The following is a 288,358-nucleotide window of genomic DNA, read 5'->3' as shown; positions in this document are numbered from 1 at the left end:
CAAGGATGCATAAAATTCTATTGAAAAAAATCGTGAAAATGAATGTTATTCTTATAAAACTAATAATATTATTTTTTTTCGTAATATATTCAAATATTGTCAATATTTGCAAAAAACCCCACCAAACTGCTAATCTCGCGAGATCTCGAAATTGGCGAGATCTCGCGGTATTGTATTCATAAACTCGCGGGATCTCGCTTGAGCCCCAATCTCGCGAGATTTGCATTCCCTACTCATGACGCTCGGGGCCATACAAAAGTGAAAAAAAATTCGTCTTTCAGCGGTGCTACTTTCACAGTGAACTCTCTACAAGGAACACGTACACATCCTAAAGTATTATCACTTATTTATGTTACACACTGTATAGTGACGTTAAAAAGTATCTTCACCTCCGGTTAAACTCGGTTCAGTTTTAGGGTTAAGAAGTTATAACCCATCAATCCCCATTCCCCAAGCGGCACCCGGCTGCCGCAAAACAATTTAAATATATTGTGTCTGCGATTCCCACGATCGAGGCACTAAGTATAGATTTCGTCTTTCTGGACTTTTTCAAAATAATAATCTTCGGTCACGAAAGCCAAAACACCCTTATGCCGACCGTACCCAAACGTATTTATAGCTTTAGGGCCTAGGTAATAAAGGTTAAGAACAATTTTATTAGCTGAATATGCGCCCACCCAGGTGGTACACCGTACAGGGCAGGATTTACAGCGCTCTTCACTGGACATGCCGGAAACGTCATATCACTGTAAGACTGAAGAGGCATAGTAAAGAGAAAAGATTTGGTTTTCGGTTTCACAACAGCTGGAACTATTGGGTACATTTTGATGATATTTGGCAGAAATATAATAATAAAACTATAAAGGTATCACTTAAAGAGGAGGTAACGTAAAGAGAAAATATTTGGTTGCAGTTTGAAAAATCTTTCTTTGCCAGGTGAAAAAGAACGACGCGGATTCATCGCCAAATTAGTTTTTTCTCAATAACTCGATAAATATACAACATTTTAAAAATCCGCTAGGTCGATCTCTCAATGATAGAATTTTATACAATGTGTTAAAATATTAACTTAGTTCAATGCACGGTTAAGGCAATAAATGAAAAATTCGTGAAAATTAGATGCATCTTTGTGATTTTTTTCTAAGAAAATTTTAAGATATCGTGTTTTTGATCAGATCGAATTCTCGAAAATATAATTATAGAAAATGAAACAATTTTCAAGTATAAAAATGAATTATAAAATTGACACTTTAGGGTTAGTCGCCCCCTTAAAGAATTTTGTGGATTTACGTCAAGCGACTAAAAACAGAATAGATATAGCCTAGCAGCTAGCTAAACGTGAAATGTGCACTGGTACATTTTTCATCTTTGTATTTTATTTACTTTTATTTTATCTTTGTATTTTATTTACTTTTATTTTATTTATTTATCCCATCAATCCTCAAGCGGCAGCCGGCGGCCCCATAACAATTGAAAATCTATTGTGTCTACGATACCCACGATGGAGGTGGTAACGCAAAGAAATAATCTAACCTAGATTAGAAGACGTGACACGACAAGACGCGTCGCTGCATTCTTCATTTACTTTAAGAGGATACACCAGGGGCTAGAGAAATGAAAAAATAGTACGTGTAATATCTATAGCTGTCTCCCTTACCCCAAGACTATACCGCAGAACGCGATAGAGACAACTGCAGAAAATCCAGAAAATCAACGATTCGTTGTCCCCTGATTCCTTCTCCAAAACTTAACCGATTTAAGTACTTTTTTCATTAAAGATTAAGAAAAGGCTTGAGCTGTGTTCCTATGTTTTGCTTTTTTTGTATAATCTAGCCAAATCTGTTTTCTGGACGTTTGAACACAGCGGAAAATCTGGCCATTTTTTTGGGTTTTTGAACGTTCATATCTTATTTAATAATTAAAATATGAAAAAAAAGAAAACATAGGGACATTGTATTAGTGGCCGTAGATATTCAGGAAAAAAATTATAACTCTACTAGCATTATCCAGGGAGGAAACAGGGGACAACGTTTGTATGGAAAAAAGGGCGGTGTGGACTCCTCTTAAATCAGTACACCTCGAATTCACAGATATCAGAAATAATATATCTATGCTCGAATTATAACTCTCGCAATGAAACTTAGGTATCATTAAGCGCTGCATTTTTATAATAGCATTCTAAGTCTAAACTGAATCAATATACCTCGATCGTCGGAATAGCAGACACAATAGATTTTCAATTATTATGCGGCACCCGAGTGCCGCATGGGAGTTGATAGGTTAAAAATTCATCTAAACTGCATCGAGTCTTAGTTTAAAAAAATAAAGAGACTTAGTGTATACTGACCCTAAGGCCATAATACTCATTACATAAGAACACAAAGTAACCGTAATAAAATACCAAGGGACCGATACGCTCGCGACACCATTAAAGCGCCGTAAAGGAGACATTATTGTCAGTCATATACCAGGTTTGATTAACGCAGATTTAGTATCAGTAGCTGCAGTGTTACAACTTACAATGTATGCGGATACGCAAGTATATTTGAAATATGTACTTTAAGATTGGTGTTAAAACTGGAGGGGGCAATAACATTTGTACAGACCTATTTATGATATTGGTAGTTGTTTTTCTTTAGATACCAAAAACGACATAGCAATCATTACTTTGCAATCCATAAAATTTCTTAAATCATAATTTTAAGGAAATTAGGTTTGTCATGTATTTTATAAAAGCCAAGCAGCTACAATCAAATACTAACTTATAAATCTAACATACATATTAATTAAGTATATAATAAATACCTTAAAACAATATACATATTTTATATATTATACTTAAAACCTAACACTGTCACGTTTTGCCGGCGACGTGACTCGCTTCGTTCCGGAGGCTCCCCCGGAACCTCCGATAGACTACATCCATCGGCCAGAACATCGGCCGCCTCGAAAGTCGACAGAAGATGCGTCGGTACTCTCACCACAAAGGAGCTAAAGTTAACCTTGTGGCGAGACTGCAGACGCTCGACCCTCGGGAGAGCTCTTTCGAAATGAGATATTTCTTTGCAACTGCTATATAATAACTAATAACTATATAATATGCTATAATAATATAATATAAATTGTATTTCCTTGAGAATGCAGCCCTTAGCCCACAGCTCCCCACAGCGGCCCCGACATCAACAGAACCTGTACTATAAATACTAAAAAATGTATTAATCCAGCCAAACATTAAAATTCCATACATTTGACACATTTTGATTTGTTATTATTGTCGCGCGCCGTCGTTTGTCATGAAAAAACGAATCTTATTACCATAGAGATGGGGTATAAATCGCGTTGAATGTGGTCCCGTCCGTCCGGCCGGTGTAAGCTGCCCGGGCCTACTGGTACTCGAAGACACTGAGCAATAACATCCTCCACACCACGTACATTTTACAACTACCCACTTAAAACAACTCCCTATCAACCTGAAATGAACCTTACTACGTAGCACCTGAAATGAACCTTACTACGTAGCGGTAAGAGTTAACATGGTCGCACATTTAGGGTTGTCAAAAAGAAAATTTTATGTGTGACTATGTGGTTGTAATTTACACCTTATATAGACGAAATAGAGTGCATTGTTGGTGATTCCTGTGTGTTATAGTCCAGGGCCCTCTGCGGGAATCGCATCAATTGATTTATACGTACAAACGCTCGGTATTAATTCACCAATAATTTGTCATTGGATGTGAGAAGGTGGTATATTGTTCGTCTCGGCGCGAAATAATAATGATAATATGTATTACTTTACGTTGGAAACCACCCAGAACGTTATTTATACGGGTACGAGGCTAGAATTAATAATTCACCCATTACGGCCTAGGGTTGCCACCTTTAGGCTTTCTTTGGGGGTTTTTGTATGAAAGGATACAATGCAGGCAAACATTTATGGTTTACTCGATGACGCCCACAACATTGTTGCGCCAAAAATCGTTTATCGCGGGGAAACCGATCATTTTTCCGGAATAGAATGTATCCTATATCCTTTCCCGAGACACAAAGTATCTCCATACCTTACGGAGGATCAGCGGTTGGGCCGTAAAGGGGTAACAAATAGACAGACAGACACATTTTCGCGTTTATTATTATAAATGCGAAAGTGTGTGTTAAGATGTTTAACACACACACACACACACACACACACACACACACACACACACACACAAGATGCTTAGCTTCTCTACGTAATAAACAAAAAAATACAAAATGCAAGCCATGTAGTCCACAAGTATCACATTACATAGCATTACCTATTAAATTTGTCTTTCTAGCGTATGATTTGAAACTTATGGTTTTATGATAGTAATTAACCGACTCTTTATGAAGAAAACTAGCTTAACGACACCTAGCCAAGCCTTTTGTACATCGCTTTGTACAACAACTATAGCAAAACTTTATTTCATTTCTAATATCGGATATGGCCGACAACCCTTAAACTAGTATTATAGTGAGTATATAACAATCTATGTTCTATATAAGCTTAAAAGCCACCCAGGCCCAAGTATTTAGATTTCAATATCGGGGTCCGTCATAATATGCTTTCGCTGACGAAGTGTGAATGAAGAGAAATGCATGTATTCAATGTTTATGTAGTATTTAGTGTTTCTCTCTCTGCAGTGTCTAATGTAAGAATATTTTATATTCAACCGGTTATGTTGAAAATATTAAACCTAGTTAGACATTTGCCTAGTATTTTTTTCTGATAAAAAAGACACGCGTTGATGTCTTTTGTATGACCAAAAGCCGAGCTAGATAGTGATCCTTGACATTGGTCAAGGATGAAGGAAGGATATTGCTTTTGGCTGTATATCTACAAGTCTGTCAATGTATGTACCTACCCTCGTAGGAGGTGAGCTGTCGGTTCGATTTCGATGAATGAATTGAAGACTTGAATGGAAGAAACCGGTAAGTAACAGTAAAAATGATGCCGTTTTGTTGCACAAATGTAGGCTTTAGGACCGCGGAAATGATTTGAAAACAAAAATGTGGATTTAATGAATAGCCAGATATATTAGCCAGATGATAAAGTAGACGAGTTACAAGGTTTCTTTAAATTATAAGTTTAAAAATGAGTAATTGTCATTATGTTATAAAATTATCAATAGATAAGTAGTGATGCCGCAGCCCGCAAGTAACTTGTTATTTCAGCGTTTTTAATTTTTAACACAGTCGGACTATACATTATTTACATATCCATAGTAATATTATAAAAGCGAAATTGGGTCTGTCTGTCTGTTGCCTCTTCACGCCCAAACCGCTGAACCGATTTTGTTGAAATTTGGTATGGAAATACTTTGAGTCCTGGGAAAGGATATAGGATACGTTTTGTCCCGGTAAAATGTACGGTTTACGCGCGATAAATGAATTTGACGCAACGACATTACGATGTTTACTTTTAAACCGACTTCCAAATAGGAGGAGGTTATATGTTAGTCCGTTTATTTTTTTATAAAAGCTGTTATTGCTGTAGCTAACTACTTGTCTATTTGTAATTTATGTGCCAGGTGCTTCACGGCTTACTTTCAAATATTTGCCAGTACAAAAGATTTTTTGCTTGTACTTTTTCCATATCTAACCCTTGAGAGTGTGTTGAAATTAATTTATGCCGATCTCAAGTAACACGGTATCACTAGAAAACCACTTGAGTTGTGAGGGACGTACATTGAGACGACATGTTTTTCCTCTTGTTGTTGCTTTAGGCTTAATATTGGTATGAAGTTATAGTTGAGTCGATATCAGTTTCAAAATTGAATAATTTTACGGAAGTTAGTTGCGTTGCGTTTCTCATATTTTTCGATCATTGAAGTATCTCAAATCGATACTTTACCAAACACATATTAAAAGCCTATTAATCTCATTATTTTAAAGAGTTCAAAAAACATGTGTATTATGTTTTATATTAATATCATCATGTAAGGATTCGTTATGAGTTAGCGGTGCCCGAATTGACCAATCGTGCTATTCCAGCGGAATGACAGCGAAGATTTCGAGCATGGTGATTGGTCAATTCGGCACCGCTAAGCTCCGCTCCGCTTCAGTGGAAACGCAGTCTAAATGATAAATCTAGTGGTAGTTGGTACATTTCTATGCTTGCCGAGAATTGGCAAGTGTTCACAAGCTCAAGCGTGTAAAGAGAGTATCTGGCTGGGCTTGCGGGAGCTTGCGGATAGGGCCCCCGCTACCGTATGTGCAATGTGTGCAATGCACACGGGCGTCATCCTCTAGGGGCGCCAAATAGCCATCTTTAGGGGCACCAAAACCAAGGACCCAAAAAATTTGCCTAAAGCTAAAGGGGCGCCAAAATCCTTTTTTTGTACACAGGGGAGGCGCCACGGGGGCCCTGCTTGCGGACGCTTGTATCCGATCCGTAGTAGTGTCGGTTTTTGGACACAGAACAAAGGGCATTTGCGGCAAATGTTCACACGTTGGCGCGCGCTTAGCAGCTTACGTAAATGTGTGTACATGTAATAAATATTAATAATATGGAAACTCGAAATACTAACCCTTCTCAACACAGTCGGCTAGATATATTTACTATGCGTCCGCCTTACAACATTAAGCACTGGATTAAAATAAACACAATAGCTAGCCAAGTGGCTGAGTCGGCAGATTGTAGTGTTTCAACAGGAGGGTGCTCGAGCAGCGTGCCCGGCTCGGCTGTTCCCAGGCCGGATGACTGGCCAGTTGGGTGACCATGATGGGAGGAAATTGAGAGACCTCGATACTTAGACAACTTACGTTCGATAATTCGGATAATTCGTAACGTATCGTTTTCGTAAAGTGACAAGAACCTTGCGATGCCTATTATCAATAGGCTATTGATAATTTTAACAGCGAAGTTACAAATGAATAGGATTTAATAAGAAATAATAGCAATTTAACTTAGGAGACTGAATAATCTGACTGTACGGCGTACCTACTGCCAAAAAGGGTAAGTAGTAAGGATATTCTACTGTACATCACTTAAAACCAAAATATTAGACTAAGGACCTGTTTCACCGCTTCCTGATAAAGTGCCGAATAGGCTATTCACAACTTTTTTGACAGATTCTCTATAATTGATCTGTCGAGTTAATTGGTGGATAGCCAATTTGTCACTTATCAGGAAGTGATGAAATAGGCCCTAAATAAAAAAAACTGCTTATATTTTACTACACATTACAAACATTGGTTATTAAACCAATTTTAACGTTGTTTTTGCTCTAAGATATAAAAAGAACTTATTGGCTCAGCACCTTTCAATTCAATGATTTAAGCCCAGACATAAAATTTCATATCATATCAAGATTTTTCAGGAAAAGCTGTTTTATAGTGTGTTTAAAGATGGTCACCTCAGTACTCGAGTTATGAGTGATTGTTATTTTTGTGCAGAATTCATACCGATATAACGCGTAAGCGACTTTTAATGTTCTACACCTACACTTAACTAGCTTTTTGCCTGACTTTTTGCGTAGCTCCGTAATGGAATCAATAAAGATACGGCTTATTACTGTAATTATATGATGCTATTTAATATACAAACTAGCATTATCACTTTTTATCTAAAGTAAAGAGAATTGATTTGTTTGTTTGTTTTAAAATGATACATCAGAAGTATAAAGATGGTAAAATAAACTACAGATATTTGGTAAAAAAAATAGGCAGAAATGTGCCGGCGTCGGCTAAAAAGGGGCGCTGAAGGCAAACAAAATGGGCGGCAATTTTTTTCAGCACTATCAGCAACCTGGGCGCCGAAGCATGGGCGTAGGTACCCCCCTAGAAGATAAAATAAACGTCAATTTTCCTGGCAAACGGGAATTAAAAACATGTTGCCTACTCTGCGCAAAATGTTTTGTGTCATAATCAAACACTAATTAATAAAAGTCAATTTTCACGATTATCACATCATGTATTATATTGCTCTATGCCAACCATCTTCTCGAAACAGGTATGCCCCCTAGCTGAAATCCTAGGTAGGCTGGTAGTGCTAAGCCGGAGATGAAATTTTTACTTTCAATATGACAGGAGAAAATGCCGAATTCGCACAAATTCTAAGGCAAACTGCTCAAACGTTGGCTGTCACCTACTATTGGCACCTTAGATTTATGTCTCAAATTATTAGGAATGCCAAATATAAGATTTTCTGTAGTATAAACTATTATGAACTCTATTCATTAGTCAGTAGTTGGGTGTTTTTAGTTTAAATACCTAATGCCACCTGTCAAGCCCCGCCCCCGGCTCCGCCCCACACACAATTTAACGTAACACATGAACGTACGCTGTTTTAGGAACATAATTATTGTCATTATTTGTTACCTTTTTGAGAAATGTAATAGATAATTGCTTTTTGGGGTTCAACTTTACTGTGGCCTATGTTTTCGACTAGGAAGCTATTAAGTACTTGATTTTCTTGATTTTACTGAATAGTTCTAGCTAGCTGATTTAATTGATTTTTGTCATATTATAAACACTAGCTATTTGACCGAGCTTTGCTCGGTATTCGATAAAACGGGAATAAAATGACATTTTCTAAAAATGATTCCTAGCTAGATCGATTTATCGCCCCCGAAACCCCCTATATACTAAATTTCATGAAAATCGTTGGAGCCGATTCCGAGATCCCAATTATATATATTATATACAAGAATTGCTCGTTTAAAGATATAAGATAATATCTTGAATGCTTTCAATTCAATTTTCAAATATGAACTGAACCAAAATTTAAAAGCAGTAAATGCTATATATTACACGTCTTGAAGAGGAGGAGGATTTAGGGCTTTATCTAGGGGGAAAATTAGGTACATCCAAAATCCAAATCAATAATTTTTGCTACCTATCTATTGTACAAAATAACAAAACCCACCCACACGGAACCCTTAGAAATATAAACCATTTACACGTAGCTTTTGCCCTCATAATATTACAGACGATTTGTGGCCATAAACACACAGTTTCAATATTAGTCCATAAACTCCTTGTACAGTCATGTAATTTGAAAAAGTGAGCATTTAGTGAACCATATACATCTTAGTAACGACTAACGGTACTTATATCGCCCTGTATGTACATTCGGAAGCTATAATATAGGCATAAATTACTGAATAGATAATATAACAAACGTGGAACTATTATAGGTGGCACCACTTGTTTAGAAAGCCGGCATTCTACGGTGCCACGACTAATAATACCTCCTGTTTCGGTGACGGTGGATAACTTCATTGAAATCAGGCCAGTTACGCAGGAGTTATAGTCACCAAGTATGTGCGCAGTACAGCTCTACCATGACGAGACAAATAAATCCCACCAAAACATACCTGTTAAAATGGGGCCAAGTTCCTAACGGCTAATGTTTGGCCTAAAAAAGAGTTGAAATCCAATCCAATGCCAAGTTTAGATGCATTTCATCGATCGTAATCGTCTTCATCAACAGCCTGATCCAGAACTTGGTCACTGCAGCGAGTGAGTGAGTGCCAAAATTAGCTATTTTAAAAATTAAGTTAGTTCCAAAACTCATAACAGATGGCGCCAAGAGTCGCCTAGATCGCGCTATCGCTTGCTGATATGTATTTCTATAAGAGGTGGTACCATGTTAAGTTGAGTTTTTCGATTCTTTCGATTGTTATACACGTTATCAAATAACTCACCTACTAACATAGATCTCAGAAACAACAGCATACCAATAATAAACACTAAATAGTTTATAATGCAGTTAAGTTGTGTAAAGCTAAATAAGCTTTAAAATTTGGTATAAAAAAGTTTAATTAAAAAAATATATATGTGCACACTACACGGTGTTCCTACGTCTCATCGGGCCGCGCGGCGCTGGCGGGCAAACCGGTAGCCCCCGCGCGCCGGCCTTCAGCGTGCACCTCCCCGCGCACCTCTCTGCGACATCCGCGGCCAGCGAGGAGCGCGTCGCGGCCGCGAGTCCCTTTTACTTCACCGGGCCACCGGCCTACGCGACGCACGCACCGCGGCCTAGTACCTATTAATACAGTTCATTTTCATCGAGAAGTCTTTTATTCTGGCGGAGACCACCAGCATCACCCCTGGAGCTTCGCCCCCACCAGTGGTCCTTCGTACGCCGCCTATTTTGCTGCAAAGCGCAAGAATTGGACTGGATTTTGGACGGACACGCCTCGACGGGATTCATGCGCATGCGCCGATCGCGCCACATGAAGCATTCCACGTGGCTGAGGACAAAGAAGTCGCGCCCGAACCAGTGGGCCTTCGCAAGAAGAGGAATACGCCGTCTTATTTGCTGCGAAGCGCAAGAATTTGGATCAACATCATAAATAATATTTTCAGAAAGAATCTCAATAAAAATACTACATTCACTTCCCATTCATCGAGCACGTGTTCGCCTATCGTTCTATTGTTCTCCATTTATATATTTTATTAAATGCAATATTTTTCCCTTATCTTATCTGAAAAGGTTATTGACCTACTTATTGCATAATAACCTATATCTTGCAAATACTATTTTGCATTTATCGTCACGCCTTTGGACGTTTTTTTTTCCCCTTTTTCAATTTCCATTTTTTTTTCCCTTGTCTTTTCTTGCGCTTCAGTCTCTTTTGCTTTCATTATGTCTGTAGCTAAATTAAAGGAACTCGTTAAGAGGCGTGGTGGCTATAAAGCTAAGCTAACTTATTTTGCTAACTTTGTTAAATTATTACCTACTTCTGATCTTACCCCCTTTCAACTATCTGAGCTACAGTACCGAGTTAGTGCTATGGAAACGCTATATAATGATTTCGATACGTTACAGACGGAGTTGGAGTTGTTGTTGGAGAACACGAGCGAGGCATATGCTGAGCGAGAACAGTTCGAGTTGTTGTATTACGCGCAGATGGGCCTCGCGCGATCACTGCTCGAGCCTCCACGTCCATCCTCGCCGCCGCTCGTCTCTGCAGCCTCCACTAGCGACAATCTTCACGGCTCTGGTTGCAAGCACGATTTTGTGCGCTTACCCAAGATCGACTTGCCTCACTTCAACGGCGACTATCAGCACTGGCTCGAGTTCCGAGATACGTATATTTCTCTTATGCATAATAATAGTAGTAGTAGTTGGATGAGGCCGTCAATATGAGTCCAAACATGAAACCTCCACTTTGGGTTCATATGGAGCTCGGCTCCTATATAATCCAGGTGATGCTGCAGCAGCAGCATGCAAAAATTTATTGGTTATCTACGTCTTACTAGTTGTCGTAATTAAAATGAGCCCAAACACGAAACCATTGCTCTTAGTTGGTGAGGAGCTGGGTATCCTATTAATTACCAGGTGATGCTGCAGCACCAGGTTAACTTTCCATTAATGTGTAAATATTCATAAATGCGTGACATTTATGAACTAGAATGCAATAAAGCCCACCAAACGACTGCAAGTTGCTAATCGGCCCTTCACGAACCAGATGAACCGCGATTTTTCAGCACGGAGCAGGCTGATGATGATGAATTATAGCTAAGAACACTCTCAATTAAGTCAGCTTTCAAACAAAAAAACTAGATCAAAATCGGTCCACCCGTTTGGATGCTACGATGCCACAGACAGACAGACAGACAGACAGACAGACAGACAGACAGACAGACAGACAGACAGACAGACAGACAGACAGACAGACAGACAGACAGACAGACAGACAGACAGACAGACAGACAGACAGACAGACAGACAGACAGACAGACAGACAGACAGACAGACAGACAGACAGACAGACAGACAGACAGACAGACAGACAGACAGACAGACAGACAGACAGACAGACAGACAGACAGACAGACAGACAGACAGACAGACAGACAGACAGACAGACAGACAGACAGACAGACAGACAGACAGACAGACAGACAGACAGACAGACAGACAGACAGACAGACAGACAGACAGACAGACAGACAGACAGACAGACAGACAGACAGACAGACAGACAGACAGACAGACAGACAGACAGACAGACAGACAGACAGACAGACAGACAGACAGACAGACAGACAGACAGACAGACAGACAGACAGACAGACAGACAGACAGACAGACAGACAGACAGACAGACAGACAGACAGACAGACAGACAGACAGACAGACAGACAGACAGACAGACAGACAGACAGACAGACAGACAGACAGACAGACAGACAGACAGACAGACAGACAGACAGACAGACAGACAGACAGACAGACAGACAGACAGACAGACAGACAGACAGACAGACAGACAGACAGACAGACAGACAGACAGACAGACAGACAGACAGACAGACAGACAGACAGACAGACAGACAGACAGACAGACAGACAGACAGACAGACAGACAGACAGACAGACAGACAGACAGACAGACAGACAGACAGACAGACAGACAGACAGACAGACAGACAGACAGACAGACAGACAGACAGACAGACAGACAGACAGACAGACAGACAGACAGACAGACAGACAGACAGACAGACAGACAGACAGACAGACAGACAGACAGACAGACAGACAGACAGACAGACAGACAGACAGACAGACAGACAGACAGACAGACAGACAGACAGACAGACAGACAGACAGACAGACAGACAGACAGACAGACAGACAGACAGACAGACAGACAGACAGACAGACAGACAGACAGACAGACAGACAGACAGACAGACAGACAGACAGACAGACAGACAGACAGACAGACAGACAGACAGACAGACAGACAGACAGACAGACAGACAGACAGACAGACAGACAGACAGACAGACAGACAGACAGACAGACAGACAGACAGACAGACAGACAGACAGACAGACAGACAGACAGACAGACAGACAGACAGACAGACAGACAGACAGACAGACAGACAGACAGACAGACAGACAGACAGACAGACAGACAGACAGACAGACAGACAGACAGACAGACAGACAGACAGACAGACAGACAGACAGACAGACAGACAGACAGACAGACAGACAGACAGACAGACAGACAGACAGACAGACAGACAGACAGACAGACAGACAGACAGACAGACAGACAGACAGACAGACAGACAGACAGACAGACAGACAGACAGACAGACAGACAGACAGACAGACAGACAGACAGACAGACAGACAGACAGACAGACAGACAGACAGACAGACAGACAGACAGACAGACAGACAGACAGACAGACAGACAGACAGACAGACAGACAGACAGACAGACAGACAGACAGACAGACAGACAGACAGACAGACAGACAGACAGACAGACAGACAGACAGACAGACAGACAGACAGACAGACAGACAGACAGACAGACAGACAGACAGACAGACAGACAGACAGACAGACAGACAGACAGACAGACAGACAGACAGACAGACAGACCGACAGACAGACACGTCAAACTTATAACACCCCTCTTTTTGTCGGGGGTTAAAATGATTCCTAGCTGGATCGGTTTATCGCCCCCAAAACCCCCTATATACTAAATTTCAAATCTCGGAATCGGCTCGGTATTTAGTGTATATATATATATATATATATATGTTACCGGCCAAACCCGATTTCAGGACAAACCAGTTTTGCCTAGGCTCAACTAGTTCTTCCTATACGCGATAGGATTAACTAGTATAGCCTAGTCCAAACTAATTTGTCCTAAGCTCGATTGGATATATATATATATATATATATATATATATATATATATATATATATATATATATATATATATATATATATATATATATATATATATATATATATATATATATATATATATATATATATATATATATATATATATATATATATATATATATATACTACCTGAAAAATATACAAGAAATGCTCGTTTAAAGATATAAGTAAGTATACATATTTCCGTTGTCTGGTCCTCGTAACACAATTCCTTCAGGTAGGTACTTATCACGGGGCCAGACTGATGTGATGTGAAGCGTCCATAGATATTAAAAGATATATTATATTGCTAGAAATAACAATAATATCTATATACTGAAATATTTTATATGAAGCCAGCAAATCCGTTGCGCCAAAATTGGTTTATCACGCGGGAACCGTACATTTTTCTGGAATAGAAAGTATCCTATGTCCTTTCCCGGGCCTCAAAGTATCTCCATACCAAATTTCAGCAAGCAATTTCAGCAAAATCGGTTCAGCGGTTTGGGCGTGAAGAGGTAACAGACAGGCACACTTTCGCATTTATAATACATACTAGCTGTTGCCCGCGACTTCGTCCGCGTGGACTTCAGTTTATAGCACGCGGTGTCAACAAAATTAGTGTCAAAAGTGTTTCGGGGGCGATAAATCGATCTAGCTAGGAATCATTTTTAGGAAATGTCATTTTATTCGTGTTTTAAGTGTCGAGTACCGAGCGAAGCTCGGTCAAACAGCCAGTATATCTTTATACTAGGTATATTTGATCAGTAGCAAGAGGCGAACACGGCCTCAAGATCATCGCAAGTTGCAATATGCTGTAAAATATGACACACAAGCAAATGACATTTCCGTGTTGGAGATAATGTATTATGTTGGTAAACAAACGGACAAAGCCACAGAGGTGCCAATGGATTACATTAACGCGAGGTTATGGAACTGATAATATTCCACGCTGATATACTTAGATTAACTGTTCATCGTCTCGTCATTTTTGGATTCTAACATTTCGATGATAGGAAATCATTTACTAGATCGTAGGTACTAGGTACTTACTAATATAACGATATACTTACTTATACAAGTTATAGGTTTATTATTACTGATACTATGAAGACCTCTTACGATATCATCCCAATGCCACAAGATAATCAAAAGCGAACAAGCGGAATATGAGACTCTCTCGCAATATGATGACAGGCGCGGTCCGAAGGAGGTCACAAGGGACATGACCCCCCCCCCCAATCTAAGCTCATGTTGAAAAATTGAAAAATCTTGCCAAAATAATAAAAGGAAATGAATAAAAGGAAACCGCGCCTGTATGATGATAAAAAATCTACACTGCAGGTCACTGTGTAGTGTGTATAGATACAGGCGATAGAGAAGAAGACAGAGAGGACAAAGGGAGAACAGAATAGTTGTGTCCGTGTCTGATGCGTCAGCTACTCGAGACACGAGGACAGAACATAGTATAACTATCTGTGGATTAGAAAGGGCATAAATTTTATATTGACATCGTGTGGCACAACTTTAACCTCTGGTCAGACCATCAGTTTATATTATGTCATTCTGCGCAAGATCCTATTAATTTTGTTACAATACCCGACCTTTACCACCTGCATCACGAAATCGCCAATAACTCTTGATATATATCTGTGTCTATAGAAGTTCCCTAAGTTTGCAGACATAATGTTAAAACGTCTTAACTACGATGAATAATTAAGCGAACAGTGGTGAGTGGCGTTGCTTTATTATAACTCCGTTACAATCGACTTTACTTACCTCTAACATTTTGAGCGCCGTCTAAGTAAATCTTTGCATGCAGGCTAGAGTTTCAACTCTAGACCTTTCCGTTTCCCTCTGGCGAGCCTTCCCCACTAATAGCTACATTTACACACTAAACCTACATCTTCCCCGACAATTGCCTCAAAAAATTACAAGTACTTATAGTAATATTACTCGTAAAATGTTATAGAACTTAAAATTCACACGCTTTAGCAATGTATAGTTACACATTGCCGCACACAAAATAATAGGCACTTTGCTTTTAAAGTTATAATTTGCGATTTTCTAGGAATATAATCTCAATATGTTTTTCGAATATATAAAAATATATTTTAGTAGTACATAGTAGTACCTAATACAGGTGCCTTACTCCCGAAACTGATATCGATTTCGATTTTCGATTTCAACGGTTTTTTGACATTTTTAGGGTTCCGTACCTCAAAAGGAAAAAACGGAACCCTTATAGGATCACTTTGTTGTCCGTCTGTCCGTCCGTCCGTCTGTCAAGACCCTTTTTCTCAGGAACGCGTGGAGGTATGAAGCTGAAATTTATATCAATTACTCAGGTCTACTGTCCCTTGAAGCTGTGAAAAAATCAAACTTCTAAGCCAACGCAATCAAAAGATACAGCCGTTTATGCCGCAAATTTTCGACACTTGCAAGGGAATCAAAACCTACAGGGTGCTTCCCGTGAACTTCGACGAAGCAACGTCTTATAGCATAGATAAAGGAAAAATTACGAAAACCATAAATTTTTAGTTACATCACATAATATATTTTTTTTTAATAATTTTAAACTTACTACCCATTTCCTCATAAACGCGTAGAGGTATTAAATTGAAATTCATACCAAATACTCAGGTCTATAATACCTTTAAGCTGTCGGAACCCTCGGTGCGCGAGTCCGACTCGCACTTGGCCGGTTTTTTTAGACATATTTTAGATGGCTAAAGTGTCAAAAAACTTTTTTGACTTTTTTGACACTTTAGCCATCTGAAATATGTCTAAAAAATGTCAAAAAACCGTTGAAATCGAAATCGATATCAGTTTCGGGAGTAAGGCACCAGATTACTAAACACTTTAAATAAAGCGATGAATATTTTATGCATGAAACATGCAATTTTCTGTGTAAAATGGTACGATATAAACGGAACATTTGACACCGCTGTATTACGGCCTCTGTAATCTGTATGACAGCGTAATTTTTACAGACCCTGTTAATGCAACGCAACACAAACAAAGAATTCAACTACCTAGTCACAATGTGTAGCTTCGTACTTAAAAGCATTAGAGCCGAAAATCACTTCCTTAAACATTCTCGCAAATTATACCGAGTTATGTGCCCACCTAATAGCTCTAAGAACACTTAGAGGTGGTCGCAAACACGCGTCTGTTTGATCGCCAATTTGGTGCGAACCTTACAATCACGATTGATCAAGGTGTTTTAGTCTCTATGTTTAGGGCATAAGGGCGGTTACTGTGTGAAAAATGCTTTTGGATTTAATTGCGAATGTGCGCGGGCGCAAGTGTTAATTAACGTTTCTGAGTTCTATGGCTTTTAGGGACTAATGGACAAAATAAATTACTTTGTTGCACTTTATCAAAACTGGCGTATGTTGACTAAAAGTCAAAACTTTAGACTGGGCAAAATCCTACGATTTTGCCCACATTTTTATAACGATAAGGAAAAAATGAGCAACGCATCGCCTAATGGAAAGCAAATAATGTCGGCCATAGATACCTATAATCGACATAAACTACAATTGTTGAATATTTAAATTTTAAATATCGGCCTCCGTGGTCTAGTGGTATAGAGCGCGGCTCTTGACTCGGAGGTCGTGGGTTCGATTCCCGCGTTGGGAACATGTTATTTCCAAGTTTGGTTAGGACAGTGCAGGCTGATCACCTGATTGTCTGACAAGTAAGATGATCCATGCGTCGGATGGGCATGTAAAAAGTCGGTCCTGCGCCTGATCTCTCGCCAGTCGTGTCGGTCTTCCGTCCCACTGGGTTATGAGAGTAAAGGAATAGAGAGTGCTCTTGTGTACTGCGCACACACTTGGGCACTATAAAATTACTCCTGCGTAGCTGGCCTGGTTTCAATGAAACCGGCCACCGTCACCGAAACCGGTGTGGGAGCTATTATTATCGGCCTCGCTGAAGTTTGAAACCCCTGTTTTACTGATGATTGAATGATTAAAAGATGACTAAACATCAGAGATGTGCCGATCATGACTTTGGCCGACTAGCCGACTAGCCGATTAGTCGGTTGCAAAGAAGCCGACTAATCGGCCGACTAGTCGGCCAAGCCGATCATGGTTTCGGAAGTTTCCGTAACGCTTTTTACTGCTGTTTCGCGGGTAAGTCGCACACGCCTCCTGCAAACGTGTCGAATCGTGTTATGTTTAGGTACTTCGCGTACGTTACTTTATTTTGTTTCTATGATACAGTTGGTGATTTTCATTAAATACCTATTTCATGTACATGAAATCTCGATTTAATAATACATACTTAATTTGTTGTTAAGATATTTACAAAAATAATTTCTTTACTAGCAAGTAATTTCAGAAACACTTCATTTAATTTTAAAATGTGTAACACTGATCGAGTGTGATATACTTCAACACATTATAAATAATAATCAAGGTTTTTCTTTAATGTAATTTCAATAATAGCAAAAAAAGTAAAGAGCCGATTAGTCGGCGCTTTTTGCCGACTATTCGCCGACTAGTCGTCGACTACAAAAGTGGCCGGATAGTCGGCTTTACCGACTAGTCGGCGACTAGTCGGCACATTTATACTAAACATCAATTTAATGTTCCTATGTGCTTTCCCAGGACTCAAAGTACTTATCTCCATACCCAGGAAAAACGCATCAGCGGTTTAGGCGTGAATCATAAAGTTAATATACCTAGCGGAATAGAGAAACAAAGGCCTGAGCGAGAGAGATGTCACTATCAGTAACACTGCGTGGTAAAAAAGACGTATGATACAGAGACAGCAGCACTCTTTTTTGACGTCCAGTCGGCACGTGCCGCACGTTGACAATTTAATCTCATAGAATTCATGTTCAATCATGCTTGTGTAAGTGTATAATACGTACACATATTTTTCACACAGATGAAAACCAATTTCGGTTTCGTTTGACAGCTCGAGATCTCTATTCTGCTAGGTATATTAACTTTATGGCGTGAATATGTGACAGACAGACAGACACACTTTCGCATTTATAATATTAGTATGGATATGGATGAAGAAGAACACTTTAATGTAAAAATATTGTTTCACGAAATTTTTCAATTCTAGCGGGATAAAAAGTTTAAAGCGACTCTGTTGCAAATAAATAATAACATACTTTAAGAAGTTCAAAACTTTATTGTGTCACTTAGCTTAAAGTATGCCGAAATTATCTAAGTAGCCTAACTTAACATTATTGCTTATACCTGACTGGCTATGGCATACTCCTTATGACTTGTACTGAGTATTCTCATTTATCAGAATTATAATTTTAATAAAGGATATTTGTATTACAGATATTATTGAATTTTCTAAATATTTTACATTGATACCAACTTTAACCAATATAGTAATAATTATTAAAAGATTCTTTAAGCCTATACAGATCGGAGTTTAAAGGTACATTACAACAACCCACCCTAGCTCAATGAATGGCAAGGCTATTAACAATCCATCGCTTAGGGGGGTATTACATTATCATTTATATATGATCATTTCTATGATCATATATAGGATCCAATATATATGATCACGGTGACATAATATGCACTTGAATTCCATAGCTGTCCGCATTGCGCTGCCAACTACCAAAATGCATAATCACTGTATACTGTACAGTGTACATGTAGGTAAGTTAAGTTATAGTTTATTTATTTCAGTTCAGTTTGTGTTGTATTGATGTGTGCTTCATTTTGTTGTACTGTAATGCGAATTTAATTGTCAAATAAACCACTCACTAAGAAAGATAATAGACTAATAGAGTGGAGTCAATGTAATTTAAAACGTTAAGGATTATGCCATAACCGCTCGAGTCATTCATTTTGGTTTAGTCTCCTGGTCGGTGACGTATCTGATGTAGATGGTGTCCTCGGGCTTGGGGTCTTCTATCTGTGTCTCGTCCAGCTGCGAGCACGCAATCGCCAGCGCTGACCCGTCGTGAGAGAAGCTGAGAGACGACACCGCTGTGTTGTATCTGGAATAGAAAATTAGGAGGTAAGCACTATAGCCTGGTTATAAAAAAATATCTTGGTCCTGAATCCTGAGTCAAAGCCAAAGTAAAATTTTTTTATTCAGAATAAGTTTTTTTCAAACATTTTCCGAACGTTGTTGCTACCTACCACCAGTTCGGGAACTCGCCCGAGTACATTTGAATATAATTGATAGCTTATGAATCAAAACCGAATAAGTAGTTCAGGTTGCACAAACAAACATTGATTCATACAAAGACTGCCAACATCATTAATCCCCCATTTATACTGACACAACTATGTAGGTGTAGGAATATAAAAGTATATAGGAAGACAGAAGAGAGAGAATAAATGGAATAAAATAATATATGTAATAGAATGTTTTCCAGAAAATGTATGATGTATTTTAAAACCATAATAAGATAATTATGTAATGTTTATGCAGAAGTGTAGGAGACCAAAATTTGTTACATACAGTAGGGCCTCGATAGTCCGAACACCCAAAATATATACCCTGTTCGGATGGACGCAGCTTTCGGATTATAGTATGTAGACATTTTTAAATGCATTTTCTGGGTGTTGAAGCCATGATAAAACGCACAAATACAGTACAAAGATATTATGTGCCTATAACAAAATGGCAGAATAGCGCGGGGCGGTCAAAAACAATACGTGTAGTACTTAAGACGTCTAACTCGGCACTGGAATGCGGTGGCGCGGCTGCGGGAGTGATTTGTGCGGGGGATCCCTTCCCCCGCATAAATCACTCCCGCGGTCATTCGAAATATAGAGGTATTCAGATTAGCTGGGGTTAGGACTATCGAGGCCCTACTGTACTTGGGAAGTGTTTGCTAATTGTATGATATAATTTATTATTGTAACACGTGTTTGTCGCCTTGTATAATAATTGGAATAATAATATTTTGTTAGAAATAAAGTCTTAAACCTAAAAATATTTTAATAAATGTATTTTTATTTTTACCCAATAGCTATGTCTATATCTTTTGTTTGTCTGTAAATTTTCCTTGTCACATTTTAGGAAAGCTTTAAAAAATAAAACAAGTATTTTTGATGAATCAATTTTGATGTTTTTTTATCTTTACCATCACTTACCTATGGAACTGGCACAGTCTCTTCTTGTTGAACCCGTCCCAGATGTTGACGTAACCATCAGATCCACCCGTTGCAAAAGTGTTGTACACGGAGTGGAAGCTTATTGCATTCACTGGATATATTTTCTCTAAGCCTGAAATTGAGATTCATAAAAAATCTGTATTGGTTTTTGGATACATATTGAATTATTTTTTAAATATTTTTAATGAAATAAGACTTTTATGAAATAAAGGATAATTTTTTTTTGCTGTTGTATTTTATTCTCTGTGTTTATCTGACCTGGATGAATAATGACACAATCATTATGTGCATAGAACTTCAATGTTTTAATAATTGTGAAACTTACTTTAATATAAAAAAGGCAAAAAATAGAAAGAGCTTATGAAAGAGTACAAACACAATCTCACCTCCATCTTTAATTCTGTGACACTTGAATGCATATTTCTTTTTCTGCACCTCAGGGTTACTGTCTAAGTACTCTACAGCGACACGGCCTTCAATAGAGCTTAGTACGTAGCCCTGTTTGTTGGGGAATACTCGGATACACCGAGTTTGATATTTGAGTGATGACTCTCGACGTTGATTCACATGCCCCATGTTTCGTACGTCCCACACAAATATCTTACGCCCAGATGTACCCACCACAAACTTCTCACCGACAATACTCATTGTGTAAACCTGAAATTATTATTTAAAAGCGTGGTGAATAATTCAGTAATATATGTAGATTGTGTCCAGTAGATTTTGCCTCTCTAATCATAGATTGTTATAAAACTACATTGTATTAGTACAAAAATAGATCTTATAGTAAATACTGCCTTATTACTGGAATATCTTTCATTATTCTAATGCCAATCTATTCTTTTAACAAAGCTCAGTTTATTAAACCTGAGTACATAGCATGTACTTAAAGAAATTGTTTTTTAATTTAAGTGCTACATAATAATATGTAAATTGTAGAATAAATATAATGTTATACCCTTTCATTGCCCTGGTTGTATGTCCCCACACAGTTGGGCACTCGGCTGTCCCACATCTTGACTGTCCCGTCCCAGCTGCCCGTCAACACAGCATTTACTTCGTTGGTGAACTCCACACATCTTATAGCCCCTTTATGCTCCCCCAATACCACTTCTGTGCTCGCATTTAGATCGTACATCTTCAAAGTTTGGTCTAATCCACCGCTATACGTGTGGACCGCATCCTGGAATGTGTTATTAACGTTAAAATGTTGATTTACAACAGAAACTTACGTAGTTAAGAATATTGACTTACTCTAAAACAAACGTCCAATACTGGCAGTTCATGAGTGTATTTGTGCCGCTCCACGTTGGCCGTCACGTCGTACAGCCTCACGGAACAGTCCCATGATGAGACCAGCAGAAATTGATTCGATTTTGGCGCAAACTTGACGCTGGAAATAGCGTCGTCGGGTAGACTTTTTAATTTAAATTCGGTGCGGGACTCCGCTACCCGCGTCACTGTCATTGTAGAAGCAATTTTGTTGGCTCTTTTAAAACTAGTAGAGGATAAAAATGCGGCGTGTAATTTAAATTATCGCAGGTTCCTAAATAAAAATAAAATTAAATAAATCGGGCAGCAACACGAGCTATTGACATAACGTTAGACAATATTTGAATATTGTCAAAAATACGTAAATGTCAATTTCGACGACTTCTTCCTCTTCTCTTCGTGTTATTTTTTTTCTAGAAAGAATTTACACAAAAAAAATGAACGACGTAAAATTATTGATAAAAAAATCGTAAAGAAAAACAAACTTAAATATTATAATATTTATTCATTCTCATTTCTAACAATATTTTCTAAATAAAAATTTATTATTGATTAAAATGAAAATAAACGACTTTTACATTACAATTATTAAATTGAACGCAGACATAAATTAAACTACAGTTGGCAAGTTGCTGGTAAGTAGAACGCATTTATTAAAATTGACATGTTTGTGATGAGGTGTGAATCGAATTATTCCCGTCTCAGTAAAATGGATTCGCGTAATTCCCCGATACATGCCTAAATCGCTGTGATGATAAATATTAACGATTTACTTACTCCCGATCAAAGTGAAAATACAATAAAATATATGTATCTCAGGATAAAAGGACGTTTTCTAAGTGCGCAACAAAGTGTAGTCCGATTGGAACGAATGGAGTGATTACCATATAAATAACGATGCAAACCAATCTAAAGACTAAAGAGATGTTTATCGTCAGAGCTTTGGAAAAAATTTTGGCTGATAAGGACATAAAAAGGTCCTATCACAGCCAACTGAAAAAATCATGCGAAGTGGCACTTGGTGAGATTCCATTTTGATGTTTTATTGTATATAGATAACAATATGTACACTAATTACACTTGCTGCATTAATTAAATTATTGTAAAGTTATGAAATAGTGCTGAAAAGGATTGAATACATCTTTGACCTTGAATGGTTTCAAGTGAATAGTTAAGTTACATTGAACTTTTTTATCTTTGCATAATAATTGCAAGGTGATGACTCTTCACAGTGTCAAATTAGAGATATAACTCTCCAAGTGATCCTTAAGCGTAGAATATCTTAATAGTTTTTGATAAAATAGAAAGCAAGGACATTCAATGTCTGATACTGGTTTTGACTTTTGATAGAAATTAAAATTAATTAGTATTCATATTTTCATGTATTCTTTTCTTATCTTTAATATAGTATTGGTCCTAAATATATTCAATCTTTGGTCTTTAATTAAGGTATTAACTTATATTTTGTATTTTTAGAGGAAATTAAAGCAGAATTGAAAAATGGAGGTCAAGTTGAATCTTTAGAAAGTCCAACTGGAACGCTCCCGCTACCGAAGAATGATTCAGCAAATATCATAACAGCTGAGAAGTATTTTCTGCCGTTTGAGCTAGCATGTCAGAGTAAAGCGTCGAGGATAGTGGTGACGGCTTTGGACTGTCTCCAGAAGCTTATAGCCTATGGCCACCTAACTGGAAATATACCTGACTCTACAACACCTAGGAAACTTCTTATCGACAGAATAGTTGAAACTATTTGCAGCTGTTTCAATGGACCTCAAACAGATGAGGGAGTCCAGCTTCAAATCATCAAGGCTTTGCTGACCGTTATCACCAGCCAGCATGTGGAAGTTCATGAGGGAACTGTACTACTTGCTGTCAGAACTTGTTACAACATTTACCTGGCAAGTAAAAATCTTATTAACCAAACAACAGCAAGGGCCACACTAACACAGATGCTTAATGTCATCTTCACTAAAATGGAGAATCAAGCCCTCGAGGCTGACTCAACAGAAAATATCCCAGAGTGCCAGCTGAAAATCCCAAATGGTAATATACCTTCTGAAGAACCCCATGAACAGCAAAATAATGAGGATGTTAATCAAACACCCACCAATGATAATGTTGATGAAGTAGCTGAAGCTAAGATTATTGCACAACAAATTGTTGACTCTGTTATAGACAATGCCATTTCAATTGCTTCTAAGAAAAATATGGAGGAGCTTGTCAATGGTCCAGACAATAATGAGAACCTAGCAGATTCAAATGACAGTGGCAGTGTTTCACATGAAAGTAATGGATTACAAAATTCTGAAACATCTATCCCCAGGATACCATCTCAAGAGAGTGTTGATGTAGTATCAGAAAATGATAACTCTGTGACAGCAAAATTCACACATATTCTACAAAAAGATGCATTTTTAGTGTTCAGAGCTCTATGTAAGCTCTCTATGAAACCACTACCGGATGGTACTCCAGACCCTAAGTCTCATGAGCTAAGGTCTAAAATTCTTTCGCTGCATTTACTTCTTTCTATATTACAAAATGCGGGCCCGGTATTCAGAAATAATGAGATGTTCATAACAGCTATCAAGCAGTACCTATGTGTAGCTCTATCCAAGAATGGAGTGAGTTCTGTGCCAGAAGTCTTTGAACTTTCTCTTGCTATATTCTTAGCTCTTCTTCAAAACTTCAAAGTACATCTTAAAAAACAGATTGAAGTCTTCTTCAAAGAAATTTTCATGAACATTCTGGAAACATCTAGCTCCTCCTTTGAGCACAAGTGGATGGTCATTCAGGCTCTCACCAGAATATGTGGGGATGCACAGAGTGTTGTCGATATCTATGTCAACTATGATTGTGACTTGTCTGCTGCTAACTTATTCCAGAGGCTAGTCAATGATGTCTCTAAAATTGCCCAAGGCAGGCAAGCTTTAGAGTTGGGGGCCACACCAAATCAAGAGAAGTCTATGAGAATTAGAGGACTAGAATGTCTAGTCTCCATTCTGAAATGTATGGTGGAGTGGAGCAAAGAACTTTATATAAATCCAAATATGCAAACCACTTTGGGCGAGAGAACTGTGAAAGAAGATACAGACCATCAGAGCATGAAGTCTCATGGTGGTTCAAGTTTAAGTCTCATGTCTACAAGTTCGAGTAATATAGGAAATCGCGAAACTTTAGACTCACCTGAACAATTTGAAGTTTTAAAGCAACAAAAGGAAGTTTGGGAAACTGGCATAGACCTTTTCAATCGAAAGCCTAAAAAGGGAGTATCCTTTTTGCAAGAGCAGGGACTGCTTGGAACATCTACTAAAGAGATTGCTGAATGGTTGTTGACAGACGAGAGAATAGACAAAATATTTATAGGCGAATATTTAGGTGAAAATGATGATCATTCCAAAGAAGTAATGTATGCGTATGTTGACTCCATGAACTTTTCTAACATGGATATTGTCGCTGCATTACGACATTTCTTAGAAGGCTTTCGATTACCCGGAGAAGCCCAAAAAATCGACAGACTGATGGAAAAATTCGCAGCGAGATACTGCGAATGCAACCCGACAAACACGCTGTTTACTTGTGCAGATACAGTCTATGTACTGGCATTTTCGATTATAATGCTTACAACTGACTTACATTCTCCACAAGTGAAAAACAAAATGACAAAAGAACAGTATATAAAACTGAACAGTGGAATAAGCGAGAATAACGACCTACCACGCGAGTATTTATCGCAAATATACGACGAAATTGCAGGACACGAAATAAAAATGAAAAATACATCGAAACCGGGAAAGCATATGATAGCCAACGAAAAGAAACGAAAACTGATTTGGAACATGGAGATGGAACAGATATCTACAGCAGCTAAGAATTTGATGGAGTCAGTTTCGCACGTCCAAACTCCTTTCACGACGGCAAAACACGTCGAGCATGTACGGCCTATGTTCAAAATGGCGTGGACACCATTCCTAGCAGCATTTTCCGTCGGGCTTCAGGATTGCGATGATCCTGAAATCGCATCGTTATGCTTAGATGGTATTAGATGTGCAATCCGCATAGCATGTATTTTCCACATGTCACTAGAAAGAGATGCATACGTACAGGCATTAGCAAGATTCACCTTATTGACTGCAAACTCCCCAATCACAGAGATGAAAGCTAAGAACATTGATACAATAAAAACGCTGATTACTGTTGCACACACAGATGGAAATTATCTAGGTTCCAGTTGGCTCGACGTCGTAAAATGCATTTCGCAATTGGAACTTGCGCAACTTATTGGAACGGGAGTTCGTCCACAATTTCTATCTGGTTCAGGAATAAAGCCTCAGGCTGACTCCTTAAAATTCAGTCTTATGCTTTTAGATCCCAGTGTTAAAGAACATATCGGCGAGACAAGTTCCCAGAGTGTTGTGGTGGCTGTCGATAGAATATTCACAGGATCGACGCGGCTCGATGGTGACGCAATTGTTGATTTCGTTAAAGCTCTCTGCCAAGTTTCACTGGACGAGTTGAGCCACCCCACGAACCCTCGAATGTTCTCTCTTCAAAAAATTGTCGAAATATCCTACTACAACATGGGGCGCATCAGGCTGCAATGGTCTCGTATTTGGCAAGTTCTCGGCGACCACTTTAACAAGGTCGGTTGTAACAACAATGAGGACATATCGTTCTTCGCGGTTGACTCGTTACGTCAGTTATCCATGAAGTTTATAGAAAAAGGTGAATTTGCCAATTTCAAATTCCAAAAAGACTTCTTAAGACCGTTCGAACATATCATGAAGAAGAACAATTCTCCGACGATACGAGACATGGTAGTGAGATGTATCGCTCAAATGGTCAATTCACAGGCACCCAACATTAAGTCGGGTTGGAAAAATATATTTTCTGTATTTCATTTAGCGGCGAGCGATCAAGATGAAGCAATAGTTGATCTTGCATTCCAAACTACTGGTAAAATTATAACCGACTTATACGAAAGACAATTCCCAGCGATGATTGACTCTTTTCAAGATGCTGTAAAATGTCTCTCGGAGTTCGCCTGCAACGCTAAATTCCCTGATACGTCCATGGAAGCAATACGATTAGTGCGATCTTGCGCGACTGCTGTAGGAACATCCCCGCAATTATTCGCTGAACACGCAGGTCTAGAGGGCGAGCCAGGGGCGCCGGAAGTCGATAGAGTCTGGCTCCGAGGATGGTTCCCACTTCTGTTCTCACTCTCCTGTGTCGTCAGCAGATGTAAATTAGACGTGCGAACACGCGGCCTAACGGTCCTCTTCGAAATCATCAAGACTCACGGTGATTCATTCCGTCCGCATTGGTGGAGAGATTTGTTTAATATTTTATTCAGAATTTTTGATAATATGAAGCTACCGGAACATCAACTGGAGAAAAATGAATGGATGACTACAACTTGCAACCATGCGCTTTATGCGATTGTAGACGTCTTCACGCAGTATTTCGACATTCTTGGATCTCTACTGTTAGAACAGCTGTATGCCCAGTTGCACTGGTGCGTGCAACAAGACAACGAGCAACTCGCGAGGTCGGGAACGAATTGCTTAGAAAATCTAGTCATATCTAACGGAACTAAATTCAGCGAAGAGACGTGGAGCAAGACGTGTCAAATTATGTTAGATATTTTCAACAGCACCTTACCGACTACGCTGCTGACGTGGAAACCCGACGAAAACGAGGACAACACTGAGACACCCCAAGTGCGACACGGGATATTGAAGAAGTCACAGGGTACCGATGATGCTAAATCGTCGAATAGAGTGTTCAACAGCCTCCTGATTAAATGCGTTGTGCAATTGGAACTCATTCAAACCATTGACAACATCGTCTTCTACCCTGCAACGTCGAGGAAGGAGGATGCCGAGACACTAGCGTTGGCCGCCGCCGAACTGACTGGGGGTACTCCCGGCACAGAGCAGGAATGTCAGCGTGAAGAGCAAGGCATGTACAGGTTACTCAGTTCGCCCCATCTGCTGCGGCTCGTGGAATGCCTGATGTGCAGTCATCGCTTCGCCAAAACTTTCAACACCAACAATGCGCAAAGGAATGTTCTCTGGAAAGCCAACTTCAAGGGTTCAGTTAAACCGAATATGTTGAAACAGGAGACCCAATCCTTGGCGTGCGTGCTTCGGATACTTTTCAAGATGTATAGCGACGAAACGCGCCGCAGTCACTGGCCGGCCGTCCAAAAAAGTCTCATAACTATCTGCTGCGAGGCGCTCGAGTACTTCGGCAGTTTGACGAGTGAAGCCCACAGAGATGCCTGGACTTCGATACTGCTCCTGATCTTGACCAGAATACTTAAGATGCCTGACGAACGAGTAAGTAAAATATTAATTGCTTTGTCTCTAGATTTTAAATGCATATATCTACTGACTACTAATTAGTAAATCCATACTTATTATCTATATAAACACGAAAGTGTGTCTGTCTGTCTGTTACCTCTTCACGCCTAAACCGCTGAACCGATTTTGCTGAAATGTAGTATAGGGATACTTTGAGTCCCGGTAAAGGACATAGGATACTTTTAATTCCAGAAAAATACACGATTCCCGCGCAACGCTGATTTTGGCGCAACTGAGTTGTGGGCGTCATCTAGTGACTGCATAGTGCATAGTATCTTTTATAACCGTTTTCTACTCGTATGCTTATGCCTTAGCGACCTACTTAGGTTAGATTAATCGTCAAACAATAATCGAATTATCTTTCAACATGCTTTATCGTGCAAGATAACAGCACGACTGAAGGCACCGTAAAAGTATTTTGAGGTTCGTTTCAGATTGGATTAGAAAATGAAATTGCTTAGGTACGTAAGAAACTATAAAAGATACAAACTTACTAGAGTTACATCACCACACAAGACATATTTAACCTCTAACATACCTTTGGAAGGTTTTAGTACGTAGTAAGTATTAAGTATATTTATTACTCTATGGTAGTATTCGATTACAATATTAATTTTATTTTCTAAACGTAAAATGTGTTATATTTTATCGACAAAGTTGGCTTACGGCCTGCCTTACGATTATTTAAATCGTTTAGCAGCGTCGTTTTGTGGTAAGAATATAAACAGCAAAAGAAAAGTTTTAAATTTGATTTAGCAGAAACCTTGTCAATATGGTATATTTAAAATAAGACCTAAAGACCAACAAAATAGGCTCTACCTAAGCTAGAGGTTAATAAACTTCTTATTTTGAATTGATCAATACATAACATCCGCAAATGTGTCGTAGTTCCGTACATATAACAGTTAGTATTCCATATTCAAATGCGTTATGTGGCACCTGTTTAATTCAATACACGTGCCTGTTAAATCGAGACGATTATATCACATACAGCTATACTTACTATATCTATATATTATCTACAATTGGTTGAGGATTTACGTAGTTATTATACCCGACTACGTCTAAGCTTAAATAATCGGCCAAGTGCCATTCGGACTCGTGCACGAAGGGTTCCGTACCGTTACAGACGAAAAATAGGCCAAAAATTGTGTTTTTGTATGGGAGTCCCCCTTAAATTTTTATTTTATTTAAATATTATTATTAATGTAGACATAACTAAGGCCTTAATGAAAATTTCAAGTGCCTAGCTGTTGTCATTATTGATTACGAGCAAAACAAGGCTAAAAAATAACGTTTGTTGTATGGCACCTTAAATATTAATTTTATTTCGTTTTTAGTACCTATTTGTTGTTATAGCGACAACAGTTCTACACAATCTGTGAAAATTTCAGAAGTCTAGCTATAGCGGTTATTGAGTTACAGCCTGGAGACAGACAGACAGACGGACAGACATCGAAGTCTCGTTAATAGGGTCCAGTTTTTACCCTTTGGGTACGGAACCTTAAAAATGATATCGGTTTGTTAATTTATAATTATCTTTAATAGTAAAAGCCAAGAGGGCTGGCCTATTCAGTGGAACAAAGCCTTTATACCTAAGCAAACTAGATGACGGCAGCAATTCCGTTGCGCAAAAATTCGTTCGCAGGAACCGTACATTTACGAGGATAAAAAGTATTAATTACCTATGTCCTCTCCTGGGACACAAAGCATATACCCAATTTCACTAAAAATCGGTTCAGCGGTTTGTACAGACTGACAGACACACTTTCGCATTTATAATATTAGTATGGATATAATACTTCTGTAAGATGAAGATATTTTAATAAATAACATGTACTACATAGTTATTATATTTTACATGTGAATTGCTTATCAGTAAACAAAGCGTTTTATGTATGAACTCGATTCTCTGATATCCGAACCTTTTGCATTATAACTTGTGAATTATGATTAATCAGAACTTCATGTACTTACGTAGTACACATTTAGATTTTATGTATCAAATAACGTTTTATTTAAAACAACCAAGATACTTAATATGCATGTGTAACATACTTTTTAATTCGGCATGATCTAAATTCTAAGTAATAAAAATATGTGGGTAATAATAGGTTTCCCCTTGCGGCCATTTAGTATACCCTGTATACCTAACATTATGTCACCTAAATTCGTAGGATCTATTCTAAAAACTTAGCCCATGTCACACATGATAAGAAATTACCGTTAGTCGCTTTAGGGAACGGTTGGTGAATACAGTAAAAAGTGTGAGAAATAAAATTATTATTTTACACAAATCTTATAATTATTATGGTATTCAACTTCGCTGTCTATGTCCTTAACGTGACTTGCTATCAGACAAAGACAGTTTTTAATAGTAAGTTAACTTTTTTCAGTTTGCGGCACACGTATCAAGCTACTACCCGCTACTTTGCGAGATCACCTGCTTCGACCTCAAACCCGAGCTAAGGACGGTCCTCCGACGCGTCTTCATCAGAATCGGTCCAGTCTTCAACATAGTCTCCAATACGCAGTAACACGGTTATAATTTAACAAAAAGATATGGCCTTATAGTAGTAGGTTAATGTATGACTTTGTTAATAACCAGTATCATATTTGAAACTAACCATGTTTGGTCACTATTTTATCTTCCCTGGAACTGTTACAAGGACTAGGGTTGAAAATCTAGGGATACAAAACTTTAAAAACAGTAGGAGCCATTAATGAAAGTAACTTTGTTATAATTACATTTTATTGTAATGACAGCAATCAGTACTTCAGTAGTATTAAAAGTGATCTTAATATAGGATATAGTAGCCTTACTGTTTAATTTATATAAATTATTTGATTATCAAAGTTAATGTTAAATTGTATAATGAAAAATAAATGTTGTATCTATAAATTATAGTTTATTCTGTATATTTGAAAGTTCTTACAGCATGGGAGCCGAACTCACTCACATCACCCGCTTTTCTATTTCTGTTCCTGCTTGACTGAACAAACTGTGATTGTGACTGTTTCACAGATTTTCTTTACATTTTTTCATTACATTTTCTTAGAGTGATTTCAGAGTTCTCACGCTTATTATAATTATTATTATTCCTTATAAAATAAATGCAATAATACATTCATGTGCAGTTTTGTTTTAATGAGCATTGTAGTAATGATTACGATGCTATTTAAATCTTGAGCCCATTGAAACTCTTTTCCAGGAGTTCATTGTCCCAAATGACTAGCTGTCCATCCAGGCCCGACGTACTAAACTTGGAGGCACTCGCTTTCGAGCCTTTGAAAATACGAATACATGTTATGGCATTCTGGTGGATAGAATCAAGAAATGTGTCGTTAGTCTCAATACGAGCTTGACGGTCCAACGATTGGAACTTCTTCATGGCAGACAATCCTCCTGACTCCTTCCTCTGAGTATTATCCAGTTTGGCCACAAACTTAATCTCATTGCCGTTGTGGGTATACAGTAATGGAATGCAACTATGACCTGCTACAATAAGAGAGTTATTGGAAATCCATATACAATCTAAAAATGGCAGATACTCAGTCTTAAGTTTTATGATAGCCTTCCCTTGGGTGGCATCGGCTATGTTGATAGCACTGTCGTGTCCGACCCAGGCGACCTTATTGCCATCAGCAGAAAAAGAAACTCCATGGACCCAGCCACCACCAGATGACCTAAACTCGGCAAGAAGCTGCCCCAAAGGCAGTTTCGAGCCCCACACATTGGGTCCAGGTTGGTCTTCAATATCCTTAATATATGCAGAGAAAACACGAACTTTAAAATCTGATGATCCAGCCACCAGGAGAATATTATTAGGATGCCAGTCCAGGGAAGTCACTGTTGAACGGATTGGCTTTTTGATGTGCTTTGACACCCACCAGTTGTTCTCCTTTTCGAAATAGCAAATTGATATCAACCGGGCTCCTGAGCCAACGGCAAACTTATTTTCCATTGGAGACCATTTTACACAAGTGGCGGCTCGGTTAATGCGAAGTAGCACCAGAGTGGTATTCCATTTGCCATCCTCGGCTTGGGTCCAAACGTAGGCATTACGGTCCACGGAGCAAGTCACAATCCTGTTGGTGTTGGGAGCCCAATCTATTCCCATCACCCTCATGTCATGTTCCACTAAATTGTTGGTTTGCTTCCATTCGCCGCCATCCTTTTGGTATATATGGACTTCATTATTGTTTGGTGAGAATGCAATTTCTGTAACAAATTACAAATATCAAATAATGTAATTATAGTTCAAATTACGGTAATAGAATACGATATATTATAACAGGTTTTCCTTGTAACTTACGATTTCTCTCCTTGTTCCATGCATGGCAAGTTATCGGGGCGCATGAGTCACCGAAAGTAAGTGTTTGTGCCATTGTCGGGTCTCAGGTCTGAAATAGCAGTTATAAATAGACTAGTCATCGTTTCGTACCGTAATACATTAATTATTATTAAATCTTCACTAATCTTTATAATTACCTTAATATTGTACGAAATTTTTGGAAAAATATTCGCGGACTCTGGGCAGTCAACGCGAATCCCTGCGGGAGATCAATACATTAGTCACGTTTACACGTATTCATGCCCCATATTTTTATAAACTCAATAACGTTTCTACTTATCTAAATTTATTATACATATTTTTACCTGTATACACAAAATAAAATTCGTATAATTAAAATCGAAATTCGATGACAAGTGACAACTGACATATTGATTATTATTTTTTTCTTCTTAAAATAGCACTTCGGCTATAACCATGGCCAGTGTCGAGTACATAAACTTACGACAGTATATATTAAGTCTATGATTAATTCCATAAACTTAACAGTATATAATAAGTCTATGATTAATTCCATGCTCACAAGTTACTTCTTTTACTCGCTTCGTGTCGCTGCTGTCGAATTACGACGCCCTCTATAGTTTCTGCACGGTCCCTATTGTTTGTGATGTTGCGATTTGCGAAAAAAAAATTGTCTGAACTAATTTGCAGCGTTGCCAGAATGTTACTTTTGTAACATTTTACGTTACTTTTGACCCTTGCATGTTACATTCATGTGACATGACTACAGATGTTACTTTTACGTTACTTTTGGTACTTAAGTGAAAAAAAAGATGTTTGAAACCAAAAATGCCAAAACGAAACACACTAAGTTTTATTGAGTTTTGTCGTTACAGCTGACAATGCTTTAAATGAACGTGGCGAAAAAAGCAAAGCTAACGCTGCCATCATACAAAAACAAATTTTTGAGAGTTCTACTTTATCAGCAGCGCCCCCGCCCAAGCCTTGTCGCACCTTAGTTTAAAGTTTTGTTTAATGACCATCATGTTGGTAGACTTGGAGGTAAACAAAATGGAACAAAATAAAATGTCTTCGTAAAAATAAAATATAATCGGCCAAGTGTTGCCTGCAGCTCTTCTGATGTTGCGAGTGTCCATGGGCGACGGTAGTTGCTTACCATCAGGTGACCTGTTTGCTCGTTTGCCCCCTTATTTAATAAAAAAAAAAAAAGTGTGAGTCTGACTCGCTCGTAAAGGGTTCCGTACCGTGATAGCGCAAAAATAGGCGAAAAATAGTGTTTTTTTGTATAAGAGCTTATGTTATTATATTTTCATTTTATTATAATTATACGGCGGAATCCAAAAAATCACTTCATCTCTATATTTCCCCTCAAAATGTTACTTTTCGCATGATAATAAGTAACTTTCGAACATAAAGCTCTGGCAACACTGCTAATTTGACAAATTCGTTTCAAAAAGTGTTGTTTGCTGCTGATAGTTTTGCTGTTATTTTTCAGTTTTCGCATTTAACTTAAAAATAATTTAAAGCACATCTGTCAGAAAGTTTAATAATTGTTAATTGACCTGAAAAACGCTTATTTATTAAATATGTCGGGACGAGGTAAGTTGTTTTAGATTGTAGGACTAGGTTATTATTGTAGGTATCGTATCTACTTTGTAGTCATGTCTGTTTTGTTTACAAAACTTTTGTGCTTATCAACAATTTTTCTCAGGGAGATATCGTGGTAAGCGGCATGACAACCATCACACGCTGTCAGCAGTAGCAAAAGAGACTGTGAGCTCTCTTTCAAGCGATAGTCCCGTGCTGGCTATGTTTAAATCGATCTCCAACAAACTGAACGGTCGTCAGGATAGGCATGAGAGACTGGTCAAACTCTCGAGAGACATAACAATTGAGAGCAAGAGGATCATATTCCTTTTACATTCAGCTATCACGTGAGTTAAATAAACATTGCCATTTAGTTGAGTTAGCCAGCCAACTAGGCTGCTAGACCTTTTAAGGCTGCGTTTCCACTGAAGCGGAGCGGAGCTTAGTGGAGCCGAATTGACCAATCACCATGCTCGAAATTTTCCCTGTCATTCCGCTGGAAATTTCCTGTCATTCGAGTGGAAACGCAGCCTAAGAGTTGCACCCATGGGCGTATATATAGCTTAGCTTAGACGACGATTTATTTCTGTGATTTTTAGCTGTCCAGCTAGAACATTTTGATGGTTCTGGAGTCTACATTTGTATTTGCTAGCATAGGCAGTAATCTCCTCTTTTACTGTTGGCTTGTTGAGAGTATCATGTAGCTCTGATGTTCTGAGAAACCATGCTGCATTTGATGCCTGTCTGAGTATGTTGTTTTGTACTCTTTGTATGGTGGATTGGTTGCTAGCACTGGCAGAGCCCCAGAGCTGTATGCCATATGTCCAGATTGGCTTTATCACTGTTTTGTACACAAGAATCTTATTTTCCATAGACAGTTTGGAGTTTCGGCCTATCAGCCAATTCAGGCCCCTGATTTTGAAGTTAATTTCGTCCCTTTTGGCTTTTACGTGGTTTTCCAAGTTAGTCTTCTATCTAGGTGCATTCCCAGATACTTCACAGTGTCTTTGTGTGGCAGTGGTGTGCCGTTTAGAGAGACAGGTGGTCAGTCTTCTTTACGGAGGGTGGCGGTGGTGACATTGGATGCTTCAGGTAAGTCAGATGTAAAGATAAGGTAGAGGAAGGAAGGAATATTGTCGATTGGAAAAGTAAGATGGATAGTAATGGAAAAGTAAGATGGATAGTCCGGACCCCCAAGACCCCTCTTCCCCCCCCCTTATTTACGCCCATGGACTTGCACCACATGCTACTATCACTTCATGTATGTAGGTAGCTAAAGTAAAGAAGTAGGCATAATGCTGTATAGTCAGTATTTCTTTTCTTAATTTTCCCATATTGGGGCTGTAGGTATTACCAGGGGGGTGTCACTCCGCCATTCCGCCGCCGAGCTACAAGTACATACGAGACTCCCCGACGTCGGGGCGATTCAATGGTTGCCGCGAACTGACTCGTGGCGCACGCGCGCGCCTCTTACGCAGTGTCATATTTTAATTGGCAAAATTTATCAAAAATAAATACCGCATTGCGGCCGATTGTTGGGACAATGAAAAAAATAGCAAATTTATATATATCTACTGTCATGGTACCTAAATCTATGACAATATTATAGTATATACATACTTACACATAAATGTTGTATAAGTAATTATAATAAATATACTTATTTAAAATAGGTGGTAGATGATACTTAGCTGCATATACATTATAAGTACATAATAATATAATCCATACCTAATTACCTACTTACATCAAAAGAAAATCACGTGTCGTGTCTGTGTAAACTGATTTATATGTTCGGTGTTCATTTACCTAATAGTTTCCGTATTACCAATATACCTTGCGTGGTATTTATACTTATTTGATTTTGACAACCCTATTTTCGGAATATCTGACAAGGTGTGGAATTGGTGTGGAATAAAGTCGACCTTCGCGCGGCGCCAGAGAGCTCAATTTCGGCTGCTTGTGTGCGGTCCGTTTGTTATTATTACTTATGTAGGCACATAAAACGGCGGCATTTGTGAACATCAAAGCAGTGAGGCTTCTGTACTTGTACTACTATCTATTCTGTGGTATTACAGAATTTCAAATCAGAGAGGCAAAACCTAAATTTGGATTATATTTTTCAGTGAGGAGGCAGCCCAAAAAGCAGTCAAAGAAGCTAATGAAAGATTACAAAAACTAATAAATGGTCCAATCAAAAACATTGCTTTGGAACTTGAGAATAGCCCAGCGTACTTACATAGCCGTGCTGTGACTGCAGGATTTCAAGAGTTTATTGAAGCCAGAACTTTCTGTTCACTCATGGAAAATAAAGAAATTATACCATGGGCTGATGTTCAGAAGGAACTTACGTATACAGTGAAGTCCACAGAAGATGAAGGGATAGAAAGAAGTGTTGTTACAATGTTAACACCCAACGATTACATGTTGGGAATAGCTGATCTCACTGGAGAGTTGATGAGGAAGGCCATCAATAGTATATCCAGCGGTGACAGCAAAGAATGCTTCTATGCATGTCAGGTCGTTAGGGAACTGTATACAGGATATCTAGGTAAAATTGTCTGTATTAATTTTTGTAGACTTAATACAGACCACACGGTGACCACTTCTAAGCATGACCACAGTATAAATGCTAAATAGGCACAATGATAATAATAAGAATTAGATGAACAGTATAGTGCGTCAAGAAAGTGAAGAAATTAAAAAGTGGCAACATCGTAGTGTCATCCCTTTTTTCTTAGATTGATTTGAAATGGATGACACTATGATGTTGCCACTTTTTAATTTCCTCACTTTCTTGACGCACTATATATATTTTGTCTGTAATTTGCAAAAAGAATTTCTATGGTGGTCAAGCTGTGAAAGTGTGCAGATTTCAGCAAATTCATCATACCAACATATTATTATAAGTTTTTTTTATTTATAATTTCTTTAAGTTTAGTTTTATGGTTTTCAGGTTTGTTTGGTGCAGGCAAAGACTTAGGTCGAAAGATGTCTGTGACCCGAGCCAACGTATTTAAGGTTGAGACTGCAGTGTACGCGCTACAGGTGCGAGGCGGTGAAGCACCACCCACACTGCTTGTGGCCAACAAGCAGGATTGGGAGCACCGAGAGCATTCCGACGATGAGGGATACTTTTGAGTTTAATAATACATAAAAAATGTTTTACAAAAGCTTTTATTTTTACTCACTAAAATGAATATTACACTGCTGGACCGCACTAGGCGTAACTGCAGCGTTCCATTGGCCATTGCAGTGTAGGGACCATGTATGTGTGAATGTGCGAGTGTCAGCAGTTTTGTGTCTGGGAGGCGATGTATGCTAGAGACGACGGGCAGTCACTGCGTGAGGCCTTGTCTGAATGAACGGGTGTTAGTTTGGGATAAATAAAGGCCAAGTTTAATATCACCTATTGGTTTTACTAGTGCAACCCGGGGACTTATTAGTGAGGGACCAAGAGACACGTACAGCAGTATATTGTATTATGTGGTATGGCTTAGCTCATACAATTAATAAACAAGTAATAAAAATTGTAGCCATATCAACACTACAGTGTATTTACGCCCAGTGTAAATCATTTCTCGTAGAAATAGAAAAATATTAAAGCAAATTGACTGAGAAACAAGACTTTAAACATGAAGATAAAAAATGTTTATAACATAAACCAAGTAATTTTGAGATTACTTTTCTGGTTCCCACTCGTCAGATCCGTCAGTATCAAATGGATCTGTAAATAAATATTCCACAATATAAATCTGTTCTGAAAATATGTAGTAATAACGAGATGACTATGTTGCGCTAAAATTGTTTTCGTGATCCACGTTTTTCAGATACAAAGAATCAATATTGAACATGCGCTTTTATAATTCTGGGCGTCACGTTATCGTGGAAGCCGACTTCCATGATAAAACGTTGGATACGTTAAATACCTACCCTTTTATTTTACGCACCGCGGACGTTTTGTGCGGTTCAGAAGAGTGTATACGTCGTGATGTACTCTAACGTGCACATTAAAAAGTTATCGCCGATGGAAATTTAAAAGCGTCTTCATTATATTTGCATACATTTTACTTCCCTATGTTATCGTTTTACCGCGGACGTCCACGATATTACCGCCACGTCCAAAATTATAAAAGCACACATTGAGTAAAACATTACAATGTGTCTTCCTTTACGTTCCTTTCACATTGTAGTCGCTAATAATGAGATCTATATAATATTATACTCGGGGGTGGCGCGGTAAAGCTATTGCGTAGCATTTTTATCAACTTAAGCAATTATAATTCGCATACGTCTAGTCGCACGCTAGGGTTGCTGAGGATTCCTCTTCCGCTTCCTCATAATGAGGAAGTTCCGCAATATTTTGGGTTCCTCAACCGTTACCGCATTCCTCATAAATAAAAATAAAAATTCCTCTACCGCTATCGCTTCCTCAAAATTTAAGAGGAATTTATGAGGAATTACACTGCGCATGCGCGTCGCGTATCCAATCACGCTCTGGCGCGGCGGCGCGGCGCCGGAGCGGTGCCGCACCGCACCCGTGTGGTTTCTCCCTGAGGGCCCATAGAAGTGCAAAGATGAGTTTTACAGCGGCGCCGCTGCGGCGTGTGTCTAAACAGCCTAAGGGCCGCGATACATGAGAATGGCAGCGGCGACGCGAGCACTTTCAGTATCATAAGAAACTTTATCTTCATTTTTGTAATACATAGTACAGCGGCCACGGGCGGCCGTAGACTTCTCAAGCGGTACTTTGTATTACAATAATGAAGATAAAGTTTAAAATCATATATATGACACTGAAAGCGCTCGCCTCGCCGCTGTCATTCCGATGTAGCGCGGCCCTTATTGCTAGACTGATTTTGATGATTCTTTATTGTGTGTGTTTTGAGAATGGTTTAGAATTTAGATTCATAGTTTGGTTCACTGGAAAATGCCCTTTTAATTAATTTTTGTGTAATGTATGTACCTAGTACGTTATGTACAAAGTTGACTTTTGGGTTGGGTCCGCTAGTATTTATAATTTTCTATCTTCCTCTTCCTCATCCGCTTCCTCTTCCGCTTCCTCATCCGCATCCTCTTCCTCATCCGCATCCTCTTCCTCATCCGCATCCTCAAAATTTGCGCGTGACAATTCCTCTTCCTCCTCCTCTTCCTCATAATCACTTCCTCAACAACCCTATCGCACGCACACAAACACCATGTCAAAGTCTACCGAACTGAAAGGACGTTAGTCAATGCATATGCAATAGCCTAATAAATAATATGCATCTTCCCCATTCCAAGTTTCACTCTAAAGCAGTTCTTACCAAATTCATCGGACTCGTCATCAAACTCGTAATTCTCGAAACGTCGCAGGTGCTTCCTCCTCAGTCGGACGATCACACCCGGCGGGGGACTGTAGCTGCTGCCTCTCCATTCCCTCTTACCCGCTTCTGCTTCGTTATCTTAAAATAAAATTTAATTAAAAGGGGTCTTCACACACAGACACACACACAAAATGTATAGTTTTTGAACCCCATATGTTTAACTTTTTAGGGTTCCGTATCCAAAGGGTAAAAACGGTACCCTATTACTAAGACTTCGTTGTCTGTCCGTCTGTGTGTCTCCAGGTTATATCTTAAAAACCGCAATAGCTAGACTTCTGAAATTATCACATATTTTGTATATATATATCTGTTCCCGCTATAACAAGTACTAATAAAATCGGCCAAGTGCGAGTCGGACTCGCACACGAAGGACCTTACAACACAACAGTACGGAATCGTACTGTTGTGTTGTAAGGCCTTTGTGAAAATATCAAGTGCCTACCTGTTGCCATTATTGATATCGAGCAAAAAAGGCCAAAAAAATCACGTTTGTTGTATGGGAGCCGCCTTTAAATATTAATTTTATTTTGTTTTTATTATTTGTTGTTATATAAGCAGCAACAGATATACACAATCTGTTAAAATTTCAGATCTCTAGCTATAGCGGTTCTTGAGAAACAGCCTTGAGAGAGACAGATGGACAGACAGACATCGAAGTCTCATGAATAGTGACCCGTTTTCACCCTTAGGGTACGGAACCCTAAAAAATAATATCTAATGGGGGACTTCCATACAACAAACGTGATTTTTTGGCTTTTTTTGTACGTTATCAATAACGGCAACAGGTAGGCACTTGGCATTTTCACAAAGGCCTTTATTATAATATAATTATGTACTTTAATATTTATTAATAATATTAAAATAAAACAAAAATTTAGCCCTATTTCTGCTCTATAACGGTACGGAACCCTTAGTGCGCGAGACGCGAGTCCGACTCGCACTTGGCCGATTTGTTAATACCATTGTCGTTGCGTCAAAATTCTCGTGGAAACTGTAACTTTTTCCGTGATAAAAAGTATCCTATGTCCTTTCTCTGAACCCAAAGTATCTCCATACCTTTCAGATAGATCGGTTACGCTGTGTGGGCGTGAAGAGCAGTGACGGATTAGCCCTTAATCAAATTAAGCAATTGCCTAGGGCATCACGTCTGAGGTGGCACCAAGAGTAACGGTTCAAAGACCGATTCTAGTTGAGATACGGATAGGGGGGCCCACAGGCATGGATTGCTTAGGGCATCAAGTAGTCTTAATCCGTCATTGGTGAAGAGGTAACAGACAGATACACTTTCGTGTTTATAATATTATAGTATATTTACAGTGTGGGAATATTGGATAAAATGTACTGAATACTCACTACATTCTTCCTCTGATGTCTCAGTGTCCTCTGACGAATAAGGGGTGCCACTGCACGAGCTTGGGTTCCGTCGACGTCGTTTAGGCTGTATCCTCACCAGCACACCGGGTGGCGGACTATAGCTACTGCCGCGACGTTTTCTTATTTTACCTGGCGTTATTTCATACAAGTCGTAAAAAACAGGAATAAAGTAATAAATAATAATAAAAATAGCTTGGACTTATAAAAAGAGCTTGTATAGGCTCTACTGAAATTCAATGTATGGGGTGTTTGTTATTTAAAGAAGTATTATTATCAATTATATTATTAAGTCTTAAAATCTGGATTTGTTTTATGTTATTAAAGGTATGCAAAACGAAAGATTTAACAAATATTTATATAAAAATATTTATTAACTGCTCATTAAATCTATGACACGATTTTTATATAACGTAGATAACAAACAACTTTTAAAACTCATAATCATAATCAACACTGTCTCCCTCAGAATCGACGACCTCAAAGTGATCATCGTAAAAGTTGACTTGGGCAGCGGCATTGATGTAAAATATGTTGCCGTGTTTCTCAACAACTTGCATACCTGAAAATAAAAAAAAATAAAAAATTCTAGCTTTGTTTCACGACTTCATTATCACTTCTTTTTTCAAGAGGAGATATTTGAATAATCCTTTCTTATTACATATCTGTATCACAAAGGTAATAAGACATGCACCACACTTGAATTTTCTAGCACCAAGGGCAAGGGTTTGGCTTGACCTTTAGTGTATTAGTCAATTAGCCTTGCCTTTAATAATATTGTAGAAGATAGTCACAACACCGTTGCGACGAGGTTCGCTAGTCGCGCAGAAAAACAAAAAAATATACGGTTATTGCGCGATTAACGCACAGGAACCATATAATTTTTCGTTTAAATATCCTATGAGCATTCCCAAACACCAAGTAGTTCTATACGAAATTGTGTCAAAGGCCTTTAAGGCTTCAGTCTCGAAACCAGCGGGAAGCGGCGCGGCGTGTGACAATGTAAAGATTTATATGGACAAGCCCCAAAAACTGGAACGGTGCACGGCCTATCCATATAAATCTTTACATTGTCACGCGCCGGGCCGCTCCCGCCCCGCTGCCCGCTGGTTTCTAGACTGAAGCCTTAGTATCTAAACACACTATACCGAAAATACGCGACCGAAGTTCGGCATGATTATGTCAGCAATGCGCTACGCGTACAATATAATGCGACGTAATTTCGGCATGGTGTATCATCTGTGATTTAAAATACACTGCAGGCGTAATCTTGCTGAACTTCGGCCGCGTATTTTCGGCATAGTGTGCTTAGAAAAGGTAGCCCACGTGATATTAAACCATATTGAAATTCATGCCCACCAGCAAAATAATGTAGACTACACGTAAAGTCGTTGTGAAAGACGTGAAATTTTTTTCACTTTTAAATCGTTAATTTTGAAGAATGTTATTTTTAACCCTAAAAAATTTTTGTTGCGTCCCGTGACACTAAGACCAAGACATGTTTGTGGCCTGAAAAAAAGGTTGGGGACCACGGGTTAAGACATTAAGCGAGAAATAACAGTCGGCTAACTTACGCATTTATAATAATTACTAGCTGTTGCCCGCGACTTCGTCCGCGTGGACTTCAGTATATAGCGCGCGGTGTTAATAAAATTGGTGTCATAAGCTTTTTAAAACCCTGGTACACCTTAAATCAAAATACCCAAAACAGCCGTGTAGTGTGCACATAATATGATTTTTTTTAAATTAAACTTTTTTATACCTTTTAAAGCTTATTTAGCGTTACACAACTTAGCTGCATAATGCATTACACAACTTTAAGCTTTGCCCAATAGCCAATACCCATAGGCCATAAACTATTTAGTATTTATTATTGGTAGACTGATATTTCTGGTCTCTATGTTGGTACGTGAGTTATTTAATAACATGTATAACAATCGAAAGAATCTAAATATTATCTCAACATGGTACCACCTCTTATAGAAATACATATGAGCAAGCGATAGTGCGATCTAGGCGACTATTGGCGCCATCTGTTCCAGTTTTTGGAACTAACTTAATTTGAACAAATTTACGCATAAACACCCCCTTACAACCCCTTTTTCCAGTAAGAAGTAGCCTATGTCCTTTCTCAGCCTTTAGACTATCTGTGTACAAAATTTCATTACAATCGGTTCAGTAGTTTTGGCGCTGTTGTTTTTGAATTTGATATCTAATCTAAGTTACCAACTTAGATTAGATATCAAATTCTGGTGAGTTCTTAGTTAATAACGTGTATAACAATCGAAAGAATCGAAAATCCTAGCTTAACCGATTCGTTGCTACCTTCATTTTCACGAATTCTTACCACAGGCCAAGCAGTTTGTTCGTTGACGCGCCATAAGCGTCATCGGCCCTGCTAAACGATGACGCCCCACGTGCGGCATTGGCCACTGGTTGTGTTTTATGCACATTTTATTGTTAATAGGCGTAAATCAGAGAGAGAAAAGATAAATTTTGTTGTTTTAGTTGTAATTCAAAGCTACTACGGCGTATAAAAGTAGTAATTCATACTGTTAACAAAATGTATAAGTAGTCGTCAACCTTTGGTACACATTTTGCCCAGATGTCGGTATCAATAATTTCAATAAGAGATTCAGTGAGGCCGATGACGCGCCAGTCGCGGCATATACCTAAGGATTGTTGAAAAACACGTTAAAACTAATATATTATACTGTAATTATAATAAGGGAATTATAATTACAGTATGAGTAATAAATTATTTTTTTATGTTAATTTTTGAAATTCAAAAGAACGAAGAAAAGACTAGGGAGTCTTTTCTTCGTTCTTTTTAATTTCAAAAAGCCGAACATTATGAGGGCTCGCGTCGTCACACCTGTGACTGACTGATGATAACACATATCTATAATATCTATATAATTATATAAAAATGGATTACCTAACGCTACAACTCGGAAACGCTATAACTCCATAACGGCTGGACCGATTCTTCTAATTTTAGTCTTAAAATAATCCTTAAAGTCCAGGGAAGGTTTTTAAGTAACACGAAGTTCACCGGGACAGCTAGTACATATAAATGAAAATTACTATGTTATAGCACAAATCAATAGGCATGATAGTTTTTCCGTAAAGTGTACCATAAAAATATGTAAAGGTTTTGGGATATACTAGGGCTCGCTTCGCTCGCCCTGACTAGCAACTTCATCTGTTTTCGTTGAATAATAAATATAACAATAACGTAATAAATATAAATATAACAATTTAAATTTTGTATTGAAATTGAAAAGCTCATTGAAACAAATGAAACACATTTGTTTCAGATAATCAGCAGGAATATAATGGCTTTTCTGAATGTAGCCAGTCAATATTGCAAAACTTTACATTAAAAATGACATTTAAAAGTTCTCGTACTTGTCATGACACAAAAAATAACTCAACAGACAGTAGCATCGAGGAAATTACCGACACTAATGAAGATGAAAGTATTAATAAGAAAAAAAGTTATACAGTGTGTTAGTGTAAACACCGTTATCCATGAAACCATCAAATGAGCCCGTCAAAATGAACCATTTTTCTATGAGAACAATGCTGAGAACTCAAAAAAAAGCCGTCTTCATGAGTTCATATCCATACGGATGCCCAGATCGGCAATTTGTATGGGTATGAAGACGGATTTTTTTGAGTTCCCAGCATTGTTCTCATAGAAAAAGTTGTTCATTTTGACGGGCTCATTTGATGGTTTCAAGTATAGCGGTGTTTACACTAACATCTTGTAATAAAAACGCCAATCGTAAAAAAAATGGGATTTTGTGAGTGAACCAATGATTGACGATCTCTGACTAGTAGCCTTTAATTCTAAAATAAACGGCCACGCATAAAATTGAGTTCAACATGTACATTTAGACTAAGAAATTGTAATTACAGTATAATAAATTAGTTTTAACGTGTTTTTTAACAATCCTTGTATGCCGCGACTGGCGCGTCATCGGCCTCACTGAATCTTTTTAAATGACGCGCTGGGCGCGGCAGTGGCCACGAATCGGTTAACATGGTACCACCTCTTATAGAAATACGCATGAGCAAGCAATAGCGCGATCTAGGGGACTCTTGGCGCCATCTATTTGGAGTTTTTAAAACTAACTTAATTTGACCAAATTTACGCATTTTCACCCCCTTACAACCCCCTCTTCCAGTTAAAAAGTAGCCTATGTCCTTTTTTAGGCTTTAGACTATCTGTGTACAAAATTTCATTACAATCGGTTCAGTAGTTTTGGCGTGAAAGCGAGACAGACAGACAGACAGAGATACTTTCGCATTTATAATATTAGTATAGATTATTGTCGTGTATACCTGGTGGCGGCGGCGGGCGGTGTCCCGGCGGGTGTGTGTGGTCGCGGTAGTGTCGCGGGTCGCGGCGACCGCACGCGGCGCCGAACGGACATGGCGCCTGCACCCCTGCACCCCAGTCAGCATCGTTTGGATGACTGAACTGCGTGAAGTGGGCTGGATTCCGTCTGAAATTTTTAAAATATTGTTCACAAGATGACGCCCTGAAGTTCCTGGGTCATGGATGTGTATTAAATAAGTGTATAATATAATAAAAATCTTAAATATATGTATAGTATAAAAGTATTAAATATATTTCCGTTGTCTGGTACCTGTAACACAAGTCCTTCAGGTACTTAGCATAATAATAATATTATGTTGATGTACTACCTGTAACAGTTGGCTCCATACATACATCTCTCCCTTGGTGTTCTTGCATTGTTATTCACTGCACCATCATTATTGGCCTGAAAAAATAGATTAAATGAGTAGTAATTTTGTGGTTGGTATATCAATTGAAGGAATAATATAGCTTAATCTTTTACTAAAAATCACATCTTGTTTAGCAAAACAGTGTTATGGCAAGGATACAATAAGAACTGAGGCTAGTTTACTTTTTTGCAATATAGTATTAGTGTTATAAAAAGTTCTTAATTAGGAAAAAAAAAATACAAACTTGATTGCCACTAGGTCCCACTGCATCGTTAGATTCTTGTTTAACATTGGCAGCCTCTGTATCATTATTTTCTGAGCTTGTATCTTGTGTAGGTTTATTTTTTACCTCTGTAGGTTCAGTTTTTACCTCTGTAGGTTTAGTTTTTACCTCTACTGGTTCAGTTTTCACCTCTACTGGTTCAGTCTTCACAATTGTAGCATCAATTTGCCCCTCAGTGGTTGCTGCTTGCAATCCTGTGGGTGCGGTTTGCACCACTGTGGGTCCAATTTCCAAATCGTCTTTAACCTCTACAGAATCTGTTTTGAATTTTTTATTGTTCTCTATAATACTGTCACTCTGTTCAATACTGTGGGTTCTTTTGACTGTTACTTTAGTTGTTTCAGAATCATTATTGCTTAAATTACTTTGCACTGAAGAGTTATTAGTGTTTAAGACAGTGTCACTTGCATTTGCTGGAAAATTTATAAAATTCTGTATTTAACAGATTAATCGCTGTTGATTAATATTTATCTAATATGTTAGAAAATGTTAAATGGTTTCACAAACAAGGATGATACTTTGTATTTGAAAATAATTTACACCATTTCTAAGCAAAGTCATTTTAGATCTGATGCAGTGAAAATAACTTACGTATAATAGAAGGTGATTCTGCATTGTCATTTCTTGTCTCATCAGGATTAAGAGTTTGTTCAATATACTCCTCTGTGTTTGCATCCTCTTTAACTGTTGCTTGAGATCCATTGATGCATTTTACGACTTCATACCAGAATGCATCCGGTAACAGTCCGAATCTGTCCCCGTTTGAGAGATTTATCACTGAATCTTTTTTTAGTATCTCTTTCTCTTCCGAACCTTTCTTTGTGTAGAAACATGGATTTTGGTGAAGCTGTAATGTGCACATTTTAACCCATCGATCATGGAATAACGAGACACAATAGCTTATCTATTGTTATCGTGGCCGAATGCAGCTGCTTAGGGCTTCATGAATTAATTTTATCTCTAAAATAACTGTAGGATTTTAATAGGTAGCCGGACAAACTTACTCTAAGCTAGATAAATAAAAAAACAGGAATTTTTGAATATAACTAGATGTCCCAGTGATGTTTTGCAAAGAAGTTGCAAGCGCCGAGTTGTTGGTGTATTATTTTAATAATTACTTACTGCTTTTATTTCAATATGGTCTTCTAAAACACGCAATTCTCCATGGTTCCTTGATATCCTCTTATCATCACACTGAAATCACAATTGATTCTACATGTAAGTATAGAAGTGTTAGGTTAGATTTATAAACTCCTCCCAAGACTCTTGCCAATGTCAATGAAACTTTCATGGTAAGTTTTCACTGAGTTCCACTATAAAATTAAAATCTTAGCAGAAGCCAGAAAGATTACAATCAGACTATGTACTTGGTTAGTGTGACTCATTGGTACTGATAAAATATAATTAGTGAGTAACGAATATTATCCGGCCTTTAGGTTAATGAACATTCGCTAATAATGTAATAATAAATTATAAGTAGAAACTAGGAAAATGGTAAAAATTAATGTTATTCTTACATACTTACCCCAAGTAGCTTTCCTCTGCCGAATAAATGTTCGCCTGAGGAAAGCGTAATTTTAGCAGGATCCTCGCAATCAATTTGAATAAGCTTTATTACCATTTTGTATCGTAAATAATCTGAAATTACCTCTTAATTTCTTATAAATCATCAAAAACCCTGTTGGAAATTGAAACTTTTGTTTTGATTATTTTTTTTTATTTATTAAGACGCTGACAACTGCCAATGACCTTGAGGATTCGCATTTCTTAAGCCACGCCCCCTAATTGTCCGATAAGACAGCGCCAGCGTTGCTAGCGGCTAAACTGGGAACTTCTAAAAGATAGGTTTGATTAATATTGAGCTGTCGCATAGAGATTTCAATAGATGGCGCGTAATAAATAAATACTATGTACTATACTTCCGTGAGCGAACTATAAGAGTGCGGCTCCACTGAGGAGCGGAAGCGATTTTCGATGATGATAAATTATATTATTTACTCATGTTAAGATTAGTGCAGAATGCAGATAGAACGGAGCACAGCGGAGAGGTAATATTAACGCACTTGAAAATAAACTATAATCATTAAACTAAAGTGCATAAATGCCTGAACCTTACAAAAAATGCACGTTTGTCCTCGAGGATACGCGGGAATCTTTAAAAGTTTGAAGTCGATATTATACTGATTCGTTATGTCTATTGTGGTAGTAATGTAAGCTATACACGTTACGCAGGTAGACCGGAATGTGTGAGGGAATATAACTGTGCAGTTTTTTGGACCTGCGCAGGCGACCAGGTCCCACACACATACCGGTATACCTGTGCAGGCATACCTGCGTGCTGTACAGGTGGATCTCTCCCGTCCCCGGTAGACCGTTGCGTGTAAGGCTTACTTATAAATACTTGGTAAATAAAACACAGTTATTCTTTTATAATATACCTATTATATTATAAAATAATGACAAAACCCAACTGCGTAAAAACATTCAATTTTTTTCATAAACATTTTTTCTGTTACATTACAATTTACATTAAAATTACAATTACATAAGTACAGCAAGAAATAAAACAAAATTCAGGAATCGTTTTTTACTGTCCCGGCAAACGTTGCTTTGCCATAAAATTATATTTACGATAATATTATTATTTTAATTAAGTGACTAACGGCCGTTCCCAATATATGATCTATCTCTGGTTTTGCCCTACTAGAGATATGAATAGCTCACATTAGACATTAGAGACATATAATATTTTATGTCAATTGTGAGCTATTCCTATCTCTAGTAGGGCAAAACCAGAGATAGATCAAATATTGGGAACGGCCGTAAATACGTAAGTATGTCACCATGGCAACGTTGATCGCTATCCCGTCGCACAAACTTAATGGTCGCCGTCAGTCTCAGGTTATAATAATTTACTATTATTTATTCAACAAATGCACTTATCAATATATAAAGTACCCAGAGTACCCAGTAGCCGATTCTCAAACCAACTGAATATATATATATATATATATATATATATATATATATATATATATATATATATATATATATATATATATATATAGCTGGGCACCGTTAATCAAATAGTTAACTTCGTTAATCGTTAATCCGTTAACATGTGCAATATGGCCTTGTTGTAACTTATATCATTGCGTTAGTGTACATACAAAACCTGTTGGTTTAAGGTTTTGGAAGTTAACAGGTTAGGGACAAAACAAAATACTTCTATAATTATTGTATTCTAGGTAGAAATTACAATACAATAATTATTATAGATATAGTTTATTGTTATTATAAATCATTTGCATGTTGATAAAGAAGAGTGCAGTATAATTTAGTTAGGTAACTAAATTATACTGCACTCTTCTTTATCAACATGCAAAATATGATTTATAATAACAATAAACAAATCACTCTTTCTATAAGCATCGGCGCTGAGTAATGAAATGATAAAACGAAACAAATATCTTCTCACTCGCATGCGCCGAAACTTTGAATGCCTATAAAATCAAAACTACAAGGTATTTTTGACTGCAACAAAAACTAGTGTATTTGTATACATACAGGCTTTACTGTGACAAAATTTCAAGCAATTTGGCATACCTAGTAACATTCTCAATTAAACCTTCCTGCCCAATTATTCCAGCGGGGCTAAAATGGTCGCTTTGTTGAATCATGAGACGAATCATAATATGATTCATTTCTCTAATATCGCAAAATGCAACTCTGCTTGCAATTCATTTTCGTATTTTTGCACTGATTTGACATTTGTCAGTTTTGACAATTCATTTGCTGAATTGATTGAGAGGAATTGCTAAATATTACCATTTTAGCCCCGCAGGGCTTAGGTATCATTAGGAGAGCCCATTTAACCAAAAAAATGGGTGTTATTTTTTTAAATGACAATATTTTATCCCATTTAAAATCGTTGCAGAAAGGTCACTCGCGGCGCGGGGGAATGAAAGGGGGTGACGCCGGGATGAGGCGCGCGCGCGGGCCTATAGCCTATAGCCTTTTTTCAAATCGGACCAGTAGTTCCTGAGATTAGCGCGTTCAAACAAACAAACAAACTCTTCCCAATTATAATATTAGTATTGATATAAACTAATTAATATTTTTGCTAGGTAATCTGCGCGGAACTAGTTGGCCGCGCCGCCGGTATGCTCACATACCGGGCGGCGGGGCGGCCAACTAGTTCCGCGCGGACTATAGCAAACTCGCTGTCGCTCGCTAGGTCGACCGGTGCAGTGGGCGGCGGGCGCTAGCTGCGACTCCAAACGAAACAACGCGACGATCGCTCGACGGTACTTCACACCACCCAATGCAATAAAAACGTTACAAAACTCACTACTCTACTATATAAATACGACTCGAAACTAGTTATTCGGTTACTGTATGTAGCTAGTTATTGTAACTATAGTGACGTGAAATAACGCTCACCCCTACTCCGCAGTGAAGCCGCACCCTATTAGGGCCGGGACACAAAAACACGGTCCGGCGCCGTACGACGTCGCGTCGCCGTGCCGTGATTTTGTGTCCCGGCCCTTACGGAGCATGTCCTTGAATAGAGCTGAAAGAATCGCGCAATCGCATCGCGTTCAAATAGTAATAAACTTATTATATCTATATTTACCTAGCCTATCGTAATTGTAAAAATATACTTGCCTTTTTAAACTACTACCCGTCGCTATATTGCGATCGGCATTTGCTACATTTTCCACTGTGTTATTATCTAATTCCATCGTTTTCGGTCGACTGGAAAAAAATTAAATCATAATAATATCATAAAAAGGCTAAAATAGCTTGTAATAGATAAACTGGATCATAAAAAATACAATGAATGAGCCATGCTTTGGCACGAATGGGCCGACTCGACCAGAGAAATACCACGGACTCACAGGAAAACCGGCGTGAAACAGCCCTTGCTCTGTGTTTCGTAGTCGTGAAGGACGTTTGGTTACAACTTATAATAAGTAGATAAATAAACGTATATTACCTTTCCAACATACTACCTGCCGCTGGATCTGAATTGGCATTTGGTGATTCGTTTGGGTTATCAATAATTGCACTATCCATGGTTTTCCGCCGCCTGAAATAAAAAATTAAATAATAAAGGCCTAAATAAAACTTCAGATTCAAAGCAAAATGAACTTATAGTACCTAATTATAGTACTTGTACTATTATTTATTCTGTGCTAATAGTGATAAAAAAAACCATAAAAAGTATTACGAAAATTCTCTGAAACTCGATCCATAGACCGATTGAATATTGATTTATCAGAACGATCCCCGACGCGCGACGCTAAAACTTATTTAGGCTAACGAAATAATCAACTTTATGAGTGGTGATTTTTTAACTTTTTGAACATTTATTTTGGAGTGCAAAACTCCAACATAAATGTTCAGATACAAAGCAAAATTATTATCAGTGATAAAATAAAACATAAAAAACTGTATTACGATTTACGAAAATCCTCTAAGATTCGAACCATAGGCCGATTGGAAATTGATATATTGTTATCACAACGATTGTGATAACATTATTATGTCAATTTCCAAGGTCTATGGTTCGAATCTTAGAGGATTTTCGTAAATCGTAATCAATCGTAATACAGTTTTTTTTATATTTTATTTGACACAACGATCCTGGCTATCCTAAAACACATTGAGAGTGACGAAATATTTTGATTCGGGGTCGTAATTGTTCGTTGTTTTTTTAATAAAGACGTACGCAACTAGAAAGTAAATAAAATTGAACTTACTTTTACTTCCATCATGTGTTTGTGGCTTTCACGAAGCTGTCGCTTTTTTGCTGGACGTCTTTTCTTTTTCTTGTCGCCCATTTTTACAGACGCGCAATATAATTTCAAATATTTACAGAAAAATATTTACAGAATAAACTTAATATACTATAAAACAATGAGAAATACCTAAATTTTAAGAACTAAACGCTTCAATTACACTAAATCACAATATCGGCAGAGCGAAATCCGTCACACGTCCACATAGCACCGCGCCTCAGCGAACACTGTCGGTTTTCATGCGAGAGAGAGAGATGTGAAATGTTCACTCAGAAGCGTGGATACATTTTTCGTTTGTTAGAGGAAAAATAAATATTGTGGGAAATCTAGATGTCAGAGCCGAAAATTAAATCGGGCAATCTTTGGATTTTTGTAAAAGGTATCAAATAAACAAATTTTTAAAGCATAGATTGTATTATTACTTTAGTTAGAACTGTTTAAAGTTCCCGAAAGATGTGACTTTGGTATTTTTTTTCATCCAGTTACTCCTACTGCTATTATTTTATTATTTAAATCGGACAAGCTTTTCCAAATATAATCAAAAATCACATATATTTTTTTTGTGCCAATCAATGAAATACATACGTCTAGAAAACTGCACAAAGATGTCAAATTGGCAGCTGTCTGCGCCTTAATGTCTTCTTTAACTACAAGATTCTACACAGACTACTAAAATATGAAGATAAAAGTTTATTTAAACCACGGACGGTTGTAACATTTAAAATATACATATAAATTATAATATACTATAAAGTCCATCAAGAAAGTGAAGAAATTAAAAAGTGTCGTCCCTTTCCTTAGAGCATTAAACCAGGCTGGTTTAATGCTCTAAGTCCCTTTCAAATCAATCTAAGTAAAAAGAGAATATGACACTACGTCCTACGATGTTGCCACTTTTTTAATTTCTTCACTTTCTTGACGGACTGCTACTTATTTTATTAGTACCGATGATCCACGAAGCACGTATATAGACAGTAGACTGTAGAACTACTATTTACCAAGTCTACGTCGTGCTTCGTGGATCATCAGTTTTGTTCTGCTATTTCCGTATCCATTCAGTTATTGCGGCCTGCCCGGGCCCTGCCTATACGGTATACGCTGCGTCCTGCCCCGGGGCAGTTCCATTCCAGAATCTAGGATGCCGAAAATGCTTGGACGGATACTGGAAGGTCTTTGGACTGATATGGTTACATGAAAAAAAGATATAACGTCATAATGACAGACATTTGACATCGGAATTCATTTCGAAAAAAAAGCGCGGGAACTTGCAGTATTTTTTTCGGAAAATTTTAAAATTCTTTTTATCTATAATTAGTTATAAAGATACTTTGAGTCCCGAAAAAGAACATAGGATACATTTTGTCCCGGAAAAATTACTGTTACAATATACTTTTATGATTTGCCTGTAAACTATTCAATATATTTTGATAGAATTAGGTATGGAGATACTTTGAGTCTCGAGAAAGGACAAGGAATACTAATTTTGTCCCGGAAAATGTACGGTTCCCGCACAATAAACTTTTATGATTATCGCCTAAAGTCTAAACTATTCAATCTATTTTGATGAAATTTGGCACGGCAATACTTTCAGTCTCGGGAAAGGACAAGGGATACTTTTTATCCCTAAATATATACGGTTCCCGCACAATAAACTTTTATGATTCTCGCCTAAACTATTAAATATATTTTGATTGAATTTGGCATGGAGATTGGAGATACTAATTTGAATCTGGGACAAGGAATGTTTTTGTCCCGGAAAAATGTGCGATTCCCACACAATATACTTTTCTGATTCGCGCGTAAACGACTCAATCGATGTACGGGAACAACTATAAAGTCTACGCGGACGCAGTCGTGGGCAACAGCTAGTATGTATATAATTGTTTATCTAATTACTTAACATTAAATAATATTGATATTTAGAATAAGTTATATTTTATTTAGTTTATTGTAGAATTTAATTTACCAAAATACCACACTGTTTTAATTAACTTTCTTTCTTCCAAATTCCGTTACCTACCTTTTTAAATTCCTTCCGTTGTTTCTTATAGCCCGTCAAAAAAGTCACGACATTAATAGAGTCGCCACTTGTAACCGGTGTGGCCTCTTATGGCCACACTGTATCCAGTCACTATAAAAGATTTTGATACTTTATATTAATAACAGTTTAAAAAACACGTTGTAAATATTATAATTTTAAATATAGTTAAGAAAATTTTAAATAATTATGTAGTTATAGTATGTGTTTAATTTACGATATTACAAGAAACAATCTAATCTATGTAAAGTATACTTAATAATATTTGTATATCTCACCTCATCACTAACTTACACGTACCTACTGTAGTTGGTTCGGTGGCTCTGGTAATGATCTTGTAATGCTATTATGTGTATTTTGTATCATATTATAAAAGCATCACCTACTTTTAAAAAATATATTGTCTGCTTACTTACAAATACATTATTGGTTCTGTTAAAAATACTTCATGCAGGTAACTTTATGTTAGTTATCACAAATATGTCATTAGCTGGTTAAAATTAATTGTATGTATCTATGTGCATGATGGAAGAGACTGCTCTCCACGACACAGGGAATCCTAGTGTTCCCGGGAATCAAAGTGTAGGGGAGCAATGTTTTATTTAAACTATTACTTAACGTGTAAAATTATTTTTTAAGGGAAGTAAAGATTTGTTTGTTTGTTTGTATATATAAAAATGCAATAACTCGATTAAACGGTTGAACCAATGTGGCTAATTTTAGTCTTAAAATATTCCTGGAAGTCCAGGGAAGGTTTATAAGTGACACGAAGTTCACCGGGACATCAGCTAGTCACTAGTGTCATATATTATATTATAACACCTCCATGGTCCAGTGGTTCAGAGCTCGGCTCTTGACTCGGAGGTCGTGGGTTCGATTCCCGCGTTGGAAACTAATGGTTAAGATAATGCAGGCTGATCACCTGATTTTCCGACCAGTAAGATGATCCATGCGTCGGATGGGCATGTAAAAAGTCGGTCCTGCTGCGCCTGATCTCTCGCCAGTCGTGTCGGTCTGCCGTCCCACTGGGTTCTGAGAGTAAAGGAATAGAGAGTGCTCGTGTACTGCGCACACACTTGGGCACTATAAAATTACTACTGCGTAGCTGGCCTGGTTTTAATCAAACCAGCCACCGTCACCGAAACCGGTAATATTATGAATTTATAACACCTGTTATTTAAGTACCCTCTCCCTGAGAGCTGCAGAGCTACTTTGATGACCAGTGAGAGCTGAGAGAAGCTCAGTCCTGTTTTATTAAGGATTTACTTATTTAAGAAAATACAAAAAATAAATAAATGAAAAACAGAGTTTTGTTATTTTAATAAAATATGATCATTCAAATAATATTCTACAATGCAGTCGGAAACAGAATCATCGCCACATTCTAGGTCCATGTATTTACAGCAGTGGTGTCACAGTAAAGAGGCACTTTCATCTTCAATTATCAGCTTGTAGCAGTACCTACGTTCGTTCGCCGATGAAACAAAGAAAACAACGCGCTCTGAAAAGAACGCACGCCGTCTTTGTATACGTTCGTTATAGAAGTTGAAACACAGAAGAAAATCGCTCTGCAAAGAACGTACGTTCGCAATGACAAGAGAAACAGCTGTCCGTGTAATAATACCGGACATGAACCGGCCTTGAAAAAGGCATTTTTCTAATAAGAATTCTTCGCAACAACACTACGCGTCTTCACATCGAGGCTACGTGGAGCGAGGGATCTTCGCAGCGTGGCTACGGTCTTCATGGCGTTTGCAGAGCTTCCATCTTCACAAAATGGCGGCACTACTATAATTATTACCGGCACGGCGGCGACCGGCAGCGAGACGTCGTCAGTATGGAATGCGCGCGCGGACTGAATTCGCGGCCCGCGAGAGCCCATATTTATACTCGGGCGATGCCAGCGCCGCGCGCCGCGGCGCGGCCAGTTTCTCGCGCGGCAATCATAATTACCTTGTAAATATTTCTTATTCAATTTTTTTCCCTTTCTAATTTTTGTAAATGTTTTTATCCCTTTCTGTACATCTCTTTCTAATTGTAATAGCCAATCACAATCAATCTTTTAACCTTTGTACATTTTGTAATAATAATAATTAACTCATTTTTTTGTATATAAGCAGCGCATTTTTGTAAATAAATCACTTCAGTTCACCACAGTAAATCGAGTTTTACTCTTTACTCCTCCGACCTCTAGTGAACTCTTAGAGAGACCAAATGGTCCTCTAAACTGGTGACCCCGTGAACAACAAGCAACCTCTGCAAGAAGAAACTCTGCCCGAAGAACAAGAGGAATCTCTGCCCGGGAAACTCTCCGCAACGAAACACTGCACGACGAAACGCTGCTCGGACGAAACGCTGCACAACGAATCGCTGCCCGAAATCCCACTGAAAAAATGGAACCCAGAGGCGAATCCCTGCCCGAAACCTCGGCACTCACCAGCAACACGGCGACGTCACCGTCATCGCAGGAAATCGCCGGCATCGCACTTTCGATGCGAATTCCGCCATTCTGGAGAGACAAACCCAGGCTCTGGTTCGTCACCTTCGAAGCAGCCACCAGCAGCCTACAGAAGAACCAAAGCCAGCTCTCCCAGATGGTCATCGCTCGTCTAGAAAAAGAAGACATCGAGCAAATCGCCGATCTTCTGTACAACCCGCCAGAAACAAACGAGTACCAAGCACTGAAGGACCGACTCATCTCCGCATATGAGGAATCTGACAGCCGGCAGTTTCAACAGCTTCTGTCAGACATGGAATTGGGAGACCAGAAACCATCACAATTACTCAGACGTATGCGAAACCTGGCTCGCAACAAGGTCCCCGATTCCACCCTACAGCTCATGTGGGCCAATCTCCTCCCGACAAATATTCGCTCCGTCCTGGCCGTCAGTGAAACTTTCCAGTCGAAGACCACACTCGACGAACAAGCTGCGCTAGCCGACAAGATCATCGAGCAGTCACATGTAAATAATGTAAATAGCATCTCATCAACTCATCGTGTAAATAGCCCCGCATCAAAATCATCGAACGTCGAGTGCCTGCTCATTGAAGAAATACGCAAATTATCGTTAGAGGTCGCTGAATTGAAGAGGCATCAATACAACAACAATAATTATAGAAGCGGACACTATCAACGCTCAAGACACAGATCGACATCCCGATTCCGGCAACGGTCAACTTCGCGTCCACGGTCTGCATCACCATCGCCATTCTGTTACTACCACAACAGATTCGGCAAGGAAGCAAGAAAATGTACACAACCGTGTACGTTGAACACGACGGAAAACTAGACAGAACGTTGGCAGCGGCGGAATCCGGCGTTCACAATAAACAATACCGCCTATTCGTCACGGACAAGACTACGAATCTCACTTTTTTGGTAGACACGGGTGCCAATATATCCGTCATACCGAAAAAGAAAGGCCTCCATCTCCAGCCGCTACCTTTCCAACTCTACGCCGCCAACAACACCGTCATACCGACATACGGCGAGAAGACACTTGAACTCAACATCGGACTTCGCCGACCATACAAATGGAAGTTCATCGTCGCCGCAGTCTCGAAGCCAATCCTCGGTGCCGACTTCCTGCAACACCACGAACTCATTGTCGACTTGAAGAACAGAAGACTCATCGACGGGAGAACCAGTCTACACATCAACGCTCCCGGACGCTACACGGACGTACCTACTGTCCGTAGCGTCGACAGCACGCAGTCGTACCACGACATACTAGAAGACTTCCCCGGCATCACGAGATTGACAGCGATGAATATTACACCGAAACACAGCGTCGAACACTTCATCGAAACGTCTGGGCCACCGCTACATTGTCGCGCCCGACCGCTACAGCCACATCGCTACAATCAAGTCAAGAAAGAATTTGAAAATATGATGCAACAAGGTCTCTGTCGTCCCAGCAAGAGCGCCTGGTCTTCTCCGCTTCACGTCGTACCAAAGAAGAACGGCGACATAAGGGTGTGCGGCGACTACCGACGACTAAACGCAGTAACGAAGCCCGACCGCTACCCTATTCCCCGGCTACGAGACTTCACCTTTCAACTCGCCGGAAAAACTATTTTCTCGACGATCGACTTAAACCGAGCCTACCAGCAATTACCAGTCCATGAAGAGGATATAGAGAAGACAGCAATCATCACACCATTCGGTTTATTCGAATTCCCGAGAATGTGTCCCGGCCTTAGGAACGCAGGCCAGACATTTCAACGTTTTATACACGAAATACTGCAAGGCTACGACTTCGTCTTCTCGTTCATCGACGACTTGTTGATCGCATCCAGCAACGAAGAAGAACATCGCCAACACCTGCGGTGTGTTCTTCAACGTCTAGAAGAAAACGGAATCACGATCAACCCAGCCAAATGTGTACTCGGAAAACAAGAAGTAAAATTCCTCGGCTTCACCGTAAACAGCGACGGAATCAAGCCGCCACAAGATAAATTACAAGCGATAGAAGAATTCCCATTACCGAAGAATATAGAAGAATTACGTCGTTTCCTCGGTATGCTAAATTTCTACCGAGACAGCATACCGAACGCCGCCACTATTCAAGCCCCGCTACACGCATACCTACATAATGCGAAAAAGCGAGACAAGACACCGATCGAGTGGAACGAAACATCGAAAGAAGCATTCATGGCTTGCAAAAATAGCATCAAAAACGCTGTTTTGCTTGCCCACCCGAATCACAAAGCACCGATCGCTATTTTCTCCGACGCCTCGGACACCGCAGCGGGAGCTGTATTACAACAATTCAACAATAACAAATGGCAACCACTCGGCTACTTCTCGAAGAAATTTACAACAGCGCAAACGAAGTACAGCACCTACGATCGCGAACTTCAAGCTATCTACATGTCAGTAAAATACTTCAGAAAAATATTCGAAGGCCGAGAACTCATTATATTCACCGACCACAAGCCATTGACATTCGCCCTACAGAAGAAAACATCGACATCGGAAACTCCGAGAAGAACTCGACAACTACTTTTTATCTCCGAATTCACGCACGACATTCGTCATATCAGTGGAAAAGACAACATAGTCGCCGATACATTCAGCCGCATCGAAACAATAAACACGCCGTCAGCTGTAAATTATGAAGAGTTATCTCGCGCGCAAGAGCGAGATAGCACGCTACCTACACTCTACAGCCAAGAAAACTTAAGTTTCAAAACAACTACGCTACCTAACTCCGATATCAAGATTGTATGCGAAACTTCAACAAAATACGTTCGGCCGTACATTCCGCAAGACTTTCGACGCGCCGTGTTCGACTCCATTCATAACATAAGTCATCCTGGAACAAAAGCATCAAGAAAACTCATCGCGCAAAAATTCTTCTGGCCGTCAATGAACTCCGACATTAGCGAGTGGACAAAAACCTGCATACAATGTCAGCGAAGCAAAATACAACGACATACATCGAGCGCCGTGTCGACATTCCCACAAGTCGATCGCTTTCAACATACACACACCGACATCATCGGACCGCTGCCTACAACAGCGAGTGGTCATAGATACCTACTCACTATGATCGATCGCTCGACAAAATGGCCTGAAGCTGTACCACTCACCGACATCACCGCCGAAACCGTCGCAAGAGTATTCTACGAGCAATGGATAGCGAGATTCGGGTGTCCGACTACAATAACAACCGATCAAGGACGCCAGTTCGAGAGTCAGCTGTTCGTCAACCTAACTCGATGTATGGGAATAGAAAAAACCCGTACAACGCCGTATCACCCGCAATCTAACGGCATGATCGAACGCTGGCATCGAAGTCTCAAGAATTCACTGAAAACAAGACTCATCAACAGTAATACATCGTGGATCGACGAGCTACCTACAGTTTTACTCGGACTACGCGCCGCCATACGAGAGGACACCGGAGTCAGCGCCGCCGAATTAACCTACGGTCGTAACTTACGATTACCGGCCGACTTCTTCGAAACAACAACATCATCATCATCATCGAGCCTAGATCATACCTACATCGAGCAACTACGAAAAAATATCAACTCTCTCAAGCCGAAAAACAATGTACAGCGCCACGGTAATCAACGCAACATCTTCATACATCGTGATCTACTTACGTGCGAATACGTATTTTTACGTAACGACGCCGTAAGGAAACCACTTCAAACACCGTACGACGGGCCGTACAAAGTTCTCCGACGAGAAGAAAAATACTTCGTAATACAACTACCCGATCGCACAGCAACAGTATCCATCGATCGTTTGAAGCCCGCCTACATACTGAGTGAAGATTACCTCGGCGAGTCAACGAGCAATGTACAACAGTCACCGGTAATTCTCAACTTACCTAATACCAATTTACCTGTTACCTTACCTTCACATACCAATAATTTACCTCAAAATACCTTATTACCTTTACCCGTTACCTCATTACCTTTACCTGTTACCTCACAACCATTACCAAGTGCAACACCGATCAAGCAGAAGTTACCAGCAAGTCCAGCACAGAAGACAACAAGAACAGGCCGTGCCGTCAGACTGCCGGTACGCTTCGCTTGAGGGGGAGCACTGTAGCAGTACCTACGTTCGTTCGCCGATGAAACAAAGAAAACAACGCGCTCTGAAAAGAACGCACGCCGTCTTTGTATACGTTCGTTATAGAAGTTGAAACACAGAAGAAAATCGCTCTGCAAAGAACGTACGTTCGCAATGACAAGAGAAACAGCTGTCCGTGTAATAATACCGGACATGAACCGGCCTTGAAAAAGGCATTTTTCTAATAAGAATTCTTCGCAACAACACTACGCGTCTTCACATCGAGGCTACGTGGAGCGAGGGATCTTCGCAGCGTGGCTACGGTCTTCATGGCGTTTGCAGAGCTTCCATCTTCACAAAATGGCGGCACTACTATAATTATTACCGGCACGGCGGCGACCGGCAGCGAGACGTCGTCAGTATGGAATGCGCGCGCGGACTGAATTCGCGGCCCGCGAGAGCCCATATTTATACTCGGGCGATGCCAGCGCCGCGCGCCGCGGCGCGGCCAGTTTCTCGCGCGGCAATCATAATTACCTTGTAAATATTTCTTATTCAATTTTTTTCCCTTTCTAATTTTTGTAAATGTTTTTATCCCTTTCTGTACATCTCTTTCTAATTGTAATAGCCAATCACAATCAATCTTTTAACCTTTGTACATTTTGTAATAATAATAATTAACTCATTTTTTTGTATATAAGCAGCGCATTTTTGTAAATAAATCACTTCAGTTCACCACAGTAAATCGAGTTTTACTCTTTACTCCTCCGACCTCTAGTGAACTCTTAGAGAGACCAAATGGTCCTCTAAAAGCTCTTCAATATCCTAATAAAGGGTTAATTCCCACTCCTTGTATTTATTTTCAGTGTTTTTTTTTCTAAATGATAGCATAAATTCTCCCAGTCATTTCGGTTATTTCGTTAAACGCTTTTTCTGCTACCTGTAAACATAAAACGTAATAATTATAATATTGTAAAAGTGTTAAAGTAGTTATGCACATAAACTGTGACACGAGAATTTTATATACATCTAAGCAGACTCAGATACATAATTACGCAAAGCACCTAAGTCAAAGTATCAATCATTGTAAGGCGCGTTATAATTATGATAGATTTTTTTGACAGTCCATTGTTTACGTAAACATAAGGTTTATGTAAAATAGTTGTTTTATTATACCACATAGTACTTACTCAGGCTACTTAAAATTGCATTAAACATTAACATTAACGAACATAATTTATAAAACAAACGCTTATCTTCGAAGCTTTTAGCACTCTGACACGTCTTTCACTTTAATTATTAATATTAATCAAAGTAACATGTAGTTTTCACATTGTAAAACTAAATTTAAGCAAATTGAAAATCTTTGTTTTGTAAATTTTATGTCATAGAGTATTGATACAACAAAGGGACAAATGTCAAAAGAGTGTTGCTATTGCTATAAAAAAAAGTTTTGCCTCCTAGACATTCTTGACGCACTATACCTTTTTACCTTGTCTGTGGCACAACATACGCATCTTTGTGTCAAGTTGCCAAAATAGAAGAAAAATTCAAAAGTCAAAGACGTCGTCATTGTCGGAATTCCGAATTTGACAGTTCGTATCAAAATATATACTAGTAATCTGTGGTTCGTATTATATTACTAGTAATCTGTGGTTCGTATTCATCGCTCTGTTTTTTTTTTATTTTGTAAAACATTTCCAATAAATATTAAATTAAGCAATTTTATTACAATAATATCTATATATCAACAAGCAAAATGATGAAGTCGTCTAGTTTGGGATCCAATAAACCCCTGTCTGGGCAGTTGTACAAATACACAAATGTTGTAAAAGGTTGGCAACAGAGGTGGTTTTCAGTAGATCCAGAAACTGGCGTGTTATCTTACTATTTATTTGATGGCCCTGGCGACACAATACAGCCTGGGCAGCCGGCTAGAGGTGAGGTAAGCCAGCTTTTGCAAATACACTACAGCTATCCATGTTTATGGTGCCACCTATCCCAATTATTCATATTACCTTAAATTACGGTACTTATATTATGATGTTTTCATACTAGTTATTCGTAGATCCGCAAGCTGTTATGAATTTTCTTTTTACAAAACTATTTAATATACAACTGAATTACAATATTCAAGAATCCTGTTACTATTACAGGCACATTTAGCGGGTGCGGGCATCTGTCCAAGCGATGAGGACTCAAGAACATTCACAATAAACTGTGCTTCGGGTGACATGTTGAAGCTGAGAGCTACTGATGCCAGAGCAAGACAGGAGTGGGTCAATGGCCTGAGAGCTATAGCTGAGATTCACACAAAGGTACATACATTATTTCTGTTAATTTAGCTGCAGCGATACCGATTTTTCTCAACAATTACTAAAGCTAAGAAATTAAAGTTCATTTTCAGTATTCATCATGTCTTTATCTTTGAATTACCTATAGTATAATATGATTGGTCAACTTTTATAACACAGAATAATTAATCAAAAAGACCTCTATAAAAAGAGGGATTCTAATTTTGCCAACAGAGGAGAGTGATTTAAGCTTCCAAAATTTGTACATAGATTAGTTCAATCATACACTATAATTTGCCCATAGCTTATATGAAATATATATTTTATGGTTTTTAAATTACGCGACAAAAACCAACCAAATTTTGACACTTACGCCCTTTGCATATCTTGCTGTTCCATTTCTTGTTTTCTATGGGAGGCCAGCCCAGTCTCTCATAGAAAACAAGCAATCTAAAACATATTATCCAAAACGATTTTTACTTTAACGCGGTGTCAGCTTAACAGAAACATGTTGAATTGGTGGCAGGTAGAGAAAATTTTTGTTCAAATTAATTTTTTATATACATACATGGGCATAATTTGATTTATTTTATAATATTATGCAAGAAATTAATTTATTAGGTCAAACTGCTTAATGAGTAGAATCCCACCCTAGCTACAATAGTCAATACAATTGGAAATCTATAATCTTATTTCAGCATTTTAATTGTTACTTTTAACAAACATATTATGCATACATTTATCTTTTCTCCATACATTTAATAATAATCAACGAAAAAAAATATTATTAATCCGGTCAATGAAGGTTTCACTGTATTTACTTTTCAGGTGATGGTTGCCAACCCTCCTCTGCAACCGCGGGAGCAGCTGGCTGTACATGATGCCATGGCGCAGGCCAGACAACAGCTGCAGGCAACAGAAATAAGGTGATTAGTAGAGATCTCATTATATGCAACTTAAAAAGCTTGTTAGGTATATCATATATGCATGCAAATATGCATCAAAAATGCTTGAAATATTCACGAAAATTGGAAGAATATGCAAAATTAAATGACAAATTTTGGGAATCCCCAAAAAAGAAAAAAATAGGTAAGTAATAAAAGTAATAAAAATGAATATTTTTTATTTTAAAATCTGCACACAATTAAGTAGTAAATTATTTTTTTATAGGCGATCATTTAGAATATTTTTGTAAATAGAAAAGGTTTGCTCCACATCCACTGAGGCAATGTGGCAGAATTTAAGCTTGGGTGCTGTGTTAGCTCTTACAGTTTCTGGCAAAAGTTCTGCCATCCTATTAATTTGTAATTTTTAATTTTAATATCGTGACTGACAAAACAGAAGATGCGCACGGCTACTGACTGAATTCGAAATGCAGTAAAAAGTCACATTTATTATTACTCAATAGCCCTTATCTTTTGTAACTATTGTTATTAAGGTCGCATTTGTCAAAATGTTGTAAATATGCATCAAAACTAGATCTTAGGTAAAATATGCTATTACCGCTGAGAATGACTAAAATATGCAAATGCATATGCGAAAATGCAGATGCATATAATCCGGTCTCTAGTGATTAGGTTTAAACACCAGCAGTGCCGAATTTATATTTGTTATGAGAGTAGGCCACTTTATTTCTGCCACCCCATGAACGTAATATGTAGGGCCAACAAATAGAACATTTGTTGTAATTATTTTTAACAAAAAATTAAAACCGGCTTCCAAGGTAAAAACAATAATAACATCCTTATAATATAAACTTAAAAGTATTAAATAAACTGTGTTTTTTTAATACTTTTTAGTTCTAGAGATTTTTACGACCGAAAAATCTCATAATTGGGTATTTTATTCTGAAGATGAACTTTTCTCACATCCTGAGAATTGGGCCCCAGGTGCGCGTGGTCTATGGTGGTTGCATACTAAGGTATCTATGACTATCTCGATGGCAGCAACTTACTTTTCAGAAGTAATGTCAAATGTGTGCCTTACACTCTGGAGTTAAGGTTGAATTTGTTATGTTCAATTTTGGTGACATTGGTGACCCTGTCGTGGTAATGATGATGATGATGATGAATGTAGTTTGCATAGTAGCATATGCTTTCAGTTCTTAAAACAGCGCCGCTTCTCATAAAACCAAAATCACCATATGTTTCCATATAAATTTCGAGGAGTTCCCTCGATTACTCATGGTTCCCATCATCAGGTCACCACTTTTGTGAAAATGGGACCAAATTGGAGTGAAACCTAATACAACCAAACAAAAATTTCGAAAATCGGTTCACAAACGGCGGAGTAATCGTTGAACATACAAAAAAAATTCCACAGCCGTACATATAACCTCCTCGTTTTTTGCAAGTCGGTTAAAAAGAAAAGGCGTGAGCCTACTTTGACTTATAATAAATACAAACAGATGCTACTGAAATCAGCACTTAAGCAAAGCTTACCATAATATAATAGGCTACTTGACCTCATTTTTTTCTTCATGCTTATCGCTTCATAATCATTCATTATTACAAAAAAAAACTAATATTTTAATATTTTACACAGTAGAAACCCATAAAAATGTTAATTGAAAATATGCCTTATAAATGGCGCCGAAAACACTGTCCGCCATAGTGTGACGTCATATGTTTTGTATTTTAAGCTCTCTTTATTGAACATTTTTTATATGCTAAATGTACGCGTCTTAAAGTGACCAAACATTATAAAAGAATTAAATAAGAAATTAGAAATCATTTGTAATGTTGAAAACTTTTGGAAAAAAGTTTTGGCCATTTCATTTCCCGTCTACAATAAATGGAGATAATTTATAAAACTGATGTTTTATTTGAATTATTCAAGAAAATATATTTAACAAATCTTTCTAGGCTTATTTTTATTATTTATGTACATATAAACTTACATAGAACGATCGCGATAAATAAAAGATTAAATTACGAATAGAATGACGTCACATCCAATTCGGAAGTATCGCAAAAGCGTTTTCGTCAGTACAAATCCTATTTTCATAAAATCATATTTTCAAATCGACTTTATTTATCAATCATAAGCTTTGATTTGATGATAAGGGTGAAATACGGTTTCCTAGGCCAAGTTCTACTAGAAATATGTATTTGTTCAATGAAATTGAATATAGGTCAAGTAGCCTATTGTTTAAACTGTAATACTTACTTTAATAATCTTTTTCATAAACAGCGACGCGGCGCTAGCGCGTATAATCGAGGCGGCCGATTCTCCGTTCCCCCACACCGACCCGGATTTATTGCTGTTGAAGGTATGTTTTAATTGTTTTAAATATTACTTATTATTAACCAAACTTTAGCTAAGACAAAAATAACATTTGGAATTCTATTGTATGTAATATTTAAATATCGGCGCGCTCACGCCGCTCTTTACATAATATAATAATTATTGATTGTGATCTCGCAGCGTAGCGGCCAAACCGCACTTTCGCACAGACTCATTTATATCGAGCCTTGTTAAAAAGCTTGTCTTTTATCAATCGTCAAAAAATATTAAGTGCGTGGGTTCTAACAATATCGGAAACATTGTGTACGATAAGCCATGAGTAGCAAGTTCATATTGTTACGTGCTAGGGTTCGAGGATTTGGAGAGAAAGACCTGGTGACTCTCTTGAAGACTTTATTAACACTGCACTAAACACTAGGTCACAACACTTAGCACTAAGTCCAAATACTAATCACTAGGTCCAATCACTAAGCACTATCACTGTCCTAGGTCGTAGCCAAGTCGCAGGTTTCACTGGTTCACTCACTATTGATCACTTGTTGTCGCCTCGAAGATCGTTCAGATTGAACTGAACTCGCCGGGCCTGCCTGCGGCTTTTTATATGGCGAGACGAATTCCAGAAAGTTCGAAAGTTCCCGATTCACGTAAACAAGTAAACAACCGTGGGAACTTTCTAGGAGGCTCGGGCATGTACCACAATAAAACTGCCGTCCTTATGATAAGTGCAGTAAGTTGAATTTAATTTAGACCTTATGGACTCAATCATAAGGTCTAAATTAAAACACGTAAACACGCAAACAAATAAACGGTAAACACGTAAACAAACATTGGACCTTTCTAGAAGGTTCGAGTATGTACTTACGCACCTCATGCCATCTAGTATTGAGTAGGGGATTTATGTTGCCTGTGCTCCCTCGGTAAGCTTCGCTGGTTTGTCGCTAAATAATATACCATGTACCGTAACAATATTATCACACGAAGCTAAAACAAAGCTTCATGTATAATTATCATTATTCATTAGGCTGGCCGCATACACACGTTTTCCTCATTCGATTTCCGAATTCTTTTTGCGTATTCGGACATCCGGACGCATGGAATCAGTAGAGAATACATTAACTGACGCACACGTTCGTTTTTCTCCGAACGGAACGAATTCCGCATGTACGTCTCGAGTGCAAGCCGGCGCATTCGTGCGTGAAGAAAAACGGATGTTTGCTTACGGAATTCTGAGTCGAAATTCCACATTTGGAAATCGAATACGTAAAACGTGTGTATGCGGCTAAGCTTGTGAAATTTTGTTGCATTAACGCCTCTAGTACACCGACGCTGTGAAATACGAAATATCTGCGAAACAGGAGTAGCGATAGAGTGAGATGCCATATATGATATAAGTTACAACGCATTGCCGTGTGTCGAGTGAGACAGTAAATCGGTTCGCCGCTGTTTCGCGTTACTAAATTTGTATGGATTTGACTTGAGATTTGCAATTGAAGTCTGTCAATTCAGCACAAATTTAGAAATGCGTCTACGCGTCGTGTTGTGGTCTGAATTGACCCTTTTAATGATGTTATCTTTCAAATGTCTTTCAGGCGACATCAGCAGCGAGTATGCAATGTCTTCTCCAGTGCTTAGGGATACTGCTCCGGCAGCAGCAGTACGCGACCGTCACCGACTCCAAGAATTCCAGCAGCGAGAACCATTAGGTTTACCCTTTTATATTGTAACATCATTAGAGGAATTTAGTAGGGAGACCGGAGATGTAGGATATGTTGTTTGGTCGGGTTATAACAAAAGGCTGCCTTACAATTTGGGGTCCAATTTTACGCCGTTGGAATTCAGACTGCATTACACATAAGTCCACAAATTCAATTTGTGTCAATTTTTCGAGTCAAATTGCATCAAAGTGTCGGCAAATGTCACGTAATTTTTTTTCTCATTGTTACAAAAAAATATACTATTTTGGGCCATTACATCCAGATTGTACGTATGCTTAAGATTTAATCGTAAGCGTTATCGTATTCTTATTTAGATATGGACCGCACAATGCTTCTGCTATTGTTAAGCACGTTGACGTAAATTTTCACTCCACGTCAAACGTACCGTGCCACGTGACCGCACCGTTCCACGTTGACGACGTCGTGACGTGGAGATATGGACACGCTGTAATTCCTTCGAAAGAAAATAATTTCATTCATACTTTGACGTTATACATCTACTGACTGTCAAACAATCCAACGCGTTTACGTAAAGGTACAATTTCGTGCATCGCGATCGATCGCGACCGCGCGCGGCCTACGACTGTCGTCGGCCGCTCGCGACAATTATAGTCAGTGTATGAAAATGTATGGCACCGCTTCCGGGGCCCGCGACAGACGCGCGCGGTCGACGAATGTCGCGATGCACGGAATTGTACCTTCAGAAACTTCCATTTTGAAAAATCTCACGTGAGATTGTGGGGTGGGGGATGAGGTTGAATAAAATCTCACGAAATCTCACCAGTTTCAGAAAACACATCACGTAATTTGTGGACGCACCCTAATTTAGCTTTAGCAATTTGAACCTCAAAATGAGAGAAACTTTTGTGGCGGTACCCACAATTAGCCTCATCGCGCTATTGAAGTTTCGGAGAACGACAAAATATCTAAAACGTCTGAACTCTGAAATGACGTCAGTGGGCTTCGGCCTGACCGAGCATGCTATCTCGCTCGGTCGGAAGATTTCTTTTTTTTCGGCCGCGAGTCTCTATATAATATTATATGTCTTTCTCTTTCATACTCATGGGTTTTTGCCTTTGATGTTTGTGAAACAAATAGATGATCATTGTTTAGCTATTTGCACTATCTCCAATCACCATGTTTTACATAACGGTAAGCCATCTGCCTATTAAATTTCTCTGATGATACATTAAGTAATTAGAAGTCATTATCCTATAATAATGTTTACTTACATTGTTTGCTAAGGTGCGATCTTAGGATAATTTCAAACATTGACTTATCGCGTATTGTGTCTCTTACTCGCGTATTATTGGAACGTAGTTCCTTATCGCGCGTTGCGCCTTGCGGGGACTAGACCGAGAAAGTTGTAACGACACATTTTTATTAGTACCTGTATGGTAGGAGCAGAAGGCGTTGATAGTTTAGTTATTTTATATTGAATCTTAAATACTGTTAGACAAATAATATACGGTCAGTCATCATTTGACTTAATTAATCTGAAGACTGTCACAGGTATTATGTCTAAAAAACAATAAAGTCAGTATTTTGACAATAGAATATCAATAGTAAAGCGTTGAAATTTGAAACTTATAATTTAATTTTTTATTTGAGGTTGAATTTCGACTATTGGGCGATATGTAGTATTGAGAAACAGACTCCAAAATTTTATAACTTCGTTCCATCCGGGTGTCCCTTAACACCTCTCAAGTTTTTATATCTCTATCTCACTCCTATTGTATCGTAAATGTGTAAGGGTGATAGCAGGATATTCGTATGCGAGAGAAAGCCATAAGGTGCGAACTGCGATGGGCCAATGTATGAAATTATACGTCTTGCTCTGCGACCACACTTGATTAAATATTATGTATAAAGTATAATATGTGTGTGTATATGTATATTGTGATGACTGATGAGGTAATCTTGTTTTGATGATTGTATATATTTTGTTTCATATGTGATAGGTTTTATATTTTTATGTTGTAAGTGTGAAAGTGTGTAAAAAGGTTATGAATGAATTAAATTATGTAATACTACAGAAAACCGCCATTTTAATATTGATATTTATAGAATCATTTCTTAGTTTAACTTAACTTATTATTATTATTTTACTTATTATTATTATTTATCCCGTGTAAACGATGTTATAGTAAGCAAGAAGAATACGTTATTGAACAAGTCATGAGTAAGAACTTTTTAAAAAACTCAATATTTTCAAGTCACTAGTCACTAGAAAAAAACTTTCAGAGAGAGTTAAAAAAAAATTGAAAATTAAACCACGTAGTTATGTCTATTGTGCGTATTCGGAACGTGCACGTCAGTAGTGACACATTTCAAACGAAGTTTTAGGGGCATGTGTCAAAAAATAAACAGCAAGAGTTTGTTTATTTTGTAAATAATAAAGCAAATAAAATATATAGAACAATAATTAATGGTATTTGGGTTATATTTAGTTAAAAGCTACTTGTGGAGAATGAATATAATCATAAAAAAACTGGTTTTGAGAGTGTAAAACACTCTTTAAGATCAAGGCCCAATCTATGCTAAAATGAAATAAATTGGTGTTAGCAGGACATGTAACGGATGTAGAAGAGCTAAGAACTAATGGCAATGTTTTATTTAATACGAGCCAATATAATTCGCCGAACATCGGTGACTTTAGCAAACTATAAAACAAGTTCAACCGTAGGTAAGTACTCAACCAACCAAAAAACGTAACTAAACATTTGCATAAAGCAAGTCTAAACATTTATATTCATTCTTACAGGTAGATAATAATGATCGGCTTGTTGCTGGAGTAAAATGCAGCTGCGTTTATAACCAGAGCGGCAAGTGCAAACATACTGTTTTAATCAGTAACAAAAATACGAGCAATACTTTATACTTGAAAAAATAAATGTAATGTTTTTAAAAATCTTGTTTTATTTATTTTCACAACATAAATACTCTTGAAGAAAATCGGAGTCTATAAATTTACTAAAACACTGCAAACATTCTTCAAGTTTCTGAGTTACACTTTCAATAAATGAGTTTCTAAAATAGTAACATAGAATATCATTGCTTTCAATATGGATTCTTACTCGAGCAATATCATAAGTCCTTTCGGTTTCCTCTTGAGAGTACTCGTTTTATTTTGCTCAAAATAAGGGCATAATAATTTTAACTTTTTACCCCTTTCATCTAAAACTTGCTTACCTTTTTCATTCAAAACTCTATCTCCAGCTTCTAAAAGATCAATTAAACCAGATTAGTATCTGGTTTATCGTCATTTGTGAGTCACTGTTTCTTCCACCTGATAGGTACTTTTAAATAGGTAGAATTTAAATGAAATATTCTATGAAACTATCACGGCAAGTTTTGTCCAGAGAGAGAGACCACTGTGATCCATCATTCATCAACATTAAAATAATAGGTAGGTATTAATAGCTTTGCAAAATGCAACTCAAATAAAATTGACTTGATAATGCAATTTTAGGTTATATCGAATCACATACTTTTTCATTTTTACAGCAGCTATCCATTTATATATGATCTAATTTCCTAGTGGATTTAGGAAAAACATTAAATTTGTATAATGATTACCTATTTCTGCTGTTATTTTTGCAGTCTACGATACAAAAACAATTACGACCAATTTCTGAAAATTTCAAAACAAGATTGACAAGTTTGTTTGACTATTAGCTGAGCCTCTTTTTTTGCATATTTAATAATATTCTAAGCGCGGCAATCGCTTTCTTTACCCCCTCCACCCACCTCGCACGCTCCGATACCACAACCTTTTTTGTGGTCATCATTGATTTTTTATAACAGTTGTCAAGTAATGACATGATTACATTTTTAGGACACACTTGAAGTTTGTTTATAAATGTTTTGTGTAAAAGCTCGTTAAATTTCAAATAATGTCGAAGATTTCAAATGAAAATCAATGCGATTTGGGAACTTTACGCATCGACCCGCGTTACCCATTTCAAAATCAAACCAAGTAAGTATAGGAAAATTAAGTTACTTATAAGTTGCGCTATAAAGGCCGGCAACGCATCTGCAGCTCTTCTAATATTGCGAGTGTCCATGGGCGACGGTAGTTGCTTTCCTCTTATTAAAAAAAATCGCTCGCTTAAGCCAAGGGATCCACTTGTGTACTTATGTACTTTCTGTTCCATTTTTGGCAAACGACCTTAAATCATCTGCGGCCTTTATTCTATTGATGTTATAGCCCGTTCGGCCAAACTTATAAAATCGGCCATCTCTTCCCTTTTGTGCATATTTCCAGGGCCTGCTACGATAACTACTGCGACTACTACCGCTGTACCAGATTGTTGGGTGAAGTCGATGACTGCCAGATCTTCAGGAAATACTTCGAAACTCTCTGTCCCAAGTTCTGGGTCGAACACTGGGATGAGCTGCGAGAGAAACGCGCCTTCCCTGGACGCACGTAATAAAGTGTATCACGGGTGATATAATAAAAATAAATATTTAAAAAGAAACTTGTATTTTTGTGTAAGCTTGGGGTTAATTCAGGGCATCTATAGCAGGCCTGGTGGGATTCAGGAGATATAGGGGTATATTTTGGTCATAATGAAGTAAAGACCCACACAGAAGTTTATTATTATCTAATCATCTAAAATTTTCTTCATGTCTCCTCACTCCTGTGAGTCCTTTCCTACCCTATAATGGTAGTTTACAGTTTAAAACAAATTGCTGTGATGTGTGAAAGAACTGGCGACAAATTGACGTCAGAAGAAGATTGTTTTACATACACTTTTAATTTCCACGAAAAAAGATAATTAGTCGTAAGCCGTGCAACTTATTATTTTCTTACCATAATATTTTTTTATTATTATGACGCTATTATGAGTCCTGAATTCTAATTCGCGTCATAATAATAAGTAATAGCCTATAAATCATTAGATAATATTTAATATATTTACCGTCAAGTCATTTTGACAATTTATTATATAAATTACTTTTAATTGATGCTAATTTGATGACCGTGACGATTTTTAATAATTAAGAACCTATATGGTATATTTTCGTAGAAATTTTGACCTCTACGAAGCATTTAATTGAAATCACCATGATTATAATCATGGGCGTACCCAGGTTCTGGGCCAGGGGGGGGGCAAATTATCCAGGTTCTGGGCCAGGGGGGGGGGGGCAAATTACGCAGATTCTGGGCCAGGGGGGGGCAAATCAGATTTTTTATAAGCTAGGTGTTTATAAAGAATAAAAAAAATATTGTATTGCAAACAAATGGCAAAATTCGTTTTATTATTTTTAATTTTTATAGATGAAAGTACTATATAATATACTTAATAGGGACGTCAACATGATCCAGGGGGGGGGGGGGGGGGGCAGCTGCCCCTCGTGCCCCCCCCTCGGTACGCCCATGATTATAATTGCACAATAATATCGAGATTGAATGACGAAAAGCTGTATCTTTGTGTTCATGCTTTAATTAAACATTCCAAGTATAGAATTTGTTATTTAAATCATTACTAGCTATTTGACCGAGCTTTGCTCGGTATTCGATAAAACACGAATAAAATGACATTTTCTAAAAATGATTCCTAGCTAGATCGATTTATCGCCCCCGAAACCCCCTATATACTAAATTTCATGAAAATCGTTGGAGCCGATTCTGAGATTCCAATTATGTATATACAAGAATTGCTCGTTTAAAGATATAAGATAATGTACTATGTAGAGGCCAAACCAAAAGAGACTTACACTGTACTACAAGGATCTATTTTAGGTTTGTTAATTATTAAATTTTATATTACGAGAAAACCCATACAGCAACCTACGCTCGTATATAAATTTTTTATGTTTAACTTGAAATATGTCATTTTTACGAGGTTATTCATTATAATGTATATTTTAATTGATGTTTTTCAAATTAAAAAAGACAACATGTAAATTTCTTCTTTTAAATCCTAAATAACTGATTAAGCTAATGTGTGTTCATTCATAGAACTTACCTTAAAATTATACTAAGGGTTAATTTTTAAAGCTTCTTATTGTTTTATTTAATGCTAATAAACATATTTACCTAATTGTTTCTAGATATCTCACATTATGGCTGATTATTATTACTCACTAGCTGTTGCCCGCGACTTCGTCCGCGTGGACTTCAGTTTATAGCGCGCGGTGTCAATAAAATTGGTGTCAAAAGCTTTTTAAAACCCTGGTACCCCTTAAATCAAAATACCCAAAACAGCCGTGTAGTGTGCACATAATATGTTTTTTTTAATTAAACTTTTTTATACCTTTTAAAGCTTATTTAGCGTCACACAACTTAGCTGCATAATGCATTACACAACTTTAGCTTTGCCCAATAGCCAATACCCATAGGCCATAAACTATTTAGTATTTATTATTGGTAGACTGTTGTTTCTGATTTCTATGTTGGTACGTGAGTTATTTAATAACATGTATAACAATCGAAAGAATCGAAATATTAACTCAACATGGTACCACCTCTTATAAAAATACATATGAGCAAGCGATAGCGCGATCTAGGCGACTCTTGGCGCCATCTGTTCCAGTTTTTGGAACTAACTTAATTTGACCAAATTTACGCATTTACACCCCCTTACCCTTTTCCAGTTAAAAAGTAGCCTATGTCCTTTCTCAGGCTTTAGACTATCTGTGTACAAAATTTCATTACAATCGGTTCAGTAGTTTTGGCGTGAAAGCGAGACAGACAGACAGACAGAGATACTTTCGCATTTATAATATTAGTATAGAACATGTATAACAATCGAAAGAATCAAAAATTCAAGCTTAACATGGTACCACCTCTTATAGAAATACGCATGAGCAAGCAATAGCGCAATCTAGGGGACTTTTGGCGCCATCTATTTTGAGTTTTTGGAACTAACTTAATTTGACCAAATTTACGCATTTTCACTCCCTTACAACCCCCTTTTCCAGTAAAGAAGTAGCCTATGTCCTTTCTCAGGCTTTAGACTATCTGTGTACAAAATTTCATTACAATCGGTTCAGTAGTTTTGGCGTGAAAGCGAGACAGACAGACAGACAGAGATACTTTCGCATTTATAATATTAGTATAGAACATGTATAACAATCGAAAGAATCAAAAATTCAAGCTAAACATGGTACCACCTCTTAAAGAAATACGCATGAGCAAGCAATAGCGCGATCTAGGGGACTTTTGGCGCCATCTATTTTGAGTTTTTGGAACTAACTTAATTTGACCAAATTTACGCATTTTCACCCCCTTACAACCCCCTTTTCCAGTAAAAAAGTAGCCTATGTCCTTTCTCAGGCTTTAGACTATCTGTGTACAAAATTTCATTACAATTGGTTCAGTAGTTTTGGCGTGAAAGCGAGACAGACAGACAGACAGAGATACTTTCGCATTTATAATATTAGTATAGATAATGGTAAGTTAAAAATGATTTATACATATTTTTTTGATTCATAAATGTATTCAAATTACTTATTAATTAAGAGATACATAATATGTAATGAATAGTATATAATATTATTATAGTTGTTATTTTTATGCAGCATCTGCGTTGAGTTGAGACTCGACAGTCTAAGAAGCAACACAGATCCCGTCAACTTTAGGTGAGTAAATATTTAAAATATAATTAGAATAAACTGTAATGTCTATCTTCCGACCGAGAGAGAAAGCATGCTCTGTCAGGCCGAAGTTGACGTCATTTCAGAGGTTGTATACCTTTGTCTTGCCGTTTCTCCGAAACTTCGATAGCGCGATGCAGGATATTGTTAGGAGAATTTAGGTAATTAGTTAATGTTGCTTTATTGCTTATGTCTTTCACGGTCGGCAAATACGACGCGACAACACCCGAAAAACTTAAGAAACGTTAATATTGTAATTATGTAAGTGCAACTAGGGCTCAGAAAGGGCCCTAGGTTCTTAACGTACTACGTAGGTATACACTTACACAAGCATGATTGAACATGATTTCTATGAGATTAAATTGTCAACGTGCGGCACGTGCCGACTGGACGTCAAAAAAAGAGTGCTGCTGTCATGTATCATACGTCTCTTTTTACCACGCAGTGTTACTGATAGTGACATCTCTCTTGTTCAGGTCTTTGTTTCTCTATTCCGCTAGGTATGAGGGCTGCTACTTATGTATCCGGAATTAAAAAAAGAAACAAACATATATCATTTAATATGGTTTTATTGCTTTTCGAAATATTCGCCGCGATGATCGACACACTTTTGCATACGCTGAAACCAATTTTCATACTACCCCAAGATTGATGGGGAGCGGAGGCGAGGAGGGAGTGGGAAGGAGGGGTAAACACCTCCCCCCGTACCAAATCCACACTGAGAAACTCAGTTTTGGAGCTACTAACCTTTGAAATTTTTGGGATTCTGAGGCGTGATTTGTGGCGGTGACTGGTGCTGCCGCAGCACAGTCACGGTTCTAACCTAACCTAGTTTTGGACTTTCCGGATTGTGTTTGTTTTAGTTTTGGCGGGGGGCTGCGCCTCCCGAGCCCCCCTTTTATTTGGTGACGGTCGCCGGCTGCTGCCGAAGCACGCTCGCTGCGCTCGCTCGGCTCCCTCTGTGTTGTGGTCTAAGTTCTAACCTAACCTAACCAACTTTTGGATTTTCTGGATTGTGTTTGTTTTTGTTTTGGCGGGGGGCACAGCCCCCCGAACCCTCCTTTCGGTTCGTAGGTACGGAGGCACTCCCTAGTAAGTTACACATAATTACCAGAAAACAGATGACCTTATCGAACAAGATTACGAAAATTTCAAATGTAAATTTCTCCTAAATGGGAGGTGGGGGGGTTTTTGTGACCCAAAACATCCTTTCTCAACCCATGTGAGCACCAAAAAATTGGGGTAGGTTTCTGAACCTTAGCCATCATTTTTATCAAATTTACGATTAGCTTAGTATTTTTACAATTTAAACGTAGTTGGTAACCGTAACAGTCAGATCGTGCCATACAGTATGGCACGATAAACAAATATGGCGGTGAGCCTCTATTCGACTAGGTTTTGTTAGTATGTAATGTTTGAAAATATATCGACAAAAGCTTATCTATTTGAGTGAATATGTATAATACAGTACTAGGTTTTGTCCATGCATTTTCTTTGAAAATATTAAGGCAAAAAGCTAATCCATTTGAGTCAATTTTTTTACTGAGATAGAATAGGTATTGTCGAGTAATATGCATAAACAAAAGCTCATCTATTAGAGTCTGGCTCGTGACTCAAATGGTATAGCCTTTGTAAATACGCCACCGGGTTGCGCCATGGCAACATGCATTTATATCATCAGGAGGGCAATTTGAAGAGGATCGCATTAAAAAATTGAGGTGGAATAGTTTTCGGTACTCATGCGCCGACTCGTCCTAGTCTATTATGCATATCGCGTATAAAACTAATCTGTGTTGCACGAGTTTGATTTCAAGAACGCGGTCGATTTACTGTACTATATAAGTTTGTATTGTGTTATAACTGGGAAACTCGCAGATTATAAAACAGTAGGCTTATAATCTGAGATAAACTTAGTTATTATCCAGCCACTGCACCTAACCTTTTTTTATACGGGCCACAAACTCCTTTTGGCCTTAGTGGCCCGTGGGTCACAATCAAAGAGGATACACCAGGGGCGAGAGAAATTGAAAATAGGTATTTGAAAATGTATTGCTGTCTAACCAATCTAAAGTCTCCCACCGCAGAGCGCGATAGAAACAACACGACAAAAGTTCTAATAAAAGAACAGAAAATCTTCGATTCGTTGTCGGCTGATTCCTTCTCCAAAACTTAACCGATTTAAGTCATTTTTTCATTAAGAATTAAAGCAAGGCTTGAGCTGTGTTCCTATGTTTTTTTTTTTTTTTTGTATATTCTAGCCAGTTTTGTTTTCTGGGTGTTTGAACACAGAGGAAAATCTGGCCATTTTTTTGGGTTTTTGGACGTTCTTATCTTTTTTAATAATTAAATTATGAAAAAGAAGAAAACATAGGGACATGCTAATAGTGGCCATAGATATTCAGGAAATAAATCATAACTCTACCGGCATTATCCAGGGAGGAAACAGGGGACAGCGTTTGTATGGAGAAACGGCGGCGTGGACTCCTCTTAAGTATACTAAAAGACGTGTATTTTCAGCTAATTCACCCTTCAGTTCATGATGGAGGACTTGGTGATATCGGGTATGTCGGGCCGCCTGCCGCAGTCGGACAGCGTGGAGGAGTTCGCTCGGAAACTGTACGATGGCATCGACTTGGTCACAGAAGATGATGAGCGATGGCCAGGCGGTAAGTGACAGCGTTGATCGTGAATCGTGATCGATTCCTTAGTTTATACAACATGTAACAAAAGTAAGTGATAATGCTTTAGGGTGTGTACGCGTTCCTTGTAGAGAGTACAATGTGAAAGTAGCAGCGCTGAAAGACCAATTTTTTTTGTGATTTGTATGGGCAAGCGCCCCAGCGTCATGCATTTTCCCATAGAAAGGTGAAAAAAATACTTACTCTTTCTGCACTGCTACTTTCACAGCGAAGTCTTTATAATTCATACACACCCTAAAATTCACTTAGTTTTGTTACTATATCTATACAGGATGTAACACACTGTAGCGACGCACGTCAACTCGACACAAGATTCTAATAACACATATTCACCCCCCTTTATCATCTCTTCGTTATTCCGTTCGACAAAACAACAGGTCTGGCGACGCACCACATCGATGTGGTTATCATGAAATATGTATGTAAAATGACGAAGTTGTAATGCTGGCGGAGATCTAACACAGAAATCTACATCCTATCTTCATTTTCAGGTCTCCACGGGCTGCCGCGGAGATTGGGAAAACTGAAGAACTTATGCAACTTTGATGCCGCTTTTTTCTCTGTGCCTCCTCAGCAAGCGAATCGAATGGACGCCCAGATACGGAAATTGCTGGAAGTCACTCACGAAACGCTCGTCGACGCCGGAATAAACCCGGAAGAGTTGAGGGGTTCGAGGACGGGAGTCTTCGTCGGAGCCAGTTTCTCCGATAGCGAGGAACTATGGAATCAGGATTTGGAGAAAATAGTCGGTTACACCCAAACGGGCTGCTGTCGCGCGATGTTTTCCAACAGAATATCCTACAGTTTCGACTTCAGGGGGCCCTCCATGACCATAAATACTGGCTGCTCGAGTACTATGGTGGCGCTGGCTCAAGCGGTGCGAGCGATACGGTCTGGAGAATGCGATGCGGCTGTGATCGCGGGGGCAAACTTATACCTCCGACCCCACGGCTCCATTTGCTTCGACCGACTAGGTTTGCTATCGCCGAGCGGAAAATGTGCCGCCTTCGACGAAAGCGCCTCAGGATTCGTGAAGAGCGAAGCTGTGGTCTCCATTTTGATCCAAAAACGAAGTAGCGCCCGCCGGGTCTACGCTACTGTGCGTGGTGTGAGTGTAAACACAGATGGATATAAGACCCAAGGAATTACCTATCCCTCCGGAGAGATGCAGCGGCAACTTATAAAGAGTGCGTATAAGGATGCACAGCTAAAATCCGAGGACGTCGCCTTCGTTGAAGCTCACGGGTCAGGAACAAAAGTAAATGAAATGACTCAATATTATTTATTGAAACAAAATATTTTTATACTTATATTTGGTACTACCGGAGAAATACCACGTTCTCACAGAAAACCGGCGTGAAACAGCGCTTGCGCTGTGTTTCGCCGAGTGAGTGAGTTTACCGGAGGCTGAATCCTCTACCCTATTCCCTTCCCTACCCTCCCCTATTCCCGTCCCTTCCCTACCCTCCCCTATTCCCTTCCCTTCCCTACCCTCTCCTATTACCCTAATCCCTCTTAAAAGGCCGGCAACGCACCTGCAGCTCTTCTGATACTGCGAGTGTCCATGGGCGACGGAAGTTGCTTTCCATCAGGTGACCCGTTTGCTCGTTTGCCCCCATTATTTCATAAAAAATAAAAAGTACTGATTGATTGAACGTGTTTACAGTTTAAGTTGTTGATGTAATTTTTTAGGCAGGAGATTTTGAGGAGGTGACCTCAATAACGGAAGTCATTTGCAAGAATAGATCGAGCCCGCTGCTTATTGGTTCGTTGAAATCCAACATGGGACATGCAGAGGTGGCTGCCGGTCTTTGCTCCATTATAAAAGTACTTCTAGCTATGGAACGCAATGTTATTCCCGCGAATTTACACTACGTGGCGCCAAATCCGGAAATTACTTCTCTGCACGACGGTCGGATAAAGGTATGTAATCTATGGTACAAACTTTAAAATATTTCAAAATTATTGTTATATAATTTTATATTTAACTTTTTTAGGTTGTAGATAAAAATACAGAATGGACAGGTGGACTCGTTAGCGTCAATTCCTTTGGGTATGGTGGAGCTAACGCGCATGTTATAATAGAAGGGGGTGTTGGAAATCGTAGTGTGCCAACGGACTATGAGATACCTCGATTGATAGTAGCTTCTGGAAGAACAGAGGATGCTGTTAAATCACTCTTGAACCTAGCAGCTGAGCATCCAAAGGACGCCGATCTACATGCGTTGCTAGATGCCGTACACTCCAAAAATATTCCAAAACACACGCATCGCGGATATCGACTTCTTACAGACGCAGCTAACGAACAAATATCAGTAAGAAGCTTTTATCTTCTACTAGCGACCCGCCCCGGCGTCGCACGGGTATAAAATATATAGCCACTGAAAAAATTATTAAAATCGATAGCCTATGATCGTTCACGTGGTCTACTTCTTATCTGTGCCAAATAACATAAAAATTGCTCCAGTAGTTCGCGAGATAAGCCCTTTCAAATAATTTCCCCCTTTTTTTCCACATTCTCCTATTAGTCTTAGCGTGATAAAATATAGCCTATAGCCATCCTTAATAAATAGGCTATCTAACACTGAAAAATTTTTTCAAATCGGACCAGTAGTTCCTGAGATTAGCGCGTTCAAGTTAGCCCTTTCAAATAATTTTCCCCGTTTTTTCCACATTTTCCTCTATTTCTTCGCTCCTATTAGTCTTAGCGTGATAAAATATAGCCTATAGCCTTCCTCGATAAATGGGCTATCTAACACTGAAAGAATCATCAAAATCTGTTGCGTAGTTTTAAAGATTAGGGAACAAAGGGACATGAGGGAAAAAACAGCGACTTTGTTTTATAATATGTATAGATAGAAATGTCCTTTGCGACTAATAACCTTCCCCAGGTTACTAGTCGCAAAGGACATCTCCGACGGGCGTATTGTTCAGCCAGGCTGCAACTCGCTGTGAGCTGAATGGGTCAGTAATATTTTTGCAGTGTCATTACTGTAAAATTCCAATTAACCAATGACAAACTAAATGATCGAATTCAAGAAAGCCATCTTAAAATACACTCTAATGGCTCACTGCAAGCTGATGGCGATAGTCCGACTAACATCTATTTATTATTTTGTTTCTCACAGGAACTAGACAATGAGAGCAGACCGGTCTGGTTTGTTTTCTCTGGATTCAAACAACATTGGTCCGGGTCGTACAGAAAACTATTTCGGGTACCAGTATTCAGCAAAACTCTAGACATTTGCGCAGAAGCATTAAAACCGTATGATGTGGATCTTTATTACTTACTAAGGGAGTCTCCAGAATCAGAAGCCAGTGCCTTTACATCGTTTCTGTCCATCACAGCAGTTCAAATTGCTCTTGTTGATTTTCTACGGTCGATCGGAATCAATCCGCATGGTATAATTGGGCACTCCCTTGGAGAAATAGGCAAGTATCTCATGAACATAAGTGTTTCTACTATTCTTTCATTTAATAACCGCCTTTCATCGGATTTGTGCCAGTAGTTTCGCACCCAGTAGTATTTATAGATTTTGATAAAAATTAAAAACTAACTACACGTTTACACGTGTAATTAATTTTTAAAACGTTTACACGTGGGAGAGCCATGCTTCGGCGCGAATGGGCCGGCTCGACCGGAGAAATACCACGTTCTCCCAGAAAACCGGCGTGAAACAGCGCTTGCGCTGTGTATCGCCGAGTGAGTGAGTTTACCGGAGGCCCAATCCCCTACCCGCCCCTTTTCCCTTCCCTTCCCTACCCTCCCCTATTACCCTATTCCCTCTTAAAAGGCCGGCAACGCACCTGCAGCTCTTCTGATGCTGCGAGTGTCCATGGGCGACGGAAGTTGCTTTCCATCAGGTGACCCGTTTGCTCGTTTGCCCCCTTATTTCATTAAAAAATGCCTTAGCTAAATTATACAAAATTTTAGGCTGTGCATATGGTGATGGGGCACTAGCCGCAAAACAAGCTATACTGGCCACATACTGGAGGATAAAAAGTGTTCAGGACTCCAAGATTTCTGGAGGAGCGATGGCAGTCGTTGGCCTAACATGGGACGATTGCAATAAACGCTGCCCGCCAGATGTCCAAATCGCTTGCCACAACTCCAAAGATAATGTCACTGTAAGTTGCATTTTATTGATGTCAACCTTAAATATATTTCGCGAGAACGATACATTTTACTGGGACTAGTTCGTGTGAGTCTTAACTCTTAAGTCTAAACCACAACCATAACATTTCACAAAAATCTTCTTGTTTCACATCCACACAAACATTTATTACTCTTGATTGGAATTCATCCAAAAATGTTATTAACATCAGATATCCGGTCCCCGAGAGTCCGTCCAAAAATTTGTGGAAGAACTGTCATCTGAGAATATTCTGGCTAAGCACTTCGATACCGATGGTGTGGCATACCACAGCAAATACATATCGTCAGCAGCCCCGCTACTGCTGGAACGAATAAAGAATGTCATACCCCAGCCTAAACCGAGGTCTCAGAAGTGGGTGTCAACGTCAACGCACAAACAGTCGGGAAGTGGTATGTAGATTGTTTATTATTTTTTTATGTAACAAAGGCTGACTTTATGCCGTATTTATGTTCTGTATTGTTTGCATTGTTCGTCTTAACTGATTGTAAAAAATCTATGTAGGTATTATTTTTTAACCTGACTACGCCAGAAAGAGGAATTAGTTCAGAGCTGAAGTAATAAATTATTAATAGGTGTCATTAGATTTGTAATTTGTATTAGGACCAGCTCTGGATATTGGATTTATGTATAGGCAGCATAGGCCATGGCCTATGGGCGGCATCGTCCTATGGCGTCCTAGGAGGGCGGCAGCGTCCTAGAATGGTGGCAGAGTTCGTACATAGGGGCTGCAAAATTATAGTGGCCTATACTCATAAAAAATATGAATCCGGCCCTGATTAGGACTCAGGAGTAAGAATGACACTGGGTGCATTAAAGTGACATTTGTTTTTAGACGTATGTGATGCGGCATACTTCGTGAATAACTTATTATCGCCAGTGCGGTTCGAGGAGGCGATGCGAGCGGTGCCAGACAACGCTCTCCTCGTCGAGATAGCACCTGTCGCCTTGTTGCAAAACATAATCAAACGGCAGAAGCCAAATGCACTACATTTAACTCTGTTACGCGATGATGCATCCGATAGCCTCGAACAGCTACTGACTGCGGTGGGCCGTCTATATGGAGCGGGGGCGCAGCCACAACTGACGTCGCTATACCCGACTCGCACATGGCCGGTCTCTCGAAGTACACCTGGCCTAGCATCGCGAGTACTTTGGGACCATTCGGTGGAGTACGATGTCCCCAAGTTTAAGAACGAGCGCCGTAGTGACGACACTATCGCATACGATCTTTCCAAACCGGATGATTCGTTTATTGCGGGTCACAATATAGATGGACGCGTGCTGTTTCCCGGTACAGGATACCTGGTAAGTAACCTAATAATCATGATATACACCTGGTAAAATAATTGAAATTCTTCGCAGTTAGAATCAACAAAGAATTTGTACCATTATAGGTCCTAATTTGGAGAACTTTGGCGAAACTGCACAATTCAACCATAGAGGAAACACCCATAATATTTGAAAACGTTCAATTTAAAAGGCCGATTGTGATGCCTACTAGCGGTCTGGTGGAATTCACGGTAACGATACTAAAAAACTCCGGTGATTTCGAAGTATCTGAGGGCGAGGGAGCGATTGTTACTGGACAAGTTCGTTTAGCCAAATCACGTTTAGAGGACAAAGTGTCTTCAAATTCGTTGCCAAGTGAAAGTTCGATATCTTTAAATACAGATGATATTTATAAGGAGTTCCGAGTCCGAGGCTTTTATTACTCGGGCATCTTTTGTGGTATTAAATCATGTGATATAAAAACTTCGTCTGGAATACTTGAATGGAATAATAACTGGGTGGCTTTCTTAGATACGATGCTTCAATTTAAAATTATCGGCACTGAAACGAAACAGCTGCATGTATTAACGAGCTTGCGTTATGCCTTTATAGATCCTAAAACACATTTGAACTCTTTATCGGCCGGTAAAACCTTACCTGTTGTTGTTCGTGAAGAAATTGATGCTATATCCTCCCCGGGAGTTGAGTTTCATGGATTGAAAACTCGAGTTATCCCCCGACTCACAAAACCACAACTTCTTCCTGTTATAGAAAAATATAACTTTTATCCTTATGATAATAACAACTTGGATTCTACACTAAAGATACAAGATGCTTTGAGTATGATGTTGCAAACAATCACTGAGAATTTGGAATATGCAGCAAATGTGAAAATGATAGAATTTGTGTATGGAAGCGATTCTGATTTAATGTTACAAGAATTAAGTTCAATTCTGCCCTATCTAACTCGACACAGATTTGATGTATCTGTATCTGTAGATACTAAACAAAATCAAGGTGTTAATTCGTTGAATATCGAAAACTTTAAGGTAAATCAGTTTGCTCAGAAACAATATTATGGAAAACTTGTAATTAGTTCTTGCCTTGACTGTTTAATTTATTTTCTTATTTTATAAAATCTACATAATTTAAACACTTTCCTTGAGAATTTGGTTGATTTCTCTGTTTCTATATTACATATTAATGTTATTTTCATATTGTACTTTTTATGCATTTTAATGTTTCTTATTTCTTTTAGGTAATTTTAACTAAAGATTTACCATGCACAAATGAATATCAAATTGTAATGTCTAAAAATATACTTACCCAGCCTATGGCTGAAAACTATTTAAAATCGCTAAGTTTTGCTCTAATAGACTCGGGAATGATTCTGCTGCAAGAACCAGTCGGAACATATGAAATTGACGTAACTCGCAATTTAATTGAAAAATACAAATTGATTTTAGTATCGAAACTAAAGACAGTAGACAGTGATCTGTTATTATTGCGTCGCAAACCTACAGTTAATATTGATAGTGTCATAATTGAGGTTAAAGATGAAAGCTACGATTGGATAGACCCATTACGTGAAGCATTAAAGAAAGCAAATAACAATAGACGAGTATACGCAATATCAAAATCCTCTAAGAATGGTCTTATCGGTTTTGGTAAAGCCTTAAGAACAGAACCAATTGGACGTGCTTTAAGAATTTATTTCCTGCCAAATGCCAAAGAGCCGTTCTCGCTAAAATCCTCATTTTATATTGATCAGATAGAGAAGGATTTGTATACTAATGTTCTGCAAGAGGGAACGTGGGGATCTTATAACCATTTTATTGTTCGTGACATTTCATTGCAGTCGGTGCAGGTAATATTTGGATTTTTTATAAGGATAAAAATATTGCGGTGTTTTCTGGGTACTAAATGTTTTTATTTTACAGACAGACTCTGCCCACGTAAAGATATTGACTACGGGAGATCTTTCTTCATTGACATGGGTGGAAAACAACTTGCACATACCAAGTGTTGAAAAATGTTACGTGCGTTACGCGTCTCTGAATTTCCACGATATAATGCTTGCAACCGGAAAACTTTATGAAGCGTCGGACAACATGAATCTCGATGATCAGGTAATGTAACAAAAGATTCGCAGTTGTTCTATTTATATAGGTCAGTAATATTTGTGTATAGCTATAATGATTTATGGAAAAAGACTGAGTTGCACTTTATTGACAGGAGTTCCACAAGGGCCTCTTCTTGGTTCCTTGTTTTATTTCTATTAAAACGATATTGAATAGTTACTATTTAAGAACGGTGAAAGTTTTTACTACTTAACAATTAAAATATTTATTTAGGATTGTCAGATAGGACTAGAATACAGCGGAGTTATGTTAGACGGAAAGCGAGTGATGGGAATCATACCCGGCCGTGGACTGGCGACTACCCTGAGAGTTAACACCGATTTCTTTTGGGAAGTTCCAAACGATTGGTAACTATTCACCGTTAACTAATATTATTTTAGATTTTTTAATAGTTAAAAATATGTCTTAAATTCAATAAGTACCTAGTAATTATATACGCTATTAAACGAAACATACACCATTAAACGACAACTTACTTTTCTGCTGTTTAATACGTAACTTACGTAAAAAAGTAAGGTTTATTTAATGAACAAAAAATTGTTTGTTATTATTTTTATTATTTTCAAGCCAAGACTTGACGGACGTTGTTCGTAGAGTCCACATCCTGAGGATGCTCCGGATGGGGCGAAACGCGCGTCGAGGTTTTCAACCTGCAAGGTTGAAAACCTCGACGCAAAACCTGTACGCATGCCTATGCGTACACTCACTCATTTACTTAAAGGTGGAAGTTGTTTTCGCGGAATATTGCTAAAAATAATAACAAACTAAATTTAAACCTGCAAGGCGGTGAGGGGCCTTGCACGGATTTGCCAACATTTTTGTTTGTGTGGTGGTGGTGTTTGCAGGTTCTTGCATGCGAGTGTATGCATAGGCAGTGTGGGAGGAGGGAGGTGCTGTACGCATGCTTATGCGTGCACTCATTTTCTTAAAGGTGGAAGTTTATTTCGCGGAATATTGCTAAAAATAATAACAAACTAAATTTTAAGCTATGGATTTCCGCAAAGTAACGCCTGATACCATTAACTGTTTATTTAATGGTTATACGGCCTCTTCAACGGTATGTTTTGAGCATCTGTCAATATAATATAATCGGTTAAGTGCGAGTCGGACTCGCGCACGAAGGGTTCCGTGCCGTTATAGAGCAAAATTAGGAAAAAATGTTTTTGTATGGGAGCCCCCCTTAAATTTTTATTTTATTTTAATATTATTAAGGACTTTGTGAAAATTTCATGTACCCTGACGATATCAATAATGGCAACAGGTAGGCCATTATTGATATCGAGCAAAAAAAGCCAAAAAAATCACGTTTGTTGTATGGGAGCCTCCCTTAAATATTGATTTTATTTTGTTTTTAGTATATTTTGTTGTTATAGCGGCAACAGAAATACACAATTTGTGAAAATTTCAAAAGTAGCTAAGCGGTTCTTGTGATGCAGCCTAGAGATAGCCTGATAGACAGACAGACAGGCAGACGGACAGAAAAACGGACAGACAGACGGACAGACATCGAAGTCTCAGTAATAGGGTCCCGTTTTTTACCCTTTGGGTTAAAAACGGGACCCTAACAGAACCCTAAAAAGCAACGCTACCCTACCATCTGAACCGGTCGCAGGACGCTGGAGGAGGCGGCGACTGTGCCGGTGGCGTACGGCACGGCGTACTACGCGCTGGTGGTGCGCGGGCGCATGCGGCGCGGCGAGTCGGTGCTGGTGCACGCGGGCTCGGGCGGCGTGGGGCAGGCCGCCATCGCCATCGCGCTGCACGCCGGCTGCACGGTTTTCACCACGGTGGGCACAGCCGATAAGCGCGCCTTCCTGCTGGAGCGCTTCCCCGCCCTGTGCCCGGATAACATCGGCAACTCGCGCGACACGAGCTTCGAGCAGCTGGTGCGGCGCCGCACGCTCGGCCGCGGCGTCGACCTCGTGCTCAACTCGCTCGCCGGCGACCAGCTGATGGCCTCCGTGCGCTGCCTCGCGCCCACAGGCAGGTTTCTCGAGATCGGGAGATTTGATATCACTGAGGATACGAATTTGGTAATTTTTATTGCAATCATTACCGTAATCTAAACTATATACGAGGCGAGTGACAGAGTGACATGTTTTGAGGTTTATTATATTGTAAATAGCGTCATACATTGTAAATAGACTACCTGTTCTAAAATCATATTTTTGTTGTTACATGAAATGCAAGAAGCGGTATTCAATAATTCTTATAATGTTTTATAACACAATTAATGTGCAACTTTTAATATGTTGTGTATTTATTTGCCTTTCAAACTTTTACGTTTCTTTTTCCAGGGCATGTCCATGTTTCTGAATAACACCACCTTCCATGGCATAATGCTGAAGGATCTATTCGGTTCGGTCGAGCGACACGCAGTAGTACGGTGCGTACGGGAGGGAGTGGCCAGCGGTGTGGTCACGCCTCTAGCGCGTGAAGTGTTCAACACCCAGCAAGTTGAACAGGCTTTTAGGTAACTCAAATTTAACAAAAACATCAACAACTACTTTTTCTCTGTTTTAAACTTTGTTACGACTGCGTAAAGTTTAAACCATGTTATAACGTTGAGAGAGAAACAGTATTTGGGTGTGTACGAGGGGCGAGGCCAGCGGTGTTGTCACGCCTCTAGCACGTGACGTGTTCAACAACAACAACAAAAAAATACGTCGTCATACCCATACGGATGCCCGGATCGGTGATTTGTATGGGTATGAAGATGGATTTTTTTGAGTTCCCAGCATTGTTCTCATAGAAAAAGTTGTTCATTTTGACGGGCTCATTTGATGGTTTCAAGGATAACGGTGCTTACACAGAGTGTATAATAAATACGTCTGCCATGTCTACATTGAAATGATGAAATAAATGATGTCAGAACTTTCTAATTTTCTAGACACATGGCAGCCGGGAAACATATCGGGAAAGTGATGATACGCGTTCGCGAGGAAAATGGACCCCCGACGAAGATACCAGCGCTGCCTCAACCACACATACACCCTGACAAGTTCTACGTTATTATAGGTATTCTAATTTCTAAAGGACCAATATGTTATAGAATAGAATAGAAAATACTTTATTTGTACAAATAAAACTAAACTTAAACTTAAAAAACACAATAAAGGAAAAATATGTACAAATAGGCGGTCTTACTGCTAGCAGCAGTTTCTGCCAGACAACCTTTAATTTTAAAATACAAAAATGAGTATACTTAGTTGATATTTCCAAAACTGCACAGTTTTTGTATATGTTAGTCTATGTCAGCGTCTAAACAAACGTGCCAAGTTTCAAAAGTATATGCAAGTAAATATACAGCATGACTGGTGAGACATGTTTAATATACTTCAGGAGAGTACTCGGTAAGCGGTACTCGATTATCATTATGATTATGTAATAAAATTAGGTAGGTACTATTTTTGAGCAAATTTCCCTTTAAATAAATGAATCATACATGTCTAACCAGTCATGCTGTATGTATGTAGGTATGTTTTTTATGCTTATGTTCGCATATCTCCGGAATGACAAGTCCGATTTAAGTAGGTAATTCTTTTTTTTGTTGTACTTGGTATTGTTCAACTTAAGAAATTTTAATTTTTAATAACAAACAAGTCGGTTTTATCTTTTTAAAATGGGAGTGCCTCCGCTGCCGGCGCCGGCTCCCAAAAATATCAGTAATGGCAACCGGCTTTAAGTATACTGCATGCCGGCAACCGGGATATACAACAACGGCTGCCGGCGCCGCGCCGGCGCTCAAAATGGGAACCGGTGAAAATGCGTAAAACGCTAGGTTCCAGTGCCGATAAACAAATTTTAAAAAGAAATAATTATAATCTCAAATATTCGACTTCTTAACCGACTTCCAAAGGTGGAGGTTATATGTTCGGCTGTGGATATTTTAGGTTTTTCGTGATGCATTTTCATCTACCTTAGCTTTACTACCTTTTTTTCAGCTACCAAAAACCACAGTTTACCCAGTTGTATACTTCCGAAGGTACCTACTGAACAGAACTTCGGACTCAAAACCAGACACAATAGCTTATCTATTGTTATCGCGGCCGCATGTGGCCGCTTGGGAGTTGAAGCATTTTGCTACTATGCAGATCACATATATTTTATCATCATCATCACTACCATTAAAATATGCATCCTCACATTATGACCTTATTATTTGTACTTTTATAGTCCTTTAGTTCAAGACTGATGTTTTTGATCATTATTCTGTCATTTGACAAGCGATGTTTGCCGATTAGGCGCCGGTAGCCTATACAGGAATCATCGCGTGACTTCGGCAAACCATTATTTTGGACCTAAAGCTTTAAGGTGCTCCCACACAGCAGTTATATAATGTTATAAAACATTGTGTAATAGATAATATTTTATAATAGCGTGTATCATACGCTACAATATGTCTTTTGTTATAATTTGTTAAAAAAAAAAGTTAGACAACACATGTTATCTAACGTTATAATATAACTGCTGTGTGGGAGCACCTTTAGGGAGGGAGTGTTCATCTTAACAATTCAACCTTACAGGTGGGTGTGGCGGTTTCGGCTTGGAGCTTGCTCACTGGCTGGTGTCGTGCGGCGCGCGGTACCTCCTACTGCAATCCCGCCGCGCCCACCGCACTACATACCAGACGTGGAGTATACAGAGGTATGGCGCAGTTAAGATATATTAGCTTGCCAAAAATTTAAGACGTAGGTTACACGTTCAGTTTGTCATCACCTACGCCTAAGGGGAAAGAGCAATTTTCGGTTTTTTGTCATAGGTCCTCAATTAATTCGGCATTTGAAACTATTTACAAACTTTCATCCCCTGTTTTAACCCCTTGGGGTTGGAATTTATCAAAATCCTTTCTTAGCGGATGCCTACGTCATAACATCTACCTGCTTGCAAAATTTCAGCCCGATCCGTCTAGTGGTTTTGGCTATGCGTTGAGTTGATAGATCACCATGTCAGTCAGTCAGTCACCTTTGAGTTTTATATATATAGATATCCTTGTCGCAATTTTAATATTTTTATTTTATCTTATATCTTTAAACGAGCAATTCTTGTATATATATATATATATATATATATATATATATATATATATATATATATATATATATATATATATATATATATATATATATATATATATATATATATATATACTAGATGTCCCGCGCGGCTTCGCCCGCGTAAATTAGAAATTTTACAGAATCCGTAGCTACATTTTCCCATAAAAAATATTTCCCCCGTTTTTCCCACATTTTCCTGAGTTTCTTCTGTCGTATTAGTCTTAGAGTAATAATATAATATAACCTTCTCGATAAATGATGAGTCTTACTCGATAAATGATCTATCTAACACTGAGATAAGTTTTTAAATCGGACCTGTAGTTTCTGAGATTGACGCGTTCAAGCAAACATACTCTTCAGGTTTATAATATTAGGTAGATATAGATTTTTTTTAATTATCGCTTGAAAAACTCGAGTCTCGATCTAAAAGACTATGAAATGGTATAATATGGTAGTGATGATGATGATGATGATGATGAAGAATGTAATTTGCATAGTAGCATATGCTTTCTATTCTTAAAACAACGCCGAAACTCCCAAACTTGTATCTATAAAGAATCAGGAATTCTCTCAGCACCTTCCGAACCACGGTATACCAGGTATATCTCGGTGCAAAATCTTACTTGTTGGTAGCATATGCTTAGAATACTTCTCACGAAACCGAAGTCACCATATGTTTCCCTATAAGTTTTGAGGAGTTCCCTCGATTACTTATGGATCCTTCATCAGATCACCACTTTTCTGAATATAATACCAAATTGAGATGATAGCCTATATACCAAAAGAAAAATTTTGAAAATCGGTTAACAAACGGCGGAGTAATCGTTGAATATAAGAAAACGAACATAACACCTCCCCCATTTTGAAAGTCGGTTAAAATTGTAGCCTATGTGTTATTTATTTAATATTTTAATCAGCACATGAATTGAATAACAAATTTTTTTTCAAATTAATCGTAGCACCATCTGTCAGGACAAACTAAAATTGAAATAGAATAATATTGAATGCGATGATAGCGCCGTCCGCCGGATCTAATGTAAAACATTCCAAAATCAACAACTCCTTATAAATAAGAAATTAATTGAAAAAACATTTTCCAGTAGACCAAACTGTAAATCTAAACCATTCTCGAATCTCCACGAACACACACAAAAAATTTCATCAAAATTGGTCCAGTCGTTTAGGAGGAGTTCAGTCACATACACACGCACACAAGAAATATATATATTAAGATATATTTATAATTGGAATCTCGGAATCGGCTCCAACGATTTTCATGAAATTTTGTATATAGGGGGTTTCGGGGGCGATAAATCGATCTAGCTAGGAATCATTTTTAGAAAATGTCATTTTATTCGTGCTGTATCGAATACCGAGCGAAGCTCGGTCAAATAGCTTGTTTTTATTTATTTAGGAAAACTTACAGCTAGATTAAAAAATTTATTGACACTAACTTACAATCATGTCCATAGGCTCCGCTCGAGAGGCGCACAAGTGATCATAGACACTCGTGACTGCACCACCGAAGATGCAGCTCGAAGTCTCCTCCAAGAGGTATCTGAGATAGCTCCAATAGGCGCCATATTTAATCTCGCTATGGTGTTGAAAGACCGCGCTTTCGAGAACCAAAACCCGGAGACTTTCGATATGGTATGCCGACCGAAAATTAACGGTAAGTTAAGATAAAGTAGTTATTAGTCTATTTTATTAAAGTCATATTGCTGTTGCATTTCTACAGACGATAGAAATGCGATAGCTAAATGTTTGTAAAAAATACGTGTGGCACTCGGGAACTGCCGTGGTAAAGCTATTGCATAGCATTAATAATCAAGTTTAAAAAAATAAATAAAAAAAATCTTTTTTTTTTTATCAAAGTATTGCATTGTCATTGGCACTTATTAAATGTTTTGAAATAATTAGACTACAGCTGGAGATAGATTAAATCGTGCTCTAAGATTCCGTTACATACAGCCCAAGCTATAATAAAAGCGTGTTAAAAAACTGTTTTCAGTGACGGCAACCCTGGATGTAGCGTCACGAGAGCTGGCACCACATTTGGAGTTCTTCGTGGTATTCTCATCGATCACGTGCGGACACGGCAACTACGGCCAGACAAACTACTCCTACGCCAACTCCGCCATGGAGAGAATTATTGAGCAGCGCCGCAGAGACAACCTGCCGGGGCTGGCGATACAGTGGGGAGTTATTGGTATGACCTTGAAAGATATAGGGCAGCCTTTCCCAAAGTGGGTGATGACGCCCCTTGTGGGCGCTGAAAGTCTAAAGGAGGGCGGTGTGGAACCCAGAATAAAATGGGGGCGTTGTGTAGACTGCAGAGGCTTGGGGATGATTTATTTCATCTGGATGCATTTTAAGTTGAACCAATGGGGGCGCTAAAAATGATTTGTTCGCAAAGTGGGCAGTAGACTAAATAAGTTTGGGAACCCCTGGTATGGGGAACGTGCGCAACGATGGTGCAAACTGGTGTTGCTGTCACCTATACTTTAACATAGAAAGAAAGTGCTATGCAGCAGCGTAGACATTTCCGGAATTTATGCAGTTGTTTACGTGTCATGTGCTGCCTATAGTTCTTGCACGTTCCCTATGCTAACACCGCCATGGAGGGTTCTGTGGAGTGTCGCCGCAGGGATAACTTGCCAGGGCTGGCGATACAGTGGGGACTTATTGGTATGTACAGACCTGGATTTATGTGTAGGCAGTATATGCCATGGCCTATGGACGGCAGCGTCCTATGGCGTCCTAAGATGGTAGCAGAGTTCGTACATAGGGGCGGTGAAATTAAAATGGCCTATGATACTCAAAAAAGTACGGTACATGGTATACGGACACGTAGTGTCATCTAGCGACAAACCAGCAAAACTTACCGAGGGAACACAGGCAACATAAATCCCCTACTCAATACTAGATGGCGTTAGGTGCGCTAGTACATACTCAAATATACTGTGCTCGAACTTTCTAGAAGTGTCTTGTTTACGTGTTTACCGGTTTATTTTGTTTACGTGTTTAGTTGTTTATGTTTATTGTGGTACATGCTCGAGCCTCCTAGAAAGTTCCGACACTTGTTTACTTGTTTACGTGTATCGGGAACTTTATGGAATTCGTCTCGCCATATAAAAAGCCGCAGGTAGACGGCGCGGTAGTTCAGTTCGGTTCGAGCGATCATCAAGGCGATTTCGGAGTGACAACAAGTGATCAATAGTGAGTGAACCAGTGAAGCCTTCGACTTGGCTACGACCTAGGACAGTGATAGTGCTTAGTGATTGGACCTAGTGATTAGTGTTTGGACTTAGTAATAAGTGTTGTGACCTAGTGTGTGCTTGTGTGACCTAGTGTTTGTGAATAAAGTCTTCAAGAGAGTCAGCAGGTCTTTCTCTCCAAATCCTCGAACCCTAGCACGTAACAGTATTAATTCGGCCCTAGGTACCAAACAGCCCGCAATCCAGCTGCCTTACTCCCGACAGAATCCAGAATCGAACTGAGAATCGAATCAGCTCGATCTCAACAGCTTTGCTACTTCCGACATAATATACTAGCGCGCGTGGAACTAATCCGATCTCAACGGTTTTTCCCACTCCTGATAGCTATACTAGCGCACGATTGTGCTGCGGCTAAATATGGAACTAATTCGATCACAACGGCTTTTCCGACTCCTGATAGCTATACTAGCGCACGATCGTGCTGCGGCTCAATTTGGAACAATCGTCACGCTAATAATAAAACAATGTATAAAAAAATCTGACCTCACGGCCTCTTGGGCCGGGGGCCCTTTTGGGTTGGGGGCATTTTGCCAGCCCTGCCACCCTATAGTTACGCCACTGTCACCAACAGAACAGCATTCGTGACAATTTTTTAAATTTACATGAAAAATGAGTTCTAATGATAGGTGAAAGCGTGCGTATGCGACAAAAAGGGGTACGAAGATTTTTATATGGAGCCTGGACGACCTACTGTCCGCCATTGTGTTTTTCCGCGTTCACGTATATTTTTTACAACAATGGATAGCTAACATCAATACAAACAAAAAATAATCTTGGACAAAACCGCGTAAAGTGTCACATTTCGAAGATTTGAGCTGCCAAAGTTGCAATATCTTAAATTGGTAAAACTTCGGCAGCTCATACCTTCGAAATGTGACACTTTACGTGGTTTTGTGCAAGATAATTTTTTGTTTGTATTTATGTTAGCTATCCATTTTTGAAAAAAATATTCGCGAAAAAACATAATAGTGGGCAGACAAGTCGGCTAAAATCTTCATACCCCTTTAAAATAATATCAAAATAATATTAAGTAAGTATTTAAAATAATATCAAAACTGTATTGTGTATTGTACTCGTAAGAACGCTAATCAGATTCCACATACTACTCCACAGGCGACGTCGGCGCGGCTCTCGATCTTTTAAAGTCCGACACCAATTTAACGGGCATGGGCGTTCAGAGCATCACGTCATGTCTACACACGCTCGCCGGACTACTGACACAGCATAACCCGGTCGTCACGTCGTGGGTGCAACCCCAGAGGCAAGCCGCGACGGTCACGCGACAGGACGTTGGACCCGTCATCAGTAATATACTAGGTATTAACTATTAAGTGAATTAACTCAAAACTATGTTAAGGGAACTAAGTTCAGAGAAATGGAAGCTAAATATGCCATCCCCATGGGCTTACCCAGAATTTCAGCCAAGGGGGCAGCATACCTGTTTCGAGAAGATAGTCGGTCTAACAAAAAATCATGAAAATTGACGTTTTTTTTATCTTCTAGGGGGGCAGCTTCACCTTCCCTGCCCCTACCTGGGTACGCCCATGGCCACCCCCCCCCCCCTCCCGTTCCTCCCTTTTTTATGGTTATTTAATTATGACTTAATTACCTTGGAACATTATATAGAAGTAGAAATAATTTATATAATCCATAATTTTATACTTATACTAATATTATAAATGCGAAATTATGTATGTCTGTCTGTTTGTTACACCGACTGACAATAATCCGATTTATATGAAACTAGCTGTCCCGGCAAACGTTGCTTTGCCATAATATAAATCAAGTATTTCGCCCATATTATTTTATTGAAGTGACTAAATAAGTATGTTACCATGGCAACGTCCATCGCTATCCCGTCACACAAGCAACGGTCGCCGTCAGACTCGTGTTGTAATAATTTACTATTATTTATTCAACAAATGCACTTATCAACATAAAAAGTACCCAGTAGCCGATTCTCAGACCCACTGAATAATAATAATAATAAGTTTATTTCTCCCAAAAATTACATATTATGCAATTAGTTAGAGACATGGAGCCCAAACTAAGCCAAGGCCTGTATATTGGTACCCCAGGCCCCCCCTCACAAACAATGGAGTAACAAAGTAACAACTAATAATATATTAATATTCTATAGCAATTTATTCTTACATTTAACACTACGTGTGTGTGTGTATGTGTGTGTGTTTAAAATTGTAGGTTAAATATAAGGATATAAGATGATTTAACCGACATCAAAAAAGGAGGTTATCAATTTGATATGTATGTATGTAATAGCTCAACTTAGGGAATGATGCAAGTTTCACCAAAATCGGTTTAGTAGTTTTTGAGATAGTGAATTTAAATTCTCTATTTCGTACAATTTTGAAGTCGGTTTTATCTTTTTTATCTTATTTATTTTTGTCGATATAGTAAATTTTCCGTGTCTTCGTAACTTAAACCAGTTAACCAAGTTATTACTTTTAATTTACATTTTAATTTATTTTCATGATATATTGAAAGAATATTATTAATTTTATTGTATAAGAATGTACCAAGGAAGCAAAAGAATCTTTGTGCAAAAGTGGTTTTAAAGATATCAACAGGGCAAATCTTTAATTTTCGGCGATTGGCTTGTTTTAGATACTTGTCGTAGTCTAGAGTAGTATGTTTTTTAATTATAGTTCCTAAAATAAACAACTGGCGTACGGTTAAAACTCTACATTTTTTATATAACTCAGTTGTCGGGTATAGCCTTGGCAAATTCCAACCAACTTTTAGTATACTCCTCTGGGATCTTTCTAGGCGCAACAATTTGGTTTTCGGAATGCCACCCCAAATAACTATACAGTAGGAAATGAGAGATTGGACCAGTGCTAAATATATTTTTCTAATGAGAGTTTCATCACAAATGTGTCTGATTCTATAAAATAAAAATGATAGTTTACGGACTTTTTTAACAATAGTGCTAATGTGGCTATCGAATGACATTTTATTGTCAATTAAAATTTCTAAATACTTAACGCTCTCAGTGCGCGCTAGAGGCAAGCATGAACAATCATATTTTGTGTATTCTCCAGAACATGAATGTACTATTAAATTTAGGCAGGGTGGGGGTTGCGTTGCTCCAGTTAGGGAAAAACAAATAAAGTTTGTCTTGTCTATGTTTAGTGTAAGGTAGTTGCTGTTAAGCCACCTTGTGACTTTATTAAGGCCTAGCTGAGCGACGTGAAATGTTTCTTCCCATGAGTCAGTTTGAAAGAGAAGAGCTGTATCGTCGGCATAGGTGAAAATTCTTCCATGAGGTAGGGCTAATTTACAAAGATTATTAATATAAATGAGGAATAGGGTTGGGCCCAGGATACTCCCCTGCGGGACACCATATTCAATGGGAAGCTCATCACTTATAGTTTCTCCAATCCTGACTCTTTGACGTCTGTTCTTGAGGTAGCTTTGAAAAAGCGTAAGTTGGGTACCTCTTACTCCAATTTTATCGAGTTTCGATACTAGGATGGGTATGGAGACCGTGTCGAAAGCCTTGGCCAGATCCAAGAAGATGCCAAGAGCTTTGAGTTTCTTATCTAACCCTTTCACAATAAAATCTGTTAAATCATGCACAGCATCAGTAGTCGGTATACCTGCTCTAAAACCGTATTGGGATTGGGAAAGAATGTTATTTTTGTTTATAAAGCTAATGAGTCTATTGTTTAAAAGTCTTTCTAAAATTTTTGACATCGCAGGAAGGATGGCTACTGGTCTGTAGTTTTCGACACGGTCTCGAGGCCCACTCTTGTGGATTGGGATGATTTCAGCTAACTTAAATGAATCGGGAAAGACACCATTTGAAAGGGACAAGTTAAAAATGTGTACTAGGGAGGGAATGAAAATATGTGAAAATTTTTTTAGTACAAAACTTGGTATACCATCATGTCCGGTAGCAGAGTCTGGGCGTAATGAAGACAAAATCGATTTCACTTCTTCTTCTGAAGTAGGTAACAAAAAGAGAGAATTACAGTTTGAAGGACTATCATCAATTGTGGGTTGGGGTTTTTCCTGGATTTTATTTGCTAGAGTTGCGCCTACTTGAACAAAATATGAATTAATTTTGTTAATGTCTTCCTTACAATTACTTTTAAGAAGTTCCATGGGTGCGCTTTTGTCTTTCTCGGTAAAAGTAGTTTTTCGAATCGCGTTCCATACTAGTCTATTGTTTTTACCTGCACTGTGAAATTGACTATTATCAAACTCTTTTTTAACATTTTTTAAAATTCTATTGCAAAAGTTTCTGTACCTCATATACGATATTTTAATTATTTTATTATTTATATCTTTTTTAAGTTTTTTATGTAGGGCATCTCTAGTTTTAATGCACCGTAACAGTCCAGGTGTCATCCAGGGTTTTATAAGATTTTTACGATTAGATATTGTTTTAATTATTGAATTGGAAGCAATGGCAGATTTTATTATATTTTCGAAAATTGAAAGTGATTGGTTAACGTCTAGTTAACGTCTAGGGATTGGAAAACAGGATCAAAATTTTGTCGTTTGAGGTCAGATTCAAGATTTTCAAAGTTTGTAACTACCTTATTTTTATGAACTTTGATTTTATGAGCACATTTTTCAATAAAAGCAATAACATTGTCGTGGTCTGTTATAGAAGTATCCGCTACGTAACATCCAGCCGGTCTCCTGGTTTTTAAAATAATGTGGTCGAGGCAAGATGTACCACCTCGTGTAGGTAGCGTGTGGCCTGGCAGCATACCGTGACTTGATAACATGTCAAGATATTCATCTGCACGGGGATCTGTGGATGAGTCTGCAATATTAATATTTATGTCGCCCTTAGTGGGCGGTTTTATATGATTTTAATTTTTGTAGGATTTGGTTCAAAGAGTTAAGAAATTCCTGAATGTTGTACACAGAAGGTGAACGATACACGGCCACGATAGCTGTTTCATCCAAGGTAAGAACAAGACAGTTTGCATTTGTTAATATTGGTTCCTGTATTGCCATAGTGAGGTTTTTGTTATAATAGACTGTGACTCCATCATTTTGTAGATAATTGTGGTTGGTTGTGATACATCTATATCCTTCTAGTGGGGGAACAAACGGACATTGGGGCAAGCGACACTCAGTAAGTATTACAATATCCCATAGGATATTGGTTTTAAATTGCAGAATTTGTAATTCATTAAAGTTCGCATTGATACTTCTAATATTCTGTGTTAATAGAGATAATGAGTTTGAGTGCTTTGTAAAAAGATCCCTGCAGGCCTCTATTGAGCATGTATTGGAGTCGGAAACTTTGATGTTGTCTATTTCGTTTTGTATGTTAGTGTTATTAATATTATCGAATTTTAATAAATATTACAATAACTGAACGCAAACCTCATCTGAAAGTTACATAATTTTTTATTGGAATCAACTCGAGACCAGCTAGTCATATTTTGCCCAAGAAGTGCCAAAAGAGTTGCGAAGGTTTGCCCATGATTAATTAATATTAAGGTTAAAAAGTGCAAGAATTTAACAATTATTATTACTAAGCTTCTTTGGTATAAATACTGTCTAATAAGATCTAAAATAGTTAGAAATATAATAAATAGAATATGTATATATGAAATTTGGTTAAAATCAGTAAAGCCGTTTCGGAGGAGTACGGGGCCTAACCTTGTGACACGAGAATTTTATATATAAGATTTGGTATGGTTATATTTTGAAAGACGAGATAGGACACAGATTAGTTTTTGTTGTATAAAAATGTGCGGTTCCCGCATGATAATCAAATTTTGGCGCAACGGAGTTGCGGACGTCGCGTCGTCTAGTTACTATTGTTACGGTACATGGTATACGGACACGTGGTGTCATCTAGCGACAAACCAGCGAAGCTTACCGAGGGAGCACAGGCAACATAAATCCCCTACTCAATACTAGATGGCATGAGGTGCGCAAGTACATACTCGAACCTTCTAGAAAGGTCCAATGTTTGTTTACCGTTTATTTGTTTACGTGTTTTAATTTAGACCTTATGACTGAGTCCATAAGGTCTAAATTAAATTCAACTTACTGCACTTATCGTAAGGACGGCAGTTTTATTGTGGTACATGCCCGAGCCTCCTAGAAAGTTCCCACGGTTGTTTACTTGTTTACGTGAATCGGGAACTTTGTGGAATTCGTCTCGCCATATAAAAAGCCGCAGGCAGGCCCTGCCTGCTCAAGCCCTGCCTACTGGCTCCAGCCACCATGCCTCGCCTGTAGCTTCTACAGCCCCTCAAAGGGCTCTTCATTTAGAAAGTTTAATTGAATTAATGGAGCTGCAAAGAGCTGAAATGAAGGCAATGATGGAGGCCCAAGACCGCAAGCTCGGCGCTTTGCAAGAGTCACAAGACCGCAAGCTCGGCGCTTTACAAGATTCTCAAAGAGCTGAAATTCACGCTTTGCAAGAGTCACAAGACCGCAAGCTCGGCGCTTTGCAAGAGTCACAAGAGCAACAAAAGGACCTCCAAGAGAAAGCGCTTTTGGCTATAAAGGATGTCAGTGACACGGTGACTAAGCTTCGTAAAGATGTCGACGTAATCGACGAACGAGTTACCGGGTTATGTGGAAAATGTGAAAACCGGCCTCACTGAACTACAAAAAAAAGTAGTGCGCCTGGAAACCACAGGAGTCGCGACGTGTAGTGGAACTTCCGGAGTGGCACACGGGCCACGAGTAAAAGTACCGCCATACGACGGCACTACTTCTTGGAACGCTTACCGTCAGCAATTCCAGACTGTTGCTTCTGCCAACGGATGGTCTGACGAACAATGCCTGACCGCTCTCACTGTCGCGCTCAGAGGGCAAGCCTTGTCGGTCCTGGAAGCACATACAGGAAATGGGTTCAAAGACCTGATGGAGGCCCTTGAATCCAGATACGGGGAGCGACACCTGGAGCACGTGTTTCGTGCCCAACTGCGTGACAGAGTCCAACGCTCAGGAGAGGGACTACAACAATGGGCGTTGGAAATTGGAAAACTGGTCAAGAAGGCAAACCCAGGAGCCGATTCCAAGATGGTCGACACGAATATTGTGCAAGCATTTGTCGACGGAATCAAGGACCCGGAGGTCAGAGCTGCAGTGAGGCTACGTCACCACACCTCGCTTAAGGAAGCATTGGCGCATGCTTTGGAGGTCGAGGCTGTTCGGCGTGACATACGGCAAACCTATAAGATCCGCGAGGTCTCTGAAGAAGTCAAGGAGGTTAAGGCTCCTATAAAGAAAAGTTTTTGAACCATGTGCTACAAGTGCGGTGAGAGGGGCCATCTTCAGCTCAACTGCCCACAGAAGGAGATTAAGGCTCCTACGAAGAAAATTCTGGAGCCATGTGCTACAAGTGCGGCGAGAGGGGCCATATTCAGCTCAACTGCCCGCAGAAGGAGACCCAGACGGCAAGAATGAAAAGGCTCGAGGAACAAATGGAGGAGCTGAAGAAGCAAGGGGCTTCGTCCCCTGCCCGGGATCGGAGAAAAGTCAGGACTAAAGGGCGAGTACTGGCTGAAGCAGAGGAAGCCCCGATAACTGTTATCTCCCAAGCATGCAGTGGGAATAGTCTTGTGATTCAGGGGACTATTAACGGGACGGATTCCAAAATGACTGATACAGGAGCCTCTAGAACGATAATTTTTTTTAAAACGAGCTTTGGCCCACCACACATTCCCACCACTGTATCTCCTGTGTCGCCAGGATCGACAGCGGTATCCAACCACGAAAAACCTTTGATATGATCTCAGGGAGCCCGAGGGACATGCTAAAGCTGTCTTGGGACCCGCAACGAAATTAATCAGAAGAAAATAGGAGGAGTAGGAAGAATTCCAGATTCCCTCCCCATATAAAGCGGGAGACAGCATAAAGTTGCAGTGACCGAAAGTCAAAGAACTGGAAGGGGGAAGCACCACGGGAATAAACGTTAATAATAATAGTGACTACTACGCTAGAGCTAAATTAATTTATTGTGTTAGACTGTTGCCAGTCGTAATTGTGACAAAAACGCTTGAAGGCACGGAAGTTCCTAGCGCTGTCCACGAGATCACCGTAGTATGCGACACCAGATGTACAGAGTAGGTTGTTTAGCATTGTAGTTCTTTCGTCCTGCCAGAGACTGCACTCCCAGAGAACATGATGAGCTGTTTGTTCAAACATGTTGCCTTCGGTCGAGCACTCGCACATGGGTGATGCTACTAGATTAAATCCGTAGAGTTTGGCCTTAAAATTTCCATGACCGGTCAGGAATTGAGAAACGCAGTGATCAATATCCATCCAATGTTTGGATAGCCGTTCACGAATATTAGGGAAAAAATTATAAAGATGTCGCCCTTTGGTGGAACAGTCCCATCGCGTCTGCCATTCGGAGATTAGGGTTTGCAAAGAGCTTTCTAAAGGTTCAAACAATCTTGCTATTTTAATTTTATCCCGAGCGCTTAAAAAAAACGGGTTGTCAATGTTTTTATTATGATAGTACATTGTCGCACGACGCTGAATCTCAAGGTCAACGGGTAAAACTCCGGCTAGCACGGGCAAGGCTTCGGTGCTTGTGGTTCTGTAAGCTTTGCACAAGAATATAAGAGCAAGACGTTGGCTTTGTAGCAACTTGCGACGAGCCGCGCCGATAGTTGCTCTGTCGGCCCACACGGGAGCCCCGTAGCAAATGCTGCTAAGGTAAGTAGCAGTGTAAATTAATTTTAAGGTTTTGAATGAGAGGCCCCATGTTGACGTAGATATTTTGGTAAAGGAGTAAAAGTTGCGTTTCGCTTTCTCACCGGTTTGAATTATATGTTCTAAAAATGTAAATTTATTTTCTAAGTAAAAACCAAGATAACAGAGTGACTGTTTGCGTTTAACGTTAATATTGTCAAGTTTGATGCTAGGGGAAGATATAAGGGATCCTTTTAAAAGAATTTGGTAAGTTTTTTGCGCGGCGAATTTCAGACGATTACGCTTACCCCAGTCAGATATTAAATTAAGACTACTGTTGGCTTTAGACTCAATTTCGGAACGCGAGTTTGCTTGAACGATAAGAAACCCGTCATCGACGTAACCAACTAGTATACAAAGCGGTGGAAGTGGAAGACTTAACAAATTGTCGAATCCGATGTTCCATAATTTAGGCGAAATTACCGATCCTTGAGGGCAGCCGCAAGTTAAATCTTTGGCGTGTGTACAATGTCCTAGACGAAGCTTAGTTTGACCGTTAGAAAAGTAAGAATGTATTATGGAATAAATATTAACACAGTAACACCCTCGATTTTTTAGTTTTAATAGCACCATCGGCCACCAAGCATGGTCGAAGGCCCCGGAAATATCTAATGAAATGGCGACCACATATTTAGTTTCCGACAAGTTAACTATTTTTCTTACTTCTAACGCCGCGTCAACAGTCGATTTCCCGGCGGTGAAACCGAACTGATGGCTATGAAATTTAGGGCCACCAGGAAGCAGGCGAGGTACGATGAGACGTTCTAGTAATTTACCTAAGCAAGGCAGTAACGTTATCGGACGGTAAGATTTTGGGTCGTCAGGAGGTTTGTTTCCCGCTTTAGGTATTAATTTTATGCAACCGGAACGCCAAATTTTTGGAAATATACCTGTTGTATTATTCTGTTGTAAACATATAGAATCGATGAATTGGCCGCTAAACACGCTTGCTTTATCATAATATTCGATATTTTATCCTCACCCGCAAATTTTTTTATAGGTAAAAGGTTTACTATTTTAATAAACTCCTCCGAAGTTGGTAAATCTGAGACCGGTGTATGAATGGGGTCTAACATTCTACTCCTAATGTCGCGTTGGTGTTCATCATCCAAGGAGGGCTCGTCGTCTGGGATGAGAACGTTTAGATATGCCTTCGCCGTTTCCTCTAAACTACAAGTGTAAGAGTTGAACTCTAGAACGATAGTGAACCCAAATCTGGTAAAAGCCGCAAGAAGACACAAGAGGAGAATCAACTGTCGGCTCCTTACTGCCTCCGGTCAGCCAATACCCGTCCTGGGAGAAATGTCAGTTACGATTAATGTAGGGAGATCCTCATACCCTCATGACGTTATTGTGGCTGAGATTGTGGATGATTGCATCTTGGGTTTGGATTTCATGAAGAAGCATAACTGCATAATGTTGCCGCAGGAGTTTTTAAGTGTGGTAAAGAAGAAATTTTCATCCTTGGAGGCGCCCGCGGGAAAGTCGCATGTGTAAAGGAAGTCATTATACCTGGACGAGCGGAAGCTCGGGTGCTGGTGAAACTACCGCCAGTTGGAAAGAAAAAGTCAAACAGATGCGTGTTGATCGAAGACACACCGACCAAGACATCAGCGCGAAAACTGATGACGGCGAGAACCCTTGTTAGTGGAAGCAGTAACGCTGTGGTCAGGGTTTTGAATCTTAGTGATCGCGAGGTCTGCTTGAACAAAGGTGACGTCATTGAAAAGTGCGAGGAAGTAGTCTGGATGAGAAAGTGCAGTTCAATGACAGGCGCAGACTCAGCAAACAACAGCAACCACGGATTAGTGACTGAGCTACTCGATGACTGCAAGAGTAATCTGACTTATTCGAAGAGCATGAAAGCTAAGAAGTTTTTACAACGCCACGCGAATATCTTCGCCAGTCAGGAAGGCGACCTTGGAAGAACGTCGATGGTTCAGCACAGGATAGATACCGGAAGCGAGAACCCAATTCGTCAACGAGCAAGATTGATACCCATTGCAAAGGAAAAAGAAGTTGAAGGCCTTTTGGAGGACATGAGAAGGCATAAGATTATTGAACCGTCTGCAAGTCCGTGGTGCTCACCTGTTGTGTTAGTGAAGAAGAAAGATGGCAGCACAAGATTTTGTGTGGACTACAGGCGTCTCAATGATGTCACTAAGAAGGACAGCTATCCATTACCTCGAATCGACGACACTCTGGATACCTTGAGTGGCATGAAATGGTTCTCGACCCTGGACCTGAAATCTGGATACTGGCAGGTGGAAATTCATCCAAAAGACAAGGAAAAGACAGCATTCTCCACCGGTAAAGGCTTATGGCAGTTTAACGTCATGCCCTTTGGATTGTGCAACGCACCTGCCACATTTGAGCGACTCATGGAGTGTGTACTGGCAGGCTTAGTTGGAGAGGCTTGCTTAGTCTACTTAGATGACGTCATCATTGTGGGCCGTGACTTCGAGGACCATTTGCGAAACTTAGAGCGCCAAAATAGAGGGGGCCAAGTTAAAGCTGAATCCGAAAAAGTGTCGCTTATTCAGAAGTAAGGTCAATTATCTCGGCCATGTTATATCAAGTGATGGAATCCAGACGGACCCGGAGAAACTGGAAGCTGTTCAAAATTGGCCAACCCCTAAGAACAAAACCGAAGTGCGGGCATTTCTCGGCCTATGCTCCTACTACAGGCGTTTGGTTAAGGGATTCTCAGAGTTAGCCAAGCCATTACATCGGCTGACAGAAGATAAACGACAGTTTATTTGGGACGAGACTTCTGAAGATTCTTTTCAGAAACTGAAGAAACATCTGTGTGAAACGCCAATTCTGGGGTATCCACAACCTGATGGTCAGTTTATTGTCGACACGGACGCAAGCAACACGGCCATTGGTGGGGTGTTATCTCAAAAACAGGGTGAAAGAGAAGTTGTAATTGCATATTTCAGCCAGAAAGAAACTACTGTGTGACAAGAAGAGAACTTTTGGCTGTTGTAAAGACGCTACAACATTTCAGCAAATATCTCATCGGCAGACAGTTTTTACTGCGAACTGATCACGCATCCTTGAAGTGGCTACTGCAATTCAAGAACCCAGAAGGTCAAGTAGCACGATGGATTGAACAGCTCCAGGAGTACGACTTCAAGACCGAACACCGCAGTGGAAAGTCGCATGGGAATGCCGACGCACTCTCACGAAGGCCGTGTTCAGAAGACTGCAAACATTGTGTTAAGCAGGAATCTAATGAAGTGACACTAAAGTTAACGAAAGCAAGTCCTTTGGGTCCATGGGAGAATGATGCTATGAGAGAGGCTCAAGAAAGAGATGACGACCTTCGACACATCATCACATGGAAGAAACGGGGTGACGTAAAGCCAATCTGGAGTGAGGTTGCACCCACTGGCGCTGTCACTAAGGCGTACTGGGCGCAATGGGACAGTCTGATTCTTCAAAACGGAATACTTTACCGGAAATGGGAGAAGACTAACGGCAGAGAGTTCCATCTTCAGATAGTTGTCCCAAGAACGAGAGTACCGGATGTTCTCCGTGAAATACACGATGGCGTATCAGGAGGTCATCTAGGTGTTAAGAGGACGTTAACAAAAGTGCGAGAACGATTCTACTGGTTGCATTGTCGAGATCATGTACAGGATTGGTGCCGCAAATGCACTACTTGTGCTGCAGTGAAGGGACCACAGACCCGGAGCCGTGGGAACCTGCGGTTGTATAACGTTGGCGCACCGTGGGAACGAATTGCAGTTGACGTAGCTGGGCCATTTCCCGTGACGGAATCGGGAAACAAGTATTTTATGGTCGTCGTGGATTACTTCACCAAATGGCCCGAAGTGTTCGCCATACCAAACCAAGAAGCTACAACAGTCGCTTCTAAATTAGTCGAAGAAGTGATATCTCGGTTTGGTGTGCCTCTGGAAATCCATTCTGATCAGGGCAGGAATTTCGAATCGCAGGTCTTCCAGGAAGTGTGCAGAATTTTGGGAATGCATAAAACGAGGACCACCGCGTACCATCCACAGTCTGATGGAATGGTTGAGAGATTTAACCAGACCCTTGAGAGGCATTTGGCGAAATTGGTAGATGACAAACAAAAGGACTGGGACAAGTATATACCGCTCTTTCTTCTGTCGTACCGTACCGCCGAGCATGAGAGCATAAAAGCTACCCCGGCGTATGTCAATTACGGTAGAGAACTGCGAGTACCAGTAGACCTCTTGACAGGAGGGTCACCGGAGGAACCGAAGACCGTACAAGACTATGTCTGCGATTTAAGGGAAAAGATGCGCTATATACACGCCATGGTTCGGGAAAATGGGTTACAGTCAAGTGAGAACATGAAGACCAGATACGATCGGAAATCGAACACGAGCGGCTTCGAAGAAGGGTCACTGGTGTGGCTGCATAACCCAACTCGCCGAAAAGGCAAATCTCCAAAGTTGCAGACCAAGTGGGACGGCCCATACAAAGTGGTTACCCGATTGAATGATGTGACTTACAGGATTCAAAAGCAACCAAGAGGGACATTCAAAGTGGTACACATAGACCGTCTGGCGCGTTACCATGGCAGTAACAATGATGCTCGGGACGAGCATCTCTAAGAGGGGAGTAGTGTTACGGTACATGGTATACGGACACGTAGTGCCATCTAGCGACAAACCAGCGAAGCTTACCGAGGGAGCACAGGCAACATAAATGCCCTACTCAATACTAGATGGCATGAGGTGCGCAAGTACATACTCGAACCTTCTAGAAAGGTCCAATGTTCGTTTACGTGTTTACCGTTTATTTGTTTGCGTGTTTACGTGTTTTAATTTAGACCTTATGACTGAGTCCATAAGGTCTAAATTAAATTTAACTTACTGCACTTATCGTAAGGACGGCAGTTTTATTGTGGTACATTCCCGAGCCTCCTAGAAAGTTCCCACGGTTGTTTACTTGTTTACGTGAATCGGGAACTTTCTGGAATTCGTCTCGCCATATAAAAAGCCGCAGGCAGGCCCGGCGAGTTCAGTTCAATCTGAGCGATCTTCGGCGACAACAAGTGATCAATAGTGAGTGAACCAGTGAAACCTGCGACTTGGCTACGACCTAGGACAGTGATAGTGCTTAGTGATTGGACCTAGTGCTAAGTGTTGTGCTAGTCATAGTGTTAATAAAGTCTTCAAGAGAGTCACCAGGTCTTTCTCTCCAAATCCTCGAACCCTTGCACGTAACACTATGTTATTATAGGAATTTATAATCTATACTTCTCTAATTTTTTTCTACCTGAACCTTACAGATTAAAAAGAGAATTAAAATAATTTCACAATTTCTTTCAGGTGTCAGCCACACGGGGAAATTCTCAAAGACAACATTCGAGCAGCTAGGAATAGACTCCTTAGTGAGCGCAGAAATAAAAAGAACGTTGGAGAGACAGTACAATCTCATTCTAGAAATTAAAGAAATACACGCACTCACTTTTGACAAGTTACAAGAGATGGTCAGTGGTCCTAAAGAGGTTTCAAGTTCTTTGGATATTCCAGTGTGTGGAGACAGGGAGCTGGTGCCAAAGAGTATTGTTGTGAGACTGCCCAGTATAGAAGTTAGCGGTAATGTGCGTCCCGTTTTTATGGTAAGTTACTTATCCACTTGAGTAAATATTATGTAAAGTAAGAAGTAAGTAAAGTAATGCATGGGTTATATGGTGTAAGCTGACACGCTAGCTGCCTAGTCAGTTACTGAGGTGCAGCTACTTGCACCATGTGACCGCATCATACGAGTTACTGTCATGTGCGAGTGAGTCAGTTGTTCGCGTGCGAGTTACTACAACATTTTTTTTTTTACTAGCTACTCGCCTTCCCCCACCATAGATACGACTCGACTGGGCGAATTTACCGGGGCAATGTCAGCAGCTTGCATGGTGTGACCCAGGGAGGCGAGTCGAGCTGCTCTCGTGCGAGTACCCAGGCACAGTAACTGCCTACTTTCACATCAGCTGCTTGCACTATGTAAACTGTAACCTATCCTTAAGAGAGAGATTAATGAACAACAGTTTACACCAAGCTTGCTTAACTTGAACCCAGATTTCCGTAATTGGATTTGGGTTACCATTTTATTTACGCACATTTACGCCTGTGCCATAAAGTTAATATACCTAGCGGAATAGAGAAACAAAGGCCTGAGCAAGAGAGATGTCACTGTCAGTAACACTGCGTGGTAAAAGAGACGTGTGATACATGACAGCAGAACTCTTTTTTTGACGTCCAGTCTTCAGCACTTCCGAAGCATGGCTCTCCCACGTAAAGTAAAGGCTGTTATAAGATAGACACGTCATTTCATACGTGGGAGAACCATGCTTCGGCACGAATGGGCCGGCTCGACCGGAGAAATACCACGTTCTCACAGAAAACCGGCGTGAAACATCGCTTGCGTTGTGTTTCGCTGAGTGAGTGAGTTTACCGGAGGCCCAATCCCCTACCCTATTCCCTTCCCTACCCTCCCCTATTCCCTTCCCTTCGCTTCCCATCCCTACTCTCCCCTATTACTCTATTCCCTCTTAAAAGGCCGGCAACGCACCTGCAGCTCTTCTGATGCTGCGAGCGTAAGCGGAAGGAATATGAGAACTGTCACCCATATCAGCTTAAAACGCACAAACTATAGTGTGTGACCCCCTCCAAAACTTTTTATTACAGGTACATCCCATAGAGGGCGTAGCGACGCCATTCCGTGATATAGCAGCCAACATCCGCGCACCAGTCTTCGGCCTGCAGTGCGCGGACGTACCTACTACCAGTCTGGCCGATTTGGCCGGGTGTTACGTGAAACAAATTAGAGCTATGGCCGACCCACCATACACTGTACTTGGGTACTCTTATGGTGCGGCTATAGCGTTCGAAATGGCTTATCAGCTTGAACAGGTAATAGGTTTCGCTATAACTAATGTTTAAACTAATATGTTCCGACTAAACTCGGACTCTACTAAGCTCTGAAGAATGGCTACGTCTAGCGTTTTAGCCAGTTAGACCATTATACTCATGGTTACATCTAGTATTTAACGCCGAGTATTTTCGGCTAAAACTAATTCTTGCTGGTAATTGGTATTATACCGAATTCCGACTAATTCAAGGTCCAACCAGACTGTAGTGGCTGATACTATTTACCGAGTTAAAGGAATACCTAGTTCGTTGTTCAGCCACGCAGCAGCTAATAAAAATCCACACTGTGTCGTTGACCGTTGTAGAGTTTTGTTTTCTCCTTGTCTGAATTCTTATGCTGTAAAAGTTTAACACAACAAGAAAACACGTTATTACGCCTTGGTCTCTTTCGACAATCTCGGTTTAAATGTACGGCAGTTATATTTAGGTACCTTCTGACATTTACTTTGCAGGCGGCTTGCGAGGTGCACCTCGTATGCGTGGACGGCTCCCCGAAGTACAATAAGTCCGTCCTCCTTCGCGAGAAACTGTCCGAACGCAGCCACGGGTCAGCCAGCCACGCGCGCATGCTCGCCTACTTCACTATGCTCGTTAACCAGGGCGAGGCTACGAAGGTAAAACTTTTTTTTTAATATACTTAAAATATTATAGTACTATCAGAGAAATGAATTAACAGGCAGAGTCCGGCAGAGGCGGACCTATGTCACTTGGTCGGGCCCGTCGACAAATCAAATTAACTTGACATAACCTCGCCAAATAACTTAGATGCGCTTGCCTATGAATCAATCCGGTTATGGCACTAGATGTATCCTAAATTCGTTACACCAGGTACTCGTACATTTTTCTTGGCATAGCGATCAGCGGTCAAAATCGTAGACTGTAGAGTCTGTAGAGGTAACACACAGAGAGACGTCTCGTAGATGCTGTAGCAGGAAGCAGTCGATCTACTGCTTTACTGCTGAGATATTGTTGTTGACCTTTATTAGATTTTCCAAACCTTCTTTATTATTACAGGTAGCGGGTTGCATTAGAAGCGCATACAACTGGGAGGAACGAGTCAACGCCACCGTCGATTTACTGAAAAACAAAACACCCTTCCCCGCAGATGAAATTAAAATGGCAGTCAACAGATTCAGAGAAATGACGAAAATTATGGACGAGTATGACTTGAACAAGCGGCTTAAAGGTCACGTAACACTGCTCACCGCCAGTCAGAACTACGTGCGGGTTGATGATGATTACGGCCTGAGGGAGATGTGTTCTGGCCTAGACAGAAGACAGTTGCAGGCCTCGCACCGAAGTATTGTAACAGGAGAGAGTGCGCGAGCAATAGCCGAATGCGTCAACGAAATACTTAACAGCTCTGTATGACTTCATTGCGTCAGATGGCTAACTTAAATTGGTTAATGTGAAAACAGCTTATGCGTCATCAAAAAATTAAAGTTATCTGAAAGTTTGCTGTCTTTTTTACCTACATATTTTGACCGAGTCTCATTTTAGTCAAATTTTGGAACGATTAGTATGTTTTAAAGAGGTCTTGCTTGAGAGAGCGACGCCACATTGCATCGTGTGACAGTCACTGACCTCCATTATACAAGACGTACCGTACACTGGACTTACGATACTCTATAAGTGCTGGTTTTTGTGCCTATTTGAAGCGGAATCAGCGCCCCCGATGCGGGGGAAGAGAACTAAATCTGACGTAAAATGACGTTTGTAAGTCGCCATATTGGCGCTGATAGCAGTAGAGAGAGTACTTGGAACTAATACCACAGAATATATTATATTAGTATTACCAACTAATACTAGTTTCTACAACCAATAGCGATTAGCGGCCATTTGCAAGTTACGTCAGATTTAGTTCTCTTCCCCCGCATTGGGGGCGCTGATTCCGCTACAAATAGGCACATAAAGCAGGTGGGTATGAGTATCTTAAGTCCAGCGTAGGTACTTGTATAATGGAGGTCAGTGGTGACAATGCATTGTTGCAATGAAATATGGCAACGCACATATCATTGCAAATATTATAATACATAGAGAAAAATAAACATACTTCGGGTATAATATAACTAGACATTCCGCGCGGCTTCGCCCGCGTAAATTTGGTATTTCACAGACAAATTAGTCCACAAAAAAAAGCCTGTGATCCTTCACGTGGTCTACTTCTTATATTATGTGCCAAATAACTTATAAATTGCTCCAGTAGTTCGTGAGATAAGCTATTTCAAATAATTTCCCCCGTTTTTTTCCACATTTTCCTCTATTTCTTCGCTCCTATTAGTCTTATGCCCGGGTCGCACCTGCGTAGTGCTTCATGCTTAGAACGATACCATTGGACGATCTGCGTGTATCGTCCAATGCAATGGACAATGGTACGTCTTATAGCACGAAGCTTCGTACGATAGACGCATGTGCGGCCGCGGCTTAACGTGATAAAATATAGCCTATAGCAGATGTCACCAATTAGTTTTGCTCGGGGTCCGTTTTAAGACGTGAAATGATCTTCGCGGTCCACACATTTTACATTAAAAAAAAAATTAAACAAATGTAATTACGGAAATTACAAAGGTATTTTAGATATCAATGAGAAAAGTAACTATAGGTAAGGGGGGATTACCAGTATAGTTCATGCATAGAAGGCAATGCAAGGAAGAAGTGAGTAGCCTACATAACCATTTTTTTGTAGCTACTTAATTATCTCTCTGAAGTTTGTAGTGAAATATTGGTGCTAGCTATATTGACATTAAATCCTAGAGATGTTAAAGTCCTAAGATGAACGAATATCATCTTCGAACATGCTTGGTCCGCACACAATGGGTCGGCGGTCCGCAATTTGGTGACCCTAGCCAGCCTGTCTAGCATACGCCAACGAGATATCTCACTCTCGAGATAATTAAAAACTACTCGTCTCATAATGTTAAAATCTGGACATTATCTCGACAAAACTCTATAAAAATGTGTTATTTCGATGATAGATCTACGCGAGAAAAAATGTTTGTTATGCTAGGGTCAATAGAAATGGAGAGACAAACCATCAAACATCGAGGAAACATGTAGAGTAAGATATCTCGTTGGCGTACTGGCCTATAGCCTTCCTCGATAAGGGAGATCGCAGACGACCGACTTTTTGTGCGATCGAGTCTGCGGCGCCCATACAGTTAGTCGGCATGGCGATGGGCTATCTAACACTGAAAGAATTTTTCAAATCGGACCCGTAGTTCCTGAGATAAGCGCGTTCAAACAAACGCTTCCGCTTTATTTTAAGGTGCAGCGCAGACGACTGACTATCCGTGAGTCGTGACGTACTTTTTACTCCGTGGAAATAGAACCTATGCAATTGTATGCAGCAACGCACACGACGCGCAGCGCAGACGTGTGCTTTTCTGCTTATAATTGCATAGGTTCTATTTCCACGGACTAAAAAGTGCGTCACGGATAGTCTGTCGTCTGCGCTGCGCGGTGCGCCTAAGTCGGCCTAAGTATAGATTTGTCGTGCGAGCGCGAACGGAAGCCTTTGTAGGGCATCCGCACTCGCCTTGAGTCTCTAATCTCTATATTAAATAATAATTGATCCAAGATTCTAGGTTTGAGAACAGTCTTGAGCTAATCTAATTACTTCTCTTTTTATACAATTTGGAATAAATAAAAAGTAAAAACATTATTGTGTAGTTTTAAAAATAAAAATCACATAACCGTAACTCATTTATTCTATATTGCTCCTAAAACAAAATTAAATAATATAATATGTAATACACAAGCATTTATTTAAATTCTGCCCGGGAATGTGCCAGCCTCGCGTTGGTCGTCCCACTTCTGGACCCACTCATTGGGGCACAGAGATGTGTAGACCCGCTTGAAGTAGTTGCACGGGTCATACGTCTCACCACGCACCTTCTGGCAGCGGTGGAAGTCCAGGTAGCTCTGGTAGCAGTGCCTGAAACGGTTAATTTCGGAGTGTAATTTTTGTGCTTCTAAAAAATGTTTTGGTTACCTTTTGACCTTATGCAAAGTTTGAAGACCACATTACCTTTATTTAAAACAAGGATTGCCACAAATAAAGATCGATAGGTATAAGGTAACACTTTATAAAAGGAAAGGTTTTTTTGTTGTGTTAAGTAGGCTACTACTAGACCTATTTTGATGAGCACCAATAACATAATATACAATATACATGCGCATTGCACATACTATTTTTATGGCTATAAAAACAATGGGTCTTGAGTAGAGATGGGCGGGTGGGTAAAAATCGGGTAGTTAAAAATTGGTAAAAATGGGTGGAATAGGTAAAAATTAAAAAATACCCTTCTTACCGGGTATAAATTAAAAATACCGGATAAATATTGATGAGTCTTTAAATATATGTAAAACATTACTTTATAGGCTAAACCCTTAATATTGCGATTTACTATGTAAAATTTTGAGTTATAAAACTCAAAATTTTAATTTAATATTAAAAATAACATGCAGCAGATTAAAAAAAGGCACAATAAAGAAAAAATTTAATCATTATAATTATTATTCATCTAAAATAAAGAACACATAACAATCATTATTATTATAATTTTTACAACTCTTGTCGTGCACGATTTATATATTATTATGTAACACTTTTTTAATCGCTACATACAAGATTTAGTATGTAAATAATAACAAAAATATATAGTACTAGCGGCCCGCCCCGGCTTCGCACGGGTGGACATTGATTTTTAAATAATTTTTTTTCAATCTTTATTTCTTAGTCAACCTTTATGTTAAGCAGAACATAAAAATGGTTTACACTATTTAGCCTGTAACTACTATACCTATTATAATTATTATACTCATTTTTATTGTATTTTTTTTTTATATTTTAAGTGTTATGTTTGATTATTTTATCCTTACCTACAGAAGATACTATTATTTATACTATTTTGCAATTTCTAAATGTATTTTTTTTGTTTAAAGTATTTTATGTTTTTTTGGTAGTTTTATGCTTTATTATTTTATACTTACCTACATGCGTAAATTAATGTCCTCTATAACTTATAAGACTCTAGTACATCACTTTGAGTCTATAATTTATAAAGCTTACAATATATGGAATATTTTGGTAGTTTTTTTACACAATTAACATTAGTGTTATTATGGTTCCCTTTTTTCTCTCATTAAATAATTATAGGCTATAGCCTATGCTCAGCAGAAATAGTGTAGAATTTAAAAATATGCATTAATTATACTTCCGACGTGGGTATCACAGACATCGTGGGTATCGCAGACACAATAGATCTTCAATAATTGTTATGCTGGCAGCCGGCTGCCGCTATTGGAGATTTCTATAAATCTGTAACTATTTATAGAAATTAATTATAATAGCAATCATAAATAATAGTCATTCAAAACGTAATGAATTAATGAAGCAATATAATATTATCCCATCAATGAAGCGGCACCCGGCTGTCGCATAACTATTATATTATAAATCTATTATGTCTGCGATTCCCATGATCGAGGTAGTAATAATTAATATTTACGTGGACTCTCCGGGCGAGCACACCCCCGCGCGGCGCGCTTTGACGATTCAAAGACCAAATATTATCTACATTAACTGTACTTAGTAATTAAATAATTTATTTTGATAAGAATTAATGCCATGAGTAAAATAAAGGCATTTAAATGTAACATAAACATTTCAAGATATTTTAATAAAAAAATGGTTATTGTGCCTCACTCAACATAGATAGGTATAGTGTGTCGCGGACTTTTCTGTAGATATTTAAAAGATCTACAATTACTTAGAACATTTTATGGTTGTATCTTTTATAGTTTAGGCAGCGTACGCGAAAAAAGTATCATTTCTGGTTGATTTTTTACACCTTGCGTCCGAAAATCCCAAATATCTTACGGAACCCTATTTTTTAATGTAGGATAATTAATGTAGGATTCCAATGGTAAAAGAATCTTTCAAATCGGTCCAGTAGTTTCGGAGCCTATTCAAGACAAACAAACAATCAAATCTTTCCTCTTTATAATAGTAGTGTAGATGTGAATATTTACTTTATCAATGATTTTGAATTTCGCTTCCAAGTAATAATCTAGATAATAATACAAGTATAAAAAATAAAATTTACGCATACTCGTGTACAGCATACATATAATATCTAGTCTTCATAATTTAATTTAAAAAAGAACTTAATCAAATCAATAATTATTGTGTATTTAAGTTGTATAGGACACCACTTGAATCCACCAATCACGAGCAGTGTATTTCCTCAACATCGACTACGTAATCAATAGCCGCTCGTGATTGTCGGTGTATTTAGCATAAACGCCATTTTTAACAGTCATTTTTATTTATCAGAAGGGTCACATTATCTGTTTGAGCTAATATTTTAGAGATATAAACTGATTTTAATTTATACCCGGTATAAAAGGGTATTTACCCGAGCCTCGGGTTTTTACCGGGTAAATGCCCATCTCTAGTCTTGAGTAATTTACTTATGGCAAAAATTAATCTTCTACAGAGAGTAAAGATAAAATTTCTGAAATAAGTAGTATTTTGCTATTCAAGCGGAGGTACCGCGCCCAGTCCTATGACTATAACAAAAATGATTACCAAATAACTTGTATGAACTTCTGTGAGTAATAAAAGCCAAAAACATTACCTGGTTTGGTTCTGGTTAGGGAACCGCGGATCAAAAGGTGCGGTTTTAAGGTCCTCAGCCGATTTGAGCATTGCAGGCATATTTACTGCAACGAAAGAACATAATAATCATTCTCTTAATCTTTTATTTAGGGAATACTGTCGCTTTACATTATACAAATCATAAGAGGAATATACAATACAAAAAATAGTAATACATGAAAGTCTTGAGTACAATAATTAAGACACTATTTCACAAGGGGCCTAGTCTTTCTCTCCTCCTCACAAGATGTCTCTCTATACTTCTTGACTTCCTGCATGTAAAGCGACCACGCGTCCTTAGGAGCGTCTGCAGGCTGCTCGTCTATAGCTTTAGCCTTTTTAACGAGACCCGTCTTTAGAACTCTTCCGCCCCTCCTCTTGCCAATGAATGGCAAAACTGGCTTTTTCATTATTGGCTTTTGTTCAACTGGCTCTTCTTTCTTTGTTTCCTCCTGCAGTTTTTTAAACATTTCCAGGAAGCTGCCGTCATTTTTAATTGGTATCGGACCAGGTTTGGATTTAGATGTGGGAGCAGTTTGCAGGACTTGTTCAGGGCCGGGTAGGAGCTCTGCAAAATTAGGCCCCTCAACTTCAGGAGGGTCTCCGTACTCAATATCGTCGACTGCAGTCGATTCTATGGCCCCAGGTGGCGGTTTAAGTTCCTTGGGCGGCGATTTCTTTGCTTCCCTTTCGCCTTGTTTGCTTCTATGCATTTTCCAGAATCTCTTTCTATCGGCCACCGTAAATTGACCCCGCCTTTCATCATCGCTCCCGCTTCCGCTGTAGCTCCGACTCCTCGAGCGAGAACTGCGCGATTTGGACCTAGACCGACTTTCGGGGCTTCTCAGTCTTCTATTTTTGTATCTAGAGCTGGAGCTACGATCTCTCGAGCGGCTCTTTGATCGGTGTTTCGATTTCTTTACGGAGCGGCTGGATTTAGACCGTGAACGAGATGAACGGGTGGAATGACTGGAGGAGGAGTATGACCTACTTCGAGACTTGGGCGTGCGAGATTTCATATGTTTACGTGGAGGAGTATATGATCCTGAATGTGATTTTGATCTTGAAACCGAACGGGCCTTTGCATAGCTTCTTGGGGGTGTCACTGAGGCATCTCTAGGGCGTCTGGGTGGAGTTTTAGATGCCACTGGTTTGCTCTTTTTTTTTTGGGGCGTAACAGATCTTTTGTAAGCTCTCGGTGGTGTGACTGAGGATCTGTCAGTACTTTTGTACCTCTTTGGGGACACTGTCTTTGCTGGCTTACTCGGTGGAGTTCTTACTTTTCTTGACCTCCGTTCCCTAGATTGTTTACTTTTTATCATTTTTCTTTCTTCTGAATCAATTTCTCTCTTAACTTTAGGTTCCTTATTTTTATCATAGTTTTTATCTAAAGGTGATTTAGAATCACAACGAACATGGGAAGATTTTACTTTTGGTGGTGGTGTCCTACTGGAATGATCTCTTCTGCTGGATGATGCTTTCTTATATGATCTATTAGAATCCGAAGATGCCGATGAAGCGGATCGTTTTTCTGTCTTCACTTTGACTCTAGAATATGATCCAGACCGGGAGCTTGATTGGTCACTGGATGAATATTTGCGACGCCTCGGTTTGGAGATGCTCCTAGATTTCTGCCGTCTAGAGTTTTCATAGCTAGTTTCCTTGTGCCTAGAATATTCTCTCTCTCGTTTGATATAAGGCGACCCGCTGCGGTCGTATGAGCGGCGAGAGCGTTCGAAACCATCTCGAGAAGGTCCACCGGGTGCTTTGGAGTTGTCGTAGGACCTGCTGTAGTTGTAGCTGCCCTGCTGCTGAGGATATGATCCCCTAGAACTGTCGTAGTAGCCACTATCCCGTTGATAGTACGAGGCATCGTAATTATAACCGTAACCGGAGGCCCCGTAAGCCTGATAGTCGTAGGGCTGGCCGTACTGACTATAGCTGACACCGGTCCAGGGGTCTGTGGTGGGCAAAGGCGCGGCCTGCGGGAGGGCGCGCTGCGGGGCGTAGTCCGCCTCGGCGCCAGGAGGGCCGCCGTCCCACGCGTCCGACTCGCCGCGATACGAGGACATACTTATGCGTGCCTCTTCGCATAACCTGCGGCAGTTTGTAGGTTTGCACACACCTACAAACAGAACAACTTTTCGGTGTAGACAACAATTCTACGTTCCCCTCTCGCATTGCACGCATTTATTGATGTTTCGTTGTGAATTTGTGACGAGGAACAACAAATTACGTAATACACATCCGACTATGCACGTTATTACAAAAAGCATGCATCAAAAGTGTAGCGAAAATAACAAAACAAATCCAATAAATCATTATACGATATGCTCACCTTCTTGTATGAAATGTGTTTGAAACAATTTACTTAATAATAAATTATTCCCAATAGAAAATGGCAGCGAACAGAATTCGCTTTCAACAATCAACGACAATAAATGTTTATCATAGACTAAAGAATACAAACGTGGAGAAAAAAATACTTTAATAAAAAAAAGGAGGAAGAAAATCAAGTCTACTGCCTACGAATTATAAAAAGTTAAGGTTTGTTCATAACTATTACATGACGTATATTATTATTATCGATGTCTTAACGATCAGAGGAAAATGTTTGATTTTAAAATAATAATTATGTGCTCGTTTCCATACTCGTTTCTGTACTCTTCCTTAGTTTTTATTATTCGTGGCACACTGCACAAGTATTCCACCTAAAGCACTTATTCCACTTTACTTAATTTTGACGTCTAAATGATTCAGTAAATTAAGTCAAGTGGAATAGCATTTAGTAACTTTCTAAATCCTATTTCACTTGACTAAATTTAGTTACTGAATCATTTGAGGACGTCTAAATTCAGTGAGGTGAAAATAATGGAATAAGTGCTTTAAGCAGTAAGCACTTATTCCACCTTACTAAATTTAGACGTCTAAATGATTCAGTAACTAAATTTAGTCAAGTGGAATAGCATTTAGTAACTCTCTAAATGCTATTCCACTTGACTAAATTTAGTTACTGAATCATAAATAAGGTTGTTAATTGTTATTCCATTTGACTAAATCTAGAAGTTCTAATAATTAGAATCCTAAAAAGAAGACTAATTAGAAGCTTATTATTCCACTTGTCCTTATTTAGCAATGATATTCTATGTTACTAAGTAGGTATTTTAGAAACTCATTGTTATTTAGTGACTAAATCAGTTGTCATTTTGGTCAGACGTCTTCATAATGGCCAGTTCTATCAAAGCAACAAAAAATTGGTCTACTCATAGGCTTATCCACGGAATACGTGGGCTTATCTGTTGGCTCAATGAAAATCAAAATAAATAAAAGGCGAAAAAGATGGTTTGATGGATTCATTTTGTATCTTGTATTTAAATACCTGTTATTTGGTATCTTAGTATTTTGAAGATACTGTGTTTGCTAAAATATTTTTAGTTATTTTTTGCCGGAAGTGTAACAATTTTAATTTGTCAGAAATCAGAATAGTCTGTTTTCTTTTTATAATCTGCACCAGATGGCGCGACGATAGACACTTCTAGATTTTCTATTGGTTCCCCACCGATCTGAAATTATTTGCAGGTTGGCATCACTGACTTAATATTGTTTTTTTTTTTCATATAATGGCACTTCGGCTATAACCGATGGCGATGGCATGGCCAGTGTCGAGTATAATATTATGGCGGGAAAACAATATTCTTTATACAATTTTTTCTATATTATCGTCAGGTCAGTCAGGTCTAAAGTCTAGTCAAAGTCTAAGTATAAAGTCAATACAGTCAAGAAGTCAAGTCGGTCGATTCAGTAAAGTGGTAGGACGCTTTACTGAAACTTTTGATGGAGTTTTGGAGGGAACACAAAATAGCACGTTTCTGGTTATTACATCACTTTCCTACACTTGTGCACGATAACGAATATTTAATGGTTAATATCCTACCAATATTACACATTAAAAACCCAGATAACACAATTTTAGGAAAATAATATAAAAACACAACATCACTCTTTCACATTCTTCCAAAAACTCCCTTAATATTGGTTGTGTTTCTAAAAAATATCAGTGTACTGTCAACTGTCAAGCGTGACGTAAATCAAAATACCATAAATTTATTTTCCATTAGCATAAAATTAACATAAAACTGTATGTATTTGAACATCTATGTTATTGTTGGCTTCGTCTCTCTAGTTTAAATTTCACGAAAAACAAAGCGCTTAGACCAGTACACTGGTAACAGTTTAGGAAGACACTGAGTACTGACATAATCCCTGCGTTCCAGATGACGTTAAAAACGACAACGCTCAAGACCGTAGTTTTTCCCGCTCCCCTAGCATGTGAGCGTCAGTGATACAAACCCAAGTGGAACGGATTATGGATCGTTTTGAGCGTTTTGAGAAAAGTTTAAAAAAAGAACTTTATTTTTTTTATGCATAAGTACTTACATTGAACAGAACTTGGATATTACGATCCTTTTCTTCAAGTCGTAAATAAAAGTAATTGCCTAAACTTAGTTACATTTATTTTACAAATAAAATACATATTAATATAATATTTGTTTCGTTTTTAGTGTTACATTTTTTTTTTACTGAAGTGTGATTACTTAATTTTATTAACTAATTAAAAAAAAGACAAAAGATGAATCTTAAAGGGCCCATTCACGGCAGGACTGCACGGCAGTCCTGCAGTGAATGGGCCTCACTGATTGGTTCACACTCGGAGTTTCCGGCCGGCAACACCGAGTGTGAACCAATCAGTGAGGCTCATTTACTGCAAGACTGCCGTGCAGTCCTGCCGTGAATGGGCCCTTTAACTGCCGATCCACACTCGCACGCGACAGCGCGCCGCGAACTGCGGCGCAGATCGCGGCGCGCATCGCACCGCGGATCGCGCATACTGCCAAATTTACTGATCCACACTCGCAAAGTTCGCCACTTTTTAATTTCTTCACTTTCTTGACGCACTATAGTTTGCGCTTTTGAGCCGTATTTATCTTACTTTATATTATAAACTAGATGTCCCGCGCGTATTCGCTCGCATAAGTTATTAGGAATTTTACGGAAAACGTAAATTTTTTGCAAAATTGCTATGGTAGTTCGTGAGATAAACCCTTCCTAATAATTTTCCGTTTTAACCACATTTCCTCTGTTTCTTTGGTCCTATTAGTTTTAGCGTGATAAAATAGCCTATAGCCTTCTTTGATAAATGAGATATCTAACACTAAAATATTTTTTTTAATCGGACCAATAGTTTTTTTTTTTTTCCAATTTCCATAGTAGCATATGTTTTCCGTTCTTAAAGCAATGCAAAGGAGTTCTCTCAGCACCTTCCCAATCTAATCATGGTATACCTTGGTGCAAAATCTTACTTGTTGATTGCATATGCTTGGACTACTTCCCACGAAACCGAAGTCACCACATGTTTCCATATAAATCTTGACATCATTCAACTACAGCTAGACCTAGATCAAATACATATTTGGACCGAAACTAACAAACTTCCTTTAAACGCTAAAAAATGCAATTTTATTAAATTCTCGAAAAAGCAGAACACTATCGCTTCTTCTTATCACATTAATTATGTAAATCTTGATCGAGTATCCCGGGTGCGAGACCTAGGTGTAATTACTGATGAAAACTTAACGTTTATTAACCACATCGATACCATAGTGACTAAATCTCTCAAGATGCTGGGCTTTATCTGGAGGAACTGTAAAGATTTTAAAACGTCATCGCCCTTTAAATTATTGTATTTCATGCTTGTGAGAACGGTATTGGAGTATTGTTCCCCGGTCTGGAGTCCACACTATCGATGCCATATTAATAGAATAGAAGCGGTTCAACGAAAATTCTTATTCTTTTTAACAATTCACCAAAAAAAGTATAATGTTTTAAATACATATGACGAACGATTAGAATACTTCAATATCCAGAAACTTGAGCATCGTAGGTGGATAACTGATCAGATGTTTCTTTTTAAAATGTTAAATAACTTATATAACAGTCCTGACTTCCTGTCACGAATAATGTTTTCTGTTCCAAGACCTAACTCTAGAAAGCGAGAGGTGTTTTCTGTAAAGGGTTACAGAACCAATTTAGGCCATCATAGCATGCTACCGAGAATATGTCGAGACCATAACAAGCTGTACAAGGAGTTCGATGTTAACATTGCCGCTCACAAACTTGCTCCTTTTAAGCGAGTGCTAGCAGAAATCCCCTACCCAACTTAACGTGCGATATTGTCATCATCGACCTCATAAAAGCAATTTCGCTATAAATATATTATTTGCATGCTGAGTCTGCCTGTAATTGGGTCTGCACCTCAATAAGGTTCGTGTTAATATTAGTGAAATAAGTTTTTTATAAGATGTAGACCTGTTGGCAGACCAAATAAATAAAATAAAATAAAATAAAATATAAATTTTAAGGAGTTCCCTAGATTATTCATGGCTCCCAGCATCAGATCACCAATTTTGTGAGTATAGTACCAAATTGGGATGATACTCTGTACGCCAAAAGAAAAATTTTGAAAATCGGTTCACAAACGGCGGAGTAATCGTTGAATATAAAAAAACGAACATAACACCTCCCCTATTTTGAAAGTCAGTTAAAATTGTAGCCTATGTGTTATTCTGATGTATAAGCTACATTATTGTAAAGTTTCATTAAGATACATTCAGTAGTTTTTGCGTTAAAGAGTAACAAACATCCATACATCCATACATCCGAACAAACTTTCGCCTTTATAATATTACTAGATGTCCCGCGCGGCTTCGCCCGCGTAAATTAGGATATTCACAGAAACCGTACATTTTCGAATAAAAATAGCTATAAATACTCCTTTCACGTGGTCTACTCTATATAAGTGCTAAATATTGCTATAAAAATTGCTCCAGTAGTTCGTGAGATAAACCCTTTCTAATATTTTCCCCGTTTTTACCACATTTTCCTGAGTTTCTTCGGTCGTATTAGTCTTAGCGTGATAATATAATATAATGCGCTAATCTCAGGAACCTGTAGTTCCTGAGATTAGCGCATTCAAGCAAACATACTCTTCAGGTTTATAATATTAGGTATAGATTTTTTTAAATTATCGCTTGACAAACTCGAGCCTCGATCTAAAAGACTATGAAAGGGCTCATAATCATGGGATGATGCATGGTATAATATTATGGTAGTGATGATGATGATGATGAATGTAATTTGCATAGTAGCATATGCTTTCCGTTCTTAAAACAACGCCGAAACTGCCAAACTTGTATCTATAAAGAATGAGTTCTCTCAGCACCTTCCGAACCACGGTATACCAGGTATACCACGGTGCAAAATCTTACTTGTTTGTAGCATATGCTTAGAATACTTCTCACGAAACCGAAGTCACCACATGTTTCCCCATAAATTTTGAGGAGTTACCTCGATTACGTATGGATCCTTCATCAGATCACCACTTTTGTGAATATAATGTATATATGGGCAACGCTCCCTTTGCCTGCCCCGACCGGGAAAAATTAAAAAAAAAAAAAGATTTCTGTTTCTGACTTATATAAGTATGACATTTGACATATATATCTACAAATATATTTGTATCTGTGCTTATTTATAAATCGACCGTTTCTACTTGTCTCGACTCTCGACTTTATTGTACATACGGTACCTAATTTGTTTGTTATAAAGTGATTTTAAAAGATATATCAGATATTATTAAATAGATGAGTAAGTCAAAAGTATCAGCAGAATGGAAAAAGCGTGTGAAGTCCGAATATATGCGCCTTCGCCAAGTGAAGGTACGTACATCTAATAAGTCTTTGTGTTCAGTGATTTCCAAAAATGTACATAATTTATTAATCATATCATGCTATTAGAGATTCAAGCGCGCCGACGCGGTGAAGGTGGCATGGGCACAGAATATGCGGCTTATGTCGGAGGCAGTTGAGACCCACGAGGAGTGCTCTGATCGCGGCCGGCCGTTCTGGCCCCCACCGGCACCCTCCTCCAACCATGAGAGTCTCATGAAACGAGCTGAGGTCACCTACACAGATGGTATTCTTGCAGATTATCCCAATGTTTATCTTATGTTTGTGACAATATTAGGATTTTTTTGGTAAAATTCTAGCTTTGATACGATATTTGTACTTCTAGAATCTAGTCTACTTGTTCCTTTATCAAACTACTTGTTTATTGCTTATTTAATGTTACAAATCAGTTTAAAGCTGCAATTTGTGTAATTTTATGATTGTGTTTGTATTAGGTGACACATAAATTACATCATAAAGTGATAAAGCTTTGTTGTTTCTATTCCAGCATCTGGTGTGGTGACGACTCAGCAGGTACCGATCCGCATCATCAACTCAGTGAACCCCATCCCTACAATGTACACCTGGGCGCCGACTCAGAAGAACTTCATGGTGGAAGACGAGACCGTCCTCCACAACATCCCTTACATGGGAGATGAAGTCCTCGACCAGGACGGCACATTTATCGAGGAGCTCATTAAGAATTATGATGGAAAAGTTCATGGTGAGATATGTCCCAAGTTGTACTTTGACTGTCCTGTTGTCTAAAGTAGTTTATCTATATATATAAAAATCAATTGCTGTTCGTTAGTCTCGCTAAAACTCGAGAACGGCTGAACGGATTTATCTTATCTTGGTCTTGAATTATTCGTGGAGGTCTAGGGAAGGTTTAAAAGGTGAGAAAAATTCGAATAATTGCCGGGAAAATCCTCAAAACAGCATTTTTCTATTTCCCATACAAACGTTTTCTAAATAAAATGGAGAGTCAATTTGTAATTTATTACCGCTGCATAAAGTTCAAATTCGCGTGCGCGTTGGAGGACCTAATATCGCGTTCTGAAACTCAACAAAAGTGAAAGTGAATCGCGAACGCGACAAAATTGCATAGTCTCAAAATACATAGTACATAAATAAACACAATTTTAGCTAACTTCAGTTGTTACTCTGTCCGATTATTTTTTTATTTTAGCTAACTTAAGTTGTTACTCTGTCCGATTATTTTTTTAATAAGACTATATAGAAATCGAAAGATAAATCTATATATATAAAAATCAATTGCTGTTCGTTAGTCTCGCTAAAACTCGAGAACGGCTGAACGGATTTATCTTATCTTGGCCAATTTTGATGAAATTTTTTGTGTGTGTTCGTGGAGATTCGAGAATGGTTTAGATTTACAGTTTGGTCTACTGGAAAATGTTTTTTCAATTGATTTCTTATTTATAAGGAGTTGTTGATTTTGGAATGTTTTACATTAGATCCGGCGGACGGCGCTATCATCGCATTCAATATTATTCTATTTCAATTTTAGTTTGTCCTGACAGATGGTGCTACGATTAATTTGAAAAAAATTTTGTTATTCAATTCATGTGCTGATTAAAATATTAAATAAATAACACATAGGCTACAATTTTAACCGACTTTCAAAATGGGGGAGGTGTTATGTTCGTTTTCTTATATTCAACGATTACTCCGCCGTTGGTTAACCGATTTTCAAAATTTTTCTTTTGGTATATAGGGTATCATCCCAATTTGGTATTATATTCAGAAAAGTGATGATCTGATGAAGGATCCATAAGTAATCGAGGGAACTCCTCAAAACTTATAGGGAAACATATGGTGACTTCGGTTTCGTGAGAAGTATTCTAAGCATATGCTACCAACAAGTAAGATTTTGCACCGAGATATACCTGGTATACTGTGGTTCGGAAGGTGCTGAGAGAATTCCTGATTCTTTATAGATACAAGTTTGGGAGTTTCGGCGTTGTTTTAAGAACAGAAAGCATATGCTACTATGCAAATTACATTCTTCATCATCATCATCATCATCATCACTACCATATCATAGTCTTTTAGATCGAGACTCGAGTTTGTCAAGCGATAATTAAAAAAAATCTATATCTACCTAATATTATAAACCTGAAGAGTATGTTTGCTTGAACGCGTCAATCTCAGAAACTACAGGTCCGATTTAAAAACTTATCTCAGTGTTAGATAGATCATTTATCGAGTAAGACTCATCATTTATCGAGAAGGTTATATTATATTATTACTCTAAGACTAATACGACAGAAGAAACTCAGGAAAATGTGGGAAAAACGGGGGAAATATTTTTTATGGGAAAATGTACCTACGGATTCTGTAAAATTTCTAATTTACGCGGGCGAAGCCGCGCGGGACATCTAGTACTTGATAAATCTAAGGGAAATAATAAAGCCCATCACAACTTTTAGATTTTTAAGATTACACTGGTATTTAATTTTAATTAAAAAAAAATGCAAGTTGAATCCCACCAAAATCATTTTCATGTAAAAATGTTGCCAAGATTAGAACATTATATAATTTGTGGTGTCAAAAAGTAGTGAGATCTCATGTAGAGCCAAGTTTCTAACCTTACATACTCACCCCTAAATCTAAAACCTTAATTTTACACTAAAGCGCGGCAAAATATTTGATAATAATATACTCCTTCACAATATCTATACTAATAATATTAGTATAGATATTGTGAAGGAGTCCATCGCATTTATAATATTATTATAAATGCGAAAGTATCTCTGTCTGTCTGTCTGTCTCGCTTTCACGCCAAAACTACCGAACCGATTGTAATGAAATTTTGTATACAGATAGTCTAAAGCCTGAGAAAGGACATAGGCTACTTTTTTACTGAAAAAAAGGATTGTAAGGGGGTGAAAATGCGTAAATTTGTTCAAATTAAGTTACGTTTAAAAAATTCATAATAGATGGCGCCGTGCGTCTCCTACATCGCGGTGACGCTTGCCCAGACTTCTTTCTATAAGAGGTTGTATCATCTTACATCCGAGTCTCGATTTTTTTTCGATTGTTATTACTTTTTAACGTTATTAAATAACTCAGTACTTTATCTATGTAGTGAAGTAACCTTAAAAGTCAAACCTATCAATGATATAATTTTTTTAAGAGCCTATGCAGTCCCATTGCTGGGCAAAGGCCTCCCCCAAATGCCAGGCCAATGATATAAATAGTTTATGGGTAAAGTTGTGTAATTATGGGCCTAAATAAGCTTTAAAATTTGGCATAAAATATAAAGTTTAATTTAAAAAAAAAATTATGTACACAGCACAGCTGTTTTGATTTAAGGGGTACCAGGGTTTTTTTTTATAAAAGCTTTTGACACCAATTTTGTTGACATCGCGCGCTATAAACTGAAGTCGAGCGACGAAGTCGCGGGCAACTGCTAGTAAACTATAAGTGTGCAAAATTTCATTCACCTACGTTTTGCAGCGACGTTGCTTGGACGTTACCATGGTAACCCCTGCGATGGCTTCCCGGCACTTATTGACGGACCGGCGACAGCGGATATACACTATAATATGATATTTACTTCTATTTCCTTTGAGCAACGTGCAAAATGCAAGTTTCATAGATTCGATTTTCGTGATTACGACATTTGGCGAAGATTTCCATGCGCGTTATTAATTTGGGAGTACTGTAATCGTAATACGATTAAGGGTGGGTTGCACCAACTAACTAACTATAACTCTAACTTTAACTACAGTGCGAAATGTCAAATCTCTGGTTAACGACACCATATTTAACTATAACTATAACCGCTCATACCTACTTAAAGGAGTGAGCACACTCGAGACGGGCTGTGCCGGGGCTCAGCGTGCCGGGGCTCATCGCAAAAATCCGCCTCCATACAATTTGAAATCCGCTGCGCCCCGACACCGTGTGCGATACGCGCATCCGCTTCCATACAAATTGTATGGAGGCGGATTTTTGCGATGAGCCCCGACACGCTGAGCCCCGGCACGGCCGTCGGCCCGTTTCAGTGTGCTCACTCCTTTAATCGACATTTTTTAGTGAAAATTTACTGTGTTATAAGAAATATGTGTTTTTCCTGTCGATTTTTACGGATAAAAAAAATTATAATCGTTACCTATAGCTTGAATAAAAAAATAAACGCAACAGACATCTGTCAATTATTCGGTCAAAGTTAAAGCTAAATTTAGCCTTAACTATAACCATAACTTTAACCTTAACTTTAACCACGCCTCTGGTGCAACCCACCCTAAGATCATTCATTAAAAGTGAGTTGCACCAACTTACTTTAACTGTAACTTTAACTACCTATAAAAATGTCAAATGAACTGTCAAATTCAAATCCCTTGTTAAAGTCAGTAATAGACCTAATATAAGACGATAACCTTAACTTTAACTAAAAACTATAACAACGCCTCTGGTGCAACTCACCCCAAATTCGTTTAACCTTATATAATTACATCTACTGATTGTCAAACAATCCAGCACATTAATGTCACGAAATCTCACCACGGGGAGAGGGGGGGGGGGGGGGGGGGGTCAGAAAATTTGTAAAAAATTGTTTTAGAGCAATATTTGGCACTTATATAGAGTAGACCACGTGAAAGGAGTATTTATAGCTATTTTTATTCGAAAATGTACGGTTTCTGTGAAATTCCTAATTTACGCGGACGAAGCCGCGCGGGACATCTATTTAGTACTCTATAATTCTGTCTACTCTGGTAGTGCCCTTGCGCGCTTCGCTTGGCTCATCTTGGCGGGGGCACTCCCGTGCTGATGTGACTAGATTGTGTACATTACATTAATGTTCAGCTATTTTTACTATCAAATTGTCATCTACTACTACTACTAGACACACAAGAGGCCAAGCCATGTTTGACCTCATGGAACTGACAGGCAGCGCCCATGTACTTTTGAAGTTTTGACCCCTCGTACTTAAAAAGTACTTAGCATGAAGATGTCAAAATTAGCTCATTTTTTATCACTCTTTTTCTATACTTCTCTTTACAAAGGCATTTTTTATATATTGGGTACCAATTTACAAATCCATCAAACTTATAAGCTAAAATTTTAGGCGACAAGGAGGGTGGCTTCATAGATGACCAGCTATTTGTGGAGCTGGTGCATGCACTCATGACATACCAGACCAAGGACGAGGTCGCTGATGAGAGGAAAGACAGAGACGCACCACATTCCAAAGAAGAAAAGGAGGTAAGAGTAACAAGTCCACTTATGTTTTACCAAGAAATAAAGTTAGGTACGGAGTGGTTAATTAATGTTAGTCAATTTTAATGTTTAGCTGATGTCTTAATTTTCTTCATAACGCAAATAGTCAAAGGTATATAAAATAAGTTATATTTTACAAGTAGCTATTTTTTACTCTTTTAGCATTATTGTAACACTTAACTTTTTCTAGATGTAAACAGCAGTAGCCATATGAATTATTTCATTACAGAAGGAAACTCCTAAAGAGGCAAAAGACAAAGAGGACACTAAAGAGACGGAGAAGAAAGTGAGCGACAAGCAGTTCCCGATCTTCACGATATTCCAGGCAATCAGCTCACAGTTCCCGGATAAGGGCACAGCGCAGGAGCTAAGAGAGAAGTATGTGCTGTCAGAGAAGTTGACTCATAGGCAGATTGCGGATCTACAATATGAAATATCATTTTGTCGGCTTATGTCAATTCAATGTTAGCTGTGAGCGCACACAGCTTTATAAGTTCAATAGGAGGTGTAACAAAACTCAAAAAAGGAACTCAAAAAAATCTGTCTTCATACCCATACAAAATGCCGATCCGGGCATCCGTATGGGTATGAAGACGGCATTTTTTTTCGAGTTCCCGGCATTGTTCTCATAGAAAAGTTGTTCACTTTGACGGGATCATTTGATGGTTTCAAGGATAACGGTGTTTACACTAACACACTGTAGATAAACACTTATAATAAAAACTGTACATAAACACTTATAATAAAAACTCCCACACCGATTTGTGACGGTGGCCGGTTTAATTAAAAACAGGCCAGTTACGCAGGAGTAATTTTATAGTGCCTAAATGTGTGCGCAGTACACAAGAGCACTCTCTATAGTCTATTCCATTACTCTCATAACCCAGTGGGACGCAAGACCGACACGACTGGCGAGAGATCAGGCGACAGGACCGACTTTTAACATGCCCATCCGACGCATGGATGATCTTACTTGCCAGACAATCAGTTGATCAGCCTGCATTGTCCTAACAAAACTTCGAAATAACATATTTCCAACGCGGGAATCGAACCCACGACCTCCAAGTCAACTGCCGCGCTCTAGACCACTGGACCACGGAGGCGTTTTTACACTTACTTAGATACAGATGCAATGTAGCGACCGTAATCATTTACATAAGATTATCTTGACCTATGTATGTAAGTTAATACAGTCATGATTAAACATCGTCAAAAAACTTTATTTTATCAATTAGGGGTCAATGAGCAAATGGGGTGATTCAAAGCAACTACCGTCGCCCATCAGAACATTTGCAGGTGTGTTGCCGGCCTACTATGAGAGAATATGCTCTCTACTTTCGTCGCATTACAGATACGTGGAGCTGACATCGGTGCGTGACCCGGACGCTCTGCCTCCGGAGTGCACACCCAACATCGACGGCCCACTAGCGGAGTCCGTCGGCCGGGAGCAGACCATGCACTCCTTCCACACGCTGTTCTGCCGACGCTGCTTCAAATACGACTGCTTTTTGCACCGTGAGTACTTTTGATAGTCTATATTATGTAAAGAAGTTTAGACAGAAAAAAAGTTTCAAAAATAATAATCGGCCAAGTGCGAGTTGGACTCGCGCACGACGGGTTCCGTACCGTTATAGAGCGAAAATAAGAATTCTGTTTTTTGTATGGGAGCCCCCTTTAATTATTTATTTTATTTTAATTTTATTATTTAATATTAAATTACACAATATAATTGAGGATTTTGTGAAAATTTCAAGTGTCTATAATATTATGTTGCCATAATGGATTACGACTTACGAGCCAAAAAGACCAAAAAAATTACGTTTGCTGTATGGGAGCCCCCCTTAAATATTGAGTTTATTTTGTTTTTAGTATTTGTTGTTATAGCGGCACCAGAAATACATAATCTGTGAAAATTTCAGTTTAGCTATAGCGGTTCTTGAGTTACAGTCTGGAGACAACCAGACAGACGGACAGACATCGAAGTCTCAGTAATAGGGTCCCGTTTTTACCCTTTGGGTACGTAACCCTAAAAACGAGTGTGCTTTAGACCACACAACTGAAGTAAAACTTCTTGAGCTCCATCTATATGTATGATATTAATTATATTAAATATTGCATGAGAAAAAAAGGAAATGTGCGCTCGCACCTCTCCGTTCGCCTCGTTCCGCGTTCGATCACACTTTCGTAACGCTCTCGTCACGCATTTACCAGCTTACTCCCCAAGTATGTGTTATGCTAAGTACTCACATACGGTTTTGCTCGATAGTTTTACTGCAAATCGAGCAATAACCACCGTGGGGACCGCAAAACTGACAGCTCGAAGGCTCGCTTCGAGCTGGCTCGATGGCTCGCTTCGAGCCGGCTCGATGGAATTTAATATGTCAAATATGTCATTTCCTTCCATTTGGAGTAAAACTTTTTTACTTGAAAAAATAACTGAAATAAAGCGCAAGAGCGGCATCTCAGTGCTTAGGGTCATTTAAGAGTAGTTACTGAATTATCAGTACCTATTTGTGAATATTAATTTTGTATCACAAATAGGAGTTTAGATGTGACAATCAACAACCATATTAAATTAGGATGTCTTCTGAAAAATCTCTCTCTCGTAATTTAAATAATAATAATATCTATGGACGTTTCACACCACTTAGTATCTAAGTGGTGTGAAACGTCCATAGATACTTATAGAAATTACACGTACTTTATTAAGTAATATGATAATATGTTGCAACATAAAACCCCTTGTTATTAAAAATAGCTACACACATGATATCATGTTTTGTCCGTGTCTGATTGGTTACAAGTCACTTGACAGACAGAGACAAAACTATAATATGTATAACACATAAAATATAATAACTGTTATCTTATAATAAGTATATGCTTATAAAAGTTTAATATCAGTAGTTTATTTATATTTTAAGTAAGATGTAAGATTAATTGTGTAATAATACTTTTTGGCCTTACACTATTGATGTTGTTCTGTTTGGCTGATAGGATGTCAAGCCACAGGTAAGGTAATACACTGTAAAATCATCATTTTACTTATTTTAGCTATTTACCTAAAAGAAAACTCGATGGGCAGTGTTAATCAAAATATTTACTTGATATTTACACTAATTCATGCTACTGTCTTTTTCATTTTATTCAGATAAGAAACATAGATGAATGTGTGCATAGAGTAAATATTTTTGTTAATATTTAATAAGGTGTAGGGTGTATAATTTTATCATTACAGCAAATATTATTGTAATTTGTATTACTTTGCGATGTATACGTCTTAATTTTATTTATTTGATTTATTTGAATCCAACTCACTACATTATTATATTTATTTACTTGCAATTATCTCATTGTTCCACATATGTCTGTTATTTCGTTGACACCTTGCTCTGTACCCAAGGCTTTTTCGCTATCGCTTCGTTATAGAATCGCCGATCAAAATGTATGAAATTGACATTTAAAGCGTTTGATGAAATAAAGTCGACATTCGACTTAAGTTATGTCAATTTCTTGTCATGTTGATCGGCGAATCATAGGGGGATATTAGATTATCATATATATTGGATCCGAGATCATTGGGTCAATGATATTGGATAATGTAATATAGACATATGATTCATTTCTTCCTTGATCATAGATTTTTGACATTTGCTGAGAGATTGGATCCAATACGGTCATAGAAATAGGTGTTGCCAGTTATTTAATATAAAAAAAAAAATTAATTTCTTGTTCGTTAATATATTTCAAATAATGTAATGTAATTATTTTTCTAATTATATACTTCGATAATCTTTCTGAAATAACAAAAAACAAGCCATATTAAAAATGACGATGTCTTTTGACAAATCGAATTCTCTGAGATCTAGTAACCCTGACGTCAATACCTGTCAGCGTTAGCGCTCTCCATTGGCTATTGAAACCACATATGACGTAAAATAGGATCAATGAAATATGATAATGTAATAAGCAGATATGATCAAATGATCATATATATTGGATCCTTTAAATGATCATAGAAATGATCCAATATAAATGATAATGTAATACCCCCCATAAAGAAGCGATAAAACGTCTTGGGTAAAAGGCCAGAGTGCTTAGTCAAGTTGAATTCGCTAGCTTCGATAACTTTTTTTTTATTAATTCAACTTGACTAAGCACTCAGGGCCCGTACCACGAAACGGTTTTGAGACTCAAACAATCGTACGAGAATGTTGCGTCCTTCTCTAACAAACGTGAAATGACGTTGTTAGAGCAGGACGTGGAATTCTCGTCCGATTGGTTGAGTCTCAAAACGGTTTCGTAGTAGGCCTACTGGTTACTGAGATTTTATGACTTACTCCTTAGTTTAATGCTAAGTGGTGCTAATTTTTAAAACATTTAAAAAGTGGCAACCCAATTTTCATCAAATATTTTTACTCTAGGTAGGTAAGTATTAAGGTAATTCGACAGCAAGAAATCTTTTCAATGATAATACGAAGTCTTTTAATATTAATCACCCTGCTAGGATTGTATTTATACCTTTTTTGACATTAACTTGCAATTTTTGTCTTCATGATTAGTTTCCATCCATTCTAAATTCTTGAAGAAAAAATTTAAAACATTGTAAAATAACTCCAAATGGTAGATACTGCAAGCCTGTTTAATGTTTATACTTATTCTCTATATGTTAACCCTGTTGCATCTCAGCACAGTATATTGACAATATTTTAAGATATATCTGGTATGTCTCTAAACTTATATATACTTCACATAATTTTTTTTTTTTAATTATGTGAAATACATAATGTTTGTAAGTTAACCCCTATAGCTGGTACATATTATACCCATGTAATATAGCGTTTGTCAACTGTAGGTCTGCAGGCGTGTCACCCGCGGCCCAACCTGTCCAAGCGCAAGGGGCCTGATCTCAAGCCGTTCACGGAGCCTTGCGGACCCAACTGCTATATGTTGCTGGTGAGATATTATGCTATATTTGTGCACATTTTGTCTATTCATATAGGTCGAGCACTTTTTAACATTTGAGGTTGTGTATAGTATCTACTAATCCATTTTATTTTATTACTAATATAAATGCGAAAGTGTGTCTGTCTATCTGTTACCTCTTCACGCCCAAACCGCTCAACTGATTTGGCTGAAACTTAATATGGAGAAACTTTGAGTCCCGGGAAAGGACATACTTTTTATTTCGGGAAAATGTACGGTTCCCACGCGATATAAATTATTTTGCGCAATGGAGTTGAGGACGTCATCTAGTGTAATAATTGGTTTGTTTCGGCTTTCTAACTACACACTAACAGTTTCTATTTAGGAAAGACTCTGAAAACTTTTACTTTGTGTTACAGCCATGTTAATAATAACAAAACGTAGTCGGGTAATGAGAGATTCGCATTTATACCGTTGGCTCGTTTGCCCCCTAATTTTATTTAAAAAAAAGTCAATGTTGTACGTTACAGGACGGTATGCGCGAGAAGCTGGCTCGCGAGCAGGCGGACGGCGGCACGGGGGGTGCGGGGAGCGCGGGGGCGGCGGGCGGCGCGGGGGACAAGGGCAAGGCGGTAGACTCGCCCAACGACGCCTCCTCCGAGGACAGCAACGACAGCAATAGGTTCCAGAAAGGTACATCTTTTTTTATAAAATAAGGGAACAAACAAGCAAACGGGTCACCTGATGGAAAGCAACAACCCTCGCCCATGGACACTCGCAACTTACTTCTTGAAGGTTTGCGTATTGGTCCGGATATACTGCTGGTGACAGTTCATTCCAGTGTTTTAATAACGAAGATCGAAAATTGATGTCATTTATTTGTTGTTATTAAATGATATCTATATTATTTTACTGCGTATAACAATAATCTATACTAATATTATAATTGGGAAGAGTTTGTTTGTTTCTTTGAACGCGCTAATCTCCGGAACTACTGATCCGATTTGAAAAATTCTTTCAGTGTTAGATAGCCCATTTATCGAGGAAGGCTATAGGCTATATTTTATCACGCTAATACTAATAGGAGCGAAGAAATAGAGGAAAGTGTAGAAAAAACGGGGGGAAATTATTTGAAAGGGCTTATTTGAACGCGCTAATCTCAGGAACTACTGGTCCGATTTGAAAAATTATTTCAATGTTAAATAGTTCATTTATCAAGAGAGGCTAAAGGCTATATTTACGCGATAAAACGAATGGGAGCGAAGAAATAGAGGAAAATGTGGAAAAATGGGGGAAATTATGCATCTTGTTTAAAAGATCGGTATATGAGGGTATCGTTCCTTCAATATGGAAATTAGCCTTTACTACGCCAGTTTTCAAAAGCGGTAACAAAAATGAAATAAAAAATTACCGACCTATTTCGAAACAGTGTTTGTTTGCAAAGGTATTTGAACGAATTATTTATGAACAGGTTCAATACTCACTCTCTAATTACTTCATTCAAGAACAACATGGCTTTCTTAAACACCGTTCAACTAATACTAACCTTATCACTTTTACTGAGTTTGTAAGCTCATCTATGGACTCAGGAGGTCAAGTGGATGCGGTTTTTACTGATTTTAGTAAGGCCTTTGACTTAATAGACCATGCTATACTATTACAGAAACTTTATTCGGCCGGTATCCATGGTAGCTTGTTTCGCTGGTTCGCCTCCTACATAAAAAATCGATCACAGGCAGTAGTTCTTGATGGCTATGCATCTAAATTGAGTTTCGTGCCATCTGGGGTGCCACAAGGATCTTTATTAGGTCCTCTCTTATTTAATATTTTTTTAAACGATGTTGGTTCCTGTTTTAAATACTGCAGTTTTCTTTCATGAAGATTTTTAAGAAGATTATTAATTTTGCTGATTGTCAACTATTACAACGGGACCTAGAGGCTTTTAGTAAATACTGCCTCATGAACAGTATGATTTTGAATATTTCGAAGTGTCAAGTCATATCGTTTACTCGAAAGAAGGTCATAGTTAAGTTTGATTACAATCTTAGAGGTACTAATTAAATCGAGTAAGCCAAATAAGGGACCTAGGTGTCATACATGATTGCAAACTAAGTTTAAATAAGTAACCACATATAGACACTATTACTAAAAAAGCCTACAAAGCCCTTGGTTTTATCATAAGAGCATGTTCTCAATTTAGCTCCATAAAAGTATTAAAGATACTTTATTGTTCATACGTGCGTAGTATCCTCGACTATTGTTCTCAGGTTTGGAACCCCCAGTACAAGGTTCACATTAATAGACTGGAATCAATACAACGTAAATTTATCAAGTATCTGAAGTATAAATGTAACGATGACCGTAGTGCCAATTATATAGATATTTGTAAAAAACATCATATTTTACCCCTAGAAGAGAGACGTAAATTTGCTGACGTAATCTTTCTCGTAAAAATTGCTCAATTTCTTATTGATTCTCCAACTCTGTTGTCAAAAATTAACATACGCGTGCCTTATAAAATAACACACATGCGACATAGACCGACTCTCTCCATGGCTTCCCACTCTACTAACTACAGGCAAAATTCTTTCTTTATAAGGTCTATGTTTACCTTCAACCACTATAGCACTCATTCGGCGGATGGCTCCGCACTCGATCTTTTTACTTCTTCGCCGAATGTTTTTAGAAATACACTTTCTAGAGACTGGTTCTCAAAATAATTTGTTATTAATTGTTAATCAGTTTAATTGAGTTTTGTTAATTAATGTCTTTTTGAGTTTTGTTACATGTCTTTATTTCCTCTTGTAACTATTTATATGCGAAAACGATGTAATTGTGTATCTTCTTGCTATGTATTTACTCATATTGTTACTTAATTACTGTTTTGTTTTCCAGTAAAATAAAAATAAAATAAAAATTATTTGAAAGGGCTTATCTCACGAAATACTGGAGCATTTTTTCTGTTATTTGGCACAGATGAGCAGTAGACCACGTGAAAGATCATAGGCTATTTTTTGTGGACTAATTTGTCTGTGGAATATCTAATTTACGCGGGCGAAGCTGCGCGGAACGTTATATTTCACTTGGTCACGACGTCACGCGTAAACGGCTGGACCCATTTTGCTGAAATTTGGTATCTTTGAGTATACTGGTATACTTTGAGTCCCGAAAAAGAACATAGGATACATTTTGTCCCGGAAAAATGTACGGTTACTGCACAATATACTTTTATGATTTGTGCGTAAACTTTCAATCTATTTTAATGGAATTTGGTATAGAGATACTTTAAGTCTCGGGAAGGGACAAGGAATACTAATTTTGTCCCGGAAAATGTACGGTTCCCGCTCAATAAACTTTTATGATTATCGCCTAAAGTCTATTTTGATGAAATTTGGTATGGCAATACTTTCAGTCTCGGGAAAGGACAAGGGATATTTTTTATCCCGGAAAATATTAATCTATTTTGATGAAATTTGGTATGGCAATACTTTCAGTCTCGGGAAAGGACAAGGGATATTTTTTATCCCGGAAAATATTAATCTATTTTGATGAAATTTGGTATGGCAATACTTTCAGTCTCGGGAAAGGACAAGGGATATTTTTTATCCCGGAAAATATTAATCTATTTTGATGAAATTTGGCATGGAGATTGGAGATACTAATTTGAATCTGGGACAAGGAATGTTTTTTGTCCCGGAAAAATGTGCGGTTCCCACACAATATACTTTCTGATTTGCGCGTAAACGACTCAATCGATGTACGGGAACAACTATAAACTAAAGTCCACGCGGACGAAGTCGCGGGCAACAGCTAGTGTTCATGATAGTACTAAATTTCATAACTATCAAATATAAAGATTTTGTCTCATTTTACATTTTTAAAAGCGAAATCTTCTATCTTTTTAATAAAAGATGGCCCGTGCGTGTCTTACGCCGGTTCGTCTCGCCGGGTTAGTTCCTGAACCAGTGGTAGGCACCAGTAGAAACGACGTTCAGAAAACATTTGTAAAAAATTCAAACAACTGGTTGGATCACGTACTTATGTATAAGAATATACATAATAAATATAAAATACATACATGTTTAGCCCGGACTGAAACGAAGCTATGTTTGTGTCGCATTTTGCATAATCTGAAATTAAACTAGCAGATATCACTGAAATATGTTCACGAAAAATTTCAAATTTAAATATCGATTTATAAATAATACTACCCTGTTAAAACATAATCGACGCATATTCGTCTGTCCAGGCAGCAGCAGCAACGGCGGCGGCGCGTGGAGCAGCGCGGCCGGCGCCAAGCCCGACACCACCGCCGAGCCCGACACCACCGCCGAGCCCGCCTACAACGCGCTCGGTAAATATCATTATTGAAATTCACTTACACCCAATTTCACCAACGACTGTTAGTCAAAAGTTACAAGACAGATTTAGCTTGTCCCTCGGGCATCCCTGAGATCATATCAAAGGGTTTTCGTGGTTGGTTGCCACTGTTGATCCTAGCGACACAGGAGTTGCAGTGGTGGGAATGTGTGGTGGGCCTTTTGCCCGTTTAAAAAATAAATGACTGTTAGTGTTAACAGCTTGTTAAAATGACATGCCTTCTCTTTCATTCATATGAAAGACGAACGAGGTAATGTGATACTAATTATTCAGTCATTAATAACTTTAACAGTCGTTGGTGAAATTAGGATACTACAAAATATTGTAGTATCCTAAGGAGGATACTACAATATTTTGTAAAGGTGTGGCATGTTAACCGATAGCAATGCTGTCAAGGTGATTCAAGCACGCGCCGAACGCGCGGCATTTTAGAATTCGTTGCATCACGTGATATTATGAAACCTCGCACATTCGTCCGCACCGTACGCTTCGCATTTCAGTGCGTTCGACGCGTACGGTGCTGACAAATGTGCGATCAGCTTTAATCAATTTAAAAAGTAAAGACATTACAACTTTTAAAATTGTCTATTAAAAGTTCAAACGTTAAAATTGTGACCGTTATCAATGAAGTTCGTGTTCAACGAAGTTGCATAATAAGAATTTAAGACAGGAATGTTTCCGTTACTGAACATATTATAGTTTGTGCGTTTTATGATGATATGCGTGACACATTATAATTGACAATAGTAGGGAAGTTACCTAACAAAAATTAATCGATAGTTTAAAAATATCGAATCACTTCGTAAAGGAATTGCAATCGAAATTATCGATTTAGTACTGACATTTCAGTGGTGCCAGCGATTTAAGACGGCCGCCCTTTTTCATCGATTTGATTTCGATTCAACAGAGTCAATCTCTATTGACATAAGTTCCGTTTCATGCATATGACCTATTTCAAATGTTTTCGTAACAATAATTTTATACTCCTATTTCACAATTAATATTTATAATTTTTATTAATAAGTTAGCATTTAGCATCTTTTCATTTTTATTCATTTACAATTATAGGAAACATTTGTTTTTGTAGATGGAATATAATTTATTACATTTTGATTTTTTTTTGTTTTCTTGTAAAAAAAACCCGTAGCAAGGAACATGAAAACTGTCACCCATATCATCTTAGAACGCACAAACTATAAATGTTTAGTTGTATGTACTATCAGAGAAGTTGATTCCTATGCAGATGGGGGTCCTACAGTTTGACAAGGCTCTATATGAACGTGGCGAGAAAAGGAACGCTTCTATCATACAAAAAAGTCATTTTTGACATATGTTTGACAGTTCTTCTTTACCAGCAGCGCCCATTGACATCATTGACACATCTATATATTAATACGCAAACGAAAAACTTTGTATCCCTTTTGACGAAAAATGCGGGGCAACGTAGGTGAATGAAATTTTGCACAGTTATAGTTTATATGGTTTAGGAGTGCATCGGGCTAATATTATTTTGAAATTATGCTTTTATCACACATTTTTTTAAAAAATATAACATTACGCACACTCAAGAAGATGACAGATTTTTGAATGACAAACCTATACATACGAATAATTCTCTTTCATTTATGGTTGAAGTCTGTTGACAAATTGAAAATGGATTATAGTTTTTTTATTGAATCTTAGATACTATTAGACAATGCTTACAGGGCCAGTCTGAGATCAGCTGAGTCCCAAAGTCCGAGAGTAGAAAAATTTTTTATTAGAACTAGAGATCGCCCAATGGTCGAATTTCGACCATTGGGCGATCTCTAGTTCATATAAAGCCTTGTCGAACTGTACTACTTTGGTCACGTTACGTCAAACCCAGCCGACAGATCACAATTAACATTAAATTGACACGATTCGACCAAATGACGTTGGTCTGTCAACTGCCTAGGAATCAATTTCCTCGATGGTACATACAGAACCAAAGAGGTAACAGACACAAGACACTTCCCTATATGCGGATGTTGTTTTTCCGTGATGTTGTGCTTTTATTGTGTGAATGTCTGACTTTCTCACCAGGTCTAACGCTGTCTGACCTGGAGTCGGAGTGGACGGGCTCCGACCAGTCGCTGTTCCGCGCGCTGCACAAGCTGTTCCCCGCCAACTACTGCGCGCTCGCACAGCTCATGCTGTCCAAGACTTGCCAACAGGTATACCTCGGGATTGAGTTCTATGTCATGTGAATTTTAGTTATATTGCCATCGTCTTTTAAATACCGTTAAATTGTAACGTGACTAAGCACAGTGAGTAAATTTTGTTTTTTGTTGGACAGTCAGTCAACTCGTATTTATCAAGCTCCGTCTTTTGTAAACTTATTTCGTAAAAATAACTCACAGAGAATCAACACTGCTGTTAGTATTTGTACTTGATTGTAAGCTAAAGCCGCGTTTTCACTAGGGGACATTTGTCTCGCGACCTAGTCGCGCGACACGAAATGTACGTGTCCCGCGACATGTCGCCCGACGTCGCAGCAACATTTACGGGTTGCGGGACTTGTCGCTGGCGACATAATATTGTTCACCACTGACTAGTGTGAACAAGTCATATTATGTCGAGTGACAAAGTCGCACGGGACAAACTTCGTAAATATCGGATGACTTGTCTCCGCGACATGTCCCCTAGTGAAATGCGGCTTAATAGTCAGTAGTTACAGTGTAATTCCTCTGGTGTTATATTTTTGCTTATCATTTATTTTATGTGTCTGCTTGCCTATAGTTTATTAAAAAAATGCAAATCTCTACGTAAATTCCATTTCAGGTGTATACATACTGGATCAAGACCGGCCAAGAGCAGTGCCGCGTGGAGGCCGAGTTGACTCCGCCGCGCAAGAAGAAGAAGAAGCACCGCCTCTGGTCCGTCCACTGCCGCAAGATACAGCTCAAGAAGGACTGCGCCTCGCATCATGTGTACGTCATCTTTTAGCTCTCTTGATGAATTGACTAATTTAAAGCCTGGAAGTAAAATTGCACAGTCAACTAGACGTCCTAGGTCGCAAATTTATGACTGACTATAATGAAATGTGAGAATAAAATAAATTGTATGGAAAACCACTAAAGATATTATACTTAATTGTATAGTTGGGTCTGTTGAGTTTCATGGCTGAGACGCCTAGGCAGTTATTTTAGAAGAAACTATGTTTTAACTTATAATATAAGTTATAAGACATACTACTTATCTGTGCAGTATAGTTAAAACTAAATTTAAACAAAAAACTGAAACCTTCTGACTTCTCGGAGCTTGACTGCGAAGTACCATCGAGGAAGTTGATTCCTATGCAATTGACAGACCAACGTTATTTGGTCGAATGTTAATTGTTAATTGTGATCTGTCAGCTGGGTTTGACGTAACGCAACCAAACTACTTAGGTCCCCGATTTGCATAGGAATCAGCTTCTCTGATAGTACATGAACAGTCTGTGTGGTATAATATTATCTACTTTGTTTTAGTGTGAACGTAAATAACAAGATCCTTAACCATGTCCTGTAAAAGTTAAAACACTGTACGAACTAATTCGTAGTGATATTTAATAGACTAAAACAGTATACACAACTAATGAAATGATTGAACTATTTCAGCTACAACTACACGCCGTGCGACCACCCCAACCAGCCGTGCGACAGCATGTGTCCGTGCCTCCAGTCACAGAACTTCTGCGAAAAGTTCTGTCAGTGCAGCAGCGACTGTAAGTTTATTCGAGGATTTTATACTAGATATTAAACTTTTGGCATCGAAATTCACTTATCGGGTGGAACCGTACAAAATTTACTTTGACAAAATTTCAAGCAAATTGGCATACCTATCATTCTCCATTCACAGGGACAAAAACTATTGTGTATCCTATATCTAGCACAAAATTCAAAATTACCCTTAAGAAATTTCTTTCAAATCAGTCCCACAGATTCAGTGTTCTGTGTTACCTCGTAATTGCAATAGTTTTTAATCATTATATCTTTAAACGAGCAATTCTTGTATATATATATAATTGGAATCTCGGAATCGGCTCCAACGATTTTCTTGAACATTAGCTAGTAATTGTAATTTATAAACATTTACGTCACAAATCATGAACTTTATTAAACGAGTTTTTGAAAATAATATCACTTACAAACAACAGACACAAAGGTTTAACTAGTAGCACATGCAGACACTCAGTAGTTTATGTGCTACTCGAGGTTGACGTGCAAAACACAATTAATGTCAAAACATTAAACCACATTTATAACAATTCCAGGCCAAAACCGCTTCCCCGGCTGCCGCTGCAAGGCTCAGTGCAACACCAAGCAGTGTCCGTGCTACCTCGGCGTGCGCGAGTGCGACCCCGACCTGTGCACCGCGTGCGGCGCCGACGCGCCCGCGCCACACCCCGTGTACTGCCGCAACGTGTCCGTGCAGCGGTGAGCGTCACAGAACACATAATACACTATACTATACCAGGCCAGCACCGCTTCCCCGGCTGCCGCTGCAAGAATGACGGAGGAATGCAACAGGTTACAAGGCTTGTGTCGCGCAGACTGTCTACATGTTATACTATTACGCGATACTGAAATCGTTTCACAGTAATCCGCCATTCAACTTACTTAGCCAACTTGAGAAATATCAAGGGACACCCGGATGGAACGAAGTTATTAAAAATACACACACACACAAAACAAAAGAGAGAGACAGAGAGAGAAACACGCGCTACCGCACGGCTTACCACTATATAATTTTTGCTCTAGTTGTAATATGCCGACACTACTTAGTCTGGCCATAAATACTGTCACTAGTAAAAATAAACAAAATATTACATTTGAATTTGGATTCTGCAATTTTTATATGTTTGCTTATTGTGTTTTCTCATTTTGGCACCAATGTATTTTACAATATTTTGCGATATTGAAATGGAGTGGGGTGATCAAAAGAACCAAATCGCTGTGATTGCATCACGCAAAGTAGGTATGGAGTCCAATGTCCTTTTTAAGACTCTCCATACACTTGGTATTAGTAAAATGTTTGTGTACCGGGCCATTAATAAGTACAGCTCTCTGCTTGTGGCAGAAAAAGTTTTGGCCGTCCACGCAGTGTTCGTACGAAAAAGGTGGTTAAAGCAGTAAGGGAAAGAATTCGAAAAAAATCGGTTCGAAAGTGAAAGATTTCATCTCACGAGATAAAGATAGCACCTAGAACCATGTCATGTATTTTAAATGATGACTAAAGACTTTCAGCCTACAAGAGATGTACTGGTTATTTCCTAACTGATAATTTAAAAAAGAAAGGGTGGTAAAATTTAAACAACTACTGAAGCGGTAATCAAAGGGAGGTCACAAAAAATGTTTGTTTACGGATGAAATTTTTTTTACAATTGAGCAACATTTTAACAAATAAAATGGTTTTATTTATGCTTGAAGTTCTAAGGTTCAACATCAAGTTCAATAATCAAGAATGGTATTTCCAACAAGGCTCGGCGCCGGGTCATAAAGCTCGGTCGGTTTGGTCTTGGTTGGAAACGAACGTTTCGCTTCATCAGAGCTGATGACTGGTCGTCGTCTAGTCCCGATCTTAATCCACCGGATTATGATTTTTGGTATTTTTTAGAGAGTATGGCTTGTTGTAAATGCCGTATAATTTGGAGTCACTAAAACAATCCATATGATTGGCAGTGAAGAATTTTCCCATGGAAAGAGTCCGTGTTTCTAATGATAACTGGCCACAATGTTTAAAGGAGTTATTGTAGCCAATGAAGGCCAATTTGAATAAGCTTTTAATATTTTAAATTGTTTTATATTTATGTATTAAACTAATACACTGTAAAAGTAATACAATTTATTTGCAATAGAAAAAAAAATGTTTTTCTTTGTGTCAGTATTTATGGTAAGACTAGGTATGTCATGGTCATGTCGTTATAACTTTTTCCGTCTGGTCCCCTTTCGCAACGCGCGAAAAGAAACTTCGCTCCAATATTATTATCGTCTCTTACAGTGGTCTCCACAAGCACCTGCTACTGGCTCCCAGCGACGTGGCCGGCTGGGGCATCTTCCTGAAGGAGGCGGCGCACAAGAACGAGTTCATATCGGAGTACTGCGGCGAGATCATATCCCAGGACGAGGCCGACCGCCGCGGCAAGGTCTACGACAAGTACATGTGCTCCTTCCTGTTTAATCTCAACAATGGTGAGTTATATATTATCATGGACTATGTCATAGACCATAGTTTATTTTAAAAAACTTTAATTTCGATAGAAAACTAAATTTCAACAATAAATAAAAAAGTTATTTCTAGATGCGCCCAAAGTCTAATTTCAGATAACTTAGAGAGCAAAATTTGTCTCCGATGCCAATTTTTCTTAATGAGATTTTAATAAAAACATAGCCAAGCTATTGTATAACATGTTTATCGTGTGTGCTCATAATCTTATTCATATAACGAAAGTTTATCCTTTCATTAAATTGTGTCTGTTTTCTCGACATGATTAGATCGTCGGTTATTGCTGTCTATCTGCTGGTTTTCCTAAACAGATAATTGAATGGAAAATACCTATTTGGTCAGATCGTGTCAATTATGTTAATTGTGTCTCTCATCTGCCTATGAATAACTTCTCTGATAGTATGTTTGCTGTCTAGTTACATGTCTCCAATTTTCAGATTTCGTCGTTGATGCGACGCGCAAGGGCAACAAGATCCGTTTCGCGAACCACTCTATCAATCCCAACTGCTACGCCAAGGTGATGATGGTGAACGGTGACCACCGCATCGGCATCTTCGCCAAGCGCGCCATACAGCCTGGGGAGGAGCTGTTCTTTGACTACAGGTATGATGAAAGATGCAGACAACCGCTGGTAGGGTTGCGGTGGGTCGGTGGTGCTCGGACTGTGCCTAGGCGGGAAGTGGGGCACCATGGGGTTTTGGTGGGCAGTTCCTCGGAGGGTCCTACATACCCCCGCCGATGTCTCCAATCCGCCGGGGATGCAGAAGGCATTTTCCCATGTAAAATAAAGGTATGATGAAAGGTAAGCTTATTGTGAGTGGAGTCTTTTTAATGCTCTAAATTCTCCCCAGCATTTTTTGGGGGTCTTGAGTACCATATGTCATGCGACAGCAATGCAACAGGCGTTTGACAGCAGATATCAAGCAATGTCTACTTATGTCTGTCAAAATTTTATTCATACAAAATTATTGTCAGCATTGACAGCAGATATTATTATTATAATCGGCGCGGCGAACCTTGATCCTTATGACACTGACAGTTAATAACATTGTAATGTCGTCACCATTAAATTAGGATCATATTGGATGCATCTAAAAATGCCATTTATAAATTTTACGTAGCTTTATGACATTACAATAATATTCCATTAGAACTTTTAACAATTCTTAACAATTACAAGAAATTATCTCAATCTGAATTTAAGTTTACGTCCTGCAAAACTTACGTCATCACACAACGTAAGTTTTGCAGGACGTAAACGTAATTTCAGGTCAAAATAATTATCAATGAGTTTCTAAAACGTTACGTTAGTAACATAGAATATCATTGATTATTATACTTTTTTTCCCTGGTTGCATTGCTATTTGCTGTACCAACTACCAAGTAACAAGGAATGCTGGCGAGAAAATTGAAAAACGGATCCTGTGCATATACAAAAATTGTTATCATATTTCGAAAGAGGGAAAAATACTTGGAAGTAATATTAAAATCAATGTGTATTTTGAGGCTACTGGACTGTTGTGTAATAGTGTGATAAGGGTTGAAAACCCTTGTGACTTGCCGGCTGCCGCTCACAATGTTAACTTGTATTTTCTGTTATTGGGTGTTTAGGGTAAACGTTACATAACAGTTTTCTTTATTACAGATATGGACCAACAGAACAGTTGAAGTTTGTGGGAATTGAAAGAGAAATGGAGTTCTTATGAGAACAACCTTAGTTTGTTGACTAGTGGATGCTGCATAATTACTAGAATCATTCTCAATTAGTAATATACTATGTATTATGATGATATAATAAAACGAAATAAAATATGTTTTGTTTCAATAAAATACTTAAATAAGTATTAAATAAATTAAGGTATTTAACTGCCCACAAATTGTTATATTTGTTTAGAGCAGCTTTTCCCAAAGTGGGCGATAACGCCCCCTTGCGCGGAAGGTCTGAAGGGTGGCAGTGTGGGACCCAGAAAAAATTGGGGGCGTTGTGTAGAGGCTTGGGGGGTGATATATTTCATCAGGATGCATTTTAAATTGAAACAATGGGGGTTCCCAAACTTAAAAGTCTAATATTTTAGCACATTAGACTTTTAAGTTTGGGAACCTCTGGTTTAAAGTTTAGACAATGCAATGGAATAAAAAGAACAAAACAATATTTAAACAACTTTATTGTAAATAAATAATCACAACAGATGCAGAAATAATTCTAAATAATTTTCAATATTATGCTACTGGTCATTTTTATTTACAGGGTTTAGTGTCATTTTAAATTATGTAGGTAACGGCGTTTTCATCTATCAAAATGTTGCAAGATATGAAATAAAATGTTTATCTACAAATCTGTTACGCACAATAATATGTTCTATTGTTCTAACAAATTGAAGCTGTAATGACTTGCACAATTATTTGACCTGAAGGTCTTGAGGTGTAGGCGTATATTGACACAATATCTAAATCTACTAGGAATGGTGTATAGGACCCTTATTTCTGTACAGTCAATCGCAAGACCCATCCGCCCAGCCATCTCTCCATCTTTCATGCACCTTACTGCAGTCAAATAGAGGTTTCCCAAGTTTCTTGTTAACGGTATTGTGCCTGTCACACAACCATTTCGCCAACTCGTCTCTTGTACAAGCTTTTGGAGGGTTTTCTTTTATGCTGAAAGCAAAATATACGACTTAGGTTAATTCTTAATTTGTCTTTGATTTGTGTCTCAATTCTAAAAATAATGTTTTATGTAGGGCAAGAAAAAAGAGATTATAAATTTCATAAAAGATATTATGTATTACTATTGTAAAATAGTCATAAATTACTTACTCTTCCTGAAAATCCAAAGCACAGGGCTCACAGGGATAGAACTTGGCAAAGATGTTGAAGAATTGAACAACATCCTCAGTTTGACAATTGTTAGGCTTCTCTGGAAAGTATGATGCCATAGTATGTAACAGACCCCATGTTGATCTTCCAAGCTCGTCCTTGTCTAGGGGACAATCTTTGTGTCCTTCTACGACCTAAAAAATTTAATTAGAGGTAGCTAGGCAAGGGATAACAAGATTTATTGCAAAAAAATAATAAGTTAATCTTACTGGTTTAGGTGGTATTATGGGCTTTTTCGATTTGCTGCCTTGTAATTTTGACCACGTTTTGAAATCAGAACAGGCCCTGCAGGGCTTATCTTCTTCTCCGGGATGCTGAGGCATCTTTATTTATAAATTAGAATAACAAGAAGAATGAAATAGTTCACATTGTTGTGAACTCTTACTACTTATTGATAAGTACGGTAATTCAGTTACCAATTTCCGATCACAGGTGTTATTTTAGTTTTTTAAGATTAATTGTAATTTAAACTTTAGAAAATCTAATTTACAAATCCTAATTATCCCGAACTTCTTGAATTTTCTAAAAAATAGGTTAGCAAAACTTGTCAATAGTCATGCAATAGTCAAATGTCAGTAAGGTAAGACGTAAGTGTCAGTGTCAACAGACTCAACAGTACTTCAATCATCAATGTCAAACATTTTTTTTATTCTTTAATTTTTGACAGGCAAAAACTTAAAGTATAAACAGCCATATCGGTGCATTTTTTTTTATTAGGGGCTAAGGAGCAAATGGTCAATTGGTCACTTGATGAAAAGCAACTACCGTTGCCCATTGATACTCGCAACATCAGAAGAGTTGCAGGTGCGTTTGTTAAGATATTTGTAAAAAACAATCACTCCCATAAAAATTCCGAGGTAAATAAAAAACTGAACGTACTATTTAAAGGGCCTGGCCACATCTCCACGTCACGACATCGTTAACGTGGAACGGTGCGGTACCGTGGTGCGTTGACGTGACGCGTAAATTCACGTCAACGTAACGTAGAAATGCACGTCTTTTTTCTTCTCTTCTCCGTTTTTAACAATTGCAAAAGCACAAATACACGTATTGTGCGGTCCACATGTACATCAGTAGTGACTAGTGAAGAATGTAGAAGTTGTACAAGGCATGGCATGTTGCTATATCATGACTTGCATTTTACGTTCTGTTAATGTAAATTTGCACGTCACGTCAACGCACCGTGCCACGTTACCGTATCGTTCCACCGTGGAACGAGTCATCAACGTGGAACTTCCACGTTGACGACTCGTGACGTGAAGATGTAGACAGGTCCTAATATGTCGCGGCATGTATTATAGAGCTCCCAAAGTGATAATGCGCATAGAAGTTTTCGAAATTTTTCGGCAACGGTCGTATTTCCAGAGCGGCGGTAGACGCTATTGCATTTTTATAATAATAAATATTATAATATCTATGGACGCTTCACACCACGACAGTCTGGCCCCGTGCTAAGAACCTGAAGGACTTGTGTTACAGTCTACAGGTATCAGACAACGGAAATATATTTAATAATTTTATACTATACTGTATACATAGATTGTTATTATATGATACACATATTTAATAGTTAATACACATCCATGGACCATGACTCAGGAAATTTGAAAACTTTTTGTTCCGTCGGCGGGATTCGCTTGAGCTACCAACAGCCCACCAACTGAGCCACAGAGGTCGTCAATCGTCGTCAAATGTTCTAATTGCATTGCGTTTAATATACATGTATTAGTCAAAGTTTGTCGTGATATTCCTGTAGCTTTTGTAACACGGTCATTATTCACGGTCATTCATGCGCATTGTTAAAGTCTGTCAAAAAAGTCATGAAATTAAAAAGTGGCAACATCGTAGTGTCATCCCATTCAAATCAATCTAAGAAAAAAGGGATGACATTACGATGTTGCCACTTTTTAATTTCATGACTTTTTTGATAGACTGTAATTTTGGAGTACTGTAAATAAGTACTTCTTCACGAATCACAACTGCAAACGCCCTACGCGGCTGTCTCGGTTTTCGAAAGAATCTTTGTCTATCTACACTAAGTACCTGGATGGTACCTATAGCAAACACTCATGATGAGCCTAGCGAAGCGCGCAAGGGCACTCACTACCTTTTCTAGAAACGATTTTGACTAATGTGTAGAGTTTTTAGATTCTTCTCGTGCGGCTGACACATTATAATATTATTATCAAACATTTTGCCGCGCTTTAGTGTAAAATTAAGGTTTTAGATTAAGGGCTGAGTATGTAAGGTTAGAAACTTGGCTCTACATGAGATCTCACTACTTTTTGACATGACGAACTATAAAATTATTATCTTCTCATCTTAGCAACATTTTTACATGAAAATGTTTTTGGTGGGATATATTATTAAAAGCTAAAAGATATTACTTATAAAGAGGAAATATTTTATTTTTTGTTTGTTATAGTTAAGTGAATAGTTAAGTGAATAGGCTCCGAAACTACGGGACCGATTTGAAAAATTCTTTTACCATTGGAATCCTACATTATTTCTGCTGAACATTTATTTTGGCAAAACATAGAGTTCCGTAAGATATTTGGGTTTTTCGGACGCATGTGTAGAATATCAACCAGAAAAGTTACTTATTTTGCGTACGCTGCTTAAACAACAAAAGATAGAACCATAAACTAAGTAATTGTAGACCTTATAAATATCTACAAAAAAGTTTACGACACACTATACCCCATAAACTTAATATATAGCATTATAGGTTTATGCCATAGACATAATATATACGACAGTATATATTATGTCTATGGTTTATGCTATACCATAGACTTATAATGGTTTATGTGCTATACCCATATAAGTCGAGTGAGGCCAAGAAGTTTACACCCTAAGTGAGGCCAATGATGTTCTACTTAAACAGATATGTTACGTCACAGTACATATTAAGTCTATGGTTACGTCCATACTATTTTCCGGCTTAAATCTCTTCCGAACAATTTTCAAATTCAAAATTGCAAATATTGATAAATTTGACAGATAAGTGAAACAAAAGATACGAAAAACAATGTACATAAAAGAGACAGTTCTATTTTTAAACGTCGAATCGCATCGCTGTCTCTTTCTTCGCCTGAGCTATGACGAAAATTCGATTTTTTCCAGATTGTTCAAAAAAATAATTGAAAATGTAAATAATCGAGGTATTTATTGCAATCAAGACATGTGGTAATAAATTCCATGTGTTTTGTTTACTTTCGAGTCAAAATTGGTACATTTTCGAAAAACGCACGACATCATTTTCAATTTATTTTGGTAAGACAAGACGCGGCACGTTCGTGACTGCGCTCTGCGCTCGATGCAGACTAAATAACAGACGGCCCAATTGGGCCGTATTTGCATCTTCACAACGCTCGCGGTAGTAACATATCTGCTTTGAGTTTTTCATCATTGAGTGAGGCACAATAACCATTTATATATTTAAAAATCTTGATTTTTTTTGTATTACATTTAAACGCGTTTATCTTACTCATGCTATTAATCCTTATCAAAAGAAATTATTTCATCACTAAGTACAGTTTATTGAGATATTTGGTCTGTGAATGATTAAAATTATACGTTTGGTTTTCAAATTATGGCGAAATTAAAATATTACGATAGTGGGCGTCACCAAGGCGGGGCCGGGGTACGCGTGCGGGACGAAGACAATCTGTGCAGTGTCAAGTGTGCAGCCTGCGGATACCTTGAATGACTGCATCTTCGATGTTAGTGTCGGAGTCTGTGAATTGACCTGGGAATCATTTTGTTGACCGAGTCTTTCCTAGGTAGGCTTTTTGCAGCGGTAACCGACATCCTCGCGGGCGGAGCCGCTGGCGACCGCTAGTCATAAATAATAAGACTTTTGATTTATTTTTACTTATATCACAATTCGATTTAATTGTAGAAGAATAAAATATTTATTTGAAATAAATATTAAGTACTTACCTATTACTTATCTTTAAAAATATTTTATTTATCATTTGTACAGTGACTAGGGTAGCATTAATATAATATTACAATTATCACATAAGTAACATGATTTCATTTGAACATAATAATTAAACAGCCTCCTCCGGAGTACATTTTCAACATTTACTGTGAAGAGTTTTCACATGCTGCCACAATTTCTGAAACAAAAGAATACACTATATTATTTTATCAATAATCATTTAAAATATTAATTACTGCCGCACTCAGAATGGAACAGTAACTACCCAATTCAACGCGGCGCACATTTTTTAAAACTTTCAGTAGTGGCGGCATACAATTTTCTCATGACACGTTAGCCGTGTCATACGCCATAGAAATAGATGACACGGCTACCGTGTCACCCGCCATGTTCAAAAAGGTTTATTGTTTTTCTTGGTTTTTACACTTGATTTATTTAGTTGAACCCAAATCATTGATGTTAACGGAAGGTTACGTTGTTTTGAGTTGATTTAGAGTAGTAATTTTACTAAGTGTAAACCTGAAAATGGCAGGTAAGCGATTTTTTTATTGAGATGTTGCAAACCTTTTGTTGGTTTCAAAATTATAAAAATGAGTATATTAATGGGTTTCCGATGTAAATTATGCGCTTGTAGATAAATTTAAAGATGTTCATTGTTAAGTTTTTTAGTAATACATAATGTTAGTAGTGTTTCGAACTCATGTAGATTCAGTTTTTCATTCGTTTTTCAGACCAACACAATTTTACAAAACGTGGTATTTACTTGATTTGGAAAGAAACAACTTAGATTAAAACAAAAAAGTGGATTAGTAATACTTTGATGTCAACGCAAGTATTTTTCTACACTATCGTTTAAAAAAAATTCGCAAGAACTTGAAAGTCTAAAATAATATATTATGTAGAATAATATGGACTCCAAATATTACTTCTTTATTTTCTTAAAAGTTTACTACTAAAAAGCCCGGCCGCCCATTATCCGAATTTCTGATTAGAAAAATTCGGACGCTCATATATTTTGACACGTCAGAATTCTGATAATATGCGGTTTCGACAACAAATAGTATGAACAGAGTGCGTTCTGGCGGGCATCAGAATTTTTCTGATCAGAAATTTCGGATAATGTACGGCCAGGCTAAGAAAGGGGACAGCCCCAAGTTTTTTTCAATTAAGACGGTTTTGTTCGGAGTAAAACCTTCTAAAGTGTAATTTGAGGGAGATACAATGTTTTCTAAATGACACGGCTGACGTGTCATACGCCACACGTTAAAAACACAATATGATACGGCTACCGTGTAATCCGCAATGAATGCACCTTTAAAAAAGGTTGACGGCCCCTACTTTTCTTCAATTCACAGAATATTCAGAAACGAAGCCTATACAGCATGTTCTACATGGAAAATTAAGATGTTTTGTTCAGAGTAGAACCTTCCAAAGTGTAATTTGAGGGAGATACAATCGTTTTTTAAATGACACGGCTCACGTGTCATACGCCATACGTTAAAAACATGACACGGCTGCCGTGTCATCCGCACTGAATCGGTTAAATGTAATTAATAAAAAAGCCTCTTAAATTGATGGTTAATCATAACTGAGTACGGCGGTTAGCACAGATTAGTGTTCCAAAATCTTCTTAAACACACGCATGGGAGCATGCTAATTTTGAAAGTCTACCATAAGACCAAAGACTACATCCGATTTTTTTTGTCACTCCTAGTCACTACCCGCTAGCAGGCCTGACCCACTTGCGAGATTAGGCATCGAACTGTAAGTACCACCCGCGGGGGGCAAATCACTAGGGACAAGCGAGCGGTGACGCATGCGCAAGATTTTTCGTCACGTATCTACTGTTTACTGATCATAGAGAAATTTAATTCATAATACTGTTTAACCGCCGCGCTGTGACAAAATCGTTATAAATCTTATAAAAATGAACAATAAAAAAGGCCAATGAAATATGTATTTGAATAAGGTATTTAAATACAAAAAGGAGATAAAAACCATACAAACATAGCAAAGAAACCAATTTCATACAAAGAGACGCAGTAAACTACACAGAAATAAACACAAGTTACTATGTTTAAATTGTAAAAGTTTCCTGCACTATAATCGAATAAGTATATAAATCTACTATAAAATATAGGTTGGGTTACATAATTTTATATTACTATAAAAAGGTTTGCTATTCGTACCAATAGTTATTAAAATTATTTTGTATTCTAAAAGGCGAAAACCTTGATTTCGTCAGAAAAGGTACGAGTTATGCGATGGAAAGAGAGCGGACATGTAGGTAAATATAATTGTAGGCACCTACCACTGCGCGGTCGGAATTTGAACTGTATAGTATCGTAGCATGAGTCGTTATTTCTATAAACGGGTTTCGCTAGTGGGAATTCTGTTGGTATAACTAATATATATTCTGTGCCGCTAGTGCGACGAGAGCGGCGCGGTCTACAGCCTTGTCTCTATGGTATATATCGTCATCTATGGTCTCCACAGACTGCTACGAACCATCTAAGTCAAAGTTTTTTTCTACCCACCATTAGCAATACTCGTGAGGGCCTGTGCGGCGGGCGCATTCGGGAGCTCAGCGAGATAGTCGCGGCCGGAGTCGCAGCATCTCGCGAGGCGCGGGTCAAGCGGCAGCCGCCCGAGTAGCCGCAGCCCCGCGTCGCTGCACAACGCCGCCGCGCCGCCCGTCGTCGCAGGAAACAGTTCACTTTGCACCTGATTATTTTTTTATTAGAACTGCAGTTTCAAAACATTTTTACCGTCTAGTATAATACGATTCAAGGTTTAATCTACTTGCTTTTTTAATAAATTTTATTAATTAATAATTACAATATAATATGCGACGTGCGTGTCACGTGGTCTATATCCACTACAGTCTACACTATATTTTTCTAGACTCGATTTCGCAAGATTATTTTCTATCTCTAAAACAACAGTTGAAATTAGATTATAACTCTTACATTACACGCGGGGCACACGAATACGCTCATGTTTTCAACTACCCCCAACACGGGTATATTCAGTTTGCGGCAGAAGTCCAGCTCCTTGCGGACGTCGAGCAGGGCCACCTCCTGCGGCGTCGTCACTAACACCGCCCGCGCCCCACCCCCCGCGGTAGCCCCGCCCCCGCACAGATATTGTACGGTGGAGAGGTGCTCGTCCGACGTACCTGCCATAGACAAGGACAATGTTATAATTTGATTTTTTCCGCAAAATACAATTAATTTTATGCATAAACAAAACTGCTTCGTATAAAATATATATCATATTATGCCCAAAACATATTTCTATAATACCTAAATTGCCAAATAGACCTGTTATTCTTTTTCTGAACTGTTATTTCTTTTGTCATTAGCTACACTGATTGAGAAAAGTATGTAACAAAGTTCCTGTAAGCTTTAAGAACATAATAATTTAACACTAATTTAATAATGATATTATAAACCATAGAGCTTATTAATCGTTCTGTAACTATTGTAGAGTGCACCTGGAGGCGTGTCGATGAGCAGATAGTCCAGGTCTCCCCAGTCCACCTCGCTCAGAAACTGTTTGATCATCCCTGCAAAGATAAGCATGTGTATTGAGAGTTATTTTGAGACGTTGCAAGTACCATTTAATTAAAAATTCTTCAAAAGGGATACATAATTGTGGTGAGAACTAAAAGGAATGGTCTTATTAACAATACCTAATTCTAAGTAAACAATTTCTCAACACGCGTCTGAAAAAAAAAAGAAATAATTCTACCTTCTCTCCTTCCGTTAATACTGTAACCAGAGATAGGTAACATTTACCCAGGGTAAAATTTATTGCGTTAGGCGAGCACTTCAATTCCAAAACGGTAACCTTGCACGCAACCGAAGTCGGGTACGCATCGCAATAAGATTCATTTTAGCTTAGCATAAAATTGTAGTTTCGAGGGGCGGATCTTCTCTATGTTATTTTTCATGTATTCAAATGAAATGTATGTTATCCTAGTTAATACTTATATTTCGATAATAAAGCTTTTTTTCAGAGGTGAGTTTGTAAATTAATTACAGCCAAAGTATTATCTTTTATTAAAATGTATATGATTTAAAACCCTTTTAAATATAGATCTATATATCTCATATTTTTTACGTTTCGTTATTATATTGGAATTAGGTAAACCGGGAGGCAATAAATGACAAAATGGGGTTTGTCCTCGACTTTACAAGCATCTTTGCAACTGGGACTAGATAATATCCTCACCATTCTTCTTGGGTCCGCGCCATATGACGGCGTCGTCGGGGCTGCCCAGCAGAAACCCGATAGACATCAGGCTGAGGTTGTCAGTCACGTACTATAAATTAAAATAAAGGGTGAAGTAAAAGCAATCAGGAATCTACTGTAGAGGAATATATTATGACAAAAGTTGGTCAGTGGTCCTTCTCATAAGAAGTACTCTCCTATACAATAGGAGTAGGAGTTAAAGTAAAGCTGCTCATCGGATTTGAAGCCTCTAATGATGAGCCAGAAAACTACTTTATTTGCTTTGTTCTGGCCAGCCCCGGATTTATAAATAGGCCGTAAAGGCATTATAAGCAGCGTCCTAGGGGGCGGCAGATTTCGTAGTTCGTATTTATTCGGCGGAAATAAAGTGGCTGCTGTCACCGCTTAGTCCTGCTTCCACCATCACCTGCACCCCACTGCCCACACTCACCACGGGCGACCAGCCGGAGCCGGAGCTGTGCACCTGCTCGCCGCGCACGCCCAGCACGCGCGGCTGGCTCGGCCCGCAGATGTCCGCGTCCAGCACGCCCACCTGCAAACACCGCCTGCGTTAACTGCTGCTGCTTTACATTGCTACAATAATTCTGCAGCTTATTTATATTGATAGAGTACGGTTACACGGTCAGTCTGGCGTCAGTTCAGTCTATCAGTTTGAGACTGACGCCAGAATGATGACCGGAATGTCATAATAAAATATATATCAGTCCGTCAATCACACGATCATTCTCCCGTCAGTCTGATGAATGATGAATCGAACCGATGTCACACTGATCGTGTAACCTATGTCATGCTGTAGCTTATTTATATTGATGAAGTAGCAGGCGCTAGTTAATATAATATTATGATACAGCAATCTGGTTGCAGTTGTGTTCGTCTTTACGAAGCCTTAGTTCGAGATTGTTCATTGTGCCAATAAATAATATGTAATAAATAATAATTAATTATTGACATGTTTACATGACACACCCCTTTAACACGTTTGCATCAAAACAACGGGTTGAACGTGCTTTATCGTGTTATCACACATTGTTTTGTCTTACGACATATCGTGATATGAAAAGTTAAGTAAAAATAACAATACTCTCAAGTCTTATCCTTTAGTAATAACCTGCGTAACCTTTATTTATAAGTACTATTTAATTTTATGTAAAGATCATAGAAGTTAGAACCTTTTAGTAGGTAAGTTTAAACTTCAACAGAAGATGTTAATGGAATTTCCTACCTCATGAATATTTCGTTCGAAAAATTTCCATCAAGATTTATGTAGTAAAATGTGAACCGTGACATAGACGTATTATAATGAGCTAATGGTACTTGACCCAAAAAGTCTAATACCAAGGTGTACCACTCCGTACCGGGCTGCCGCGGCATGCCGGCAGGCGGCAGACGCGCCGCGGTAGAAAATAACGGCTAGATAAACCTTCAACATGTTGTTATTAGAAGACTAATATTTTATGCTATATTTTTAGGGTTTCGTACCCAAAGGGTAAAAACGGGACCCTATTACTAAGACTCGTTGACTGTCCGTCAATCTGTCTCCAGGCTGTACCTCAAGAACTTCTGAAATTTTCACAGATTGTGTATATCTGTTGCCGCTATAACAACAAATACTGAAAACAAAATAAAATTAATATTTAAGGGGGGCTCCCATACAACAAACGTGATTTTTTCGGCCTTTTTCGCTCTATATCAATAATGGCAAGAGGTAGGCACTTGAATTTTTCACACATTCTTTTGTTATATGTGTACTTTAATATTTAATAATAATATTAAAATAAAATAAAAATTAAAGGGGGGGCTCCCATACAAAAAACACAATCTTTATCCTATTTTTGCTCTGTATCGGTACGGAACCCTTCGTGCGCAAGTCCGACTCGCACATGGCGGATTTTATTTAAATTGGAAATATCTGAACAGTAAATAATTTCAATCCGCAAATAAGCTTGCGGTTTTGTCTGTTGTGTAAAAGTGTATCAAGCAACGACAGCAGCAGTGTTTAAGTTCTCTAGTTAAAAATAGGTCGTCTCGGCGGGTGCACTACCGTGTACCCACTCAGATACTACATATATACAGTAGTACTAATTTTACCATAGCCTATTAGTGTTTGTAAAATGTCCAGGTCTTCTATAATACTACCAACTAAAAAATAGAGAGGTATACATTATCCTGAAACCTACTACCATTTATCACTTCCTACAATCGAGTTTAACAGTAGAAAAAAATTGTCGCTACACTTTTCAAATTGCCTCCTCTTTTATTAATACGAAAAAGGAGAGATTAATATGGCACTACAGTCATCCACAATTAACTTTAATAGCAGTTAACAAAATCCCTTAACATTAAAACCCACTACCTATCCAGCTGTAATATCGTATCTATAATACATCGTTGTCGCCATGGCCCTACAGGCGATGGCCCTACGCCGCGGCATTGCGAAACTCCGGAATCGATAGTCGAGTGCGGTGCAGACGGTGCAGTGATGGAATTCGGCAATTCCCACGAAAGGAGGTCCAGATACAACCGGGTATAGTTGGGAAACCAGCAGATTTAAAAATAATTGAAACACTGATAGATTTCCTTTATCAATCTGTCTCTTTGTATATTTATTCTTTTGTAGAAAGAAATCCTTACTATGTACGGTCTAAAGTATAAATGAACGCCGACTACCGCGATGTCCTTCATAGATAGAGATATAGCCTCCTCCAGCAGCTGTTAGTGTTAACGCACTAACAGCTGCTGGAGGAGGCTAGAACTAGAGCCAGCATAGCCTGTAGAGTGTAGAAGTTAGCAGCTAACCAGTTAGGGTTAGCTGCTAACTTCTACAGACTATGTTGGTTTGGCTAGGTTGTTTTCAAAAGACTAAATATCTCGCGGGAGCTTTGAGAAACAGAGGGTAAAGAAAACTGGTGCATGGCAGCACCCCACTAATGCAAAAATGTAGTAGACAAAATTCTATCCATTATAATTTATCGTAGCTTGCAATTACAATTTATTCATCTACATTATATATTTTGTACAAGAGTAAGGGATCATTCTAATCAAAGATGGTATAGATAGGGTTTCTTTATCTAACTTTTCTTTTGTGGGACTTCATATTGATTTAATAGTGGTAGTGGTTATCCTCAAAGTGATAAAGTTTGCATGAATATTATAATAGTTTTCAAGCTTTTATTACAGGGCAGGGAAATAACTGAACAAGTTATGACTACAGTATAATAGTTTTATCAGTGCATTAGCTTTCTAAAGCTTATATTATCATATTAGCATAGTGCTTAGGCCTATAAATGGATGAGTTATGTAGAGGTAATTAAACATGGAAATAATAAACATAACAAGCAGAAATGTTAAATACACAGCAGTTTTCTAGTTATTACTGAAGATTTAATAATAAAGAAATGTTGTTAATATTATTATGACGATTATATTAGTATTGATGATTGCATTCAGGAAGTTATATAATTTTTCAATTTTCTTTACTTTAAAGATTTTATTCCTAGCAAATCAAATTGAAAAAAAATAGAAATTCTGCTTAATTACCAATTTTAACACAATGTGAATAATGGGCATAGATTAATATGTGATTGTTAGCAAAGAGACTTACATTGACATTGGGATCCCTTTTAGAGAGTCCATGTCCCAGTAGAGATGTCACTGTGCTCTTGCCCACACCACCCTTGCCGGAGAGAATCAGGATTTTGTGCTTCACATTTGCCAAGCGGTTTCTGATTATTTCTATAGCCGGATCTGGACCTACTGGTCCTTAGATAAATAAACAAAATTAGATTATTTTTTAATGTTTGCCGTATGTAATTGAAATATGCATGTGTAAAAATATATGTGTTATTGAAATATGTGCATAACATGCAAAGTTTATGTAACTATAATTATAAGAGTAACTGCCGCACTCAGCAACATTTAATTACTACTTAACTTCAATTGAAAGAAGATTGTGACAAACTCCATATTATTTTTAGTCAAACTTCTCAATACACTAATGAATAAAATGAAGTCTCTGGGTATGGCCCTTAGTCTCGTTCTGTCTATGATTCAATGAGATATTTATTATTATAGAGCATCTCTTGTGCAGAGCATTTAAATACATTTAAAATGCTAATAAATTAGTAACAATACTCTCAATGCACAATGATGCAGAGGCACTATAATCAATTTTCAATGCTTATTCTTGTTAGGTTGAAACATACTGGGTGCATTAATATACTTTATAACTGAACAACTTACAATACAGTTGTTTAACTTGTTTTATAAATTGAAAAATTAATTTAACAAAGGTAATGTAAGGAAACTAATAGTAGCCTACCTGAAGCGCACAGATTTTGGTTAGGGCAGCCAGCACACGCCGATGCTTTACCTGCTTCTGCACTGCCGCTTCCAGGACAATCTTAAAACAGCAAAAACTTTAATATATACCTATCACAAAAACATTTCAACGAGAAATTATTTTAAGAAGTAACCTACGTTGCGGCGCATTTTCTGGAATGTCACTCATTTTACACCCATATAAGAATGTGTAATTTGTTTAATAAATAATGAATATTATTTAATAAATTAATCTAAATTGGTGTGAAACCAGAAACATCAAACATGAGAAGCGACTTTGCAGTTTGCTGTAAAGCGATATTAAACAAATATATACTAGTAATCTGTGTATCATACGATGCCCGACAAAGAGAATATAATCACTAATGCCCGATGGCACAGACATAGATAATACAGATATATATATATATATATATATAGAGAGGCACAGATTACTAGTATATATTTGCCCGATGGGATGCCGCCCACAGATTACTAGGTATATATTTGATGCCGCCTGCGGATCACGGATGAAAATTTGACAGTCAACTTTCGACGTCAATGTCAGCTGACAATGACAATTTACATTGACGGTTGTATCTTTTAATGCCAATGAATTTCATTTGCAATAGACTGACTTTACTTTCAGGCTCTTTATAAAAAAAAGTTAACTAACTTTCTTTGTTCAACTTGACATGTTCAAATTTACAAAATCATTGTTTTACTCATGTTTTTCATATATCTAGTTTTGTAACAATTTTTTACTTTATGCTTAATAAACTGAATTAAAATAAAGTAAAAATGGCTCATGAAACGACTATGTGTACGGTAGGCTTTTACTGATTTCGTTGATGGTAGGCTAGACAAAAAAGTTATATCGTACCGAACCAAGTCTATAACTCCAAAGACGTGTTTACATATTTTAATTTTTCTATTATTATACTTACAGCAATTACAACAATGGAGCCCAGTAAAGGCAACTGCGAGCACCCCTCCAATGCCACCACAAGTCGGCTACTGCTTTCACACGCCAAAGAAGCACCCATGGAGGCCTATCATGGGTTACGAGGAGATTGAAGTAACACCTATGTTAGCATCATAAACATTTTCATGATTTTACCCAAAGTAGAGATAGTCTCAATTCTCAAACCACTGAAGTAAAAGAGCTTGATTTAAGTCCAACGCAAAACAATTTGTTTTGTCAGTAGGTACTTACTGAAGTAAGTAATAAAATCTCCTATATATACCTATTTATTGAGATATTAAGAAATACTGTAACAAAAGTTTATTGACATATTAAGCCTTATCTTACCATCATATTATCCATCAAGTTACGCTTTGCGTTACGGCTCGGAGCCTTATTAAAAATTATTAACCTCTCGTGTGTGGAGCGTCCCATTACAGCAGGGCAATCGCGCTAATTTTTTTCAACTGAACCGCAAATGAAACTCGGATTGCAATGGAGCAGTAGGTAAGTAATCTATTAAATATTTACTCATATTGATATATTCTTTACTTTTTAAGTCAAAAACAGCTTTAGGGCCGCGCTACTCCGGAATGGCTGTGGCGAGGCGAGAACTTTCAGTATTACAGGATTTTAAACCTTATCTTCGGTATCTACTGCCGCCCGTGGACGCTCGTGGCCGCTCGTGGCCGCTGGCGGCCACCGGCGGCGGCGATTTCTCAAGCGATACTATGTATTATACAATAATGAAGATAAAGTCTAAAATCATATGACACTGAAAGTGCTCGCCTCGCCGCTGCCATTCCGGGGTGTCGCGGCCTTTAGAACGAATGTCGTTACAGTTCGATAAGGCTTTATTTGAACGTGGCGAGAAAAAGAACTAAACGCTTCTATCATAGAAAAACGTCATTTTTGACATGTGTTTGACAGTTCTCCTTAAAGTGGCCCATTCACTATCGATCCTGCATTGCAGTCCGCCGTGCAGTCCGCCGGCTTATGCATTGTCGCAGGCCTGCAGGCCTGCATGGCTGCAGGCCAGCGACACCATGAATTCACTATCTTGCATAAGCCGGCGGACTGCACGGCGGACTGCAATGCAGGATAGTGAATGGGCCACTTTACCAGCAGCGCTCCCGTCAATGTCACCCACGTTCAAATAAAGCCTTGTCAAACTGTAACAATGAGGCACACTTTTCGTTCTCAAACTTTTCCATTATTTGATTCAGTATATGAAGCTCTAACGCTTGTGCCAGATATTAGACTTGACATTGGCATTCAAAAAACAGATACATATTTTGCTAACAATATATTTAAGTACATCACGAATAACAATTGGCAGGGTTACCACCACATGTATACAGATGCATCTAAGGAAACTACAGATAGTTGTGTTGGAGTTGGTGTCTACCATTTACAATATAATATTATACAAAAAGTAAAGTTTCCGCCTGAAACATCTGTTTTTACAGGAGAGTGTTACGGCCTTTTTAAGGCTGTTGAGTATATTTTACTTGGCAGGCTTAAAGAGACTCTAATATTCACAGATTCTTTAAGCTCTCTACAATCCCTGATTAAATTTCCTTTTAAATCAAAAAATTGTTATCCAATTATTGTCCAAGTTAGAAACCTTCTATATCAATGTAAACTTCAAGGCTTTTCAATAACATTTATATGGATACCGAGCCATTGCGGTATTGTTGGCAATGAAATTGCCGACAAATTGGCAAAAGAGGCTGTTTTCAGTGGTGATTTGTTCCCTTTTAATAATTATGCGCATGATTTGGCTGCTCTGGCACGAAGTTCCCTATTGAAATCTTGGAATAAGTCGTGGGCCTTGAGTAGCCAAACAAAAGCTATACAGTATCGTAAAATTCAACCAGAGATCCCTACTAAGCCCTGGTTTTCTAAAATATTCCTCTCTAAAAATATAACAACATCAATTATTCGGATGAGACTGGGTCATATGTGCATTCCAACGCATCTTAGGAGAATTGGCGTTAAAGATGATGATTTATGTGACTGTGGAGAAGTAGGTGACTTAAACCACATTATCCTATCGTGTTCCCTCCATGATCATTCCCAACTGTATAATAAACTGTCTTTAATCCCTATTCCATTTCCTACTTCTGTAAATATACTACTTGCTTCCAATGATAAATATGTATATAATTGTATATCTAATTACTTATCATTAAATAATATTAATATTTAGAATAAGTTATATGTCATTTAGTTTATTGTAGAATTTAATTATTTACCACACTGTTTTAATTAACTTTCTTCCAAATTTCCGTTTCCTTTTATTCCTTCCGCCGTTCCTTACCTTTTTACCCTGTCTGTGGCACAATACGCATCCTTTGTGTCAAGTTGCCAAAATAGAAGAAAAAAAAAAAAAAAAACAATGAGGCATTTTCATTTATATTTTTTAATTTTATTTTTAACAATCTAAACTAGATGGCGTAAGGATAGACACTTCTAGATTTTCTATTGGTTCCTCACCATTGAGGTACTCTAGACTGGAGAGAGCCTTATATCGGTGTATAAGCGTCAAAAGTGTGTAATGTTATGTCCTGCTTATAGGACATAACAAAGGAGTCGGTCTGCATATTTCATGTAATAAAAGTGTTAATAAAGGTTTTTAGTGAACATTTAATGTTAGATATTGTTGAGTTCTGTGGTTCCGCTAAATGATAAACCATAAAAATAATCAAAGAATGTCTCAAACACGTGGATTTAACATTAAATAATAAGTTTTGAACAACGTTTTTTGGGCTTTTCAATCGATATTTTTGTAAGCTAAAGAGATAATTTATAAGTTTATTTATCCCTTGTTCGTGCTATATAAGGCATTAGTGCTAAAAATGTCAAATCAATTAATAATTTGGCTATAAAAATTGCATAGCTTTTTACGTGTGTTTACGGATTCTCATCACTTGAACTATAGTTAATCGATATCATGAACTAATTGACTTTCTTTCCTGTATCATAATGTGCTTAGAAATAATCGACAAATAGAAATATTCAACAAAATAAACGCACACTTCTTACTTGTATGAAAAAAACACAAAATGGCCATGCGACTTATTTCCCTGTTCTGGGGCCTTACTCCCGAAACTGATATCGATTTCGACTTTCGATATCAACGGTTTTTGACACTTTAGACATGCTGCGGATCGGTTTGAAACTAATCAACCTCAATGGATTTTGCTATTCCTGACAGCTATGCTAGCGCACGATCGAGTTGTGGCTCAATTTGGAACTAATCAGCATCGAAACATTCGCCAAATCGAAATCTTAGCTCGCCTGCAAGCTTTTTTAATGTGATTGGTGGCACCTCCAATGGAGCTCTACAGCTATACGGTCCCATTTAATTAAGTTTGGTATCGTGCTTAGCTTGGCTCGCCCGCATATACCCTTTTGCGATTCCTGGATTTTCTTTCAGGAATCTCAACATTTATATTTTATAGGTTTTTTTAATGAAAGAAGGGGACAAACGAGCAAACGGGTCACCTGATGGAAAACAACTTCCGTCGCCCATGGACACTCGCAGCATCAGAAGAGCTGCAGGTACGTTGCCGGCCTTTTAAGAGGGAATAGGGTAATAGGGGAGGGTAGGGATGGAAAGGGAAGGGAATAGGGGAGGATAGGAAGGGAATTGGGCCTCCGGTAAACTCACTCACTCGGCGAAACACAGCGCAAGCGCTGTTTCACGCTGGTTTTCTGTGAGAACGTGGTATATACGGCACGAATGGGCCGGCCCATTCGTGCCGAAACATGGCTCTCCCACGTATAAATAAGTAAGGTGCGTCGGACGGATCATTATTTTCCAAATAAAAACTAACTTTTGATGTCGGCATGCAGGGATACAAATTTTGCAAATACTAGAACTTAGATAAATGATTAGTCTCGCGCGAATTAAATACTCAGTCGAGGTTTTGACTTAAAAAAATAATTTTATTTCAGACCAACAGAGTTCTTATTACTAATTTAACAATCGAAAGAATCCCTTAACTAACTTAAGTCTACGTTTTTATATAACTAAAGTGCTGATAATGTGTTTGTCAGCTGTTCCACTTAGGAAGAGCTGACAAAGCTGATCTGGGCAGGGCTGCCACTCTTAACTCCTCCCTCCCCTAGAGAAAAATTATCCGAAGACGTAGAAACCGAGGAAGACGGCTTCGGAGAATTTTTTGTTCTAAAAAGATCTAAAAATTTATTTCTAAAAAACAACATAAGGAACATAACGAATATACAAATAATTATCAAAATAGTTAATATACATAAAACCGTTGTCCAAATTTTTAAGTCACTATTAACACTATTATTTTCACTAATATATTTTACTTTCATACTTTGCACTAACTGTTTAACACTATCAAAGTCAACTCCACGAACATCAAGCGAAGTATCCGGAGCTGGAACCTCCAACTGCACCTCCGGTAGTTGAACCGTGACGTCTGGCAGGCTGCTGGATGTGGTGTTGGACACTTGCCCAACATAAGTGTCGCCAATTGTTGTCTCGCAGTCAGGATCAGTGGCCAATATAAAAGTACCTTGCAGCTTCGTCTTAGTTATTTGGTCTTTACAATTTTCTGTTATGATTATTTCCTTCATACTGAACAGAAGCCATTGGTTTGCAGCAATTCTATAAGTTCTACTGTTTTCTAAAATGATCCGGTGTGACTGGCAACTTGAAAAGTTATTTTTCAGTAGCATAATTTGTTCTATACAAGTTTCTTTGTATTGTGCCTCTTTGTCAGCGTCGCAAAGGAACATGTTGCTGTCTAATTCTTCGCATGGACTTACTAGAGACCGATAGAGTGACTTATTCACAATAAGGTATGGAAATTCAGGAAAAATAATGGAAGTACTTTTAGAAAGGAAATTATGTATAGGAATAGGAATTATTTTATAGTATGTGTAAGTGTTTCTATCTACTAATGGTATTTCTAAAATGAATACTAATCTATGCTGGTGAATATACGATTTTAAAATTATTGATCGTTCTAGGGCTGGCAAAGTATCATAGTTTGCTGGGTAAATTAATCGAGCATGTTTTTCGACATTTAATAAAATAGACAATAGTTCCGTCGAATTAATAATAGACTGATGGAGAGTATACAATTTACTAAAAGCGATTGATGTTTCTATTTCCATGATTATGCTGTAAATAGTGCGAAAATTATTTAGCAATTGATACAAATTATTCATCACCGAAATAAAGTTAAATAACGTAGTTTGATTCTTATGCAAAGATTGAATTTCAGTTGTTTTAGCGTAAATTTGTTTGACATTAAAATTCATGTCGCTAGATATATTAATTAATTTATCAAAAGCTACTTGCATAACTGAAATTCTATCTTCCACGGAGTGTTCTTTCTCTTGTAAATTATTAATTATTTTACTATATCTAATTGCATCATTATTATCTAAATTCCCAGTAATAAGTTTTATAAAAGATCCTAATGGATTAATAATACCTCTTTTGGTTCTTAAATAAGGGAGAATTTGTGACAATCTAGACTTAGTTAATTTTATAAAAGAGCTTATTTGTATTTCTAATCCTAAAAATTCATTCTTAACCAGAAAGTCTGCTTGAATTAAAGACCTTAACCTATTATATTCCCCAATATTATTATCTAACTGTAACTTAATATATTCTAAATCAACCGTTTTAATGATGCTCCAGTGATCAGTCTTCATCACTGCTGCACCAAGTTTTATCGGAGCTATGCCTGGATTCCTGGTCATGTTGTGAACATTGAGATGCCATGTCGGACTCGCCATTGCTAGTACCAGGAAGCACCACCTGTGGAGGCCGTTTTATGTTTTTTATTGCTACTCTAGTATTTCTATTTTTTAGCTTAACCGGTATTATATTTCGTGAAACCTCCCCAGTGACTTCAGCTTCTTCAAACCTAGGTAATTGCTTAGCTTTCCTAGTTCTAGTATTCTTCATAAAAATTTTATCTCCTTTCTTAATTTCAGGAACCGGATTTTCTCCTCCTTTCTTATCCCTTACTTCTTTTTTATCATTTACTATTTTTTCCGCTACGTATTCGTAAAGAACCTTAAGTCGCTTCCTATGATCTTGTAATAATTTTTGCATCAAATTTCTATCTCTATCAATATCAAAAACGTTTCCTGAATCCGTATGTCCAAATACCATTTCAAAAGGTGTGAAGTTAGTTGCAGTATGAATCGTATTATTATAGGCCATAATAGCGTAAGTCATAACACTACACGCATCCAAATCTTTCTTATCATATTTAGCAAGCCTGTAAATTTCGATTATTGTAGAATGAAATCGTTCCACAATAGCCATTGAATTTGGATTATTAGGAGTACCAACATGAATTTCAATTTTATACAAGTTCAATAATTCCCTTATTAATTCATTATTAAATTCCGTTCCTGAGTCGCTATTTATTTTATCGGGTATGCCATACATACTGAAATATTTAATTAATGCTTTTACTACTTCTGGAGTACTTCTATTTGGTATGTCTATGGCCTGGGCTAACTTACTAAATGCGTCTACTATAGTTAAATAATATTTATTTTCTATGTATAAAAGATCTATGAATAATTCCTGAAAAGGACTATTTTGAGTTTGCGTTAATTGAAGATGCGGCTGAATCGGTTTCCTTTCATATTTCATTTTTCTACATTGCTCACAACTGTTAATTAAAGCTGAAACTGTTTGTTTCATATTATTCCACCAATAATGCCTTTTTATTTTTGTTAATGTTTCATTTATACCACGATGGCATGTTTTGCCCTCATGATATTTACGTACAACACCTATTTGATCTACTTCTGATTCCGATAAGTTCACTACTCTCTCAGTACACTCAACTAAATTCATTGTTCCCTTTTTATATAATTCCGTTACCACTTTAGAAAATGTACGTCTAAAACAATCGTCTTCAAAATAAATAAAATATTTATGCTTAGGGTCTACATATTCTTTAAAGAAATCTTTTACTAACTGTTCATTGTTTATTGGTAAATGTACCTCTAAAATTCTTTGATTTTTATTTGACAAATCTTTTACAGTTAATCTATCTACAAGCCAAGAGTATACTAAAATTTGTTTAGTTTTATTATCAATAGCTTCTTTTAGAATGGGAAAACCTTCATGTTCCTTATTTGAAACCGAATGTGCCGTTTCGCCATCATCAGAATCCGAGAGTTCTATCGTTTCCATTGGCTCAGGTTCACTTATATTAACTAAATCATTTTCTAATTCCCTAACGATGCCCTGTACATCGGAGTCATCAACATTAACCAAAACTGAATCTAAATCATCATCTAAAGCATTTATTCTAATACGCGATAGTGCATCAGCATTTGTATTCTGTGGTCCCTTTTTATATTTAATTTCAAAGTCAAATTCTTCTAAGCGTAGCCTCCACCTAATTAACTTACTATTCGGTTCTTTTAATGAATATAACCAAGCCAAGGGTCTATGATCCGTGTAAATAGTAAACTTATTTCCGTATAAATAAGGCCTAAAATACTTTACTGCCCATATAATAGCCAACAGTTCCTTCTCTATTGTGCTATATTTTTCTTCTGTAGGTGATAATGTTCTACTAGCAAATGCTATAGGCCTATCTGAGCCTATAGGTCCCTGTGACAGAACTGCACCGATTGCAAAGTTTGATGCATCAGTAGTCAAAACAAAAGGCTTAGAAAAATCAGGGAAGTGTAATAATGGGGCATTTGTTAATAACTTTTTACACGTTTCAAAACATTCCATATAGGCTTCATCAAAAACAATTTTTCTTCCTTTTTTTAAACATAACGTCATAGGCCTAGTAATCTTAGCAAAATCCTTAATAAACTTTCTATAATAACCTATAAGACCAAGAAAACTTTTAATTTCAGTTATAGTTTTTGGAAGGGGATATTTTAAGATAGCATCTATTTTATCAGTATTCGTATATATTTGTTGCTTCGCCAGACGAATACTGGCATCTGCCGTTGTTTCGTTAATTTTTGAGAAAAGAATACTCCTTATATTCTGGATTCTATGACAAAAGTCTAAATAATTTTCGCCTCTATTTATTTTTAAGCCCTGAAGTTCTAAGGCTAAACATTCTTCCGTTCTAGGATCGCCAAAATGCTGCCTCAAGAGAGTTTTTAATTCATCCCAATTATTAATTTGATCTCGCTCCCCTACTAAACTAGCGGCCTCTCCAGCTAATCTACTAGTAATGACATGGAACAAATATTCATTTTGTAAATGATCGCCCTGAAAAGTTTGCAATACATATTCGCATTTCTTTATAAACAAAGGTAAAACCCTAGAGTCCCCCTCGAATACTGGAATAATTTTTAATATTTCATTGGGAACACGGACTACACCTTCCATTTTGTAAGTAACACACACAAAAAGTAAAAATAAAGAAGATAATAAATAATCGACAAGTTAATTAATTGCTCGAAAATATTTCTGTCAAATCTCTTTAATTAAATTATTATTAATTATTGTTATTTTTAATTTATTATTAATAATTATCCCCCGAAAAGAAAAAAAAACTAAACAAATAAAATACCTAAAATCCCTGTGGAGTAGAAACACATACACACACAGTAAAATAAGGAGCAAAGAAAAGTAGGAAAGTGAATAAGAATTAGATCACTCACAGTCCCGTCGTCTTCACCATGCTCTGGATTCGTCGATTGGCTGGAACTCTGCTTGGCTGGACCCCTCCGATGTGTATTTAATAAATTTATTTGTTCGATCTTATCTCCGTTAAGCGTTGAGACGCACGTTGATGCCTTAGATTTTGATAAGGATATCAACTCGGAGATTCCGTACCGGCTGCGCCAATTAAATACTCAGTCGAGGTTTTGACTTAAAAAAATAATTTTATTTCAGACCAACAGAGTTCTTATTACTAATTTAACAATCGAAAGAATCCCTTAACTAACTTAAGTCTACGTTTTTATATAACTAAAGTGCTGATAATGTGTTTGTCAGCTGTTCCACTTAGGAAGAGCTGACAAAGCTGATCTGGGCAGGGCTGCCACTCTTAACTCGCGCGCGCTCGACTAGATACCGCGCTGTATAGAAAACACAGATTCCCGAATGCAGCACCTCAATATTGTAGTGTGTGTAAAACAATGCACAAATATTGTTGTTTGCGTAGATAATCGGGTTGACAGATACGTGACTGGTGCCCAATCAATGGGGAAAAATTAGTTGTTGTGGTCTTGTAATTTATTATTATTGTATAGTAAGTGCTGATTTTTCAATCACCAGATAAACTTTACCATTGGAATAAAGTCCATTCGAAAAGAATGCGATAAAATAACAACGTTGATTAGGTCAACGAAATATAATGGGTACAATATTGATGAGAAAACAATACAAAAACAATGGTTAACAATACAAATACAAAAACAAAGTTTAACGAAAGTTAAGAATGAGTCATAAAAAGCAAATGTTAAATTTGTTTTCTCATTTGTTACTGTATTGTGTACTTACATAAAATATAAACTGTATTTAAGATTTTTATTATAATATGATACTCATAATTCATTTTTATTAATACACATTCATGATCCAGGAACTTTGAAAACTTTTTGTTCCGTTGGCGGGATTCGAACCAGCTACCCTAGCTAGAGATTTTAATGCGCTCATCCACTCAGCCACTATGTATATATAAAAAAATAAGATATAATAAATAAATAGAGTCTGGCCAACGAAAGCTGAACCAAGCGAACCGCGGCAAATTAAAAAAATATTTATATGGTATCACATAATGTAGTAGGAAAAAAAGATTTAGATCATTTTCTGCTGATGCTAGATATTATATTACTCCAATGTGCAAAAAATTATGTACCTATAAAAGAAAAGTCTAACATAAATTATAGCCTATACTGACTTAGAAAATATATTGCTAACTAAGCCTAGTAGAATTGTTTCGAAACCGGTCGTATTTTTAGCTAAAATTTGTAATAATAATAAATGAATATAGTGGAAAAAGTGCACGTAAAAAAATTGTGTTTTATTTGTGTTTTTGTCTTATCGGTATTAACGAGAGAGTAGAATATGCGATGGGTAATTAGGTCACAATGGTATGGTGGAAACTTTCCTGTTTCTCATCCGAATCTTCGTGAAGATTTTCAATAAAAATACCATTTATTAAAATAAATAACATGTCTAGAATGAAAAATTAAAAGATCACAAGAGTATAAAATAATAATTATGACCAAGTATCAAGATCATGAAATCGTGCAACCGCAAACCATCGACTGGCAGAATAGTGTTGCCAATCAAAATAAATGCTTGGTTCAGCTGTCGTTGGCCAGACTCTAAATAAAAATCACAATCTCAGTAAAATTTGGGATTTTTTAGTTTATGGTAATTGGCAACACTGAACATCAAGCGGTACTCTGATCCGAATTTTCAGGTTTATATATTATTTTTCTATGTTTATGAATATTTATATATTTTATATATTTACTGATGGTATGAGATGCCAGTACCTTTCTTGTTTCTTGTAGTGTTATTATTGCATAGTCTCACTACGCAAACTGGCATTTTGCTACGGACGTAACTTAAAATTTCGAAAATTATCGACACATCTACCTCACCCGAAGCTTGCGGCGCGACTGGCGCGCTTACGCCTTATCAGGCGTATGATTTGCTGCCGCATTTTTCAAGTACTCCGACGGTATCTAGTTGTAACGCGAGCGCGAGACCAATCATTCATCTAAGCACTAGAATACGTATACTTATGACAATGTTAAGTGTAACTACAAAAGAGAATTTACATATTTGTTTAATGTCAAGATGTATAACTATTTTAAGCCCACTAAAGTAGAAAATGGGCACATCCATCTAAAGTTTCTAAAGAAATGTATTTTTATGGTATGACGAAAAAACACAAACATTACATAATCTATGTTACATCTTCTATACATCTATACATATAAATTAAATTGGAGTGTCTGTTTGTAATATTGAAAGAACCGTTTTTTACTACATGCATATGAATGTATGTAGGTACTTACATACATCAAAACAAAATTTTTTTCAATTTTTGTCTGTATGTCTGTCTGTCTGACTGTTTGTTCCGGCTAATCTCTGAAATGGCTGAAGCTATTTTGCCGGGACTTTTTTTGGTAGATAGCTGATGTAGTAAGGTGTAACTTGGCTACTTTTTAACCGACTTCCAAAAAGGAGGAGGTTATATTTGACTTTTTTCATATTTGTTTAGCGGACTATCCATCTTTGTTAATAAACTATGTTGACGCGGACGAAGTCGCGGGCAACAGCTAGTATTTCATATTTTTCGTAACCTTCTAATAATTTTAAATAACAATACAACGTTGCCATAACGACGTTGACAAGACGCCATGGCAACATCTCGATTTTGATACGATTTTGTTCCGGAATTCCTACGCGTTACAATGACATCAAAAACGAAATCGAAATCAGACTCGTATCAAGTTGATATCAGTTTCGGGAGAAAGGCACCAGTATAGGGAATATGCAAAAAAAAAATTCCACCTCAAATATATTTTTCTGTTTATAATCTTTAACATCCTCACATTATAATCAAAATATATTTTTTTAATTAGTTATCATTTAAACCCATAAAATGTTGTTTAAAAAATGAAAATTAATGGAGGGAAATTCAAACTTACTAAACGGGCCACCATTGGTCGAAACAAAATGTGACGTCAGATGTTACATATCGGCGTCAATATTCATACTGTGGTTATAGTATTTGTTAGAAAAATAGTTTAAAACTGGTGATTTCTAGTGAATCTATATTTATAGTAAACCTGTATGAGTATATTAGGTTTTATAAATAAGTATAATATTAGGTTTTATCATAGCACAATCAGACTATCTACCGAAAATAAATGCATTTATGATCTACACTACTATTATAAAGAGGAAAGATTTGATTGTTTGTTTGTCTTGAATAGGCTCCGAAACTACTGGACCGATTTGAAAGATTCTTTTACCATTGGATTCCTACATTAATTCTGCTGAACATAGGCTAAATTTTATTTTGGAAAAAAAATAGGGTTCCGTAAGATATTTGGGATTTTCGGACGCAAGGTGTAAAAAATCAACCAGAAATGTTACTTTTTTCGCGTACGCTGCTTAAACTATAAAAGATAGAACCATAAAATATTCTAAGTAATTGTAGATCTTTAAAAAGTCCGCGACACACTATACCTATCTACATATATTGAGTGAGGCACAATAACCATTTTTTTATTAAAAAATCTTGAAATGTTTTTGGACTACATTTAAATGCCTTTATTTTACTCATGGCATTAATTCTAATCAAAATAAATTATTTCATTACTAAGTACAGTTAATGTAGATAATATTTGGTCTTTGAATGATTAAAATTGGACGTTTTGTTTTAATGTTATGGCGAAATTAAAATATTACGATTTCTGCTGCACGTTGCGAATTGGGCGTCGTCATGGCGCGCCGCGCGGGTGTGCTCGCCTGGAGAGTCCACGTAAATATTAATTATTATTACCTCGATCATGGGAATCGCAGACACAATAGATTTATAATATAATAGTTATGCGACAGCCGGGTGCCGCTTCATTGATGGGATAATATTATAAGCTTTATTAATTCATTACGTTTTGAATGACTATTATTTTTGATTGCTATTATAATTAACTAGCGGCCCGCCCCGGCTTCGCATGGGTGGACATTGATTTTTAAATATATTTTTTTTTCAATCTTTATTTCTTAGTCAATCTTTATGTTAAGCAGAACATAAAAATGGTTTACACTATTTAGCCTGTAACTACTATATTATAATTATTATACACATTTTTATTGTATTTTTTTAATATTTTAAGTGTTATGTTTGATTATTTTATCCTTACCTACAGAAGATACTAAATGTTATTCCAATTGACTAATTTTTTTAGGATCCTAGGCTAGGATTCCTAGCTAGGACTTCCTAGCTAAGTGGAATAAGCGCTTTATTACTTGTGGCTGATTCTCCAAATCGCAAAATTTTGTTGTCCGGACGTATAAACTACCCGCAGAGTTACATATAAGGTGTGATCTAATTGGGCCACTTAAGTACTGGAGAAAAACTTAATTGTAAATATAATGAAAATAAATTTAAAGGTTGAAAAATTGATTCCCTGGACGTGTCCTGTCCCCAGAATTCACTATAAATTCTCAAAAAAATCCCACAAATACGATGAAATTATAATTTCAAAGTAAATAAATCGTAAGAGTATAAACAAAATATTTATAAAACAATTGTATATAAACGTATGTATCGTTATATAAATAGAAAAAGTCATTTTAAGATTTGTCCTGGCTCACATAGTGATTCCCTATATGCTTCACTTGGAAGCTCGTACCTCCCTAGTTATAAGAAGCACGTGGTTGCGGGTGCGCAGGGCGGGAGGATCGGTAGCCTTCTAAACATCATGGAAAGAGGTCACACAATTCGTTGCTCCGTTTTCGAGTTACAAAGGAAAATATCTGATTCCCTCAACCTTAGTTCCTTACACAATTGATTCCCTATTCGCTAATCACAATGTCATTTCCAAAGTTAAGTTTGCTTAGACACGATGTAAACGACGATAATGAGTATGGTTTTTAGTTAGACTATTTATTGTTTAACCTTTTAACTTTTTATTGATTCCCTCTACACACATTTTGATGATTCCCTGGGTATTTTAAGTAGGGAATCAAAATATTTTACATTTATTTATCTAATTGGTACATATCTGTTTATTTTTATTAAAATAAATTACATTATCTTCATATACTGATACAAATAAATGACACCAATAAGAAAAATATATTAAACAAATTTTTTCTTAAAGTCAGAATATTTCAAATAAATTCATTTTCCATTTATTGTATTTAGTTTTAACGAACAAGTTTAGTTTGTAGACAATTTTATACATGTTTATATTTAAATTGAACATGTTTATTTTGCTGAAAAAGCTTTTTTCTATTAGCTTTGTTGATTCCCTAGGTTAGAAAAATTTAAATCAAAATATCTTCTAAAATTGTGATTTGAAAAAGAGCCCAAATAGATAATTATTTTTATAATTCACTTAAGAATAATATGCGATTATTGATTTTAAAAAATATGCAGAAATAAAAATGTACCAGGGAATCAACTAAATAATCCAAATCTGGAGAAATGCCCTTGTATACACGGGGCCATTTTTAAATAAGAAGAAGAAGAAGAACTTGCATACCTTCATGTTCCCGCCGCATTTCTTCAATTCAATTCAATTCAATAATTACCTATTCTATGTCTTCAGCAGTGTTGTAAAAGTTACCGATTTATCGGTAGATCTCCCGATTTTGGCAAACAAATACCGATAAAACGATTTTTGGGTATAATCTCCCGATTTACTCAATTTTAAAACATTCAACTTAAATTATACTCATTTTGTAGTTTGTAACACCAAAATTTAACATTTTTATTATTATTATTTTACTCCCCAAGTTAGAGTTATTCCCCAAGGGGCAAGGCATTAGATTGACCTTTCAATAAACAAGCAAATTTAGGCTGTAATTCATACTCACTAAAGTTGAATATTATTGTAGGGGAATATATTTTTTAAATACGTCGATATGAATGCGACAGGTTTCAAATTTTCAATTTTCATTTTTCAATTTTTCAATAATAAACATTCGTCCGATACGCAACTTTCCATATTGTATTAACGCAAATCAAATGTCTAGTTCAGACCCAGACAGTGATTTGCCAACCACTAGTAGTGGTAGGTACGTTCGAAACAAAAAGAAAAAGATATACTTACTTACTACAAAAATATAAAAAAGAGTGGGAAACACGCCCGGAGTTTGCTGGGTGGTTGCAGGCAAGCAGTAATATTAAAGATGCAAACTACACCTATTGTCTAAGCTGCAAGAAGGAGGCTAATGATTAATAACTTTAACACGTGTTTTAATTTGATTTATTTAGGCAGCAATCTCCCGATTTTTAGTTGGCAGCAAACTCCCTATTTCTCACGATTTTTAGTTGGTAGCAACACCGATTTCTTAAATGTAATTTCTGCAACACTGGTCTTCAGTTCCATAGACATAGGTACCCCGCGTTCCAGATAACGTTAACGTAACGCTTACGCTCAAGACCGTAGTTTTTCCCGTTCCACTAGCATGTAAGCGTCAGTGATACAAACCCAAGTGGAACGGATTATGGATCGTTTTGAGCGTTTTGAGAAAAGTTTAAAAAAAGAACTATATTTTTTTTTATACATAGGTACATTGAACCGAACTTGGATATTACGATCCTTTTCTTGAAGTCGTAAATGAAAGTAATAATTGTTTATAGTTACATTTATTACAAAATATATAATAGGTATTATATTTGTTTCGTTTTTAGTATTATATTTTTTTAGTTACGTAATCGTCTTTTAATATAGTACCTAAATAGTAATTAAACTTTTATTAATACATAACAAAACCACATAATATTATATTGACTATTGTCACATATAAACGTTAGATAACAATACCGCGTGAAGTCAAGTACGAGTAAGTCAACAGGTACAGGAGATATGAAAATTAGTATTACATTTTATAAGAAATCATTTGACCTTTCATTAAAAACAATTTCTGTTCCAATCAAAATATTTGATTAAATGTTATTTAATATATTTCAATTAAAATATTATTTGTAATGAAATAATATAAAGTTTTTTTGTCTCTACTCTCTCCTGAAAACTTTCTGAACATGGCTTTCGCGATATAGCTACGTTAAAATTAAAAAAAAAAACTAGAACACCCACTTTGACCCATCTTCGTCAAGGGTCGTTTTGAGCGAATATGATGACGTCATGAGTGACGTCATAGCCGCGATCAAAACGACCCCGGTCGCCAAAAGGAACGGCAGAAGGGGACGTTTTGAGCGTTTTGGTCAAAATTAACGTCATCTGGAACGCAGCCATAATGCTATATTATGGCTGCGTTCCAGAAGACGTTAATTTTGACCAAAACGCTCAAAACGTCCCCTTCTGCCGTTCCTTTTGGCGACCGGGCAACAAAGCCATGTTCGAAAAGTTTTCAGGAGAGAGTAGGGACAAAAAACTTTATATTATTTCATTACGAATAATATTTTAATTAAATAACATTTAATGAAATATTTTGATTGGAAAATAAATTGTTTTAAATGAAAGGTCAAATGATTTCTTATAAAATATAATAATTAATACTAATTTTCATCTCTCCTATACCTGTTTATTGTACTTGACTAAGCATTAGGCGGTATATTAATAAAAATATAACCTAACGTTTATATTATGTATATTGTGGTAATAGGCAATATTCAAAGTATGTGGTTTTGTTATTTGAAATATGATTCAATGTGAAAACTCAAATATAATAAAAGTTTAACTATATTAAAATATGATTACTTATGTAAAAAAATATAATACTAAAAACGAAACAAATATAATATTATGTATTTTATTTGTAAAATAAATGTAACTATAAACAATAAAATTACTTTTATTTGCGACTTGAAGAAAAGGATCGTAATATCCAAGTTCGGTTCAATGTACCTATGAATAAAAAAATATATACTTAGTTCTTTTTTTAAACTTTTCTCAAAACGCTCAAAACGCTCCATAATCTGTTCCACTTGGGTTTCTATCACTGACGCTAGTGGAACGGGAAAAACTACGGTCTTGAGCGTGAGCGTTTCTAACGTCATCTGGAACGCGGGGATAATGTTTATGTTCAGTTCACTCTTCTGACATCTGTCATTGTGGCATTTGCGAAAGGCGAACAAATATATACTAGTAATGTGTGAAGGCGAATGCGTGCGTATTTTAATTTCAGAAATTTTTCACAAAATATTTAATAAGCAAAACTTGTTTCTATTTGTAAATAAACTTGTTTATATTTTGTGAACTTTTTCTGCGTAATATATTTGATTTTGCAGATATGGCGAGTCGTGGTGCTCCTTGGCTGACATGGCGAGACAGATGTATCAACTGTTCACTCTCGATACCCAGAAATCATAAAACACATACTTTAGAGCAAGTGTCTACTCCAATATTTAACCTATTACAATCGTGGATAACTCCTACTCAAGTAAGCATACCATAATTTATATAATTCTGAATATTATGTAAGTAATGTATATTAGTGTAAGGGCCGGTTGTTTGATCACTAGTAAAAAATTACTAATAGTATCCGTAACTATTAGTTAGTTGACTGTAGTTAAACCTTGACCAGTTGTTAAAGTTGTTTCAACTGATTTTTGACTTTAGTTAAAAGTAACAATCGTCAATTGTGTTGCTATTTGAAGGAACACGGGGAACCCAAAATTCTGCCGGGAAATTTTTTTTAATACTGGTAATATTGTTTATGAAACGTCGGCTGTACAAAACCTTTTGCGCTCACGCACAACCAATGTTCAAAGAACAATAGCTCTTAAAGTATTTGACATACGGACATAATTAAAACTTAACTCAAATTTTTTGGATATAATAATCAATAAAGATGGGTTTATTGGGTCATGGGGACTCTTTCTGTAAAAAAATACAATTATTATTGTTTTTAATTTTTGCACCTGCTTTCTCATTTTATAGAGAAACTTTATGACTTATTTAAACTTTTTGCCTAAAAATACCCTGTGGGATAATGCGTGGCGACGCTAAAGGAAGATCTTCCGACCGAGCGAAGTGGTATGCTCGGACAGGCCGAAGCCCTGTGATATATCTCAGCTGTCGTATATATACCAACACGCTCAGAAAACTTCGATAGCGCGATGCAGGAATGTTAGGCGAATTGTGGGTTTCAGTCACAACCCCTTTTTGTGTTTTTATGGTAGCCAGGTTTCAATATTTATGTAATACAGCACTGTTGTTGTTGGTGCCTACTGGCTACTTACCTATTTAGTAAATAGTACACAATGTAGACTTAATCACTTTTATCCAAAGTACTGTTTCTTTGGACATTTTAAACCTTTCGAAAAATTCGACTTCATCCCAATAGTCTAGCAGCTAGCTGCACAATTCTAGAGCGAAAAGTTTTCGGGCAGTGCGGCGTGTTAAAACGCATTCTAGAATGATTTCTTCATCAGAAGAACTTTCCGAGTTATCGAAATGTATAAGTACATTTAAATCCATTATTTTTTATAAAAGCACTCTTTTTGGGCAGTAAAGTATCTCAACTCGACTAGATATTACAATTACAACAAACAAATGAAACTAATGGTCAATGTTAACTACGCTGTCTGAGCGTGGTTAAATTATTTAACAATTTATCAAAAACTTTTACTACAATAACATTTTAAACTTTTGCGTTGCATTATTTTTTTTATTATTATTAGCCTTTAATCAGAAAAACAATACACTTATTTTACATACATTGCAAAATATTAAAATTAATTATTATTCGGTAGCGCGGTCTCTGTTTCTGTGTGCCTCTTGGCAAAGGCCTCCCCCAACAGCTGCCACTCACTTCTCTGACATGCCACTCTAGTCCACATTTTGCCAGCCATTTGTACTATTTCATCTTCCCATCTTTTTAGAGGTCTGCCCTTTTTTCTTTTTGCCCCTCTGGGATACCAAGACGTTATTATTTTTGTCCATTTGTCTGGCCCTCTCAAAACATGTCCAGCCCACTTCCATTTCAGTTTTTTTGTTTTATATGTTACATCAGTTACACCTGTAATTTTTCTCAACTCCTTGTTTTCTATTTTATTTATTTTTATTTATTAAAAACTTTATGCAATACAAGACATACAAAGGTGGACTTAATGCCTTAAGGCATTATCTGCCAGTCAACCTTTGGGCGATACAGAAACAAAATTGTATAGGTGCCAGTCAAGTTACAAGAATAAGAAAAAAGAACTAACTTACTAAAAATACAACATTATATTATATTAATTATACTAATAGAGTATTTATTAAACTATACTAATATCATAGATACACTGATATTATATAAGATAATATATATAAATAATAAGACTATAAATATATTAAGTACAACTCGGGCGAATTAACATGACACCTGTTTCAATTGACGTTTCTCTTAAGTACTGAGTGCAAAAAAAGTTTTTTATTTTAAGTTATTTCAAAAAAAAATATATACGTTAACGGAACTAGTTATTTTTATAGGGCTACACTAACCACAGTATTAACCAATTACGAGTTGGACTCGCCCAAGGGTTCCCCAGCAGGAATACGAGGTTTATAGATGCGTCCGATAATTTGTATCTAGCTTCATATTAATATATTCCGTGAGTAGCTAATTCATACCACAGACGCACGGCAATGTTCAAACGTTAATACGAATAACAAAAACTTAACAAATTTAACGTTCAAATGTAACGACTAACAAATAACACAACAAAACTCAACAAAAATCCAAAAACAATAACCATTAACTACTAACAAATAACTCCGAAACGCAAACTCAATAACACACGTGTAACGGTAACAGATATAATATGCTAACGCTACTGGACGCGTACGACGAGAGCGGGGTGCTGCGCGGGGAAGCGAGGGAGGGGTAAAATTTAAGCCAGGTGTCAAGTTAACTCGCCCGAGTTGTATATACTTAAATATAATATACTATATTATATACTTACATCAATATGAAATCAAAAATACTTGTATTTACATTAATAAATATATATATTTTGTCTATCCTTTTCTTTCCAATCATACTCCTCTCCATAGCCCTCTGTCCAACTTCCAGCATACTAAATTCAAATTATTTAACAATTTGTCAAAAACTTTTACTACAATAACATTTTAAACTTTCGCGTTGCATTATAACACTGACATAGTATGTACTACGTACTAGACTCGACAAGGCAACGCAATGCTTGGTCACATTCAACGTAGTCTATATTGCAGCAGTGCACTTAGTCGCCCGCGAGCTCTTCTGCGCGCCAGACGTACCACAATCAAAAACGAAACCAAAAAAAGTCGCAAAAATGCCTAGTTGTGGGTTAAGATACTGCAAAAATGATTCCAGTAACACTTTGCAACGGAATAACATTTCATCGATATTAGCATTCTTATTTAATTATTTTCAATTAAAATACGAACATTCAATTACTAGGCGAAGACGCGCGCCATTTAGCATTGGCTTAGAGTAGTAGATGCAGAGTGTAATGTAGGCAGAATTCAAATCTATGATAAGACGACGATGAATGAAGTACTTACTCACGTAGACGAGTTTGTATTTTGGTAATATGTATTTAAAATATTACGTACATTATAATAATTTTATTATGGTACATATTTGAAAATATATATAAGTAATTTAAATAAGGTAATTAGCTATAGTGGACTATGGATCCATATTAATTATAAATTTTATAAAAAAGAACATTTTATTTTTATTTTATCCACTTACTGAAATGGATTCTGCATTCATTCGAGTGTAAACACTAAACTGTGTCACTTCTGCGGTACTGATCTATAGCAATCACCGCCCCGCCTCCCTCCCCGCTCATGCCTCAAGTACGACATGTTTTTTGTTCGCAATAGCTGCTCTAGTACGTAGTACTTACTACCTCAGGGCCGGTATCATTATCTTTGTCACTTCCATGCAGTTTCCTTGCAATTCACTTATCAGTTGTAAAGTGAATGGTTCTGTTTCGGTATCTTTAAGAATTATAGAGAAGTCGTAATTCCAAAGAAATATTTTAAACTAGAACCTGAAAATATAACATTAGAAAAAACAAACATTAAAAGCTTAGACTTAAGTGTTTGATCACAATTAAGTACTATGTATTGACTTTAGAGTATTATAGGTGTTATTTCTATTAACAGCCCGCCGACAAACCGCTATGTGGTTTGGCGGGCTATTAGGTTAAGTTTTTTTTAATACTTTCAATAAAGGATTTTATTATTATTAATGTATTACAAACATTATTTAATTTATTGTTTTATTACAGCTGACTTCAGATCATGTACTCTGTACAGAGTGTTTAGCACTGCTTCAAGACAGAGTGAATACAGCCAGTGTAGGAAGTTTGTCTTTACCTGATTTTGGTCATAGAAAAGTATGTTTTTCTTGTGGCCGGTCTATTCTACATGCTAAAAGAACATATCCTGTGCGACAAGATCGACAAGAAAGAAACATTATAATTAGACTAGTTCCGTTGCATTTGGTAATATTTTATGTTTATATTTAATTATCTTATTAATATTTTTCATTTTCAGTCCCAAACATTTGATACTGCTGGTAGTGCTTTTATTATTGTGTCCTAGTAAACATGGATTCGCAAATAATTTCTTAAAATATTTTTATTTGTTGTCACAATTATTTGTAAGATTTAACAATACAATGAATATATTACTGTATTACATATCACTTTTTAGATCTCAAGATTAGAAAGAGTATGTGCTGCTTGCTGGAGGTCTGCTGAAAGAGAAGTGCGACGTCATGATGAACAAGACTCCAATCGCTCTGGACTAAGAGGTATTTTGACAGATGCTGGATCAAGTGCAGATCTCAATATACCTCAGGCGCCTCCTCTCCCTCAATTGAACAATCATACAACTCAAATCACGACAAGCTCAAAAATTAAGTCTTCTGTGTACAAACGTGCTGCAAGTACAACTCATCACTGTATATTTGTTAATTGTTTTGGAACGGAACGTTTACGGGTACCTTTACATATAAAGGAACAGTTATTACTTAATTATAAATTCTATGTTCCATCAGGAGCACGTATCTGTCGTCATCATCTAAATCATGGCCGGTGGAGCGAATTAACTTCCCAGCTTAGAGACTTTACAGGTCGTCAATTTGACATAATGATGAATATGATGCGGCGAGCTGCCAGGTGTCGGCGCCGGATTTAGATGATTTTTTTGAGGAGTATGATTAAAGATTTAAGCATAAGTATTAAGTATTTTTCTTTTATGTACTATCAGAGAAGTTGATTCCTATGCAAATCAGGGACCTAAATAGTTTGGTTGCGTTACGTCAAACCCAGCTGACAGATCACAATTAACATTGAATTGACATATTCGACCAAATAAAGTTGGTCTGCCAATTGCATAGGAATCAACTTCCTCGATGGCAGAGTAGACAGAATGATAGAGTATGTCGACTTAGAACTGATGTTGAATTTTTTAAATTTGACGTATTATGACTAAAATCGTCGCTAGGGTTGTTAACTTGTTACACTACGAATTTAAAACTATGACATATTCGCTGGACGTGTTCCTCTTTGGTCGTATTGTTGTTTGTGTTTTGGCACATGCGATTAAAATTGTCAGAATCCAATTTTGAAATCTTTATTTTAAATATTTAAAAATAAATTATATCAGCCAGCGCGAAGCACATTCCGCTTATAATCCTAGTGAAACCCGACGAATTTGACAGATATTGAAACCTGTCTGTCTCTTTGCAGTCGAACTACTGGTCCTTATATCTATTGTGTCGATGGTACATAAATAAAAATGAATCTGATTTAAATGTTTGTGTGATCATGTTCACATTTTGAAAAATGTGAATTACTTACTGAATTATGTGTAATTATCCATACACTATTAATAGGCTTCATTTACATGTGATATTATTTTATTGAATAATATTTTTTTTGAACAACAAATTATTAATTCTATTTAAGCCTAAGCCTTAATTCTAAGACTGGGTTGCACCAGAGGCGTGGGTAAAGTTAAAGTTATGGTTATAGTAAAGGTAAATATAACTTTAACTTTACCCTTAACTTTGCCCGGAGAAATTGACAGATGACAGCTGATCCAACAAGGTTATAAATGCGAGTGGGCGGGGGCGCTGCTGGTAAAGGAGAACTGTCAAAAATGGCGGTTTTTGTATGATGACAGCGTTAGTTCCTTTTTTCACCACATGTATTTAAAACCTTGTCGAGCTCTATGGTTATAGTTAAATATGGCGTCTTGATGATGTCCATTTTTAACTTTACCCAAAGATTTGACATTTTGCACTGTAGTCAAAGTTAAAGTTACAGTTAAAGTTAGTTGGTGCAATCCAGTCTAAGGAATTAAGCCCTTTGTGTTTCTGCCCATTTGTTTCTTTTCTTTAGAACTATGTGTTAATTTTTAAATACGTCCCATAATAAGTCTGCTATACTGCAAAATGTGAATTACTGAATTAGGTAAGTACTTATATGTTTTAATTCATACATTATTAAAAGGCTTCACATGCTATATTATGTTATTGATTAATTATTATTATTGTTCTTAGAATTATGAAGCCCTTTGTGTTGTCATTTTGTTTCTTTTCTTAATATAGCTGTCTTCTTTTTTCAAGTAATATCCCTTAATATGCACTGCAAAATATGATCACTGAATTACATACTTAGTACTGTTCATGTTAATGCATTGTTTTTAAAACATTAGATTAGTTTACTTATTTACATACTTAAGTATTTAAATGTTTATTGACATTGTCATGTTTCTTACATAGCTGTAAGCCATTGTAATTTTCCATCTTTTTAGTAAAAGATGGCCCCGCTGCGAGTTTCTTACGCCGGTTCTTCTCGCCGGGTCTGTTCCCGAACCGGTGGTAGGCACCGTAGATTCCACGTTCTTCTGTTTATGAATAAAAATATATTTTATATATTTTTTTAATGATAAACTAGCGACCCGCCCCGGCGTTGCACGGGTGTAAAAGATATAGCCACTGAATAAATTATTAAAATCGATAGTATCGAATAGGTATCGAACTGTAAGTACCACTCGCGGGTGGCCAATCAGTTTCAGTAGGGACTCACAAGCGAGCTGTGACGCACGCGCAAGATTTTTCGTCGCGTATCTACTGTTTACTGATCAAAGAGGAATTTTATTCATGGTACTGATTTAACCTTTGTGACAAAATCGTTATAAATCTTATAAAAATGAACAATTAAGAAAGGCCAATGAAATATGTATTTGAATAAGGTATTAAATACAAAAAGTAGATAAAAACTATACAAACATAGCAAAGAAACCAATTTCATACAAAGAGTAAACTACACAGAAATAAACACAAGTTACTATGTTTAAATTGTAAAAGTTTCCTGCACTATGATCGAATATATAAAACTACTATAAAATATAGGTTGGGTTACTAAAATTTTATATTACTATAAAAAGGTTTGCTATTCATACCAATAGTAATAAAAAAAAAGAATATTTTGTTTTCTAAAAGGCGAAAATCTTGATTTCGTCAGAAAAGGTACGAGTTCTGCGATAGACAGAATATAATTGTAGGCACCTAGCACTGCGCGGTCGGAATTTGAACTTAATAGTATCGTAACATGAGTCGTTATTTCTTTAAACGGGTTTCGCAAGTGAGACTTCTGTTGGTACTACTAATATATATTCTGTGACGTGGTCTACTTCTTATCTGTGCCAAATAACATAAAAATTGCTCCAGTAGTTTGCGAGATAAAGCCCTTTCAAATAATTAATTTCCCCCGTTTTTTCCACATTTTCCTATTAGTCTTAGCGTGATAAAATATAGCCTATAGGCTATAGCCTTCCTCAATAAATAGATACGGTACCTACATCATACAACATACCTACTCCAACTCTCGAATCGTAACTTTTTATTAACTGCACCAAATTGTATGATGTATTTGTTACAATATGCTTATGATAATGTTTGGATAAAATAAAATACATTATCTTTGTTTTTACTCCAGTCAACAGCATCATCATAAGTGTCCATTGCGAAAAATTATTGTGGGTAACGGTACCTAACCATGAGCGGGTAACGAGCATTAGGTTAATAAATACCTTATACCTACGCTTTAATTAGAAATTGTTACTAATTTAAGCGCCCTCTGTTTTTAGAGCAATAGGCGGGTCCACACTCCACACTCCACACCAAGCGAGCCGCCGCGGCCGAGGCCCGCCCCGCGCGGCATGCGCCGTACGCTCGCTTGGTGTGGACGTTGCTCGCCCGAGCCGAGCGGTGTCGGTTTTTTGAAATGCTCAAAGGTGCCTCGGTCGTTTGCCTCGCGTAGTGTGGACGTCACATGTTTTGGTTTGTGCCGGGATCAAAAATGAACGATCAGAGTCGACAATTAATAAGTTAATACGCCGCAAATATATGGCTTTGGGATGCCAGGGATTTCCAATTACACTAACAGAGGGATGAGGGAAGATCCTTGAAGAAAAATCAGCCGCAAAATGAACATTTCTGTTAAAGATCTAAGACCCGCCTATTAACGTTCGCACGTGTTACATGTCAGGCGGGTCCACACCAAGCGAGGCCCGCCGCGCGCGGCAAAAGGGCGAGGCGGCGGCGGATTGTACGCAGCGAGGTTGCCTCGCTCGAACAGCCCGAGCCATTGCTACCAAGACACGATGGCACCGCACGTACGCACAGCCGTGGCAGCTTATGCTTTTATTTTGCTATACACAACTATCAAAATACGAGAATCTAGATTCCATTTTTTTAGATCCTTTACAGGAATATTCATTTTGCGGCTGATTTTTCTCCAAGAATCTTCCCTCATCCCTCTGTTAGTGTAATTGGGATCCCTGGCATCACAAAGCCATACATTTGCGGCGTATAAACTTAAGAGTAATTGTCGACACAGGACACTGATCGTTCATTTTTGACCGCGGCACAAACCAAAACATGTGAATCCACACTGCGCGAGGCAAACGACCGAGGCACCTTTGAGCATTTCCCGCCCGGAGCCCGAGCATGTGCCCGCCTCGGGCGAGCAACGTCCACACCAAGCGAGCGGTACGGCGCAAGTCGCGCGAGTTAAGAGTGGCAGCCCTGCCCAGATCAGCTTTGTCAGCTCTTCCTAAGTGGAACAGCTGACAAACACATTATCAGCACTTTAGTTATATAAAAACGTAGACTTAAGTTAGTTAAGGGATTCTTTCGATTGTTAAATTAGTAATAAGAACTCTGTTGGTCTGAAATAAAATTATTTTTTTTAAGTCAAAACCTCGACTGAGTATTTAATTCGCGCGGCGGGCCGGGCGCTCTCGGCATGCGCCGTCTGGCTGTCTCCAGGCTGTAACTCAAGAACCGAGAGTTGAAGTTTTTACAGATTATGTATAGGTATCTGTTGCCGCTATAACAACAAATACTAAAAAACAAAATAAAATTAATGGGGGGGCTCCTATACAACAAACGTGATTTTTTTGTTTTTTTTTTGCTCTATCTCTATTGGCAACCGGTACTTGATTTTTTCTCAAAGTCCTTAGTTATATGTGTATTATAGAGTGTAGATGGAGGAGAACTATCTCCACCTACAGTACACCTACAGTAGCAACAGGGTAAATTTTAAATCATTTAGCTGTTATTTCAGCTATTTTAGGTTAATTTTTTAAATATATTGGTAATTAACCCAGTAATTCTGTGACTAGGCTATTCGGCTAACTTCAATTCGTATTTTGTCACCAACGGCTGTCATTCATTCCATACCCTTTGCTGCAGCTAGCGCAACTCTTGGAGGATTTTTCAACTATTATTTACTGCGTACAGCTGGACACTTTTTCAAATATCCCCCAAATAAGATAGTTCTCCTCCATCTACCGTCCATAATGACGTGTACTTTAATATTTAATCATAATATTAAAATAAAATAAAAAGGGGGGCTCCCATACAAAAACACAATTTTTGGCCTGATTTTGCTCTACTAACGGTACGGAACCCTTCGCGCGCGAGTACGACGCGTACTTGGCCTTGTACCCAAAGGGTAAAAACGGCACCCTATTACTAAGACTTCGTTGTCTGTCTGTATGTTTTCAGGCTGTAACTCAAGAAAGGTAATAGCTAGAGAGTTGAAATTTTTACAGATTTAATGTCGCAGGCGGATTGTATATTTAGCCGTATTACATTACGGCTAGCCGTTTTAAAAAACGGCGCCGTTTTGTAATGTGGCGTGTCGACGTTTAGCCGGATTGTAATTGCGATACGTTCTTCAATAAGGCGGCCCACGTTTAGCCCGGCCGCACATTATCCGAAATTTCTGATACGAAACAGTTGAACGTCCGCGCTGTCTCTTACATTTTGTACTGAGCCGAGTGAGCTCGAACTCGCCGGAAGGATATTTCGGATAGTGTGCGGGGTGGCATGGCGGTCCGGCGAAATTCAACTGTTTCTGATCAGAATTCGGACAATGTGCGGCCGGGCTTATACGTAAGTTATACGGTGACCATGATTGCAAAATAAAACAATGTTAAAAATGAAAATCAATTTTACTTATTAGTAAAATCTAATAGATATTTCTTGATTGTTTTCACGATATTCCTTACCAATCCAATATAATTACTTAGCAGTTTTTATGTGCATTATAACCTCTAAAACTCGGTCCTTAGTCCATGGTTTTTTTACCGTCCCACATTGAGAAGAATAAAAATTATTTAATTGCAACTGTAATTTGTTCCTTAAATTCACTGTTTTCTTTGTTTGATTCACTTAAAACTTCGCATTTTAGTACCACATATTCCGTATCCAACGACATTGATTTTGTTATTCAGACACGGGCTAGCTTGCTACATACTACATAGCATAGCTTGGCACCGTTAATCAAATAGTTAACTTCGTTAATTCATCCGTAAAAAAAAAGTTAGCTTCGTTAAACGTTAAAACGTGGAAAAAAAACTACAATTAATTTTATAATTAAGATACATTTGTTTGATTTCATAGATCACTTAAACTTGACTTTGAATTGCATTGTAACCGTTTGAGGAGAAATATTTCTCTCATGTCTTCAACAATATGTGTACCTACTTTGCTCTGTCTGTTGAAAGTCCTGTAATGGAATCCACAGATGGAGCATATATTTTGTCATTTAGACAGTCAACAGACGAGAGGTTAACAAAGATAGTTCTACCTAGCATTCTTTCTGCTTCACGAGCTGTCAGGCGCTGATGAAATCTAAACGTATGCCTTGTGAAAAGAGCTTGAGTCTTTACAGATAACCTTACAATCCAATGAATGAGCTACAACTACAATTTCAGGCCGTCTCAGCCGATAACAAACACCATGGTAGACCCCTGCTACACTCCAGCCGGAATGGCGACGGAACCGCTCCGGTTTCCCAACCTGGTCACGGGCTTCGACCGCAGCCCCGAGCACGCGGCTCGGGCGGCGCTTTACACGCGGTACACACAACACGAGTGGAACCAGAACAGCATCAAGAATTATAACGAGTCAGACGCTAAGAGAAACTACTCGGAACGCGTGAGGAACGATATCATGCGGATGCTTAGGTAAACTATCTATTTAAGTATTATTTTTTACTTGATTTAAAATAGTCGAATCTAGAAATGAAAAAGTTACTTTTGACTATTATTAGACGGCTCGGAGAAAGAATAATACCTAATAAAATATATAAAACGTACCTGCATACTTATTTACGTTTAGGGAAACAGATGAAATCGGTACTCAAGGTCAGCGGGATTCCGGCAGACGAATTGGCGAGAGAATCACCGATACTACATTCTGGCGAAATGAGGTATGTGAGGCTAGTTCCTAGCACATCAGATGATAATCCAGGGATTCCCAAAGGCCAAAGTGTGCGTGTGCCCTGGTGCGCCGCGCCGTGGTCCGTGGAAGGCAAGAGGGGCGCCGCCGTGAGTCGATCCTCTATCATTATCCGAAACCACAAATATTATAAAATAAAATTAGAATACATATTAGGTACTTAATTATGCAAATCAGCCAGATGATTAAACATTTGTTTATTATTATTTACCTGCTTAACCTAACTATAATCATTATCAAAGGTGTTTATATTTTATGTATCTTTTTGTAATAGCTAGGTAGAGTCGGGCGCCGCGCCGCCGTGACAAAATATTGTGACATGTATTACTGCGCCACATGCTGAAAAAGATTGGAAACCTCTGATCTAATCCATAATCTGTTTCTTTTGCACCTGAAAATAATGCTATCGCTATATTTTTTTATTGTTATAGGCTCTAGGTATGTATCATATTTTTACTTGATGTAGGTGTCCATTGAAATGGAACGCCTTGTGTCCACGTGTGAGAAACTAAACGATACGCGACGGCAACTGGAAAGGGCTATAGCTGGCATAGAGGGGCCGCTGCACATTGTCCAGGAGTGTTTGTATCATCGGGAGAAGAGACAAGGTTTGTGGACTTCTTTCGATTCCTTCAAACTGGATATTGGATAAGTTCCCATTTAGGACTCCCACACATTAAACTGCGAATTCGCGTCGCATCGCAAATGTCTGTGACAAAATTCATAATGAAAATGACATTACGATGCGAGGCGATGGAAATTTGCAGTTTTGTGTGGGAGCCCCTATACAATGTTGATCCACCGCGGAAACCTTGTGGTGCCCACAATATAAATCAGTACTAATTTTGTAGTCAGCGCTTTTTTACACTCGCTTATGTAAAATTGATCGTTCAGAGTTGTTTGCTACGAAGTTTGATCGTACTATAAGATAGAGGTAGTAATAACTTTTTACTTTCGACGGTACCTATGTGGTTAGTGAGCAAGTTACAGAACAGTGTAATGTTTTAAGGCGTGGAGCAAGTGCACGACGCCGTGGAGCAGTCGCTTCTCAAGGAGGTGGCGGTGCTCCGCGAATCACAGGATAAGTTCCGTGACATGCTTGAAAAGGTATGTAACCACCTATCCTGTCTGTATGTGGACTCGACTGGCAATGCTGGTATTGCACTGGTAAAACCACGCTAGCCATAAGACATCACATTCATTCCACAGAAATTCTGACACCCGGAAACTACAAAAAAAATTAATAAGCTTAGATTTGTAAGAAGCAAAAATTATGTAATTGACAAAAACTTGTTATCTAACCTCAAGGGGGTTCTGCTATCCTTGTACTTCAATTAACTGACTATATTACTTAATTAGCTTATACTCTAGATTCGGCAACAGTCCAAGAACTGTCGAGCAGCGCAGCACGAGCTGGAGACCGACATGCGCAATAAGGAGTATGCTCTCGGCATCGACACCATGTGCCACCAGCTCAACAATTTCTCCAAGGTAAGCCAATAAGCCTATCATGTCGCACTTAGGCTGCGTTTCCACCAGAGATGTGTTGCGAGGAATGTGTTTTTAAGACCTGAGCGATGTCATGGCACTCAAGAGTCATGGCAAGCTCACGTCAATGAAGCGATTTATTGGTTCTCAAAAACACATTCCTCGCAACATATCTCTGGTGGAAACGCAGCAGCCTTAAGGTCGGCAGTATTCAATCAATGTCAATGATGGTCTAATACCGTAGTCCGTGGGCGATGGGCATACACGACATAGACCACACAGGCGATCTTCATTCTACAGCACATCTGCCACAGGGTCTACAATTCTACGCTGGCATCGAGCGTTACGACCCAACGGTGTGCGACGAGGCCCGCTGGGCCGCCGCCTCCGCCGCCACGCTGCGCCGCTCGCAGGCCGAACGAGCCAAATCCATACAGATGCTGTCTGGTAGGATTTTGTTGTAAAAGCACTTAAAATTTTCATTAAATTATCGCTACTTGTCTCTGTTACGCACAAAAGTGCTCTAGTTTCTAATGGTTAAGCTCCCATGTTGTGTTAGCTAAGCTAGGAACTAAGAAATTCGACTTTGACCTATGATGCTAGAAACGAAATAGCTTTAAGTAAGTTTACTAGTGAAAGAGACGACGAATAACCTAAAAAATATTGACTAAGATGCTGAGAACCTGATCAACGTCGCGGCGACTGAGATCTGGGATCAGTGGAGCGGCAGTAACAACGCGTTCACGCGCCGCATCGCCGACACCGTCGAGATCAAGAACAAGCTGCAGCTGCATCTGCACAAGGTACCATCGTAAACCCTTTTGTATAGGCTCAAACTGAGGACATCCTTTTTAAGTCGGCTATAAAACACCAACTACGCATGTTGTTGTATGCATGCGAGTATTGAAATTTGAACCGCTCCTGACTATCTTTAGCTCGTAGCATTTTTATCTCGCTCTATCTTTTGTATCTCTATCTCTCTCCCCCTAGGTGCAACAGGAGATATTCGACCAGGAGAAAACTCTGGAGCTACTGAACAAGGCGATAGAAGACAAGCTTCAGCCGCTGCGAGTGGCGCACACGCGGCTGCAGGCGCGGACCAACCGTCCCCACCTCGAGAAGTGCCGCGACCAGGCGCAGGAGAGGTAAACAAAATGGCGGGCGTTTGCAAAATGGCCGCCGCGTGAAACGGCGGGAATGCTTTTTAAGTTCTTGGTGACGTTTTTCATGATTTTAGTAAAGGCACGGACTTGACTATAAACATAATAAAATTATGTCGTCAATGAATGAATAGCAAAACATGACGATTGTGAGATTTAATTAAACGAATTATTACTCATCTGACATCTTAGGTTTATGTCTTGAGAAGAATTTCCCTCCATGTTTTCAATCACACGCCCACACCCTAAGACCATTGACCGTCGCGATATCACCCAAGCTTAAAGGCTCTATGTTAATTAAATTCTATAACATTTTTCATTATAGACTAGTCAAAGAAGTGTGCGATCTGCAAGAGACGATGGAGACTCTCCGTTCGAAGCTGGCCACTGCAGAGGGCACGCATCAGACGCTGCTGGGCGTGCGGGCGAGCCTCGAGGCGGACCTCCGGAACAAGACCAACACGCTGTTCATAGACCGTGACCAGTGTATGGGGCTACGACGCGGGTACCCCGTTACTGCGGCCATCAAGTCGTAATAAAGACGTCCATGAATATAAGTTGTTTCATTTCGTTTATCATTATACATAAAACTAGAAGAAGGTAACGTCCTTAAGGAACTTAAAGCTCTAGATAGTACAAAAGCAGCAGGTCTCGATAATGTACCTCCAATTTTCCTTAAATATACTGCAGAAGCTATACATGAGCCGTTGACAAATCTTTATAATAAATGCTTGGCAGAAGGCGTGTGCCCAACGGCATGGAAATCTGCCAGAATCACCCCAATTCATAAGGGAGGCTCCAAAACAGATATAACTAATTACCGACCAATCTCGATACTTCCAATATTGTCTAAATTACTCGAAAGGCTAGTACATAACTACATATACCCACTATTACACAGAAATATCCTTCAACAACAGCATGGTTTCGTCCGTAATCGCTCTACTGTAACAAACCTTATGGTTTATACCAATCAACTTTTTACAAATCTGGATTGTAATAAACAAACAGATAGTATATACACAGATTTTAGAAAGGCTTTCGATCGCGTCGACCATAAACTATTACTTGAAAAAATCGCTTTTAACGGTATCCGTGGTAATCTATGGAGATGGTTTAAATCTTATGTCACAAATAGGACGCAGAAAGTTGTCATTAATGGGTATGAATCTAACTTTGATACTAATTTTATAACGTCAGGAGTGCCTCAGGGGTCTATCCTTGGCCCCCTGCTGTTCATCATCTACATAAACGATATTCACAAATGTTTTAAAAATTGTAAATTTCTACTATATGCAGACGACTTAAAGATTTATCGCACCGTTGACAATGCTGATGACCAGAGGAGGCTTCAGGAGGATCTTAATAGATTTGCAAACTATTGTGATGCCAATAAATTACAGCTAAGTTTAAATAAATGTAAAACGATCTCTTTTACTAGAAAACGTCGACCCATAATACATAACTACTCCATAGATGGCCATAATTTAGAAAAAGTCTTCACTATTCGTGACCTTGGGGTTATATTGGATGCCAAGTTGACGCTGGACACTCATGTAGATACTATTTGCAGTAAAGCTTTTAAGATGTACGGTTTTGTATTAAGAGCTAGTAACGATTTCAAACGACCTAGTACATATCTATATTTATACAAAACCTTAATTCGCTCACAACTAGAATATGCTTCATGTATATGGGATCCGATGTACGCAGAATACTCACACTACCTAGAAAAAGTGCAGAAAAGTTTCTTACGTTGTGTGCAATATAAGTGTCGGTTATACTACCTATCGTACCCTAAGTTACTAGAAAAGTATAAATTACTAAGCTTAAAATGTATAAGAATGCAACTTCAGATGATGTTATTGTATGACATCTGCCACAATAAATATGACTGTATCGATATTGTAAATGACCTTAGTTACAGAGTGCCTCTCAGAACACACAAAAGAGCTTGTCGTGCTGCTTCTGAAGTATTTGCGACAAGATTATCACGTACTAATGCAGGTCTCCGTGCACCAACTAATCATATGCTTGCCTTATACAACAGACACTTTAACCATATAGATATTAATGCCAATAAAGCCACTGCTTTTAAAAAACTGCTCTCAGAGGAACTCTCTAAAATAAATATCACTAGTGTCACTTAATGATAAAACTGTATTGTTAAGATATTTCGCGAAATGTTCGTGCGTAGTGTGTTAAACATATACAGAAACAGGATACGGCACCCTAGTGGTCATCGTCACCGATCCCAAGATCTCAATAATATGTCGTAGGGCTAGGGTGCCACACACTCAAAATACGATGATAAACACAATTAGCACACATATAAACTCAAACAAACTCTCACATGTCTTACCGCAGGTATTGTGCACTTACACGTGTTATCAATTTGTGCCTACATATTGTATATTTTTTAAAATTTATATAAAAATAACACATGTTAACTTATAGCCTTAGTTACTGATCCCATGACCTCGTGTCGCAGGGCTAGGGTGCCACACACTCATAAATGGCAAACCAAGGTACACATAACACAGACAAACGCATAGCTTTGATTGTTAACTCCTAGTAATTAGGTATTACTTTAAACTGTTAGATCCTGTAAATCTTTTCGTTTTATTTGATACTAGAATTTGTTTAGTTGTTTGGCTTTGATCTTGTAATAAGCTTGTAAAAATCAAAAGCAGCCTTATACGTTATTACTTAAAGTAATTTTAATTAACTACATGATACTAAATAGGTACTGTTTGTAAACTAGATTGATCTCGCATACGGCACCCTAGTGGTACTTGTCACTGATCCCAAGACCTAATGTCGTAGGGCTAGGGTGCCGCCTGCTAATCAATCAAGGTTAAAATCTCAACTACTTATAATTAAACTTAAATACATTTTACATTTTATATATGTGGTAAATGATGTGGATATCACAATTACTTATATGTATAGAGTAAGACTGTGTGTAAACGTATCTTATATTGTGATATTGTTTTTTTACCCTAATAAACAATAAAAAAAAAAAAAAAAAAAAATTAGTAATTGATAACATTACTATTTGTTTAAGAGCCGGTATTACAATCATCTCATGTCAGGAAACATATTTGCATTAAATGGGATTGATAAAAATTTGCATTTCGACGTATGGTACCACTCTGCTTTAAAATTATAGTCCAATCAAGCAGTACTAGTATAAAGATTGTTGCTTTATTTTAACATTTTATTCAAACAATAAATTACAAATACGTACCTTCTTCATTGACCAGTACTTAAATAATAAATTACATTTTCTGCTGTACAACATAATCTACATGTTACATCTATTTCACTTTGCGTATGACGGCACTGGCAACTTAAGTCCCTCTTTGGCTTCAAAGAATGTGTACGATAATACTATTTCTTCAACATACTCCAATTTGGGATCATCTGCTATTTCAGGGTCAATGTAGAAGAAAACAGGCATGTCCACCTGAAATTGTCAATAACCCCACTTAACTAAAGCTATATGATGATCATTTCATCAAGAAGTTATACTTGAGTCTTGACTTACAAGGCTACTTTAGTACATTAGTCACAGGAACATGGCTTAGATGCAAAACAGTATTCATTTAAAATGAGTCCAGAGGTTATAGTATACAGGTTGTAACAAAACAATGTGAGCATTCTTTAGGGTGTGTATGTATCCCTTGTAATATAGAGTTCACAAAAGTAGCAGCGCTGAAAAACAATTTTTTTTTGTGATTTGTATGGGTAAGCTACTCAGCATCATGAGTTTGCCCATAGAAAAGTATGATGAAACAGGGGATACATACACAAGTATTATCTTAGTTTTGTTACAATCTGTATTTAATTTAGCTACATGCAAAAAAATACTTGGGTGGTACTCTCAGGGCGATGTGACTGTGTGCTTGCAATTATCCTCAAAGTGATTATACTAATTGTGGAAGGCACCAAAATAGCTGTGTAAGATTGTGCTAGTTACTTAACACAATATACCTGTTCATGTGGATTCAACTGTTGCTCTTCAAAGCAGAAGCATTGTATTTTGTTGAAATACGCTCCCGCCTCAAAGGGGATCACATTGTATGTGCTGATGCCAATCACCGGCTTGTCCGTTGGGTTCTTGGCTGTGTAAAATGCAAGGGCTGTCTCACCCGGAAACACCTGTAAAAACAGCTACTCGTAATATTGAGACTTTAAGGTATTAGATTATTAAAAAAAAAAGAGTTTGGAAATATGTGAAAGATCAGTTCCTTTTTTAATTATTCATTGAGTATATGTATTGTGTTTCGGTATCTAGAACTGCCCCGGGGCAGGGCAAGCAGGGGCCAGGGCGGGCCGAACGGATATGAAAATAGCTGAAGTTTAAATTAAGAATATAATTTTTTGATTAATTGCACTAGCTCATCTATGGACTTAGTGGATCATCTGTTTTGTTCGGCTATTTCCGTATCCATTCGGCCTGCCCTGCCCCGGGGTAGTTCCAGATGCCGAAAACGATATTAGTTAATTTTTATAAACATGAGTTTTCTTATTATTTTTAATGTTGGAACATAATTTATTATAAAATGTTTAACACAGATTGTTTAGTACTCACTGTAATATCAACTTGCTGCGGTTTGAAGTTCCACTGCATTGAAGAGGCAACATCAGCGTTAAACCTCACTTTGATGGGTCTGTCTTTTCTTGTGGGCAGATTGCTGACTGTAACATTCGGCTCAGCATGTCCTGTTGTCCCCCCATAGCTGTAAGCCTAAACGTATAACACATTTTAATCCTTCGACAAATCTAACATGTAAACTAGACTTTACACCGCAAATCAACAAGGTTTTTCTTACTGTTTTGTCTAAAAGCACTAGGAATAGGAGTTTAAAGTTGATAAGGTTCTTACTAATGGAAGTTTACCTGACAGAATATTCTATATAGTGGTACTGCTGCATAACTTAAGCCCACAGTAAGAACACCGAGAGCTACAACATAGTTAAGAGTAGATCCAATCTTCTTCTGTTCATGTGCGGACCGTACAAATAAAATATTTGGTGTATTACTACTTAACGTTAAAAGCTGTGCCGGCTTAGTAAAACTGACATTGTGTTTCACTGTGTTAAGGAAATATTTGTTCAAACATGTAATTCTATTCATTCTATTAGATTATTTTAGTCTTTATATACCTACTAGTAATCTGTGTTATTTACTAGTACATTTCTTCTTCTTCTTCTTTAATTCTGGCCACAGATTACTAGTAATAAGTATATATTTGATTATGGCGATTGGCGGCCTCAGCACAGATTACTAGTGGGCCTCAGTGAGTTGCCAATGTCAGGAGCTTGCACACTTTGTGCAGGACTCAGGTCGCGTCCTGCTTGGTGTTGCAGGCTGCCGTGCAGGCCTATAACACCATTCACTATCCTGCTAAGCTGTCGGACTGCACGGCAGTCCTGCCGTGAATGGGCCCTTTAACTAGATTGGCAGTTTACGGCAGCAACCAAAGAGAATGTCGAGTGGCAACTGGCCCACAGAGTACTTTATTATATATAGGAAAACTGGCCGGTCGGCAACTTTTTTGTTGCTCGTGCGCACTGCGCGCACTTGCATAGAAACCCAGAAACCAATAGGGAAGGAGACAATTGCGTCGCGGGCTCTGGGCAACGAAAAAGTTGCCCAGAGTTGCGTCGCTACGTGCACGCACTTTCATACTAGCTCCTAGACTTCATCAAGAGACAAATAAATCACCGAGCAACTAAGTTGCCCGTGCGCGCATACCCTATCCCGAAACTGATATTGATTTCGATTTTCGATTTCCCCCCCCCCAAAACAAAAACAAACCAGTTGGCTAAGCGTCGTCTAGCTGTAGTGCTGAACGTTGTAGTCAACAAGTCGGCTAAACGACGTATAGCCGTGTCATTGAATGGCGTTGTTCAGTCAAAGGGCTAGCTGTTTGATTGAACGGCTATTTAAAGCAGTCGGCTGCGACATATAATATACTACGTATAACGTTATACGTAATATAATATATTAATTCCATGGTCCACAATAATTTTTGTTAGGTCGCCTCAATGATGTTTTAACAAAGATGGCGTATGCTCATACAAAGCGGTCCTCAGAATTTGTTCCTTTACGACATATAAATACCTACCTCAGCGGGGCTAAAATCAATGAGGTAGTAACATAGAATATCATTGGCTAAAATGGTCATATTTAACAATTCCTCTCAATCAATTCAGCAAATGAATAAATGAATTGCAAGCAGAGTTGCATTTTGCGATTTTAGAAAAATGAATCATATTTTGATTCATGTCATGATTCTTCAAAGCGACCATTTTAGCCCCGCTGGTATATATCTATAAATTACAACAATGAATGCGACAGATAATACGTAACGAATGATATAGAAAAGGATTGCTATATATTTTGAGTTGCACTTGACAGGCGCATCGGCGCGCATGCGCGACATAGATCAAGAGAATACTGTTATTGTTGAACAGATGAGACATTTAATAAAACAAATTGTTTGTTCGATAATTTTTTATTATTCAATACATATTATAATATATTACAAAATACAAGAAATCTTGCCGCAAAAACTACAATGAGTTTATCTGGACAAGATGTGGTCGCATTAGTTAACTTTACACAATAGATGTTTTTATTTTGGCGTAGTATATTTGTCTTGGTCTTAAAAATGGGCAGAACATATTGTACTTTAACGTTGTTCGTGGCGGCCGAAAAGGAAGATCTTCCGACCGAGCGAGATAGCATATTCAGTCAGGCCGAAGCCCACTGACGTCATTTCAGACGTTGTATATATCTCGCCGTTCTCCGAAACTTCGATAGCGCGATGCAGGAATGTTAGGCGAATAGGCATGATGACTATTTTTTTTCTTATCGGTAATTGAAAGACACTTAAAAAATAGAAACATCGTTGAAAGAATGACTCTGATAGCTTAAAAATTCACCAAGATATGACAATTCAAATATCTCATAAAAAAGACCTGCATGAAACGCTCCATACAAAGTGCTACGAAAGTATGACGTCAGTCTTTTGTAGTTTGTACGCATCGGGAGACAACTTTGTTCGACAGGTATATTAAATATTGCGTTTATGAAAGTGGTTTCATAACAAAAGTTGCTTTTAATTGCATAAGTTATTGAATTGTATACAAATATTAAGAAATTTAATTGAAAAAAAATTCGACTTGAATATCCAACTTTGAAGGCGCATAAGCGCAAAATATTAAAACAAAAAGATGTTTACAATATTACGCAATTAGTTGATGCCTACGTGTTGGTGCCTAAGCAAGCGCTTCTGATTAATTCAATTGATTATTCTATTATCTGTCCTTATCACGCTGCAGTTGTCGTTCGTATTTTCTATCCTTTTTTTAGTTTAATTTTTTGCATTGAATAATAATTGTCGATAATTTTGGAAAATATCAAAATAAAAATTAATTACTAGATGTTTTCATGTACTTACTTGTGGTACGTAATTTTTTCATCCTTTTTTACATTATAAGTATAATTTTTGCATTTCCTAAAAACGCAGCTTGGCATTCTAACGGCCGTTCCCAATATTTGATCTATCTCTGGTTTTGCCCTGCTAGAGATAGGAATAGCTCACAATTGACATAAAAATTTTATGTCTGTGAGCTATTCCTATCTCTAGCAGGGCAAAACCAGAAATGTATCTATTTCTGGTTTACACTTTAAGTAAAATCTTTGAAAAAATAATTCTAAATCAATTACTTGCTCATTTTAACTCAAATAATTTATTACATAATAATCAAATTGGTTTTACTAAAGGTACAGGCATTAGTCTTCTGTGTAGTATTTTTGAAGCTTGGGAGGAGTCGCAGGGTGCACTTGGCATTTTCTGCGATCTCTCTAAAGCATTTGACTGTGTGGAGTATGATACTCTAATAAGAAAACTACACCATTATGGTGTAAGGGGCACGGCACTTAAACTTCTAAAATCTTACCTTACAAATAGAACGCAGAGGGTGGAAGTTAACTCCATAAGGTCTAATGGAACCAAAATAAAACTAGGTGTGCCACAAGGGTCCATTTTAGGGCCTTTTCTTTTTCTCATCTATATAAATGATTTACCTTATCTTGTTAAAGATAAGCATGAGATAGTACTTTTTGCTGATGAAACTTCACTAAATTTTAATGTGAAGAGGCGACACTTTAATTATGACGAGGTAAATAGTGCCCTCTCAAAAATAGTACATTGGTTTAATGCTAATAATTTACTTTTGAACTCTAATAAAACAAAATGTTTAAAATTTATCTTGCCAAATGTTAGGCAAGTACAAACCAATGTACTATTAAATGATGAGAAAATGAATTTAGTAGACACCACCGTATTCCTAGGCATAACGCTGGATTGTAAGTTACAATGGGGTCCACATATTGCGAAACTGGCAGATAAGCTTAGTTCTGCAGCATATGCTGTTAAAAAAAAATCGTGAAATCACTGATGTAGAGACCGCGCGATTAGTTTACTTTAGCTACTTTCATAGCATAATGTCTTACGGCATCCTCTTGTGGGGAAACGCGGCGGACATTAATACAATATTTGTGCTGCAGAAGCGAGCTATTCGTTCTATTTATAAGATGTCGTCTTTGGAATCTCTAAGAGAAAAATTTAAAGAAATAAGAATTCTGACCGTCACATCTCAATACATTTTGGAAAATCTCTTATATGTTAGAAAGAACATAAATATTTTCAAAAAGAAAAGTGATAATCATAATGTAAATACTAGAAATAAGAACAAGTTAGCAATACCAATGTTCAGACTAGCCAAAATAAGCAAATCCTTTAAAGGCCAATGTATACGCCTATACAATAAAATCCCAGAAAATGTTCAAAATCTTTTTAACTGCTTTTTTAAATTTAAACAAATTTAAAAAAGCAGTTAAAGAACGTTTGTGTGCTAGAGCGTATTATAAAGTCAATGATTTCTTCGAGGATAGCACACCTTGGGAATAGGGTGGCTCCATGCAGGTTACTTTTCTTTTAATTTTGTTACATAGCTGTAAGCCATAACATTGTAATTTTCCATTTTTTTTGCAAAAGATGACCCCGTGCGAGTTTCTTACGCCGGTTCTTCTCGGCGGGGTAGTTCCCGAACCGGTGGTAGGCAACGTAGTTTCTTCGTTCGACTTTCAAAAAGTGTATCATGATACCCATTTTGAATAAAAGGATATTTTATTTTATTTATTTTTATAGATCAAATATTGGGAACGGCCGTAAATCAAAAACGTGCCACCTCGTCGCTCACTCGCTGCCAACATGCAACTAATTCAAAAGAAGGGACTTAGCTTCATTTGGCCGTATCAGACTGTACGCGCTAGTGCGATATCTACCTTTTTTTATAATAGAATATCATAGGGTCGCCTATTATATACAGTCGGTCAAGAAAGTCACAGCCATGACAGGTGGGAAATTTTTTATAGTGCGTCAAGAATGTCTAGGAGGCGAAACTTTTTTTTATAGCAATAGCAATACCTACTCTTTTGACATTTGTCCCTTTGTTGTATCAACACTCTATGACACAAAATTTACAAACCAAAGATTTTTAATTTGCATAAATTTAGTTTTACAATGTGAAAACTACATGTTACTTTGATTAATATTAATAATTAAAGTGAAAGACGTGTCAGAGTGCTAAAAGCTTCGAAGATTTTCATTGAAGAAAAATAGTAAAACGCGAAAATATCACTGAAATTCTCGCGTCCACATTTCCGATTCTGATCGCTCAATCGCCATAGTAGCAGGTATCTATGCGTTTGTTTTATAAATTCTGTTTGTTAATCTTAATGTTTAATGCAATTTTAAGTAGCCTGAGTAAGTATTATGTGGTATAATAAAACAACTATTTTACATAAACCTTATGTTTACGTAAACAATGAACTGTCAAAAAAATCTATCATATAACGCGTCTTACAATGATTGATACTTTGACTTAGGTGCTTTGCGTAATTACGTATCTTAGTCTGCTTAGATGTATATAAAATTCTCGTGTCACAGTTTATGTGCTTAACTACTTTAACAATATTATAATTATTACGTTTTATGTTTACAGGTAGCAGAAAAAGCGTTTAATGAAATAACCGAAATGACTGGGAGAATTTATGCTATCATTTAGAAAAAAAAACTCTGAAAATAAATACAAGGAGTGGGAATTAACCCTTTATTCCCACTCCTTGAGTAGAGCTGATAATTGAAGATGAAAGTGCCTCTTCACTGTGACACCACTATATAGAATATTATTTGGATGATCATATTTTATTAAAATAACAAAACCCTGTTTTTCATTTATTTATTTTTTGTATTTTCTTAAATAAGTAGTTCCTTAATAAAACAGGAGTGAGCTTCTCTCAGCTCTCACTGGTCATCAAAGTAGCTATCAGGGAGAGGGTACTTAAATAACAGGTGTTATAAATTCATAATATAATAATAGCTCCCACACCGGTTTCGGTGACGGTGGCTGGATTAATTGAAACCAGGCCAGCTACGCAGTAGTAATTTTATAGTGCCCATGTGTGTGCGCAGTACACGAGCACTCTCTATTCCTTTACTCTCAGAACCCAGTGGGACGGCAGACCGACACTACTGGCGGAGATCAGGCGCAGCAGGACCGACTTTTTACATGCCCATCCGACGCATGGATCATCTTACTGATCAGAAAATCAGGTGATCAGCCTGCATTATCCTAACCATTAGTTTCCAACGCGGGAATCGAACCCACGACCTCCGAGTCAAGAGCCGAGCTCTGAACCACTGGACCACGGAGGTGTTATAATATAATATATGACACTAGTGACTAGCTGATGTCCCGGTGAACTTCTTGTCACTTATAAACCTTCCCTGGACTTCCAGGAATATTTTAAGACTAAAATTAGCCACATCGGTTCAACCGTATAATCGAGTTATTGCATTGCTCAAAAAATAATTTTACACGTGAAGTAATATCTTAAACAAAACATTGCTCCCCACACTAGGATTCCCTGTGTCGTGGAGAGCAGTCTCTTCCATCATGCACATAGATACATGCAATTAATTTTAACCAGCTAATGACATATTTGTCATAACTAACATAAAGTTACCTGCATGAAATATTTTTAACAGAACCAATAATGTATTTGTAAGTAAGCAGACAATATATTTTTTAAAAGTAGGTGATGCTTTTATAATATGATACAAAATACACATAATAGCATTACAAGATCATTACCAGAGCCACCGAACCAGCTACAGTACGTGTAAGTTAGTGATGAGGTGAGATATACAAAGATTATTATACTTTACATAGATTAGATTGTTTCTTGTAATATCGTAAATTAAACACACACTATAACTACATAATTATTTCAAATTTTCTTAACTATATTTAAAATTATAATATTTACAACGTGTTTTTTTAAACTGTTATTAATATTAAGTATCAAAATCTTTTATAGTGTCTGGATATAGTGTGGTTATGGCCACACTGTATCCAGTCACTATAAAATATTTTGACCACACCAGAAACGGCCACACCGGAAACAAGTGGCGACTCTATTAATGTCGTGACTTTTTTGACGGGGTATAAATGAATTAATAAAAAATATGAGAACTTTATTAATTCGAGATAAAAATTTGCAAGGTGACAATATTTAAAATGTAATAAGCGTTCTTTGTGAAAATGTAAAGAAGAAATACACCTTTGAAGCGTGAAATTACGTTTAGACAATTTTCCCGCCTGTCATGACTTGACAGGCGGGAAAATTATTAGTATAAATTAATAGTTTTTTTATAAATATTTTTTAAATTTTGCAAATAAGGTAAAAGCACTAATGGCAGACGCTTTAATGAAATATGGAACATTTGAATGTTGTAAAATATATATTTATTAAAATAAAGGATAGATAACTTCTTCCATATCTCCAGTAACTCTTACAAAATAAAACTATTATGATTATTCTGTGACAAATCAATAAAAAAATATATTATTGGTCTTTTTGTAAACTTAGTCATAACAACTAATAGATGACATCACAGAAAATGAACATCACTAATAGTCACTGACCTCCATTATACAAGTACGCGTACTTGTATAATGGAGATCAGTGCTAATAGTAGACACCAATTTGAACTAATAGTTGACATAGAACATTACATTACATTTGAACAGAGAAAAGACTTATACAACAAGAAAAGAACCAAAGAAATAACATTTTTCCTATTATTAGGTCTTTATTTGCCGTTTTTTCAAAAGATTTCATTTACTTCATCATAGTAACTACATGCATATGAAATATTATCCACGTTGTCATCAGATTCTATCCATTCTTCTTCCATGCTAAAACTATCTTTCCTTTTATTTTTATTTCTTATATATTTTTTTCTAGCAAATTTACTTTCAGTCTCTTGCCTCTTTTTTTTTCTTCTTTCTATTCTCAGCTCTCCTTTTTCTTCTTATTACTAAAGCTAAAAAACTAAATGGTGTTATTAGGTACGGTAGTTCTAATTTGTTAGCTTGTTAATAGAATTATATTTTCAGAGAATATTGATGATATTTGCAGTAGAATAAACTACAAAATAACTTTAGTATGTATTGCAAAATGATGATATGAGTTCCATGTCATCTATTAGGTTTTTTACATTTTCAAGAACTAATAGTAGACACCAGCATAGCTAGCACAAGCATGTAGACAAACGAAAGAAACTAAATTTTGACAATTTTACCGGAAAAACATTGGAGTAAAAGTTTCTTTCTTAACTAGATATCTTTCGCTTTTGAAAATCTATATGTCAAGCATGACGATCCTTTTTTGACATTTAGTTTCTTGATTCTGTTTTTATTTTTATTATGGCACTTGGCTATAAAACCATGGCCAGTGTCGAATAAATGGCGGCAAATTCAAAAAATCGATGTATAGCAACCCTGTCTATAGCCGGAATTATAGTTTTGATCTACAAACTACGAATAATAAAGTTCCTTAGTTTTTATTATTCGTATTTCGTAGATCAAAACTATAATTCCGGCTATAGACAAGGTTGCTACACGTCGATTTTTTGAATTTGCCGCCATTTACTCGACACTGGCCATGGTTTTATAGCCGAGGTGCCATAATTTAAAAATAAGAACCAAGAAACTAAATGTAAAAAAAAAATGCCTTTGCTTTAATGGTTGCTATGGAAAGAGTTTCTTGTCTTTGTCCACTGAAACTCAAGTCGATGGGTGGTGCCATGCTCGGGGTCGGGAATAAGATATGTAGACATGGGAAAGAAACTGCCATTACTTTCTTCCGAAGAATCGACTGGGAAACCCCGTGCTAGCTACGCAAGTAGACACCCTTTATATTGTTAGGGAAAATGGATAAAAAATCATAAATAAACATTAATTAGTGTATACAACATGATCATTAATCCAATGAAATCAATAGAAATTACAAAAAATCAAATAAATGTATTCAAAACTTACGTGCAAAATTTCGCTTTCCTTAACCTATTTGCTAAGAAACTGCCGAGCGCGTGTTGACGCGGTCACATTATTTACGAAAACTGATCCCATTTTAAAATTTTGTTCCCGAAGGCGTCCCTAACACAGACGTAAAAAAAGTATTTTTTTTACGTCCGTGGTCCCTAATATATTTTTCACGTCAACAGATAGCTTGAGAAGCTTATAAAATTTATAGTGTTGAGAAAAAATAATTCTTATTTTTATGGTATTTTTGTCGTAAGTGTCATCTATTAGTTCCGAGTTGGTTCCGAGTCTACCATTAGTGCTTTTACCTTACTTAGTGATTAAACGAACTTCCATGAAGTGAAGTTCTATCACAATTATACGAGGGCTTTGTCCGAAGAGATTAGCAATAAGTATACATGTAGTAGGCAGACGGTGTCGCCAGATCTTTGCACTGTATTTGAGATATTATAATCTGTGGAAATCTACCCTATTTTTTTTTTTTTGTGAGGGTATATTAATATTCATCATATTCAACTGATCTTCCGTTCTTCATTTAGTTCAGAGCTACCTATTATATTATGTTGATATTTAATTCTCCCTGGGAAGAGAAACTTTAGTTGGGTGGGTGGGATGCTAATCTCTTCGGACAAAGCCCTCGTATAATTGTGATAGAACTTCACTTCATGGAAGTTCGTTTAATCACTAATTATACTCATGCTTTGTCCTCGAGATTAGCAATAAGTATACATGTACCTAGATGTTGAGAGAGAAAAATATCAACTATATATTGTAATAATCAGAATATATTTTCTTCATAAAATATTACGTAACATAACAAACTAGGGTATGAATGTTACATAGTACAATAATTATTATGTTATGACAATCAAGAATTGTTTATGATACTTTCCGCAAAGGAATCATTATCTTCCATATCCTGAACAACAATTCTGTTATAAAATCTACCAAAGGTTTGGGAGCTGCCACTCCAACCTGCGGTTTTTCTGATGGTGCTTAAATTAATTCCTAGCTGATGAGCCCTGGAAGTTGCGGCGTGTCTAGTGCTGTGGGCAGTAAATACTGAGACATCGATACCACAACTTGCCAAAGTTAGTTTTATCCATCGACTTAGCGTCTGTGAAGAGATAGGTTTATGGGGCTTTTTTATACCAATAAATAAATTATCATTGCTACGTAATGATTGTGTTTTGCTTAGGTAACAGCGTAATGTAACGACTGGACAAATTTCAGGACGTCTGTGGAAGACGGGAAGAACTAACGTTGGCTGCGGAGCACCTGGGCGTGAGGTCTTTAGCAAGTCTGGAATTTTGATAAGAATTTTATTTGAAAAAAATTCGATGTTTTTAATATTTATTATTGAAAGAGTTTGAACTCTATGAGCCGTACTTAGAGCAAGAAGAGTTGCCAACTTTTTAGATAAATCTTCAAGATTTAGGTCGTCATTTGGATACAAATTGCCTAAGTAATTTAAAACGACCGTCGTATCCCATGTAGTGTTGTACTTGGGGAGTGACGGGCGTAGTCTAAAAACCCCTTTAAAGAATCGCTTTATGCAATCTTCATTTGTTTTCTCATTACCGAGAATAAGAGATAGGGCGGATCTACAAGAATTTAAAGTTCCAAATTGTGCTCCTGTTTCAAATAATTGCGTAAAGAATATTACCAATCGTCGGTAGAAGCATTATACAAATTTAAATTATTGCACCTACAATAATTGAACCATTTTTTAAGACAGGTGTCGTACTGCTTCATCGAATTGTCCGAAAGTGAAGCTAACATGATTGGTATGGAGGATACAGGTATGCCTCTTCTTACAAATGACGACTTGATAACAGCCCGGCAACCAGGGTAACCTTCTGGTGAACATCTCGATTGCTGGAATGAGAGTTAATCAAAGTTTTAGATGGTCGAAAGATCAGGGGCTCCGTTAAGAGTAGGCTCTTAAATAAAGGGTACCACGGTTGCGTGGGCCAGAGTGGCACAACCATTATACCATAAGCTTTATCGTCAATAATTTTTCTTAATGTTTTCAAAATAATTGCAAAAGGGGGGAAGCTATAAAAATAAAAGTCAGACCATGACAACGTAAATGCATCAATGGCTACGGCATCCGGGTCCCGGTGCCAGGATATATATTTTTTTGCACTTTTTATTTACCCTACTAGCGAACAAGTCAATTTCGGAAACACCAAAATGATCAACAATTTTTTGAAAAGCGTGATCGGCTAATTCCCACTCAATATCAGGGTGAACACGCCGTGATTCTGTGTCTGCAACGAAATTATCAATGGAGCTGATGTATGACGAAAAAACTATTAAATTACGTTATTCACACCATTGCCACAGTTGTCGGGTGACGTTAGTCAGGTGTGGAAACTGCACACCGCCCATGCGGTTGATGTAAGAAACTGCTGTTGTGTTATCTATTCTCAAAAGAATGTGGCTGTCTCGATAACTTTTTGCAAACACCTTTAGACCGAAAAAAGCAGCTAAAATTTCGAGATAATTTATATGCATAGAGCTTTCATTGTCAGTCCACATACCACTAGCGCGTTCACCACCACAGGCGGCCCCCCATCCCGTTGTTGAGGCATCGCTGTAAATCTCTAAGCAAAATTTATTTTGCACGATTTCATTGGTGGGATTATTAATTACCTTAAACCACCATTGAAGGTCTGGTAATAGTGACAACGGTAAGTTCATGCGCTTATCGTAGTCGTCATCGTCTTTTAAATTTAAATATTTACACCGTTCCAGTTCCTTCGTATATAACCAGCCAAACTTAACGGCGGGACAGACGGAGGTGAGTAGCCCTACTAGGCGTGCAAATTCCCGGCACTGTTTTATTGACAAAAATTTATCAATTTCATTTTTGATTTTTAAAATCTTTTCTTGAGGTAAAGTGACTTATAATTTTTCGGAGTCTATGACGAATCCCAGGAATTCGCACGTAGTAGAAGGTGTAAGATTACTCTTTTCCCAATTAATAATAAATCCTAAGGCTTCTAATAATCTAGTGGTGTCTGTAATGTTTTGAAAACAAGATTCTTTGGTATTTCCAACTAAAAAAGTGTCATCTAAATAAACTGTAGATAAATGTCCACGTGATCGCAGCAGGCTAATCACGGGCTTCATTATTTTTGTGAATACAAAAGGTGCAGTATTAAGGCCGAAAGGCATGACATTAAATTCATACAGTTTTGCGTTAAAATTAAACCGGAGATATTTTTTAAAATCATCGTGTATGCGTATTAAAAAATATGCGTCTTTTAAATCAATCGTACTCATGTAGCAACGATTACAAATAAGTTTAAGGGCAGTTCTCAAATCTTCCAGTTTGAAGTGGGTAGTATGAATAAATTTATTAAGGGCCTTAAGATTTAAAATAAATCTTGATTTTCCGTTAGGCTTAGGCACTAAAAAGGTAGAAGATATAAATTGACCTTGACACGGCTTACATTCTGAAATAGCACCTATGGTCAATAGTTCATTAATTGAATGTTCATATTTAATCCTATCAGACACAGAATAATGTTTCTCTCTGGGAATATGAGATTGAGTTACTTGGCAGGAGAAAGGTATTTGATAGCCTTGGATCCATGACAAAATAGTGGAATAATTAGTTATGAGAGACCACTGGTCAATAAAATTTGACAGTCTACCGGCATATCTTACTTGGTCAAACGACGATTGTGGCTGCGACTCTGAGCTGGACGCGATGACCTCTTCGATGAGCTGGTCGGGCGGTCCTTGGGTGTAAAAGGCTCCTTCCTGTGGATCCCCTTCGGCCTTTGACTCGGGGGAGGAACACGCCAGTTTAAATTCTTTTGGGGCCTTTTTGAGACTGTTTGTTTAACAGGCGGGGGTTTCATTTCAGCTCCAGACCTTGATAATGTTTTCGCAGCTTTCAAGGTTTCTGCTAGTTTTTCTCCAAATAGAAGCTTATCTATCTTGGTCGCCTGTAGCTGATCCTTCAGGTCTTTCTTAAGGCTATTAAGGACGAAGCTCCTACGTATTAAGGAGTCTGTGGCTTGGCTATCACACATAAGCTTAGTTGCATCCATTAACAATTGTATAATTGTAGTATTTTGCGGTTCCGATGCAATAAGAAGAGAAAGAGCTTCCGCTAAGCATGATACTGCAGAGGCCCGTTGCTTCTGTCTGAGCTCAATACCTTTGTCCCTTTTTAGAACAGCGTATGTAATAGCAAATACTGCTTCCGGATTCAAGGCGGGTGCGTCTATCAATAGACAATTGGCCGGCGGCAAGTGCTTATCGAGAAGTTCTTTGCGAGCTTCTTTAGTTAATCCAGATGTGGCCACGTGTTGTAGCCTGACCGCGAGGTCAATTTGGATGTCTTTGCCATATGTTTTTAGCTGTGAGGGATCCTCTCCCAATATTTTTAATAACTCGTCATCAAGTTCTGAAGGCTGTTCTTCAAGGCCACCGGTCTGGTCGACTGCAGGTGGCATGGCCGAATCAGAATCCGTTACCATATTAGGTACCTGTTCAATCTGCCTGACGGCACCGCTGGTCGAAGGTATTGGATCGTATGCCGCAGCGCTGGTGGACGGCTGTTGTGCAACGGCCACCGAACTTGAACAAGGTAGCGGTTCGTTGACTACTGTGCTGGCCGGGGGCCGAGGGCTGACATGTCCGCCAGCAGGACCCGACGGTGTAATAGGCACACCTTGAATAAAGAAACGAACTGTTAATTTTATTGGTTAAGTGACTGCCCTAAAGGCAGCCCGCATTACCAATTTTTTAAGCAAATATTAATAAAGTGACAACCCTAATGGTTGACCGCATTAGTAATTTATTGCTTGTATGTATTTTATAACATTATCGACAAGGTGACATTCCCAGAGAATGCCCGCACTGTCGTTATTTGTAAAGTGTTAGTCCCAGAGACTAACCGCATTACATATTTTGTGGGTAGGTTTGCTAATCGCATTTCTACCACATTTGTTACTAACCTTCAATGTATGGCGGCTCAGGCAGCGACCGAATTGTAACGGGTGTCTGTGACCGGGATCTTGAACTCGACGAATCCGACGAAGTGTTCGACGAGGACGATGACGTCGATGTTGAACTCCGCAAGGATCGTTTATCACGATCTTTGCGTCTCACGCGCTTGTATTACTCTTCCAATTTCTCGATTTTCTTTGCAATAACTTTAAAGTCGTCGTAACTATCACGTGTACGTTTGCCCATATTGGTTAACAGAACAATAACGCGCGGAAATGTGCAGTCTGGCGAAGCACTGAATGCGTAATGAAGAACGGAAGATCAGTTGAATATTATGATGAATATTAATATACCCTCACAAAAAAAAAATAGGGTAGATTTCCACAGATTATAATATCTCAAATACAGTGCAAAGATCTGGCGACACCGTCTGCCTACTACATGTATACTTGCTAATCTCGAGGACAAAGCATGAGTATAATTATTTATATACTGTCGATCTCAGCGACCACATAGTCGATTTCATCTATGAGCGTTTTCAAAATTGAGTGTACCATGACTGAATTCGTGTTTAAATTTTAAATGTTAAATTTTTGATGAAATTTTGATTTAGATATTTTAAAGATACATTATAGTTTATGGAAATCATATTTAATTGCTTGCAGATTTATTTTTTTTACGAGAAATCATCTAATTAATTTGTCACTGCGAAAAAAGTGTCAGTTTTGCCACAGTCTTTATGCTCGTATAACTATTAAGTATGAAGAAAGACGCGAAATATTTTAACTGCGTTACGAAGATCATAAAATTTATTATTTGAAAAATAGAACATTAAAGTGGACTCCGTGAAAATAATACCAATTAAACTAGATGTAAGTTCTGTTTTGTCACAGCTGATGCCAAAGTAGCCGCTACTTTTACGATAAAATGATTATTGTATGTCGGAACAATAAAACCATTTTAAATATTTCATTGGAATAATTTGTATGCTTATTATTAAAAATAAGTAAAAATTAATATTTTTCCTGTCGCAAAACGGGGGACAGTCTCAAAACCGATAGACCATATTTTATAAGGCTGGGTTTACATTGAATCCAAAAATTTACATGGTTAAAATAAATGGCTATATAATTAGTTTCTACCATTGTTTATTATTTAACAACCCTTGAAAACTGTCTTTTCTCCTTTTGTCCGCTTCTTTGTGAAACTTTTTTCTTCTTAGACTTTATTTTTTGCAATTTTTTTAGTCCCTGGGCCTCAACTTTTTTAAGTATTCTCTCTTTTCAATTTTTCTCTATACTTACCTCTGAGAGCTTTGTGCGCGAGTAAGTGGCATTGTGAAACCTAAAAGTGTAAAAATCTTACAATGACATGTAGACTTAGCTTTATGCTGTCGGTTTTGCGACTTCTCTTGTCAGCCTTAGGTCACGAAGCAATATGTCGCAAATCTGACGTGATGTTCACTTCCCGTTTTGTAATCAAAATTATATTCTGACGAAAACATTTGCCTAGACTGATGATCAAATACTATGATATTCTATTATAAAAAAAGGTAGATATCGCACTAGCGCGTACAGTCTGATATGGCCAGATGAAACTAAGTCCCTTCTTTTGAATTAGTTGCATGTTGGCAGCGAGTGAGCGACGAGGTGTCACGTTAGAATAATCATTGTGTCACGTTTTTGATTTAAAATGCCAAGCTGCGTTTTTAGGAAATGCAAAAATTATACTTATAATGTAAAAAAGGATGAAAAAATTACGTACCACAAGTAAGTACATGAAAACATCTAGTAATTAATTTTTATTTGGATATTTTCCAAAATTATCGACAAATTATTCAATGCAAAAAATTAAACTAAAAAAGGATAGAAAATACGGATGACAACTGCAGCGTGATAAGGACAGTTAGTAGAATAATCAATTGAAATAATCAGAAGCGCTTGCGTAGGCACCAACACGTAGGCATCAACTACTTGCGTAATATTGTAAACATCTTTTTGTTTTAATATTTTTTAATTTAAAACTACACATGCGTTTACCCTTTTAACATTTAGCCCAAACCATGTTAGATTAATTATTTATAAATTAAAATATGGATAAGCAAGCTGTCTAGTACGCCATGCGCCGCTCGGTTTCCGGGGTGGGTCTTATATTATAAATCTATACATTTTATAAGTAAGTATTTTTATAAGTATTATAAAACAGAAGTAATATGCCTTTAGAAGTGAGTATGACTGGATGCCTGAAAAAAATAGTACAATATGTTCTGCCCATTTTGAAGACCAAGACAAATATACTACGCCAAAAGGATGAGAAAATTTGCAGTGCCTGTGGTTTCATCGGCAAGAGAGCACAATTTTTAACCGACTTCAAAAAAAGGAGGTTATCAATTGACGGACAGACGGACAGACATCAAAGTCTCAGTAATAGGGTCCCGTTTTTACCCTTTGGGTACATAACCCTAAAAACATCTATTGTGTAAAGTTAACTAATGCAACCACATCTTGTTCAGATAAACTCATTGTAGTTTTTGCGGCAAGATTTCTTGTATTTTGTAAATATTACTTTATACAGTATTGAACAAAATAAATAAATAAAATAAATGATTAAAAAATTTCAAAATAGTATATTGTAACTGATGAATGTCTCGAGAATTACCGAAAAAGGGACCGTTCTTTTAAATGAATTTTTTGATAATTTTTCTGATAAGCAGACTAAAAAAACATTGGGTGAAGCAAAACATAAACCTCCTAGATATCTTTCAATGTGACCAGTTTGTGAAACCATAATTTTTCATCGGTAAACAAAGATGAACGACACGTTTCACATTTCAAACGTTCGCAAAGTTTTCTGGAAACCCAACCTGAAATATATCCAACGATTTGTTCCACGTTACATAAATCGTTTTCCTTGTAAAGGATAACAGTTAAAACTGTAACATTATCTTGAGATTTTTTATCACTTGGTAAAAATATATTATCCTCGGTTAGATCTTCTTAACCATAAATGCGTCCACCACAAGTGTTATTTATGTTATTAACTGCTGATGAGCAAATAAGTATTCGAAAATGTTCCACCGGTAAGTATACAATTTTCTGTAAAAGAAGACCGCAGTTCCAGGTGGTTAAATATTTTTTTATAAATGCCCTTGAACTGACTTGTATCGACGAATATCTCCGAACAATATTTCAATATGGTCCTGACTAGTGACTTTATTAGTCTGTATGTCGCGATGTATGTCAATCTGTTTTCATTTTGGATCAGGGTACATCCCTGATCCAAAATGAAAACAGATTGTCAGTCATTGACAGTCCATGGGTGACGGTAGTTGTTTCCATTAGGTGACCCATTCGCTCGTTTGCCCCCTTATTTTAAGATTAAAATATATATTATACTTAAAATAAGGCGCGATACGATTTTTGGCGCAACGGCGTTGCGGGCGTCATCTAGTAAGATGACGCCCGCAACTCCGTTGCGCCAAAATTCTTTTATCACGCGGGAACTGTACCTTTTTCCGGGAAGTATGCATTAAGTACTGTAAGAGTTTAGCTCGGACGTATATCCGGACTAAACTCCTAAAGTAACTCTACATTATGTGCCTATATACAGACCAAGAGAAAAAAAATTACACGTTAAACGCCCCATGTATTAGGATTTTTTTAAATATTATGTACATTGGGTACACTTTTGTTTTCCTACGAGTTACGACCGACGCGCGCGCCTGTCAAGTGCAACTAAAAATATATAGCAATCCTTTTCTATATCATTCGTTACGTATTAACTGTCGCATTCATTGTTGTAATTTATAGATATATACCAGAGGTAGGTATTTATATGTCGTATAGGAACAAATTCTGAGGACCGCTTTGTATGAGCATACGCCATCTTTATTAAAACATCATTGATCAAATATAAATAACGTTTTGTTAATACATTGCTTATCTTCTGAAAACAATTAAATGATAAATCATTTGAGTGCCGTTGCACTCACAAAACACGTCCGTTTTACTTGAAATCTATTAGAAAAATAGCTTTTTAAAAATGCCAGACAGTGAATCCAAAAAACACTAGGTTGAATACAAAAAATACTAGGTTCCTCTGTCTCACCTCTTTTTCCAATAAATATATTCTGTGTTCTTGATTTTCTATTAAGTTTTCCAATTTGACTTGTTGTTCTTCCCATTTAAGAAACCTCTCATTTTTTTACGTCCGTGCTCTCATCTAGCATTTTATTAATACTTTGTGTCACTTCTTTGTTATTTTTTCACAATTTTTCTGGTTTTCTATCTTTTGGGCATTAATTTCTTTTTGTATGTTATTAAGCGCGATCATAATCTCCTCCATGTTTCTTCTTATTTCTACTTGTTTACAATCTTTTGACAGATCCTGTTTTACCAATAAGCATTGATTGGGTAGTGCCCTCTAGTAGCTAGATCTTAAAAACTTCTTGCCTGGTAGCCATCGTAGCCATTAAATATATCAGGGATCTTGGTCTTTATGGTGAACTAGTTCGTGCCTTTGCTGGTAGATGGCGACTGGCATTGAAATATGTGCTAACTTGTATGACTTTACAATAATTATTGTGTTCGAAGATTTTTATGTTATGTTCAGCACAAATTTCACTAGTTTTGTTTTAAATATGATATGAGTCCACTCTTGTACTTAGGATTAAACTATATCACTGTACGATTATAGATTTTCGTGTTTTAAAGTCCTAAGCTGGTTTTTTTAAACGGATGTATTGACACTTTTATCGTCTGCACTTTTTTGTTGATTACACAGTTATTTTTGCACTGTTTTACTAAACTTCAATGTATAGTTTTGTTCATTCAGTATTGTTCGAATATTCGCACTTTTACACTCACAAATCACCGGTTATTTATTTTAAAACTGAAATAATTACGGAGCTACTTCTTTACCGTCGAGCGGTGGCGCCCTCTTCATTATCCACACATCCACATTAGACATTAGAGACATTTATTTTGTCAATTGTGAGCTATTCCTCATACTTGAGTGTCAACTGTCATGTTCAATAACAATTTCTGTCAGAACTGTTAGGATGTTATTGAACATGACACTCAATTATGAAGTTGACAGTCAGCTGCCAAACTGCGAAAAAATGAAACGAACCCGGCTTACGGCCATTCCCATATTTGATCTATCTCTGGTTTTGCCCTACTAGAGATAGGAATAGCTCACAATTGACATAAAATAAATGTGTGGATAATGAAGAGGGCGCCACCGCTCGACGGTAAAGAAGTAGCTCCGTAATTATTTCAGTTTTAAAATAAATAACCGGTGATTTGTGAGTGTAAAAGTGCGAATATTCGAACACCAATAAATTAATATTTTGTTTCATAACATAAAATAAATTGAGATTTTGTTGATTATTAAAGATTATAGGCGTGGGTGCCAGATTTAGTACTGGGAACTACCAAAAGGGATGCGCCACTGCCGGTAGGCAGAAAATGAGAACTCAGGGTGTGGTTTCAGGACTTTACTAACTAAGCAAAGTTGTGGATCAGTGGTACAGTTTGTTACAGTATTTACACTTTACAGTAGGTATATAGTTACTACGATAAATTATTAACACAACGGAAAGACGATGTTGCTTGCGGTGCGAACGTCGTGTGTATTGCGCGGGAGACTGAAAGGTACGTACGCGCAGTCTCACGGCTCGAAATCCACTGAAAAAAAAATGGCGGGCGGCGCGTGCCGTCCGTTTTCAAAAAGGGGCGCGGGAGGCGAAAGGGGAGGTGCCGCGTTTACAGCGCATTACCCTGGCACCACACTCACACTCGCAGCATATCTAGCTGGCATGCGTCGTCGGGAGGCCCTCTTGGGCAAAACGCGGTTATTTGTATTAACATGATTTGCTATATACTCCCCCTCTAGTTCAGGTGTACGCCCTCGTTCCTGGACTAGCTGCTCATCAACCTTCTTCGGTCGTCCGCGTTTCTTGACGGGGTTAACTGGTTCAGGCGGAGTATCATCGTTACCAATGAACCGAGTCAAATCTTGAACATGGTACTTCCCTATAATCTCATGAGGCAGCTCCATACGCGCAATGTTGTACGTCGTAGGGCTTATCTTCTTGGCGATGACGTAAGGACCATCACGTCTCGGCATGAACTTTGCAGTGAGTGCCTTTGAACCTTTGCTCAAAAGGTGTGATTTTAGGAGGACCTTATCACCCACTTGAAAGTCCACCTGACGACGCGACTGATCGGCGTATTCTTTCGCCTTATCCTGCTGCTTTTCGACTCTTTCTCTAATCGCCGATAAAGAGTTTAGGAATCGTCGTAAGTAGGGTGTAATTTGTGGGACAAAGTTTTCTTTGTCCAGTATGGCACGTTGGTCATGTGTTGCTTCCGAAGGTGACCGCAACTCCCTTCCGAATGTCAGGTAAGCTGGTGTTGTTCCTGTTGTACGACACACGGCACTATTCAGGGCAAATCTGATTACCGGCAAGTTCTTGGGCCAGGTCCTATGGTCTCCTTCAACCAATCGTGCTAACTGTGCCTTAAGGTCGCGGTTTTTTCTTTCTGCTGGGTTGGCTTCTGGGTGATACAGTGGCACCAAGTTCTGTGTCACACCCAGGACTGACATACATTGGCGCATGACTGCCGAGATGAACTGGACTCCATTGTCAGATATGATCCTGCGAGGCAACCCATACCGCATGAAGAACTCTTCGATGAGGACACGTGCGCAAGCTTCAGCTGTAGCATCCTTTATCGCATACAGCTCTACCCATCTTGTGGCCGTGTCTTCAACGAGCAATATCCACCGTTCTCCTTCCTCTCCTTCTGGTAATGGGCCGAATAGATCTATGGCCAACACCTCGTTACGTTGGTTCATGACGGGCGTCTGGAGGAGGCCTGGTGGCTTGTTATTGCTGGCCTTATATCTTTGGCATTGGACGCAAGCTTTCACGTAGTCAGTTATTATCCTGCGCATTCCAGTGAAGTAATACAGCTGCGATACTTTTCGGTAAGTATTGTCAATTCCAGGATGCCCTGCTACCGCAGAGTCATGACATTGCTTCAAGATGTCTTCCTGTTGGTCAGCTGGAACTACGAGTTGTGGTGATTCACTGTCTGAGTCGGGGTTATACCGGTACAACACTCCTTGATCCATCATATATCCCCGCTCCGTCCAACGCTGGGCTGCGACTTCGTCATTGGCTTCAAGTTCTTTGACAATCTTCTCCAGTTCTGGATCTGCCAGCTGCTCCTGCCTCAACAGATCCGGTTTCTTCACAGGTACGTCTATTATTACAGAGCAAATGCCGCATTGATCGCGGGTTTCTCCCGAGCAGATCGGCCTACTTAAGGTGTCGGCCACAACATTTGCTTTACCTGGAGTATACTGGTATTGTATATCAAATGACTGGAGTTTGAGAGCCCATCGCACTAGCCGACCGGTTGGTGATTTTAAAGTCAGCAGCCAGCGGAGTGGTTGGTGATCACTTCCTATTATAACGGGTTGCCCATCGAGGTAGGATCTGAAACGTTCGACTGCCCATACCACCGCCAGAGCTTCACGCTCGGTGGTAGAGTAGTTTTGTTCCGCTGAGGTAAGGAGTCGACTCGCGTACTCAATTGGTCTTTCCTCTTTTTCCTCCCCCTGAAGTAAGACAGCTCCTAATGCGTAATTACTGGCATCCGTTCGTAAAATAAAAGGTCGACTAAAATCAGCTTGAATCAAAATGGGCGCTGAAGTCAGCAACCGCTTGAGTTCATTGAACGCTTGTGATTGAGCTGCGCCCCAAGTCCATGTTTGGTTCTTTCGTGTCAAACGTGTTAGTGGTTCAGCCACTTGGGAAAAGTTAGGAATAAATTTCCTAAACCACGAGCACGTTTGAAGGAAAGTTCTCATGTGCTTGAGATTGGTCGGTTCCTTCATCTCGAGTACAGAACTGACTTTATCATTGTCGATGGAGACGCCTTCCTGTGTGATTATGTGTCCAAGGTACTTTACTTTCTCCCTTGCAAAGACACACTTCTCCCTATTGACACAGAGGTTGTATTCAGTCAGGCGTTCGAAAACTGCCTCGAGGTCTTTGAGATGCTGTTGAAACCTCTCTGAGATTATCAGAAGGTCATCTAAGTAGGCCAATAGAACTACATCCTTTAAAGATGAGCAGGAGCGGAGGCGGTCGATGAGCCGCTGGAATGTGGCAGGCGCGTTCTTGAGGCCGAAGGGCATGCGCTTGAAGCGATATATGCCGAGAGGAGATATGAAGGCCGTCTTATCCCTGTCTTCTTCTCGGACGCTAACTTGCCAGTAACCCGATTTCAGGTCAAGCGTGCTCATGAAGCAGTTCCTTTTTGTTGATTGCAGCAGCTCATCAATCAGCGGCATGGGGTACGTGTCCGACCTGGTAACAGCATTCATGCGCCTGTAATCTACACAGAACCTGACGCCGCCACGAGCCTTTGGGATCATCAACGCCGGAGCGCACCATGCGGACTCGCACTCTTCAATTATATCTTCCTGCAACATTTTCTCGATTTCTTTTTTCATAACCTCTTTCTTCGCAGGATTCAGACGGTATGGGGGCACTGCTATCGGTGGGTGCTCACCCGTATCTATACGGTGTTCCGCGAAAGGCGTAGGCGCTCCCCCTGGACGAAAAATGTGCGCGTGCCTAACGAGGATCTGGGCGAGTTCCTCTCGCTCTGCTGACTCCAGCTGAGTACCCTCGTCATCTCGGAGAACGTCTGTAGAGGCACAAGTAGTGCCACGCGAAGTTGGTTCGAAAAGTAGCGTATGTTTAACACGAGGATTCTTGTCAAAATACCATATTTCTTTGGAGAGATTAATAACGACACCCATAGCCCTAAGGAAATCTATACCGAGCAACGTCTCGTTGTCGCCGGACTCGGGGAAAATAAGAAATGGTATTGTGATGATAACGTGTTCCAACCGGACCTGCAACGTGGTAGTAAGAACGTTCATCTCACGTGCGTGGCCGTCGGCGAGTTTAATCTGCCTCGTCGAAGGCGTGAGCGGGTGGCCTTTACGTAGAAGGAGAGCATATAGCGTGTGACCGGCAATACAATGTTTCGCGGCAGTATCAATTAAAGCTGTACCATTTACTCCCAAAATCTCGATTTTGAAAATGGGACGTAAGTCGCGACGTTTGACGGGACTATCACCGACGCTACATGCCAACAAGTCGTCATCGTCCTTAATACGTACATAATTATCATCATAACAATATAGTAAATTAACATCATCAGTAAAATTAAAATTTTTGACATATTGAGTCGATTTTTCTGAAAAATCTGACTTATTACACCTTTGCAATGTACCGTTACATGTACGCTTACCCTTAGCGTTATTTTGAGAAAAAACATTATTGTCGGTGTCAACAAAATTTTGTAAAAAATCAGACTTATTACACTTTTGCAATGTACCGTTACATGTACAAGCACCCTTAGCGTTATTTTGAGAAAAAACATTACTGTCGGTGTCGACATGATTTTGTGAAAAAACTGACTTATCACACTTTAGCAATGTACAGTTACATGTACGCTTACCCTTAGCGTTATTTTGAGAAAAAACATTATTGTCGGTGTCAACATGATTTTGTGAAAAATCAGACTTATCACATTTTACCTGCGGGCAGGTCATCGTAGCGTCATTGAAATTGTCCACAAAAAATGTACTACATTTGCATGCCAAATCGGACTTGTTGCACTTTAGCATTACACCGTTACAACAAGTACACGGAACGTTATGTGATAAATCTGAGTTACTGCACTTTCCCTCGGGACACATGTGCGAAATTATTGCGTCATTAATTTTGTGACTACGAAATTTATAAGAATTTTGTACAAAATCGGTACCGGACTTTTTACATTTCGGTACAGTACCTTTACAAGGCGTAGGTACGTTTTCAATATAACTGGTATACTTGTCGTTAACACTATAGAACTTATTTACGGCATTTTCACTCGCGTTATTAGTGTCTCTGAAAGACTCACCTCTGTCCTCCAACTTACGGCACTGTTCACGGCGGTGACCGTAGCGCTTGCAGTAGGTACAGTAGGGTCGGGCGGGACCCGAGGCGGAGGCCGAGGTCGTCGGGGAAGCCCGAAGAGGCGCGTTCACGCCGGGCACGCCGCGCTGTTGCGGCTGCGGCTGCGCGGGCGCGTGCAGGGCTGCGGCAGCGCGGGGCGGCGGCGGCAGCGGCAGCGCGGCGGAGGCCGCGGGCTGCGCGCGCACCGCGGGCACGCCTCGTGTCTGCGCGCCGGCAGCGGAGGGAGCCGGGGCGGTGCGGAAAGTACTCGCGCCGGCCGGCGATGGCTTCGCTGTTGATGCTCGTCGCTCCTCTTCTCCCATGGAGTCTTCGATGTTTCTAGCATGTTGTAATAACTCGGCGAATGTAGTAAATTCCTCTCTGCGGAGTCGTTTTCTTATTCGCACGTTTAAAAGGCCGTAAATCATGTCTAATTTAACTTTTTCAGTCAAATCATTCTGTGGTAGCCTTGATAACAGGGCGCGCGCTTTAGCAACAAACACGTCGGTATTCTCGATCTGTTGTTCGGTTGCGAATAAGTCGCGGTAAATTCTATGGGGCGGCCGTCGGTCGCCGTAGGCGCTCCGTAGGTTAATTACGACCTCGTCCCATGTAGTCACTTGATTTTTAATGCCCTGCCACCAGGTGGCCGCGTCATGCGTTAGCAACATTGACATACCTTTTATTGCATTACTATCAGTCACGTTGGCACACTCTTTATAGCTTTCTACTGCGTCTATAAATCCTTCTATGGACTCGGTAGGTGCGCCGCTAAACACAGCCTTACATCGCGCAAAATTACCACTTTCAGTAGGCACCGGCGCGGGAGTCGAGGTCATCGCGCGGTGGCCGAGAACGCTGTCTAGAATTTCCTTTATAGCGTTCGTTTGCGTTCTTTGTAGGCTTTCGAGGAGCATAGAAACACTCTGCTGTGAGAATGTTGCGTCAGCAATGTAAGGGGCGGAGGGGCGGTGGGGAATGCGTGTTGCATCAGCACCCTCGGCGTCAGTATGCTGGAACTCCTGGTGTTCATGCTGATGCGGAGGTGGCACAGAGGAATGGGGAATGCTTGATGCATCGTCTCTGTTGCCATGTGAAAATAATGGCGCGGGCGCGGCCGCCACCTTTTGCGCGGGAGTCGCGGTTTCTAGCTCCAACTCGCTGTAGATGTCTTGCGGTTGTTCCGCGTTCACTTTACTTCTTGTACGCGTCATTACTATTATTACGCGGATAATTCGTACGTAATGTGTACCGCGTACGCACAAATGTAGGTAGGTACGGAGTCGCGTCGCGGAATTCGACACACGGGGTTCACAAAAATCACACTCACAAGTTACAAGTTACAACACGAATTGTTTGATCACTTTTAGTTTTACCACTAATCCACACTGTTGGGACGCCAGATATAGGCGTGGGTGCCAGATTTAGTACTGGGAACTACCAAAAGGGATGCGCCACTGCCGGTAGGCAGAAAATGAGAACTCAGGGTGTGGTTTCAGGACTTTACTAACTAAGCAAAGTTGTGGATCAGTGGTACAGTTTGTTACAGTATTTACACTTTACAGTAGGTATATAGTTACTACGATAAATTATTAACACAACGGAAAGACGATGTTGCTTGCGGTGCGAACGTCGTGTGTATTGCGCGGGAGACTGAAAGGTACGTACGCGCAGTCTCACGGCTCGAAATCCACTGAAAAAAAAATGGCGGGCGGCGCGTGCCGTCCGTTTTCAAAAAGGGGCGCGGGAGGCGAAAGGGGAGGTGCCGCGTTTACAGCGCATTACCCTGGCACCACACTCACACTCGCAGCATATCTAGCTGGCATGCGTCGTCGGGAGGCCCTCTTGGGCAAAACGCGGTTATTTGTATTAACATGATTTGCTATAAGATTTAAAATTAAAAAACGTTTTATTTGACTGATAAATGTTAGCATAATTTTTTAGCATTAATTACAGTAGATTTTAACAGTAGTTTAGCAAATTTTGTATCAGTCGTGTTGGCAACACTGGCTCGCGGCTCGCGACTCGCAGTGCTGCCAGACGTACGAGCTACGAGTAAAATTCCAAGACGGCGAACTTACGCGAAATCTTTAAGTACGCGAACTTTAGGTGACACACAGGCGAGTAAGGTCGTCGAGCCATAAGCCTGCGTACTTACTCGCGTGTCTGTCACCCCCTTTATACTCATCACTGGCCATGGTTATAGCCGAAGTGCCATTATAAGAAAAAAATTTATAGTGACAGCTCACAAGTCACAGCGTCATTCGGCGGGAAATCGAAAATTGGTCTCCAATTTATTTCCAATATTATTTATTGATAAAATATGTAAGTATGTACTTTGGTATGTACCATATTAATTCATTATAAACTAGCTGTATTCTACCTTGATCGAAACAAAACATATTCCTACAATAATAACACTTTCTCATAAAATTATATTTAATATCACATAAAAATAATAATTTACAAACTATCTAAACATCATCCCTTGTATTCGACAGTCAATAGCCTATGTTTCGTTTTCACGTGTGCGTCCGTGTGCGTTTTTTGGAAAGCTTTGTATGAACAGTCTACGAATGGACACCGAAACATTGGCTCTTTACCGCACTCATAGGTAACATGTCTCCTGTACGTACTTTTATGCCTGTACTTCCTCTTGCATCTCTCACACTCATAATTTGTGTCGTATTGCGACCAGAAGTTTTTCGTCTTCATCGGTACGACAGGCAAGAGATTGTGCATCATTGTTTTTAAAAAATCCACTTCACCTGCAACAATGAAATTGTTCTCTAATATTTTTTAAAATTAATATCATTCATTGTCGCTTATCTATTTACATCTTGGGGTGGACTGTTTGAAAAGGAGTTATTTAGTGTAATTACTATTTATTGAAAGAGTTTTGTATGTTTTCTGTATGAACATTTATTTATAAACATAATTGTAATCCAATTTAAATAAATCAAACATGCTGTTTCCCCAAAACATTGAAAAATTGCCATTTAGGATGCAAGTAGGTAATACAATAATAATTATATACTTATTACATTTTCACTGGATTGTAAAACAAATTTTAGTCACGTTATCGATTTAAGAAACAAAACTTTCCCAAATTAAAATTTGAAAGTAAAGGAAATATTTTGGACAGCACAATATAGTTTTTAAAATACTTTTATAATATTAAGGTGTATCATAATTCATAATTATAATATGCCAACAACAGTATATTAAAATATCTTAAAGCATTATTTTAATGCATTTGTAAGAGTATTAACAGCTAGTAACAAGAATTAACAGTTATAAAAAATTTATATTACTCTTACCCATTTTTTTAACATTTTAGTTTACAATATGGATTTAAAATCTAGTACCATTGTGCTATATGAATAAAACTTCTTAAGTATATTAATAAATGATCATTCATAGTAAAATCAAGAAATAAAGAAAAAGTGTTAGAAGGTTTTTCTTTGGTGGGAGTTTTTTTTAATAATTTATAGTAAAAAAACAAAAGCATGTCCAAAAGCCGAGATCTTGATGAAAGTGATTTATGAGTTGCTAACCATTTGTGTAGACTGTAGAGCCTTGGCCCGTTGACAAATAAAAGTAATATTTCTATTATGAAATAATTTTAAGGTAAGGTAAGGTTCATACCATTAGGTATGAAGGTACCTTAAATTTGATCTTAGTTGACAATAGATGGCACCACATACAAACACTTTTTAGTTTAATATTAATAATTCTTAAAATTAGATCTGTGCGTCTTTTTTGCATGTTTTGATAATAATTTTTTCATAGGCTTTAGTAAAGATACTGAATAATGTTTTCGTCATTGTGTATAAAGAAAACTCTCAAATGTATACTGTTCAAAATACTGCTAAAATTAATTGTTCATTACTAAAGATGTCACTCAATACTTGGAAGTATAAAATCCTAAGCTTTTAGCTTATGGACATACTTTATCAAAATTTTGTAAGCACACTAGATCACACATCCTTACATTAAAATTTTATGAAAAAACCTTGAAAACTATACTTATTATATTGTTATTTTAAACCTTAACAACAAACCGAAATAATTTAGGTACTTAAACTAGGTGAAGGCACTATAACATTGGCTAGAATCGTGAGGATTCTTTGGTTTATAACATATTTGGATAACTCCATTTGAACTGCGTGGTAACTTATTAACAGTAACAAATGCAAGAATATTAAACAGAAATACTGATATCATAATACAAATACAATCAGTTATTCCATCAATACACAATAAAATTCTTTGGTAACAAGGAACACACATTATATATTAATAACAAGAACAATAAAATTTAACAAATACAAAAAGTGTAATGTTACTGAAAAAATGTCTTATTTTTGGCTAATATTATTTGTTTACAAAAATGTATAAAAGTAATGTTGTAACTATCTATTTTTAGCTGCTATCAGTTTGTAAATGGAAGACACCATAAAATATTTTAAGTTAATATTATGTTATTTAAAATTCAGTGATTTAAATATAGTTTTGAATAATTTGATATAAATCCCATCTTAATTGAATATACTTAGGTATAAAAGTCGACTTATTGGCATGGGCGTGGCCAGGATTCTATATGGGGGGGGGGGGCTGCCCGTACCTCGCTACGCCCATGCTTATTGGTATAAAATAGATCAGTTCATAGCTGCAAGAAGATTATAATTTATAAATAAATTAGGGTAATAATGATAATACTCACAACAGTCACGATCACTAGGATGAAATGAAAAAAGAACCAATATGGGTACGTTATTAACCGCCTCATTCTAGAGAAATTGGTAAAAATTCAGTTCATCAAACATCAAACATTTGGGGGCATTTTGTAAAGTTGATTTCAGTATAAACACGTACCTTCATTTTAACTATCGTGACTACCTTGTTAGAGATAATTTTTGCTAATAAATAGTTGACCAAATTTACTTAAAGGTACGAATCACACTAGAATTGAGTCGTAGCTCAGCGCCAGTTATAGGCAAATGGCAATCGTTGATAAAATGTCATACTAATCTAGCTCTCGTTCATTAGCCGCGTACTGACCAAGCGAGCAGCCTCGCACCGCGGTCCGCGGCACGCTCGGGCGAGGCAAGTCTTGACCGACCGAGGATTTGCCTCACGAGGCAGCCTCGCGAGGCTGCTCGCTCAATCAGTACGCGGCTATTTATATAAAAGAGAAGGCATGATTAAAGAAATGATTACCTCTAACATTCGTTAATGTAACCGGTAACTAATGCCTAGCTTCCGAGTTATTTTGACTCAAATATTTACAATCGCTTTTGATTGGCTAGCATCAAAAAATTGAATCAACAACGTCAGTGAAAAGATAAACTCCCGTCAAAAACCGTCAGAAACCGGACATTTACAGTTGCTTTGACATAATACCAGTGTGAACGACTTATTATTTCACGTTTTAAAGAATTTATAGACATCTAGACTCTCGTCGGTAAGTGACGCGAGAGGGCGCTTCAAAAGGCGAGTCACCATACCCTCTTCTAGGTTTCCCGCCGAGAGTCTAGATAAGCCTGTAACTACAATAAATGAAACAATTAATTAACAGCTGCATATTGTTCTCGTTAGGGTCGCTTCGCTATCGTCGCCATTTTGAAGTTTTGCGCCCGCTGCTCCGATGCTGCGAACATGAGGTAAACAAATTACTTTTCAGTTCTTAGTGTTATAGTTAACTGAGTAATATGTTCTACTGATAAATGTACAAAACATGCGAAATCATTGAAACAAGTGGGGTGCGGTAAATTTTAGAACCGGAGTAGTAAACTGGTGTAACTGATGTGTAAGTTAGGTTGTTATGTTTGTGATGCTAGGTTTCCATGCTTGCCGAGGCTTGGCAAGCGTCCACAAGGCACAAGTGTCCACAAATCTAATTTTTAGGGTTCCGTACCCAAAGGGTAAAAACGGGACCCTATTACTGAGACTCGATATCTGTCCGTCTGTCTGTCTCCAGGCTGTATCTCAAGAAACGCTATAGCTAGACTTCTGAAATCTTCACAGATTGTGTATTTCTATTGCCGCTATAACAACAAATACTAAAAACAAAACAAAATTAAGATTTAAGGGGGCTCCCATACGAAGAACGTGTTTTTTTTTTTGCTTTTTTTGCTCGCTATAAATAATGGCAATAAGTTGGGACATGAAATTTTCACAATTAATTTTTAATATTTAAAATAAAATAAAAAAAATTAGGCGGGCTCCCATACAAAAACAATTTTTGCCCTAATTTTGCTCTATACGGTACGGAACCCTTCGTGCGCGAGTCCGACTCGCACTTGGCATTATTGAGTCAGAACTAGACGTGCGTTCGTCTCGAGATCATAGCGGCTACTAAGCGCGCGCCAACGTGTGAACGCGTCGCAAACCTTTGTCGCAAACGTTCTTTAATCTGTGTCCAAAAACCGACACTACTCCGGATCGTATACAAGCGTCCGCAAGCTCACGCAAGCCAAGCCAGATACTCTCTTTCCACGCTTGTGCTTGTGGACGCCAAGGCTCGGCAAGCGTAGAAACGAGTCATTACGTGTTTATTAGAATGTTGTTTTGATTCATGATTAGTGTGAATCTAATATTTGCGATTTATTTACACAAAGTTAAAAATGATGACGATGGTTCGAGACTGTTTAGTTAATTTTTTTAAATAAAAACGTATAAATAGTCATACTCAATAGGGGGCGTTAGTTGTGTCGTGAATGCTCACCAGGGGGCGTTAGTGGTATGTTGTAAACTCTTACTAGGCGCGTTAGTTGTAAGTCGTGAATATTGACTGGGGAGAGTTAGTTGTGATGCTTACTGAAGGGCGTTAGTATACGCGGGTTAGTCGATCGAGCCACGGGGCCGAAGATGTAAAACTTGTACTGACTGGGGGGGCGGCGGTCATTCGGACACGAAGTCGACCTTCTCCGGCAAGTCTTTGTGCAGGTGGCGCTCGTGTAGCAGCAAGTTGTGCTTCTGGTAGGCGCGGTAGACGCAGTACGGACACTTGAAACTCGGCTGTTTTCTACACTCGTACTTTATGTGCCGCTGCAGGGAGCCCTTGTGCTTGTACTTGTTGCCACAGTCCACGCACTCGTACAGGGTCCAGCCCGACTTGCCGCTCAAACCGGGGGTACCGTAACCCAATATGTAAGGTGTGTACAACTGTGCAACTGAAATTGAAACGCAAACAAAAGTAAATACGTGCGGCGTACGAAGCTCCCACCGTGTAAGCGAAGCCACCGAGTGCAACCATTTAAAGCAAAGGATAATGCACCATGTCTCCCATTATTTGCTAATTCACCTATGTCTACGGTTCTTAACTAGTGCATGCAACTATTTTCAGTTCCAATGCGGAGGTACACGTAAATTGGAAGTATGCGCAACGTATATCTCCAATTTATGTGCGAGTACCCAGATCAAACTAGAAACGAGGAGTAAAATTAACATGCATTGTTATTGGGTCTGTATTAGTAGCGGCCTTGTTATTATCCTTTAGTGCGGGTAAAACTTACCATATTGTGTCGTGTGGACCATATCAATGAAAAATGTACGTACGAAGAATAGAAACTTTATTTAAAATACAAAAAGGTTATAAAAAATACAATCAAATGCGTTTGATCACTAACTTCTTATTGTCAAATCATGTATGTACAATACACTCTTAGAGTAGCTTCAACAATGACAAATTATCACTCTTTACGAGTAAGGCAGCACAGGGAAGTTAAAAATTACGTACGCAATTCTGTATAAAATTAGTTGTTCATACATTTATCGTATTCTACTACATAGAACGCCCCAAATATTTTAACGGTTTCTTAATTATTTACTGGTATACAAAAAATGTCCATCTAAGAACAATTTCATCAAGTGGAATAATTAAATCATCATTATTCCATAATCAAACTTCGGTATGAATCATTATATACGGTTTTCTTACGGTTATATAAAATTTTCCATTTAAAATATTCGTCACGTCCTAGAAGGCTCACTAGCTGAGATCTCACAGGGCTAAGGATTCACACGAAGGTACTATAATATATGTTTTGACTAATAATAAATACTAATAATTCCAGTTTTCACAGCGTTTATAATAATTGTAAATCATGGATCACTCCATCGAGCATGTATATATCACTTTAAATCCTAATGACTAACTTTTGAAGGCACTTAGTGTATTGAAATGACTTATCGTTGTACTAATAGAGTTCTACATATTGATTGTACGTTGGTAACTCCTATGTAATATAATATATAATCCAGCATAAATGGTAATACAACTGTGCATTTGAACGAATAGCATTTTAACTCGAAAAGGTGTATGGACATGGTAAATACTATGTTACTAAAAATTAAATGACTTATGTAAATATTTTTATGTTGTTGGGATGTTTATAGGTTAAACTTCAAAATCGAGAAATATAGAGCATAAATAATAAAACTTATTATGAATTACAGCTTTCTAATGAATGTCATGAAAAAACCTCACTTAAAAAAGACCGCCAGTTTGACTCTTCAAAATAACGGTTTTGGGCAGTAAAACCAATAGGCAGGCAATAAAACATGATTAAAATAAGGCTATTTTAAACCCTAAGACAATATTCAATAAAAATGTCATAATAACATAATATCTTGCGTTTGTTTAGATTTAAAATGCTACCCGATAAATGTACAGTAACGACTTCTATATATCGGGCTAATATCACGACGGTACAGTAACCCAAAGCGCCTAAAACAAAAACTTCTTAAAAACGTACTCAAATCGCCAACTTACTACTTCTAAATGGTAATGTTTAAACTCTTACACCTATCTGGAAGATTCTTTAAACGTATAAAATTACATTCAATAATATAACAGGATTAGTGTGCGTCCGGGACGCTCTACCCTCCATGGCAGTGTCCTAACTGTTCTACGGATCATACATGATTTCGTAAGGCACTAAATTTCAGTGGTCAGTCATAAAACTTACAAACGATTGGCCCCCACGTAACGAGTTGCGAGTTATAGCTCAGGAACTTACGATTAATACGTCTTATATAATATTTGATTTCGGCCGTCGGGCGACGGACGTCTCATTTCTTAAAATAAAATAAATGCATTTAAACATAAGGAGATCTAAAAAATCGAAAAAAGAATTAACTTACATGAGTATTACAAAAATAATGGAACATGCATTATGGCAAAGATCTAGAGCTTGCTAACTAAGCGACGAATAGCTTCAGTTTTACTAAACTAGGTTATACACAGTAGTCGACGCAATCTCGCGTCGCACGCCGCGCGCAATCTCACTCGGGCCGAGCGGTCGGCCCGGCCCCGCCTCGCTCAATTTCGGGTTCGTTCACTGAAAATGGTAACCAAAATGTAACGCCCGCGACTATAGAAACGACTCAAACTGCACCGCGAAACGGAGCGACTCCCTAATATACCGTACTGGATAAAACGCTCGAGGCGCGACCGCGGCGGCGCGGCCGGCCGGCCCGGACACGGAGGCGGGCGCACCTATGTGCACGCGTCAACGTTGTCGGGCTTGACGTAGTGATCGGGCTTGTGCGCGTGGTGCTCGCGGTGCATGCGCTCCATGTGGCGCGCGATGTGCATCTTCTGCTTGGCGCGGTACACGCAATACGGGCACTGGAACTGCGGTTCCTTGCCGCACTCCCACTTCTGGTGGTTGCGCAGCGACGACTTGAGTTTGTAGACGCGGCCGCAGTCGGGGCACGTGAAGCTTGGCTCGCCGGGCGCCGGCGCGCGCAGCCCGCCCACCAGCGGCAGCGCCAGCCGCGCCGACCACTGCTCCCAAGACAGCGCGCCCATCCGCGCCAGCGCGCCCTCCTCGCACGCCCCTGCAACAGCCCGCTCGTCAGCTCCGCACGCCCGCCCGCAGCGCGCGCGCCCACTCGCCGCGGCTCCGGCCCCGGCGGGCGGGCGCGCGCGTCGCACGACACCGCGCACACACATACAACATTCCCAACGGGTTAACATGGTCAAGCGATAGATACGGGTTACGTACATAGATAGTGTCATATACCGGTACATATACTACATATAATATGAGTATTCTACTGTGAGTTTACACCGAGTGCTGTGATGAAAGCTTGCAAAAGGAAAGTAAAAAAAAGAACAAAAGGGAAGAAAAACTTTTATTTGTCTACACGTCCAGGCCCGCCGCCGACGCGATAGTTCGGGTCCGCGTTCGACTAATATAGTTTGTTAATAAAATGTAGTTTCCCGACCCGGGGGCTTTCTCGTCTACCTGAAATGTTTAATTATATTAGTACGAACGGAGGGAAGAGGGAAACCGAGCACGTCTAGACGGAAGCGGTGAGGTTCGTGTCGTCCATGCGCATGCGGAGTTACGGAACAAAAACATAAAAAAAAAAACAAAACAAGACTCACCCGTACCTCGCGGGGGTGGAGGACTAAAGGAAATAAAAACTAAAAAGTAATATAATATAATAAATTTTATTAAACTCTTCTACCAAGTAAACCCCAATATATTCATATAAAATCACACTATGGAATAACTAACTCTCCAATAATAATATTAACAAACAATGAAAACATTCGTCTAATATGCTTACAGCTAGATTTACATTAACAACGGGAAACAATTTCTCAATGATCAGAGCTCGGCGGCCGAGCCGGTTATTAACTAATACTGACTTTGGTCAAATAGCTTTGTTATACTAGTTAACAACAAAATATCAACAATATGCTAACGATTCGTGACAATATTGCGAATTAAATATCTTTTAATATCAAATCTTTAAAATTTCTTGAACACATCTTTCCGAATCCCGTTCACCGAGAACGTACCGAATATAATAATTATAATAATTTAATATAATTATATAAAATATCTACAGGTAACATCGTAGGCACGTATCGATGAGCATAACAGGACACACGATGCACCGCCAGCGCGCGGCGTCGCGTATCGTATAGACACATTGCGTCGTGGCGTTTCACGCTAAAATATGACGAGGTATCGAACATAATATACATAAAATATCTTAAAAACATCGATGCGGCGCGCTCGCGGTGCATTCAACGACACATTACCCCCCGTAGGCCCATAAGGAGCTCTCTTGTATAATTATCCTAATAAATATTATCTTTATAAAATAATAGCTTTGGGTCGTCTAAAGGGAAGACTTGTGGTCCCTGGTCGGTCGGTCGGGGCGAGGAGTCAATACGACTCTCGCGCAGCGACGCGAGCGATATTCATCTTATTGTATAAATAATTTGACTTCCGTAATATCAAACTACGTTTTGGAATAATTCCACCCGAGGAATGTAGTATGCTACTTACTCTAAAATAATTCGAAACGAAAGAGATATCAAATGGGTTTAGGCCGAACGGTGGACCCGGTCAGTCTCGACTGAGCAGACGATAAACTATAAAAGTTAAAACGAAAACAACAAAACGACTCAACGTCGCCGGGGAATGTGCACATTACTACTAAATCTAGTGTATAATATAAGAAAACGTCTTTAACAATAAAAAATAAAACTTAACATAAATATTATTGCAGTACCGATTTGGTCGGGTGTCTACTTTGGTCTAGGGCGCGTGTACTCGCATACGACGTCGGGCACACGCGGGTGCGGCGCGGCGATCAGACGGAGGTCTTCTTGTTGCGGCGTACCTTGTTGCTGGCGTAGATGTACCACTCGGTGTTGTGGTGCTTGCGAATGTGCACGCCGAGGTTGCCGCGCTGCTTAGCGCGGTATGAGCAGTAGGGGCACTGGTGCGCCGGCGCCTTGCCGCCGCACTCGACGTTCTCGTGTCGCCGCAGCGTCGACTTCCAGCGGTAGCGCTTGCCGCAGTGCCGGCACTCGAACTGGCGGCTGGCATCGTCGCCGCGCCGCTCCTTGACGTCGAAGGGGTCCGGCGGCGGGGCGCGGTAGAAGGCGTCGTCGGGCAGCACTATGTCGTCCGTGTCGTCGTGCTCGCCGTCGCCGCCGTCGGACTCGTCGTCCTTGCGCTCCTGCGCGAACTCCATCTTGCCGCTAAAGAGCGCGCGCTGCAGCAGCTGTGCGTCGAGCTCGGGCGCCAGTGGGGCGGCGAGCGCGCGCCGCGCCTGCAGCAGCGACAGCAGCGCCGACGGCAGCCCCGCCTCCTTCCCCACCTCCACCTCTGCAATACAACACCGACTCGCTAGTCAACGCTCTGCCACGACTACGCCGTGTTAATTCTACTAGGCTAAAATTAAATTAAGGAACCAAAGAAATGCGTTACGATAAATTAAAAAAAAAACTATATTCTCTGTTAGAAATCAAAGGAGGCGAAGCGTCTAATACATGCGAAACATGCACAAACCGAGCGGCCCGGCGGGCTCGCATCTTCCCATAAGATCGGGGGGGTGGGCTTCGTAAATTAAAAACTGATTTTAGAAGTTTAATGTTTAATAGTAGAAAATATTTATTTAATCGTCGATATAATAGGGCGGCCCCTATAAGGGCCGAGATAACGCTTATTGTATACTAGAGGAAGATCGTTATGTTCCATAAGGCACTAAGCGGGCGTCGCGATCGTCGCGGGCTGCAGCGGGCGGGCTAGCCGGACATGGCCGGCGAGGCGGGCGAGGGAGGGCCGCCGAGGGGGTCGCCGAGGGAGCGGGCGCGCTCGCGGTACAGCTCGGGGTGCTTCTTCTCCAGGTGCTTCTTGAGCTCGTTGCGGCGGTGCTTGCTGTAAGAGCAGTGCGGACACTTGAACTGGGGGTCGCGCCCGCACTCAAGCGACACGTGGCGCACGAGGTTCTTGCGCGCGTTGTAGCAGCGCTCGCAGTTCGGGCACTTGTAGCCCTTCTCGGTCTTGTACTGCTCGCAGGGCAGCTGCAGCGGGCCGCGCGGGACGATGTTGTAGGGCGAGACAGACTTGGACTCGTAGGGAGATTCGACCTTGGGCTCGTAGGGCGACTCGGCCTTGGGCTCGGGCGGGGATTGCTTGGGCGTGGTGCTGCGGATCTTGACGTTCTCCTTGCTCTCGTCGACGGCAGGGTACGCGGGCGCGTTCTTTAGTATCGTGTACGTCGCACACGTCGACTCCTCGATCGCCTTTTTACTTCGCGTCATAATACTGTTTCGGGTGGCGGGCTTACCATCTGAAAGAGAAATGAATTCCCGATTTTTATTCTCGTTTTGAGCACTTCGATGAGATGCGAACGAAAGAGATGAGACAAAAAATAAACTAAATATAATATGAAAAATAAAATATATTGATCTAAAAGATACATGTAAAAAAATAACAAAAAAAGTATTTCTCTTTAACAAAAAAAAATAGCTTCCTAAATTTAAATCATAAAAACAATTAATATAAACTAGCTTCTTGAGCAATATTACTCATTTTCACATAAACATGATTGGCAGAAGAGTGTTTAACAATTCATGTTTTGATTTTTAACAACTAAACTTAATTCAAAACTAAATGGCACTGATGAGATCGTAACGACAAAAATGATCAAACTTTAACTAACATTAATACTTGTTAATTGTTATATAACAAAAGTAATAAAGATCTAAAAAAACGGTAACATGGAAAATAAAGCAAAAAATGTTATTGGATGTTAATTGTTAGTGGGAGATTCTTCTTTCACGTGTTTCTGAGCTACGTGCATTATGAGAGTTTTCTTCTGCGAGTATCTTTTTCCGCATCTATCGCATCCAAAATGTTTACTCGTTATACACTCGTACTTCTCATGTCTCAACTTATTTCTCAAATACTTGTACTGTTTCTTGTGACAAATCGAACACTTATATTTCTTTTCTGTGTTCTCTGACACGTCTTTCTCTAACTTGAGTTCGAGGCTCGTTGTGACTTTCGATTTCTTTGAACCTCTCTTGTTTTTAGTGTGGGTTCTTTTTTTGTAAGTCCTCTTTACTCTCTTTTTCTCAATTTTTATTTCTGTCGCGAACTCGTTGCTAACGATGCTCTTTAGGCATCCACGTGTTATAGGAAAAGGGGCTTTTGCGTATGCGGTTGTTAAAATTTTGGATGATTCTGGAAGGGGAAAACAGTAAAGCCAGAAAAGGTAAACGAAAGCAGATTTATTAGCAGCACATATACGTTTAAGAGAGATTAAAGCATAATGGCATCATAAGTGGGTTAAGAGTGAAAATGTTGCTGAGCTGAACAGTTAAGAACTGTTCAGTTAAGAGTCGCCAACGAGGCAGTCAAGACAGAGAAACCTAGATTAGAGAACCTTATTTGAAGTATGCCTGTATTCTTTAACACATTCACATTAATATGTCGATAAATGAAATGCGCTGTTCTCATGCCACGTCGTAGTAAAACCTAATGGAGGTGTAAATGCAAAAAATATATTTAAACAAAATGTTTTCAAAACATGAATTGCTAAGAGTAGACATCTGCAGTGAAATCACATGTGAATGCAAATTAAAGAGTAATAATAAATAAATAAAGCCATATAAAGTATAAACCAACAAACTACGACAGATAATGAATAGAAATGATTTCAGTTTACCTTGCGAGGTGTGATCCTCCGTCGTCCTGGGTGGGCACACGGCTGGCGAATACACGATTTCGTAGCGGTAATTGTCAAATATTGTAATTGCTCAAAACATTGCGTGTTGTGCGTATTCTACATGGTAATATATAAACATTATGTATACATACAGTCGAACTCACCTTCCTGTGTACGACAACGATACGACCGTGATTATTGTTAATACAGTTAGCACAAACTACTTCATATCTAGGTGTTCTAAATTATAAAGCATGCTATACTATGTCCCATAACAAAACAATAAGCGTCTACATCCCATTAATAACGGTAAAATTTATACTTACCCCATTAATGGTTACCTCGCCTTAAACAAAGGCTACATAATACAAACAATACCTCTTAAACCAAACCTTTTTACCTGAAAGAACCTTTAAATCATATATAGGTATTGATATAACGTATTAGTAGTTTATAATATTAATATTAGATAGTAATTATAATTAATATAGGATTGGAGTTTCACATGTGAAAACACTAGCACTCTTGTAACCGCTGCTGTGATATAATATATTATATAACTAGGATATATAGATTATTTTAAGCAATGAATAATCTCTGACTCAAATTATGGGAAGACATTGCGCATTTCATCCGTTCCTTGTGTCTGGAGCAATCAACTTTCAAATGCTTTGATGGTTAAAATTAATGTGAACGACAAAAGTTCATTGTCCCAGAGTATCAGAGTGGAGTCCCAACAACGTCTCGTATTGTTGTAGCGAAGCGCACACGCAACAAAACGAGGCATTCTTGTAGGGAGCGACGGAGTGAACAAACATTGCTTACCTTGACTGTCTCGGACACTATCGTTTGAGTTCATTATTTCGTCTTGAGATCGTTCCATGTGCCATTGAAAATCTGAAAATAATTTTATTACTGTATAAGGTATTTGGAATTTTATATTAAAAGAGAATGGTTCCACAACTTGAATCTCCTGAAGGATTTAATATCAATGATTGTAACTACTAACATGTTCTAAATTCTTATTTTATCATTAACATTTAACATTATTTATATTAACACTAATTATATTAGTTATTAATAATAATAACGGATAAAAGTAAATTGTAATTTGTATCATACCAAATCCGTTTAGAACTTGCTATGGCAACTCTTTAGTAGAAAAACATACAAATGCCATAAAATCACAAAATCCTAAAAACAACATTTTTGATTTCAGTTTTTTAGTTTCTTTTTTTTGGGTAATACAAACACACAACCAACCACAGTACTGACTAAAATCATAGACATAATAATTATGTTGTAGATGTGGCATGTAGACCCAAAAACTGTGGCCTATTTCACCACTTCGGTTGGTTATGGTACCTGTACTATTTCATACATAATTTCAACTAAAATAATACTGTAGTATTGCATGCTCCGTCGGAATTTGGAGGAACTCAACTGTAATTAATTAGCATCTGTATAATGTATATGTACACCTAAATTCGCAATAAGTAAATATTATGAGTTATGACTTATTTAATTTTATGGCTGAATTCAGTGTTAGATTTATGTTCATAAATTGTAATTATTGTTTCAAGGCAACATAATCTTAAGCCTTATAAAGCGACAAAAAATAGTTCCTGGGTCTTTTTTGAAGTCTTTGACTTAAATTGGCAAGTGCGAGTCGCACTCGCGCACGAATAGTTCCGTACCGTTATAGAGCAAAAATAGGGGATAAATTGTGTAATACATAATAATAATACAAAAGTATGAGAGCCCCCCTTCATTATTTGTTTCATTTTAATTTTATTATTAAATATTTAAGTACACATATAATTGAGGATTTTGTGAAAATTTCAAGCGTCTACATGTTGCTATTATGGATTACAAGCCAAAAAGACCAAAAAATAATGTTTGTTGTATGGGAGCCCCCCTTGAATATGAGCATTATTGTGTTTTTAGTATTTGTTGTTATAGCAGCACCAGATATACACAAACTGTGACAGAAATCTAGCTATAACGGTTCTTAGTTACATCCTGGAGACAGATCATGGACAGACATCGAAGTCTCAGTAATAGGGTCCCGTTAGTACTCTTTGGGTACGGAACCCTAAAAAAAGACAAGTTTATAATTAAATAATTAGATGCTAACTGCGTACCACGTCGTTCGATAATAGTAATGTTCTAAATTCAAAACTCACTGCGTACGACATCGTTGTGGGCGGGCGCATCGGGGTCCTCGTCCAGCGTGAGGTCCTCGACGCCGTCGCGTGAGAGCTCCTCCTTGCACGGCACGTCGTCGCCTCCGTTGCTGTCCGCGACGACGCCGCTGCCCTCTGTCGACGCGCGCCGCGCTTTCTTGCGGCGGCGCGTCGGGCTCAGCGACGCGGAGCGGCTGTCGACGCTCCCGTCTTTTACCTGTTCAAATTAGAATAGTTAGAATGTTGCTTCAATACTTTGATTATTTACACGTCCTTCAATATTAGGCCCAGAAAAATTGATTTATCTAAGGATAACGGATGTAAGTTATTAGGTCGGGTTGTGTCAACTCAATGTTACTCTATTCGACACAATATATAAATTACAGACTTCTAAATTCAAATGAAATAAACTTGTTTTTACCTACAGTATATTGTAGAGCAGAACTACTATAATGTAGAGTTTAACCATTTGCATGTTTCCATATTGGCTCACACTTATTTATTCTTTTGATTTAAGAAACACGAAAAACCGATTTTCTCTAAATAAATAAATAAATAAGTGCCTGTCCAGAATCCAGATACAGCGTTTTACGCGCGTTTTTACGCCACAAACATGGACTCGAAGTTATCACGTTCCAATCAAATTCGTCCATTCGCCACGGACTCGCGCGTAGTACTGGACGCTACATTGATGGCAGTTGGCACTCAAGTATCTCGACTCGCGCGTTAAACGGGCGAGTCGAGAGTCCCGCTCATTACCCACGTTTTACGCGCGAGTAAGGAAATGTGCGTAGGCAACTAACTAGGCATCTGGACGGGATATATTGTAATTGGACGCTGTTAAGCATTTGTGTACTAACCCACACAAAAATTACGTATTGAGTTATGAATGCAGTTATGTTCTTTAGATGATTTACAACAAGACTGCATTCATAATTTTACGACAAAAAAAATGTGGGTTAGGACACTAATGCTTAATAGCGACCATATTATGTACTATGTAGCTCAAGTATCTCGAGTGCGCGCGTAAACGCGCGAGTCGCTCACTTACGCGTAAAACGTCTCATCTGAGGGGTTAGTGCGAGTTTTATTCGATCATACGCATCGAGCACGTTTACGCGAATTTATATGGGATCAAAGCAGTATCCACGTTAGCCAGTAGATGGCGCTGCTTTGATTCCATATAAATTCGCGTTAACGTGCTCGATGCGTATGATCGAATAAAACTCGCACTAACCCCTCTGGACAGGCTCTAAAGTCGTAAAGCATTGATAATACTACTCATAGAATAAGTTTCAGTATGGAAGGTCACGCCTCGCGTAATATTTTTATATTTGTGGCAGCTGGGTTAATTGTATGCTAATTTTTATATAATATGCATGTGTTCATGTTCACTTTTTGAATTTTAAACAATTCATGAAACTTTTATAATTTAGCTATAATAAAGTGTTAGTTATGCTCAGGTTTTAGGCTTGACAATTTAGAATCATTATATTATGTACTTTGTAATACAAGACGTTTTTGGTCTTGTATAGTTATGCTTTCAAAGATCAACAACAGTAAAGGGAACAGTTTTGTATAACAAATAACTGCTTCATTGTTTGGTATGAAGACCAGAGATAATATTTTTTCCATGACTAAACAAGTAACAATGTCTATTGATAATAGCTCTTGTTTATTTATTTGTATAGTTAGGTGCTCTTTTTTTAGCTTATAATAATACTACAGAAATAAAATCATTCCAAAATAAGATTTACAGTTCGACAAGGCTTTATTTGAACGTGGCGAGAAAAGGAACTTAACGCTTCTATCATAGAAAAACGTCATTTTTGACATGTGTTTGACAGTTCTCCTTTACCAGCAGCGCTCCCGTCAATGTCACCCACGTTCAAAAAAAGCCTTGTCGAACTGTACTTAAACATAATTCCAATGTATTCTATAATCTCACAGATTACGTCTAAAATGCTTTGGTTGGAAACTAAAGCCAAAATCACTTCATTAATTTAAATAATTATAAGAATTTAAATTTGATAATAATCATTACATCAGATAAGAAAGAAATCAAGACTACTAATTTCTTTGTATGGTTAAATATATTTTTTACTTTGATAACATTTGGATCAGAATTATTAATTAAAACTGAGTATAGACCACCAGCTACCAGAAATGTTCAATATTATTCAATAGTTTGTTAAAACCTAATTTCTATGAATATAGTTTATTAGCATGAAAATGAATATTGCTCGTTTTTACTAACGCCATGTTTATGTCTTGTTAAAACAAATACGTTTTTAACAATATTTATGTTCCACAAAAGTTTTTTTACTCTCAATGGATGTGGTAACACATAAACATTAGTGTAGTGTAGTGGAGCAGCATAATATCTAAGGAAATCGAAAAATGTCAGATCTACTGGCCGCCACTACACTGGGACCACACCGTTCAAAACATTATTATGCAATTTATAAAACAAAAAAAAATATATAAATATATTGTTAATACACATAATATATGTTTATATTATATTCTATCTGTTCTATATAATATACAGGGTGTAACAAAAATAAGTGATGATACTTTAGGGTGTGCACATTTCCTTGTAGAGAGTTCACTGTGAAAGTAGCAGCGCTGAAAGACCAAAAATATTTTTCACTTTTGTATGGGGAAACTCATAACGCTCGAGCCCTTGCCCATACAAAAGTGAAAAAATTTTTTCGTCTTTCAGCGCTGCTACTTTTACAGTGAACTCTTTACCAGGAACACGTACATACCCTAAAGTATTATCACTTATTTTTGTTACACACTGTAAGTATAAAATGTGATGGACTACAATTACAGTTATGTAATATGTAATATTATTTCAATTATCCTTGGTGAGAAAAACCTATATACAAAGATAGCAAAAAAGGATATGGGCAAATAGCCTATAGACGGCTCCAAATTACATAATAAAAAATAAAAATAAACAGTTAAATAAACACTTAACTCTTGGTTGAAATGGGCATGAATCTTGCATAGATATTGTACTCTAAGTGCTATTACATGGCCGCAGTCAACACAGCTACGAGATATAATAGATCATGTACTCAAACTATTTATAGCTTTGAATATCTTCAATCATTAAATGAACCTCATACATGTTCTAACCTCATGCTTGAAGGTTAGCGATAAGCATGACAAAAGAAAGACCCTTTCCATAAATAATCAACCACATGAGTTTTAAATTCATGTGGTATGGAACCAATCTATTTTCATTAAACTATATTACTTTTCTCATACAAGAACTAGTTTAAAATCACGGCCTTCTTCTGTAGAATATGATACCTGGCATATAAATTTGGATACCCATTTAAACAAAATCTCAGATTCTATAAGTAAACTAACTTTGATAAATAAGTAAAGGTAAATATGGCTTCAGAAATTGTTCCAGTTTTTTGTTGTTTCACATTTCAGTTATGAAAATTTTGAATTAATCTTTCTTGAAAAACTTACAGTCGACACTAAAATAACTATGTATTAAGTGTATGTTGCTTTTTCCTACAGTATATACATCCTGAAATACTTAGGTACAATATTATACCTAAATAAATTTACCATTCTTAGCCCCAATTTCACCAACGACTGTTAAAGTTAACGCTCGAATTAGAATCACGTCACCTCTTTCATTTTTCTTATGAATGAAAGAGAAGACATGACATTTTAACAAGCTGTTAACACTAACAGACGTTGGTGAAATTGGGGCTTATCGTCTTTGTGTTTTTAGCTCCTATTTATAAAATTAGATTGATACAATAGCGTATAGTTTGTCACAGTCAATACAAGGTTAAAACTAGTGACCGACCGAACTTTCGGTTTCGGTTTCGGCCAGTTTCGGCCTTAGTTTCGGTTTCGGCCCCGCCGAAACTCCAGTGTTCGTGATTTTTCGTTTTTATTTTCATCAAATTGTCTAAACTTATTCTTATCGAACAGAGGTATTGTTGAATTTTATTTCTAAACGACAAACGCACGCTAATTTAATATAATAATATGTAGCTGTTGGTGAATTACGTGCTATGTTCTTATTTTAAAAATGTTTCCCAAACAAACGATTAAGTAAATGCTATGATAAATTGATTAAATTGTGTGTGAACTTTGTTTACTAAATAATTTTGTTTCACTATGAGATAATAGGAGGATATAGCTTGCGAGATTTATCTAGTCAATCATCTTGCCTCATTATTTTCCTTTTACCACGCGTTTTATTTATATATGTAGGTTTCCCCAGATTTGTCCTAGTTTGAAGGGCATCCGGGGTGCGTCCGGCCGGGTATTTGAAAAGTCACTTTTTTGAGAGAAATCCGACTTTTTAATCAGGCAGCAATAAACGAAAGATAAAAACTCGCTAACAATACACACAATTTCTTGCACGGACTTGGGTTAGTCAGATTTTTACAAATTTTTGTTGGAAAATCAAAATTTGAAGAAGTTATCGTAAATACTGTTTAAAAGAGGTGTCCGTGGAAATAACCACATTTCGGCCAAATGTCCGGGAATTTTGCCCTGCCTGACCGGCGAAGGCAATTTGGGTGATGGCAGCCCTACACATATCTCACGTACTATTACCACATACTATGTTACGTTATCACCTAAACACAAAATAAATAACAAATTTTAAACCCAATTTATTTATTTATTTCTTCTAATTCTGTTTTAAGTGAATGTGAGTAATTATGTTAATGAAATAAATAAATATATTTTATTCTTTTAAAACCTAACTAAAAGAAATAAAATACAACCACCATAGGGTAAGTTCGCCCTTTCGCGTCCATAGACCAATTCGCGTCCATTTTGCGGATCTTCCTTTTTAAAATCCCGAAAATAAGTAAACTAACACACCAATCAAACGAAAAGTCATTCCCGCTAATACGTCAATGTATACGAGGTACCCTCACATGGACAAAAGGTCCGTGCGCCAAACCAAAACCGTTTAGAAGAAATAGTTAGCCTCGGCTGTTCAACAAGGGAGCATGTACCCGCGCTCGCGCGACAAAAAAAATAGTGTGCAGCGGCGCGTTCGATGGTAAGTTTTTTATTGTTTTAAGTGAAAATTAGGTTACATAGTTGTTTGTAGACTATTATAATGTAAAAAGGAATAATATTTATTATGAATTTGCTTATGTTTTTTATATTTAACGACTGAAATAAGGTGGACGCGAATTACTACATCGAATTCACAAAATTTCTACTTTGCGTCCACCTGTGGACGCAAACTATACCTACAGGGGATGATACATAAACCAAATTGCGTCCACTATTTTCGTTAAATATTTGCATGTTGACTTGCATGTGAAAATAATAATTATGAAATGTATTGTTTATTATTATATTATTGTATATTTTTTATTAGAAATACGTTTAAAAATTGTATTTTTAAATAAAATGAGTTCTTTTATTCTTTTTTTTCTATTTAAGATGAGTTTTCCGGAGAAAAGAAAGAAGAAGGAAAGGAGAACATACACAGAAGACGATTTAAAGAAAGCGTTAAATGAAATTCGAGAGAAGAATAAATCGGTAAGACAAATATGTAAAGAATATGCTATTCCCAAGACCACAATATTGGATAAAATCAGAGGATTTTGAGATTCTTTATTATGATAATAATGCTGATTTTTAATACTCTGAAATAAAGAAATTGTTAAAATACAATCTTTTTTTATTTTCTTAAAATATCACCCCTATATTCCTTTTCTAAGCTGGTGGACGCTAAATGGTCCACGGGTGGACGCAATTAGGATTTTGTGGACGCAAAGTGGGTAAAACGCCTTATTCTGAAGTTTATCTATTTAAAAATGTAACATAAGATGCTTCGAGTAAAACTGAAAGTTAATCTTAAAATAGACTAATATATTGATCACATAACATAATTTTTTCATAGAAATGAATGTTGGGACATTATTATTTTCGCCATCAAACTTGCCAACTGCACTAAATGGACGCGAATAGGCGAAATGACCCTATGCATATTCTACAAAATACACAAGAAAAGTTTTTGCTTTACTAGCAGAAAATTTATTAAAATAAGAGTTAAAAAGTTACTTGCATCAACAAATAAAAGACTTGTCAAGCCTATGAAATAATTCTAAACTTTCCTTTTAATACCAGAAAAAAATAGTATTTAATATTTGGGGTCTGCTCAACTAGATACAAAAAATATTAATTTTTAAGTCTAAATTATACATAATGCATTGTCAATTTCAATTTTATTAATAATAGGGAATTTAAGCAACAATATAAATAAAAAAATATATATTTTATTCTTTTAATACATAACTGAAAGAAGAAAATTCAGGTTTTTTTTTCAAGATTTTAAAGTTTCTATAAAAGCAAACTTCATAAGTTAAATTATTGTTTCTCTAATTAATTAAATGTAAGAAATCCAATTTGGGTACACCAAAGTCCAAACTCAGGCACAAAGTTCGTGTTGACTAAGTGTTATCTTAGGTTTTGTGGCAAAAAGTCTTCTGAACCAAAAAATTGTGACGCCAACTGCAAGTTTACTTAGTAATTTCGTTTTGAACTTCGACCTCGGTGTGTGAGACTGCATGTCCGTATTTCTCATACAAACTGACTGCAATTGATTGTTTTTCAATAGTAAATGTCTTGAAATAAATTCTGCTCATGTTTTTTTAGGGTAATCCTGCGTTCTAATACATTAATAACTTGGAATCGGATAAAAAAACGTAATATGATACTGAAATGTCACAAAAAGTAAAAATTAGGGGTGGGCCGAAATTCGTTTTACATTCGGTTTAACCGAACTTCGGCAGCTTGAACCGAACTTCGTCATTCGGCCGAATTTCGGTTAAAATGCCGAACATTCGGCACTAAATATACTTGCACTATCTAGAAATTAATGGAAAAAACATCTGTATTCTGTAGTAACAGTGAAATGAAATAAGTCCGATACAAGAACTATACTCATTCAAAGTCATTTTACTTATTTAAATTAGAAAAAGTAATCATATTTTAAAAAACTTAAATTGGTCTTTTTAACAACCAGTCTCAAAAATTATAGGTTACTTAAACAAACAAAACACAAAATTAAACCGCTCTTCTTACTTACTAAGCCGGCCTTAGAAATCTTTCTTACCTGATCAAAAAACAAAATTTTACTGCCCTTGTCAACAAGTCTAAGAAATCTCTCAGTACTTAATTAAAAAAACAAAAATGTTGACTTTACTTTATAAATGTGACTAGCTGGCTAACAGCCTCGCGGGGAAGTGCGGAGTGCAGGCGGGGCACATCTAGAAATATTTGCAGCAAGTGCGTAAACAAGTCACAAAACGAAAAACCGCGGCGAAATTGAACCGAATTTCGGACGAACTTCGGCCGAATTTTTAATTTTTCCCGACTGTTCGGCCGAAGTTCGTATTCGGTTCAAACCACATTCGGCCCATCACTAGTAAAAATCCCATTTGGCACTTTTTCTTATGTGTTAACAAATTTTACAGAACAGTAAATTTCAGTAAATAATCGTCATTTTAAATGTTTTATCAAGTTTCGGTTTCGGCCGAAACTGAGAGCATGGCCTTACGGCCATGCTCGGCCATGTTCGGTTTCGGTTGAAAAATTAGTTTCGGTCAGACACTAGTTAATACATAATAAATGTTGTCACACTTATTTTAAGTACTAGTATTTTTGTAATATTTTGAGCTTTTGTAATATTTTGTGGAGTTTCTTGAATTTTTTTTGAATAATTTAATATATCAACTGATGTTATGTTGATCATAATATTGTTGAGGTCAAGGCTAGGGAAATCCCACTCGCTATATTGTGCAAATTGGTTCTATTAAATGGAATATTACCTGTGGGGGTGGGGACGGCACTCTGGGCGGGTGTGCAGCTACAGCTTGTGCCGGGCGCGACGGTGGCCGAGATGGCTTGTTGTCAGACAGTCCTTTTATCTGAAGGGACTCAGCCGCCTTAAGCAGGGCAGCTAACTGGTCCTGAGATATATTCACTTCTCCACGATACATATAATCCATCATAGCTCTGAGTTCTGCGTACTTCACATCTTTGAGAATTATTATCGGATGTTTATCATACTGTTGGGATAGCACACTCTGCAACGAAACATACAAACTTTAGCTTGTGCTTTATCATTTCCCCTATGTTATTGTTTATAATTTTAGCAACATAAACAAAGATGATAACATAATATTTTCGTTTAGTACTAGTTTAGTAGGTATTTGTAGTAGCATTCTCGTGATTTTTACGTTCGGATCGTTGACTGAACCAGATGACGCACAGTCTTGTATTTAGTTTGCGCCAAAAACGTGTATTTTGTAAAAGTAGCACCAACAACTTTCTGTTGCCAACTCATCTATACATTAATCTTCGCTAATTGCTAATATATGAAAGCTACTAAAACGAAACAACTAGAATGTTTATTAGAGCAAAACTGAGCTGCCTCGCGAGTAGCTTGAGCACGATAGCAATTGACCTACATAACAAATTAACGTGATACCCACCTCGAAATAGGGACTGCACGCGGAGAGTACGACTTTGTGTGCCTTTAGCGTCTGCCCTTCGGCAGCCAAGGTGCAGTCCACGTGAATGCCTTTCTCTAGTAGAGTATCGAAAACCGACACCAACGTAGATTGGTGATTGTTCCATCGTAAGCAAAACTGTTGATCGTCATCCATGATGCCGACTTGCCACTCGTCGCGCCCGAATTCCTGAGCCAAAACACACTCATTAGCACTTCAAAATATAATAAGTATATAATAATTAAAAACACCATGCAATCGGATGGTGCTGAAAATAACAATTTCGATTGCAAATACGACTAATTTATCTAGGATTTCGTAATACAGCAATCGTTACTAACCTATTTACTTCATAAGATGAGATCACGTCCTAACTTAAATGAATTAACTTTATGGACTACATGCAAGTCGTAAACGACGCGGCACAAAGAAAATGGCCGCTTTTCCAGCGCGACAAAAAATAAAATGGCGACGAAAATTCTAAGTTTACTATTTTGTAATATGTACAAAGTCTTGTTCCTGTTGCTTTGTACAGTGTATTTCTATACGTATAATCAAACTCGAGTGAAAGTTTAAAAAGTTAGAAGCTTTATTTCGAAAGTTCGCGAGTGGAAATTTTTGAAGATGAAAAGTCGTAGTTAACTCACAAGTAAGCACACACCACATTTCATGATTTCTGTCTACGATTCTACAAAAAATCTTACCTCTAGTGAATCATTAACAATCGTAACAACTATTTCACAAGCTACTGATTGATTTCAACTATAAAAATTAACACTTTATCCACACAATCGCTTTGCACACCCGCCAGCTTTCTTGTAATGAAAATTACTAAACGTGAAACGCTATGTTGCAAGTTTAGTGAAGCGAAAGGCACACTATAATTTTATCCGAACGAAGTAGGTACAAGTTGGAAGCGAGCACGGAGCAACAAGCGAGTGACCCAAAATAAGCTCTGTAATGTTGCCATTGTATATTAAGAAACACGAAAAAGCTTGAATTGTTCAATGAAACAGTAGTATTCTGTGTTGATTTACTGAAATAAATTATTTAATAATTTATATTAAATAATAATTCTTAAGTAAATATTGTTTTAAAAATAAATTTCATTTGTTTCAATTTAATAGCCTTGACCTAGTTTGTGGGCATTTGTCTCGTGATAGATCCGAGATGTCACTGTCAGTAGTAGAGTTTGAAGCGCGGGAAATTTTAAATATTTTACATAGAGCGCTTTGTAAATGATTAAAGTTTAAGATTCAGAAGTTTTTAAATATATTACATTATTATACGTTTTACTTAAATGTTTAATTTGTAAAAGCTCTTTATTGTTTAGAATATTTTTAGAATGTTTTCAATATTAACTTCTTTCATCAAATACTAATCATGAGTTAAATAAAATATTACTTCTTATATAAGTAATATTATGTTTTAACTTGTAGATTTCTTCTGGAACGAAGTTCCTTATTTAAACAGAGGTTTCTTTCATTAGAAAATTTATGGATTATATTTTTTACTGTTTATTTAAACAGTAAAACTGTTTAAGATAGTTTGAAATAAAATATGTAATTTGTAGTTATAATGGTTGAAGAATCAATCTGCCAGGAAGCCACCTCGATCGTGGAAAATCCAGACACAATAGCTATTGCCTATTATATTGTTATCGTGGTCGCCGGTGACCGCTTGGGGCTTGACTCTTGAGGCGTTACACCGAAATTCGGTTTTGTGTAAGTCGGCGACCGAATTATTCGTTGGAGTCTGGAGAAGTGGCTCGACATATTATACACACCAAAAACATTTTCATGTAAAAATGTTGCCAAAATGAGAACATAATAGTTCACTGTTCATGGTGTCAAAAAGTAGTGAGATATCATGTAGAGCCAAGTTTCTAACCTTACATAAGCGCTTATTCCACTTATCCTAGCTAGGAAGTCTTAGCTAGGATCCTAAAAAATTTAGTCAAGTGGAATAACATTTAGAAAGCTAGGATACTTCATACCTACTAGCTAGGATCCTAAATCGGAAAAAATGTGGCTTCTAACTGACTAGAATCCCACGAATGTGTGAACAGTAGTTCGCGACAGCATTCGTATTACGAATGTTTCGTCGGATGTTTCGTCGATGACGAGGCGAATGGCGAACGCGAATGGCGAACGCGAATGTGTAAATATGCAGTATTAAATTAAGGTTTTTAGATTTAGGGCTGAGTATGTAAGATTAGACCCAAGCCGTCACCGTGGGGGAAGAAGACCACTACTCTCCAACAAATGTAACAAAATCAAAGATAAACAAAACCAAACAGAAACGAAATGCAAGTTGTCTATATTTTTGTACGTTGAACACACGAACGCTGAGAACACCAGGAGCTGGAGCTGGCTGTTCAAAATATTAACTGGGACATCCTGGGTATTTTGTATAAGCGAGATGCGAAGATTAGGCGAAGGAATAGAGGAAAGGAGCCATTATGTCATGTTTTACATGCCTGTCTCACTTCCATACAAATGGCGCGAAAGCGCCGAAAAAATTGAAAATTTTGTAACTGGCACCGACTTCAAAATTATGAAGATTGAGTACAGAAATAGTTGAGTTTTAGCCGAATTCGGAAAAAGGCATTATAAGATAGGAAAAATTATTTAGTACTTTTTAGTTCATATTATAAGGATGTTATTAAGTATTGTTTTTTACCTTGGAAGTCGGTTTTAATTTTTGTTAAAAAATAATTATTATTTCCGGTACTTATTCATTATTCGATGATATTTTTTGCGTACATAGTTTCTCCATTGTTTTCAATTTCAGCAAATGCGCTGTGAGGTCATTATTTTTATTACCAAGACAAAACCAATTCTCAAAAATATAAAACATTGTAAGTAACACTTTTGCCTTGATTGTTACAAAGTAATGTATGTAATTTGAAATTATGTGTAAGCAATTATATTACGCTCAAAGACCGAAAAAGTAGCTCACAACGCGGTTGTGGTCACAGTGAAACAGCCACGACGCGAAATTTGCGTTGTGACTTGTGGCTCTGAAAACGGCCACGAGTCACGACGCGTTATGGCGGCTCTCGACATAGGCGAACGCGTTGGCCAACGCGTCTACAGACGCGTTGGCAGTGCGCTTGCAACGGCGTTTGTGAGTAATCCACACATAGGAAGGTCGTTCAGTATGCTTTGGATCGCGCCAATGTGCGGACGGATTCAAAATGGATGTTGAGTCGCTAACAGCTGCAGCTGTATATTTATTCACAGCTTATAATTACTTTGTAAATGTGGACAAGAAAAAGTTTTTAAAGGGTATTCTCGAAATAAATAAGTAAAAGGCGAGAAAACGTAACAAACAAAGAAATAAACTCACTTTTACATATTTTATAATATTAAAATATATATTTTTTATTACTTATTATTTATTATATATAAAAATTATTACTTATTACTTAATAATTATCATGATTAATAATTAATAATATATATTTATTATTTATTAAATATTTAATTTATTTTGTTTTTAGTATATTTTGTTGTTATAGCGACAACAGATATAGATATAGGTAGGTACATAATCTGTGAAAATTTCAGAAATCTAGCTAAGTATAGCGGTTCTTGAGATACAGCCTGGAGACAGACAGACGGACAGACAGATGGACAGACAGACAGACGGACAGACAGAAATGCAGACAGACGTTGAGGTCTTAGTAATAGGGTCCCGTTTTTACCCGTTGGGTACGGAACCCTAAAAACATCGTGAGGAAAATAGAATGTCCAATAACCTTATTTTTTTTGCAACTTTTGATATGGTTTTTGGTTCTACAGGCAGTTTTTACTCTGATAGGGTCTATACAGACGGACCGCATTTCAACTGCAATCCAACCGCAAATTGCAGTTCAAGTGCAGTTTGAATGCAGTTGACATGACTCCAATTGAACTGCAAACCAAATGCGCAGTCGGATTGCAGTTCAGTTGCAGTTGGCGTGCAGTCGTGTGAACCGCATACCGATTGCATCCAAACTGCACTGCTACTGATTCCATGCGCGGGAGAGCGGAGCGTGCGGGTGGGTGGGATAGTGCAGTTTGGATGCAGTCGGTATGAAGTTCACACGACTGCAGTCAACTGCAATCCGACTGCGCGTTCGGTTTGCAGTTCTATTGCAGTCGTGTCAACTGCATTCAAACTGCACTTCAACTGCAATTTGCGGTTGGATTGCAGTTAAAATGCGGTCCGTCTGTATAGACCCATAGGGCCCAATAAATTTAAATGTTTTCTCGATACTCATATTGTTCGCCATTTCGTCAAGTTAGATGTTTATTCGCCACAAGAAGGAAACGTGCACTCTTCATCGCCGCTCCGGGCGAACTGATCGCGCGGCCTATGTGTGGATGGAGCGCGAAGCTTGCGACAAATGTCCTTTGATCTTTTGCCGACATTTCCGACCCGCGCGGCATGCTCGCAGACGCGTCGGCCAACGTCTAAATACCTACGGCCAACGCGCGAACGCGCGTTCTACACATTGGGCCAACGCGTCTGCAGACGCGTTGGCCAACGCGTTCGCCTATGTCGAGAGCCGCCATTATGGCAATCACAAAAAGACCATAACGCGAAATTCGTGCCGTGACTCGTGGCTAATATGCTATTAATTTTTTTCTTAATTTGTTCTTGATTAATTAATCGTCCATAGGTATGGAAGATTATATTATTTGAATTACCAAGGGTACTAAAAATATTTTTACACTAAATACTATTAAGTATATATTTATACTAAATCACAGCATGACGTGTTTTAAATCATTATTATTGATAAAATATCCATAGTTCCATACTATCCGTACTAATATTATTACTGTCTGTCTGGCGCACGATTAATCAAGAATAAAATATCAAGAAAAACGAATAGCATAACACGAATTTCGCGTTATGGTCTTTTTGTGATTGCTAGAGCCCAGAACGCGTCGCGTCGTGGCCGTTTCCATAAAGCCGCCTCCCCATATAGGCGAACGCGTTGGCCGACGCGTTGGCAAACGCGTTGGCCCAATGTGTAGAACGGGCGTTCGCGCGTTGGCCGTAGGTATTTAGATGTTGGCCGACGCGTCTGCGAGCTTGTCGCGCGGGTCGGAAATGTCGGCAAAGATCAAAGGACATTTGTCGCAAGCTTTGCGCTTCATCCACACATATGCCGCGCGATCAGTTCGCCTGGAGTTATAGTTATGATAATTATAATAATACTAGATGTCCCGCGCGGCTTCGCCCGCGTAAATTAGAAATTTTACAGAATCCGTAGGTACATTTTCCCATAAAAAATATTTCCTCCGTTTTTCCCACTGTTCCTGAGTTTCTTCTGTCGTATTAGTCTTAGAGTAATAATATAATATAACCTTCTCGATAAATGATGAGTCTTACTCGATAAATGATCTATCTAACACTGAGATAAGTTTTTAAATCGGACCTGTAGTTTCTGAGATTGACGCGTTCAAGCAAACATACTCTTCAGGTTTATAATATTAGGTAGATATAGATTTTTTTAATTATCGCTTGACAAACTCGAGTCTCGATCTAAAAGACTATGAAATGGTATAATATGGTAGTGATGATGATGATGATGAAGAATGTAATTTGCATAGTAGCATATGCTTTCTGTTCTTAAAACAACGCCGAAACTCCCAAACTTGTATCTATAAAGAATCAGGAATTCTCTCAGCACCTTCCGAACCACGGTATACCAGGTATATCTCGGTGCAAAATCTTACTTGTTGGTAGCATATGCTTAGAATACTTCTCACGAAACCGAAGTCACCATATGTTTCCCTATAAGTTTTGAGGAGTTCCCTCGATTACTTATGGATCCTTCATCAGATCACCACTTTTCTGAATATAATACCAAATTGGGATGATACCCTATATACCAAAAGAAAAATTTTGAAAATCGGTTAACAAACGGCGGAGTAATCGTTGAATATAAGAAAACGAACATAACACCTCCCCCATTTTGAAAGTCGGTTAAAATTGTAGCCTATGTGTTATTTATTTAATATTTTAATCAGCACATGAATTGAATAACAAATTTTTTTTCAAATTAATCGTAGCACCATCTGTCAGGACAAACTAAAATTGAAATAGAATAATATTGAATGCGATGATAGCGCCGTCCGCCGGATCTAATGTAAAACATTCCAAAATCAACAACTCCTTATAAATAAGAAATTAATTGAAAAAACATTTTCCAGTAGACCAAACTGTAAATCTAAACCATTCTCGAATCTCCACGAACACACACAAAAAATTTCATCAAAATTGGTCCAGTCGTTAAGGAGGAGTTCAGTCACATACACACGCACACAAGAAATATATATATTAAGATGTAATAATTTTTATATGTAATAATTTAATAAATAATAAAGTAGGTAATAAAATAATTACTTATATTATTTTAATATTATAAAATATTATGTAAAAGTGACATTATTTCTTTGTTTGTTACGTTTTCTCGCCTTTTATTTATTTATTTCGAGAATACCCTTTAAAAACTTTTTCTTGTCCACATTTACAAAGTAATTATAAGCTGTGAATAAATATACAGCTGCAGCTGTTAGCGACTCAACATCCGTTTTGAATCCGTCCGCACATTGGCGCGATCCAAAGCATACTGAACGACCTTCTTATGTGTGGATTACTCACAAACGCCGTTGCAAGCGCACTGCCAACGCGTCTGCCAACGCGTCGGCCAACGCGTTCGCCTATAATATGGGGAGGCGGCTTAATAGAGCCACAACGCGAATTTCGCGTCGTGGCTATTTCACTGTGACCACAACGCGTCGTGAGCTATTTTTCCGCTCACTGACTATTGAGCATTTTCGGTCTTTGAGCGAAACATAATATACAAAGTATTCTTATCTTTCCTAACATATTATAATATTTCTAGTAGGTAACAAAAACATAGAAGGAACTTAAAAATTTTCCTAAGCGAAAGCTATAAAACCTACGAACACAGATGTTGCAGACGGGAAATTGGTCCACTTGTAAAATCAATAACGTTAATAAGTACGTACAAAGGAATTATACAATTCCGTTTGTGTGCGCCCCAAGAGGCTTAGTGTGCGAGACAAAAAAATGAGTGAAATTCTTGTAATAAAAATCAATCGGAGCGGAGAGAAGGCGTCGCGGGGCGCCGACTGGTCGGGCGCCTGCCTCCCTTCCCCCTCTGCATACCTATAGCTATGCACCCTCCTCTTAAGACTTATTACATCCGTATTTTGTTTTGATTACCTACTAATAAAATAATCCTATATGTGTTTGTACTAAGTATAGTAATGCACGTCATAGCTGTAGCGTGGGAGAATATTGGAACGTATGGCATATTGTGTCGAATACGTTTCGTAGCGAGCGAGCATGGCGCGACGGCCGGCCGTCCGACAAAAAAGAGCGTTTGTTTTTATTTCTTTGGCGCGGAAAAAAATCACGCGCCCGCCCTGCACCTCCTAAACATGCGCCACGCAGCGACGCAGACTCGCCGGGCTGAATTCACTTTCATTTGCGACATCGTCTCCCGAAGGTCATTGTGCACCACTGTCCTTTGAACTTCGACTTCCGACGGCTCCCGCTCCGAATTAGACGGTAAGTTGGCTAATTCTCGCCTCCTTTTCGTGTTCCGCGTGTTTATCGCGTTCGCTTTAACCCTTCGTTCGTTTTGCTCGAGATGTTTTTAGGTTTCCGTATTTTGTATTTGGCGGTATTGTGATGTGTAGTGTGTACCGCGCGCAGCCGTTTCGCCTGTCATCATGAGATGTGTAGTCCGAACGAATAGCATCATGGGACGGAAATTGACGGAATATTCACAAAATTCGCTCGTACGTGTTCATAACTATGAAGAATACCTATGTATTTTTTCTGCGGTTTCCGTATCCACTCCACTCGACGGACGTTAAAATATATAATTATTTAAATAATAATTATATTGATGAGTTATGACTTAAATGAGATGATCAGGTTTATTCATTGTTATTATTTAATTATACAACGTGAAAGTGTTTTCTTTTAATTTTATTTGCTTTGAAAAGTGACATCTATGTTTGGTTTTAAATACTTATTAAATAGATAGTAAGTACTACATATTATGAGGGTAGTATTAAAATTAGGTTAGGTTAGGTTGGGTTAGGTTAGGTTAGGTAAATTATGCATTTTAATTAGCAACCACGTAAAAAAATAAAAGCATAAACAGCTCAAATACATAAAAGTTTACCACTTCCAAGTGTACTGTCTAGACCAGAGCTTCCCAAACTTATTTGTACTGTGACGCCCTTGGGACTTTGCCATTTCTTTACGACGCCCAGCCCCCAAAAATACTTTCTAATTTTAGAATCAGCCTACATAGGTTATCATATAATTTAAACACTATTTGGGTATTTATATTTTTACTAGCGACCCGCCCCGGCATCGCACGGGTATAAAACGTTCTAATTCTATGGTATTAAATATATAGCCACTAAAAAATGATTAAAATCGATAGCCTATGATCGTTCACGTGGTCTATTTCTTATCTAAAATAATATAAAAATTGCTCCAGTACCTAGTTCGCGAGATAAGCCCTTTCAAATAATTTCCCCCGCTTTTTCCACATTCTCCTATTAGTCTTAAAATATAGCCTATAGGCTATATTTTAAGCCTATAGCCTATAGGCTATATTTTATCACACTAAGCCTTCCTCAATAAATGGACTAACACTGAAAGAATTTTTCAAATCGGGCCAGTAGTTCCTGAGATTAGCGCGTTCAAGTTAGCCATTTCAAATAATTTTCCCCGTTTTTCCACATTTTCCTCTATTTCTTCGCTCCTAATCTTATATCTTTAAACGAGCAATTCTTGTATATGTCGCAGCCGACTGGTTTAAATAGCCGTTCAATCAAACAGCTAGCCCTTTGACTGAATAACGCCATTCAATCACACGGCTATACGTCGTTTAGCCGACTTGTTGACTACAACGTTCAACACTACAGCTAGACGACGCTTAGCCAACGGGTTTTGTTTTTGTTTTGGCGGGGGGCTGCGCCCCCCGATCCCCCCTTTTTTTTGACGACGGGCGCCGGTTGCTGCCGCAGCACGCTCGCTGCGCTCGCTCGGCTCCCTCTGTATTTGTGGTCTAAGTTCTAATCTAACCAACTTTTGGACTTTCTGGATTGTGTAGGTTTTTGTTTTGACGGGGGGCTGAGCCCCCCGAACCCCCCTTTCGGGGGAGGCTGCGTCCATCCATTTTATAATCCGATTTCGTAATTTCTCCTCGAATATTTGGTGAAATTTTAATTCCCTCGTATGTGCCTCCACAATTTTTGTCTCTTTAATAACACTTATAACTTTTATTAACTACTTTCTTTCCGAAAAACAAATACAAACACAAACCACAAACGCCATATTGTAAATAAAACGCACCTAGCGCCGCAGCTGTGCGCGCTGAACTACTTCAATTAGACGGCGGCTTTTGAATCAGCTGTAGTGTTGAACGTTTTGAGCGACTAAAATATTCAATATAAAAGCTAGACGTGTGATTGAATGGCGTTGTTCAGTCAAAGGGCTAGCTGTTCTATTGAACGGCTATTTAAACCAGTCGGCTGCGACATATATATACATATAATATATATAATCGGAATCTCGGAATCGGCTCGGGTTTCGGGGGCGATAAATCGATCTAGCTAGGAATAATTTTTAGAAAATGTCATTTTATTCGTGTTTTATCGAATACCGAGCAAAGCTCGGTCGAATAGCTAGTTGTTTTAGCGAGATAAAATATAGCCTATAGCCTTCCTCGATAAATGGGCTATCTAACACTGAAAGAATCATCAAAATCCGTTGCGTAGTTTTATAGATTAAAGGGAACAAAGGGATGTGAGGGAAAAAAGCGACTTTGTTTTATAATATTTATAGATAAGTATAGATTAGGAAATAATGTCCAAATCAAAACAAAGGCATAAAAATTAAAAGAGATATTTATGAAAGATATTAAAGCCAGCAAGGCTGTGAAGGCTGCGCTTGCTTTTCTGAGCATAGCTTCTGAAAACGGGAATCCCAGGATGTATGTGACATAATGCGCGCGGCGCTTACTCGATTTGGTTGTGTTGACATGCGACGCCCCTGGGACAGTGTCGCCCCGGGGCGTCGCGACGCACAGCTTGGGAAGCCCTGGTCTAGACAATAATTGGAAGAATGTATATTAGGTATGTAACAGTAGCACGGCCATTCTGTGAATAGTGTTCGGTGATCGTTGTTTTTCTAAAAAAAATAAGAATAAGACAATCTTTGATTAGGTACTGTTACGTGCTAGGGTTCGAGGATTTGGAGAGAAAGACCTGCCGTGCTAGCATACGCCAACGAGATATCTCACTCTACACGTTTTCTCGATGTCTGACCAACTTTTGGACTTTCTGGATTGTGTAGGTTTTTGTTTTGACGGGGGGCTGAGCCCCCCGAACCCCCCTTTCGGGGGAGGCTGCGTCCATCCATTTTATAATCCGATTTCGTAATTTCTCCTCGAATATTTGGTGAAATTTTAATTCCCTCGTATGTGCCTCCACAATTTTTGTCTCTTTAATAACACTTATAACTTTTATTAACTACTTTCTTTCCGAAAAACAAATACAAACACAAACCACAAACGCCATATTGTAAATAAAACGCACCTAGCGCCGCAGCTGTGCGCGCTGAACTACTTCAATTAGACGGCGGCTTTTGAATCAGCTGTAGTGTTGAACGTTTTGAGCGACTAAAATATTCAATATAAAAGCTAGACGTGTGATTGAATGGCGTTGTTCAGTCAAAGGGCTAGCTGTTCTATTGAACGGCTATTTAAACCAGTCGGCTGCGACATATATATACATATAATATATATAATCGGAATCTCGGAATCGGCTCGGGTTTCGGGGGCGATAAATCGATCTAGCTAGGAATAATTTTTAGAAAATGTCATTTTATTCGTGTTTTATCGAATACCGAGCAAAGCTCGGTCGAATAGCTAGTTGTTTTAGCGAGATAAAATATAGCCTATAGCCTTCCTCGATAAATGGGCTATCTAACACTGAAAGAATCATCAAAATCCGTTGCGTAGTTTTATAGATTAAAGGGAACAAAGGGATGTGAGGGAAAAAAGCGACTTTGTTTTATAATATTTATAGATAAGTATAGATTAGGAAATAATGTCCAAATCAAAACAAAGGCATAAAAATTAAAAGAGATATTTATGAAAGATATTAAAGCCAGCAAGGCTGTGAAGGCTGCGCTTGCTTTTCTGAGCATAGCTTCTGAAAACGGGAATCCCAGGATGTATGTGACATAATGCGCGCGGCGCTTACTCGATTTGGTTGTGTTGACATGCGACGCCCCTGGGACAGTGTCGCCCCGGGGCGTCGCGACGCACAGCTTGGGAAGCCCTGGTCTAGACAATAATTGGAAGAATGTATATTAGGTATGTAACAGTAGCACGGCCATTCTGTGAATAGTGTTCGGTGATCGTTGTTTTTCTAAAAAAAATAAGAATAAGACAATCTTTGATTAGGTACTGTTACGTGCTAGGGTTCGAGGATTTGGAGAGAAAGACCTGCCGTGCTAGCATACGCCAACGAGATATCTCACTCTACACGTTTTCTCGATGTTAACTGGTTTATCTCTTCATCTCTATTGACCCTAACATGACATACATTTTTTCTCGTACGTTTGTCGTCAAAATTAGAGATAATTTTGTTTTTTTTTATATGTGCTATTTTTGTCTATATACTAACGAACTATATACTAACGAGAAATTTATCTCTCGAGTCTCGACGTACGCATGTTAGCGAAAAAGAGATATATATCAATATCGACAATATCACTACGCTCGAGAGAGATCCACGAGATATCTCGTTGGCGTATGCTAGGCTGGCAGGTGACTCTCTTGAAGACTTTATTAACACTGCACTAAACACTAGGTCACAACACTTAGCACTAAGTCCAAACACTAATCACTAGGTCCAGTCACTAAGCACTATCACTGTCCTAGGTCGTAGCCAAGTCGCAGGTTTCACTGGTTCACTCACTATTGATCACTTGTTGTCGCCTCGAAGATCGCTCAGATCGAACTGACTCGCCGGACCTGCCTGCGGCTTTTTATATGGCGAGACGAATTCCAGAAAGTTCCCGATTCACGTAAACAACTAAACAACCGTGGGAACTTTCTAGGAGGCTCGAGCATGTACCACAATAAACGTAAACAACTAAACACGTAAACAAACATTGGACCTTTCTAGAAGGTTCGAGTATGTACTTGCGCACCTCATGCCATCTAGTATTGAGTAGGGGATTTGTTACCTGTGCTCCCTCGGTAAGTTTCGCTGGTTTGTCGCTAGATGGCACCACGTGTCCGTATACCATGTACCGTAACACTACTCCCCTCTTAGAGATGCTCGTCCCGAGCATCATTTTTACTGCCATGGTAACGCGCCAGACGGTCTATGTGTACCACTTTGAATGTCCCTCTTGGTTGCTTTTGAATCCTGTAAGTCACATCATTCAATCGGGTAACCATGTATGGGCCGTCCCACTTGGTCTGCAACTTTGGAGATTTGCCTTTTCGGCGAGTTGGGTTATGCAGCCACACCAGTGACCCTTCTTCGAAGCCGCTCGTGTTCGATTTCCGATCGTATCTGGTCTTCATGTTCTAACTTGACTGTAACCCATTTTCCCGAATAATAGCGTGTATATAGCGCATCTTTTCCCTTAAATCGCAGACATAGTCTTGTACGGTCTTCGGTTCCTCCGGTGACCCTCCTGTCAAGAGGTCTACTGGTACTCGCAGTTCTTTACCGTAATTGACATACGCCGGGGTAGCTTTTATGCTCTCATGCTCGGCGGTACGGTACGACAGAAGAAAGAGCGGTATATACTTGTCCCAGTCCTTTTGTTTGCCATCTACCAATTTCGCCAAATGCCTCTCAAGGGTCTGGTTAAATCTCTCAACCATTCCATCAGACTGTGGATGGTAAGCGATGGTCCTCGTTTTATGCATTCCCAAAATTCTGCACACTTCCTGGAAGACCTGCGATTCGAAATTCCTGCCCTGATCAGAATGGATTTCCAGAGGCACAGCAATTGGTGAAGTAATCCATGACGAACATAAAATACTTGTTTCCCGATTCCGTCACGGGAAATGGCCCAGCTACGTCAACTGCAATTCGTTCCCACGGTGCGCCAACGTTATACAACCGCAGGTTCCCACGGCTCCGGGTCTGTGGTCCCTTCACTGCAGCGCAAGTAGTGCATTTGCGGCATCAATCCTGTACATCATCTCGACAATGCACCCAGTAGAATCGTTCTCGCACTTTTGTTAACGTCCTCTTAACACCTAGATGACCTCGTGATACGCCATCGTGTATTTCACGGAGAACATCCGGTACTCTCGTTCTTGGGACAACTATCTGAAGATGGAACTCTCTGCCGTTAGTCTTCTCCCATTTCCGGTAAAGTATTCCGTTTTGAAGAATCAGACTGTCCCATTGCGCCCAGTACGCCTTAGTGACAGCGCCAGTGGGTGCAACCTCACTCCAGATTGGCTTTACGTCACCCCGTTTCTTCCATGTGATGATGTGTCGAAGGTCGTCATCTCTCTCTTGAGCCTCTCTCATAGCATCATTCTCCCATGGACCCAAAGGACTTGTTTTCGTTAACTTTAATGTTACTTCATTAGATTCCTGCTTAACACAATGTTTGCAGTCTTCTGAACACGGCCTTCGTGAGAGTGCGTCGGCATTCCCATGCGACTTTCCGCTGCGGTGTTCGGTCTTGAAGTCATACTCCTGAAGCTGTTCAATCCATAGAGCTAGTTGACCTTCTGGGTTCTTGAACTGTAGTAGCCACTTCAACGCTGCGTGATCAGTTCGCAGTAAAAACTGTCTGCCAATGAGATACTTGCTGAAATGTTGTAGCGTCTTTACGACAGCCAAGAGTTCTCTTCTTGTCACACAGTAGTTTCTCTCTGGCTTAGATAAAGATTTGCTAAAATATGCAATTACAACTTCTCTTTCACCCTGTTTTTGAGATAACACCCCTCCAATGGCTGTGTTGCTTGCGTCCGTGTCGACTATAAACTGACCTTCAGGTCTCGTCCCAAATAAACTGTCGTTTATCCTCTGTCAGCCGATGACAGAGGATAAACGACAGTTTATCTCTCGGGATTAATAAGGGATTCTCAGAGTTAGCTTGGCTAACTCTGAGAATCCCTTAACAAAGCCTGTAGTAGGAGCATAGGCCGAGAAATGCCCGCACTTCGGTTTTGTTCTTAGGTGTTGGCCAATTTTGAACTGCTTCCAGTTTCTCCGGGTCTGTCTGGATTCCATCACTGGAGATAACGTGGCCGAGATAGTTGACCTTACTCCTGAATAAACGACACTTTTTCGGATTCAACTTTAACTTGGCCCCCTCTATTTTGGCGAAAACTCGTTCTAACTTTCGCAAATGGTCCTCGAAGTCACGGCCAACAATGATGACGTCATCTGAGTAGACTAAGAAAGCCTCTCCAACTAGGCCTGCCAGTACACACTCCATGAGTCGCTCAAATGTGGCAGGTGCGTTGCACAATCCAAAGGGCATGATGTTAAACAGCCATAAACCTTTACCGGTGGAAAAAGCTGTCTTCTCTTTGTCTTTTGGATGAATTTCCACCTGCCAGTATCCAGATTTCAGGTCCAGGGTCGAGAACCATTTCATGCCACTCAAGGTATCCAGAGTGTCGTCGATTCGAGGTAATGGATAACTGTCCTTCTTGGTGACATCATTGAGACGTCTGTAGTCCACACAAAATCTTGTGCTGCTATCTTTCTTCTTCACTAATACAACCGGAGAGCACCACGGACTCGCAGATGGTTCAATAATCTTATGCCTTCTCATGTCCTCCAAAAGGTCTTCAACTTCTTTTTCCTTTGCAATGGGTATCCGTCTTGCTCGTTGACGAATTGGGTTCTCGCTTCCGGTATCTATCCTGTGCTGAACCATCGACGTTCTTCCAAGGTCGCCTTCCTGACTGGAGAAGATATTCGCGTGGCGTTGTAAAAACTTCTTAGCTTTCATGCTCTGCGAATAAGTCAGATTACTCTTGCAGTCATCGAGTAGCTCAGTCACTATTCCATAGTTGCTGGTGTTTGCTGAGTTTGAGCCTGTGATCGAACTACACTTTCTCATCCAGACAACTTCCTCGCACTTTCCAATGACGTCACCTTTGTTCAAGCAGATCTCGCGATCACCAAGATTCAAAACCCTGACCACAGCGTTACTGCTTCCACTAACAAGGGTTTTCGCCGTCATCAGTTTTTGCGCTGATGGTTTGGTAGGTGTATCTTCGATCAACACGCAACTATTTAACTTCTTCATTCCAGCTGGCGGTAGTTTCACCAGCACTCTAGCTTCCGCTCGTCCAGGTATTATGACTTTCTTTACACATTCAACTTTCCCGCAGGCGCCTCCAAGGATGAAAATTTCTTCTTCGCCACACTTGAACACTCCGTCAGCGACATTAATTCTGCAGTTGTGCTTCTTCATGAAATCCAAACCCAAGATGCAATCATCCATAATCTCAGCCACGATAACGTCATGAGGGTATGAGGATCCCCCTACATTAATCGTAACTGACATTTCTCCCAGGACGGGTATTGGCTGACCGGAGGCAGTAAGGAGCCGACAGTTAATTCTCCTCTCGTGTCTTCTTGCGGCTTTTACCAGATTTGGGTACACTATCGTTCTAGAGGCTCCTGTGTCTAGAGTCATTTTGCAATCCGTCCTGTTAATAGTCCCCTGAATCACAAGATTGTTCCCGCTGCATGCTTGGGAGATAACAGTTATCGGGGCTTCCTCCGCGTCAGCCAGTACTCGCCCCTTAGTCCTGGCTATTATTCGTTTCCCTGATCCCGGACAGGGGATGAAGCTCCTTGCTTCTTCAGCTCCTCTACTTGTTCCTCGAGCCTTTTCATCCTTGCCATCTGGGTCTCCTTCTGCGGGCAGTTAAGCTGAAGATGGCCCCTCTCACCGCACTTGTAGCACATGGCTCCAAAACTTCTCTTCGTGGGAGCCTTGACCTCCTTAACTTCCTCAGAGACCTCGTGGACCTTATGGGTCTGTCGTATGTCACGGCGAACAGCCTCGACCTCCAAAGCATGCGCCAATGCTTCTTTTAGCGAGGTGTGGTGACGTAGCCTCACTCTGACCTCTAGTTCCGTCTCTGATTCCGTCGACAAATGCTTGCACAATGTTCGTGTCGATCATCTTGGAATCGGCTCCTGGGTGTGCCTTCTTGACCAGTTTTTCTATTTCCAACGCCCATTGTTGTAGTCCTTCTCCTGGGCGTTGGACTCTGTCACGCAGTTGGGCACGGAACACGTGCTCCAGGTGTCGTATCTGGATTCAAGTGCCTCCATCAGGTCTTTAGACCCATTTCCTGTATGCGCTTCTAGGACCGACAAAGCTTGCCCTCTGAGCGCAACTGTGAGAGCGGTCAGGCATTGTTCATCATTCCATCCGTTGGCAGAAGCAACAGTCTGGAATTGCTGACGATAAGCATTCCAAGAAGTAGTGCCGTCGTATGGTGGCACTTTTACTCTTGGCCCATGTGCCACTCCAGAATTTCCACTACACGTGGCGACTCCTGTGGTTTCCAGGCGCACTACTTTTTTCTGTAGTTCAGTGAGGCCGGTTTTCACATTTTCTACATCCACTCCCAACCCGGTGACGCGTTCGTCCATTACGTCGACATCTTTACGAAGCTTTGTCACCGTGTCACTAACATCCTTTATAGCTCCAAGCGCTTTTTCTTGAAGGTCTTTTTGTTGCTCTTGTGATTCTCGAATCGCTCTGATTTCAGCCTTTTGAAACTCTTGCAAAGCGCCGAACTTGCGATCTTGTGATTCCATAATTGCCTGAATTTCAGCTCTTTGAGAATCTTGCAATCTTGCTTCGGCCACGTCCAGAGTGGGCGGAGCCTGAGGGGCGTGGCCAGTGGGCGGGTCCCGGTGGGCGTGACCTGGTGGGCGGAGCCAATGGGCGTGGCCACACCCAGAGTGGGCGGAGCCTGAGAAGCGTGGTCAGTGGTCAGGTCCCGGTGGGCGGGGCCAGTGGGCGTGACCACGCCCAAAGTGGGCGAAGCCTGAGGGACGTGGCCAGTGGGCGTGTCCCGGTGGGCGGAGCCAGTGGGCCTGGCTTCACCCAAAGTGGGCGGAGCCTGGTGGGCGTGGTCAGTGGGCGGAGCCAGGTGGGCGGGGCCAGTGAGTGGGACCTGTCCCTCAGTGGGCGGAACTTGGTCCCCAGTAGGTGTGGCCTCCGCAACTCCCCTCTCGGAGTCAATGGCAGCAGCTCGCTGCGCCCTTGTCCTGACACTTCCCTTGAAGTCCTCTCTCGGAGTCAATGGCATCTCCAAATCCCACTTCTGACACCAGTTGTTACGTGCTAGGGTTCGAGGATTTGGAGAGAAAGACCTGGTGACTCTCTTGAAGACTTTATTAACACTGCACTAAACACTAGGTCACAACACTTAGCACTAAGTCCAAACACTAATCACTAGGTCCAATCACTAAGCACTATCACTGTCCTAGGTCGTAGCCAAGTCGCAGGTTTCACTGGTTCACTCACTATTGATCACTTGTTGTCGCCTCGAAGATCGCTCAGATCGAACTGACTCGCCGGGCCTGCCTGCTGCTTTTTATATGGCGAGACGAATTTCCGAAAGTTCCCGATTTACGTAAACAAGTAAACAACCGTGGGAACTTTCTAGGAGGCTCGAGCAGGTACCACAATAAACGTAAACAACTAAACACGTAAACAAACATTGGACCTTTCTAGAAGGTTCGAGTATGTACTTGCGCACCTCATGCCATCTAGTATTGAGTAGGGGATTTATGTTACCTGTGCTCCCTCGGTAAGTTTCGCTGGTTTGTCGCTAGATGGCACCACGTGTCCGTATACCATGTACCGTAACAGTACTATTATAGTCAAATAAAACCAGTCGATTTCCTTGTAGGAGATGCCCGGCCACGATTTTAAATCGATTAAATGCGAACCAACGACGAAAGATAATATTAGCCAGGTAAATCCATTTTTTTTCACTAAGTAGATGACCCGATGAACTTTACATCACTTTACTAGTTTACTCGTAGGAGTCGTACTCGTAGGTAATAAGTATTAATTTTCTCTGGACTTCCACGAACTTCTTTCATTCTAAAAAAACGATTTGGCTAATTTTAGTCTTGAAAGGAATCTTTCAAGACCAAAATAAGCCAAATCGGTTTAGCTGTTCCCGAGTTTTAGCGAGACTTATGGTTTTTTAAAATAATTATTAATTACGTAAAAAAATAAATTTTATTTCAGCAAATCACTATGGACATTTGGTATCACGCGGAGTCGAATCTGCAGCCAGTTACCAGTCATTTGTTGCATCAGTTGCACGTAAGAAACAATATTATTGTAGTTGTGCTAGGTAACACAGGATTTTAAAATAATAATATATGTAAAATGCCGCGACCGCATGCGCGTGGCACCCGCCGCAAACCTCAAACCAGCTCTGATAGACCCACTCAAATATTATTATATAGTACGCTTCGGCCTGACTACCCAAAGCCAAAACTTTGCCTCATTTATATAGTAGGAACAGACGCTCCGATTTGGTCGGTCCGATGGTCGGCACAATTATAATACTAATAGTAGGAACAGACGCTCCGATTTGAGCTGACATTCGAACTATTCCGACATTGCTACAGACTGTCCGACGGTCGGCCTCGGGCCTTCCAACCGTCAGTTGACTTTGTTATGAAGTAGTGAGCGGACGTCTTGCCACCTGTTGCCGTCGATGAATAAACATCATGCCGCCGGTATTATCTAAAAATGCTAAAATAGCGTTGGTTGCGGCCATGTTGCGGCAACCATTTTTAGGGCTCCGTACCCAAAGAGGAAAAACGGGACCCTATTACTGAGACTTCGATGTCTGTCCGTCTGACTGTTCGTCTGTCTGTCTGTCTCCAGGCTGTAACTCAAGGACGGTAATAGCTAGAGAGTTAAAAATTTCACAGATTGTGTATATCTTTTGCCGCTATAACAACAAACACTAAAAAATAGTTATTATTTAAGGGGGGCTTCCTTACAAGTTACAAACTTACAACAAACGTGTTTTTTGGCCTTTTTTGCTCTATATCAATAATTAAGGATTTGTGTAAATTGTGTTTTTGTATGGGAGCCCCCATACAAAAACTAATTTTGCTCTATAAAGGTACGGAACCCTTAGTGCGCGAGTCCGACAAGCACTTGGTCGATTTTTTTAAACATCCAGCATAATTAGGTAAACCTGATGCCTGGCATCCCTATTTGCGTAATCTTTGTGAGCTAAGTCCCACAATCAGGGAAAGTCTTTATAAAGTTCTAATATCTTTATTATTATTTCACGTTCTGTGACCGTCACTCCATCGGCGTTCATAGTGACGTATAACTACCGGGGTTACGAATGCGACTAAGCCGATTTGGTCGGAACAAAGCTTCCAGACGTTTCAATTTGGTTAGACGGTTGGCTTGTCGGATGCGCCGGCGATCCGACCGCGTCCGACCAATATTAATAACTAGCTGTTGCCCGCGACTTCGTCCGCGTTAGCATAGTAGACCACGTCCCAAGTATAATTGTACAAAAATATTCAATGTACAGAATTGACCTTCCTACGATTTTATTATATTTTGATGTTCCGCGCGGCTTCGCCCGCGTAATTTAGGAATTTCACGCCACCGTACATTTTTCAGTAAAAAAATAGCCTATGTCCCTTCACGTGGTTCGCCTTCATGTTTGCCAAATGAAATAAAAATTGCTCCAGTAGTCCTTAAGATAATAAGCTATTTCATATAATTTCCGCCGTTTTTTCACATTTTCCTCTATTTCTTCGCTCCTATTAGTCGTAGCGTGATAAAATATACCCTATAGCCCTTTTCGATAAATGGGCTATCTAACACTGAAATAATTTTTTAAATCGGACCAGTTGTTCCTGAGATTAGCGCGTTCAAATAAGCCCTTTCAAATAATTTCCCTCGTTTTTTACACACTTCTCTCTATTTCTTAGCTCCTATTAATATTGGCGTGATAAAATATAGCCTATAGCCTTCCTCGATAAATGGGCTATCTAACACTGAAAGAATTTTTCAAATCAGACCAGTAGTTCCTGAGATTAGCGCGTTCAAACAAACAAATTCTTCCTCTTTATAATATTAAAGTATAGATTTTTCCACATTTTCCTCTATTTCTTCGCTCCTATTAGTCTTAGCGTTATAAAATATAGCCTATAGCCTTCCTCGATAAATGGGCTATCTAACACTGAAAGAAATTTTCAAATCGGACCAGTAGTTCCTGAGATTAGCGCGTTTAAACAAACAAACAAACAAACTCTTCCGCTTTATACTGTTAGTATAGATAATTATGTCGGGCCGACCGCTCTCCTCACTTTCCGATTTGGTCGTGATCGGATGGTCGGCACGGCACCCAAATTAGAGCGTCTGTTCCTAATATAAGTATAATGTTGTAGCATAGATAAATTATACATAGAGTTGCGAAGCTATATACAAATCAGCGTGTCTGCAGTTTCTAGTTCTCTTTTGATCGATAGATATCGTTGAGTGTATCAAATTAGCCTATTGAATCAAAAATTCATTAAATGAATGTGCCATCTAGTAGCCTAATTTTAAAACACGCTTGTAAACTGCAATAATCATCCAGAGATGTCTCTAATTAATTTTAATCCGAAATGACATTTATTGAAGTTTTGTTAAACTAAAGTTTTAGGCTTCTTACAGACGAACGGCACGCGTCGGCGGCAGTCGACGGCACGTGTTAACGGCAGTCGACGGCAGCCGTCGACAGTTTATGACGCTTACAGGGGGCAACTATCATGTTTCCAGAACACTTTGTTGTAAGATAAATATATGTAACAATATAACGTAACCGTAAGTACTCACTTTTCAAATAAGTATAATTTTTACTAAAAAAAGTAAAAAATAAAAATGCAAAACATTATTAAATCCGCTGTGAAATATCTATGTACTTTTTTAAGATCGCTAGTTTGACTTAAAGTAATATTGCTCATCTGTTAAACGGTGTCGCTTAGTAGAGGTGGTGGTAGGCCCCCATTTGTGACGTACCGCCTAAAGGTAAGCGTCCACAGGTCGGTATCGTAAGCAACGGACGTCTCACTTCAAATGGATAACTTTTTCACAGTACGTCCACTGTATCGGAAGCGTACGGATTACCGACTAGCCTAGTAAATGAATGCTCAAAATTGGTGTGAATGGAAAAGTCAAAAGCAGAAATTTTGACTTAGGAAATTTGTTTGGACTAATTAGGAGAGAAACATACTGTCTTGTCGGTAATCCGTACGCTTCTGATATAGTGGACGTACTGTGAAAAAAATATTCGTTCGATGCGAGACGTCCGTTGCGTACGATACCGGCCTGTGGACATTTACCTTTACGCGGTACGTCACAACTGCAAGCGTGATAAACTGTCGACGGCTGCCGTCGCCGGCCGTCGGCTGCCGCCGACGCGTGCCGCCGACACATGCCGTGAGCGCCAATAGGCTTTTTTAAAATAGCTATTTTTTTTTATAAAAATATCTATGGACGCTTCACACCACGTCAGTCTGGTCCCGTTCTAAGTCCCAAAGGACTTGTGTTACGGGTACAATATTGTGTGTTATATAATTCGTCCATGGTAGGGTACCCTGGAAGAGCTAGCGCCAGCGCCGGCGGGGCCCGCCGCGACGCCGGTGGAGGAGCACCTCCCGTCACCGACAGAGGCGTCGTTAGCGACCCTGCAGCCAGCACCCGTAGGAAATACGATGGTATGTTTATCTGGTCCAAACTTCATTATTTGTACATAAAAATAGAAGCATAATAAGGACAAAATAAACAAAGTAGTCAAATAGGCGAACTGCTTTAAGCGATTTCTTCCAGAAAACTAAACGTGTTACATGACTTAAAAAGTCATACATATTAAATCATTGGGAAGTGAAGTTTTCTGAATTACTTTATTATTTTTTAGTTACATTTTCTGAAATTATATCATTGGGAAGTTTGGGAAGTTTAGAATGATGAAAACTTAATAGCCAATGAGAATTTTAGAAAGAATTTGGTACACATGTAAACTTTTTTGTTGTAGGGTAGTTCAATAATCGACATGCACGCGAAGATGATGAGCGCGACGGAGGTGGCCGACTCCGGAGACTTCGTTCCGCTCATGCCGGTCAAGGATGAGCTATCCGAGAGTGGTAAGGAGATTTTTAACACGATTTTATTAGCTTGGGCTGTGTCATATTGTATAAGCTTGTCAAAAAAGAGTAGACCCCGAACATAAATTTGTTTTGGTTCAGCGTCTACTATTTTCTGTCAGAATGTTTGTTTGTTTGTTTGAACGCGCTAATCTCAGGAACTACTGGTCCGATTAAAAAAAATATTTCAGTGTTGACAATCCATTTATCGAGGAAGGCTATACTTACGAGGAAGGCTAGGCTATACTTTATCACGCTAAGACTAATAGGAGCGAAGAAATAGAGAAAAATGTCGAAAAAACGGGGGAAATTATTTGAAAGGGCTTATCTCACGAACTACTGGAGCAATTTTTCTGTTATGAGCTTTTGATCGAATAGGTCACTCGCTGCTTCTGAAAAAACTTTTAAACGCCAGAATTCATGGGAATTTGTATAGGTGGTTCACCTCTTATGTTCAAAATAGGTCTCAGGCTGTAGTGGTTAATAGTTTTACCTCCCCGTGGACTACTGTACCATCGGGTTTCCCCCAAGGTTCTCTGTTGGGACCCCTACTATTCAACCTATTTGTGAATGATATACACACATGTTTTCGTCACTCTAAGTTTCTTTTATACGCTGATGATATGAAGGTTTTCAAAAATATCACAACACTGACTGACTGCTACTTACTACAGGAGGACCTTAACAGGCTTGAAAAATATTGTCGAGACAATAAGTTAGACCTGAATACCAATAAATGCTATGCGATAACGTTTAGTCGGGCTGATAAGAACGTAAAGAACCTCTCCTATTCACTGCGTGAACAGTCTTTAAAGAAAGTGTCAGAGATTCGTGACCTAGGCGTCATTCACGACTCGAAACTCTCATACTCCAAGCATCTGGATCACATTATTTCGAAGGCCAACAAGTCGCTTGGGTTTGTAATCAGAATGAGCTCCCAATTCAAAAATATAAAAATCCAAAAATACTGTACTGCTCGTATGTACGTAGTGTCCTTGAATACTGCTCCCAAATTTGGAACCCTCAGTACATTACCTAGAGGGTGTAATAAGACCACTTCCGATAACTTTGGGGTATGATTATACTACATTTTCTGATTACGAATATGTATTATTTTTTTTTATTATTGTTTTATTTTTTATTCTTTATTTTTTTATAATTAAAACCCTTTAAACATGATAATAAACCACATAGAAAAATATTTTAAAATATTTTTTTTAATTTTATTATTTTTACCCCAATAAGCATTTGCAAGCGCGCGGTCAACGTACTCGTGTTCCGAGTACAAACCCGAGAACGTTGACCGCGTTAATCAGCTGTTAGCTCCGGCCTACGCACGCTAAGTCGAAAGGTCGTATGCGACGAATGACGATACACTACGAGTTACGACAGAACACACGGAAACCCTAATGTATGTGGTGTCTTTTCAATTTCAAACCCATGAAGGTCACCATGACGTGGAACTTAGAACTCTGACCTCTGACCTCACATCTAAGCTACTTGCAGTGTTAAGAGTTTAATGGTAGCTCATGTAGAAAACTGTAAGTAACTGTCTATGCATGTGTAACAACTTACGACAGTATGGCAAACCTCTAAGATTATTAGACTAGTTAAAAAGTTCATCGTAAGTAACGAAACCTATGCGGATGAACTGTTTATCCGCAATTGTCACTTATCAATCGAAATAACAGATGATACACGAAAAAACCTCATACATAAAACTGGAAATTAACTTACGTGAAACATGTTGAGTTCAAGTGTTCTTACTTCTTTATGCATTTTGAAAATAGTCCTTAACACCAAGCAATTAGACCAGTCACCACCAAGAACGTCAAAAACACTTCTCGTTAACGAAATGTATCACACCACAAAGTATTTTATTACAACTGAAATAATAATCAATTATTAACACTTTACACAATACTACCACGTTTTGATACTTGAAGTAATTGTTAAAAAATCAAACTTATCCTAACCTAACAACTCTAACAACCTATTACCTCAATGCTCAAATGGCTACTAAATTAAAAAATCTATTTTAATTTTTGAAATAATGTTCGTCGTGTATCGACTTTCGGAAGTAGTCAAAAGACACCGAACGGCGGCTTGCTTTGATCGCGGCGCCGACAAAGCGCGCCGCTCTGCAGGTGCACGACGCACATGTTGCTAATCCATTTCAAGGACAATCTAAGTGTTGTACCCTATAAATTCAATACTATTTAGTCGATATTTAAATTACCATTAAATAATAAAAATTATAACTATTATTTAGTAGATCTCATCTCATTTTTTAAATTCGATACCTACATTACCGTGATAAAGTGATTGTTATACCGTGGTACGCGTTATGCGCGTCTACGTATGCGCGTATAAGCGTCTACGTACCAATGAAAATACTTTAATAATACTTACCTAATTAATTAAATAACTTTTAATTATTGTCGCTTTTCTTAATATTGAGTAGGTATTTGTTTATTTTTAGTTTGACAGTAATCAATAGGTACTCGTATGTAAAACAATTAATACGATTTATCGATAAAAAAATTATCGATTATTTAAAATATTCACATTGCACAGGGATACATCCCTATTATTTTACAAAGTTTTTTCTTCAATTTTGTTCAGTCGGCTGTCTAACACGCGCCGTGCTGGTGTACTGACTACTGTGACGTTTTTGTTTAAGTTTTGTAATTTTACGTTTAAATCACAGACGTAAAAAAAGATGTTGTCATATTGCTTGTTTTATGTATTGTTAACTATTTTTTTATGTTTGTAATTAATAACGGGTCGTGACAAGATACGTCCGATGAATGTGCGATGCTTTAAGGAACAGGTGAACATCGTCGTCGATAGACGATAGTGCGGTTTAAACAGTGCAATAAAAATTGTTTAAAGAATTGGAATGTCTCCTGTAATTACTTTTGTTAAGTGTTGAATAACTCTGCAATCTACATCGAGTTAGATGGATCATGGAGCACAGTTCGAACTGCATTTCATAAAAGCAGACAGCTGATCACAGGTCAGTGAACTAGTTATCACGTATGTTTTCCATTGATAGGTATTGATAGGTGCAGTAGGTAACTGTGTGTGTATTTTTACAGATGTGTAAATCGGATGATGATCGGATGTGAATTATGATTTTTTTTCCTTTTTGGCCGGAAGTAAAAACTGAGTATTTTTGAGTAAAAACCTGAGAAACGGTAATTAATAAATTGTAACATTTTGTTAAGTCGTGAAAACTATTGTAATTTAATAATCATTACAATATTGGTGGTTTATTCACTACCTACGGGCTAGGGTATAGGGCACACCACGATCAGCTGTTTTGTCTTAACTCATGACTAGCGCAGAGCCGCGCGCGCGGTATTCGGCGCGGGCGGCGCGGGGTGCCGGCTCGGCCCGGGGTTTCATTCATCGGCGGCGGGCGATATTATCGCGCATTAACTGCACGCATTATACATTGCGTGTTGAAAATTTTGACTATTTTAAAAACTGGCGATTACATGAAAATTTCTTGCACCAATGGATATATCTCATGCCCTATAATAACCCCACAAAGTTATCGGAAGCGGTCTTTTGACACCCTGTATATAAACAGGCTGGAATCTATCCAAAAACGATTCGTAAGATTTTTACAGTACAAGTGCGGTACATCTGACACTGACTACGAATCGAGATGCAGAAGGTATCACATGCTACCCCTGCATCTCAGACGTCAAGTAGCTGACACTTGCACATTTCTAAATATTGCCCAAAACAAAATAGATTCCTCCCTTCTTATTTCCAAAGGTGAATGCCCAAAAATGTATGGACCAAAAACCCGGAATCGATTGAAACCATTTGTATGTAGCATAGTAGACTACTTATACTGTATCCCAAATACAATGTCCTTTTTGGATTAAACAATCACCGAGTACTTTAAAAACGATCGTAACTAATTGACTTTTCTTATAGGAATCTATGATAGTTAGGACGACGCGATGCTACACACGATAGTGTGGCGATTAGTACGTAGTAAAAACATTTCTAATACAGATGTACAGTGTTGTTTTTTTTTTTTTATGTAATTATGTATTCATGAATTTAATGTTTAAATATTTATCACTTTTTTATCTAACAGTATAGAATGTTAGTTTGGTATAGAAAATAATCTGTATACAATATGTACTTTTTTTTAGGATTATTAAGTACACGATATCGGTTGTATGATCGTTTTTTTTATAAAATAAGGGGGCAAACGAGCAAACGTGTCACCTGATGGAAATCAACTATACTGTCGCCATGGATACTCGCAACATTAGAAGAGCTGCAAGTACGTTGCCACGTCTTGCCGGCCTTTGAAGGTTTGCAGGTCGTATTGAAAATATAGTGACAGTTTATTTCAGAGTTTTACAGTGCGCAGCAGAAAGTTACGCAAAAAACGCACGGTGGAAGACTGCCACTCATCAAAGTGATGAGGATGGTATATTTTTTGCGTGGAGCGATGGCGAAAAGTTGCAAGTGGTATGATTCCGAACAAATTCTTAGAGCACTCCCCGTGATACAACCGATAGAAGATGCAGAGTGAAGCCACTTGTGATTTAGTTTATTCTTAAAATATATTATATTTGACATACTTTTTTAGGGTTCCGTACCCAAAGGGTAAAAACGTGATACTATTACTGAGACTTCGATGTCTGTCCGTCTGTCTGTCTCCAGGCTCTTACTCAAGAACCGCTATAGCTAGACTTCTGAAATCTTCACAGACTGTGTATATCTGATGCTACTGTAACAACAGATACTAAAAACTAAATAAAATTAAGATTCAAGGGAGGCTCCCATACAAAAAACGTGATTTTTTGCCCTTTTTGGCTCCTAATCTATAATGGCTGTATTATGTAGACACATGACTTTTTTTACGAAATCCTCAATTATGTGTGTACTTTAATATTTAATCGCAAAATTAAAATAAAATAAATAATTAAGGGCTCCCATACAAAAAACTATTTTTCCCTACTTTCGCTCTATAACGGTACGGAACTCTTCGTGCGCGATTCCGACTCGCACTTGGCCGATTTTTTTTCTATTTAATTGTACATTATTGTCTATCAACATCGCTTTCACGAGAAAGATCACAAAAACAAAGGAAATAACCAGTTGATCCGAAGTAGATACCGTACTGTGTATCTCAGATTTATTTTTTCAAATTATCGGTTTCGGTTATGGTTTAGAAGAAAATGAATTGCATATTTTCAATCTACTATTTATGCTCTACTTTGCTGTAAGTACATAAATTGTTTTAATCGACTATGGGTTTTTTTTGGGCATTGTCCTTAACCTCAATGTCCCTTCACGCTCACCCAGAATATGCTCCTACAACCCCTTTTATATTCCTTTCTCCCACTCAAATTATAGGAAGAATTCCTTTTTCGTTAGAACACCTGCTTGCATGAATCATGAATGACTTGAGTAAACACTACGACATTGACATTTTTAATTCATCTACTTATACTATCAGAAAGTCAATTAATAAAAATTGGTTTAAGGCTGGTCACTGATTGTTGGCTTCACTACTTTTGTATTATTGATAACGTATGATGCTTTTGTAACGTGTTTTTGTATCAATTATAAATGCTTGTCTACCTAAATGTAAAGCAAATTTGTTAATGTTTAGATTTCTAATTGTGGAAAAATGTTAATAGTGCATAGAAATTAATCAGCTTTAATTTTAATTTATGTTTTTCATTGTATTTTTTGCGTGCAAATAAAAAATAAAAATAAAATAAATTATTTGGCACAGATAAGAAGTAGACCACTTGAAGGATCATAGGCGAAGCCGCGCGGAACGTCTATACTCTATATATCTGGGGGCACGGGAGTGCCCCCGCCAAGATGAGCCAAGCGAAGCGCGCAAGGGCACTACCTACCTTTTCTCGAAACGTTTCGTCGTATTTTTGAACCCTCGTAACTTTGGTTTGAATAATGCCAGATAGTTGAAATTTTTAACATATAGTAACATGGGGGTAGTTATTAAATGCGCAAAGTTTGAATATCGTAGCTATTATACTTTAGATTTTATAGGTGTCCAAAAACCCACAATTTGGTCACCGACTCACCGATCATCAAAACTGTTAGGGTACTTCCTGAAGTCTTAGAAAGCTGATATTTGGTATGTAACATGATATTAGTACTAAAACAACAAAAAAATTATCAAACCCAACTTAACCTCTATCCGTACCATTAAAGAGCAAAATTAGGCAAAAGATTGTGTTTTTTGTATGGGAGCCCCCCTTAATTTTTTATTTTATTATAATATTATTATTAAATATTAAAGTAGACATATAACTAAGGACTTTGAGAAAAATTCAAGTACCTACCTGTTGCCATTATTGATATAGAGCAAAAAAGGTCAAAAAAATCATGTTTGTTGTATGGGAGCCTCCATTAATATTAATTTTATTTTATTTTTAGTATTTGTTGTTACAGCGGCAACAGATATATACATAATTTGTGAAAATTTCAACTCTCTAGCTATTACCGTTCTTGAGTTACAGCCTAGAGACAGACAGACAGACAGACGGATAGACGGAAAGACAACGAAGTCTTAGTAATAGGGTCCCGTTTTTACCCTTTGGGTACGTAAGTACGTAAGTTAAAAGAATAGTCGTAGTCTCATTTCTTTGCAAATATTTAATTAATAAGAATAATTTATTAATTATAATAAGTAATAATAATTAGTTAAATAGTTACTTAACTATCAATCTATTTCAAGTTTACTTAAACTTGAAACAGATTGATTAGTAATTTTAGGATAGTTAGTATAGTAGCCAGTAGGTCTTAAAATATACTTTTAATGCAAACAACATCGGTTTACGGTTAGTTAAAAACAAAAAAAAAAATTTCGAAAGTTCAACGGCTATACCCAACATCTTCGCGTTATCGATAGTGCGATGTATGTGCCCAACAGTGACATCTCTTGTCGATTAGAGTGCATTAAGAACTATATGAAACTGTTCGTGCAAGCTATATCGCGATGTAAACGACCAGCAGCGACATCTATTATCCTTCCCTTTTGATAGGAAAAAATAGCAAAAAATCACGTTTGTTGTATGAGAGCCCTCCCCGAAATATTAATTTAATTTTGTTTTTAGTATTTATTGCTATAGCGGTTACAGAAATACATAGTATTACATAAACGATGAAAATTTCAACTCTCTAGTTCTACCGTTCTTGAGATGCATCCTAGAGACAGATAGACATACAGACAGATGGACAGACGGACAGACATCGAAGTCTCAGTAATAGGGTCCCGTTTTTACCCCTTGGGTACGGAAACTGAAAGATAAGGTGAAAGTTTATAATTTATATGATAGTCGGTAAGTCACGACGGCCGTCGCTAGATGCATGAGATACATCCAAGAGACAGATAGACAGACAGACAGACAGACGGATAGCGGACAGACAATGAAGTCTAGTAATAGGGTTCCGTTTTTACCCTCTGGGTACGGAAATCTAAAAGAAGTACACAAAAAAAATATCGGCCAAGTGCGCGTCGGACTCGCGCACGAAGGGTTCCGTACTGTAAACTGTTATAGAGCGAAAGGAGGGGAAAAATTGTGTTTTTGTATGGGAGCCCCCCTTAATTATTTATTTTATTTCAATTTTATTATCTAATATTAAAGAACGTATATAATTAAGGATTTTGTGGAAATTTCTAGTGTCTCAATGTTTGGGAGTCCCCCTTAAATATTTCCTTTATTTTGTTTTCTAGTATTTGTTGTTATAGCGGCACCAGAAATACATAATTTGTGAACATTTCAGAAGTCTAGCTATAGCGGTTCTTAAGATACAGCCTGGAGACAGACAGACGGACAGACATCGAAGACTCAGTAATAGGCTCCCGTTTTTACCCTATGGACACGGAACCCTAAAAATGAACTAAAAGAAAAAACAACGTAAACCAGCTTACAAAAAGAAATGAAATCCCACCAAAAACATTTTCATGTAAAAATGTTGCCAAGATGAGAACATAATAATATTATAGTTCGTCGTGTCAAAAAGTAGTGAGATCTCATGTAGAGCCAAGTTTCTAACCTCACATACTTAGCCCTAAATCTAGAAACCTTAATTTTACACTAAAGCGCGGCAAAATATTTGATAATAATATTATTATGTGTCAGCCGCACGAGAAGAATCTAAAAACTCTACACATTAGTCAAAATCGGTGGCTTGGCCATTTTGTTTTTTGTCAGGGCTTTGAACTTAATAATATACCGTAACTAATGATAAATGGCCAGGCCACCGAAGCTGAATCTACATGAGTCATGACTCATGACTCATGTAGCTTCAGCTGTGTTAAAACTCCCTTAGCTACTTCCCTGAACAACCCTTTCTGATAATCTGCACGCAGCACGCAGATTATCAGAAAGGGTTGTTCAGGGAAGTAGCTAACGGAGTTTTAATACAGCTGAACCTACATTTTTTTCTTTTTTTCCCCACCCCACTACTCCCACACCCACCGCCCACGGCCTGCCAGCACGCAGATTATCAGAAAGGGTTGTTCAGGTAAGTAGCTAACGGAGTTTTACGAGGGCTGCTATTTATGTATCCGGAACTGGCCACTTATAAGAACAATATTTAAAAAGTAATTACAACATTTGAAAATAGAACTCTTTGGTTGAAGAATACATTTTGTTTCATGTGACTGTCAATTATTTTTCCATTGTGGCGTCATTTTGAAAATTGCGTGTCTTCATTTGCCATGGATTTAACGCGTGAACATTTTCGTGCAATGATTTACTACGATTTTCGGCGTGGGCTAAATCAACAACAGTGCTTTATTCAACTCACCGCAACTTTTGGAGATGAAGCACCATCAAAAACCACTGTTTATCACTGGTACAGTGAGTTTAATCGTGGGCGGTCTATGCTCACGGATGAAAATAAAGAAGGTCGCCCAAAAACAGCTGTTGTCCCACAAAATATAGATGCTGTGCGGGAACTAATAATGCGTGATCGTCATGTTACATATCGCGAGATAGAGGCGTCCTTAGGCATAAGTATGACGAGCATACATAAGATATTACACGAACATTTGGCTGTAAAAAAAATCTGTTCGCGTTGGATTCCGCAAAACTTGACAATCGATCAAAAACGGGCTCGTGTCGATTGGTGCAAAAAAATGATAAAAAAATACAACCGTGGTAAGTACGTCAAAAGTCGTTTATAATATCTACACAGGTGATGAATCTTGGATCTATGCATATGACCCCGAAACTAAACAACAGTCAACGGTGTCGGTGTTCCAAGATGAGCCGAAACCAACAAAAGTTACTCGTGCAAAAAGTACTTTGAAGCAAATGGTCGCCTGTTTTTTTGGAATTAATGGACATGTGGCTACAGTGCCATTAGAGAATCGTAAAACGGTTAATTCTGAATGGTATACGACCATTTGTTTACCAGAAGTCTTTGAAGAAATAAGAAAGGACAACCGACAACGCAGAATCATATTACATCACGACAATGCTAGCTGTCACACCTCAGCTGAAACAACTCAGTTTTTGGAGGGTCAAAAGATCGAATTGACTGGTCATCCGCCGTACATCCCTGATTTGGCACCTAACGATTTCTTTTTATTTCCATACGCGAAGAACAAATTACGTGGTCAACGTTTTTCGAGCCGCGAAGAGGCTGTTGATGCGTTCAAAATGCACGTTTTGGAGATACCTCAATCAGAATGGAAAAAGTGCTATGAAAATTGGTTCCAGCGTATGCAAAAGTGTGTCGATCATCGCGGCGAATATTTTGAAAAGCAATAAAACCATATTAAATGATATATGTTTGTTTCTTTTTTTAATTCCGGATACATAAATAGCAGCCCTCGTAACACAGGTGAAGCTACATGTAACATGACTGATTTGGTCGTCAGCTCTCCGTCGATACTACTGATAGATACATTACTACTCAATAGTCAATACTCATAGATCTAAACCCCCCCCCCCCCCCCCCCCCCCCCCGCGAGCGCAGCCCCGCCTTGGTAGCGCCCATTTCGAAACGGGCGCAAATCGCAATATTTTAATTTCGCCATAACTTCTAAACCAAACGTCCAATTTTAATCATTCAAAGACAAATATTGTCCACATGAACTGTACTTTGAGATGAAACAATTTATTTTGATAAGGATTATTATCATGAGTAAAATAAATGCATTTAAATGTAGTCCAAAAAAATAAAGATTTTTAAATAAAAATATGGTTGTTGCGCCTCACTTGACATAGATAGGTAGAGTGTGTCGCGGACATTTTTGTAGATATTTATAAGATCTACATTTACTTAGAACATTGTATGGTTCTATCTTTTATGGTTTGGGCAGCGTACGCAAAATAAGTAAATTTTCTGGTTGTTTCCGAAAAACTGAAATATCTTACGGAACCCTATATTTTCCAAAATAAAAAGTAGCCTATGTTACTCTTAAATAATGTAGCTTTCGAATGGTGAAAGAATTTTTAAAATCGGTCCAGTACTTTTTGAGCCTATTCGTTATAATTAAACAAACAAACAAACAAACAAAGTTTACCTCTTTATAATATTAGTATAGATTAAGTTTGCTTGCTGGAGATATGAAAAGTGAAACAACCACCGTAGCTGCTTTATTAATAAAGCAGGTAGGTACTTTAATTTTTCACACAATCCTTAGTTTTATGTGTGCTTTAATATTTAATAATAATATTAATGTTAAATAAAAAATAAGAGCGGCTCCCATACAAAAAACACAAATTTTGGCCTAATTTTGCTCTATAATGGTACGGAACCCTTAGTGCGCGAGTCCGACTCGCACTTGGCCGATTTTTATAGTAAAACTGTGGCACCAAAAACGTATTATAATACAACCACCCGTGGCTACTGCTATTCAGCGACTAAGTTATCTCTCCATATAAAATAGCTTGTCAAAAAGAGTAAACTTTATTAATAATAATTCGAGATGAAAATGTGCAAGCTGCTAATATTTATGAAAATCAAATAAGCGTACGTCTTACACAGACAAATTGGTCCATAAAGAATAGCCTATACTATATAATCCTTTACGTAATACATTCCCCCGCTTTTTCCACATTTTCCTCTATTTCTTAGCTCCTATTAGTCTAAGCGTGATAATAATATATAAAATGGGTTGTCTAACACTGAAATAATTGTTAAAATTGGACCAGCAGTTCTTGAGATTAGAGCGTTCAAACAAACTCTTCCGCTTTATAATATTATATGATGAGATTAGTTAGGGTCTAATCACACGAACACTTATTCAGCTTTGTTCAGTTTTAATACGATACACTGCTACTTTGATAATATTAGAAATGAAATTAGAAAATACAATACAACAAAGTTTTCGTTAGAAGCTTATCTTCAGTTTTGTTTTAAATTTTTCGTAGTGCTAACTGGTAAAAATAAATGAATTATAGATAGGTACTGCTACTTCACGTTATCTACGTATGAAATCGTTGTTAATTTATTACGCCTATCTAAATAACGGAGAGGAAGTCTCAGTATTTAGATAGGCATATCTTTAATACAAATATGTAGCGTTTGCATTATTCAATTTAATATTTTTGTCCTTATGGTCGACATTATCTGAATCTGGAAACATTTCATCGATAATAGAAAAGACAGTTGTACATCACTAGTATTAGTTCCAAATACTCCCACTACTGCTATCAGCGCCAATATGGCGACATGATGGGGACGTTTCAAACGTCATTTTTACGTCAAATTTAGTTCCTCACCCTAATAATGGGGGAGCTGATTCCGCTTCAAATAGGCACAAAAAATAGCTGTCATTTCAAAGGGTATCATCAGTCCAGCGTACTTGTATAATGGAGGTCAGTGGGCCGAGGCATTACAAACAGCATTACATATACATTAGAACTCTTTTGGGTACATAGACTATAGAGTACGTAAGATCTTATTTTAAAATGGGAGAGATTGGCAATTGGCAAACGACAAAATGGAGCCTCCGCCGGTCTGCACATTTTCCACCTGATCCTCCACCTCAAAACTACGCAAAAGCAGCTTGACTGTGTCGCAGGCCGCTTGCCGAGTACTTTTACAAATATATACTATTAATCTGTGGTACTTTTGTAACCTAGCTCTAAGCTGGATGCGTTTTCAGAACAGCAACAGAGCAGCGACGACACCAGCGACTCCGCCCCGGAGCAGGCGGTGGGCCGCGGAAGCCCCAAGGCGTGGTCGCCGCAGGACATGGACAGCGCGCTCGACGCGCTCCGGACACACAACATGACTCTCACTAAGGTGGGCAGTGGGCACTCTACTGTACTGGCTCGTTCTGCTGTCTGCATAATAAGTAACAAAATATGTATTGTACTGGATAAATGCAGGTACGTGGGTTTAAACTTTAAAGAGGCCCCAGAGGGCTAGGGGTTCTATACAATAGGTAACTTTGCTAAGAAGGTAAGCGGTTTTGTGCTGGATGGATAATCTTAGTTTGAAATTGTGAAGGACTTAATTTACCGCTTATGTATGTATATAAATATATTTGTAGTATGTATACTATATATCTAGGGGCTAAGGCGGTTGCTAAGCATTTGTGAGGACTATGCTATAAGACATGGTCTTAAGTATAATGTAGCTAAGACGCAAATGATGGTATTTCAGGCTGGAAAGGGCCCGCAGAGGGTCCAATCGGTTAGCTTAGACGGACAAGAGGTAGAAAGGGTCGAGCAATTCAGGTACCTGGGGCACATCTTAACCGAGGATCTCTCAGATAATGAAAATGTAGTGCACAAAAGACGGGCACTAGCTGTACGGTGCAACATGCTTGCACGGCGTTTTGCGCGCTGTAGAGTTGAGGCAAAGCTGACGCTCTTTAGAGCATACTGTCAATGCTTCTATACGTGTCAGCTTTGGCTCAACTGCTCCAAAGCACGAGAAGCAGTATCCGAGTTCAGTACAATAATACATATATATATATATATATATATATATATATATATATATATATATATATATATATATATATATATATATATATATATATATATATATATATATATATATATATATATATATATATATATATATATATATATATATATATATATATATATATATAATCGCTTCATCGGCAAAAAGTCTGAATTATAATTTTTGCAAGTTGAAACTCTACATTTATCTTAACCATAATTTCAGGCATCAGCAACGTTCGGCATTCCGTCCACAACGCTATGGCAGCGCGCGCACCGCCTTGGCATAGACACGCCGAAGAAAGATGGCGCCTCCAAATCCTGGAGCGAAGATGACCTGAAGGGGGCGTTGGACGCGCTGCGCGCCGGCATCATTTCCGCTAACAAAGCTAGCAAAGCTTATGGTAAGTTTACCAATTGCAATACTAAAGCGCTTTATGCGTTTGCGATCATAATTGCGTTAGCGCTTTATCATATTTACGTTAGCGCTTTATTCCTTTGCTTTATTCACGTTCCAATAATTAAGAACTAACTTTGCAGAAAAGGCACGTTGTCTCGTTGGTAAGTCACAAAAATGTCAATATTAAACTTTTTGCCTAGGCTCTAATCTCCTTAGGATATGCCCCTATTCCGATTCTGGTGTTACAACTTACAGGCATCCCCAGCAGCACTCTGTACAAGATAGCGCGGCGCGAGGGCATCCGTCTGGCGGCGCCGTTCAACGCCGCGCCCACCGCGTGGCGGCGCGCCGATCTCGCACGCGCGCTCGCCGCCGTGCGGGCGGGCGCCGCCGTGCAACGTGCCGCGTCGCACTATGGGATACCCACAGGTAAAATATTAAAATAATTGGGTTCTTTTTAGGGTTCCGTACCCAAAGGGTAAAACGGGACCCTATTACTGAGACTTCGATGTCTGTCCGTCTGTCTCCAGGCTGTAACTCAAGAACTGTAATAGCTAGAGAGTTGAAATTTTCACAGATTAAAACACATTTTTGCTCTATAACTCATTTTTGCTCTATAACAGTCCGACTCGCACTTGGCCGATTATTTACTTATTAAAAAAATATCCATACTTACTAATATTATAAATACGAAAGTGTGTCTGTCTGTTACCTCTTCACGCCCAAACTGCTGAACCGATTTTGCTGTGTGGGATGGTCCTTGTTATAGCTTGTCAAAAAAGAGTAGACCAGTTTGAAATCACATAAAAAATATGAAAACCTTAAAAGTGTGCAAATGTTAAGCGTTCTCTGTGGAAATACAAAGAAAAATAAAATAATTGGCCAAGTGCGAGTCGGACTCGCGCGAGAAGGTTTCCTTACCATTATAGAGCAAAATCAGGCCAAAAATTGTGTTTTATGTATGGGAGCCCCCCTTAATTTTTTATTTTATTTTAATATTAGGTTTAATAATAATAAGAAGGTAATATTAGATACCTACTTATTTTTATTAAACTAATACTAGAGGACGCCCGCAACTCCGTTGCGCCAAAATTCGTTTATCGCGCGGGAACCGTACATTTTTCCGGGGCGAAAACTATCCTATGTCCTTTCTCGGGACTCAAAGTATCTCCATGCTAAATTTCAGCAAAATCAGTTCGGCGGTTCGAGCGTGAAGAGTTCACAGACAGACAGACAGACAGACACACTTTCGCATTTATAATATTAGTATGGATTAAAGTACACATATAAGTAAGAATTTTGAGAAAAAATCAAGTACCTACCTGTTGCCGTTATTGATATTAAAGAGCAAAAAAAGCCAAAAATCGCCTGTGTTCTATGGGAGACCCCCTTAAATATTAATTTTATTTTGTTTTTAGTATTTGTTGTTATAGCGGCGACATATTATATATTTCAACTCTCTAGCTATTACCGTTCTTGAGTTACAGCCTGGATACAGACACACAGACATTTATATAGGGTTCCGTTTTTATCCTTTGCGTACGGAACCCTAAAAACCACCTTTTGAGCGTGATTAGGTTTAAGAAATTTTGTACCATACTGCATCTACTCTTTCTTGACAGACTCTATATACTTATAGTCTTTTATTTATTTATGGGAACAAATGAAAATAATGAATTTTACATTAATGTGGTCTAAAGTTAGATGTTGAACATCTAACTTTGGTTATGGTTTTTAGCACGGAGTTTTTACTTCTATACGTGGGAGAGCCATGCTTCGGCACGAATGGGCCGGCTCGACCGGAGAAATACCACCTTCTCACAGAAAACCGGCGTGAAACAGCGCTTGCGTTGTGTTTCGCCGAGTGAGTGAGTTTACCGGAGGCCCAATCCCCTACCCTATTCCCTTCTCTACCGTCCCCTATTCCCTTCCCTTCCCTACCCTCCCCTATTACCCTATTCCCTCTTAAAAGGCCGGCAACGCACTTGCAGCTCTTCTGATGCTGCGAGTGTCCATGGGCGACGGAAGTTGCTTTCCATCAGGTGACCCGTTAGCTTGTTTGCCCCCTTATTTAATAAAAATAAAAAAAATACTTTTAAAACCAATTAGTTAAGGTCACCAGTTCACCACACAGCACACTAATCCCTACCCACAGAGGTATATAATAAAGTACTCTGTGCCACAGAGTTAATACAATTTTGTATAAGCTCCGTGTCCCTACCATAAAATTAGATTTTTTACGTTGCCATCACATATTTTAGAAAAACAGATTTCGTCCTAAAACGCTCTTTATTAAAATCTAAAATATTATCTAAACCTGACTATAAAATGTATCTTAACATTTTATAGTCAGGCTTAGATAATATTTTAGACTTTGATGTAAAGGTAGAATCAGAATACTTTAAAATAAAATATTGTATTCATGTGATTTATGATAAATTTTTTTAAATAGTTTTAAATATTACTAGATTTGATTACTTACGAATCATTTTTAGGGTTCCGTATCCATTGGGTAAAAACGGGACCCTATAAACATTTTGACTTCGTTGTCTGTCCGTCCGTCTTTTTGTTTATCTCCAGCATCGATCTCCGGGCTGTAACCGCTAGGTATAGATATACTTTTGAAATTTTTACAGATTGTGTATTTATGTTGCCCGTATAGAAAGTATGGAATGCCCTCTTAAAATATATGATTAATATTTAAGAGCGCTTCGCGCTTAGCGCTTTCCGCTATTTCACAAAATAGCGGAAATTACACAATCTGTGAAAATTTCAGAAGCCTAGCTATAGCGGTTCTTGAGATACAGCCTGGAGACATACAGACGCCAGACGGACAGACGACGAAGTCTTAGTAGATACTAGGTAATAGGGTCCCGTTTTTACCCTTTGGGTACGGAACCCTAAAAAATTAAATAATTAGATTTTTTTATTATACTTACTGCATAATATTCTATACAGTACATAAACAATTAATATTATTTTGGAATAAATATTACTGTTGCAGTATGTACTGGACCATTGCTGCGTCTGCGAAAAAAAATGAAATGCATTCTATTTTTAAAACACTTGAATTTTTCACAAAGTCTTTAGTTATATTGTGTTGTTTAATATTAAAATAAAATAAAAAATTAAGGGGGGGGCTCCCATACAATAAACACAATTGTAGGCCTAATTTTGCTCTATAATGGTACGATACCGGTATAGGTTCGTGCGCGAGTCCGACTCGCACTTGGCCGAATATCTTTGTTTATATTTTTAATTAATTGCGTTTTGGTTTGACAACGACGATACAATACAATATTTAAATCTAACAATAAAACTAATTTCGTACGTTAACATTTTTCAGGGACTCTATATGGACGTTGCAAGCGAGAGGGAATAGAGCTGTCTCGCTCTAACCCGACGCCGTGGTCGGAAGGTGCTATGGAGGAGGCGTTGGAAGCTGTCAGGTGCGTGCTACTAAAATCTCGCCTCACATGAGATATTTCCATTTTCCTAGTTTGACAATTTAATGTCAATATCGGGTTCGAAATGCCGAATCCAACATTTCCATAAAAGTGTAGACTGTAGATTAATAGCCCAAATGCTCTAGTAGTAACTTGATGAATCCATTCAGGTAAAGGATAAAAATGTTTGTTTGTTCTGAAAGTCAAATTCGTTTTTCCACCATTTTAACTATAATATTCTTTTTTTTTTAAAGGGTTTTCTGAAGGATATGTGTACCAGAGTAATATGCGACCTTTTTATCAGAGTTATATAAATACTTTTTAAATTTTTCAGGGTGGGTCAGATGTCGATCAACCAGGCGGCCATCCACTTCAATCTGCCGTACTCGTCGCTGTACGGTCGCTTCAAGCGCTGCAAGATTCAGCCGCCGCAGGTGACTAAAGCGCTTTATTCAACATCCATCTTGACGTACTATGAGAGAAGTTGATTTCTAGGCAGATGGGGGACCTACGTAGTTTGGTCGCGTTACGTCAAACCCAGCCGACAGAACACAATTAACATTGAATTGACAATATGATCCGACCAACTCATCACCCGTGCCCAGTGCATGGCAATCAGTTTACGTTATAACTGTTCACATCTTTCGCCTTAACTCTGACGCTGGCAACTCCTAAATGGAGAGGCTTACGCCAAAAGAAGAAGAAGAAGAAGACGTTGATCTTTCAACTGCCTAGGAATCAATTTCCTCGATGGTACGTCCCGTCAATGTCACGCTCACGATGCACGACGCAAACGCACGACCTGACGTGCGACAATAATTATTATTATTTTCTGACGTACGTGATAGTACGGCGGGAACCCTAGAACAATATATTTTTTTATTACTATCGAGCTTTGTGAGTAGCTTCATTTTGATAAGACGAACAACATTTTTATTTGCGAAAATTTTCGAAAGCGGAGCTAACAGAGATAGAAAGGATTTCATACTATGAATTGATGGTCCTAAAATATGGACTTTTTTATTTGTATAATTATATGACTATTAATCTATCAAATATCAATATACAAAAAATCAGCTCGTTAGGGTTCCGTTATAGAGTTCTGTAATCAACAAAACTTGGTTGACTACTGAACCCTAAAACGGAACCCTAACAAGCTGATTTTTTGTATATTGATAGTTATTTAATTTAAGAGTAACATTGTCCTACAAATAGAACAATCCATATTTTAGGACCATCAAGTCAAAGTAAGAAATCCTTTCTATTTCTGTTAGCTAACATTTTCAAGATTTTTCGCAAATAAAAATGTTGTTCGTCTTATTAAAATGAAGTTACTCACAAAAAATTAGCTTGATATTAATGAAAAAAAATGTTCTAGGGCTCCCGTACTATCAAGCTTGTCCACTTTTTGCGTCGTGCATCGTGCTATTCGTGCCCTGTGGCCATTTTGTGCTTATTTTCATACAAGTGGTGTGCGTTTACTTTCTTGCATATTTCTATTTGTCGATTATTTCGAAGCACATTATGATACAGGAAAGAAAGTCAATTAGTTCATGATATCGATTAACTATAGTTCAAGTGATGAGAATCCACGAGAGAAACACACGTAAAAAGCTATGCAATTTTTATAGCCAAATTAATAATTGATGTCACATTTTTAGCACTTGCCTTTTATAGCACGAATAAGGAATTAATATAAAAACATTACACGCTTTTGACGCTTATAGACCGATATAAGGCTCTCTCCAGTCATAGTACCTCAATGCAGAGATATAATAAAATTGTTGCCATATTTAAACATTTAACGTCAAAAATGAGACTACGACGATACTAGCGCCCTCATGTTTTGTAAACTCTAAGTCAAGGTGTACTTATTTTTTCAATAACATTTTCATTTCAGGGCATCCAATCTTCAAGTCACATGGAGTTCTCTGAACAGATGGATCATCAGTTCTCTCCGGACATGATATCCGGTTTGGACGACATACATCGGACATATACCCTGGCGGATATCCTAGACGTACAGTCGTGCACACAAGAGTCAAACGATGAGTACACTGTACAGCCGCGAACACAAGCGGAACATTCGCAGATTGTATCGTATGTACAGACGCGATCACCGGACGCCATAGATAAAAGGCAGGTCCAACACCAACAAGAGGTACAGTCGAACACTGAGCTGCAATCTGCACACGCACCTGTACAATCACGACCACAAGCGGAGCTAGGATCGTATGTACAGACGCGTACACTCGAATCCATAGATATGCGAGACGTTCGGCGAGAGCTTCAGTCGAGCGAAGGGCGTCTACAAACTGCGCAGGCGCCTTTACAGTCGCGACCACTAGTGTCTTCACTGGGTAACTCGTACGTACAGTCCATTGATAAGCGACACGACGAGCAGGTACAGTCGGGTGCAGAAGTGCGAGCGTTTAGCGGCGTGCATCAAGCACTGTACGCGCTCGAGCCGTGCGGCCCCGCCTACTGCGTCGCCAGCTGAGGCCCCGCCCCCGGGGACACGCCCCCGTGACGTCAACCCTTGAGGTTCAACAGCTAAGTGACTCTACAGTCTACACTGACTCTACTATATAAAACATCAGTAGCTGTAGCACGGCGACCAGCGGAAATACGAAAGTATGGACAAACTGTGGAAATAAACCTAAGGTGCCGTTCCGATCTTTTTTCGTTCCGAAAAATTCAATAAAAATGCCACTTTATGACAGACTATAGTCAAAAACTGTGGAGATAAACTTAAGGTGCCGTTCCGATCTTTATTAGTTCCTAATAATTCAATTAAAAAGCCACTTTATGACAGACTATAGTTCTAAAAATTCAAATAATATCCTACATTATGACATATACTACAGTGCGTCATAAAGTGGCATTTTAATTGAATTTTTCGGAACGAAAAAAGATCGGAACGGCACCTTAAGTTTATTTCCACAGTTTGTCCATACTTTCGCATTTCCGCTGGTCGCCGTGCTAACGCTACTGGTGTGGCCATCTAAAGTAGCTAGCTTTCCATTTGTGTAAAAGTCTCGACATATTTAGTAAATTGCGGTCGCAGTGGACGTAGAATGTTGTAAATGATTGCCGCTTGTCAAATTCTCTGTATCTGAGATTGACTTAAAAGATAGTACATGTTTGCTATTAACACAGGACAATGAAATCGCTATCTTATGTATCTATAGATCACCTTCATTTACCAACTTGTCAAACTTTATTGCCTCGCTCGATATTGTTTTGCACTCGTTGTCGTCTTTTAAAAGTATTGCTATTATTGGCGATATTAATATTGACATTAGCCATTTACCACTAAGCACAC

General features: G+C 38.3%; 17 protein-coding genes and 1 long non-coding RNA gene across 34 annotated transcripts; 8 read left to right on the top strand and 10 right to left on the bottom strand.

The window, feature by feature from the left end:
• Nucleotides 1–19,015: 19,015 nt before the first annotated feature.
• Nucleotides 19,016–22,383, bottom strand: LOC121739188 (mitotic checkpoint protein BUB3). Its single transcript, XM_042131537.1, has 5 exons — nt 22,047–22,383; nt 21,751–21,975; nt 21,179–21,449; nt 20,772–20,904; nt 19,016–19,663 (listed from the first exon to the last, which is right to left on the bottom strand). The coding sequence occupies exons 1-5, from the start codon at nt 22,257–22,259 to the stop codon at nt 19,507–19,509; spliced, it is 999 nt and encodes a 332-aa protein (XP_041987471.1). The 5' UTR covers nt 22,260–22,383; the 3' UTR covers nt 19,016–19,506.
• A 336-nt stretch (nt 22,384–22,719) lies between these two features.
• On the top strand, nt 22,720–31,561 carry LOC121739425 (brefeldin A-inhibited guanine nucleotide-exchange protein 1). Of its 2 annotated transcripts, none has more exons than XM_042131894.1 (3): nt 22,720–23,081; nt 23,537–28,408; nt 30,829–31,561. In XM_042131894.1, the coding sequence occupies exons 1-3, from the start codon at nt 22,962–22,964 to the stop codon at nt 30,967–30,969; spliced, it is 5,133 nt and encodes a 1,710-aa protein (XP_041987828.1). In that variant the 5' UTR covers nt 22,720–22,961; the 3' UTR covers nt 30,970–31,561. The 2 variants fall into 2 exon arrangements, with proteins under 2 accessions (XP_041987828.1, XP_041987827.1); XM_042131893.1 differs by having other exon boundaries at nt 22,720–23,085; nt 23,541–28,408.
• LOC121739426 (actin-related protein 2/3 complex subunit 1A-A) lies at nt 31,322–33,155 on the bottom strand. 4 transcript variants are annotated; one of them, XM_042131897.1, is made up of 4 exons: nt 33,093–33,155; nt 32,925–32,986; nt 32,749–32,836; nt 31,322–32,654 (listed from the first exon to the last, which is right to left on the bottom strand). In XM_042131897.1, the coding sequence occupies exons 3-4, from the start codon at nt 32,819–32,821 to the stop codon at nt 31,612–31,614; spliced, it is 1,116 nt and encodes a 371-aa protein (XP_041987831.1). In that variant the 5' UTR covers nt 32,822–32,836; nt 32,925–32,986; nt 33,093–33,155; the 3' UTR covers nt 31,322–31,611. The 4 variants fall into 4 exon arrangements, with proteins under 4 accessions (XP_041987831.1, XP_041987832.1, XP_041987829.1 ...); XM_042131898.1 differs by having other exon boundaries at nt 32,749–32,831; nt 32,930–32,986; XM_042131895.1 differs by lacking the exon at nt 33,093–33,155 and having other exon boundaries at nt 32,925–33,052.
• A 1,043-nt stretch (nt 33,156–34,198) lies between these two features.
• Nucleotides 34,199–37,515, top strand: LOC121738996 (translin-associated protein X). Its single transcript, XM_042131300.1, has 4 exons — nt 34,199–34,347; nt 34,460–34,682; nt 36,462–36,886; nt 37,292–37,515. The coding sequence occupies exons 1-4, from the start codon at nt 34,335–34,337 to the stop codon at nt 37,474–37,476; spliced, it is 846 nt and encodes a 281-aa protein (XP_041987234.1). The 5' UTR covers nt 34,199–34,334; the 3' UTR covers nt 37,477–37,515.
• Nucleotides 37,495–47,815, bottom strand: LOC121738995 (aprataxin and PNK-like factor). Of its 4 annotated transcripts, XM_042131296.1 has the most exons (10): nt 47,639–47,815; nt 47,236–47,307; nt 46,705–46,960; nt 46,233–46,526; nt 46,075–46,169; nt 45,789–45,865; nt 45,423–45,586; nt 41,055–41,204; nt 39,642–39,779; nt 37,495–38,062 (listed from the first exon to the last, which is right to left on the bottom strand). In XM_042131296.1, exons 1-10 carry the CDS (start codon nt 47,732–47,734, stop codon nt 38,016–38,018), a joined length of 1,389 nt encoding a protein of 462 aa, XP_041987230.1. In that variant the 5' UTR covers nt 47,735–47,815; the 3' UTR covers nt 37,495–38,015. The 4 variants fall into 4 exon arrangements, with proteins under 4 accessions (XP_041987230.1, XP_041987231.1, XP_041987233.1 ...); XM_042131297.1 differs by lacking the exon at nt 41,055–41,204 and having other exon boundaries at nt 46,075–46,526; XM_042131299.1 differs by lacking the exons at nt 47,236–47,307; nt 47,639–47,815 and having other exon boundaries at nt 46,075–46,526; nt 46,701–46,945.
• A 14,365-nt stretch (nt 47,816–62,180) lies between these two features.
• Nucleotides 62,181–72,143, top strand: LOC121739056 (oxysterol-binding protein-related protein 11). Its single transcript, XM_042131369.1, has 6 exons — nt 62,181–62,432; nt 62,644–62,805; nt 63,610–63,707; nt 65,974–66,052; nt 67,617–67,730; nt 72,010–72,143. Exons 1-5 carry the CDS (start codon nt 62,247–62,249, stop codon nt 67,728–67,730), a joined length of 639 nt encoding a protein of 212 aa, XP_041987303.1. The 5' UTR covers nt 62,181–62,246; the 3' UTR covers nt 72,010–72,143.
• Nucleotides 72,144–77,886: 5,743 nt separating this feature from the next.
• Nucleotides 77,887–81,001, top strand: LOC121739473 (fatty acid synthase-like). Its single transcript, XM_042131958.1, has 5 exons — nt 77,887–78,013; nt 78,538–79,304; nt 79,739–79,969; nt 80,279–80,361; nt 80,938–81,001. Exons 1-5 carry the CDS (start codon nt 77,887–77,889, stop codon nt 80,999–81,001), a joined length of 1,272 nt encoding a protein of 423 aa, XP_041987892.1.
• A 1,013-nt stretch (nt 81,002–82,014) lies between these two features.
• LOC121739109 (fatty acid synthase-like) lies at nt 82,015–110,984 on the top strand. The gene is made up of 17 exons (XM_042131436.1): nt 82,015–82,174; nt 82,373–82,592; nt 83,036–83,508; nt 83,598–84,521; nt 84,731–85,339; nt 85,413–85,601; nt 85,827–85,960; nt 87,226–87,646; nt 87,911–88,086; nt 88,504–88,631; nt 90,140–90,260; nt 92,143–92,342; nt 92,682–92,879; nt 95,062–95,265; nt 107,985–108,277; nt 109,338–109,562; nt 110,595–110,984. The coding sequence occupies exons 1-17, from the start codon at nt 82,082–82,084 to the stop codon at nt 110,949–110,951; spliced, it is 4,965 nt and encodes a 1,654-aa protein (XP_041987370.1). The 5' UTR covers nt 82,015–82,081; the 3' UTR covers nt 110,952–110,984.
• A 2,285-nt stretch (nt 110,985–113,269) lies between these two features.
• On the bottom strand, nt 113,270–121,304 carry LOC121738921 (cytochrome c oxidase subunit 6B1). 3 transcript variants are annotated; one of them, XM_042131197.1, is made up of 4 exons: nt 121,300–121,304; nt 118,580–118,611; nt 116,222–116,306; nt 113,270–113,514 (listed from the first exon to the last, which is right to left on the bottom strand). In XM_042131197.1, the coding sequence occupies exons 3-4, from the start codon at nt 116,299–116,301 to the stop codon at nt 113,346–113,348; spliced, it is 249 nt and encodes an 82-aa protein (XP_041987131.1). In that variant the 5' UTR covers nt 116,302–116,306; nt 118,580–118,611; nt 121,300–121,304; the 3' UTR covers nt 113,270–113,345. The 3 variants fall into 3 exon arrangements, with proteins under 3 accessions (XP_041987131.1, XP_041987130.1, XP_041987133.1); XM_042131196.1 differs by lacking the exon at nt 121,300–121,304 and having other exon boundaries at nt 118,580–118,693; XM_042131199.1 differs by lacking the exons at nt 118,580–118,611; nt 121,300–121,304 and adding an exon at nt 117,099–118,396 and having other exon boundaries at nt 116,222–116,271.
• Nucleotides 121,305–123,854: 2,550 nt separating this feature from the next.
• On the top strand, nt 123,855–153,892 carry LOC121739447 (histone-lysine N-methyltransferase E(z)). 3 transcript variants are annotated; one of them, XM_042131932.1, is made up of 18 exons: nt 123,855–124,016; nt 124,095–124,272; nt 124,534–124,749; nt 129,121–129,257; nt 129,502–129,650; nt 130,624–130,787; nt 132,270–132,284; nt 134,128–134,228; nt 134,729–134,891; nt 138,448–138,552; nt 140,643–140,773; nt 141,381–141,529; nt 142,199–142,305; nt 142,855–143,017; nt 144,582–144,772; nt 145,244–145,409; nt 146,452–146,527; nt 153,880–153,892. In XM_042131932.1, the coding sequence occupies exons 1-17, from the start codon at nt 123,942–123,944 to the stop codon at nt 146,510–146,512; spliced, it is 2,271 nt and encodes a 756-aa protein (XP_041987866.1). In that variant the 5' UTR covers nt 123,855–123,941; the 3' UTR covers nt 146,513–146,527; nt 153,880–153,892. The 3 variants fall into 3 exon arrangements, with proteins under 3 accessions (XP_041987866.1, XP_041987865.1, XP_041987867.1); XM_042131931.1 differs by lacking the exon at nt 153,880–153,892 and having other exon boundaries at nt 146,452–146,618; XM_042131933.1 differs by lacking the exons at nt 132,270–132,284; nt 153,880–153,892 and having other exon boundaries at nt 146,452–146,618.
• Nucleotides 147,020–148,229, bottom strand: LOC121739452 (FAD-linked sulfhydryl oxidase ALR). The gene is made up of 3 exons (XM_042131940.1): nt 147,890–148,229; nt 147,621–147,814; nt 147,020–147,461 (listed from the first exon to the last, which is right to left on the bottom strand). The coding sequence occupies exons 1-3, from the start codon at nt 148,001–148,003 to the stop codon at nt 147,299–147,301; spliced, it is 471 nt and encodes a 156-aa protein (XP_041987874.1). The 5' UTR covers nt 148,004–148,229; the 3' UTR covers nt 147,020–147,298.
• Nucleotides 151,655–160,563, bottom strand: LOC121739449 (cytosolic Fe-S cluster assembly factor NUBP1 homolog). Its single transcript, XM_042131937.1, has 9 exons — nt 160,363–160,563; nt 160,205–160,285; nt 159,488–159,645; nt 156,317–156,418; nt 155,866–155,956; nt 155,126–155,197; nt 154,599–154,807; nt 154,167–154,353; nt 151,655–151,807 (listed from the first exon to the last, which is right to left on the bottom strand). Exons 1-9 carry the CDS (start codon nt 160,391–160,393, stop codon nt 151,773–151,775), a joined length of 966 nt encoding a protein of 321 aa, XP_041987871.1. The 5' UTR covers nt 160,394–160,563; the 3' UTR covers nt 151,655–151,772.
• A 365-nt stretch (nt 160,564–160,928) lies between these two features.
• Nucleotides 160,929–192,832, top strand: LOC121739448 (tektin-3-like). Of its 2 annotated transcripts, XM_042131936.1 has the most exons (12): nt 177,990–178,268; nt 182,098–182,313; nt 182,525–182,624; nt 189,110–189,361; nt 189,516–189,606; nt 190,102–190,243; nt 190,645–190,742; nt 191,007–191,126; nt 191,438–191,570; nt 191,796–191,926; nt 192,114–192,268; nt 192,609–192,832. In XM_042131936.1, exons 4-12 carry the CDS (start codon nt 189,135–189,137, stop codon nt 192,817–192,819), a joined length of 1,308 nt encoding a protein of 435 aa, XP_041987870.1. In that variant the 5' UTR covers nt 177,990–178,268; nt 182,098–182,313; nt 182,525–182,624; nt 189,110–189,134; the 3' UTR covers nt 192,820–192,832. The 2 variants fall into 2 exon arrangements, with proteins under 2 accessions (XP_041987868.1, XP_041987870.1); XM_042131934.1 differs by lacking the exons at nt 177,990–178,268; nt 182,098–182,313; nt 182,525–182,624 and adding exons at nt 160,929–161,031; nt 161,153–161,292.
• Nucleotides 177,723–197,446, bottom strand: LOC121739450 (cytochrome c oxidase assembly protein COX11, mitochondrial). 2 transcript variants are annotated; one of them, XM_042131939.1, is made up of 5 exons: nt 197,189–197,446; nt 196,881–197,036; nt 196,280–196,447; nt 195,602–195,752; nt 177,723–177,733 (listed from the first exon to the last, which is right to left on the bottom strand). In XM_042131939.1, exons 1-4 carry the CDS (start codon nt 197,423–197,425, stop codon nt 195,609–195,611), a joined length of 705 nt encoding a protein of 234 aa, XP_041987873.1. In that variant the 5' UTR covers nt 197,426–197,446; the 3' UTR covers nt 177,723–177,733; nt 195,602–195,608. The 2 variants fall into 2 exon arrangements, with proteins under 2 accessions (XP_041987873.1, XP_041987872.1); XM_042131938.1 differs by lacking the exon at nt 177,723–177,733 and having other exon boundaries at nt 195,461–195,752.
• On the bottom strand, nt 181,592–198,427 carry LOC121739453. The gene is made up of 3 exons (XR_006037450.1): nt 198,416–198,427; nt 183,672–183,674; nt 181,592–181,713 (listed from the first exon to the last, which is right to left on the bottom strand). It is a non-coding gene; the product is annotated as an uncharacterized LOC121739453 (long non-coding RNA).
• A 21,915-nt stretch (nt 198,428–220,342) lies between these two features.
• On the bottom strand, nt 220,343–221,970 carry LOC121739472. The gene is made up of 2 exons (XM_042131956.1): nt 220,722–221,970; nt 220,343–220,353 (listed from the first exon to the last, which is right to left on the bottom strand). Exons 1-2 carry the CDS (start codon nt 221,968–221,970, stop codon nt 220,343–220,345), a joined length of 1,260 nt encoding a protein of 419 aa, XP_041987890.1.
• A 6,494-nt stretch (nt 221,971–228,464) lies between these two features.
• Nucleotides 228,465–246,920, bottom strand: LOC121739352 (longitudinals lacking protein, isoforms A/B/D/L). Of its 3 annotated transcripts, XM_042131759.1 has the most exons (7): nt 246,668–246,920; nt 245,946–246,152; nt 245,280–245,537; nt 237,436–237,652; nt 236,075–236,146; nt 232,412–232,902; nt 228,465–230,618 (listed from the first exon to the last, which is right to left on the bottom strand). In XM_042131759.1, exons 2-7 carry the CDS (start codon nt 246,117–246,119, stop codon nt 230,262–230,264), a joined length of 1,569 nt encoding a protein of 522 aa, XP_041987693.1. In that variant the 5' UTR covers nt 246,120–246,152; nt 246,668–246,920; the 3' UTR covers nt 228,465–230,261. The 3 variants fall into 3 exon arrangements, with proteins under 3 accessions (XP_041987693.1, XP_041987691.1, XP_041987692.1); XM_042131757.1 differs by lacking the exons at nt 228,465–230,618; nt 232,412–232,902 and adding an exon at nt 233,163–233,869 and having other exon boundaries at nt 246,668–246,910; XM_042131758.1 differs by lacking the exons at nt 228,465–230,618; nt 232,412–232,902; nt 246,668–246,920 and adding exons at nt 233,163–233,869; nt 246,305–246,394.
• On the top strand, nt 246,482–287,625 carry LOC121739351. Of its 2 annotated transcripts, XM_042131756.1 has the most exons (12): nt 248,284–248,294; nt 253,252–253,562; nt 263,965–264,030; nt 264,312–264,389; nt 267,683–267,808; nt 268,126–268,234; nt 280,377–280,516; nt 281,414–281,591; nt 281,843–282,016; nt 284,934–285,036; nt 285,368–285,467; nt 286,934–287,625. In XM_042131756.1, the coding sequence occupies exons 3-12, from the start codon at nt 263,968–263,970 to the stop codon at nt 287,531–287,533; spliced, it is 1,671 nt and encodes a 556-aa protein (XP_041987690.1). In that variant the 5' UTR covers nt 248,284–248,294; nt 253,252–253,562; nt 263,965–263,967; the 3' UTR covers nt 287,534–287,625. The 2 variants fall into 2 exon arrangements, with proteins under 2 accessions (XP_041987688.1, XP_041987690.1); XM_042131754.1 differs by lacking the exons at nt 248,284–248,294; nt 253,252–253,562 and adding an exon at nt 246,482–246,612.
• The last annotated feature ends 733 nt before the right edge of the window (nt 287,626–288,358 follow it).

The sequence above is a fragment of the Aricia agestis genome, chromosome Z (genome assembly GCF_905147365.1).
Source record: "Aricia agestis chromosome Z, ilAriAges1.1, whole genome shotgun sequence".
Classification (NCBI taxonomy): domain Eukaryota; kingdom Metazoa; phylum Arthropoda; class Insecta; order Lepidoptera; family Lycaenidae; genus Aricia; species Aricia agestis.
This window is presented reverse-complemented; position numbering and strand designations above follow the sequence as displayed.

Excerpts from the sequence above, each read along its gene's own strand:
- LOC121739351 (XM_042131754.1), top strand. The coding sequence starts at position 263,968 with ATGCCCGGCCACGATTTTAAATCGATTAAATGCGAACCAACGACGAAA. Across the intron at positions 264,390-267,682 it reads ATTTGTTGCATCAGTTGCAC|GGTACCCTGGAAGAGCTAGC; the intron begins GTAAGAAACAAT and ends CGTCCATGGTAG. Across the intron at positions 285,468-286,933 it reads GCAAGATTCAGCCGCCGCAG|GGCATCCAATCTTCAAGTCA; the intron begins GTGACTAAAGCG and ends TTTTCATTTCAG.
- LOC121739188 (XM_042131537.1), bottom strand. The coding sequence starts at position 22,259 with ATGACAGTGACGCGGGTAGCGGAGTCCCGCACCGAATTTAAATTAAAA. Across the intron at positions 21,450-21,750 it reads ACAACCAGGGCAATGAAAGG|GTTTACACAATGAGTATTGT; the intron begins GTATAACATTAT and ends TAATAATTTCAG. Across the intron at positions 20,905-21,178 it reads TCACAGAATTAAAGATGGAG|GCTTAGAGAAAATATATCCA; the intron begins GTGAGATTGTGT and ends TCTCAATTTCAG.
- LOC121739448 (XM_042131934.1), top strand. The coding sequence starts at position 161,005 with ATGGCTCATGAAACGACTATGTGTACG. Across the intron at positions 161,293-189,109 it reads GAGATTGAAGTAACACCTAT|GCCGTCTCAGCCGATAACAA; the intron begins GTTAGCATCATA and ends CTACAATTTCAG. Across the intron at positions 191,571-191,795 it reads ATCCATACAGATGCTGTCTG|ATGCTGAGAACCTGATCAAC; the intron begins GTAGGATTTTGT and ends ATATTGACTAAG.
- LOC121739056 (XM_042131369.1), top strand. The coding sequence starts at position 62,247 with ATGATGAAGTCGTCTAGTTTGGGATCCAATAAACCCCTGTCTGGGCAG. Across the intron at positions 62,433-62,643 it reads GGCAGCCGGCTAGAGGTGAG|GCACATTTAGCGGGTGCGGG; the intron begins GTAAGCCAGCTT and ends TTACTATTACAG. Across the intron at positions 66,053-67,616 it reads CGGATTTATTGCTGTTGAAG|GCGACATCAGCAGCGAGTAT; the intron begins GTATGTTTTAAT and ends AATGTCTTTCAG.
- LOC121739472 (XM_042131956.1), bottom strand. The coding sequence starts at position 221,970 with ATGACGCGTACAAGAAGTAAAGTGAACGCGGAACAACCGCAAGACATC.
- LOC121738921 (XM_042131199.1), bottom strand. The coding sequence starts at position 118,313 with ATGTCCTCGTATCGCGGCGAGTCGGACGCGTGGGACGGCGGCCCTCCT. Across the intron at positions 116,272-117,098 it reads GCTCCAGCTCTAGATACAAA|CTTAAAACCGCACCTTTTGA; the intron begins AATAGAAGACTG and ends TCGGCTGAGGAC. Across the intron at positions 113,515-116,221 it reads CCTAACCAGAACCAAACCAG|GCACTGCTACCAGAGCTACC; the intron begins GTAATGTTTTTG and ends TAACCGTTTCAG.
- LOC121739425 (XM_042131894.1), top strand. The coding sequence starts at position 22,962 with ATGCAAACCAATCTAAAGACTAAAGAGATGTTTATCGTCAGAGCTTTG. Across the intron at positions 23,082-23,536 it reads AAAAATCATGCGAAGTGGCA|TTAGAGGAAATTAAAGCAGA; the intron begins CTTGGTGAGATT and ends TATTTTGTATTT. Across the intron at positions 28,409-30,828 it reads TTAAGATGCCTGACGAACGA|TTTGCGGCACACGTATCAAG; the intron begins GTAAGTAAAATA and ends AACTTTTTTCAG.
- LOC121738996 (XM_042131300.1), top strand. Across the intron at positions 34,683-36,461 it reads CTTTTACATTCAGCTATCAC|TGAGGAGGCAGCCCAAAAAG; the intron begins GTGAGTTAAATA and ends TATATTTTTCAG. Across the intron at positions 36,887-37,291 it reads ACTGTATACAGGATATCTAG|GTTTGTTTGGTGCAGGCAAA; the intron begins GTAAAATTGTCT and ends TATGGTTTTCAG.
- LOC121739473 (XM_042131958.1), top strand. The coding sequence starts at position 77,887 with ATGGAGGACTTGGTGATATCGGGTATGTCGGGCCGCCTGCCGCAGTCG. Across the intron at positions 78,014-78,537 it reads TGATGAGCGATGGCCAGGCG|GTCTCCACGGGCTGCCGCGG; the intron begins GTAAGTGACAGC and ends CTTCATTTTCAG. Across the intron at positions 79,970-80,278 it reads TGCACGACGGTCGGATAAAG|ATGCCGTACACTCCAAAAAT; the intron begins GTATGTAATCTA and ends ATGCGTTGCTAG.
- LOC121739109 (XM_042131436.1), top strand. The coding sequence starts at position 82,082 with ATGGCAGTCGTTGGCCTAACATGGGACGATTGCAATAAACGCTGCCCG. Across the intron at positions 82,175-82,372 it reads ACTCCAAAGATAATGTCACT|ATATCCGGTCCCCGAGAGTC; the intron begins GTAAGTTGCATT and ends TATTAACATCAG. Across the intron at positions 92,880-95,061 it reads GATACAGTGGGGAGTTATTG|GCGACGTCGGCGCGGCTCTC; the intron begins GTATGACCTTGA and ends ACTACTCCACAG.
- LOC121738995 (XM_042131296.1), bottom strand. The coding sequence starts at position 47,734 with ATGGTAATAAAGCTTATTCAAATTGATTGCGAGGATCCTGCTAAAATT. Across the intron at positions 45,587-45,788 it reads TATGGAGCCAACTGTTACAG|ACGGAATCCAGCCCACTTCA; the intron begins GTAGTACATCAA and ends TAAAAATTTCAG. Across the intron at positions 39,780-41,054 it reads GACATCAGAGGAAGAATGTA|ATAACGAAGCAGAAGCGGGT; the intron begins GTGAGTATTCAG and ends TTTTATTTTAAG.
- LOC121739452 (XM_042131940.1), bottom strand. The coding sequence starts at position 148,003 with ATGCCTCAGCATCCCGGAGAAGAAGATAAGCCCTGCAGGGCCTGTTCT. Across the intron at positions 147,815-147,889 it reads CCATAATACCACCTAAACCA|GTCGTAGAAGGACACAAAGA; the intron begins GTAAGATTAACT and ends TAAATTTTTTAG. Across the intron at positions 147,462-147,620 it reads GCTTTGGATTTTCAGGAAGA|CATAAAAGAAAACCCTCCAA; the intron begins GTAAGTAATTTA and ends TTTTGCTTTCAG.
- LOC121739450 (XM_042131939.1), bottom strand. The coding sequence starts at position 197,425 with ATGAATAGAATTACATGTTTGAACAAATATTTCCTTAACACAGTGAAA. Across the intron at positions 197,037-197,188 it reads TATATAGAATATTCTGTCAG|GCTTACAGCTATGGGGGGAC; the intron begins GTAAACTTCCAT and ends TTATACGTTTAG. Across the intron at positions 196,448-196,880 it reads CGCAGCAAGTTGATATTACA|GTGTTTCCGGGTGAGACAGC; the intron begins GTGAGTACTAAA and ends CTGTTTTTACAG.
- LOC121739449 (XM_042131937.1), bottom strand. The coding sequence starts at position 160,393 with ATGAGTGACATTCCAGAAAATGCGCCGCAAC. Across the intron at positions 160,286-160,362 it reads TCCAGAAAATGCGCCGCAAC|ATTGTCCTGGAAGCGGCAGT; the intron begins GTAGGTTACTTC and ends TGCTGTTTTAAG. Across the intron at positions 155,957-156,316 it reads GCTCCGGCTGGTCGCCCGTG|TACGTGACTGACAACCTCAG; the intron begins GTGAGTGTGGGC and ends TTTAATTTATAG.
- LOC121739352 (XM_042131759.1), bottom strand. The coding sequence starts at position 246,119 with ATGGATGACGATCAACAGTTTTGCTTACGATGGAACAATCACCAATCT. Across the intron at positions 237,653-245,279 it reads TGCCGTCCCCACCCCCACAG|GTAAAAGACGGGAGCGTCGA; the intron begins GTAATATTCCAT and ends TAATTTGAACAG. Across the intron at positions 232,903-236,074 it reads TAGTGTCCGAGACAGTCAAG|AGGTGGAGGTGGGGAAGGAG; the intron begins GTAAGCAATGTT and ends GTTGTATTGCAG.
- LOC121739426 (XM_042131897.1), bottom strand. The coding sequence starts at position 32,821 with ATGGCACAAACACTTACTTTCGGTGACTCATGCGCCCCGATAACTTGC. Across the intron at positions 32,655-32,748 it reads ATGGAACAAGGAGAGAAATC|AAATTGCATTCTCACCAAAC; the intron begins GTAAGTTACAAG and ends AATTTGTTACAG.
- LOC121739447 (XM_042131932.1), top strand. The coding sequence starts at position 123,942 with ATGAGTAAGTCAAAAGTATCAGCAGAATGGAAAAAGCGTGTGAAGTCC. Across the intron at positions 124,750-129,120 it reads TTATGATGGAAAAGTTCATG|GCGACAAGGAGGGTGGCTTC; the intron begins GTGAGATATGTC and ends CTAAAATTTTAG. Across the intron at positions 134,892-138,447 it reads CAGCAATAGGTTCCAGAAAG|GCAGCAGCAGCAACGGCGGC; the intron begins GTACATCTTTTT and ends TCGTCTGTCCAG.